The 288,358-nt window shown below is 47.5% G+C and overlaps 3 protein-coding genes across 6 annotated transcripts; 1 reads left to right on the forward strand and 2 right to left on the reverse strand.

The window, feature by feature from the left end:
• Positions 1 to 443: 443 nt before the first annotated feature.
• RAP1GAP2 (RAP1 GTPase activating protein 2) lies at positions 444 to 152,888 on the forward strand. 4 transcript variants are annotated; one of them, XM_038759488.1, is made up of 26 exons: positions 444 to 502; positions 9,110 to 9,226; positions 29,758 to 29,793; positions 81,958 to 82,042; positions 110,047 to 110,082; positions 112,713 to 112,757; positions 113,818 to 113,850; positions 115,581 to 115,793; positions 117,700 to 117,803; positions 119,015 to 119,093; positions 119,493 to 119,546; positions 123,683 to 123,766; positions 126,202 to 126,302; positions 128,038 to 128,167; positions 129,023 to 129,178; positions 132,774 to 132,845; positions 136,245 to 136,331; positions 137,164 to 137,298; positions 142,087 to 142,224; positions 143,289 to 143,407; positions 143,963 to 144,076; positions 144,886 to 145,003; positions 145,556 to 145,682; positions 146,129 to 146,208; positions 148,051 to 148,090; positions 149,359 to 152,888. In XM_038759488.1, exons 1-25 carry the CDS (start codon positions 453 to 455, stop codon positions 148,057 to 148,059), a joined length of 2,322 nt encoding a protein of 773 aa, XP_038615416.1. In that variant the 5' UTR covers positions 444 to 452; the 3' UTR covers positions 148,060 to 148,090; positions 149,359 to 152,888. The 4 variants fall into 4 exon arrangements, with proteins under 4 accessions (XP_038615416.1, XP_038615418.1, XP_038615419.1 ...); XM_038759490.1 differs by lacking the exons at positions 444 to 502; positions 9,110 to 9,226 and adding an exon at positions 13,711 to 13,830; XM_038759491.1 differs by lacking the exons at positions 444 to 502; positions 9,110 to 9,226; positions 29,758 to 29,793 and adding an exon at positions 38,544 to 38,704.
• Positions 152,855 to 163,665, reverse strand: LOC119939457 (tapasin-related protein-like). Its single transcript, XM_038759493.1, has 9 exons — positions 163,559 to 163,665; positions 159,738 to 159,941; positions 159,276 to 159,512; positions 158,555 to 158,896; positions 157,283 to 157,612; positions 156,985 to 157,077; positions 156,471 to 156,487; positions 155,786 to 155,830; positions 152,855 to 154,618 (listed from the first exon to the last, which is right to left on the reverse strand). The coding sequence occupies exons 1-8, from the start codon at positions 163,608 to 163,610 to the stop codon at positions 155,816 to 155,818; spliced, it is 1,290 nt and encodes a 429-aa protein (XP_038615421.1). The 5' UTR covers positions 163,611 to 163,665; the 3' UTR covers positions 152,855 to 154,618; positions 155,786 to 155,815.
• Positions 163,666 to 166,729: 3,064 nt separating this feature from the next.
• Positions 166,730 to 173,149, reverse strand: EXO5 (exonuclease 5). Its single transcript, XM_038759674.1, has 5 exons — positions 173,064 to 173,149; positions 170,794 to 171,071; positions 169,071 to 169,175; positions 167,912 to 168,084; positions 166,730 to 167,200 (listed from the first exon to the last, which is right to left on the reverse strand). The coding sequence occupies exons 1-5, from the start codon at positions 173,147 to 173,149 to the stop codon at positions 166,730 to 166,732; spliced, it is 1,113 nt and encodes a 370-aa protein (XP_038615602.1).
• Between the last annotated feature and the right edge of the window lie 115,209 nt (positions 173,150 to 288,358).

Here is a 288,358-nt window from a genome sequence, read left to right on the forward strand (position 1 = left end):
ACTACCCCAGTGCTTGGATCAGTGCTTGGCACATAGTAAATGCTTCACAAGTGCCATAGTCATAATAATTACTTGTGAATGGTACTTGTGAAGCACTTCCTATAATAATAATAATTATTATTATAAACCAGTATCCCATGGTGGGGGGTGGGGCATCTCCGGCGTAGTCGATCCCCTACCGGTAGAAGCGGCTGTGCCAGGAGGGGAGGAGGGTTAGGAGGGAAGGAGGGGTCTCTTGGTGACCCCAGCCCCCCCACCCACCCCTCCTCCTCCCCCGGCCCAGGAGGCCTCGCTATAGCGCTTTCCCAGCCCTCCCCCTCCCTCCCTTGCCGCAGTGTGAGCCTCCCTCTGCAACCTCCTCTAGCCATCCCGGCCAGGCCCAGGTGCAGGGAGGCAGCGGCCAGCAAGGAGGACAGGACCGGACCGGGCCGGACCGAGCCGGGGGTGGCAGCATGGCGAGTCGCAGGGCGCCCGGGGACAAGCGCTGGGAGTTGGTGCGCTGGTGAGTTGAGGGAGGGAGGGAGCGATGGGGCGGGGGTCTCTTGTGCCCCCAGCCTGGGGGTGCAGCTGGCTCTCCTCTACCCGGAGAGAGAGAGAGAAAGAGCTGGTTCCTTCCCTTCCCACTCCAGCCTGGGCTGGGGGGCGTCTAGCCAGCTCCCAGACCTCCACTCCGGAGATAGAAACTTTTTCCCCTCTTTAAATGCTGCAAATTGACATGCCAGCCATTTAAGGAGCCAGACTCTTTGACCTGCCTCAGCCCCAACCAGAGAGCCCCCACACTGGGCCCTTCCACGCCTCCTGTTCTGGTGCCCCCCACCCCATAATAAAAATTATGGTATTTGTTTCACACTTACTGTGTGCCGGGCACTGTTCTAAGTGCTGAGGTATATACAAGGTAATTGGGATGGACACAGTCCCTGTCGCGCTTAGGGATCACAGTCTGAATCCCCATTTTACATGTGAGGGAACTGAGGCACAGGGAAGTGAAGTGATTTGCCCAAAGTCACACAGCAGACAAATGGCAGAGCCAGGATTAGAATCCATGACGCTGTGACTCCCAGGATGGTGCTGTATCCACTAGGCCATGCTGCTCTCCCTTTTCCTAAAATCCTTTCCAAGGTCACCCCCCTGACTCCACCATGCCTCAGTACTTTGGGGTAAGGTTGGTCTTCTCTCCCTCTCATCTCTGACAATCAGCCAGTCTTCTGGACTGTGGGGCAGGGTAGGGATTGGGGTCGGGCCAGGGTAGAGGCCTGGGGCTCGAAGTCCATTATGAGTGTGGCTTCAGGCCCAGTTTTCTCATCTTCTAAGGAGTGAGTGGGTGATGATGATGATGATGGCATTTATTATGCGCTTACTATGTGCAAAGCACTGTTCTAAGCGCTGGGGAGGTTACACAGTGATCAGGTTTTCCCACGGGTGGCTCACAGTCTTAATCCCCATTTTACAGATGAGGTAACTGAGGCACAGAAAAGTTAAGTGACTTGCCCGAACTCACACAGCTGACAATTGGCAGAGCCGGTATTTGAACCCATTACCCCTGACTCCAAAGCCCATGCTCTTTCCACTGAGCCATGCTGCTTAATTGGGGAAAAGGATTTTAATAAGGTTTGAAGGTAGGGTGAGGCTGCTGGTCTGCCATATGTGGAAGGGGAGGGAGTTCCAGGTCAGAAGGAGGACACGGTAAAGGAGTCAGCAGTGACAGAGAGGAGACTGAGGTACAGTGTGACCCTCCTCCATCCCTTCTTCTCCCCTCCTTCCCCCTTCACTTTCCCTCTGGTCCTCGGACTGGTATTCCTGAGATCACAGACCTTGTGCAAAGGGACAGCGAATTCCACCCTCTCCAACCTACTGCCATCTCCTTGCAGAGGTCAGGATGTTCCGGGCCCGTGGGGGAGCAGGCGGGGGAGACCCTGAGACCCAGGGAGGACCAGACCTAGGATTGCCCAAAGGCCAACCCATCTCCAACCCCCCACCCTCCCCAGTCCCCTTCTCAGCCCCATCCCCCAAATACACACACTCATGCTCACACACACTCAAACATACACATCTGACAGAGTTCAGGCCTCATCCCCACATGTACATCTGTTCCCCAAACACTTAGTACAGTGCTCTGCACATGATAAGCACTAGATAAATACCATTGATGATGATTATGATGATGCTTTAGGCATTCTGATTCTCCTCCTTGTGCTCTTATTGAGGGTGCATGGAAACCTAGACTCTTGTTCCCGGCAGCTCTATCTCAACCAACCCATCAACTGTATTTATCAAGTGCTTAGTGTGCGCAGAGCACTGTACTAACTGCTTTGGGGAGTATCATCATCAATGGTATTTCTTGAGTGCTTACTGCGTGCAGAGCATTATACTAAGCACTTCAGAAAGTATAATCATTAATGGTATTAATTGATTGCTTTCAGAGTGCAGAGCACTGTACTAAGCACTTGGTACAATACAGCAGGGTTAGTAGACATGTTTCCTGTTCACAATAAGCTTATCACCAACAATATTTATTGAGTGCTTACTCTGTGCACTGCATTAAGCACTTGGGAGAATATAATCATCAATGCTGTTTACTTAGTACTTAGTATGTGCAGAGCATTGTACTAAGCACTTGTGAGAGTAGAATACAACAGGGCTTGTAGGCATGTTTTCTGCCCACAACGAACTTTTGGTCTAGAAGGGAGAGGCAGACATTAAAATAAATTAAGGGTATAATAATAATAGTGATGATATTTGTTAAGCGCTTACTATGTTTCAAGCACTGTTCTAAGCACTTGGGTAGATACAAGCTAATCAGGTTGGACACAATCCCTCTCCCACATGGGGCTCACGGTTTTAATCCTTATTTTACAGATATGGTAATTGAGGCCCAGAGAAGTGAAGTGACTTGCCCAAGATCACACAGCAGGCAAGTGGCCGAGCTGGGATTAGAATCCAGGTTCTTCTGACTCCTAGGCCCATGCTCTACCAAGTAGTGCTGTGGGGTGGAGGGTGGGGTGAATAAAGGGTGCAAATTCACCCCAGCACCTAGTACAGCCTGGCACATAGTTAGCACTTAACAAATACCATAATTATTATTAAATCCAAGAGCTAAAGGTAACAGCCAGCTGCCCCCTGCCATCCCATCTTCCTCCTACACTCTCTCAGCTGCTGAGCTCCAGAAGGCAAAATCAGAGCGGAATGGAGGAGTCAGGTTACCCCAGGGTCAACCATGCAAACTCTAGAGACTTGGGCACAATCTCCTCGTGGGCCACAAGCAAGAGCAGAGTCAGGGCAAGGTGCCCAGAGCTGGGAGGATCTTTGTCCCTAGCTTTGGTTGGCCCTAAGGGGAAGCACTGTGATCCTTTCCAGATCACGGGGTTTAATAATTATGATCATAACAATATAATAATTATGGTATTTGTTAAGTGCTTACTATGTGCCAGGCACTGAACTAAGCACTGGGGTATACACAAACAAATCGAGTTGGACACAGTCCCTGTTCCACATGTAGCTCACAGTCTTAATTCCAATTTTACAGAGATGGAAACTGAGGCAGAGATGTTAAGTTACTTGCCCCCAGTCACACAGCAGGCAGGTGGTAGAGCTGGGATTAGAACCCAGAGTCTCTAACTCCCGAGCCTGTGCTCTGTCCACTAGGCCATGCTGCTTTTCTTTTGCCACTCTTTCATTGTCTTTTTTAAGCATCTGCTGAAAAGCTTCTTTCCTGATTGCAAGGCAGCGCTGGCCTGTCTGCCGCAGCTATGAATCAGTTTCCACCCTGCTTGCCCCAGGCACTGTACTAAGCGCTGGGGTGGATACACGCAAATCGAGTTGGATGCAGTTCTTTTCCCACATGAGGCTTGCAGTCTTAATCCCTGCTTTGCAGATGAGACAACTGAGGCCCAGCCAGACAAGTGAAGTGACTTGCCCAAAGTCCCAGAGCAGACAAGTGCAGAACTGGAATTAGAACCCAGGGTCCTTCTGACTCTCAGGTCCGTGCTCTATCCACTAGACCATGCCGCTTCCCCTCTCATGTCAGGACTTCACTGTTGGTGACATCATCTTGCCACTGAGGTTAAATAAAGGCTGTAATTGATGGACGTGATTAAGAACTCAAATGTGGTGTTTGAAGGAAGATCCAGGCCTCACAGCCATAGAAAACTGATCCAACAATCAACTATATTTACTGAGCACTTACCATATACAGAGCACTGGACTGAGTCTGGGGTGAGAATTAGACATGGTCCATGGCCATCCAAGTTACCTGAGAAAAGTGAAACAATAGGAGCTTTAACAATAGAAAAGACCAGGACAGGGTTAAATACAAAAATAAAATAGAATCGTGGCCAGAAGGGCAGAGTTTCAGGTTTCTCGAGACTGAGAGTTCTCCAGTCACGTCGCTGCTCTGTGGCACCTTAGATATCCTGGGATATTTTTTCAGAGTTCTGTATGTTGAGGGAAACTTTTTGGAGGTGTCAAAGCAGCCCGTCTGTTCCATGTGTGTGGATCTTCAGTCTCCGATTTCAGGGAGGCATCTTTCGTGACTCTGATGATGGCAGACACACTTTTAGTTGTTGGGAGAGGTGCCACATTGAATAATTGTCTATGTTTTATCAGTTCTGATCTGTAGTAGCTGAAGGCATATTGAGGAGAATGTTGGAGATCTTTTGACGTCTCTTCAGATTTCTCTCCTTGTCTGTGATGAAGTTGGAACCATATTCACTCTTTGGATGAGTAGCATTGGCTTATATAGGGCCACAGAATGTCTTGAATGATATGAGAAGCAGTGTGGACTAGCGCAAAGAAGCCAGAAGGCCTGGGTTCTAATCCCAGCTCTGCCACGTCCTTGCTGTGTGATCTAGGGTGAGTCACTTCACTTTTCTGGCCCTCATTTTCCTCATTTGTTAAATGGGGATTCAATAACTGCTCACTCCTGATTATCTTGTATCTACCCCAGTGCTTAGTACAGTGTTTGGTATAAAGTAAGCACTTAACAATTATTATTATTGTTATTATTTATACCCATGCTCAGCATTTCAGTATTAAACGTATATTCAATGGTACATCTAATTGTTCTGATAATAATAATAATGGTGGTATTTGTTAAGCACTTACTCTGTGCCAAGCACTGTACTAGACACTGGGGTAGGTTCAAGATAATCAGGTAGATAATCACTGTCCCGCATGGGGCTCGCAGTCTAAGTAGGAGGGAGAACAGATATTGAATCCCCATTTTATAGAGGAAGAAATGGAAGCACAGGAAGGTAAGTGGTTTGCCCAAGGTCACACAGCAGGGCAAGCGACATATTCAGGATTTGAATCTGGGTTCCCTGACTTTCAGGCCCGTGTTCTTTCCACTAGGCAACACTGCTTCTCAAGAGATACACAGATTCCACTAGCCATAAATATTATTATTCTTGTCCTCCATTAGGGAGTGAGTTCCTTGTGGGCAGAAAACATGCCTGTGTTTCCATTGTGCCTTCCCAAATGCTTAGTAGTTAATTTAATTGAAGTAGCATTTACTTGCACATAGTAAGCAATAAATGCCATTATTATTATTATTAAGCGCTTACTATGTGACAAGCCCTGCACTAAACACTGGAGTAGATACAAGATGAGCAGATCAGTCATAGACGTGGTCCCCTACAGGGGTCACTAAGAGGTAAGGAGAGTACTATCTTATCGTCATTTTACAGATGATGAAATCGGGGAACAGAGAGGTTAAATAATTTCCCTGAGGACATACACCAGGTCATGAATACTGCTGGGATTAGAACTCCCACCCCAATAGACTGTGAGTATGATGTAGGACAGGGACTGAGTCCGACCTGATTATCCCGCATCTCCCCCAGCACTTAGTACGGCTTGGCGCATAGTAAGTGCTTAACAAATACTGTGATTATTGTAATTATTACTGATACACAGAGAGTGGGAGACAGATGCACAGAGGCAGAGACAGAAGGGCAGAGACCATACACAACCTCCCACCCCCACCCCCCGCCAAAGGCAGAGGAAAATTTTTTAAATCTCCCTGAAAGGGATTAATACCTAGAGATCCAGTCTTAATCAATCAATCAATGTTATTTATTGATGGTTTACTGTGTCTAGAATACTGTACTAAGCGCTAGGGAGAGTACAATATAACAAATGTAGCAGACACATTCCCTGCCCACAGTGAGCTTACAGTCTAGAGGAGATATAGTTTGAGAATTTTTAAAACAAAAATAGCAAAGGTAGAGAGGTCTTAGGGAAGAGATTTGGAATTGACCATCACCTTGGGAAATCGTTGATGAGTGAATCAAATCTCCTCCTTCTTTCATCCTGGCTCTGGTTAATGGTTGATGGGGTCACCCTGATAAACTGGACTGGTTCTTGGATTTGACCCAGAAAGGGGGGAAGGGGCTGCTGAGATTCCCGACTCAGGGATCTCTGACCAGCCTGCTTTGATTTCTCCCTTTCAGACATACCACCCCTACCCCAATCCTTCTCCTCCAGAGTCTCTTAATAATTCAGTATTTCAGGCCTGGATTTTCTGTTCATTCAAGGAGATATTAAGTGTCACTGATTATCTGGAACAAGCTGCTCAGCTTTCTGTGCAGGGAACAATAGTATAATTACTGATATTTTTCTCCCGTGTTAAAGAACACTCACCTATTTAATTACAATAATAACCCCAGATGCCTCGTTTCATAGTGTTCCGGAGACTGGAACATCTGGATAACCATCCTAAACAGGGTCCCTGGGTGGATGTGTGGGCAGGGGGCTGCTGTGGAAGGTGAGGAGAGCAGTGAGAACCTTGAAGGATGATGTGGTTGAGCTGGAGAAGAAAAGCCGCAAGAACGCTGAGACAGAGAACATGGTGCAGAGCAGGAGGGAGGAGGGATGAGGCTTTGAGTTTGGGTAATCAGCCTCCCAGAGGGCTGCAGGGATGGGGAGAGTGTTTAGGTTTGCTGAAACAGCCTAGGGTGTCTGTTTGGACCTAGATTTTTGTGGCTGGTCTCCACAACTACCCTGAAGGACCTTTCCCCAGACAAGAGGCTAGCAAATCCTGGCCCCAGTGTTACCATTCCAAGTGAGGACCGGACTCATTCATTCAATCGTATATACTGAGGGCTTACTATGTGCAGAGCACTGTACTAAGCGTTTGGGAAAGTACAATAAAACAATAAACAGTGACATTCCCTGTCCACAGTGAGCTCATAGTCTAGAGTAAATGCACACTGGAAGCATGGGCCTTGGAGTCAGGACCTGGGTTTTATTCCTGGCTCTGCCACTTGCTTATTATGTGACCTTGGGCAAGTCACTTAACTTCCCTGTGCCTCAGTTACTTCATCTGTAAAATGCGGATTAAGACTGTGAGCCCCCCCAGGACAACTTGATCACCTTGTAACCTCCCCAGCGCTTAGAGCAGTGCTTTGCACATAGTAAGTGCTTAATAAATGCCATCATTAAGTCACTTCACTGCCCTGTGACTCAGTTACCTCACCTGTAAAATGGGGATTGAGGCTACGAGCCGCATGTGGGACAGGGACTGTGTCCAACCTGATGAATTTGTATTTTCTCCAGCGCTTGGTATAGTGCCTGGAACATAGTAAGCGCTTAATACCATAAAAAAATGCACACTGGGAGATTTGGAGAGCAAAGGGGCCCTGTCTGCTGTTGAAGGAAACTGGAGATGAGGTTAGGGCAGCTGGGGAGTGGGTTTTATTCCCCTAACACAACAGACAAAGGAAAAAGAAGCACAGAGAGGTTAAGCAGATCCCCCAAGGTCCCACAGAGTTTCGGTGCCCGGCCGAGACCAGACTCTGAGTCTCCCGCCCTTTTTCCCTGCCAGAGACTTTCTGAGTTTTCCCCAGGCAATGGAGACTTCTGATTTTCAGGGCGGGAAGGAGCCGGAGAGTGTATTTTCCACTTGAAACAGCAGTTTAAAGTGAGGGCTCTCAGACAGTGTGGCTACCCTAGATGGAAAACCGGTGGGTTTTAAATAATGAACCAAGCGGGAAATAACGGAGTCCCCTGCCCTGCCTGCCATTCCAGAACTGACCACTAGAGGGGGCTGGAGGGTGCCCTTCTCCCTGCTAGTTTGATCTCTGCCTGATGTACACATAAGTGTATTTGTGTATATGTGTGTGTGTGTGTGTGTGTGTGTACGTGTGTGGTGGGGGGCAGAGTGAAGGCCAAAAAGAGAATACTAAAGATGATGATGATGGTAACAACAATAATAATAAGAATGGCATTTGTTAAGCCATTTGGCAATCGCTGAGATAGATTAAAGATAATCAGATTAGACACAGTCCTAGCCCTACATAGGGTTTACAGCCCAAGGGGCGGTATTTAATCCCCATTTTACAGATGAGGAAACTGAGACCCAGAGAAGTGAAGTGATCTTGGACAAGTCATCTTGCAGGGAGGCACTGGAGGCTGGATTAGAACCCAAGTTCCCTGATTCCCAGGCATGTGTGCCTACCACTAGGCCATGTAAGCACTTACTAAGTGCCAGGCACTGGGGCAGACACAAAACAGTCAGCCCTGACACAGTTCCTGTACAGAGAGCAGTTCTCCTATTCCCATTTTACAGATGTGGAAACTGAGGCCCAGAGAGGCTAAGGGGCTTGCTCAAGGTAGCCCAGCAGTTTAAACTCAGAGCTGGGATTAGAATCCAGGTCCCCTGACTCCCAGTCCCGTTATCCTTTGACTAAGCCATGCTGCCTCTTCCATGCTGAGAGAACTTCAGGGAAGGGAACCTCCCCCGTCCATGCAGCAGCATGGTTTAATGGAAAGAGCACAGGCTTGACTCTGTCAATTATCTGTTGACCTTGAGTAAACCACTTAACTTATGTGTACCTCAGTTTCCTCATTTGTAAGATGGGGACTCAAAGCCTGCCCTCTCCTATTGAGACTGTGAGCCCCATGTAGGACAGGGACTCAGTTGAAACTGACTTACTTGTATCTATCCCAGCACATAATACAGTGCTTGGCTCCTTGTAAGCACTTAAGAAATACCATTGTTATCACCCCCCTTTACTGATCCTCCCTTGCCGAGGCTGCTGGGAACAGAGGCCCCAGCCTCGTCCTTCATCTCAGGTAAGCATTTGATCCCCTCTCACTCTGGTGTCATCTTCAGGTACATGAGGGAAGGCCGGTTCCGAATCGAAGAGAGGACTCTGACCGCCTTCCAGTGGCTCTACACTCCTCAGCAGCACCGAATTCTCAGCCGGGCTGACTTGGACTCTCCCAGCCGGTAAGGATGCCCACATCCCTGGGCACCCTGGGTCCCCCTGTCGACCCCCGAGCCTCCTGGATAGTCACTCCAGCCTCCGGGCTGGCTCGTTCCAGGAGAGATGGAAGGCACTGGGGACCAAATCAACTGTTTTGATCAATCAACCACTCAGGGGATTTATTGAGTATCCGCTGTGTTCAGAGCACCAAACTAAATAATAATAATAATAATGAGGGCATTTGTTAAGCGCTTACTATGTGCCAAGCACCGTTTTAAGCACTGGGGTCGAAACAAGGTTGTCAGGTTGTCCCATGTGGGGCTTACAGTCTTTAATCCCCATTTTACAGATGAGGTAACTGAGGCCCAGAGAAGTGAAGTGACTTGCCCAAATGCTTGAGAGAGCACAGTAGAGACAGTAGGCATGATCCCTGCCCTTGAAGAGCCTAGATCTATTGCACTCAGAACACTTTGGTAAGCATTTGGGAGGGTTTGAGAGCTAGTAGACATGATCCCTGCCCTTGATGAGTATATAATCTGCTATGTACTGTACTTCAAGCTTTGGAGAGTACAGTACCACAGAGTTTGTAGACACTGTCTTTGCCCTCGAGGAGTTTACAGTCTATCAAGGGAGACAGGCACTAAAAGTTATTCCAGGTAGGGAAAGCAACTTCAATTCTCTCCTCCCATACATCCAAGGCAGGGGATCATCCCCTGTCTGGAATGGGGAGCCTGGGGATTTAAAGTTTAAATTCTGTCAGGTGGAGCAGAATCATAGAGTTTGGGGTAGGCTGGAGATGCAGGGCCAGGGGGTGCAGTGACCAGGGAAAAGGAGGAGTCACAGCCACTCAATGTGCTCTCTGGGAGCACTCCTCTGCTAGAGAAGGGAGTTGCTTACAGCCATTCAGTATGCTCTCTGAGAGCAGTGTTCCTTAGGGGAAGGCCAGAGAAGTTACCAGGTCAGTGGGATTAGGCCTTGTGTTGGACAATTTCCCTGTCTCTGCCTCACTCTGCCTCTGGCCACACAAGGTGGGTAGGAACCAGCTAGCATGGGACCGCCCCCTTGCATTCCCTCCACCCCTGAGTCGGGGGTCCAGCCACTGAACCCCCTTGGCCAATAATAATAATATTAATTATAGTACTTTTTAAGTGCTTAGTATATGCCAAGCACTGCTCGAAATGCTGGGCTATTTACAAGTTAATCAGGTTGGACGCTGTCCAACATGAGACTAAAAGTCTAAGTGGGAGGGAGTAGAATTTAACCCTCCCTTTTACAGATAAGGTAACAGAGGCACAGAGAAGTTAAGGGACTTGCCCAAGGTCACCCAGCAGAAATAGGGCAGGGTCTGGATTAGAACCCAGGTCCTCTGACTCCCAGGCCTGTGCTCTTTCCCCTAGACCTCGCTACTTTTCTCAACAGTGCTGAACTTATCCTTCAGACTCTCTCAGGGTGAGCTGGAGCTCTGAGCCACAGCTGGTCCTCTTGGGGCTTGCAGGGGCGGGGGTCAAAAGGCAAGTGATGAAATGTGGACAGTGGGGGCCAGGGTAGAGCCTATGCCCAGCTCAGCCAATGCTCCCCTCAGCCTGATAGCTGGACACCAGGGCCCGATGATTTTATCATTGGCACTGTTGGCCCAAGAAGGAAGTTGAGGGGGAGGAGAGCCACTGGGAACCTCATCAATCAATTAAGCAATCAATTGAGAGAGGGTGGGCTTTTGGCAATGACTGCTGAAGTTCAAGAACAATTTGCACCTACCCCAGTGCTTAGAAGAGTGCTTGAAGCATAGTAAACGCTTAACACGTTACCATAAAAAAATACAAAAAAATCCTTGCCTGTGTGACCTCAAAAAAGTCACCAAACTTTTCATTCAGTCGTATTTATTGAGCACTTACTGTGTGCAGAGCACACTTCTCTTTGGCATAGTGGATAGAGCACTGGCCTGGGAATTAGAAGGTCGTGGGTTCTAATCCTGATTCCACCACTTGTCTGCAGTGTGACCTCAGGCAAGTCACCTAACTTCTTTGTGCCTCAGTTGCCTCATCTGTAAAATGGGGATTAAGATTGTGAGCCCCACCTGGGACAGGGACTGTTTCCAATCTGATTTGCTTGTATCCATCCCAGTGCTTAGTACAGTGTCTGGCACATAAAAAGTGCTTAACAAATACTATAGTTATTATTGTTATTATTCTCTGGGCTTCAATTTTCTCATTTGCAAAATGGGGATTCAATACTTGATCATCCCTCCCACTTAGGCTAAGAATCCCCTATGAGACAGGAACTGTGTTTGACCTGATTATCTTGTATCTCTTCAAGAGATTAGTTCAGTGCTCACAATCAATCAACTAATCATATTTATTGAACGCTTACTGTGTGCAAAGCACTGTACTAAGCACTTGGGAAGTACAATTCAGCAACAAATAGAGACAATCCCTGCCCACAACGGGTTCACAAGTAGGGACTTGGGAGAATAATTAATGATAATAATATAATAGAGCTGGTAGACATGTTCCCTGTTCACAAGAGTTTAAGGGCTTAACAAATGCCACAATTAGTATTGTTTTTATTAATAGCTCACTTGGAGTGGAGGCAGGAGAAACTCAAGGGTTTTGGGGAAGGGGGCATTTGGACCCCCATCCCTGGAGGGTCTGAAGCAGGGGTGGGAGTCAGAGCATCTGGCTTCAAGCACTTAGTACACTGCTCTGCACACAGTAAGCGCTCAATAAATAAGATTGAATGAATGAATGAAACAGCTGCAGCTGATCAGCAGCACCTGGCCCCCATCCCTAATTAGTCAATTAATCCATCAGTCAATCAGTCAGTAGCATTTATGGAGGCCCACCTTCCTGAGTATCTAGGGTGCAGCTGGCTGCTGTGAGGGAGGGAAGAGGGGAAGTTTTAAGGAAGGGAGCTTAGTACACTCTTGGCTCATTTTCAGCCTTTCTCTGGCTGGGTTGGGTTAAGTTAGGGGTTTCTGTCTTATGTGGGGTTCTAGAAGAGGATGGTTAAGATTGGGAGCCCTATATGAGAGGTATATTTTGTCCAATCTGATTACCTTGTAGTTTTACCAGCCCTTAATATAATGTTTGGCAAATATATATGTTTAAGAAGTACCATTTAAAAAAAATGCCTGTTGGTGCTAGACTCTTGCCACCCCATGGGAGGGAGAAGGGAGACTTTTACAGATGAGGAAACAGGCCCAGAGAAGTTAAGTAACTTAACGAAGGTTATCCTCCAGGCAAGGAGGTGGGTGGGGTGGGGAAGTGGGGTACTAGAACCCCCTTGGTTCTGGGATGTCTCTATGGTTGTCCAGGGACTGGGGCTCCTGGGCATCTAACCACCCCAGGCTGGATGGGTCCTGAGTGAATAAGCCCCCAGCATAACCTAGTGAGTAAAACAGGGCCTGGAAGTCAGAAGGTCATGGGTTCTAATCCCAACTCTGTTCTTTGTCTGCTGTGTGGCCTTGGGCAAGCCACTTGATTTCTCTGTGCCTCAGTTACCTCAACTGTAAAATTAGGATTGAAGCTGTAAGCCCCACATGGGACAATCTGATTACCTTGTATTTATCCCAGTGTTTAGAACGGTGCTTGGTACCGTAGTAAGAGCTTACCAAATACCATCATTATTACGATGATTATTCTCTTTGCCTCATCTCTAAAATGGGGATTGAGACTGAAAACCCCACGTAGGCCGGGGACTGTGTCCATCCCAATTTTCTTGTATCCGCCCCAGCGCTCAGTACAGGGTCGGGCACATAGTAAGAGTTTAGCTCCTTCTACAGCCCACCCTGCACCCTCCGCTCCTCTGCCGCTAATCTCCTCACCGTACCTCGTTCCCGCCTGTCCTGCCATCGACCCCCAGCCCACGTCATCCCCCGGGCCTGGAATGCCCTCCCTCTGCCCATCCGCCAAGCTAGCTCTCTTTCTCCCTTCAAGGCCCTACTGAGAGCTCACCTCCTCCAGGAGGCCTTCCCAGACTGAGCCCCTTCCTTCCTCTCCCCCTCGTCCCCCTCTCCATCCCCACCATCTTACCTCCTTCCCTTCCCTACAGCACCTGTATATATGTATATATGTTTGTACATATTTATTACTCTATTTATTTTACTTGTACATATCTATTCTATTTATTTGATTTTGTTAGTATGTTTGGTTTTGTTTTCTGTCTCCCCCTTTTGGACTGTGAGCCCACTGTTGGGTAGGGACTGTCTCTATATGTTGCCAACTTGTACTTCCCAAGCGCTTAGTACAGTGCTCTGCACACAGTAAGCGCTCAATAAATACGATTGATTGATTGATTAGCAAATACCGCTAACGTTATTATTGTTATCCCCACCCCGCTGTGCCTGGGGAGAAGCGGAGGCAGCCTTCCCGGCCGCGAGCGAGGGCTTCTTGCGCCCCCTGGCGGCCGTGGCGCCGCGTTGCGCCCCCGCCAGGAGCCGGTGGAGCTTTCCATCCGAGGTCAGCGGAGCCCGCCGCACAATAGTCCTAAAAGCAACAATGCAATAACTGCAGCTCCGCCTCGGGACCCCCGCCCGGCTGCCGACGCTGCATTTCGGAGCCTTGATCGCCGCTCGGGGGCTCCCAGGAGCCTGGAACCAATCTTCAGCTCGCCAGAGGCCGGGGAAAGCCAGGTAAGAGATGTTTATGCCGCTGCAAATCGGAATTATTGTCCGGGGAGGGGAGCAGGTGTCGGCTGTATCACTGAGATCACCTCCCCTGAGCAGATGTTCACCTGCCCCCACTTTCTCTTCTTGGGCCGGCCAACTGGGCACTTCAAAATTAGTCCCCCGGAGGATCAATCAGGGCTTAAGAATGTCCTTTGATGAACACTTGTAAATATCGACTAGGGCTCAACGCAGTGATTGTTCTGATTTTTCAGCATTAAGTGCATGCACTCTGATATAGGAAGCCATTTATTACGAATGCGTACTTGTAGGTTTGTACATTTGGGGTGGGTGGGTGCAGGAGGGGTTTGGCATGAGATTCAGTTTCTAGCGGCCAGTGGGAATGAGTGTGGACGGGCGCACAAGAGCCTTGGAAGGCGAATGACCAGCTGGTTTATCTGGCATTTGCAAACATCAAAGCAGGGAACTCCAGAGGGACCCAGCTGAATCTCCAGGAAGAATTCCGGTTTTTTGTTATTGTTGTTCATTCCTCTGAGGGCATGGGGCTGGCTTCTGCCGCTCTCCCTCCCCACCCCACTCCCCTCCATCAGTCTGGCACTGGTGACCTTGCCTGGGCACTGTGCGTGACATTTCGATAAGCCACTAGATGAGTTGTCTATGGGGCTTTATCCCAACCAAGTTTTAGTGGCTCCTTGCCTCTGGGGTAGTGGGAACGGTGCTAGGAGAGGGCCGCCCATCCCGGGTGACAATAACAATGGTGGCATTTCAGTGCTTATTTTGTGCCAAACACTAGGGAGGATTAAATTATTCAGGTTGGACACAGCCCCTGTCCTACATGGGGCTCCCAGACCAAGGTGGGGAGAGAACAGCTATGACATCTCCATTTTAGAGATGAGAAATTGATGTGTGGAGCAGCTAAGTGGCTCGCCCAAGGTCACAACAGGTAAGTAGTGGAGCTGGAATTAGAACCGGTCTCCTGTCTCCCAGGTCTGGCCACTGGGCCAGGCTGCTTCTCCACTACCTCTTCTCGGTGGGGAGAGAGATACTGGCCAGTGTCTTCAGGGAGGTGCGTCAGCCAGAGTTGGCAATTTCCGGGGTCGGCTTCCTGGCTGAACTCTCCCTCACCTCCAGTTCCCGGGTGTTGTCTGGCTAGCAGGGCACAGTGCCCCTGTCTCTTGTGTGGTGTGAGGAGGTGGGGCTAAACTCGCCAGGGTGTTGAGATTATAGTGCCGCTTGGCTTTATTGTTTTGAGATGGGCCCTCCATGAAGGCTGTCTGACACCGCCAAAGAGCCCCCAGACCCAGCAATTCTGCCTGGAAATGCATGGGTCTGCCATTCTCTGCACTTTTCTGTATTTAAAATGAGCACTAAGGGCACCTGGTTTCTAGAGAAGCAGCGTCACTCAGTGGGCTTCAGCTCCCGAGCATGGGCTTGGGATTCAGAGATCATGGGTTCTAATCCCGGCTCTGCCACTTAGCAGCTGTGTGATTTTGGGCAAGTTACTTCACTTCTCTGTGCCTGTTACCTCGTCTGTAAGATGGGGATTAAGATTGTGAGCCCCATGTGGGACAACCTGATCACCTTTTATCCTCCCAGTGCTTAGAACAGCGCTTTGCACATAGTAAGTGCTTAACAAATACCATTATTATTATTATTATTGCTCTGGGCTCTGATTACCTTGTATCTACCTCAGCGCTTAGTACAGTGCTTGGCACATAGTAAGTGCTTAAATATATTTTTATGGCTCTGCCACTTGCCTGCCATGCCTTGGGCAGGTCACTTAGCTAACCTGGGCCTCACTTTCTTCATCTGTAAAAGGGGGATGAAATATTTTTACTCCCTCCACCTTAGACTGAGTCTCCTGTGTCCAACCTTGTAATCTTCTATCGAGACTAGCATTTAGTACACTGCCTGGTATAAAATGATCACAATATAATGTGGTATAATATATAATATATGGTAATATAATACTATTACCATGGGCATGCAGAGAGCAGCGGTGAGGGAGACAAGACTGAGCCAGAGGAGAGAGGTCTGAGAAGAGCCGGAAGTTGAAACTAGGGGCAGGAGAGGAAACTTGGGGTGGGTCTGGGGTCCTCTTCCCTGGCGGAGAAAGAGAAGGTGCAGGGTGGAGGTGGTGTGGGGGCCAGGAGGGCATGAAGGTGTGGGTGATGTGGCCATAGGAGGGTGGGAAGACGAGAGTGAATCAGAAAAGGCTCCCTGAAGGAGATGTAATTTTTGAAGGTGGGGGAATGGTGGTGATGTGAAGAGAGAGGGAGCTCCAGGCAAGAGGGAGGGCGTGAACAAGAGGTCAATGGTGAGATACACAATAATAAGGTTTGGTGACTAGATTGGTGATTGAGGAATGAAGCCTGCAATGTAGGGTGAAGTGGGAGAGGAGGGAGGCTAAGTGCCTGTGTGGGAGGTGGTGGGGGAGAGATTGCTGACTGAGAGACTTAAAGCTGTTGGCCGGGAGTTTCTGTTTGATGTGGAGAGAAGTGGGCAACCACTGAGAGATTTTTGAGGAATGGGAAGCCATGTTCAAAACTATGTTTAAGAAAAAGGATCCAGGCAGCAGAGAGGAATGTGAGCTGGATCTTTTTTTTTTTAAATGGTATTTAAGTGCTTATTGTGTGCCAGGCACTGTACTAAGTGCTGAGATAGTTACAGGGTAATCACACTGGACACAGTTCATGTCCCATATTACAGATTAAGCCCTACTTTACAGATAAGGTAATGGAGGCACAGAGAAGTGAAGTGATTTGCCCAAGGTCACCCAGCAGACAATTAGCAGAGCTGGGATTAGAACCCAGGTCCTCTGACTCCCAGGCCTGCCCTCTGTCCACTAAGCCACACTGCTTCCCCATTGTTAGCACCAAACAAGTCAGGCAGAAGAGCTCCGGGAACCTGGCGCCAGCCATACCCTGGCCCAGCTAAGGTCTTTTTTTTTTTTAACAGAGGCTGGGAGATGAGGAGGAAAGATGTAGCTATCCTTCCATCTTTGCTTCCAAACTCTGTGTGTGTGTGTGTGTGTGTGTGTGTGTGTGTGTGTGTGTGCGCGCGCGCATTAATGTCTGGGTGGTGTGTGTCTTTGCGTATCTGTATGTGGGTGCATGCCTGAGTGAGCTTGTACACATGTCTGGGAGGTGTGTATGTCTTTGCTTGTCAGTGTGTGGGCGTATACACTCATGTCTGGGGTGTGTGTGAGTGCGCAGAGCTCTGTGTAGCCAGGCTGGTCCCCCTCCCAGCAGGGACTCCTGAGCTTTCTGAGCCAGAGATTCTGCAACCCACCCACGGTCATTTGCTTCTCTCTCTGACTGATTTCCCACCCACTGTGCTGGTGTCCCCTGGTGAACTCAGCACCTGGTTTCAGAGGAGACGGTCCTCCCTCAGGGCTGGGTACAGGCTGGGGGAGGAGTTCAGGGGCTGCCACTGGCCCAGGACCAGGAGGGTGATGATGCTGGGGGACCCCAGGCAGGGCTACCAACCATCCGTAAGGTGACATGGCTGCTTCCTGTACATTGAAGGATGGCCCATGGGTTTGGTCAGTGAAAACGGTTAAGGGATCCCGATGTCTGTAAATATGGCGGCGGTCATGGGCTTCACAAGCCATAGCTGTTGCGGCCCAGTCAGAGGTGCCCGAGGCGGGCCTGGCCTCTCGGAGTCACTCTGACTTAAGTGCCAATGGCAAGCCTGCTCTGGTCCCAGAATGCTGGGTGGAGAGTAGGCTTTCCCGGAGCAGTCAGAGAAGGACCAGGCTACACTTTGGGGACAGGGGACAAGGGCCATCAGAGCCTATGTCCTCTCCACCACCCACTCCGGTACTTCCACAGCACCTAACCACTTTGGGGAGCCTCTCCCCCACCCCCCAGCCCATCTGTGTTCTTTCCACTAGGTCACACTGCCTTTCATGTCAGTGTCCTGAGACCTTGCCCCTGTGTGACAGGTAGCTTCCATTCTTCCTTCTGTTCATGGAGGGGACACCAAAAGCTCAGCTCTGTTTCTGAGGGAAAATATCCCCCCTCTGGCCCAACCTACACACTTCTAAACAGCACAGCCTAGTGGAGAGAGCACTGGCTTGGGAGCCCGAGGACATGGGTTCGAATCCCGGCTCCACCTCTTGTCTGCAATGTAACCTTGGGCCCGTCATTTGAATTATCTGGGCCTCAGCTTCCTCATCTGTATAATGGGACTGCAGTAGCTGTTCTCCCTTCTTCATATGCTGTGAGCCCCGTGTGGGACAGGGACTGCGCCTGATGTGCTTATTTTGCATCCCCCCCAGTGCTTAGTACAGTGCTTGGCACAGAGTAAGCGTTTTAACAAATGCCACTACTCTGATAATTACTCCAGGGGGCTTTGGGTAGATCCAATTCCTCATGGCATCTGCAGTTCAAATTAGGACACTTGTCATCTGGACTATAGCTCTCATGAGCCCCTGAAATGAAGAAGGGAGTCAGGCACCAAGGACCCCAGCTGCAAACCATATGCTAAGGGAGGGGTCTTGGGGAAGGGTGGAGGGGGCCTGGTCAGGGTGGAGACGACTTCTTGTTTCCTCTTCTCTTCCTTTCCTCTTCCCTTTCTTTGGAAATTCCAAAATGGACCAGGCAGATTGGGGCTCTGGAAGAATATCTCACTGCTGACTCCTTTCCCAAGTCCTCCTCCCAGCCTGAAACTCCCTCCCCCTCCATATACTCTCTTCACCTTCAAAGCACAATTAAAGTCACATCTTCTCCGTGAGGTCTTCCCTGATTTTAGCCCTATTTTCCCCAGCTCACTCTCCCTTCTGTGTCATCTATGCCCCTGGATCTGTGACCTTGGGACACAGTACTACTTATGTACATATCTTAAAATTATTTATAATAATGATAATAACTGTGGTATTTAAGTGCTTTCTATGTGCCAAGCACTTTACTAAGCGCTGGGGTGGATACAAGCAAATCAGGTTGGACATAGTCCTTGTCCCATGTGGGGCTCACAGTCTCAATCCCCATTTTACAGATGAGGTAACTGAGGCCCAGAGAAGTGAAGTGACGTGCCTAAGGTCACACAGCAGACGTGGTAGAGCTGGGATTAGAATATCAATGTCTGCCTCCCCCTCTAGACTGTAAACTCATTATGGGCAGGGGATGTTTGCTAGTTCTCTTGTACTGTACTCCCCCATGTGCTTAGAACAGTGCTCTGCACATAGTAAGTGTTCAATAAATACCATTGATTGAATAATTGTGGTACTTGTTCTGCACTTTGTGCCAAGCCCTGGGGTAGAGTGCAGTCAGATCGGACACAGTCCCTGTCCCCCATGCGGCCTTGGTGTAAGGATAACCCTCTATTCGCCCCACCAAGACCTGAGTTTAAAGGGACTGCAGTGTCATGCCTGGACACTTACTCCAAGCTTAATATCTGGGCTTGGGGAATCCCTCGACCAAGGCATCAGTTAGCGAGAGGGCCCAGAGGAGCTGTGTCAATCATTCATTCATTCATTCCATCGTATTGAGCGCTTACTGTGTGCAGAGCACTGTATTAAGCTCTTGGAAAGTATAATTAAGCAATAGAGACAATCCCAATGGTATTCATAGAGTACTGTACTAAGCGTTTGGGAGAGTCCAATATAACAGAGTTGGTAGACACATTCCCTGCCCACAAGGAGCTTACAGTGTAGAGGGGCTACCTATTTGTCTGAGACAGCTGAGGGCCTCTTTCCATAATCGAGAATTCTGAACCACTGGGGAGGCTTCTGACTTGAATCAGTCAAGAGTATCTGTTGAGTAGCAGTTGTGGACAGAGAACTGGACTTAATCTGCTCTGTGTGAGGTAATGGAAAGACCACAAGCGTGGGAGTTAGGGAACCTGGATTCAACCCCAGCTGCCATGTGCCTGCTGGGTGACTTTGGGCATGTTGCTTGCTTTCTCTGTGCCTCAGTTTCCTTATCTGTAAAATGGGATTTCAATACCTGGTCTCCCTTAGAGTGTGATCTGGTTGTGACTTCAACTGTCAGCTCCTTGTGGGCAGGGATTGTGTCTACCAAATCGATTGCATGGTACCCCCCACCAAGCACTTAATATAGTCCTCTGCACACAGAAAATGCTCAATAAGTGTTGAGAAGCAGCGTGGCCTAGTGGAGAGAACACCGGCCTGGGAGTCAGAAGGACCTGGATTCTAATCCCAACTCTGCCACTTGTGTGTTTCGTGACCTTGGTAAAGTCACTTCACGTTTCTGTGTCTCAGTTCCCTCAGCTTTGAAATGGGGATTAAGACTGTGAGCCCTGTGTGGGACATGGACTGTGTCCAACCTGACTACCCTATATCTACTCCAGTCCTTACAACGCTGCCAAGTCCTCATCTGGTGGCTTGGGAGCCTCATGGTGGGCAGAGATGTGCCCTCCCTGCCCTGGGCAGAGACATGGCCCCACGGGCAGAGACGTGACCCCCTCCTCACCCCGGGGCAGAGTCGTGGCTCCCCTGCAGTCCGCAATTGCAGGACATGGGCGGTTGGACTGAATCCGGGTGTCCTGAGGAGGAAGCTTCCAAGAGCCAATGAGAATCCTACCTTCTGAATTTGAAAGACTCCCATCCACCCTCCCCCATCTCCGAGCTGGGGAAACATGTCTGGGGGTGGGGGGGCTGGAATAGCTGTGCCCTTTGACCTCCGGCATGAGCGGGTGTCAGAGCATTGCAGAGAGAGGCAGACCACAAACAGGAAATGGTGGCGAGAGCTCTGGGTGGGGGGACGTGGACATGGCTGCTGCTTTATTCTGCTTTCCTGTCCAGCCTGAGATAAAACCAAAGACCGTGCACTTGAGGAGCGGGGTCGGAGGGGAGGATGTGGACCCCTGTGGACTCTGGACTTTGTGCTGTACACTGCCATTTTTTCCTTATCCTTCCAGCAGCGGGTGGGCAGTATTCCTCCTCCACGGCTGCCCCTGGCTCTGCCCCATAGAAGCTGCGGTCACAGGGAAGGGTTGTCCGCTCCCCTTTCCTGTTGTCAGCCCGAGGCCATCCCCAGAAGCGTCCTGTGGTCTCCGAGCTGGGACCCAGGGCCAGGGTCTGGGTGACCTACCCGCGCCCCCTCCCCCTTCCACAGACCGGGAGGTTTCAGGCTGGGGTGGGGAGGGGTGTAGCAGATCAGGAAGCAGGCCCAGTATGTGCTGGGGCCCGGCCTTCGGGGCAGATCGGGGCCGATTGCGCTACTCTGCCACAATCAGATGGCAGGGACTGTGCCCAAGTTGACTGTGTGTCTCTGGGGGAGAGCGGTTTCACTGACTCTCTGTTTGGCCTCTCTTTGCTGCCCCCCTGGGAGGAACAGGGTGCCCGAGACAAGGAAGTGGTGGAGCAGCGGGCCTGGCTGGCAACTGGGGAGAGACCCCTCGTGGCGCGTGGAGGGGCCCCTGCCGTGTGCAACCGACACTCCCACAGGAAGTGGCAGGGGCGGGTGGGAAGGGTGGTGGTGTTGAAGGTTCAGACGGTACCAAGACACCCTGGCTGCTGGACCTGCCTCCCGTCGCCCCCAGGGCCGCCTCTCTGGAAGCCGCGGGGATGTTTGCCAGGAAGCGGAGCGTCTCCTTTGGGGGCTATGGATGGTGGGTGACCCCGCGTCAGCTCCACTGGATCTGGGGGAGTCAGGCCACTCTCCTTAGTGGGGCCAGCGGGAGGATGTTCCTTTTGGGGAGTGGGATGGGGACATAGCTCAGGAGTTACTGGTGGGATAGGGAGGTGGACTGCCTGCATTTTGGGGGCAACACTCAATCTCTCTCTCTTTCTCTTCCCCTCCTGCTCCACCAATGCCCCCAGCCCGGATTCAGAGCAGCGGGCCGTTCCCGGTTCTGATGTTGGGCACGGGGCTGAGGTCTGCCCCCGAGGCTGTGAAGGAAGAGCTCCCCCGTGCAAGTTTCAGGATGGGAGCAAGTTGACAGGAAGCCTGAGGTCCCCTGGGAACTCCACTTGACCCCTCTTCTTCCCCATGGAACGGACGGTGTTTGGGGTCTCGCTTCTCCCTCGGTCGATCGGAGTCATGCTTTGGTGCTGCTTCTCATGGTTGGAAAGTTCCTTGCTGGTGTTCTGCTCTCAGCCCCGCACCCTGCACTCCCTGCAGTATTAACCACGACCTCTGGTCTCGGGCATTAAGGGGTCCACTTTAGGTATTTATTGACTGCTTACTGTATGCATAAAACTTGGAAGAGCACAAAGTTGGTAGACATAACTTTTTGCTCAACTCTGTCTTTTTATTGTAGTCCGGTTGAACTCAGGGTCAGAGTTGGGTAAGTTTAAGGGAGGTATCAATAATAATAATAACTGTGGTACTTGTTAAGCACTTAGATGCAAGCACTCTAAGGGCTGGGGTAGATACAATATAATGTAATTGGATCAGGGTATTCTGGATGATTCCTGGGTTTCCCTCTTCCTCTGGAAGCTCCTTCTTTGTTATTCTGGATTTTGCTATGGGAAGGAGGTTCTCTGAAAAGTTTCTTGGTGGTTCCTCTCCTTTCTCAGGGACAACTATCCGGCGGTCTCCCTCTCTATCTCCCTCTCCTCCTCTTTCCCTCTTTCCACATTGAATGTGGAAACTGAGAAGAGACAGAGGGTCTGAGGTGGGAACCAAAAGAGATTGTGGAATCTTCTTCTCCTAGTGTTTGTAAACTCATCTATCTGGAGTTGTTGTAGGTGCAGTCTTTCATTGAAGCAGGGGGATGCAAGCAATGACCTTTTAGGATCACTTCCAGTTCTACAGTGTTATGATTATGGATTTCCTTATGGGTTTATTCTTTATACTTAGTTGCTTCCACCTGTAACTTGGTGTCTGAATCTTCATTACATTCGAAGTTCATTGAGAGTTCTGCAAGCAGTAACTGCAACAAATACTACTGGTTAGGGGAAAGTCCATTGGTGGTGAGAATTTTTTTAATGCATTTAAAGTGGTCAATATTCTCCCCCCCCTACCTCCAGCAGGCTCAGATTGAGGGCATACTGGGAAGGAGGAGTCTTTTCCTCTTACTTTGTGAGCCTCATGTGAGATGGGGGCTGTCTGCATTGTAGTATAGCGTTTGGCATATAGTAAGTGCTTAAACCACCATTATTAAAAAAATGGAGAGAAAAGGGGTGTAGGTGGTCCCATTGGGGGTGGGGTTAGGTGACCCCTGTTGAGGCAGCGTGATGGAAGGGTGGTCTGCAGACTGACCAGTAGGGCCTGAGTCCAAGGGGCAGCTCCTGCATGTGCAGAATCATGATGGACCCAGCAGCCCTGCCACATCATGTACGCTCCAAGCCAGGGGACCCTGGCATCCGGTGGCATCAGGCAGATGGGTGGATGGATTAATCTGGTGCAGTGGGGTGGGAGATGCAGCCTGCTTTAACTGCAAGCAGGTGGCTGAGAGCAGTCTGCCTGCTTACAGCTGATGGGAGTAAATAAAGGCTGGTGGAGGAAGGAGCAATGAAATCCATCTGGGTTCCATAGACTTGCGTCTCTGTGAAGGATAGGATCAGGTCAGCTAGCCCAGCTAGCCCAGACCACTGCATCCAGGCAGAGGGCCATCTGCTCTCCACCCTCTCCAGAAATGGAGAGCAGTGTGGCTTAGTAGAAAGAGCATGGGCCTGGGAATCAGGACCTGGGTTTTAATTCCCAGCTCTGCCAGTTGCTTGCTGTATGATCTTGGGCAAGTCACTTCTGTGCCTGTTTCCTCAATTGTAAAATGGAGATAAAATTCTCCTTCCTCTTTTTAATGGTATTAAGTACTTACTATGTGGGAGTCACAGTACTAAATGTCAGAGTAGATAACAGGATAATTAGTTCGGACACAGTCCCTGCCCTTCATGGGACTCTTAGTCTCCCTCCTACTTAGACCCTAAACTCCGTGTGAGATAGGGACTGCGTCCAACCTGATCAACTTGTTTCTAACCCAGCACTTAGAACAGTTCTTTTTTTTTAAAAAAAAAAAGGTATTTGTTTTGTTTTAAGGTTTTTAAGCACTTACTATGTGCCAGACACTGAATTAAGCGCTGGGGCTGATACATGCTAATCAAGTTGAACACAGTTCATGTCCCACATGGGGCTCATAGTCTTAATCACCATTTTATAGATGAGGTAACAGGCACAGAGAAGTGAAGTGACTTGCCCAAGGTCACACGGCAAACAAGTGGCAGAGCAGAGATTAGAACTCTGGTCCTCTGACTCCCAGGCCAGTTGTCTATCCACTAGACCATGCTGTTTCTCACACAGTAAACAACAAGTATAATGGTAGTAGTAATAATAATGATAGTAATAGTAATAATGAAAATATCTGTGCAGCCGGTTCCTGTCAGTTGTTTTTTTTTTTTATGTCCAATTTACCTCGGTCTTGCTGCACCTTAAACCCAAATTAAGGTGCAGAGGCCCGTGCAGATCCTCGCCACATACTGACACACCCACCCACACACCCACGCACCCTGCAGCCTCAGCCTGGGTCCGAGGCAGAGCCAGGGTGGCCCTGGGAGGGACGGATTGAAAGAAAGAAGGAAACAGTTGACTCAGGGTTATTATTTTTTTTGTGTGTGGTTTTTTTTTTTTTAGTGAGAGAAGCCCCACCCAACGTCCCCAGCCACCTTATCTTGCCATCTCGCCCCCCCCCCCCCCCGCCCAGTCCGAAGCCACGGACCCCAACTCGTGGGTGGAAAGGTGGCCGACTGTCTGGCTAGATGGGTGGGTGGCTCTAGCCTACACACTTCCCCAGGGACACCCCGGGGGAGGGGGTGATCCTCCCCTGGGGGAAACCCACTGAAAGACGGACTGACCATTTCTTTTGTTTTCCCCTTTTCCCTCCCCCCTCCCTTTTTCCCTTCCCCCTCCCCCTTTTCCCTTCCATCCTCTCTCCCTCCCCTTTTCCCTATAACATTCCCTCCTCTCTCCATTTTCCCATTTATTCATTCAATTGTATTTGTTGAAAACTTACTGGGTGCAGAGCATGGAGAGTATATAACAACTATAAATAGACACATTCTCTGCCCACAGCAAGCTTACAGTCTAGGCCGGGGGGGAGACAGACATTAATTATAATAAATTACAGATATGTACATAAGTGCCATTGGGCCGGAGGGAGGTAGATGAACAAAGGGAGCAAGTCAGGGTGATGCAGAAGGGAGTGGGAGAAAAGGAAAGGGAGGCTTAGTCAGGGAAGGTCTCTTGGAGGAGATGTGCCTTCAATGAGGCTTTGAGTGGGGGAGAGTAATTGTCAGATTTGAGGAGGGAGGGCGTTCCAGGCCAGAGGCAGGACCTGGGTAAGAGGTGGGCGGTGGGATAAATAACATCGAGATACAGTGAGTAGGTTAGCATTAGTGGAGCAAAATATGCGGACTGGTTTTAGTAGAGCAGTGAGGTGAGATAGGAAGGGGCAAGGTGATTGAGTGCTTTAAAGTCAATTGTGGGGAGTTTTTGTTTGCAGAGGTGGATAAGCAACCACTGGAGTTTCATGAGGAATGAGAAAACATGTCCTGAACGTTTTTGTAGAAAAATATCAGGGCAGCAGAGTGAAGTATGGACTGAAGTAGGGAGAAACTCTCTCCTCCTTTCTCCTTTCCCTTTCCTCTTCACTCCTCCTCCAAGGCAACAATTGCAGATGTGGGTGGTCGAGAGGGATTGTGTCTGGAGAGCCCTTTGTCTCCATTTGAAAAATGGAGTTGAAACAGAGTAAGGCATCTTTTTTTCCTCACCTCTTTATAACCCAGACTCTCACAACCAAATGCAATTCCTGGTGTAAAAGGACTCTGGAGAAAGTTAAGGGGTGTTCTAAATAATAATGATGGCATTTATTAAGCACTTACTATGTGCAAAGCACTGTTCTAAGCGCTGGGGAGGTTACAAGGTGATCAGGTTGTCCCACGGGGGGCTCATAGCCTTATCCCCAATTTACAGATGAAGTAACTGAGGCACAGAGAAGTGAAGTAACTGAGGCACAGAGAAGTGAAGTGGTTTTCCCAAAGTCACACAGCTGACAATTGGCGGAGCAGGGGTTTGAACCCATGACCTCTGACTCCAAAGCCTGTGCTCTTTCCACTGAGCCATGCTGCTTCTCTAAATCCAAGGTAGTATTAGTAGTAATACACTTGCTTTTGTTTTTCCAAAGTGCACTCATATCAAATTAGATCTTTTTTTAATCCTCACAACATCCCTGAGAGATAGGGAGAAGCAAGTATTATCCCTTTTTGGTGGATGAGGAGACAGAGGCCCAGAGAGGCTGTGACTTGCCTAAGGTCACACAGCAGGCATGGGCTTGACCATGTTGCCTGGAATTTCTGAGATTCCTTACCATCCACTGGGTAAGTAAAATCCAGTAACAAACTTCTCTCTGCTGTGCCCGTTCTCCCCCCGGCCCCCAATGAAAATGTCTCCAGCAGAAAGTTCCTTTCCCAGTTGGTTCTTTCCATTGGTTATGAGGTGATTTTGTAGTACTGAGGAGCAGCATGGCCTTGTGGAAGGAGCATGGGACTGGGAGTCAGAGGACCTGGGTTCTAATCCTGGCTCCACCACATGCCCGCTGTGGTGACCCTGGGCAAGTTGCTTCACTTCTCTGTGCCTGTTACCTCATCTGGAAAATGGGGATTAAGACTGTGAAGCCCATGTGGGACAACCTGATTATCTTGTATCTACCCCAGTGCTTAGAAAAGTGCTTGGCACATAGTAAGTGCTTAACAAATACCATAATTATTATTAAATGGGGATTTAATACCTGTTCTCTTTTGTACTTAGACTGTGGGCCCTGAGGCATAGAAAAGTGAAGTAACTTGCCCACGGTCACAGCAGTGTTGTGAAGCAGCATGGCCTAGTGATAGAGCACGAGCTTGGGAGTCAGGAGGTCGTGGGTTCTAATCCCAGCTCCACCATTTTTCTGGTGTGTGTGAACTTGGACAAATCATTTCACTTCTCTGTGCCTCATTTCCCTCATCCGTAAAATGAGGATTAAGACTGAGAGCCCTATATAGGACATGAACTGTTCCAACCTGATTAGCTTGTATCTATCCCAGCGCTTAGAACAATAATTATTATTAAATGGGGATTCAATACCTGTTCTCCTTTTGTACTTAGACTGTGATCCTGTGTGGAACAGAGACTGTCTGACCTGACTAACTTCTGTCTTCCTCAGCGTTTAGAACAGTGCTTGAGACATAGTAAATGCTTAACAAATACCACAATTATTACTGATATAACTGAGGGGAGATAAGGAGGTGGGTAAACACGTAGAACCATCGTGGTCTATCCAGAGTCCTAGTTTCAACTTCTCCTCTCATTACTGCAAATGCCCAGATCTCCTCTCCCACCAGCTTTGTCTTTCTGGGACATGGAGGGATCCCACCTCTCCCATTAAGAGCTGGGGTACCTCTGGATTCGTCTGAGAAGGCAGCCCTCTCGCCTTAGAGAAGCAGCTTGGCCTAGTGGATAGAGCACAGGCTTTGGAGTCAGAAGGACTTGGGTTCTAATCCCAGCTCTCCTACCTGCCTGCTATGTGACCTAGGACAAGTTACTTCCCTGTGCCTCAGTTCCCTCATCTGTAAATTGGGGATTAAGACTGTGAGCCCCTCATAGGTCAAGGACTGTATCTAGCCTGTTTATCTTGTATCTACCCCAGCATTTACAACAGTGTTTGACACATAGTAAGCACTTAACAAATACTATTGTTATTTGGTGAATGGAACACAGGCCTGGGAGTCAAAAGGACCTAGGTTTTAATCCTGGCTACTTAATGATAATAATAATGGTATTAAGCACTTACTGTGTGCCAGGCACTGTTCTAAGTGCTGGGGTAGATACAAGCTAATCAGGTTGGAACAATTCATGTCCCATTTAGGGCTCTCTTTCTTAATCCCCATTTTACAGATGAGGGGAATGAGGTGCAGAGAAGTGAAGTGATTTGTCCAAGATCTCACACACCAGAAAAGTGGTGGAGCTGGGATTAGAACCAGGACCTCCTGACTCCCAGGCTCGTGCTGTATCCACTAGGCCATGCTGCTTCACAGTGCTGCTGTGACCTTGGGCAATTTACTTCACTTTTCTGTGCCTGTTACCTCATCTGTAAAATGAGGATTAAGATTCTGGGGCATGGACCATGACCAACCCAGTTTGCTTGTATCTACCCCAGTGCTTAGTACAGTGCCTGGCATATAGTAAGCACTTAACAAATACAGATACAAAAACAGAGAAGCAGCGTGGCTCAGTGGAAAGAGCCTGGGCTTTGGAGTCAGAGGTCATGGGTTCAAATCCCTGCTCCGCCAATTGTCAGCTGTGTGACTTTGGGCAAGTCACTTCACTTCTCTGTGCCTCAGTTCCCTCATCTGTAAAATAGGGATGAAGACTGTGAGCCCCACGTGGGACAACCTGATCACCTTGTATCCCCCCAGCACTTAGAACAGTGCTTTGCACATAGTAAGCGCTTAACAAGTACCTTTATTATTATTATTATTATTAAATACCATTAAATAAAAAAGAGGATGCCAGATCTTGAGAAAAGACTCATCTTGTATGTTAAAATCAAGGGAACCGGGGTGTCAGATTGTAAGCTCCTTGAGGGCAGTGAGTGTGTTCTAACTCTATTGTATGGTGTATTATATGATATTCTCCCATGGTATAGAGAGGCCTGAGGGAATGGCCATAGGTTCAAGAACCTCTCTTTCCTCCTGCATCAATGGGTGTGTGCAGTCAGTCAGTCTGAAACTGTGGTTTTCCTCTGAGATGTTTTTGCAGAAAAGGCAAACAAAAGAAGCAACAGTCATTTGCTTCTCACATTTGACTCATTACCAGCTACACCCCCCTCCCTCCTCACAACCGGGAGCCCCGCTCTGTGGCTTATAAATATTTCAGTGCCAGCTGGTCCTTGCTGGGCTCGCCCCAGCCCCATTAGCATCCCTAGAAAGTTCTGCCATCTCTCTGTGCACCCCATATAGAGAGCTTTCCAGGTCAGGCTGCTATGAGCCTGAGAAAGGTCCATCTTGTGGTTTCAGTGCCTTCTGCTCTCCCTGCCTAATCACTCGCAGCGGGTTCAGGTGGTGAGAGCTATGTGGGGAGGGGGGCAGCGGCTCACTACTCTGGAGGAGAATGAGCACTTTCATCACAGCCACAGACCCTGGCAAATCCTCAGGAAGACATTGTTGGGGTAGAGACAAGTCTTTTGGGGAGGAGCTTGGGCCTAGAGCCCACCTGGGATAAATTAAGCCAGGCTGCGGAGTGGGGGAGGTGATCATTTGGGTCAGGGCCTTGTGAGCTGGGAGGCGGAAAGTCTTAAGGATAGATGGAGGATAGGTTGCCAGGGCTCAGAAAGTTTCCTGCTGCATCTTCCAATTTCCAATCTGATTCCTGTCCCATCTGACTCTCTGGATGTTCTTCCCTTTCCTGGGGTGACTGACCCAGGGCCTGGGTTTATTCTGTGGGGGTTAAACAGCAGCCGGACAGCCCCATCCTTGACCTTGGCTACCCCCAGGATGGGCCTGGCACAGGTGCTCATTACACGAGGCCGGCAACCAGACTTCCAGCCTTGCTTCTCCCAGCTCTGACCAGGCCTGAACAGTTTCCAGTCTGGGCCAGAAAGCCTCAAGATGGCGGCTTTCTGGTCTGTCAGCTCCATGAAGCAGCCCCTTCCCAGTCTTCATTCCTCCCTAAAATCCCTACCTCTTGCTTTACCTGTGTTCCATTGGACTGTAACCTCTTTGAAGTCAGGGAACATGTCTACCAACCCCCCCAAGTGCTTAGTACAGTACTCTGCGCACAGTGAGTGCTCAATAAATACCATTGATTAATGGATGGAGAAGTTGGCACCTGGAATGAGTAGAGGGTCCTGGAGGGTTTCTTCAGGGACCCAACTCTTCTCATCCCTGCAATCCCACAAAGACTTTGTGCCCCCTCTTCCCTGGGACTGGGTGAGCCTTCAAACTGCGGGAGACTGAGGCTTTGTTTGATTTTTTTTTTTTTTCTTTTCTTTCAGGATCGACAAGAACATGCTGGCCGGCCTGAAGGTCAAGTAAGTAGGCATTTTCTCTGCCTCTCACTGGGTGGTACCCTTGGTTCTGTCTGCTCTGAGGACTCAGGCCTGAATCTTGGAGGCTGGAAGTCTCTTGCCTGGCTGGTGGGTGGCAAACACTGCCCTCGTTTCTGACGATTTTTATGAAAGAGTGGGTGGGCGTGGGTTTGTGGATGGTGGTGGCTGGGTGTGGAGACTTTGAAAGAGGTGTGGAAGCAGTGTGGCCTCATGGAAAGATCAAGGGCCCGGGAGCTCTGAGAACTGGGTTCTAATCCCAGCTCTGCCGTTTGCCTGCTGAGTGACTTGCTGGGTGCTTTGGTTTCCTCATCTGTAAAATGGGTAATAAATGCCTGTTCTCCCTTCTACTTAACCTGTGAGCTTCAAGTAGAAACGGGATTATGTCTGATCTGATGGCCTAATGGTTAGAATATGGGCCTGGGAGTCAGAAGGATCTGCTTTCTAATCTAGGCTCTGCCACTCGTCTGCTGTGTAACCTTGGGAATGTCACTTCATTTCTCTGTGCCTCACTTACCTCAATTGTAAAATGGGGATTAAGATAGTGAGCCCCATGTGGGACAGAGATGGTGTCCAACCTGATTGGCATGTACTTACCCCAGCACTAAGAACAGCGCTTGACACATAGTGTTTAGCAAATACTATCATCGTCATCATCATTGCCCCAGTGCTGAGCACCAAGCATGACATATAGTAAGCGCTTAATGACAAAATTGTCATTATTATTATGGAGGGGGGGAGGAAAGGGAAATGAGATATGATGTTGGGAAGGGGCTAGGAAATACAGTTGGATCCTGAGCTCAGGTATATCTAGGCAGGGGTCTGGGATGCTGATCTGCCCCATGTTGGGCATGCTGAATGACATGACATTTCTTGATTGGATTGGTGACTTGAGGCCCTCTGGGAGCTTGCTGCTTCACACCGGAGCATGGTCTGGCAGCTCTGAGCCTCCTTGTGGAGTTTTGGTGAACCCCGTCTGGGGTTCCAGGAGGTTCTTGTTTCTGGTCTGAGCTGTGCTTCCCTGTGGGGAATTCTGGAGAAGGAGGCCGGGAGCAGGAGGCCTGAAAGGGAGGAGTGTCAGGTGGGGTCTTCCCACTGCCTGGCCTGCTGAAGTCGGGATACTTTCTGACAGGCAGTGAGCGAGGGTTGGGGATGGTTGAGGCTGTCGGCTTCACGGATCCCTTAGGGATGGTGGCCCTGGTGGTGCTGAGGAGCACCTGCCATTGGTGTAGACAGATCATTGGCCCCCGCCAGGTCTGTGGAAAGGGTATGTCCTGTGGACTGGCTCCAAAATCAGGGAAGCAGCATGACTTAGTGGAAAGAACACGGGCCTGGGAGTCAGAAGGACCTGGGTTCTAATTCTGGCTCCACCACCTGCCTGTTGTGACCTTGTTCAAGTCACTACTCTGTGCCTCCATTTCCTCATCTGTAAAATGGAATTTTAATACCTGTTTTCTCTCCCTCTCAGACCATAAGCCCGCTGTGGCACAGGGGGAGCCAGGACTACCTGGTGACGATCCCTTCTTCCTATTCTTTTAGACCTCTAATCTGGTTATCCTGAGCCACACAGGAGATTCACGGATGGCCAGGTCCGGGGTGGGCTCCATCTCTCCGGAAATGCGATGAACCTCATTCCTCTGTTTGCTTTCTGCTTTTGCTTATCTGCCCCAGCATTTAGAGCAGTGCTTGACACATAGTAAATGCTTAACAATATCATTAAAATAATTGTTGCCAGGAAATCCTACCATGCTTGAGAGGTGTGTTTGTGTGTGAGTGAGAGATATCAACTGGAGAATTTTCAAATCGAGACTCCATCCTGTCTGGGATGGGTAGTGTATAGCTTTTCCTGGAGGCAGGGGGATGGATTAGATGACCCTAGGACTCCCTGGTGAGTAGGTAGTAGAACAAAGGAAACCAGAACCCTAAATGTCATGGGTGCTACAGAAAGAGCATGGGACTAGAGTTCAAGAAACCTGGGTTCTAATCCTGGCTCTTCCAGTTGCTTGCTGTATGACCTTGAGCAAGTCACTTAACCTCTCTGGGCTTCAGTTTTCTCATCTATGAAATGGAGATAAAATCCCTGTTCTCCCTCCTACTTAGATTGTGAGCCCCAGATGGGCCAGAGGCTGCTTTGTATCTTCCTCCGTGCTTAACATGGTGCATGGCAATAAGTACCATCACTATTATTATTCTTTATTCAGACCATTGTTGGAGTTGCCACCAGCTGATTTAGGTAACATCCCTGGACCACAGTGGTCCTTTGAGTCTGATAGTAATAACTGTGGTATTTAAGTCCTTACCAGGTGCCAAGCACCGTATTAAGCACTAGACTAGATACAAGATGGTCAGGTTGGACATAGTCCCTGTCCCACCAATGGGGCTCACAGTGTGAGGGGAGAGAGAACAGGTATTAAAATTCCATTTTCCATATGAGGAAACTGAGGCACAGAGAAGTCAAATGACTTGACCAGGGTCCCACAGCAGGCAAGGGGTGAAGCTGGAAGTAGAACCCAGGACCTTGTTCCTCAGGCCTGTGGCTCTTTTTATTGGGCCACATTGCTTCTCACAACGAGGGATCTTGGGTCACGAGTGCCCTTAAGCAGGTTGAAGGTCCCAAGGGACAGGTGGGTGTGTCTTTTTCCTGCCTCGCCGTCTGTTCCAAGCCTGTGCACCTGAGGGAGGAAGAGGGGGAGGCTGAAGCCATTAGGCCCTGTCCATGCCAACTTGTGTTCCTTGCCCCTGCCACCATTCCCTGGGAGAAACGTGGGCAAAGGGCCCGGAGGTACGTTCAGACAGGCTCCAATGACGTCAGCTGGCATCTGGGCTGCACACCAGGCAACGGATCCTGGCTCTTGGCGTCACCCCCTTGGAGACGGGGTGGGGGAAGGGTGGAACTAAGAATGGTCCCCTGGGAGCCAGGACTAGCTGGCGACAATCCCTTCTTCCTATTCGTTTAGCCCTCTAATCTGGTTACCCCGAGCCACACAGGGGATTCACGGAAGGCCAGCCCAGGGATGGAATCCATCTCTCTGGAAATATAATAAAGCTCATTCCTCTGTCTGCTTTCCTCTCTTTCTCTGCCCTCCCCCACCCCCGGCAAGCCACCCCTGTGGAGAACTTACCATCCTTTTCCTCCAGTCCTCTTCCGATACCAAGGTGTTCATCTCGTGTGCCGGCATGTCTTTGCAGATTAGATGCCCTTCTATCTACCAAAGGCTCTCAGAATGCCTTTTCAGATATCAGAAACTCAGGAACACAGCCTGACTTAGCTGCCAGCATCCAGTACCCAGATCCTCTCCGGTTCCTGCAGATGTCAGATGTACTGATGATTATAGGCAAAGGAATCCTAGGGCACAAAGACAAGATCTCTGGCCACCTGACAGCCTTGGCAACCTCCTAGCCGGTTTTGGTGGTTGACGTAGTTTCCGAGCCCCCATTCCCAATTCAAGACATCTTGCCATGGCAAGACTTAACATAAAGGCTCGATGGTGGGCAGCGTCATCCCCTGTGTAATGCTCAGCCAACCCTGGTCCAATCAGCCCTTAATAGTGTTTATTGAGCTCTTACTGTGTACAGGGCACTGTACAAGGCACTGGGAGGAAGGAGTTAATTAGCCTTAACCATCTGCTTCGTGCCACTTGCACTCTCTCATCCTTGCCTGTCATGTTCCTGTTGTGGTGTGTGGTGCAGTGGAAGAACACAAGGCTGGGAGTCAGGAGAACCTGGGTTCTAATGCCTGCCCCATCACCTGTCTGCAGTGTGACCTTGGACAAGTCACTTCACTTCTCTGGTCCTTAGTTTCCTCATCTGGAAAATGGGGATTAAGACTTTGAGCCCCATGTGGGACAGGGACTGTGTCCAACCTGATAAGTTTGTGTCTATCCCAGCACTTAGTACGGTGCCTGGCACGTAGTAAGCACTTCACCAATACCACCACCACCACTGCTTATTATTTGCACCCAGCCATCTGACTCGGAAAGGGGTGGGGAGGTGGAGGTGCCTGAGTTCCAGAGAGAGGAAGTTTTCGATCTGAGAGCTTTTGGATCCCGGAGACTAGAGTGGCAATCTCTCTGGCTGCAATATTGGATAATGTGTCTGGGGGCTGTGAGGCGCATTAGAAAAGCTGCAGATTGGGCAATCATAATATTTTCAGTGGGAATATGAGTGGCTTTTTTTCCCCCTCCCTTTTCCTCCCTCCTGACGAGCCTTCCATAGAAGGTATGAGGTAAATGGTAGTGATGGCTTGAACAGGGAACTGAGAGTATTTCTCAGTCCTGTGGGGAGGAGCTCCAGGATTCTGGACAAGGGGAAAAAACTTCCCCGCTGGTGGTGGTGCAGGAGATGGGATCCCAGAGCAAATGTTCCTCTCTGCCAGGGGAGACAAATCCCACTTTCTGGGACTCCAGCTCCCAAGGAATGGCATCCTGAATTTTGGCAGGGGGGTGGAGGGTGGGCTGAAGGCAGATGTGGCCGGGTTAGACTCTGGGGTCGCACTGGGCTGGATGACTCTTGGGGTGGGGATCTGGGGCATTGTCTGTGTGCAGCTATGGGACTCTAAGGCTGGCCCTCAGGGGAACCCCAACTTTGTAGAAATCCTCCAGGGAGGGTAGAAGATAGTGCAGAAAAACGGAGTGGGAAGAAAGGAAGAGTACCAGCCTGAAAAGCAGGGGCTGCCTCAAAGGAGCCAGGAGATTCAGCACGGGGACCCGGTATTCTGATGAGGGCTTTTGAATTTACTCAGATTGACAAACCTAGTCCCCAAGATTGCCTGTAGTGAGAAAACCAGTGGCAGGGGCGGGGGTGGGTGGGGAAAGAGAGAGAGTGTTGCAGGTGTGTCTCCTTGTATGTTGGTGCCGGTTTGTTGCATAAATCCAAGGGGAGGTGTGTGAGGTTTTTGTGTAAGCCTCTGTGTTACTGTGGCGGCGGCGTGTGTGTGTGTGTGTGTGTGTGTGTGTGTGTGTGTGTGTGTGCTTAATTTGATTTTCATTTGTTCCTATGGTAACCATGGATGTGTCTGTTCTGGGATGTAGAGTTGGAGAGAGCGAGGCTTTCTCCTGAGCGGGATCCTGGGAGGGAGGAGACTGGTGGTGGTGGCGGCGGTGGCATTGGCTCTGACACTGAAGCGGCTGGGGAGCAGGCGGTTGGCCTGATTCTGTTAGCGGAAGCTCAGGAACGCACCGACGGTGGCAATTAGCTGGCAGGCCCTCCAACTGAAAACTCCTCTTCCTCCTCCAGCCACCTGCTCCCTGCTGTCCCTCCTTCCTCCTCCTCCTCCAGCAATCTGCTCCTCCTCCTTTCTCCTGCTCCCTTCTCCTCCTCCTCCTCCTCCTCTTTCACTTTCTCCTCTTCTCCCTTTCCCCCCTTTCTCCTCTTCTCCCTTTCCCCCCTTTCTCCTCTTCTCCCTTTCCCCCCTTTCTCCTCTTCTCCCTTTCCCCCCTTTCTCCTCTTCTCCCTTTCCCCCCTTCCTCCTTTTCTCCCTTTCCCCCCTTCCTTTCTCCTCTTCTCCCTTCCCCCCTTCTCTTCTCCCTTCCCCCCTTTCTCCTCTTGCCCCTTCCCCCTTCTCCTCTTCTCCCTTTCCCCCCTTTCTCCTCGTCTCCCTTCCCCCCCTTTCTCCTCGTCTCCCTTCCCCCCGTTTCTCCTCGTCTCCCTTCCCCCCGTTTCTCCTCGTCTCCCTTCCCCCCGTTTCTCCTCGTCTCCCTTCCCCCCGTTTCTCCTCGTCTCCCTTCCCCCCGTTTCTCCTCGTCTCCCTTCCCCCCGTTTCTCCTCGTCTCCCTTCCCCCCGTTTCTCCTCGTCTCCCTTCCCCCCGTTTCTCCTCGTCTCCCTTCCCCCCGTTTCTCCTCGTCTCCCTTCCCCCCGTTTCTCCTCGTCTCCCTTCCTCCCGTTTCTCCTCGTCTCCCTTCCCCCCGTTTCTCCTCGTCTCCCTTCCCCCCGTTTCTCCTCGTCTCCCTTCCCCCCGTTTCTCCTCGTCTCCCTTCCCCCCGTTTCTCCTCGTCTCCCTTTCCCCCTTTCTCCTCGTCTCCCTTTCCCCCTTTCTCCTCGTCTCCCCTTTCCCCCTTTCTCCTCGTCTCCCCTTTCCCCCTTTCTCCTCGTCTCCCCTTTCCCCCTTTCCCCTCGTCTCCCCCTTTCCCCCTTTCTCCTCGTCTCCCTTTTCCCCCTTTCTCCTCGTCTCCCCTTTCCCCCTTTCTCCTCGTCTCCCCTTTCCCCCTTTCTCCTCGTCTCCCCTTTCCCCCTTTCTCCTCGTCTCCCCTTTCCCCCCTTTCTCCTCGTCTCCCCTTTCCCCCTTTCTCCTCGTCTCCCCTTTCCCCCTTTCTCCTCGTCTCCCCTTTCCCCCTTTCTCCTCGTCTCCCCTTTCCCCCTTTCTCCTCGTCTCCCCTTTCCCCCTTTCTCCTCGTCTCCCTTTTCCCCACTTTCTCCTCGTCTCCCCTTTCCCCCCTTTCTCCTCGTCTCCCCTTTCCCCCTTTCTCCTCGTCTCCCTTTTCCCCCCTTTCCCCTCGTCTCCCTTTCCCCCCCTTTCTCCTCGTCTCCCTTTTCCCCCCTTTCTCCTCGTCTCCCTTTCCCCCCTTTCTCCTCGTCTCCCTTCCCCCCTTTCTCCTCGTCTCCCTTCCCCCCCCTTTCTCCTCGTCTCCCTTCTCCCCCTTTCTCCTCGTCTCCCTTCCCCCCCTTTCTCCTCGTCTCCCTTCCCCCCTTTCTCCTCGTCTCCCTTCCCCCCTTTCTCCTCGTCTCCATTCCCCCCTTTCTCCTCGTCTCCCTCCCCCCCCTTTCTCCTCCTCTCCCTTCCCCCCCTTTCTCCTCCTCTCCCTTCCCCCCTTTCTCCTCCTCTCCCTTCCCCCCTTTCTCCTCCTCTCCCATTTCTCCCTTCTCTCCCTTTTCCCCCTTCTCTTCTCCCTTCCCCCTTCTCTTCTCCCTTCCCCCTTCTCTTCTCCCTTCCCCCTTCTCTTCTCCCTTCCCCCTTCTCTTCTCCCTTCCCCCTTCTCTTCTCCCTTCCCCCTTCTCTTCTCCCTTCCCCTTCTCTTCTCCCTTCCCCCCTCTTCCCCCCTTCCCCCTTTCCCCTCTTCTCCCCTTTCCCCTCTTCTCCCCCTTTCCCCTCGTCTCCCCCTTTCCCCTCGTCTCCCCCTTTCCCCTCGTCTCCGCCTTTCCCCTCGTCTCCGCCTTTCCCCTCGTCTCCCCCTTTCCCCTCGTCTCCCCCTTTCCCCTCGTCTCCCCCTTTCCCCTCGTCTCCCCCTTTCCCCTCGTCTCCCCTTCTCCCCTTCCCCCCTTCTCCCCTTTCCCCGCTTCTCCCCTTTCCCCCCTTCTCCCCTTTCCCCCCTTCTCCCCTTTCCCCCCTTCTCCCCTTTCCCCCTTCTCCCCTTTCCCCCTTCTCCCCTTTCCCCCCTTCTCCCCTTTCCCCCCTTCTCCCCTTTCCCCCCTTCTCCCCTTTCCCCCCTTCTCCCCTTTCCCCCGTCTCCCCCTTTCCCCCTTCTCCCTTTCCCCCTTCTCCCCTTCCCCCTTCTCCCCTTTCCCCCTTCTCCCCCTTCCCCCTTCTCCCCCTTCCCCCTTCTCCCCTTTCCCCCTTCTCCCCTTTCCCCCTTCTCCCCTTTCCCCCTTCTCCCCTTTCCCCCCTTCTCCCCTTTCCCCCTTCTCCCCTTTCCCCCTTCTCCCCTTTCCCCCTTCTCCCCTTTCCCCCCTTCTCCCCTTTCCCCCCCTTCCCCCCCTTCCCCTCCCCCCCCCCCCTTCTCCCCCTCCCTTCCCCCTTCTCTTCTCCCTTCCCCTTCTCCCCTTGCCCCCTTCTCCCCTTTCCCCCTTCTCCCCGTTCCCCCCTTCTCCCCTTTCCCCCCTTCTCCCCTTTCCCCCCTTCTCCCCTTTCCCCCCTTCTCCCCTTTCCCCCCTTCTCCCCTTTCCCCCTTCTCCCCTTTCCCCCTTCTCCCCTTTCCCCCTTCTCCCCTTTCCCCGCTTTCCCCCTTCCCCCCTTCCCCCCTTTCCCCTTTCCACTTTCCCCCCTTCCCCCCTTCCCCTCTCCCCCCTTCTCCCCCCTTTTCCCCCCTTCTCCACCTTCCCCCCGTTCCCCCCTTCTCCCCCTCTGCTCCCTTTCCCCTCTGCTCCCTTTCCCCCCCACCTTTCTCCTCTTCTCCCTTCCCCCCACCTTTCTCCTCTTCTTCCTTCCCCCCCACCTTTCTCCTCTTCTCCCCCCCACCTTTCTCCTCTTTGCCCCTCCCCCTCTTCTCCCTTTGCCCCTCCCCCTCTTCTCCCTTTGCCCCCCTTCTCCCTTTGCCCCTCCCCCTCTTCTCCCTTTGCCCCTCCCCCTCTTCTCCCTTTGCCCCTTCCTCCTTTTCTCCCTTTCCCCCCTTCCTCCTCTTCTCCCTTCCCCCCTTCCTCCTCTTCTACCTTTCCCTCCTTCCTCCTCTTCTCCCTTCCCCCTTCCTCCTCTTCTCCCTTTGCCCCTTCCTCCTCTTCTGCCTTTCCCCCTTCCTCCTCTTCTCCCTTTCCCCCCTTCCTCCTCTTCTCCCTTCCCCCTTCCTCCCCTTCTCCCTTCCCCCTTCCTCCTCTTCTCCCTTTCCCCCTTCCTCCTCTTCTCCCTTTCCCCCTCTTTCTCCTCTTCTCCCTTCCTCCTCTTTCTCCTCTTCTCCCTTCCTCCTCTTTCTCCTCTTCTCCCTTCCTCCTCTTTCTCCTCTTCTCCCTTCCCCCCCCTCCTATTCTCCCTTCCCCCCCCCTCTTCTGCCTTCCCCCCTTCTCCCTTCCCCCCTCCTCTTCTTCCTTTCTCCCCCCCTTTCTCCTCTTTTCCCTTTCTCCCCCCCTTTCTCCTCCTCCTCTTTCTCCTTTTCCCCACTTGTACGCCTTTTCCTCAGATCTGCCAGGCTGTGGACCCTGGTAGTCCATCTATCTGCCCTGTTCACCCACCAGCATGCCCAGGAAGCTGTGGTGAGTTTCTCCTTAGTTTCTTAAGAGATGAAGCCTTACTGAATCACCTAGAGGTTGGGAAGCCCTCTGCGCTGGGGTGGAAGAGTTTCTGGGGCTGTTGCTGATTCTCTTTCCTTTCCCACTTCTGGAGGTGGTCTCGTGGCAGAGGGGTGGGGGACAGGTGGCATTGGGTCTGAGGTCAGGTTACTATGAGGAAGAGGAGGGATTTGGGGTCCCAGGGGAAGTCCCAGAATGGTGGCCTTGGTTTCTGGGGATTGTGGAGAAATCACTCAGAGTCTGAGGGTATCTTGAGCATCCAAATGGGTGTCCTGTGCCACCTCCCTACTGGAGGGCTGAGGGAAGATGCAGGGAGGGAGGGATGTGACATCCCATTCAGGTGTGAGGAAAGGAAGCAGGGTATGGGGATATCAGGGGAGATGGACTCCATCCCAGATTTCTGGCTCCCCTTTGGAGGAGCCTAGCTCATTCCCAGGTTGGGGTAGTTTTCACCTTACCCTGGGGGAAACTGAAGTTACAGGGGCCCAGGATGGGAAGGTTTGTAGGCCCAGGTCCTGCTTGGTTTTGACTCTGGAAAAATGGTCCTTTAGTACCCAGCCTGCCCTTTCCCAAGAGAGTAGAGAAAGTCAATGGAAGGTGCAGGCTCTTTCTCCTTAGCCTGCTGGGGTCTAGGCCTGTGACTGTCTGCAAGCTTGGGGAAAATCCTTGAGGGGGGCTATCTGCCTGATTTGATTAGGAAATCCTGGCAGCTGTGATGGGGGGACGGGGTGTGTTTCAGGTTACAGCTGGGGACCAGGACTTTGCTTGGTTTTGGGGGAGCTCCCCAGACCTTTGGATTTTCTGAGGAAAACAGCCACCTGATTTGGGAATTCTTCCTTCAGGAATGTAGGTGATGTAACCAGACCCAGCCACTTCTGTTCTGGTTATGCACCATAGGAGGAGGGGAGGCTTGTATGACTCAGAGCACAGATCTGCACCCCCCCATTTCTGAGCAGATCTCTCCTGCTGGGGCTGAGGAGGGGTGTCTGTGGGGTGGTGTGGGGGGTGGCGGCATTGGTTTGGTGTGGACCCATGAGCGTCATGCTCCTGAAATGGTCTGGGGAGCCACCCTGAGCTAGTTTCTTTGTTCTGGAGGGTTCTGACCTCCTTTGGCATTTGCTGCTGATTCCTTTCTCCCCTGGCCATCTCCCCTGGGAACCAGAAGCGGGGAGGTCTGGTCCTTGCATGGTTTAAACAGAAACTTCTCACCATCGGCTTTAAAGCACTCAAATCACCGCCCCTTCTTACCTCACCTCATTAGTCTCCTACCACAACCCAGCCCACACGCTTCACTCCTCTAGTGCTAACCTTCTCATTATACCTCCATCACGTCTTTCTCGCCGCTGACCTCTCACCCACATCCTGCCTCTGGCCTTGGACGCCCTCCCTCCTCATATCCAATGGACGATTACACTCCCTCTCTTCAAAGGTTTACTGACGGTAATCTCCAAGAGGCCTTTCCTGACTAAGCCCTCCTTTCCTCTTCTCCCACTCCCGTCTGCATCACCCTGACTTACTCGCTTTATTCATCCCCGCCCCCCAGTCCCATAGCACTTACGTACATATCTGTAATTTATTTATATTAATGTCTGTCTCCCCCTCTAGACTGTAAGCTCACTGTGGGCAGGGAATGTGTCTGCTTATTATTCTATTGTACTCTGCCAAGTGCTTAGTACGGTGCTCTGTACACAGTAAGTACTCAATAAATATGACTGATGGACTGATTCTAGTTGTGCTCCTTCCCTGCCGCTGTCACCATCTTTTCAGGAAGGGATAGATCCCTTCTGATCCTGCTTAGAAGTGGGGTCTTGAGGGGTTGTGTGAGAGTAGCCTGAGCCCTGTGACTCGAAGGGGCTGAGTGAAGTAAACCTTTTGGGCTCAGTGGCAATGGATATGAAGAGAGACAGACACCCTCTATAGGGAGAGGGTTTGCGGCCCAGACACAAGTCATCCAGTTTCCCGGTTTGGGTCCATGCTGAGGTCAGGGTGGGCAACCATGGCACATCTTGGTTCTGGCAAGCAGCCTCCTCGCTGACCTCCCTGCCTCCAACCTCTCCCCTCTCCAGCCTGTATTTCACTCTGCCGCCCGGATCGTTTTTCTAAAAATCTCACTGTGTGTGTGTGTCTCCCTCCCCACTCCTCAAAAATCTCTAATGGTTGTCTCTACACACCAAGCAGGAACTCCTTAATATCGGCTTTAAGACATTGTCAGCCCTCCCCCTCCTACCTAACCAGATTCCTCTCCCACTTCGCCCAAGCTCACACGCTTTACTTCTCCTTATGTCTCATTCTCATGTCTTTCCAACATCCCTTTGCTCATGCCCGCCCTTCTGCCAGGAATTCCCTCCTCTTTCACATTCGACAGACCCCCACTCTCCCCCTCTTCATAGCCCTTCTGAAATCACATTTCCAGGAGGCTTTTCTTAACTCTTATTTTTCTGATTCCTACTGCCACTTCAGCCCTTACCTATGCCCTAGGGTACTCACCCCCAAAGTACCAAGGTACTCGCCCTGGTAGTATTTACATATGTATCCTTAAATTCTGCTACTTTAAAATAAAGTCTATCCCTTGCTAGACTGTCAGCTCAACAACCCTACTGAATTAGACTGTGAGCCCGTTGTTGAGTAGGTACCATCTTTTGTTGCTGATTTGTACTTTCCAAGTGCTTAGTACAGTGCTCTGCACACAGTAATCGCTCAATAAATACAAATGAATGAATTGATTTCACTGTGAGTAGGGAAAGTGTCTTCCAGTTCAGTTATATTGAATTCCCGGGTTGGGGCAGTTGAGGAGCTGGAAGGGGTGGCCGCAGCCCCTTTCCCCCAGCCCAAGCTTCTGTACCTCCTCAGTCTCCACTGTGGGAGGAGGCAGAGGGGGGAGGAAGATGGGGAGGAAGATGAGAAGGGGGTGCTCCCAGAGAAGATGAACCCTGCTAGACTGTCAGCTCTTCAAAGACAGAGATTGCATTTCCAACTCTGTTGTACTTTCCCAAGAGTTTAGGCAGGTAAGAACACTGGAGAGGCGCGGGGAGAGGGAGAGGCGGCATTGAAAAACATCTGAAAAAAGTGCCCAACAGCACCCAAATAGGGGCATCAATCAGTGATATTAATTGAGCGCTTTCTGCATATATGCAGAGCACTGTACTGAGCACTTGTACTAAGCACATACACCCTTACATTCAAAGCAGGGTGACAGCAGTTCTGCTTCTCCTCCTCCTCCTCTCTCTGACCCAGTTTTTTTCCTGCCTTCCTGTAAATAAATCTCTCCTTGACACTTTCCTCGTCTCCTTCTGCTTCTCCTTTCCCTCTATATCTCTGAATATCCCGCAACACTTCTACTGGTCCATCTGTCTTCCATCTCTTCCCTCACTCCCCCTCCTTTCATGAATCATTTGTAGTTATTGAGCACTTACTGTGTGCAGAGCACAGTACTAAGTACTTGGGAGAGTACAATATAGCAGAGTTGGCAGACATGCTCCCTGCCCACAAGGAGCTTACTGACTCTCCCTTTCTACCCCTTCTGCTACCCACTGCGGACTGGGGCATTTGCTGGCATTTTTCTTATGGACTTGTACCAGCAGAGTGTAAAGGTTGGATGGATCCATCTCGGACTTTTTCCCCTGTTTCTCTGGAGCCAGATTTCTGTGGTGGTGGTTGGTGGGAAGGAGGGATGGGGAGAAGACATTCTGAGGGCCTCAGAATGGACTGGTCTTCACTCTTTTCTACGACTGCTTGACAGGCGGTTCTGTTCTCCTGCATTACCCTGCACAGCTCCCCCCGTGGTAGCCAATCAGCAACCAGGACAGTGGCGATTGCCATGGCAACCATGGGAGCATCCTTAGGTCCCATCCACCCATCATGGTCTTAGTGGCCCTCAGCAGTTGCTACTTCCCTCCCTGAGACTCCTGCATCAACTGGGGACTCAGGGTGAGAGCGGCACCTCACAGGCCTGGGATTCAGAGGACTTGGGTTCTAATCCCGGCTCTACTAATTCCTTGCTGTGTGACCTTGGGGAAGTCACTTAACTTCTCTGACTCAGTTCCCTCAATTGTAAAATGGGGATTAATTACCTGTTTTCCCTCCTACTTAGACTGTGAGCCCAATGTGGGACAGGAACTGTCAAATCTAAATAACTTGTACCTGTCCCAGCTCTTAGACCACTGTTTGATACATAGTAAGCTGTAAGCTCATTGTGGGTACGGAATGTGTCTACTCCCCCAACTTCTTATTACAGTGCTCTGCATACAGTAAACACACAATACATACAATTGACTGGCTTAACAAATATCATTAAAGAAAGCACCGTGGCCTAGTGGATAGAGCACGGGCCTGGGACTCAGAAGGATCTGGGTTCTAATGCTGCCACCACCACTTGTCTGCTGTGACCTCGGGCAAATCACTTAACTTCCCTATGCCTAAGTAAAATGGGGACTAAGACTGTGAGCCCCATGTAGGACATGGACTGTGTTCAACCTGATTATCTTGTATCTACCCTAGCGCTTAGAACAGTGCTTGACACATGGGTGCTTAACTAATACCATCACCAATGGGATCCCAAGCGCTTAGTACAGTGGATCAGTGGAAAGAGCACGGGCTTTGGAGTCAGAGGTCAGGGGTTCAAATCCCGGCTCTGCCAATTGTCAGCTGTGTGTGACTTTGGGCAAGTCACTTAACTTTTGTGCCTCAGTTACCTCATCTGTAAAAATGGGGATTAAGACAGTGAGCCCCCTGTGCGACAACCTGATCACCTTGTAACCTCCCCAGCGCTTAGAACAGTGCTTTGCACATAGTAAGCGCTTTATAAATGCCATCATCATCATCAGTAAGCGCTCAATAAATACGATTGAATGATTCGGCCAAGTCCCACAGTGGCGCTTGTGCCTTGGCTGGGAGTCCCTCTAGTGGTTATTGTGGGCACTGCATTCGGAAACTGCAGAAGGGAAGGAAGGGGGAGAGTAGGGCTTGTAGAGTAGAGGGGCTGGCCAGTGCTGCCAGTGGGCAGAGCCCACCCGGGCCAGAGTGTGTGTGGAGGTCCCAGATCACCCCAGCAAAGACACTAGGAGGCTCGGGGATGTTGCCAGTGGCAGCCAGCATGGCTTACTAGAAAGAAAACAGGCCTGTTAGGGGATCTGGGTTCCAATTCTGGCTCTGACACTTGCCTGCTAGGTGACCATGGGCAAGTCACTTCACTTCATTCATTCAATCGTATTTAGTGAGCGCTTACTGTGTGCAGAGCACTGTACTAAGCGCTTGGGAAGTACAAGTTGGCAACATATAGAGACAGTCCCTACCCAACAGTGGGCTCACAGTCTAGAAGAGGGAGACAGAGAACAAGACAAAACATATTAACAAAATAAAATAAATAGAATAAATATGGACAAATAAAATAAATACATAGAGTAATAAATACGTACAAACATATACAGGTGCTGTGGGGAGGGGAAGGAGGTAAGGCGGGGGGATAGAGGGGGGAGGAGGGGGAGAGGAAGGAGGGAGCTCAGTCTGGGAAGGCCTCCTGGAGAAGGTGAGCTCTCAGTAGGGCCTTGAATGGAGGAAGAGAGCTAGCTTAGCGGATGTGCAGAGGGAGGGCATTCCAGGCCTGGGGGATGACGTGGGCCGGGGGTTGATGGCAGGACAGGTGAGAACGAGGCATGGTGAGGAGATTAGCAGCAGAGGAGCGGAGGGTGTGGGCTGGGCTGTAGAAGGAGAGAAGGGAGGTGAGGTAGGAGGGGGTGAGGTGATGGAGAGCCTTGAAGCCGAGGGTGAGAAGTTTCTGCCTGATGCGTAGGTTGATTGGTAGCCACTGGAGATTTTTGAGGAGGGGAGTAACATGCCCATGTCACTTCTCTGGGACTCAGTTTCCTGATCTGAAAAGTGAGGGTTAAATTCTGGTTGGACTTCCTCCCTTAAACTGTAACAGCATCCGACCAATTATCTTGGCTCTCTCTTGGTATTTGGCACATAGTAAAGTGCTTAACAAATAGTACTATTCTTCTTCTTCTTATTAGGAACAGTGTTCAGAGGCAAAGTGGGGCGGGGCAGAGTGCCAGGCTTTGAGCTAGCCTAGGTCATGCCCTGCAAGAATTGTGGGGAGACATCCTCTCCTTTGCTGCCCCACTGGGAGCTTGGGGTATAGGGCTTGGGAAGCAGCGTGGCAAGAGCAAGGGCTTGGGAGTCAGAGGACAACGGTTCTAATCCCGGCTCCGCCACTTGTCTGCTGTGACTTTGGGCAAGTCACTTCACTTCTCTGGGCCTCAGTTCCCTCATCTGGAAATGGGGATTCAGGCTGTAAGCCCCATGTGGGACAGGGACTATATCCAACTTGATTACCATGTATTTACCCCAGCGCTTAGAACAGTGCCTGGCACATAAGTGCTTAACAAATACCATTATTATTATTATTAATGCGACAGGCCAGGGGTGGCTCTGTTCTGGGCAGATGAGAATCAGGAGCTATCCCCTAAAGGCAAGACGCCTCTCAACCCAGGCCCTGGGTCTCTTCTCATAAGAAACCCTGATAATGGTCTTTATCTCCCCCACATCAAGGCCCTGGGCTGGTTGGCTGGTCTATCTCGGAGTAGGGCTGGTCAGTATCACAATGCTGGGCCTTGGGGTGGGGCTTAAAAGGACCAGAAATGGCTTTCCCCCCGTGTCCCCTGTCCACTTTCGTATTCATTCATACATTCAATCGCGTCCCTAGCTTTTCCTATCCCTGCTTCAACTCCTGGAAGTATGGGTACCCAAACAATCAACCGACTGTATTATTGAACACTCATTCTATGCAGAGCACTCGACTGTGAGCTTGGGAGGGTATAATAGCAACGTGGCTTAGTGGAAAGAGCACGGGCTTGGGAGTCAGAGAACATGGGTTCTAATCCCAGCTGTGCCACTTGTCTGCTGTGTGACCTTGGGCAAGCCACTTAACTTCTCTGTGCCTGTTACTTCATCTGTAAAATGGGGATTAAGACTGTGAGCCCCACATGGGACAACCTGATTACCTTGTATCTACCCCAGCACTTAGAATAGTGCTTGGTACATAGTAAGTGCTTAATAAATGCATTATTATTATTATAATAGAGTTAGTAGAAAAAAATATTGCTCCTTCCAGCCTCGGGGTTCTGGAATAGGGGCTGAGGAGGAGCCAGAGAAATTCATGGGACACCCTGGAGCACAACAGCAGGGAGGCAGGATTGGATCAATTAATCATATTTACTGAGCACTTACTGTGTGCAGAGCACTGTAATAAGTGCTTGGAGAGTACAGTGCATCAGAATTAGCAGATTTGTGGGCAGGAACTGGGCTTTCAGTCTAAAGGGGGAGAGAGACATTAATATAAATAAATTACTGGATATATACGTGAGTGCTGTGGGGCTGGGAGGGGGGATGAATAAAGGGGGCAAGTGAAGGCAACCCAGAAGGGAGTGGGAGAAAAGGAAATGATGGCTTAATTAGGGAAGGCCTCTTGGAGGAGTTGTGCCTTCAATAAGGCTTTGAAGTGAGGGAGAGTAATTGTTTGTTGGATTTGTGGAGGGAGGGCGTACCAGGCTAGAGGCAGGATGTGGGCGAGAGGTGGGCGTCAAGATAGACGAGATCGAAGTACAGTGAGAAGGTGGGCATTAGCAGTGCGGGCTGGGCCAGAGTAGGAGAGCATTGAGGTGAGGTAGGAGGGGGCGAGGTGATTGAGTGGATTTAAGGAAACCTCTCAAGTCAGAGCCAGGAAACAACTGGGGGTTTGGGTGGGGGGTGGTAGTCTCCTTGCTTCTTGCCTGTCGCCGTCTTGGGTGCCATGGTCTCACCTTCTCCTAGGCTCAAGGAACTGGAACCCAGAGCTGGAATGCCATCCAGCCGGGGCAGGGAGGCGGGTGAGCCGGAGGGGGTTCACCACCCAAGCAGTGTTGCAGGGCAGCCCTGGGTTTTGCAATGAGAGGGAAAGAGGAAGAAAAAGGAGTGTGGGGGGTAGGGCGTGGTGGTGGTGGGGTAGGGCATGGGGGAGAACAGCAGTTGAGGAACTGTGAGGTCTGGAGACCTCACCAGAAGGGAGAGCTGCCCCTTAGGTGGAGAAGCGGCATGGACTAGTGGAAAGAAGCACCTGGCTTCTCCTCGCAGCTAGGCCACTTGCCTGCTATGTGAGCTTGAGTTACTCATTTGACTTCTCTGGGCCTCAGATTCCTCCTCTGTGAAATGAGGATTCACTGTCCCTCACGGAGCTCAAAGTCTGTTTGACCTGATTATTTCAGCTCTACTGCAGCTTGGCACAAAGGAAGCATTTAATTATTGTTATTATTATTATTATTATTATTATTATTATCATCATCATCATCATTATTATTATTAATAAAAGGCAGTGGCTGCAGGCAGTGAAAAGGGCAAGGAAAACCATAAACTCATTGTGGGCAGGGAATATATCTATAAACTCTCTTATGTTGTTGTATTCTCCCAAGCACTTAGTAGAGTGCTCTGCACACCATAAGCAATCAATAAATACCATTGATTGATTGACTGACCATCTTCTTTTTTTTAATGGTATTAAGCACTTACTATGTGCCAGGCACTGTTCTAAGCACTGGAATAGATCCAAGTTGATCAGAGTAGACACAGTCCCTGACCTACATAGGGCTCACAGTCTTATTCTGCATTTTACAAATGAAGTATTCATTCAGTCATATTTATTGAGTGCTTACTGTATGCAGAGCACTGGAGTAAGTGCTTGGAAAGTACAATTCAGCAATAGAGACAATCACTGCCCACACCGGGCTTACAGTCTAGAAGGGGGGAGACAGACATCAAAACAAGTAAAGAGGCATCACTATCAATAAATAGAATTATAGATATATACACATCAAAGCAAGTAAACAGGTAACTGAGGCACAGAGAAGTGAAGTGACTTGCCCAAGATGACACAGCAGACAAGTGGGGGAGCCGGGATTAGAACCCAGGTCCTTCAGACTTGCAGGCCCAGGCTCTATTGCTGTTCTGGTTCTGACAGTTTGCTGCAGTCGTTCTCCTTGCTAGATCTCAGGGCTCCCCCTGAGAGGGGTTGGGGCTGGGGCCGGAGAGGGGCTGACCTCTGTAGAAGAGGTGGATCTCACGAGCGAAGCTGCCTGATTTCACCTCTCTCAGACCGCCGGCCGCAGCTAACCACAGAAACCCAGGGCCCCTCCCATCCTGGCCTCTGCCCCGGCTGCTTGCTCATTCCGAGAAGGTAGGGTGAGGCAGAAATCGTGCTGGGAACTCCTCGACACCCTCAGTGAGGGCTCAGGGCTCCCAGGCCCCGGGGTGAGAGCCCAGCCAGCTCAGCCTCGGTTTTCTCAACCTGTCAGTCAGTCACTGGTGCTCTTTGAGCACTTAATCTGTGCAGAGCACTGTACTGAGAGCCTGGGAGCATCCAGAACCATTGGCAGATAATCATTCAGTTGTATTTATTGAGCACTTACTGTGTGCAGAGCACTGTAATAAGCGCTTGGAAAGTACAATATAGCAATAAAGAGAGACAGTCCTTGACCACAAAAGGCTTACATGATCCCTTTCTCCATGGAGCTTTCAGTCTGTGGCTTGGTGAGCATTGTGTTGAGTGTTTGGGAGTTTCTTATTTTTTTTTAATGGTATCTGTGAAGCACTTGCTATGTGGCAGGTACTGTACTAAGTGCTGGGGGAGATACAAGATAATCGGGTGGACGCAGTCCATGTTTAACATGGGGATCTCATTCATTGAGCACTTACTGTGTGCAGGGCACTGTACTAAGCACCTGGGAAAGTATAATATAACAATAAACAGGCACAGTCTTTATCCCATTTTACAGATGAGGTCATTGAGGCACAGAGAAGTGAAGTGACTTGCCCAAGGTTTCACATCTATAATTTATATTAATGTCTTCCTCCCCTCTAGACTGTTAGCTTGTTGCGGATAGGGAACGTTTTTAAGGATTCTGTTACATTTGTACTCGCCCAAGTGCTTAGTACGGTGCACTGCACACAGTAAACACTCAGTAAATATGATTGTGATGGACAGATTGAAATCAAGGAGCAGGGAGGTGTAATGTGGATAATTTACAATGGAGCATTATTATTATTAAACATAATAATGGTACTTGTTATACGTACTGTGTGCTAAACATTGGGGTAAATACAAGATAATCAGCTCTCTAGACTGTGAGCTCACTGTGGGCGGGGATTGTGTCTGTTGTATTGTACGCTCCCAAGCACCTAGTACAGTGCTTTGCGCACAGTGAATGCTTAATAAGTATGATTGAATGAAAGATCAGATACTGTCCCTGTCCTACATAGGGCTCACAATCTAAGTAGGAGGGAGGACAGGTATCTCCATTTTGTAGATGAGAGAACTGAGGCCCAGATGTTAAGTGACTTGCCCAAGGTCAAACAGCAGGTTCATGACAGAGCCGGGATCCTCTGACTCCCAGGCCCCAGCTCTTTCTGCTAAGACAAGCCAGGCCCGTTGTGAATAGGGATTGTCACTATTTGTTGCTGAATTGTACTTTCCAGGAGCTTATTACAGTGCTTTGCACACAATAAGTGCTCAATAAATGCAATTGAATGAACGAATAAATGTTTCTTTTAGGTTCAAAATCCCTGGTTGGACCATTCCTGACTTCTCCCCCTTCCCCTCCCCGTTGTCCTTCTCCACCTCTCCCCTCACAGTCAGACTCCCTCTCAGCATAGTCTTCAGGAACCCAGTGAGAGTTGAGAGAGCAATTGACCCTTGGTAACAATAATAATATTAAAGGTACTTGCTAAGCACTGGGATAAATACAAGTTAATCAGGTTGGACATAGTCCCTGTCCCACATGGGGATCATTTTTTTTAATCCCCATTTTACAGATGAGATAACTGAGGCCCAGTGAAGTGACTTACTCAAGGTCACACAGCAGACATATGGGGGAGCTGGGATGAGAATCCAGGTCCTTTTGACTCCCAGGTCTGTGCTCTGTCCACTAAGCCACAGTATTTGAATCTGGTTGCAGAACACTGAACTAAGCATTTGGGAGAGGCAAGGTATTGGGATTGGTAGGCCGGTTCCCTACCCACAATGAACTTCCAGTCCCGAGCTGCTGGCTAGCCGGTCCTGGCTCCGGAGTGGACAGAACTTCCTGTTCCAGGCGCTGAGTCAGGATGTGAAAACAAGGTCGGTAATGGAGTTGATAGTGGCTTGAGAGTCTTGAAAATCAATCTCTCCCCAAGCACATTCTCTTCTGACCTGGATGGGGGCCCCTCCTCCACCACCTTGGCTCATAAGAGAGCTTCGGTAGCTGTGTTATTCAGTGCTTCGCGGACTCTGTCTGTGGCTCCTGTCGGGCCTTGGGGTCACTTCATCTCCAGCTTGGGATGAAGCTGGAACACCTTCCACATTCTTCCCCAAATTCTTTCCCACGGGGGTGCTGACTGAGGGTCTCAAAATAGAGATGCCCCTGACCATCGGGACTGCCGGTCACGGAGTTAAGGGAAGGGATGGGGTGTACTGAGGCTGCTCTCATTCTCTGGGGGTGTCACCGGGCTCCATGAAAGAACTGGTGTTGTCTGCACACAGACTGTAAGCTCCTTATGGGCAGGGATCCTGTCTACCAATCCTATTGTACTCACTTAAGTGCTTACTTCAGTGCTCTGCAGGCAGTAAGCGTTCAATAAATGCCAGTAATTGACTGATAAAATATGCACACTAGAGTCTCCCAGGAAGAAAGCTTCTGGCTAAATTCAGGGCATTCCTTGAGTTTGTAATGTGAGTACCTGAGGCAAGTTCCCAAGCTGAACACTGCAGAAACTGTCTGGGGATCTGGACTCTACTTGAGCAACCCTGGAACTCCCTTATTTCTGCGTCAGTGGGGTTCTGGCCTTAGGATTGCAGGCTTATTTATATGAATGTCTGTCTCCCCTAAAAGAGTGTAAATTCATTGTGGACAAGAATGTCTGTTATATCACTGTACTCACCCAAGTGCTTAATACAGTTCTCTGCACACAGTAAATGCTCAATAAATACAAATGACTGACAGGGCCTGCCATGTCGGGCTGGTTTTTTCTCCCCCAGCTCATCAGCCTCTGCTGCTGCAGTGACTGAGGTAGCCACATCTGAACAATGGAAGCCAAGGGGAAATGCAGATGTTTTCCCCTTTTTGGGGTATTAAGCATTTATGCCAAGCACTGTTCTAAGCACTGGGGTAGATACAAGGTAATCAGGTTGGACACAGTCCATGTTCCACATGGGGCTCACAGTCTTAATCCCCACTTTCAAATGAGGTAACTGAGGTACAGAGAAGTTGTGACTTACCCAATGTCACACAGTGGCTGAGCTGGGATTAGAACCCAGGTCCTCTGACTCCCAGGCCCATGATCTTTCCACTAGGTAACGCTTCTTCTCTATTGTTGATGTTATCATCTGTTAATATTACTACCAGGGGGCAAAAAAGAGGAGTTTGAGTGGACAGGGACAGCAAGAAGGCAAGGCCTCTTCTAGTCTGACAGGAATGCCCATTTTACACTCTCCTGCTGAACAGTTTCTTAAGCAATCTCCCATCTGCCAATGTTTGAGAATTGAGCATCTTTAAAAATCAATTGTGAGCCACTTGGGCAGAAAACATGAAAAAATTGATATTTAATCTGCCCGGAAGAAGCATCTCTAGAGGGAAGCTTTCTCCGAAAGTCAGTTCATGCTGAAGAACGTAAAGAGAGGGAGGAACGGCTTTTGTTTTGGTGGGAAGGAAAGTCCAAGTTGGGGATGGGGGGAAATCTTGGGAATTCATCCAGCCCAGTAGCCCTGGACCAGATGTGGAGCTATGCTCCAGCACTAAGAAAAGCAGCATGGCCTAGTGGAAAGAGCATGGATCTGGGAGTCAGAGGACCTGGGTTCTAATCCTGGCTCTGCCCCTTGTCTGCTGTGTGACCCTGGGCAAGTCACTTTGCTTATTTTTGCCTCTGTTCCCTCATCTGCAAAATGGGGATTCAATATCCGTTCTCCCTCCTACTTAGACTGTGAGTCCCTTGTGAGACCTGATTACCTTGTGCATGTGAGCTCATTTTGGGCAGAGAATGTGTCTTGTATTGTACAGTGCTTTGCACATAGTAAATGCTCAATAAATACAATTGAATGAATGATGAAAGTGAATCAGGTTAGTCACAGTCCCTGTCCCACATGAGTCTCATGATCTTAAACCTCATTTTACAGACTAGGTAGCTGAGGCCCAGAGAAGTGACTTGGCCAGGGTCACACAGCAGACAAGCGGCAGAGTTGGGATTAGAACACAGGTTCTTCTGACTCCCAGGCCTGGGCTCTATCCACTAGGCCATTCTGCTTCTCCTGTAGAAAGAGGTTGGAGTCAGTTACCCCCTCTGCCTTCTTCAAGCTGAAGGACCACAAGTCAGCTCAGAAGGTCCTCTTTTGAAAAGGGTGAACATCTGACCTTTAACCTGCCCCTACCCCTGACCTAGAATGCCACTCCCTCTCGACATTTGTCAGACTTCAAAGCCCTTCTGAAATCCCATCTCCTCCAGGAGTCCTTCCCTGATTACTCATCTCACCGCCTATTTTCCTCCTACTGCATCACCTCTATACTACTGCCCACCCACTACACACTTAGATACTTTACAACTCTCATGTCACTATCTTTATGCTTAATAATAATAATAATAATAATTCTGGTATTTAAGTGCTTACTATGTGCCAGGCATTGTTCTAAGTGCTGGAGTAGATAACAAGCTAATCAGATTATACACACCATATCCCCCATGGAGCTCACAGCCTTAATCCCCATTTTACAGATGGAGTAACTGAGGTACAGAGAAGTGAAGTGACTTGCCCAAGGTCACACAGCAGACAAGTGGGGGAGTCAGGAAACCCAGGTCCTTCTGACTCCCAGGTCCGTGCTTTATTCCCTTGGTCGAGCTGTGACTGTTTTTTCCCTACCTGTAATTTATTTTTAGCATCTGTCTCCCCTGATAGATTGTAAACTCTTTGAGGACAAGGATGGTATCTACTAGCTCAACTGTGCTCTCAAATAATTAGAGCAGTGCATAGAGTAAGGGCTCAGTAAATACAACTGAAGAATGGGAATTGTGCTGTTTGGTTCTTGGGATCAGGCTGCCCCAGCATTCATTAAGTATGTACTGTGTGCAAGGCACTACTAAATTCTGGGAAAGAATACACAAGTGTGAATTAGACGTGATCCCTGTCCTGTGTGGGGGGGGGGGGGAGGGGGGGGACGGCTGGGAGAGGGGCAGGGGGCTCAACGTCCAGGGACTAAACTGCCAGGTGAGCATTGGTGGAGCGGGCAATCCTGGAGGGTTGGATTCTGCCCTCTGAACTCAATTCATGGGCAGGATTATTGGGTATCTGGATGAAGAGGTGGTGTTGGAAAACTATTGTTTTAATAATAATAATAATGGCATGTATTAAGCACTTACTATGTGCAAAGCACATACATAACTTACTATTTGTTAAGTACTTACTATATGCCACCCACTATACTAAACACTAGGTAGATACAAGTTAAGTTGGTAGAATTTCCCTATGCAAAATAAGGGGTGACCCCATAGTCAGTTCTAAGCACTGGGGAAGCTACAAGGTGATCAGGTTGTCCCACAGGGGGCTCACAGTCTTAATCCCCATTTTACAGATGAGGTAACTGAGGCACAGAGAAGTTAAGTGACTTGCCCAAAGTCACACAGCAACAATTGGAGCTGGGATTTGAACCCATGACCTCTGACTCCAAAGCCCATGCTCTTTCCACTGAGCCACGCTGCTTCTTTTGATCCCAGATTCTCACTGGAAAAGCCAATTCCCTTCCCTCAGACTTCGCCCAGTTCATGGGACAAGTCTTCCCGAATGAAAAGGCTTAGAGAGAGGGGAAACCAGACAGCACTTTTCCCTTACCCACCCGTCGCGTTTGCCTTCAGTTCCAGCAGCAGCCCTCAGAGCACAGCCATGCCTAGGATTGCCAGGAGAGGGTACTGTTGTATCTGGAGAGAGAAATAGAGACAGAGACCAGAAAGAGAGATACTGAGAGACACTGAATCTAACAAGGAGAAACAGACACATCTCTGCCTGGATGTGAGGGGCATGTGTGTCCACATGGGCATGTGAGGGAGCACACATCTGCATGTGGGGAAATGAAGTTCTGCTGCTAAGCAGCACCGTTGCTTCCTAGAATCTCCGGAGAAGCTGGAAAGAGGATGAAATTACTTCCTTCTGGGAGTTATTTCTATGCAATTCCCCCATTCCTCACCTTTGGCACCGAAGTCAAAATGTGGCCCAGTGGAAAGATCACAGGCCTGGGGGAATCGGGAGACTTGGGTTTTAATCCTGGCTTTGCCATTCGCTTGCTGTGTGACCTTGGGGGAATCACTTAACTTCCCTGTGCTTTTGTTTCCGCCTCTGTAAAATGGGGACACAGTACATGTTCTCCCTCCCCCTTGGCCTTGAGCCCTGGTTGGGACAAGGAAAGTGTCTGATTTATCTTGTATCTACCCCAGTATATTTTCACATAGTAAGTACTTAAGTACCATTATTATTATTAGTAATAGACAGCCAAGGGGGTGTCCTAGTCCTTCTCAAGCTCCCAGGAGGGTGGTGAGCCCATTTGGTGTGGGTGAACTCAGGCTCTCGCCTCCTATTCCTGCCACTCATCCCTCCCTCTTTGAATGATGGTGCTGGGCCTCGGTGGGGGTGGAGGGGCAGAGCTCCTAGTTCCTCCTGGATGGCTCCCAGAGCCCAGAAAGGGCTTTTCTTCCTGGCCAGGGGTGCGTGTCGGCCTGTCCCGGCCCATGGGGTCGTCTAGGAACTGGCCGTGTGCCCAGACTCTCTCCTGTTTGCAAAAAACTTCCCTCTGCAGGCAGTGTTTCCTGGTTCCGTCCCATGGGGGTTATGTATGTGTGTGTTTTGGGGCTCTCCCTCCCTGGGTGCCGCCAGGCTAACTGGATGTAATAATAATAATTGTGGTACTTGTTAAGTGCTTACTATGTGCCAGGCACTGTACTAAGCACTGGGGTAGATAGAAGCAAATCGGGTTGAACGCAGTCCCTGTCCCACATGGGGCTCACAGTCTTAATCCCCACATCTTCACTGAGGCACAGAGAAGTTTAAGCAACTTGCCTGAGGTTACAGAGAAACAAGTGGCAGTGCTGGGATTAAAATCAGGTCCTTCTGATTCTCAGGTCCCATGCTCTATCCAATAGACCATACTGCTTCTTGGGGTGTTGACCCCTGAGCCCAGGAGAAGACCATCCTTAGATGTTTGAGAGCCGCAAGACTGAGGGTGTGTGAGGAGGGGTAGAAGGACAGGGGAGAGGCCAGGACTGCCCATTAGGACGATGACTGTTGCCACACTAATCCCCTCCCTGTTCCCACTCCCCAAACCCACAGCTCTGTATCTTATCAGTTGTATGATGGGGTTGGGGCAGGGAGGGTAGGGGAGGAGGGAAAAGGATGGGAGGACAAAGAGCTTGAACTTGAGCTGTGGATACCTGAACTTTAACAGATTTAATCTAAAACATTAAATAGTCCCCGTAGATGGGTTACATGCCTTTCGTCTAGCTGGTTGATCTGGGGTCACCCCATATTTTGCGTAGCGAAATTCTACCAACTTAACTTGTATCTACCTAGTGTTTAGTACTGTGGGTGGCATATAGTAAGTTCTAAACAAATGCCAGAAAAAACAGAAAAAGGAAAAAGAAAATCCCCCAAAACAGCATGACCATGTGCTCACGGTTCTGGGGGGGGTGTAGATGTTGTGGAGGGTCCACTGGGGGTTTGTGCATGTGGCTGGAAGAGTTTCCATGGCAACAATTACTCGCAGCAGGACAGTATTGGGGTTGTGAAACATCTTTTATGGGTTGGCTTTATCAATCTAGGTCTGGCTGAGGAAAACAAATATTAACTGGGAGCTCAAGGACCTTGATTTTACAGTCCTGTTTCTCTGGGACGGCTCAGCAATTTGTGGAAAGTTGGGGACATTTGTTCATAAAAAGTGCCTTATAAATGATTGTGTAACATAATCTGTGGGGCTAAATCCACAAAGTCTCCCTGTCAGCCCCGATCCAGTTTCCACCCAAATTCTAAGGGGCCTTGGATCAAAATCAATTGATGGTATTAACTGAGCGGTTATGGTGTGCAGAGCACTGTATTGAGTGCTTGGGAGAATACAGTATAAGAGTTTAGTAGTCACGTTCTCTGCTCACAGTGAGTTTACAATCTAGAGGATGCACCTAGCCCAAGCTGGTTCAGAAAGCCTGAATTGTCCATTTACTCCTTGGCATTGTCCATCTTTTGGGCCACTGCCAGCGCAACCCCTCGACCTGGGGAATTTCTGTTCTAGAAGCAGCATGGCCTAGTGGATATGGCATTGGCCTAGAAGTCAGAAGGACCTGGGTTTTAATCCTGACTCTGCCACCTATCTGCTATGTGACCTTGGGCAAGTCACTTGACTTGTCTGGACCTCCGCTTCCTCCTCTGTAAAATGGGAATTGAGTGTGAGCCCCATGTGGGACAGGGACCGTGTCCAACCTGATTAGCTTGTATCTACCCCAGTGCTTAGAACAGTGTTTGGCACCTAGAAAGTGCTTAACAAATATCATTGTTATTGCTGTGCACACAGTTAACACTCAATAAATACGATTCAATGAATTATATTCTTTCGCGGCAGCGCATCTCTTACGGCAGTGAGCACGGGGTTTCCAGGAGGGCAAGAGCCTCCTGGGCCGTCCTGCATTGGAAAAAAACGATCAACTGGCGAGACTGCCACAGCAGCCAGGGCTCCAGGCCAGCAGCAACATAGGAGTCCCCCACCCACCTAGAAGGATCCCCACTCCCAAAAGCCACCTGGGCTTCCGGCAAAGCAGCGTGACTCAGTGGAAAGAGCCTGGACTTGGGTGCCAGAGGTCATGGGTTCTAATTCAGGCTCCGCCACTTGTCAGCTGTGTGACTTTGGGCAAGTCACTTCTCTGGGCCTCAGTGACATCATCTGTAAAATGGGGATTGACTGGGAGCCCCACGTGGAACAACCTGATCACCTTGTACCCTCCCCCAGCGCTTAGAACAGTGCTTTGCACATAGTAAGCAATTAACAAATGCTATTATTATTATTATTATTAATAATAATAATTATTATTATCCAATCCCGACATGCTCCGCGTCTCCCTGGTTGCCCTGCCCACGCTGCCCGGCTCGGGCTCCTCTCCGTGCGGATTCCGGCCCGGGTTTTCGTGGTGGACGGCGCGGGGAGCGGCCAGCAGGGGGCACTACGCCGCCGCGTGGGGTCGGGGGCTGAGCGGGTGGGCACGGGGCCCACGAGGACGCTAGCGCCCCCTTGCGGCGCGAGGAAGGGATGGAATTGATTTGGAACCGCCACCAGGCGCGGGGCCGCCCGCTTAGCAACCTGGAGCGGAGGGAGCAGCAGCGTAAGAGGAGGCAGCAGAAGTAGCAGCTGCACCAGAAGCAGGAGCAGCAGCAGTATAAGGGGAGGCAGCAGCTGCACCACAAGAAGCAGCAACAGTGTAAGAAGAGGCAGCAGAAGCAGCAAAGGGGGAAGCAGCTGCACCACCAGAAGCAGCAGCAGTATAAGAGGAGGAGACAGAAGCAGCAGCAGAGTAAGAGGAGGTAGCAACCCGGGGCAGCAGCTGCACCGCAAGAAGCAGCAGCACAAGAGGAAGCAGAAGTGGCAGCAGCTGCACCACAAGAAGCAGCAAGAGTCTAAGAAGCAGCAGCAGCAGCAAAGGGGGCAGCAGCTGCACTACAAGAAGCAGCAGCAGTATCAGAGGAGGAGATAGAAGCAGCAGCAGAGTAAGAAGAGGCAGCAGCTGCACCACAAGAAGCAGCAGCACAAGAGAGAAGTAGCAGCATTGTAAGAGGAGGCAGCAGCAGCACAGGGGGCAGCAGCTGCACCCCAAGAGGCAGGAGCAGCAGAAGAGGTAGTAGCAGCAGCAGTGTAGGAGGAGGCAGCAGATGCAGCAGCAGTTTAAGAAGGGGCAGCAGCTGCACCACAAGAAGCAGCAGCAGAAGGGGTAGCAGGAGCAGCAGCAGCGTTGTAGGAGGAGATAGAAGCAGGAGCAGCAGAAAGGGTAGCCGTAGAAGCAGCAGCAGCAGCCGGGCAAGAAGGGGAGGCAGGTGACTTGAAGGTCGCCGGCAGTGAGAGAGAGAAGTCACCTGATCCAGGCGAGCGCACACCTCCGAGGCAACCCCTAACCCGAACAGATGAGGGGAAAGCGAGAGAGGGCGAGCATCGCCAGCGTGGGCTAGAAAGGGAGGCTGGCACTTTTTGGAGCGAGCCTCCCTGCCAAGTACCGGACCCGGGAGACTGGTCACCTTAACTATGTCCCAGCCGGTGGACAGGATGCACTCCAAAAGGGCAGGGATCCGGGCGGCTGTGGTTCTCATAGGGTTGTTGCACAAGTCGCGAAAGCAAAATAAAGAGAAAAGGTAAAGGCACCCTTTAAGTTCCTCGCTCTCTTTCTGCTTGGTTTGAGAAATTTCGTTTATTATTATTATTAATGATAATAATGATGGTATTTGTTAAACACTTACTATGTGCCAGGCACTATTCTAAGCGCTGGGTAGATACGAGGTAATCGGGTTGGACACAGTCCCAGGGGCAGTTGATGAATTTTTTTAAGTGAGCAAGGATGGTTTCAGGTCTGGGCCCCGTTATGGGGTGTCTGGAAGTGGGAGCTTGAATTTGGGTGAGGGCAGCTGGTTGTTGCTGGGGGTTTTGTCGGGGGGCGAAGCCCGAGGACCTGTCCAGGCCCTGAATCGAGGAAGGGCAGGGATACGATCCTGGAGCGTTATAGGGAGGTGGCTTGTAAAGCTCTTTGCCATGTTAAGTTTGCGGGCCCAGCTACACGGCTACTACTTCTGTGTGCGGCTTGGCAGGACAGCTTTTCTGCCACTAACTTGCATCCTTGGGAGGGTAGATTAGGGGCTGTTGATGGTCCACTCTTTGTCCATTTCCTCCAGGGCCCGGCACAGTGGCTTTCCATGGTTGATCACATTTATTTCTCTGCAACTTGAATTTTGAAGTAGACTTCTTGGGATTTTGTAAGCGTCTGCTCCACTTCAGCCATAAAAAAGTTCGGGCTTTTTCTGTTGCTTTTTTCTCATTTTCTGCCTCTTCAACTCTCTCTTTCCCTGCTCTCTGACTCTCCCTCCTCTACTTCTCTTTCCCTCTATCACTCCACTTCTCTCTCTCTCTGTCTCTCTGCCTCTCCTTCCCCCTATATCTTCTATCTCTTTCCTTCTAGTTTTCCTTCCCTAGCTCTTTCTGTCTCCTTTTCTGTCTCACCTGACTCCTTCTCATCCTCTGTCCCTCAGTGTTCTGTCTCTGTTTCTGTCTCTGTCTCCATCCTTGTCTCTGTCTTTCTGCCTTCCATCTCTCATCTTCCCATTTCTCTGACTTACCCTGTCTCTACTTCTCACCCTCTGTTTCAAGTACTGCCTCTCTCCCCCATCCCTGTGTTTCTCCCTCTATCTCTCCCCATCTCTTTTTCTTTCCCTCTTTCTTTGCCCCACTATCTCACTCTTTCTCCTCTCTCCATCTCTTTCCCTCACTCCCTGCACCACCCCCCTCACTTTTCCAAGCTAGTTTAAATCTGCAGGGTTGACCCTGGCTTATTTCAGCCATATCCCAGGTATGTATGGTCCGTGGCTGAAGGTGGCTGGTGCCAGGTGCTTTCTGGGAGCACTGCGTGAAGGGCAGACCACGGGGCAAGTTGGAGTCTGAAGCAGATGGTGGAAGCGAAGGCATTCAGTGTTCTCCCCTATGGGACAGTGGGCCCAGCTGTCCGTGGGAGGGGGCTTTTGATCCCCCCCGCCCCCAGACAGGGCCTTGCATGTGTTGCTGGCAGCATCACTGGCAAAAGACACTCCAGTGCTGTCCTGGGCTCCCCTGCAAAGAGTAGTGGTCCCAGACACATGGGAGGAGGGTCTCCAGGTCTTATATGCCTTATTGAATGCACATACCCTCCCAGAAGCCCTCCCTAACTAAACCCTCCTCTCCTCTTTTCCCACTCCCTTCTGTGTCACCCTGACTTCATCCTCCCTCCCAGCCCCACAGCATATATGTATATACCTGTAATTTATTTGTGTATATTAATGTCTGTCTCCCCCACTAGACATTGAGCTCACTGTGGGCAGGGAACGTGCCTTGTTGTATTGCGCTCTCCCAAGTGCTTAGTACAGTGCTCTGCACACAGTAAGCGCTCAATAAATATGATTGAATGAATGGTCTGGGTCTCTAAACTTAGGGCTGGTGGAGTCCATCCTGATTCTCTAGACTGTCAGTTTATTGTGGGCAAGGAATGTGCCTACCAACTCTGCAGTATTGTGCTTTTCCAAATACTTAATACAGTGCCCTGCACATGATACGGGCTCAGTAAATGCCATCGATTGGGGGTCTGCTCCAGCCTTGTGTTCTTGCTGAGTTTTGGTCTGGCTTGTTTGGCTCACTGGTTGTGGGGTGATTGTTGGCAGGAGAGAGGGTGGGACTCCCCCAGGCACGGTCCCAGGGGCATCTTGGGAAAGGACAGGGGGTCTCAGGGAGCCCCCCTACCCCCCCTTCAGACCCTGGGGTGGGTGGGCCGATTGAAAAGAACCCGTCTCTGCTCTGGAGTTTCCTGCATGAAGGCAGTACAGTCTAGTGGGTAGATTCAGGGTACAGAAGGTGTTTGTTCCAATCCCGCCCTTGACTCCCTCGGGGGAAGCCATCCACGTAGCTGCTCTTTGCTGGGCCTCGTTCTCCCCATCTGTAAGGTGGGAGTGATAGTCCCATCGGCTCCTGATGATCCAGGAGCCCCTGGAGTTTTGGAACACGACACAGGGAGATCACACCTCTCTGGGTGGGGTTTCTTCTGAGAGGGGCTTTTTGAACCCCTAGGCAGTGGGGCTGTCTGGAGTGATCTTGGTTCTAAGCCCAGCTCCTCCTCATGTCTGCTGTGTGACCTTGGGCAAGTCACTTCACTTCTCTGTGTCTGTTCCCTCATCTGTAAAATGGGGGTGAAGATTGTGAGCCCTATATGGGACAGGGACTGGATCCTACCTGATTACCTTGTATCTACCCCAGCACTTAGTACAGTGGCTGGCATATAGTGAGCGCTTAACAAATACCACAATTATTATTATCATCATCACATTTGGGCCAGGCCAATCTAAGATGGTCTCTGAGCGGGGAGGGGAGGCTGTCCTCTCCAAAGCACCCTGGAAGGGCACCCCCAGGTAGCTCTCGTTCTTCCTCTCTGCCCCCCCCCCCAACCCTAGGGAGATGGAGGCAACGGTCAGCTGGTGCCAATGGCAGAGCCCTCCAGCTATCACTCCTGGCCTGGGGCGACACCTCCCCGTCCGCCCCAGCTCCAGGAGTTGACTTAACCTATTGAAAGGAAGGAATTGATTTAGTCCTGGGGATAAAGTGACATTTTCTTCCCTTTTCTTTTAAGCATCCAAAATTCACCCAGCATTTGCGATTGAATTTTTATCTGCCAGAGCCAGCAGAAGGCAGGCTGGGTTGGTAGCAGCTGCGGCCCCTCCATGCCCCTCTGCTCCCCCGCCCCCTCCCACCTGGCCGTGCCACTCTCTTATTAACACAATTCCTGGGATCGACCTTTTTCCAGCTCTGCAGAGAACCACCTCCCCCCCCCCCCCCCCCCCCCACCCTCGGCCCCACTCTTCCCAGGCCTGTGATTTTCTGCTCTTACCAAGAAGGATTAATCCATCCTTCCTGCCCTGCTCTTACATACAGAGGTGTCTACAGGGGAGGGGGCACCACTGGCCCTAGAGGCTGGCGCAATGACATAATAATAATAATGATGGTATTTGTTAAGCGCTTACTATGTGCAAAGCACTGTTCTAAGCACTGGGGAGGTTACAAGGTGATCAGGTTGTCCCACAGGGGGCTCACAGTTTTAATCCCCATTTTACAGATGAGGTAACTGAGGCCCAGAGAAGTGAAGTGACTTGGCCAAAGTCACACAGCTGACAGTTGGCGGAGCCGGGATTTGAACCCATGACCTCTGACTCCAAAGCCCGTACTCTTTCCACTGAACCACGCTGCTTCACACTATGTGGAACCCCGTCCCCCAGTTTGCTATGACCCCAAGGAGCTCCCAGGGTCTCTTTGAATCTGCAGGAAATGTGTCTACCAACTCTGTTGTATACAGTGGTCTGCACACAGTAAGCTCTCAATAAACACGATTGAATGAATGAATGAATGGTCAATGGGTGGCAACTAGCCTGGTGGGAACCAGGCTCTTCCTGAAGTGGGTGGCAAGAGCAGGAGAGGTCACGGCCTAAGGGAAAGAGCCACACATTGGGAGTCAAGATACCTGGGTTCTAGTCCCAGCTCTTTCCATGGCCCTCTGTGTGACCTTGCACATGTCACTTAACCTCTCTGGGCCTCATTTTGCTCACCTGTAAAGTAGGGGTAAACTAGAATGTAAACTCCGTGAGCAACTGAGATTGTGTCCAATCTGAAAATCCGGTATCTAGCCCAGCACTTAGCACGTTGTAAGTGCTTAATAAAGGGCATAACAACATTTGGGTCAGCAGAGCGATTGCGGAGGGAAGTTAATCAATACCAAAAAATTGACTTTTCTGGACAAATTGGGAAAAACTTTAAATCTCATAAGATTAAAGGCATGGGGGAGGGGACGAGGTTGTTAGGAAGCACTGAATCAGGAGCTTCCTCCCCGCTCAGTGCCTCAGTTTCCTCTTTGGATGGGGCAGCCGAGCTTCAGCTTATCGCAAGCCTCTCCTGAGGGGCTGTAGATTCTATTGAAAGCTCAATATCCTGAAGTATGTGTTTCTCTGTTTTTTTTTCTTTTCCTCATATGACAAGAAGCAACCTGGCCTGAAATAGCAACATAGTATTTTTCATTAAAGAACCAAGACTGGGCTTCTCCCTTTTATGAGCCTGAACTCTCCAACATCACTAGCAATCTTGGGAGTTGAGCCCTCGGAGGAAGAAGAATAAACCAACAGCAACAAAAAAAGGAATCCATCAGGGCAGAAACTGAGTTTACTTCCAACGAACTACTCCGTTCAAAGGACAAATCTAATCTCGAGTCATAAGGTGCCTACAGCTATTAAAAAATCAGCATACATGGCAAATTCTTGTACCCAGCGCTCTTAACATTGAATCATATTTATCCGTTGGGCTGGGTGAATAGGAAAGCCAAACTTATTTGTGGCTAAATGCCATCTTTTTCCTCTTTGGATTGTTGGGAGTTTTTCCCTGTTTTGTGAATCACGTCTCACAGAAGGCTGTGGATGGAGAGGTGTAAACTGTTCATTTGTTAGTGGTTTGCTTAATAATAGTACTACTAACAATTGTGGTATTTAAGTGCTTACTATTATTATTATCATAATTATGATTATTATCATTATTATTACTATATGTCAAGCAATGTTCTAAGTGCTAGGGTAGATACAAGGTAATCAGGTCTGACACCATCCCTGTTCTAGGTGGAGCTCAGGTCTAACGGGCAGACAGAATGGGTATTGAATTCCCCTTTTACAGATGAACAGGCCCAGAGAAGTTAAGTGACTCACCCAAGGTCATCCAGCAGGCAAGTGGTGGAGCTGGGATTAAAACCCAGGCCTTCTGATGCAAAGGGTGATTGGTTTCCTGGATCCTTGCTGCACTTTAGGGAGTGAAATCCCCTCCGTACCCCCTTTCGGTAGACAACAGTGGCCCTTTTTATGTGAGACTCAGTTCCTGTCTCACATGGTGTTCACAGTTTAAGACTTATACAACTAGATAGTTTCCTCTACTATAAATTAGTAGGAATGGGATTTACCATATAAAGAACTTTGCACCAGGTATTTTGAGGAGCATATACAAGAAGCATGGAAAGCAACGTGGTCTAGTGGAAGGAACGTGGGTCTGGGAGTCAGGGGTCCTAAATTCAAACCCAACTGTGTCACTTGCTTCGTGTGTGACCTTGGGCAAGTCACTTCACTTCTCTAGGCCTCAGTTTCCTCACTTGTAAAATGGGGAGTAAGACTGTGAGCCCTCTGTTGACAGGGGCTGTGTCCCACCCAGTTAGCTTGCACTAAGAACAGTGCCTGTCACATAGCGCTTAACAAATACCAAGATTATTATTATTATTATTATTATTATTACATAAATAATAGATGCAAGTGAAGGAAAAAATAAACTGATATAGAGTGCTGAGGGGGCTGAAGGTGTATATTACCAGTGTTCATTCTTCAGGGCTAGTGGGATGAGGTCTGATTCTGATAGAAGTATATCTACCCCTGCGCTTAGAACGGTGTCTGACACATAGTAAGTGCTTAAGAAACACCATTAAAAAAAAAGTTTATTCATCAGCCATACAAAATGTCATAGAGTGGTGAGTCAGAACCTCCCGGAAAGCAGAACGAACTGGTGTCAGCATGGAGCATTTTGCTTCTGTCCTTCCCTCCTCATTCTAGTTGTGTTCCCCTAGAGGTTTCTGCTTTTATTATCAATTAATCAATGTCAGTAGTATTTATTACTATAATTACTATTATTACTGTGGGCAGAGCACTGTACTAAACCCGTTGTTGGGTAGGGACTGTCTCTATATGTTGCCAAATTGTACTTCCCAAGTGCTTAGTACAGTGCTCTGCACACAGTAAGCGCTCAATAAATATGATTGAATGAATGAGAGTACACTGCAACAGATTTGGTAGGCACATTCCCTTCCCAAAGGAACGTGTAGTCTAGAGGGCTTCTAACTGTCTATCCTGTGAGAAGAAGGATAAGGCGTCTCTCACCCCCAAGCAGCTCGGGGGAGATTCAGAGAGCATGTTGGGAGAGTCCAGTCGTCCGCAAGACTGAGGCTGCATAGCCTAAGGACTGTGGGGGTCTTGGATGGAAGAGTGAAGGGAAATGAAGCCTGGCTAGGGATGTGCAGAGGAGGGGGCTGATGACTGTTGCAAGACCCCAACCATCCTCTCCCCTGGCAGCAGAGGCAGAAAGATAATAATAGCAATAACTATGGTATTTAAGTGCTCACTATGTGCCAAACACTGTTCTAAGCATTGGGTAGATACAAGGTAATCAGGTTGGACACAGTCCCTGTTCCATATGGGGCTCACATTCTTAATCCCCATTTTATAGGTGAGGTAACTGAGGTCCAGAGAAGTGAAATGACTTGCCCAAAGTCACACAGCAGACGTGGCAGAGCTGGTATTAGAACCCATGTCCTTCTGATTTCCAGGCCCATGCTTTTTTCACTAGGCCACGCTGCTTCTGTGGCTTAGTAAAAGCGGTGGAAGTTGCTTTCCCCACTTACCCCATCCTGTTAGATTTGGTTTCACACAGCCATGGTTGTGTGTTAATAAAGTAGCTATTGATTGTGAGCCTGTATTGATTATGATTTAGCTGCTGGGGGTGATATTTCAGAACCTGCTCTAATCAAGCCCCAGTCAGTTTTCGTTTGCTCTCACTATTGCACCTGAGTTTTATTTAATCACTTCTCATTGTGAGGGAGAACAGGCCAGTAGGTTGTCTCCCAAACTGATCAAACAAGGGGGTCTGAGGAGGGAGTGGCTGGGGTCTCAAAGAGAAGTCGTCATGGATTCTAAACCCCGCTTTGCCACTTGTCTGCTGTGTGACATTGGGCAAGTCACTTAACTTCTCTGTGCCTGAGTTACCTCATCTGGAAAATGGGGATTGAGACTGTGAGTCCCATGTGGGACAGGGACTGTGTCCAACCCGATTTCCTTGTGTCCACTCCAGCACTTAGTACAGTGCCTGGCACATAGTAAGTGCTTAACAATACCAAAAAAGTGGTCTTATAATAACAATAATAATAATAATCATAATAGCCCAGGTGAGGCTTAGCCAGGTTGGACTCTGGGGGAGGAAAGACTGGACCCCCTTCCCCCAGCTCCCTCCCCCCATTCAGTCATATGTATTGAACACTTAAGCGTTTGGAAGACTACAACAGAGTTGGTAGACACATTCCCTGCTCTACACTGTAAGCTCATTGTGAGCAGGGAATGTGTCTATTATGTTATGTTGTTCTCTCCCAAGCACTTAGTACAGTTCACTGCCCATAGTAAGCACTCAGTAAATAAAATGGACTTACTGAGTGGCCACAATGAGCTTTCAGTCTAGAGGGGGTGAGTTCACTACAATCTTAGAGTTAACTCTCCAGAGAGAACTTCCACCTAAACCAGACAAGTCCCCCCCCCCACACCTTTTATTGTACTTTCCCTAGCACTTAGTTCAATGCTCTGTACACAGTAAGCACTCACTACATGCAATTGACTGACTGACTCCACATCTGGCAGACCGCAGATCATCAGTGTGTCTGTCTCCTTCCTTTCTATTCCCCTGCCTTCCTTTCTCCCTTTGCTTGGCTTAAAACCTTTGAGTGTGGGATGAAAAACCTTGAAATAACTCATGGCAGAAATCTCCTCAGTGAGCAGAACCTTATGGATCTCTATGTCAGCAGGAGCTGGTGAGGAATCATCAGGCTATAAGCCACAAAAGAAGCAGCAGCATGGCCTAGGCTTGGGAGTCAGAGGACCTGGGTTCTAAACCCGTCTCAGTTCCTTGTCCACTGTGGGACCTTGGGCAAGTCACTTAGAGAACCTGCGTGGCCTACTGGGTAGAGCTCTATCCACTAGGGTACAGGCCTGGAAGTCAAAAAGACCCGGATTCAAATTCCAGCTCTGCCACTTGTCTGCCATGTAATCTTGGGCAAGTCACTTCACTTCTCTGGGCCTCAGTTACCTCATCTGTGAAATGGGGATTAAGACTGTGAGCCTCATGTGGGGCAGAGACTGTGTACCACCCCTTTAGCTTATATCTGTTCCAGCGCCTAATACGGTGTCTGGCACATAGTAAGCGCTTAAATACCATAACCCTCCACCTCCCTTCACTTTGGCACATCAGTAAAATGATCCTTTCGTTGCCATCACTTTACTCTGGCTGATGGATTCCTAGCATGTAACGTCACGTGTGGTAGAGTATCTACAATGACCACCATCCTACTGCTGTGCCATCTTCAAATCCCCCCCAAACACCCTCAGAACCTGGACATCCCAGGCCCGGTTTGGGGGAGCAGTCTCTGCTTCTCAGAACTTCCTTCCCAGTGTGTCCATGGGAGTCTGACAAGCACCTCTGTAGCTCCAGACTGACACCCAAAATCTTTAGAGAGGGGGTTTGCATCACTTGATCAATCACTGGTGTTTATTGAGTGCTTACTATGTGCAGAGTACTGTCCTAAGCGCGTGGGAGAGTCCAGAGTTTGAATTGACCTCTCTGTCTGTTTTCCTCCACCCACTTGACCCTAACCGGTCACGAGTGAAGCGTTCCAGATGGAAGTTTGGTGGGAGGAGGGATGTTTATGGCGCTCTCTCATCATACATCACCACCTATATTGGTGAAATTGTTGGTCCTACAAGCCTATTGATTTTTTTTCCCTCTCTCGAAGCTCTAGAGGCATTAATAACTGCTGCTTCCTTGTGTAGCCTGTCACTTGTGCCGAGTTCCCGCCTTGCAAATCTGCCCCCAGAAAGGAAGTGGCAGATCCAGGCTGGTGGGTTCATGCTCTGCCTGACTTTTTTTTTTTTTTTGCTGTTCTCTCTTGGTCTTTGGGAAGTGACTGGAGACCCTATCCAAATGCAGATTTCCAGGGTACTGATAGGACAAAAGGCCTCCCAAATATCAAAGGAAAGGTTGTTGTGGAGGGGGGGGGGGGGGTCCCCTGTTTGAGGTACTGTTTGAGCTGCCTCGTGTTGATTCCTTTGGGAGGTTTAAGCTCCAGGGTGGGGATAGCGTAGGATGTCCAAGTGGCGTCTACCTTGGGCTTTCTTTGGCAAGTGGAGAGATGCCCCTTGGGTGACTGGACCTTTCCTATGTGATTCATTCATTCAATTGTATTTATTGAGTGCTTAATGTGTGCAAAGCACTTTACTACGTGCTTGGGAGGGTACACTGTAATAACAGACACATTCCTGCCCACAATGAGCTCACAGTGTAGAGGGAGAGACAGACAATATAAATAGATACATAAATTACAAATATATATATATATATATATATATATATATATATATATATACATACACATATATATACAGATGATGGGCAGGGGAAGGTCTTTGTGTTGGGCGGTAAGGAGGGGAGGACAGCCATGGGATTGGAAGATTGGAAGCTCCTTGAGGACAAGTATCACATCTACCAACTCTGGATAGTGGACTCTGCACACAGGAAGCGCTCAGTAAGTTGAGATTAGCTTGGCCTAGTGGAGAGGGCACAGGCCTGGGAGTCAAAAGGACTTGGGTTCTAATCCTGACACTGCCGATTAATTGCTGTGTGACCTTAATAATAGTAACAATAATTGTGGTATTTGTTAAGCGCTATTTGCCAGGCATATTCTAAGCGCTAGAGCACAGGCTTGGGAGTCAGAGGACATGGGTTCTAATTCCGCCACTTGTCCGCTGTGTGACCTTGGGCAAGTCGCTTTGCTCAGCGCTTAGAACAGTGCTTTGCACATAGTAAGCACTTTACAAATGCCATCATTATTATTAGTAGTATTCTCTGGGCCTCAGTTACAACATCTGTAAAATGGGGATTAAGACTGAGAGCCCTACATGGGATGGGCACCGTGTCCAACCCGATTTCCTTGTGTCCAATTTAGCGCATAGTACAGGGTCTGGCACATAGTAAGCACTTAACAAATACAATTATTATTGTTACTATTTGTGTGAAATGCATGAAGACTAATCTCCCAGCATCCAACACAACACAATGGCAGCTACATAGTGGCTTCCCTCATCTTCCTCTTCTACTTCTACTACTACTCTCTGGTGGCCTAGCTGGAGAATTCTTTTATCTTGGAGCCTATAGGAAGAACCCAACAAATTAATTGGAAAACCAGAAAAACCCCGCTCCTCTGTGAGAGGGTCTGATGGTTTTGGAATTGACTTTTTGAGGTTCCTCAGAACAACTCTGGGAGGTGTTTCCCTCCGCTCTCCTTTATTTGTAGCCCATATGATTTAGGAGACTCTAGTGCTTAACAAATACCGCAATGATTAATTATCCTGGTTCTGCTTCTTGCCTGCTCTATAAATGGGGGTTCAATACCTGTTCTTCTTAAACTGTGAGCTCCATGTGGGTCCTAATTATCTTGTATCCACCCTAGGGCTTAGTACAGTGCTTGACACATAGTAATCACTTAACACATACCACATTGATGAATTATTATCCCAATTCTGTTCCTTGCCTGCTGGGTAACCTTGGGCAAGTCCCTTAATTTTTCTGGGTTTCAGTTTGCTCACCTGTAAAACAGGGATTCCATACCTGTTCTCCCACCCTTTTGGACTGTGAGCCCCATGTGGGACTGCAACTGGGTCTGACCTCGTTAGCTTGTATCTACCCCAGTGCTTAGAACGCTGGCACATAAGAACTGTTTAGCAGATATCACTATTCTTATTGTCATCATCATCATTCTGGGGCACAGCATAGAGAATAGAAGCAGTTTGGTGTAGTGGATAGAGCATGGGCCTGGGAATTAGAAGGTCATGGGTTCTAATCCTAGCTCTGTCACTTGTCTGCTCTGTGACCTTGGGCAAGTCACTTTACTTCTCTCTGCCTTTGTTACCTCATCTGTGAAATGGGGATTAAGACTTTGGGCCCCAGGTAGGACAGGGCCTATGTCCAACCCAATTTGCTTGTATCCACCCCAGCTCTTAGTGTGGTGCCTGGTCCATAGTAAATGCTTAACAGATACTGTTATTATTATTATTATTGTTATTGTAAACAGCCACCCACAGAGACTGCAGTGTGACTTAGTGGATAGAGCATGGGGCTGGGAGTCAGAAGAACCGGGGTTCTAATCCTGACTCTGCCACATGTGTGCTGTGTGACCTTGGGCAAGCCACTTAACTTCTCTGTGGTTCAGTTACCTCATCTGCTAAAAATGGGGGTTAAGAGTGTGAGCTCACTGTGGGACAGAAACTGTGCCCAACCTGATTACCTTGTATCTACCACAGTGCTTGGCACATAGTAAAGGCTTAACAAGTATCTTAATCATTATTCATTATTGTTACCCAGCTGCCCAACTGCCCTTCTCCGTAAAACCGTCTTTTGAACGGAGTCCCACCCTGGAGGCCAAAGTGTTTTCCATGTCACCTGCCTGCAGCCATTTTGCCCTTCAAGAATAAGACTCTTGTTTTTCTACTAGATTCTGGGATTAGCAAGAGCTTCAGCTGCATCAATAGATATTTTTTTCCCCACCCCCCCTGCACTAAAATTCCCTTTTAATCTCCATTAATTCCCGCTTCTGTCTCTGGGAGTCCAGATGGAGGTCAGGCAGAGACATTGGTTTATCTCCCACTTGACATTGATTTCATTTTCCTTTGAGTTCTGGCTTCCGGCAAGAGTCTCGTTGCTCATCAGATGCCCCTGTGGGCTCCAGAAACTTTAGCCATTTGATCCCTGAGGGTGAGTCTCTGGAACCCAGGTAAGGACATAGATTTGGGGCTGGGAATACCTGGTGCCGATTGGTCCTTGAGGACAGACGGTGGCCCATCCAGCTCCAGATTCTGACTCCCATAGTGATTTGGAAGTACGTCTGGCCTAGTGAAAAGAGTATGGGCCTGGGAGTCAGAAGAATCTGGGTTCTAATTCCAGCTGTGCCACTTGTTGGCAGGGTAGCCTTGGCCAAGTCACTTCACTTCTCTGGACCTCCGTTACCTTATCTATAAAATGGGGATGAAAACTGTGAGCCCTGTTTGGGACATGGATTACGTCCAACCTGAATAGCTTGTAACGACCCCAGTATGTAGTACAGTGCCTGGCACATAGTAAGCACTTAAGAAATACCATAGCCACCCCCATGCCTCTTTGAGATCCCTTGGCCTAGTGGATAGGGCATGGGCCTGGGAGTCAGAAGGCCAAGGGTTCTAATCCCGGTTCTGCTACTTTTTTGCTGGCACTTCTCTGTGCCTCAGTTACCTCATCTGTAAAATGGGGATCAAGACTGTGAGCCCCAAGTGAGAGAGGGACTGTGTCCAACCTGATTTTCTTGGATCCACCCAATTGCTTAGTACAGTGCCTAGCACATAGTAAAAGCTTCAGCGTGGCTTAGTGGAAAGAGCACGGGCTTGGGAGCCAGAGGTCATGGGTTCTAACCCAGCTCTGCAACTTGTCAGCTGTGTGACTTCGGGCAAGTCACTTAATTTCTCTGGGCCTCAGTTACCTCATCTGTAAAATGGGGATTAAGACTGTGAGCCCCACTTGGGACAACCTGATCACCTTGTATCTCCCCCAGCACTTAGAACAGTGCTTTGCACACAGTAAGCACGTAACAAAGGCCATCATTATTATTAATAAATACCATCGTTATTATTATTAGACCTGTTTTCCTAGTTGATGCAGATGTCTGTCACATGAAGTCTCCGTCCTGAGGCTAGACTGTCAGCTCCCTTCTAGACTGTAAGCTCGTTGTGGGCAGGGAATGTGTCTGTTTATTGTTGTAGTGTACTTTCTCAAGCACTTAGCACAGTGCTCTGCACACAGTAAGCACTCAATCAATATGATTGAATGAAAGAACCCGCATGGAGGGATTGATTATAGTGCTAGTGGCTTGCACTGGGCCAGCTCACCCTCTCCCACCATTGACAGCCGTGTTCCCACTGGGGCAGAGTAGATGGGCAAGGGACGCCATGCTTGGCAAAGGGCCTGTGCTGCCTTCTTCCAGTTTTGGCAACTAAAGGGAGAACTGGCCTAGAACTGAGACTCCTGATTTCCAGAGCAGGGGAAGAGTAATGTTCTTTCCAAAAACAAAAATGATAGTATTTTGTTAAGGGCTTACTGTGTGCCAAGCACTGTGATAAGTGATGGGGTATAATCAGTACTGTCTCATCAGGTACAGTCCCTCTCCCCATGGGGCTCACAGTCTAAACGGAAGGGAGAGCAGATATTGAATTCCCATTTTACAGTTGAGGTAACTGAAGCAATGAGAATTTAAATGACTTGCCCGAGGTCACCCAGAGCCAAGATTAGAACCTAGGTTCAGTAACTCCCTTCTTATCTTTTCCCCCCTTTTCTTCCCTCTTCTCTGCACCCCTCCTGTTGAGTTCTGGCATTTAAGAAACGTTTGTGGCTTATGTGTCAGAAGTTCTCTAGAGGCAGGCTGAGTTGTAAATTTCCAATGCCCAGGCTAAGAAGGAAGTCAGCTCAGCAAACCGTTCTTTGCTCCAGGGACTTGGACGTCTCGGCAGTAACTTGAGTGGAGGCACTTCCCTAGACGCTGCTTCTCCTCCTTTTCAGGTTTTGTCACTGTTTCATTGGAACTGTTCATCTTTGTCAGTCAATCACATTTATTTAGTCATTCATTCAATTGTATTAAGTGCTTACTGTGTACAGAGTATTGTACTAAGCGCTTGGGAGAGTACAATGCAACAGTACAGACACAGTACCTGCCCATGACAAGCTTACAGTTTAGAGGTGGGTAGGTGGTAGGTAGACATTAATATAAATAAATGCATTACAGAAATATACATAAGTGCTGTAGGGCTGAGAGTGGGGAAGAACAAAGGGAGCAAGTCAGGGCCACCAAGAAGGGAGTGGGAGAAGAGGAACGGGTGGGGGTCTTAGTCAGGGAAGGCCTCTTGGAGGAGATGTGCCTTCAATAAGACTTTGAAGCTGGGAAGAGTAATTGAATTGAGTGCTTACTGTGTACAGAGCACTGTACTATGCACTTGGGAAAATTCAATACAACAATAAACAGACATATTCCCTGCCCACAACAAGCTTCCAGTCTAGAGGGGGAGAAAGGGGAAACCAAGGCAAGGGACTGGATAGAATGCACCATTGCAGAAAATCAGTTGGGTTTTCACCACCGACCCCGGAGCAAAGTTAATTTCCAGTTGTTTGTTCCCTGGGAAGTGCGTGGGTACGGTGCACATGGGGCAAATTAGTATTCTCATTTCTAAGGGACTCTCTGAATTTGGGCAGAGACGTACCACCAGTGGGTTCAAGAAGGTGTGGATAAATTCAGGGGAGAGCAGCTTGTAATGGATTCGAGGGGCTGCAGATGTAAAAGTTGGGAAGGTCAGGAATTTCTGTGGGGCTTTTCCAAATGTTGAGGCGGAAGTCTGGGCGGGCAGCCTGATGTCCACTCCTTCAGTGGTTTTCTGCTGCTGCTGTGGGCAGAGGCGGAGCCCTGAACTGTCCCGACCTGACCCAGTAGCGACGGGCTTATGATCTTGTGATCAGAACAGACCAGTTTTGGTTCCCTTTCTGGTCGGAAGCAAGTTCTGATTTGGGGGTCTGGCATGAGCCTCAGGAACAGGCAAAGTGCTGATCCTTGCACAAGGCCCTGAAGGCACAGTCCTGCCTCCTGACCTCTGTCTTTTCCTCTTCCTTCTGGGCTTTGACCACATCCTTTCTTCCTCTGCCTCCTCTTCTCTTCTTCCACCTCCACCTCCTCCCCTTTCCCTTCTCCTCCTTCCCTTTCCCTCTTCCTCCTCTCTTTTCTCTCCTCCCTTCCTTCTCTCCTGCTTCCTCCCCTGTTCTCACTCCTCCTCCTAGTAGTAATAATACTATTTAAATGCTTACTGTGTGCCTAACACTGTAATTAGTAATAATAATAATGATGATGGCATTTATTAAGCGCTTACTATGTGCAAAGCACTGTTCTAAGCGCTGGGTAGGTTACAAGGGGCCCAGGTTGTCCCACGGGGGGCTCACAGTCTTAGTCTTAGACTTAGCGCTTAACACTTAGCGCTTAGCCCCCATTTTACAGATGAGGGAACTGAGGCACAGAGAAGTTAAGTGACTTGCCCAAAGTCACAGAGTTGACAGTTGGCAGAGCCAGAATTTGAACCCATGACCCCAGACTCCAAAGCCCGGGCTCTTTCCACTGAGCCACGTTGCTTCTCTACTGAGCAGTACTGAGCACTGGGGTAGATGCAAGATAATCAGGTCACAGTCCCTGTCTCTCATCGGGTTCATGGTCTGAGGAAGGAGAACAAGTATTGGATCCCTACTTTACAGGTGAGGAAAGTGAAGCATTGATAAATTAAATGACTTGCCCAAGGTCACACACCAGGCAAATGGCAGAGCCAGGATTAGAATCCAGGTCCCCTGACTCCCAGGCCTGGGCTTTGCTGCTCCTCTTCTCTCTCCTCTTTTTCCTTCTTATCCATTCCCTCTTGCTACTCTTCCCCTTTCCTTCTTCAACAATCAGTAGTATTTATTGAATATCTTCCATGTGCACAGTACTATCTTCAGCACTTGGGAGGGTAAAATAGAATTAGAAGACAGATTCTTGCCTGCAAGAAGCTTACAGTGTCTGTCGATGCTGATGGATGTTTAGGTTTTGTGAATCTGGGTTTTTTTAGAGGGAGCAGTAGGAAAGGGGAGAGTCAGTCATTCAATTGTATTTATTGAGCGCTTACTGTGTGCGGAGCACTGTACTAAGCGCTTGGGAAGTACAAGTTGGCAACATATAGAGATGGTCCCTACCCAACAATTGACTCACAGTCTAGAAGGGGGAGACAGACAACAAAACAAAACATGTGGACAGGTGTCAAGTTGTCAGAGCAAGGGAAAGGTTTCTGAGAAGCAGCATGGTCTAGTAGATAAAGCATGGGTCTGGAAGTCAGAAGGACCTGGGTTCTAATCTTGCCTCTGCTACTTTGCTGCATAACCTTGGGCAAGTCACTTCACTGCCCTGTGCACCAGGCATCTCATGTGTAAAATGGGGAAGAAGACTGTGAGCTTGATGTGGGACAGGGACTGTGTCCAACCTGATTAGTTTGTATTCACCCCAGCACTTGATACAGTGCCTGGCACATAGTAAGAACTTAACAAATACCACAGTTATTATTATTATTATTATTGCGAATTTGGGGGCACGGACTGTGGCCAGAGAGAGTCTGTAGAGGGGTGATAACTGGCCCTCCAGCTGCAGGTTATTTGACTTGTTATCAATGATTAACCACAATGGGGAGACAGTAGCCAAGGTTTAGAATCAGGCCCTCCTAGGGAGCCTGGAGAATGTTGAGAAACCTTAGACAGTGGCCAGTGTCCCAGGGCCCCCTCCCCACTTTTATGAGCAAGAAAGTCCACTCTTTGCAGTGGAGAGAGACCCTCAGGACTAAGAGAATCCCCAGAGCAGTGTTGGGGAGAAGTGGGGTTCTCTATGGTCTGTCTGATTTTCTCCATCTGCTCACACTTCGGGCTGGAAGTTGCCCCATCTTCCTAGAGAGAGCTGATTCTGGCCACATCCCCTGCAAGAGGGCCAAGAGGGCCGCCCTGATCAGTCCCACTTCCCATCCCACTCTGTCCTCTCAGGTCTCTTGTTATCCCATCTGCTCCTATCCCTTACTCATAGCAGCTCTGCTCAATCCATGCTATTTATTGAGCTTACCATGTGCAGAGCACTGTATTAAATGCTTGGGAGAGTACAATACAACAGATTTGGTAGACACATTCCTTGCCCACAACGAGCTCTTATCCCCTCAGCTCAGCCTCAAGCCACTCCTACCATGGCTCCAAATCTCTTTCCTGCTGAGGCTGAGGGACAGGTTAGGTGACTGGGAGACCCTTTGCTTTGGCCCCGTTTGTGGGTTTCCATGGGCAGGGGCTGCATTGCCACTTCCATGTCCCCCATTCATTTGGAAACTCCTTGAAGGCAGGCAAGGAGTGGGTCTTTCTGATCCTGGGCATCTCCCACCACACAGCCCTGAGGACTGGGGCTCTTATGAAGTACTCTTTGTTAGATCATGGCCACTGCTGCTTTCAGGTTCCAAAATTGATTCTTCTCTACAGGACATCAACTGTTGGTCTTCACTTCCCTGATTGTCCTTCACTTCCTCCTCTTCCATTTCCACCTCCTTCTCATTCTTCTCTTCTTTCTCCTGCTCATCTTCCTCCTTTTTCTGTTTTTCCTCTTCCTTCTCTTCCTCCTCCTTTTTCTCTCCTCCCTCCTCCTTTTTCTCTCCTTCCTCCTCCTTTTTCTCTCCTTCCTCCTCCTTTTTCTTTCCTTCCTCCTCCTTTTCCTCTCCTTCCTCCTCCCTTTCCCCTCCTTCTACTCCTTTTTCTCTTCCTCCTCCTCCTGTTACCACCACTACCACCACAAGTGTAACTTTGAGATGGTGGAAGTACAGTGTCCAATCCTGGTTGAACGTTAGATAACTTTAGGGTATTTCAATAGTGAAAGTGTTTTTACAGGTCAAAGTTTGTTTTTTCCCTTTAAGAGTTGTTTGGGTTCTCTCGTCTAGGTCTGTCTGCTGTTTCCCTCTCCCCGTGGAGGGCTGGTGGTTGTACAGAGTGAGCTCAGAACTTGCGTACCCTCAGAAAGAAAAGTCGTCACATACATTGGCTAACACCGTCCTAAATTGTATGAGAAGCAACTCTCTTTTTGGAATCCTTTAGGGAGGGAGATGCCCCTTGGCAACACACTTCAGCACTGAACTCTTCCGCCTGAGGAAGTCATCCTTCCTTTTATCTAATCTAAGCTTCTCCCACTGCAGTGGAAAACCTCGTTCCTCTTGAGTGATCCATAGTCGTTTCAGTTCTTTTTGGAGAAGCAATGTGACCTAGCGGAAACAGCACGAACCTGGGAGTCAGAGCATCTGGGTTCTAATCCCAGCTCTGCCTGCTGTGTGACCACCTTGGGCAAATCACTTCATTGGGCCTCAGTTTCCTCACTTGTGAAATGGGGATTCAGTACCTGTTCTTCCTCCTACTTAGACCATGAGCCCCATGTGGAACAGGGACTGTGTCAGACCTGATGAACTGTGTCTAGAGCAGTGCTTGATACATAGTAAGCACATAATAGATACTATAATAATAATAATTACTATTATTATTCCTTTCCATTTGGGCTTTGGGTACTTTTCAGGCCAGAAGTCTGTGCAGCCAGGGAGAGAGCAAACTGGGTTTGGGGGTAGCATGGGAGCCCACGTTGCCAAGGTAACCCTTTGGCCTGCAAGTTTGTGGGGGAAACCACGCAAACAATCAGGCCATGCTTCCCTTCTCTTCAAGAACCTCCAGTGGTTGCCCATCCACCTCCACATTTAAACAGAAACTTCTCACCATTGCCTTTAAAACCCTTAATCACCTTGCCACCTCCTTCCTCCCCTCACTTTTCTCCTACTACAACCCAGCCCACACCCTTCGCTTCTCTAATGCTAACCTTCTCACTTTACCTTGATTTCGTCTATCTCACCCCTGGACCTCTCACCAACATCCTGCCTTTGGCCCTCCCTCCTCATATACTACAGACAATGACTCTCCCCTCTGCTTCAAAGCCTTATTGAGGGTCCAGCTCTTCCAGGAGGCCTTCCCTAAGCCCTCCTTTTTTCTTCTCCCACTCCCTTCTATGTCACCCTGACCTGTTCCCTTTATTCATACCCCCACCCAGCCCCACAGAACTTACATCCATATCTGTGATTTCTGTCTCCCCCTCTAGACTGTAAGCTCGTGTGGGCAGGGAATATGTCTCATATTGTATTCTCCCAAGCGCTTAGTACAGTGATCTGGACACAGTCAATACTAAATAAATAAGATTGACCATCTGAATTGAAGACCCAGTCCCCTGGAATCCTGGTCACCAATTCTTTTCCCCTCCATCCATTGCGACACCCGTCCGGAAGTGCCAGTCTGGGGCCAGGTTCTGTGCGCCGATGGTCCCGGTGGTCTGGTGATGCCATGGAAACAAAGAGCCCATTAGTGCGGCAAACAAGATGAACAGCGATGGTGGCTAGTCATTTTGGTCCAGTTCCTGTAGTGCTAACCTGACAGCTCTGGGGTGGGGGGAGAGAGTGGGGGGTGGGCAAAGTGAATTAAGCCTCTTGCTTCTGACCCCAAAATAGCATCTGGAGAGGCCAGTGAAGAAGAGAATCTAATTGTCAGATGTGAGCTGGGCTGACTCTGTGTGTGTGTGTGTGTGTGTGTGTGTGTGTGTGTGTGTGTTTCTGAGGGCGGGTGGTGGTGGGGTGTGGGTGGTAGTGGAAGGCATTTTCTCTAGTGATCAATGGACTGCCTGACAGGCTTCTGGAAACAAATGGCCTTGAGGTTTGTTTTCCCAGAAAAGATCTTGTTTCTGTTTGCAGAGTTGTAAGTCAGAGTGTTCTGTGGTTATTTGAGGGGTGGCCCAGGTTCCCCTGAGACAGGGTCTTTCTCCAGGACACCCAGGCTCTGGGCCCTCTCCTGGAAGTTTGGCTGCTGGCCCCCCTCACCTCTGTGAGCTGCCCCCTTTGGGAGAACCCAGAGGGATAATCCAGTGGAGCTCAGAACCTCTACGGATACTGGGCTGCTAGCCAGGAGGTTGGGATGGGCCAGAGGGCTGACTCTTTTTTTAATGGTATTTGTTAAGCACTTATTATGTGCTAGGCACTGTATTAAGATACAGTAGATACTAGGTAGATACAAGCTAATCAGGTTGGACACAGTCCATGTCTCACATAGGGCTCACAGTCTTAAACCCCCATTTAACAGAGGTATCTGAGGCACAGAGAAGTGAAGTGATTTGTCCAAGGTCACATAGAAGACAAGTGACAGAGCTGGGATTAGAGCCCAGGTCCCCCTGACTCCCAGGCCAATGCTCTTTCCACTAGGCCACATTATTGAGGGTCCAGAAGACCCTAAACTCTCTAGGGCCAGTGCATTTCTCTGGATGTCATCTAGTCCATCCCACTGCTGCCTGGAAAAGCAGCATGGCTTAGTGGAAAGAGCATGGGGCTGGGAGTCAGAGGACCTGGGTCCTAATTCTGGATCCATCACTTACCTGCTATTGGACTTTGGGCAAGTCACTTCACTTCTCTGTGCCTCAGTTTCCTCATCTGTAAAATGGGGATTCAGTACCCATTCTCCGTTTCCCTTAGACTCTGAGTTCTGGCTGGGACAGGGACTGTGTTTGATCTCATGATCTCTTTCTATCTGCCCCTGTGTTTAGCAAACTGCTTGGCACACAGAGTAAGCGCTTAACAAATACTATTAGTTATTATTGTTTCAGGAGAGTCCCCAGTGTCTTGCTTATACCTGTGGAGTGACCCCTGAGCTGTGCTGGGGGATACTGAGCAAGAGAACTCATTCAAGCCCTTCTCTTTTCAATGTTTTAATGAGGCCAGACTGGACCCCAGTTTCCTAGGATCAATTCCCTTAACCAAGGGGTAATTATAATAATAATAATGGCATTTGTTAAGCACTTACTACGTGCCAAGCGCTGTTCTAAGTGCTGGGGGGATACAAGGTAATCAGGCTGTTGCACATGGGGCTCACAGTCGTAATCCCCATTTTCCAGATGAGGGAACTGAGGCACAGAGAAGTTGTGACTTGCCCAAAGTCACACAGCTGACACATGGCGGAGCTGGGATTAGAGCCCATGACCTCTGACATCCAGGCCCGTGCTCTTTCCTCTGAGCCACGCTGCTTCACACTGGCCAGAAGAGTGGGGACAAAGTGCCAGAGGAAGGACACCTGCCGGACTAATTCCCAGCTCTGCGTGTGTGAAACTCACTTAGAAAATTTCTCTTCCAATCACAGCCCAGGGAGAGGAGCAGAGACTCTTCCACATATGAAATCCAGGGGGTGGGGCCTTGAAGCCAGGGAAGAAAGGGAAGATTAATTGATTGTGGCATTTAACTGCGTACAATGGGCCAGGCATCATACTGAGTGCCGGGGTAGATACAAGACAATCAGGTTGGATCCTGTCCCTGGCCTGCATGGTGCTCATATTCTGCAAGAAGGAGAATGGATATTGAATCCCCATTTTATGGATGAGGAAACTGAGGCCCAGAGAAGTGACTTTCCCAAAGTCATACAGTTGGCAAATGGTGGAGCCGGGATTAGCATCCTGGTCTCCTGACTCTCAAGCCCGTGCTTTTTCTACCAAGTCCAGCTGCTTCTCGAGGAAGGGAGCTGGCAGGACTGAGGGAATTCTTCAAAGCCAGACATGCCAGGTCCCTACTCACCTGAGCAGCTGGGAGCCTGAATGTCTTAGCTGCTATGGCCAAGAGCAGGACAGGCCAGTTCTCCCTGTTGGAGTAGGGACAGGGGGTGCGGAGTGTGGGAGGGCGGTCACTACTGCTCCAAGCCACAGTCTGGTTTGCATCTGTGTCTCTGGTTGCGTGGATTGGCCCCTGGCTAGTCATGTCCTAGTTCTTGAAAGCTCTGAGCTCCATAGGCGATCTGCCCACTAAGTGTTCTTGGCTTTCCTAATCATTCACCATCATGCCAGACTGCACCCTCAGCCTGCCAGGCAGTGCACGTCTGTGTGTGTTCATTCATTCAATCATATTTATTGAGCAGTTACTGTGTGCAGGGCACTGTACTAAGCACTTGGGAAGTACAAGTTGGCAACATATAGAGATCATCCCTACCCAACAACAGGCTCACAGTCTAGAAGGGGGAAACAGACAACAAAACAAAACATGTGGACAGGTGTCAAGTCATCAGAATAAATAGAAGTAAAGCTAGATACACATCATTAACAAAATAAATAGAATAGTAAATATGTACAAGTAAAATAGAGTAATAAATCTGTACAAACATATATACAGGTGCTGTGGGGAGGGGGAGGAGGTAGGGCCGGGGGGATGGGGAGGAGGAAAGGAAAAAGGGGGCTCAGTCTGGGAAGGCCTCCTGGAGGAGGTGAGCTCTCAGTAGGGTGTGTGTGTGTGTGTGTGGTGTGCTGTGTGAGTGTGAGAGAGACCAACCAGCATTTGCAAAAGTTGAAGATGATGGGAGATGTCCATTGACTATCCGCTGGCAAGGCTGGAGTGTGGTGGAACATCAGTCATATTTGTTCCGCACTTACTGTGCCCAGAACACTGTACTAAGTGCTACAGAGAGTACAATATAAGAGAGTTACAGGGAGCTTACCGTCTAGAAGGAACATGTCCATTTCACCCCCATTGCCAGCCTGACTGTGCCCTCACTTGACTGTAAGCTCCTTGAGGGCAGAGATTGCATCATCCAACTTATGTTGTTCTTTTCCCAAAGTCCTAGTATAGCGCTCTGCCCACAGAAAATACCAGCGATCAAGTGGAAGAGTTGTGTGAGGGATGGGGGAGGGGCAACAAGTAGGATGTCAGTCCTGAGAGCTCCAATTGAAGTAGATGGGAAGAAAAGGCTGGGCAGGGCAGACTGACCATTTGTGATCCTTTTGGACAGGGCCTAGAGGGTGACCGCTGATCAGCGGAAGCATCACTCAGGTAGAGGATCCTGAAGTGGGGTTCAGCGTGGCGAACCTCATTATCCCTTAGGGTTGAGATTTCCCCAGTCAGTCGCTTGTATTTTCTGAGCACTTACTGTATACAGAGCACTGTACTAATTGCTGGGGAGAGAACAACACAACAATATGAGACACATTCCCTGCCCACAACGAGCTTACAGTCTAAAGGGGGGAGACAGACATTCGTATAAATAAATAAATGACAGATATGGACATACAATCTAAAGGGGGAGACAGGCATTCGTATAAATAAATGACAGATATGGACATAAGTGCTGTGGGGCTGGGAGGGGAGATGAATAAAGGAGGCAAGTGAAGGCAATGCAGATGAAGACAGAAGGGTCAGCAGCGATGCCCAGTCCTTCCCACTTCAGAACTGGACCCTTGAGGAAAGCGAGCCGAAGTTGGGGAGCTGGACGCACTGGTGTTTTTCTTCTCATTTTTCCACCTGGCCAGTTTCTGGGTGCTGAGTGGGGTGGGATGAGAGTGTTGTATAACACTTGCAATGGTGGCTTTTTTTTCCACACCAAACAGACCGCACTTCCTCCTGCAAGCTGGAGAGAGGGGACTGTGCACAAACACTCCTCAGTCAATAGCAGAGGCCAGATGGAGTTGAGGGGGAGGGGTGGGGCTGGCCGAGAGGGGAAAAGAAAAAGTTGTCGCAATTGTGTTGCCGTAGAAACGCAACTCTATTTATCTGCCGCTCCTCCATCCCAAGCCGGTGGGACATTACCTGGGATGAGTTTCACCTGCAGCCCGTGCAGCAGGTGACCGCCCTTCCAGGCTCTTGTCTTGAGGAGCCAGGGCCTGGGGAGAGACGCAGAGAGAGCCCCTCTCCTTCCCAACCCCTGGGGGTCCCACTACCCTTCATGTATTGGCCTGACTGAGCGTGCTCATCTGCGGACCCCGGGATCTCACTGACTGCAAAATGGAGTAAGGCCCAAATGTGATTTCCTCCTTCCCCCTCACTTCAGCCGGCCCCTTTGTTCCCAGAAAGTGGAAGGCTGAGCCTCCGGGGTTCACTGGACTGTGCTTTGGTCTTTCAGGAAACAGGAGCTGTCCAACAATTCTGATGCACCCCTTTCAGATGGACCTCTTTCCCCTCCCCTCACGGCGCCCCCAACCATGAAGGTAAGTGACTTGAGAGAGAGATTTTGTGGGATTCTGATTTGGGGAGGGTGGTGGTGTGTGTGTTGGGGTGTGTGTGGGGATCTCCCCTCTGACCCACACGTCAACCCTCCTCTCATGGACAACTCCCTGTCTCCCATATCCCTGGGGGGGCCTTCATCTGGAGGGCTGGAGCACTTTGACAGATATGGAGACAACAGCCAGTTAAGGCCCTCCTGGGTTGGAAAGTCTTTTGGAGAAGTCCAGGAGTTGGGGTGAAGTGGGGATCGAATGGGCGGAGTTCTGAAAACAGAGCTCAGAGATGGTGCCTGACAATTAGTGGAAACAGTCATTGCCAAGTTTGGGTGGAGGTGGGGGAGACCAGTCGATAGACACCCCCTACCCCCGCCTCAGTTTGCTCTTGGGAAAGGCAAGAGACACATCTGTTGCCCACCAATTCTTGGTTCTGTCTGTCTGGTTCTCCCAAAGGCCCCTGCTCTGCCCTTGGGAGGGAGAAGACAAACACGAGAGTCCCTTATCTTTGCCGATGTCTCGGATCAGTCTCCCATACTGCTCCCATCAACAATCTGGTGGGCATTCTGCCCCCGGACTCAAATTGGGTCACCTGAGGTCAGATCTGCTACAGAAGGGTGAGAGCCGAGGAGGAGGGAGAGACACACTCTTACCAGCCCCTGAGCACAGTGCATCATTTACTCTTCCCTGCCTCGGGGCCAGAGGGGGCATTTCATGGGTCTGTTGGCAGAGGGGAAGCTGTGGGCCTGGAGACCCCTCAACTGCTAGATTGTGGCCCCCCTTGACTTTGGGATGTTATTTGCTCAGTCTGGGGAAGGTCTGGGGAAGATCCTCCCTTCTCCCTCTCCCCAACATGGATACCAACCTCGCCATGAAGACACCCCCTCATCAGTTGGAAATATTTATTGAGCACCTACTGTGAATTATGTGGGACAGTTCAGTGGAGTTAGTATACAAGATCTCTGCCCTCAAGGAACTTACAGTCCACTGTGTGCAGACCACTGGACTTAGAATTTGGGAGAGTGCAATAGAGTTAGTGGATATTCATTCAAATGTATTTATTGAGCACTTACTGTGTGCAGAGCACTGTACTAAGTGTTTAGGAAAGTCCAGTACAACAATAAACAATCATATTCCCTGCCCACAATGAGTTTATGGTCTTGCTACCTGTCCTCAAGGAGCTTTTAGTCTGGCCGTTTCTTCTGTGAAGGGTGTCCTCTAACTCAATGGCTTCCTCAGGCTTAGCCCGCTCTGTCTTCTGGCTTGATTGGCCTTGAGATTTTTCTCCACCCGGTGAGCTAAACCTGTTTGGGTGACACAAAAACACAGGAAAAATAATCCAGCTCCTAGGAATTAGCCAGTCAAAGACTCCTAGAAGTTACAGGGCCTGAAAGTTCACCTAGTCCATCCCTTTGCCTTCACCCTCAACCCCTCTCATCCTGAGGAAACTTTAAAGCCAAGAATATAGGGCTCTGCCCATGGTATGTGCTCAGTAAATACCATTGATTGGCACAGTGATAACCAGGCATGTCCAACAGCTTCTGTATGAGAAAAGAGGGAAAAGATTAGAATTCTGCAGCCTGGAAAGACACAGGTTGAGAAGGGATGTGATGGAAGGTGAGAGCATTCATTCAATTGTACTTATTGTGTGCTTACTGTATGTCCTGTATCAAGAGCTTGGGAGAGTACAGTATAGCAACAGACACATTCCTGCTCACAGTCTAAAGGGGGAGACAGACATTAAATAAATAAACAAATAAATTATATATATATATATATATATATATATGTGTGTGTGTGTGTGTGTGTGTATACAGATATATGCATTTATGCTGTGGCCTAGTGGATAGAGCATGGGTCTGAGAGTCAGAAGGACCTGGGTTCTAATCCTGGCTCTGGCACATGTCTGCTGTGGGACCTTGGGCAAGTCACTTAAGTTTTCTGTGCCTCAATTACCTCATCTGTAAAATGGAGATTAAGAGCGTGAGCCCCATGTGGGACAGGGACTATGTCCAACCTGATTAATTTGAATCTACCCCAGTGCTTAGAGCAGTGCCTGGCACATAGTAAGCACTTAACAAGTACCGTTATTATTATTATTATTATTCTGATGTGGAGCCGGGATTCTGGGGTCAAACAGATTCCCTCTGCCCGCCCCAATCTCCCAAACAATCAATCAATGGTGTTTATTGAACGCATACTGTATGTAGAACACTGTACTAAGTGCTTGGTAGGTACACCACTCCCACCTCCATAAGGGTTTGTTCAGGGTTAGACTGTTCCCTGTGGCCCCAACCAGGCTCTAGTCAGAGCCCAGGCAGAGAGATTTACCGACCTGCAGCTTGCCAGACTTGGGCACAAGGTGTAGGAATCTCGTTTGCTCAAGTGTGTGGGAGGGAGGGGACAGTCTCCCCTCCCAGGGGAGGGGGTAGCACATTTCAGGACATGGTGAGATCTTTCTGGGCTCTTATCGCCTTCGTGGTCACGGGCCCCCTGCGCTGGTTTATTTAAGGAAGCCAGGCTGTTCTGAGAGGGTGAGGCCCCCAGCAGCTGAGACTCTGGGGTATATAAATAGCAGACGGGTAGCTGCTAGGCCTGGGGTCTTGTGGGGTGGGGCAAGGCGGCCTGGACGCTGTTGCAGCTGTGTCTCCCTGGCTGAGGGGGCTTGTTTCCACCTGGATAAATGAGGCAATGAGGTGGGACTCCTGGGGAAGGTCTCGGAGTCACTGGGCAGGAAGGGGGCTGGCCAGGCTGACACTAGGGATGGGGGCTGCGGTTTGAGGGTTAATCCCAGGGGCTTTTGGGAGGCCCAGATTTCTCATAGATCCCTCCTCCCGGCCTGGGTGGGAGGAGGCCAAATCTCCTTTTTCTCCAGAGGGGTGGGTGCCAGAGGAGCTCAGCACCAGCCTGAGAAGAAGAACCAGCCTGGTTCTGCCCGGACAACTGGATCCACCTCCTGGGGTTCGGCAAAAAGTAGCCTAGGGGACCAAGCTCTGACCTGGGAACTCAGAAGGACCTGAGTTCTAATCCTGGCTTTGCCACTTGTCTACTGTGTGACCTTGGGCAAGTCTGGGCCTCAGTTAACTCATCTGTATAGTGGGGATTAAGACTCTGAACCCGATGTGGGACAAGGACTGTGTCCAACTGGATTTACTTGTATCCACCCTAGTGCTTGGAACAGTGCCTGGCCCATAGGAAGTGCTTAACAAATAACCCACTTAGGAGGGAGAGCAGGTATTTTTAATCCCCAATTTACAGATGGGGAAAGGCAGGCAGAGAAGTTAAGGGACTTGCTCAGGGTCACGGAGCTGGGAGTAGAACCCTTGCCTCCTGACTCTCCAGCCCTGTGCTCTTTCCATTAGGCCATGATGTGTGGCAAAATGGGCATGGGGTAGCAATTTCCAACACAAGAGTTCACCATTTTCCACTTTAATTGGATCCATTTTCTCCTCACAGGAGACAGTCGGTAAATACTATCGATTGATCTGATTGGCTCCTCCTGTGGGGAAAAGCATGCTTCCTGGGGACTGGTCTCTTCCAGAGAAGGCAAGAGATCTCTTGAGAGCCTCGGCTCCCAGGGAGCAGGAGAGTAGTGGAAAAAGCATCCAGTGACATGGGGGACTTTTTTTTTAATGGTATTTGTTAAGCACTTACTGTGTGCCAGGCAATGCACTAAGCACTGAGATAGATAAAAGGTAATCAGGTTAGACACCATCCCTGTTGCACATGGGGCTTGCAGTCTGAATCACCATTTTACACACGTGGTAAATCAGGCCTAGTGAAGTGACTTGCCCAAGGTCCTACAGCAGACAAGTGGTGGAACGGGGATTAGAAACCAAGTTTTCTGAGGCTAGGCTCTATCCACTAGGCCATCCTACTTCTCCCAAGGGTCATCTTTGTGCCAGCCGGGGGATAGAGCTGAAGAAAATGGGGTTGTCTGATGTAAAACTGGTTTATTGGTCACCTACCCTTGGCCCACTGAAGGGAACTAGAACAAACTAAGCGTTTCCATGGGAAGGGAGGTGAAAGGGTTTTTAACCTTTCTTTCATAAATGCAAATATTTGGTCCCCTGCTCCTTATCAGAGGCTCCTTAATTATCCTGCTATCTTATCCTTTCCCCGCTGGATGGGCTTTTTAGTTTGGTGGGGAGGGGGAGGGTGAAGATAGGCTATTGATTTCTAAGCCTGAGGGGAGGCTTGGGAGAGACGTGGAGGAAAATAATCATTTTTATTTGCCAGGGGAAAAAAGAGCAGGTGACATTCAGGAAGAGTTTTCTCTTGGCAGACACTGAGATGGGGAGATGACTTTTTTTTAAAGGAGATTTGAAGGTGGATTTGAAAGTCAGGACAAATATTTGTTTACTGAAATTACTACAAATTTGTCTGGGTTTACCCAGCCTTGCCAGGAATTAATTTTGTTCAGGGTTGGAGTTCTGTTTGCTTTATCTCATTAATCTCCATCCTGAGGGGGTCACTGCCCCCTTCCCTATTTCCTTGGACGCTCCCTGTTATCATCCAATCAGTGAGAGGTCCTGGCCCGGCAAAGTTGGGGTGAGAAACCAGGGAGCAGAGAAGCTAGGGCTAGACCTTAGAATTGTGGTTTTTTTCAGCACTTACTCTGTGCCTAGCACTGTACCGATTGTGGAGTTGATCCAACATAATCAGCTTGGACACTGTCCCTGTCCCATGTGGGGCTTATAGCCTAAGATGGAGGGAGAACAGAGAAGCAGCATGGCCTAGTGGATAGAACTCGGGCCTGGGAGTCAGAAGGACCTGGGTTCTAATTCCGGCTCCACCACTTGTCTGCCGTGTGATCTTGGGCAAGTCACTTAATTTCTCTGGGTCTCAGTTACCTCATCTGTAAAATGGGGATTAAGACTGTGAACCCTATGTGGGACATGGACTGTGCCCAACCTGATTTGCTTGTATCTATCCCAGTGCTTAGTACAGTGCCTAGCACATGCTAAACACTTAACAAATACTTTTAGAACCCCCCCCCCCCAAAAAAAAACCCAGGTATTGAATCCCCATTTTAGATGAGGAAATTGAGGCCCAGGGAGGTTAAGTGATTTGTCCAAGGTCACACAGCAGGCAGGTTGTGAAGCTGGGATTGGAACCCACACAACCTGGCTCCCAGTACTGTGGTCCACCACTGAGCCAGGCCGCTTATTTGAGGAGGGAGGGGTGGGTATAAGCCATCAAAGCACTCAAGGGTCCCAAGAGTCAGCTGGGTCACTTGTGGGGGCTAGCTGATCCTTTTAGATTAACTCCTTCCCCAGACTCTAAACTCCTTGTGGGCAGGGAACGTATTTACCAACTCTGATATGTTGTACTCTCCCAAGTGCTTAGTACAGTTCTCTCCACTTGATAAGAACTCAGTAAATACCACTGATTGATTACTAACCCAGCACACTCTAGACTTTAAGCTAGTTGTGGGCAGGGAATGTGTTTATTGTTGTATTGTGCTCTCCCAAGGGCTTAGTACAGTACTCTATATACAGTAAGTGCTCAATAAATACGATTGACTGACTGACCTAGTACAGAGCGTGGCACATGGTAAGCACTTAACAAATGTCATTATTATGAGTCCGGAACCAATTCCCCCCAAGAGGGATCAGCAGTGGCATTTACTGAGCGCTCACTGTGTACTAAGTGCTCGGGAGAGGGCAATATAACAAAGTTGGTAGACACATTCCCTGCCTACAATGATTTTCCTTTCTAGAGGGGACTTATACTCTAGTCCGATCCAAAATCCTTCCCTCTTGAAAACTCACTTTTCTCTGTCCTCCGCCTTGAAAGTTAAGGCCTTAATGAGCCCGCAGAAATGGAATTCTGAGCCTGGGGAAAACTCAGCTAGTATCCTGTGTGCATTCTTCTCTCTCAAGCATCGCTGCAGACATGTCTGATTTACTGCCCATCTGCTTTGGGTACCCGTCTGGCCCCAGTTCAAGTGACACTAAAATGGATTTTTCAAGTGGTGTTTCGTGTTTCGGTGTTGAGCTGTAGTTTTCGGTATGGACAGTGCCCGATAAATCAAGCAAGGGGCAGGAGGTGATTGGGAGAGAGTGGCAGAAAGAGAACATCAGAGCTATGATTTATTTATTTTGTGGGCAAGGAAGGGGAAAGAGAGATGGGACTGTGGCCCTTTGTTTAGAATAAGGTGCTTAGTATGGTGCCTGGCACACAGTAAGCACTTAAATACCAATAAAAAAGTGGAAATTTGTTTGCATCTGCTTAATATTCAGAAATAATCATAAACAAAGAATTGGTTTTGTGCCTACTAGGAGCAGAGCCCTGTGTTAGGCGCTCAGGGGACATATTGTAGAAGATATGATCGCACCCCCGAAATGACAATCCTGTGGAAGAGATGATAGGCTGAGAAAAAACCCAGGTCCCCTGACTCCCAATGCCAGCTTCGCCGCCTGCCATATGACCTTGGGCAAGTCACCGGCCCTCAGTTTCCTCATCTGTAAAATGGAGATTTGATACCTTTCCTCCCTCCCACTTAGACTGTGAGTCCCCTGTGTGGGCCAGGGACTGTGTCTAATTTGATTTTCTGATTGACGATTACTTTCAGTGAAAGCGTCTTGGAGGAGAGTGCAGTGCAACAGAGTTGGTAGAAATGTTTCCCTGCCCACAGTGAGCTTACAGTCTAGAGGGGAGGACAGACATTAATATAAATAAATTACAGATATTTACATAAGGGTTGAGGGAGGGGTGAATAAAGGGAGTGAATCCAAGTGCATTTGTAATATTTGCAGAATTTATTATGTGTAAAAGCACGGTTCTAAGTGGAGTAGGGGTGATTAATCAGATCAGACACAGTCCTTGTCCTACCCAAAGCTCACAATCAAAGGGAGAGGAAGAACACATATCTTAACCCCATGTTACAGCTGAGGAAACAGATGCAGAGTGCTTCAGTGACTTGCCTGAGGTCACGTGTCTGAGATTAGAACCCACACAGGTCTTCTGATTCCCTGATCCCGTGCTTTTTCTAGGAGTTCCGAGCCCTTTCCACTAGATGGTCTTCCTCCAGCCAAGTCCGTGCTCTCTGGGGCCCAGGAAGCTCAGTGCTGCACAAAAACTGGACATAGAAATAGTCATTCAATCCCCTGGGAGCCAATGTCTGTTCCTCGTCTGTTCCTTCTGATGATGCCAGTGTTCCTCCCCCTCACCCCACCACCCCGTCGCCCCAACTCTCAATGATTGCTGGTGGGAGGGAGGAGGGGAGCAGTTGGAGAGTCTCAGGTGTGCTTCTCTGATGAGGTTGCCTTCATTCACACCTCATCTGACCGATCGCTTCCTGGCTCAGGTGGCAGCTTTGGGCTTTACCCCTTGATCCCCTCATAGGCTCGCCACACACTTGGTGATCAAATCCAAGCCTGCTGAAAGCTGCCCTTGCTTAGAGAAGCAGCATGGTGTAGTGGGTAGAGGCCGGGCCTGGGTGTCAGACGATTATGAGTTCTAATCCCAGCTCTGCCACTTGTCTGCTGTATGACCTTGGATAAGTGCCTTCACTTCTCAGTGCCTCAGTTACTTCACCTGTAAAATGGGGATCGAGACTGTCATGTGGGACAAGGGACTGTGTCCAACCCATTTTTCTTGTATCCATCCCAGCGCTTAGCATGGTGCCTGACACTTAGTAAGTGGTTAGCAAATACCAAAATTATTATTATTATTATTCAAGGTGGCTCCCAATGGCTCCCTGGTCTTTGTGAACTTCTTTCCTACAGCAAGCTCCCCATAAACTCTGCTCCCATAGCCAGGCCTGCTTCCCATTGCTTGCTTTCTCTGGACAGTGTTATTCTCTTCCTCTCTCCTTCCCGACACCCTCCCTTTCCTTCTTTTTTTAATGGCAGAGCACTATATTGAGCACTTGGGAGAATCCAGGACAATCAAATTGGTAGACACGATCCGTACACAAGGAGCATACAGACTAAAGGGATTTATAATAATAATAATGATAATGACAATAATTATGGTAATTGTTAAGCACTTAGTATGTGCCTAGCACTGTACTAAGAGCCAGGGTAGACACAAGATAATTAGGTCGGCCCAAGACCCTGTTCACATGGGACTCCCAGTCTGAGAATTTAGGAAAAAATAAATAGTATAAGATGCAGCCCCCCTACCTCAACCCCCTCAAGGTCCCACTTGTGGGAGAAGACGTGAAGCTCATACTATAAACCAGCCACTGGAGGAAAGGGAGATTAATGTAACCTGTTTTTACATATAATTATGTTTATTAAGCTCTTCCTCTGTGCCAACCATTGTGCTGATCACATTGAACATAGTCCGTGTCCCACAGGACTCTCATCATCTAAGAAGGAGGGGGAGGAAAGAAGGTATGAGGAGCACAGTATAGTACTAAGCACTGAGTACAGTGCTAAACGCTTAGTACAGTGCTTTGCATATAGTGAGCACTCTGTAAATACGATTGAATGAATGAATGAGCAGCATGGCCTGGCAAAAAGAGCCCGACCCTGGCAGTCGGAGGACCTGGCTTCTAATCCTGGCTCTGTCAGTTACCTGCTGGGTCACCTTGGGCAAGTCACTTAATTTCTCTGAGTCTCAGTTTCCTTACCTGTAAAATGGGAATTTGATACCTGTTCTCCCACCTACTTAGACTTTGAACCTTGTGTGGAACAGGTTCTATGTCCATCCTGATTAACTTGTATCTACCCCAGGCCATGACACGGTTTACTATGGTAAACCCTTAATGATTACCATGTTTTTTTAAAAAAGGTATCTCATCCCCATTTTACAGATGAAAATATTGAGCCCCAGAGGGTTTGTGACTTGCCCAAGGTGACATAGCAGGCCAGGGGCTGAGCCAGTACTACTCTTCACTTGACCCACCACACCGCTTCCTTGTTTTTAAAATTGTCTTGTTGGGGTTAGAGGCCCCACATGTTCCCTACCACCATCAACACAGCCACTTTTAACTGGCTTCACTTACCCTGCTTGGACAGATAGTGAAGGGTGGATTGGGGAGTTTTCCTCCTTCAGCTAAGTGGAAGTGACTCTTCAAGAGTCCGAGCTCAGTTCTACTTGAATGCCCAGGTCAGGGGGGCTCGAGCCTAAGGCAGCCTGGGGGTAGATTTGATTTAGTGGCCAGTTGCAGGTGGAGGCTTGATCTGATTTAGCAAGGAGGGCTGGGATGTTTCAGAAATATCAGACGTTAACCAAATGGCCGACGGACTTTCAAAGCGGGGTCTCTGCTTCCGCTTCAAGAGAGGGGGAGGTGGGTTCGCCTTGCCCTATTGCTGTGCTCTTCATTCATTCATTATTGAGCGCTTACTATGCACACAGCACCATTCTATGGCATGTCACCTCTGCCTTTTGCACCATCAGGGAATGGCATAGTGGCAAAAGCATAGGCTTGGGAGTCAGAGGATATGGGTTCTAATCCTGACTCCGCCACTTGCCTGCTGTGTTACCTTTGGCAAGTCACTTCACTTCTCGGTCTCTCAGTTACTTGATCTGTAAAATTGGGATTGAGACTGCGAGTTCCACAAGGGACAGGGACTGTGTCCAATCCGCTTTGCTTGTATCCACCCCAGCACTTAGTACAGTGCCTGGCACATAGTAAGTGCTTAACAAATACACAATTATTATTATTATTGTTTTAGAACCAAGTGCCCCAGGGAGGGTGGCTGTTGAAAAGGACACCCCTCCCCTTGCTGGAAAAATTTCTTCCCCTACAGGAGGTGAGTGGTGGTTGCTGGAGGAATAGAGTCAATCCATCAGTGGTATTTAGTGAGCACTTACTGTAGGCAGAGTACTGTACTAAGCACTTGGGAAAGTACAATACAACAGAGTTGGTAGACATGTTCCGCTTTCCCCAATGAATTTGCAGTCTATGAAAATGAATGTCCTTTCTCCATTTTTTTTTTCTGGTATTTGTTAGGTGCTTGCTATATTCCAGGCACTGTACTAAGCGCTGGGGTAGATACAAGATAATCACGTTGGACCAAGTTCCCTGTCCCACATAGGGCTCTTAGTCTTAATCCATATTTTACATCTGGGTTAACTGAGAAACAAAGAAGTTAAGTGACTTTCCCAAGGTTCCACAGAAGACAAATGGTGGAGTGGAATTAGAACCCAGGTCCTCTGACTTCCAGGCCTGTGATCTTTCCACTGCTTCTCTCCTCTGTTGGGGCGGTGGATGGTTTTGGATCTCTGAATCATTCAATCACATTTCTTGAACTCCACTGTGTACAGAGCACTATACTAAGCACTTGGGAGCATTTGATAGAGGTAAAGCACCAGTTCCCTGTCTGCAGGGAGCTAGCAATCTGTCAAAAAAGCAAATTATTTACAGATAAGAGTGGGGTTATATATATATATATACACCCTGTGTTATGCAGTGTTAAATGGCCAGAGTTTGGAAAGATGACTAACTGAATAAATAAGTTAATAAAGTACATGAATCACTATATATATTTATATGTATATTTATAGTTGTATGTATATATATATAGGTATATCTATTTTTATCTATATAGATATATGTATATATATAGATATACGTATGTGTAAGCCACCTAAAGCCTTTTTAAAACTCACATCTGCTCTGTGTAGCACTTCAGTGCATATCTTTATATTCTATTACATCCTCCCACCTGTAATTTATTTTAGCATCTGACTCCCCTGCTAGATAGTAAGATCTCTGAGAGCAGGGATTGTGTGTGCCAACTCTATTGTACTCTCCCAAGTAGTAATAATAATAATAATAATAATAATAATAATAATAATAATGATATTTATTAAGCACTTACTATGTGCAAAGCACTGCTCTAAGCGCTGGTGAGGTTACAATGTGATCAGGTTGTCCCATGGGGGGCTCACAGTTTTAATCCCCATTTTACAGATGAGGTAACTGAGGCCTAGAGAGGTTAAGTGACTTGCCCAAAGTCACACAGCTGACAATTGGCAGAGTTGGCATTTGAACCCAAGACCTCTGACTCCAAAGCCTGGGCTCTTTCCACTGAGCCATGCTGAAGTACTTACTACAGTGTTTAGGGCAGAGAAGGCGCTCAATATATACTATGCATGGATTGATAAATTTGAAGGCTAGAGGTGGCTGTTGGGAGTGACCTGATCTGGGATGGTGAAAATTAGTCAGGAAAGGCCTCCCGGAGGAGGTGAGATTTCAGGAGAGCTGGGAAGCTGGGGAGAGAGGTGATGGTGGGTTTGAGAAGGAGCATGGCCTAGTGGCAAAAGCACAGGCTTGGGAGTAAGAGGATGTGGGTTCTAATCCCAGCTCCGCAACTTGTCTGCCATGTGACCTTGGGCATGTCACTTCACTTCCCTGTGCCTCAGTTCCCTCATCTGTAAAATGTGGATTAAGACTTTGAGCCCCATGTGGGACAGAGACTGTGTCCAAACTGATTATCTTGTATCTACCCCAGCGATTAGAACAGTGCTTGGCACATAAGTAAGCACTTAAATACCATAATAATAATAATTGTTATTATTTGAAAGGAGAGGGGGTTCAAGTCTGGAGGAGAGTCTTCAGAGATGAGCGAGGTGAAAGACTGTGAGCTCCTTGAAGGCAACCACCAACTCTACTGTACTCTCCCAGGTGCTTAGTAAAGTGCTTTGCACATAGTAAGTGCTCATTCAAACCCAGTGATGGATGGATCGATTGATTGGGTCTACTGAGCACTCTCCCAAGCATTTAATACAGCTGAAACAGAGCCCCGGGAGGTTTCTGGCTGAGACAAGTTGGCTTCAATTGAATGTTAGCGGACGGGGGCAGTTGTCATTTGTAGCTTCGTCGTCCTGCTTGGACAAGACCACTGCTTGTAGGGAATGCCACCCAGCTCGCGTGGCAGTATGGCCTAGTGGATAGAGCAGGGGCCTGGGAATCAAAAGGATGTTGGTTTTAAACCCGGCGCCTCCACTTGTCTGCTGTGTGACATTGGGCAAGGCACTTAGCTTCCCTGTGCCTGTTACCTCCTCTGTTAATGGGGTTGAAGACTGTGAGCCCCATGTTGGTCAAGGTCTGTGTCCAACCTGATTGCCTTGTATCTACCCCAGCACTTAGAACAGTGCTTGACACATAGCAAGAACATAATAAATGCCACCATCATTATTATTATTATTATTATTCTTAGCCCTGCCCCCGTCCTCCTCCCCCCACGACTCGGCCAGTGGAGACCCAAACTGCTGTGAACTAGTGGGGGTGGGGAGGCCAAATCTTCTTTCTCCTACAACGTGCATAGGCAGCAGTGATCGGTCCGGTAGTTTTCTGGCTCAGTAGCCAGTGTGTGGGACTAGGATTCAGGAGATCTGGGTTCCAGTCCTGACTCCACCACATTCGTGCCGGGGAAGCTTAGGCCAGTCCTTTAATGTCTCTGGGTCTCAGTTTCCTCATCTGTAAAATGGGAGTTGGACTACCTGTTCTTCCCAGTTTCTAATGGAAGCCCCGGGGACTATATCTGGTCTGATTGTATTGTATCTACCCCAGTGCTTGGCACATGGTGAGCACTTGAGAAGCCATGTGGCCTCGTGGAAAGAGCAAAGGCCTTGAAGTCAGAGGACCTGGGTTCTAATTCCAGATTGCCAATTTCCTGCTGTGTGACCTTGGGCAAGTCACTTGACTTTTCTGGTCCTCAGTTTCCTCATCTGTAAAATGGGGATTCATACCTGATCATCCTCCTACTTAGACTGTGAGCTCCATTCAGGACAGGGACAGTGTCCAACCATACTGACATGTACCTACCCCAGCACTTAGAACAGTGTTTAATACATAGTAAGCACTTAATGAATACCATGAAAAAATACTATTATAATTGTTATTATTAGTATTCAGGAGGCCCAACCAGCCAGTGGGACTGTCTCTGCACACTTCCGAGTCAGATTGTTGGACAAGAGGAGGAGGATGGGGTATTTCTATAACTGGAAACTCAGGGCAGCAATTTCGGCTCCTACTGGAAGAGCAAATAGACTCTACATGTCTACCGTTTTGTATCTTCAGGCCGGCCAAGGCCGGTCAAATCCTTGTTCATGACTGATGATCTACAACTCCCAGCCCTGTCCCTGGTGCAAATTCTGAAAATGTGTGATTCTGGAGTCTCATTTGCGAGCCCTGGAAGGCACAGGCCTTGTCTAAAACCCAGCCAGGCACTGACAGTTCCAATATGACGTGTCTCCTGCCCGAACCGCAGCCCACCTCGTCCCCCAGAACTGGCAGTTGGAAAAATACCTCCTGAGCCAGATCGAGCCCATGGTCTGATTGTGGAATTCAGCTGTGAAAATGAGCACCAGCCCACGTGCTTGGAGAAATCAGGATGCGCCTGCAGGAAATCAGGTGGGAAGCTAGAAAAAATTAGGCAATGGCAGGTCAGGAGGAGTGTGAAAGCTTTTTCTCTGCTTTCTGATCTCCTTTGGTTTGGTTTCACGGCCTCAGGTGGGGAAGCGGCGCTTCCTCTCAGAGGGGAGAAGTAGGACTGAAGAGGCTCCTCCATTTTTAGAGGGCAGCTAGCAGGTCATTTGGTTCATCATCATCATCATCATCAATCGTATTTATTGAGCGCTTACTGTGTGCAGAGCACTGTACTAAGCGCTTGGGAAGTACAAATTGGCAACATATTGAGACAGTCCCTACCCAACAGTGGGCTCACAGTCTAAAAGGGGGAGACAGAGAACGAAACCAAACATACTAACAAAATAAAATAAATAGAATAGATATGTACAAGTAAAATAAATAAATAAATAAATAAATAGTCATAAATATGTACAAACATATATACATATATACAGGTGCTGTGGGGAAGGGAAGGAGATAAGATGAGGGGGATGGAGAGGGGGACGAGGGGGAGAGGAAGGAAGGGGCTCAGTCTGGGAAGGCCTCCTGGAGGAGGTGAGCTCTCAGTAGGGCCTTGAAGGGAGGAAGAGAGCTAGCTTGGCGGATGGGCAGAGGGAGGGCATTCCAGGCCCGGGGGATGACGTGGGCCAGGGGTCGATGGCGGGACAGGTGAGAACGAGATATGGTGAGGAGATTAGCGGCGGAGGAGCGGAGGGTGCGGACTGGGCTGTAGAAGGAGAGAAGGGAGGTGAGGTAGGAGGGGGCGAGGTGATGGAGAGCCTTGAAGCCCAGGGTGAGGAGTTCATCACCTAAAATACAGGGGGCCAGGTGGAAGGTGATCAGGTTTACCACAACTATTGTTATTATTGTTATCCTTATCATTATCAGTGGTGCTTTTGCAACTGTTCAACCCAGGCCTGTCGTGTGTGTGTGTGTGTTTGTGACTTCCCTCCCACAGACTGCTACCCCTCCACCACCCCGAAAGCGAGGAAGCTGGCATCCCTAGATCTGGCTCTTCTGTCTCCCTCACCTTTTCTCCTCAGGAGCTGTGCCTGATTTTGGATTTTCTTGCCATGCATATGTCTGTGCATACGTATGTGTATGAGTGTATGTCCTCGTTTGGGGGTGCATGTCCAAGTATGGGTGTGAATGTTTATGTTTGGGTGTGCATGTCCATGTATGGGTGTGCATGCTTGAGTCAAGCACAAACAACTCCTGTCCTTTCCACTATAATCATTTCCCCCGGGACAAGATTGTGGAGGATAGACATCCCTGCCCAGCCCAAACCCAACCTAGCGGCCGCCTCTGCTTCCTCTGAGCCCCTGTCTGCCATCCACTGACTGCCAGAAAACTCCTCTTGCTCTCCTTCGTGCACACAGAAAAAGGGGATTTGTGTGTTTTTGACATATGGCTTCTAGGGAGGAGAGCCACTTAGCGTACAGTGCACAAGCAGCCAGCCGCGAGAACGCGCATAATTAGGCTGTTGTGCTGCGGGACTGGAGGGATGACTAGGTTATTGCTGTATTTATTTGGGTAGTAATTAAATAGGAGGGGAAAAAAGAACCGTGAGCCTTGTTATTCCTGGCCTCTGGCTCCCTCGAGAGTAGCTCTAAATGCAAGCACCGGGCTGGAAGGTGGAGGGAATGAAGCTGCCTTTCCTTTGCTCTGGTGGGTCCCTGAGGCAGCCCCTTCCTAGCCTGGGAAGCCCCCGCTGTGGTGACCCAGTGTCCAGGGCCTGTTAGGGACCTCTGCCCGAGGCACTGTCTGGACTGCGATGTCTCCGGGCACGAAGAGCTCGGAGAATGACTGTTGTCAGTGGTCTGAACTCAATCAATCAACCTAAAGTACATGGGGGCAGGTGGAAGGTGACAGGGCTTATCACAGTTATTATAAATTATTATTATTACTATTATTATTGATGGCACAAAAGGCAAGTGCTGTCTTGTCAGAGAAGCAACGTTGTTTAGTGGTTAGAGCATGGTCCTGGGAGTCAGAAGGACCGGAGTTCTAAACCTGGTTCTGCCACTATTTTTTAATGGCATTTGTTAAACACTTTTTATGTGGCAGGCATTGTACTAAGCACTGGGGTATGCACAAGTTAATCAGGTTGGACACAGCTCATGTCCCACCTGGTGCTCTAAGCTTAATCCCTGTTTTACAGATGAGGTAACTGAGGCATAGAGAGGTAAAGTGACTTGTCCAAGGCCACCCAGTAGACAAGTGGCAGAGCTGGGATTAGAGCCCAGGTCTTTTGACCCCTCTCCACCCCCCCACCTTAGCTCCTTCCCTTCCCCACAGCACCTGTATATATGTATATATATATCTATACACACACACACATATATATGTATGTATGTATTTATTACTCTATTTTACTTGTATATGTCTATTCTATTTATTTTATTTTGTTAATATGTTTTGTTTTGTTCTCTGTCTCCCCCTTCTAGACTGTGAGCCCACTGTTGGGTAGGGGCCGTCTCTATATGTTGCCAACTTGTACTTCCCAAGTGGTTAGTACAGTGCTTTGCACACGGTAAGCGCTCAATAAATACTATTGATTGATTTTGACTCCCAGGCCTGTGCTTTATATATTAGGCCATACTGCTTCTCTCACAAGACAACGTTTATCTGTTGTGCCATCAATAATAATAATAATAATAATAGTAATAATAATAATAGAGGTAAGCCTAGTCACTTTCCACCTGCTCCCCATGTATTTTAGGTGATAAACCAAGTGACCTGCTGGTTGTCCTCCAGTAATGGCTAGGACTGCTGTAATCCTACTTCTCCTCTCTGAGAGGAAGTGACCCTTCCACACCTGATGCCATGAAACCAAACTAAAGGAGATGAGAAAGTCACTTCACTTCTCTGTGCCTTAGTGACCTCATCTGTAAAATGGAGATTAAGACTGTGAGCCCTATGAAGGACAGGCACTATATCCAACTGACTAGCTTGCATCTACCCCAGTGCCTGGCACGTAATAAGGGTTTAAGAAATACCAGCATTATGATTAATATTATTTTCGAGCATGTACTGTGTGCAAAACACTGGATTGAGTGATTGTCCATTTTCCCTGGAGCCATCTTTGTCTGATGGCAGCGATACCTCCTTCTTTAGTAGATCCTCATTCTCCTGAGATGATTCATTATTGTAGAGTAGGTTGGTTCTGTTCATTAGTAATAGGGGTAATTGGCACCACCCTAAATGAAGTTGGTGCGTTATCTGGCAAAGGAACAGTGATTTGGAGTCTGTTTAGCCTGAACCAGTCTAGCACGTGCTTTCTTTCATGACCTACGACAAAAATCAGGCAAGGCCTGAAAGAAATCAGGCAGTGGGCAAAAATGCAGGGAAGCGGCATGGCCTAGTGGAAAGAGCATGGGCCTGGGAATTAGAGGACCTGGGTTCTAATTCTGGCTCCGCCACCTGTCTGCTGTGGGACCTTGGGCAAACCACTTCACTTTTCTGCAGTTACTTCATCTGTAATTGGGAATTAAGACTGTGAGGCCCATATGGGACAGGGACTGTGTCCAACTTGATTAGCTTGCATCTTCTCCAGTGCTTAGAACAGTATTTGACAAATAATAAGCACTTAACAAATACCATTATTATTACCGTTATTGTGGGTGATCCCCAAACAGCTTCCAGCACCCACAAATATCAGTTCCATCCTTCTGGAAGTGAAGTGGGGGGCAAGGGGAAAGTTGAGAGGGTGATGCCCACCTAGATAACCCATTCACCCTCTCCCAAGCCGATGTCCTGGCTGACCTTGGCAGATGAGTACTGTTGCCATAACAGAGACTCGATCAGTCAATCATATTTATTGAGTGCTTACTGTGTGCAGTGCACTGTACTACATGCCTAGGAGGGTACAATATAACAGAGTTTGTAGCTTCATCCCTGCTCACAACAAGCTCGGTCTCCCCTCCACCTAGGGGTCCAGGACAAGCGCACACACTCATTTCCTTTGGTCTCTGCAGGGCTGAACAGTCCCTCGACTCTCCCAACCAAAGCAGATAGTTCTAACCCTCTCCCATGGCCAGCTGAGTCTCTTTTGGCCAGTTGGCCCCACTGGTGGCCTTCTTCTGAGACTGTGTGCCAGCCCTCCCAGCTCCGGGCCAGCAAATGGTCCAGCCAATCCCCGACGTACAATAATTTCACCCTTCGCAAAACAAAACTGTGCCCAGACCCGCTGACCCAGCAAGCCCGGCTGATTGCAGGGCTTCTGAGGAAGTGACACCAGCTGGAGAAATGCCCAGAAGGCTGCCACCCCCACCCAGAGTTTACCCTCACCCCTGGGCACCTCTATGAATTTTGGTAGAAGGGAGACCCGTGGGTTGGGTGGAGACTGCTGACCACAGGGGAGGGGTCTCTGCTCTGCCCTTCTCTAAGCATGCTGCACCACACACAGCCCATCCTAGAAGGGGCGGGGAGAGGGTCATTGTCACCCCTTAGCCGTGAGGCTTGGAAACAAGTTCTTTCCTCCATGGTTTTGGCTTTCTGGAATCGTCCTGAGTCTGGAATGGGGAAGAGTGAAGGGAGAGAAGGAGGAGAGGAAGCTGGGAGAAGCTGGAATTAGTTGTGGGAGGCAGGTTGTAATCAATCTATCAATCGTTGGTATTTATCCCTGGAATACCCTCCCTTCTCATATCTGACAGACGATTACTCTCCACCTTCAAAGCCTTGTTGAAGGCACATCTCCTCCAAGAGGCCTTCTCTGACTAAGCTGTCCTTTCCTCTTCTCCTACTCCCTTGTGTCACCCTGACTTTCTCCCTTTATTCATCCCCTTCCCAGCCTCACAGCTCTCAAGTACATATCTGTAATGTATTTTTTTTAATGTCCGTCTCCCCCTCTAGACCGTAAGCTTGTTGTGGGCAGGGAAGATGTCTGTTAAATTGTTATATCATTCTCTCCCAAGCACCTAGTGCAGTGCCCTGCACACAGTAAGTGCTCAAAAATATGATTGACTGACTGACTGTGTGCAAAGTGCTGTACTGAGCATACAACACGTCTGGCCACCCCATCTCCAGATTTGGCTGGAAAGTGGCAGGAGCAGGAAACAGATTTGGGGTGGTATCCAGCCTGAGTGTTACCCTGCCCTCAGGCAGGGGGACGGACCCCGTGACCTTTCACGGGCTCCTGATTTTTGGCTCCCTTGACCCATAGCTAGCGGCACGGCCCAGAGATGAGCCATGCCTCTGCCAGCTGTGTGTCCGGGACTGGAGAGGGTGGATGCCAGTGCTGTTCTGCTCGTGGGCACCGAGCCCAGGGTGGGTGGAATGTAGAGGTTCCGGGAGAGCAACATGGCCAGCCCCGGCTGAGCCACTTTCGAGCCTCCTCAGGTTTCCTAATCAGCTCTGCTCCATCTAATCGCTCGACGACTGTAAATATGAGGCTATTTTGAGGCCTAGTCAAGCACTCACTAACCAAACACCGAGCTGGGGACCCGCCCCTGCTTCCTTGTCTCTAACTGGCAGCACCCCCTCTTCCAAAGGGTGTGGCCCCATGGGCTGTAGGGGAACCAGAGAATGAGAAACTGAGTTCCAATCTGCCTGGGTGGGAGGGTGGGGTCTCCACTCCCCCACTCCCCACTCCTCAGCCTGCTGCCTCTGTATTTCCAATCCAGTCATTGGCCTGTGGAAACCTTGCTGCGAATGGTTAGGAATCTCGGGTTGGGCCACACAGGCCCTTGAGAGTTATTTTCCTCAACAAAAAACTCCTCTCCTCAGGAGCGATTGGGTTCTCAGACAGCTCCTAAGTGGAGCTGAGATCCAAAGTTACTGCCGAGTCTGTTCTGGGAAAGGGAAAATCAAGGATTACGACCAAACAGCCGCTAGACTCTCAGCTCGGTGTGGGCAGGGAGTGTGTCCATTATATTGTTATATTGTACTCACCCAAGCGCTTTGCACACAGCAAGCACTCAGTAAATATGATGGACTGATTGACAGATAACCGCCCTCCCAGCTCCTCTGCCTGGCAAACGATTGGCATATTTGTTGGGTAGGGACTGTCTCTATATGTTGCCAACTTGTACTTCCCAAGCGCTTAGTACAGTGCTCTGCACATAGTAAGCGCTCAATAAATACGATTGATTGATTGATTGTTGCTGCGGCCCTTTCCTTCTCCTGGCTGAGAGTGCCTGGGTCAGACCTTGGAAAAGTCAACCTTTGTGATGTCAGAGCTGGAGTAGGGGCGGAGCAAGAATTAATCTTCGGATGTCAAGATGTTCTTGCCTACATAAGTAGTCTCCTTCCCCCCACAGCACACAAACACATTCAGCTAAATCATCTCTTTCCAACATACAGCTCCTTTGGACTGAAGCTTGTTGTGGGCAGGGAATGTGTCTGTCAACTCTGTTGTATTGTAGTCTCTTAAGCTCATAGTACAGTGCTCTGCACACAGTATGCACTGAATAAATACCATCGATTGAGCTCCCTTTGGCCAGGCTTGCTTTCTTTCTCTTCTCCCACATGACCCAGGCTTCAGGCCACTGACAGAAAGCAGTCCTGGGTTGCAGAGACTAACAATCAATCAGTAGGATCTGGTGACCACTTACTATGCACAAATCAATCGTATTTATTGAGAGCTTACTGTGTACAGAGCACTGTACTAAGTGCTTGGGAAGTACAAGTTGGCAACATATAGAGACAGTCCCTACCCAACAGTGGGCTCACAGTCTAAAAGGGGGAGACAGAGAACAAAACCAAACATACTAACAAAATAAAATATATAGAATAGATATGTACAAGTAAAATAAATAGAGTAATAAATATATACAAACATATATACATATATGCAGGTGCTGTGGGGAAGGGAAGGAGGTAAGATGGGGGGATACAGAGGGGGACGATGGGGAGAGGAAGGAAGGGGCTCAGTCTGGGAAGGCCTCCTGGAGCAGGTGAACTCTCAGTAGGGCCTTGAAGGGAGGAAGAGAGCTAGCTTGGCGGATGGGCAGAGGGAGGGCATTCCAGGCCCGGGGGATGACGTGGGCCAGGGGTCGATGGCGGGACAGGCGAGAACGAGGCACGGTGAGGAGATTAGCGGCAGAGGAGTGGAGGGTGCACTGTGCTCAGTGCTTGGAAGAGTATGATAGAATTACTAGGCACAATCCCTGCATGCACACACACACATACACATTTTTTCTCTCTCTCCATCCTCCCTCAGGATCCCTTCACTCCCAAGGTAGGCACCTCCTCTCCCTAATCCCACCCCTCCCCAACTTCCTCCCATAAGATTTCCCTGGTCCAGCAGGTCCAATTAGATGATAACACCTTGAACCTGTGTTGCTGCTTCATTTTTCCACAGCACTTTCACATCAATTATCTTGTTTTCTCCTCACCGTATCTCTGTGAGGTGGGAAGAGACAGACGCTATTATCCTCATTTGATGGATGAGGGAACTGAGGCACAGAGAGTTTAAGAAACTGGCGAGATCTCACAGCCAGCCAATGATGGTGTTGGGGTCAAAACCCAGCTCTCCCAATTTTCAGAGCTAAGCGTTTTCTTCACTGATGTTTAATGGGGAGCACAGGGAAGATTTTTCCGGACAGAGAGGAGCGGAGGGTGTTCTCAATAGTGCATCCTTCTCTGCAGTGGGATCCTGTTCTCTTGCCCCTCTGCAGCACCCCAAACCTTCCCCTTCCTGTTGGATAGGCCCCCAGAATTAGCCCTAACTGCAGGAGCTCAGGAGGGAAGCAGCGTGACCCAATGGATAGAACACGGGCTTGGAAGTCAGAACAACTAGAGTTCTAATTTTGGCTCCACTGCTTGTCTGCTGTGTGACCTTGGGCAAGTCACTTTGCTTCCCTATGCTGCAGTTACCTCATCTGTAAAATGGAGATTAAGACTGTAAACCCCATGTGGAACATGCACTGGGTCCAACCACATTAGCTTTTGTCTACCCCAGTGCTTGGTACAGTGCCTAAGCCCCCTTTATCCTCTCCCCCTCCCCACCGCCCCGCCCTACCTCTTTCCCCTCCCCACAGCATCTGTATATATGTTTGTACAGATTTATTACCCTATTTATTTTACTTGTACATATTTACTATTCTATTTATTTTGTCAGTGATGTGCATCTAGCTTAACTTCTATTTATTCTGATGACTTGACACCTGTCCACATGTTCTGTTATGTTGTCTGTCTCCCCCTTCTAGACTGTGAACCTGTTGTTGGGTAGGGACCGTGTCTATGTGTTACCAACTTGTACTTCTCAAGCGCTTAGTACAGTGCTCTGCACACAGTAAGCGCTCAATAAATACGATCAAATGAATGAATGAATAATAAGCACTTAGCAAATACCATTTTAAAAAAAAGCTCAGGACGGCTTGTTCTTTGATTCCCATTCTCATTTTGGCATCACAGTTGCATCCATGTGCCCCCGTGGACTTTCTGTTCACAGCTATATTTGAGGTCCACCCAAGACCATATCTTGTTCATTCTGCTGTTTCCAGTTTTGGTAAAGTCCGTATCCAGAAATGTCCCAGGTAATCTGGTTTGTGCTGCAAACCTGGCTGCCGCCTGGGACCTATATTCAATGGCCATCTCCCCTCCTGCTGTGTTCTCAGACAACTGAGGCGGCTTACCCAGCTCTTCCAACTTTCAGCCGGTATCTCTTCTCCCTTCTGACCTCCTCTGTCCCGGATATGGGAGCAGCATTCCAAGGAAGGACGGGAAAGGCATATCTCTCTCCCTCTCCCTGTTTTTCTCTCTCTCTTTTTCTTTCCCTCTCTATTTCTCTCTCCTGGAAAACCTTCTTCTGTCCGACTGCATTAACGTGAAGGTGTGTTTGTGGGGGGGAGGGTCAAAGGTCAGGGTGACAGGTCCCGGGCTGGCACACGATTCCAGCAGTTCCTTGTTTGATCTTAAGGACGTTGTCCAAGTTGTCACAACAGCAGCAGCAGCAGCAGAAACTACTCGATGTGTCGAGAGTTTCTACTGGTCGGCAGGGCGGAGGGACTGGGCAATCATGATGGATTTCTTAAAGGGCCTTTTGGTAAGTGCTGTCCAGCTGTGGGGGGGATGCCGGGGTGGGGGACCCTTGGGGTGCCCCCCCACCCAGCTGTAACTGAATCTGGCAGCCCTGGGCTCAGGACCAGCTGTTTGTCCACATGGAGAGTTGTCGGGTGGAGGGAGATTTGTCCTCGGGCGTCTCAGATCAGACCTGTCCTTCAGAGCGCGGGGGTGGGAGCCTACTCCTAGCCCCCAGATTCTCCCCCTCCCCTCCTGGTCCTTCAGTCTGCTGCAGGGGCCATTTCCCCCAACTCCCAGCTGTCGGGGGCGGGGGGGGGGCGGGGGGATTACCTCAGCTATAAGTTTGTCCCCCTGTAGACCGTAAGCTCGTCGTGGGCAGGGAATGTGTCTGTTATATTGATGTGTGGTACCCTCCCAAGCGCTTAGTGCACTGCTTTGCACACAGTAAGTGCTCAGTAAGTACAATTGATTGATGGGGTGGAGATTTCCTGTTGCCTGGATCTCCGGGGGTCAGAACTAAGCCTTGGTCAGGACTGGGGGGTCGTTCAAGGGAAGTGTCAGAAGAAAAGGGTTTGTTCAGTCCAGGCTCTGTCCCTCTGGCTCAGGACATGGCCCCACTAATGGCGAGTAACCCAACCAGTCGGTTTGGTCTGTTCTCTTGTCGGGGAAAGCTCTCTGGCGCGGCACTCTGCTGAGGCACGGCTCAGGGAGAGACAGGACGGAGAGGAGGTGGATCATTGCCTGGGGAGCATTCATTCAGTCTTGTTTATTGAGCGCTTACTGTGTGCAGAGAATTGTACTAAGTGCTTGGAAAGTACAATTCAGCAATAGAGACAATTCCTGCCCACACCTGACTTTGAGTTTTTCCTGAACAAAGCACCCAGCCTCCATCTTCAGGCTTCTTGGGCTCCTCTTCTTCTTCTTCTCATCATTTTACTTTCATAGTATTTAAGTGCTCACTATGTGCCAGGCACTGTTCTAAGTGCTGGGGTAATCAGGTAATCATGTTGGACACAGTTCACGTCCCCCATGGGGCTCACTATCTTAACCACCATTTTACAGATGAGGGAACTGAAGCACACAAAAATGAAATGACTCACCCAAGGTCACCCAGCTGACAAGCAGTGGAGCCGGGATGAGAACCCAGGTCCTTGTAACTCTCAGGCCTGTGCTCTATCCACTAGACCTCGCTGCTTCTATGTTAGGATCATATCCTAACATACTATTACATTATTGTGTATTAATTATACCCAATTGTAATGCATTATAGTATTGTAAAATGGAGAAGTGAAGTGATTTGCCCAAGGTCACACCAGCAGCCAAGTGATAGCGGGAATAGAACCCAGGTGCTCCTACTCCCAGCCTCGGGCTCTTTCCACTAGGCCATGTGGGTTGCCATATAGTTTGTATTGGACTCGGGTTGGATGCAGTCCCTGTCCCACGTGGGGCTCACAGTCTCAATCCCCATTTTGCAGCCGAGGGAACTGAGGCCCTGAGAAGTCAAGTGACTTGCTCAAGGCCACACAGCAGACAAGTGGTGGCACCAGGATTAGAACCCACGATTTGTACATATTTATTGCTCTATTTTATTAATGATGTGTATATATCTATAATTCTATTTATTTTGATGGTATTGACACCTGTCTACTTGTTTTATTTTGCTGTCTGTCTTCCCCTTCTAGACTGTGAGCCTGTTGTTGGGTAGCGACTGTCTCTATATATTGCCGAATTGTACTTCCCAAGCACTTAGTACAGTGCTCTGCACATAGTAAGCGCTCAATAAATACGATTGAATGAATGAATGAATTATACAACAATAGTAATGATAATAATATTGAATGTAGTATTTGTTAAGCGCTTACTATATGCCAGGCACTGTATGAAGGCACTTGTTAAGCACTTACTGTGTGTCAAGCACTGTACTTAGTGCTAAAGTAGAAACAAGTTAATCAGTTTGGACACAGTTCTTGTCCCACATGTGGCTTAACAGTCTAAACAATCTAAATAGTAGAGATCAGGATTTAACTCTCATTGACAAACTAGGTAACTGGGGCCCAGGAAAGTTAAGTGACTTGCTTAATGACTGCATTAAATAATGAGCGAGGTACAAGATAAGGCTAAGTAATACAATGATGATAGTGTTGTTTATTAAGCATCCCTATATGACAAACACTGTGCTCAGCATTGGGGTAGATACAAGGTATTGAATCCCGGTTTTACAAGATGATTGTGAGCTGCTTGTGGGACAGGGACTGTGACCTGATTGTACTGTATCTAGCACAGTGAGCATAGTAAACATTTAACAGGTCATACAGTTATTGTTTATCTTGATTTTATGGATGACTGTGAGCCATTTGTGGGACAGGGACTGAGACTGATCTGACTGTATTGTGTAAATAATGATGGTATTTGCTAAGCGCTTACTTTGTGCCAAGCACTGTTCTAAGTACTGGGGTAGATACAAGGTAATGAGGTTATTCCAATCTTAATCCCTATTTCACAGATGAGGTAACTGGTGCCCAGAGAAGTAAAGTGACTTGCCCAAAGTCACACAGCTGACAAGGGGTGGAACCGGGGTTAGAATCCAAGACCTCAGACTCCGAAGCCCGTGCTCTTGCCACTAAGCCACGCTGCTTCTCATCTACCCCAACTCTCAGCATGGTACTTGGCTCATTAGTAAACACATAAATACCTCAATTATTATTATTATTATTTTTTGATGAAGAAACTGAAACCCAGAGAGGTTTCAGTGACTCATCCAAAGTCACACAGCAGGGAAGGAGCAGAGTGGAATTAGAATCTGGGTCCTCTGACTCTAAGTCCCGGGCTCTTACTTTTAGGGCAGCAGGGAGAGAGAGGATCACAGAGTTGTGTAGGTATTGGCATCTGTTCACATTTAAATCAGATCCTTCAAACTTTAGGGCTCCAACATGTTGGCTTTCCCTCAGTGGGATGAGGAAGTGTGCAGATATTTGTTCACCTTTTAGGCTGGCTAGAAAGGGCTGGATGGTCCACCAGGCAGGGACAAGGGGATGTGGCTGGTGGCTAGAGTGAGGTAGTGGGAATTCTCCCCCTTCTCTTTTGAACTGGAGCAAGTCCCTTCTTCTCCCTCAGTTTTCTCACCTGTAAAATGGGAACAGCTAGGTCTGATTCCCAGGGAGAGTGTTTCAGTCAAATTGCTCAGGGATGGGGAGGTGGGCGGCAGGGGCATGTGTGGGAAAAGGGGTGTGTGTATTAGAGCCAGGTCCCCTCACTCCTAGGCCTTGGATGAATTAAAGCTAACCGTTAAGGGCTATAACAGGTGAGTACTCTGTGTGTATAAACAGCCAGATGTGCACGTGGTTTGTGCAACAGACACACACACACACACACACACACACACACACTCTAACCTGCTCACATTTAACCCTTGTCTCTCAGTGTTCTTAGGAGGTGTTTGTCGGAGTAGGTATGTTAGTAGGGGTGTGTGTGTGTGTGTGTGTGTGTGTGTGTGTGTGTGTGTAGGGGAGGGCAAGGGTGTGTAGGAGATTGTGTTTGTGTGGGGGTGGGTGTAAGGGTAGGAGTATTCTTTGCATTTTCGCCGTTCCTTGAGCCAGCTGGGATCGACATGAACCGTCATCACAGGGGAATGACAGCTTCCTCAGGAGGCTTCCTCAGGAGGGGGCATGTAGAGGGGAGGATTTTGGAAGGGAATTTCAGTTACTCGATCTTCTCTCGACACCACCCGCCATTCCAAATCCCGCCCCCGGATGACCTCCCCGCCAGTCTATTTCCCAGCCTGCTCCCCAGAACTTTCCCGTCGGCCTCGGCAGAGGTCTAATTGGGTCCCTGTCAATGGGAAACCCTCGGCTCTGGGCTCCGAGGCTGTATCCCGGGCATGGCCATTCCAGGGAGTATTTATGGCTGAGTTGCTAAGATATTAAAAGAGGTGGGAACGGTGGGAGTGCCAGCCCTGGCGTAGCTCCAGAGGCGGCAGAGGGGCTTGCTAATAATATGTTAGACTCTGCGAGAGCGTTGCCTGTGACGGTGTGTTATGCTCGTCTCTGGGGAGCTGGTGGCTTCGCGGCTTGTTCTGTGGCGGGCCAGAAGTGGGCAAACCCTCGCGGGGGTGTCTGCTTCCGGGCTGCCTTGGCTGTCTTTGGTATCATGGTCCTGAGAGTCAGAAGGACCTGGGGTCTAATTTTGGCTCTGCCACATGTCTGCTGTGTGACCTTAGACAAGTCACTTCTCTGTGTCCTTCATCTGCAAAATGGGGATTAAGACTGGAAGCCCTAGGTGGGACAGGGACTGTGTCCACCTCAATTACCTTGCATCTATTCCAGTGCTTAATACAGAGAAGCATGAGAAGCAGCATGGCGTAATGGATTAGAGCACAAGTTCGGGACCCATAAGGTCATGGATTCTAATCCCGGCTCTGCCACTTGTCTGCGCTGTGACTTTGGGCAAATCACTGCACTTCTTTGGGCCTCGGTTACTTCATCTGTAAAATGGGGATTGAGACTGTCAGACCCACGTGGGACGGGGACTGTGCTCAACTTAATTTGCTTGTATCCATCCCAGCGCTTAGAACAGTGCCTGGCACAGAGTAAGCGCTTAACAAATACCACAGTGATTATTTTTATTATTATTACAGTGCCTGGCACGTGATAAGCACTTAACAAATACCACATCTATTATTAAATTATTACTATATTATTATTATTATTGTGTGGAGGAGGGCCAGCTGCCCCCACTGGGGTTCAGCGTTGGTCATCTGCCCCATCCTCAGGGGGTATCGGTGAGCCACTTGCTGCCCCCAAGGCAGGGGCTAGAGGCCCCTCGCCTGTTGTCTCAGCCAGTGTTCCCTGGTCTGTAAGTGGGGTAGGGGCTTCTCTGTTCTGGGAAACAGGCTGCTGCAAACAGGAAGTGAGTTCTGCATCTCAGTGTAGAGGGTCTGTTGGTTTGCATTCCATAATGTGGTATTTGTTAGGCGCTTACTATGCTCCCCTCAAATAATCAATGAATCAGTCCTATTTATTGAGCACTTACTGTATGTCGAGCACTGTACTGAGTGCTTGGGAGATTACTGAATAACAGCTGGTAGACACGTTCACTGCCCACAGTGAGTGTACAGTCTCGAGGGGGAGAAAGACATTAATATACAGAAATAAATTACAGATATGTAAGTGCCATGGGAGGGTTGATAAAAGGGACAAATCCAAGTACAAGGGTGATGCAGAAGGAAGTGGGAGAAGAGAAAATGAGGGCTTAGTCAGAGAAGGCCTCTTGAAGGAGATGGGACTTCAATAAGACTTTGAAGGTGGGGAGAGGAATTGTCTGTCAGATAGGAAGAAGGAGGGTGTGTCCCAGGCCAGAGGCAGGATGTGGTCGAGAGGTTGGTGGCAAGATAGATGAGACTCTGAAGTACAGTTAGAAGGACAGTGAGAAGGTGGAAGTGGCTTCTGAATCTATTCTACCTGGTACTAGTACAGGTGCCCTTTGAGGCCTTTAAGCCCTCGGGTGTCTGGGGACTGGCTTCCACCAGTCTTTCTTTTCCAGCAGGGTTTTGCTTCCTGTGAGCCTGGGGAAGATGGAATCCAAGGATCAATCTCTTCATGTGCATTTGAGTGCCATTGCTAGTCAAGCCCCCACCTCCTAAGCTCACTGATATCAGGGAGTTCCACTGACCATTCTTTTTCTCTCTTCCCTTCCCTCCCTCTCCTTCACCCTTCAGTCTGCAGAATTCTTTGAGATGCTGGAGAAAATGCAGGTGAGTGATACAGAAGCAGGGAAACGGAATTCCCAGGGGGACGACCTACTCCCAGGAAAGCTTCTTACTGATGCCGGCCTCACTTGACCACACTGCCAATTTCCCTGCAGACAGCTGACTGGTCTGATATGTTAGTGGATAGAGCTTGGGCCTAGGAGTCAGAAGGACCTGGGTTCTAATCCCTGCTCCTCCACATGTCTTTTGTGTGACCTCTTGGCAAGTCACTTCACTTCTCTGGGCTTCAGGTACCTAATGTGTAAAATGGGGATTAAGAGCATGAGCCCCATGGGGGACAGAGACTGTGTCCAACCTGATTATGTATCTACTCCAGTGCTTAGAACAGTGCTTGGTACATGGTAAGCTCTGAATAAGTACCATTATTATTAGTCTTCTGTGTGGTCAGGGAGCCCAGGGGCAAGAAACAGCATTCTAAACCACCCCCTGAAGAGTACCCTGGGTTTCTGGTCACTCGTGGAGCCTCACTGGACCCACCTTGTCCGCCTGGTCTGGAGTAGAACACCAACACCAGAAAAGCTGAGGAAGCCCAGCCCCTAAGTAGGGCCTGTGTCCATCCTTGGGGCTGGAGGAGAGCCAGAGGGCTGTGTTTGCTAACAACGTCCCTGTCTGGGTATTCAGATTCCGCAGTGATAAGGACCTGGGAAATCCACAGATCAAGGCATATGGGATGCCAGCTTCTCTAGAGGAATGGGTTTGGTGGGGTGAAAGCAGGAGGTTGGGGGCAGGGTGTCTGTCTGGATAAAAGTCCCAGAAAGACAATCACCCACAGGCTAAGGGGAATATCCATGAACAATGCAGATCCAGTGAGGACAAGATCTGATTAATAGCAAGGTTCCCAGGGGACTGTGGGAGCAAGGTCAGCTTTAGCTTGGACTTGAGAGGCAAGATCATGGCCCTGACCCTGTGGAATCCCTCCTCACTTTTTCCAAAACAGAAAGGCTGTATCCCTTGCACCCAGCAACTCCTTAGAGCAAAACAGTGAGGGACCGCCATCTGCTAAACCTTCCATGCGTGAAGGGTTCATATCAGTTAATCAGTGATTTGTATTTATTGAGTGCTTACCTGGAAGATTCAGCTAATCAATCAATGGTATTTACTGAGTGTTTACTGTGTACAGAGAACTGTACTAAGCACTTGAGAGAGTACAATATAACAGAGTTGGTGGACACATTCCCTGCTCACAGTGAGCTTCTCTGTCTAGAAGAGGAGACAGACATTAATATAAATAAATTATGGATACTTCATTCATTTCAGTCATATTTACTGAGCACTAACGGTCTATAAAGCACTTTCATTCATTCAGTTTGTTGAGCACTTATTGTGTTCAGAGCACTGAACACTTGGGAGAGTACAATGTAACAATAAAGAGACACATTTCCTGCCCACAACCAACTTACAGTCTAGATGGTACAAAAGTAGTGTTAATACCCACCAAGCAGCTTATCATGGGCAGGGGGACAGGTCTACCAACTCCGTTGTATTGTACTCCCCCAAGCGCTAGGTAAAGTGTTCTGAACACAGTAAGCACTCAATAAATACCATTGATTGATTGATTTGATTAGCTGAATCTTCCAGGTCTCCAGGGCTGGTGGGGGAGCTGGGGCCTATCTAGCTGGTTGCTGGGAAATGTGGCTGCTGCGGTGGCCATCTTGCAGTTACCCTCCCAGGATCCCATTTTCCCCAGGCTGCCCAAGCTGAGGTGTCCTCCCTCATGGGTTAATGACTGCTTGGCGTGGGCTGGGACTCGCCCAGGAAAAACAGAGCAAAATCAACACTTCACCTGTTTGTTGACTCGGAGTAGAGTCTCTGAGGAGGAGCCGCCATCCAGACCACGTTTCTCAGAAAACAGCAACCCGTAGCAGCATGGCCTAATGGATAGGGTCAGGCCTGAGAGTCAGAGGACCTGGGTTCTAATCCTGGCTCCACCTCTTGTCTGCTGTGTGACCTTGGGCAACTCACTTCACTTAACACTAAGGACAGTGCCCCAGTGCTTAGAACAGTGCTTGGCACATATTAAGCGCTTAACAAATGCCATCAGTATTATTATTCTCTGTGCCTCTATTACCTCATCTGTAAAATGTGATTAAAGACCTTGAGCCCCATGTGGGACTGTGTCCAGTCTGACTTGCTTGTATCTTCCCCAGTGCTTAGAGCAGTGCTTGACACATAGTAAGTGCTTAACAAATATTATTATTATTATTATCATTATTATTATTATGCTAGTGGGCTTTCACAACAAGCTCTCTGATGAGGGGGCTTGGGGCGGGCTGGTGGTTGGAGTTGGAAAGGTGGGTGGTTCATTGAGTGGACTTTCTCCCCAGTGTCTGGGTTCTGCCCTTAAACTTTTCCTTGCCCAGACTGAATTCCTGGAAGCTTTGGTCCACAGAGGAGGGCTGGGCCTGCCATCCTGGGGAGCCCCCCAAGTGTGTGGGGGCCTGGAGCCCCAGTGAATCCCTCCCTGGGGAACAATGAGACATCCTTCATCAAGTGCTTAGTACAATGCTCTGTACATGATAAGCTCTCAATAAATACCCTCTCCTTCCCCCCGAATGCTGTCCCCCACCCCCACTCCATCCCACCTCACCTCTTGCTCCTGCCTTATGGTCCAACAGGGAATCAAGCTGGAAGAACAGAAAACAGGAAGTCAGAAAAACAAGGTGAGCCAAGGGGCAGGTCCAGAGGGGTCATAGGTGATTGTCTCTTGAGATATTGTGTTTCCCGCCCCTGGAGACTCTGGGATTGGAGGCCAAGCATTAGAACAGTCTCGCCTGGACAGGCAGAAAAGCTTTCGGAATCGACTAGTGTCTTGTTCTCTCATCCAAGCCTGTTTGAGCTTTTTAAAATTTTATTTTATTTTGGAAAGACAAGAGCTGTGTAAAATCCTTTGTCCCTTATGTTGCTGAGCAGCTTAGGTGGATTGAAACAATAAGCAATGATGTAGTCATGGAAATGAGGTCGTCTGAAAGGTTGAAGACTGGGCCAGCCTCCCTGACTAGGCCAGGGTGGATTGTCCCATCCATCCTGTTCTGTCAATCTTCCCAGGGTGCTTTGCTGCAAATGCAAAACCTCTCTAGTTCTGCAACCTTTCAGTGCTCCCCTGCAAGGGCGTGGGCACAGTGCCCGTCTTTTACTGCCTGGAAGGGCAGTGCCTCTCTATGACTCCTATCCCCATCTACAGGAGTTGGGGGGCAGTTTCCAATCCGCAGAAGGCCTAGTCTTTAGGGTACCCTCTCTTCAGGACCCTTAGGAGGCAGCTGAGACCTTTAGGGATGAGGTTTGGGGAGAAGCGGCAAAGTTTTTGTGCCAGACTAGTCTGGGCTCAGTCCGGCCCCAACATGTCCAACAGACGGGAAGACAATCACCACAGTGGGGCCTAGAGGAAAAAGCTTGGGCTGAAGAATCAGAGCACCCTGGTTCGAATCCCAGCTCCTCCACTGGCCCGCTGCCTGACCTTTGGCAAGTCACTTCACCCCTTTGCTTCCTTATCTCTATAATGGGGATGAAATACTACTTCTCCCACTTAGACTGTGAGCCCCTTTGGGAACAGGGGTTATGTCTGCGTGATTATCTTGTATCTACCTCCATGCTAAAAGCAGCGCTTGGCACATAGTAAGCTCTTAACAGACACCACCGTTATTATTACTACTAAGTGGATGAGCCTGGGTTTCTTAGGGGAAAAAAAGGTCATGTGTTTTGGGTGTCTGGGTTGTTTTTTAGGATGACTACATCCCGTACCCCAGCATTGATGAGGTAGGACTTTGTGCATGTACCTGCACCCCTGCATGCCTTCCCTGGCACCACAAGGGCAGTTAATCTTCTCCGACAGGAGCCGGTGTTGGCCATTCTCTCCAGCTACCCCTGGCTGTGAGACTGGACACCATTCTTATCCACAGACTCAGGGTCTGAGTGGCGACAGCCAGTCATTGCCAAGGTTGGGGAAAGGGTGAGATCTCTTCTCCTCTGCCCTTTTCCCATTGGAGGAAGTGGGCAAGGTGTTGAAGCGATGTTGACTGATTTTTTGACAACACTAACTCCATTGCTTTCCATGCCTGGCTTCTTCAACTTCAGAGAGCCTGGGCAATTAAGTTGTCCAGCTTCCTGTCCTTCCTCCTCTGCTTTTACAATCAATGACTGATTATCCACAATCCTGGACTTTGGGATCATTGGACTGGGAATTATGGGATTCTATAAATAATCCAGCCTAATTTTAAGAAGTCAAATTGATCTTCCCACTCCACCCAACCTGGCACTTGAGTTGTTGATAAGGTGCAGAAATCTGTTGATTTTCATTTCATTGTCCCTTCTGTCTTTCTGGGAAACCTTAGAAGCCAAGTGGAAGCAAGAGGTCTGACCAACTCCATCATTGGAAAAAAACAGTCCCTGGAGAATTGGCTCCTGGCAGCTCATGGGAGGTTTTGTAGCCTTATAGAACAGGAGCGGGTCTGAGAATCAAACGGTCTGGGTTCCATCCAGGCCTCAGTTTCATCATCTGTCAAATGGAAAGGATGCTACCTTCCTGTTGGGTAGCGATTGTCTCTATTTGTTTCTGAATTGTACTTTCCAAGTGCTTAATACAGTGCTCTGCACAAAGTAAGCACTCAATAAATATGATTGAATGAATGAATGAATACCTTCCTCTTCCTGTTTCACTGAACTGTGGGGTGGAGGATCACAGCAGCGGAGTGTTCTTTAAACAACCCATGAGGAGGACTAATAAAGCTTCATCTTGACCTGTGGAAAAATTCATTTGCAAAAACTTTGCCTCTTGCCTCACTTTCTTGGATGTTCGTCTTCTCAAACCTCCCTCCTCCCTGAACCTCTCCTCCCCTTCCCCCGTCGATTGCCTTTCCCAATTCTTTTGCTCCTTTGTGACAGATGTAGTTTGTGGTCACCCACCTCTTCTCCTCGTCTCCCTCCCGCCCCACCGTCCCCTCAAAATGGACGGCGAGGTTGAATCCCTCATCACCGTGCAAGTGACCCCGTGCTTGGAGAAGTGGCTTGGAGATGCGGCCTGGCCAGGTGGAAAGAGTGTGGACCTGGGAGGGGTCAGAGGACCTGGGTTCTAATCCTGGCTCTGCCACTTGCCTGCTGTATGACCTTGGGCAAATCACTTCACTTCTCTGTGCCTCAGTTTCCTCTTCTGGAAAAAATGAAAAATTTCCTTTGACTGAGAGCCCTGTGTGGAGTTTGAATTGAGTCTGACCTCGTTATCTTGGATCCACCTCAGCATATAGCACATTGTAAGCACTTAAGAAATGCAATTGTTATTTTGATGATGATGATGATGAGGCATAAATGAAGAGGTGCCTGAGGTACCAGTCCCCTGTTCTGGGTCCTTTCCCTCCTGCAGGGATCCACCCTGTCTCCTTCTCCGCCCCTAATTTAGTCTTCCTGAGACTCAGCCACTCTCGCTCTCCTCTCTGAATGGGGAGGGAAGGCCTCATTGGCCAGCCTTGCCCATCGACTCTGTTCACTTTCAGATCTTGGAAAAGGGGCCCCCATACCCCATGGTGATCCTCCCTCAGTTTGGAGGCTACTGGATCGAGGATCCCGAGAACCTCTGCACCCCGACATCTTCCGAGAGCAGCATCGGCGAGGAGGAGGAGACAGAGGGCCTCAGCCCCAGCACATTTGGCTACCGGTTAGAGTGTAAAGGAGAAGCCAGGGCCTACAGGAAGCACTTCCTGGGGAAGGTCAGTGGCCGTGGGAGGGGGTGGGGTCCCGTCTGGGGGAGGCTTCTGGCTTGTCTTCTTGGTGAAGCCAGGTGGGCTGTAACCTTGCATCTTGGACAGATGGGGTAGCCAGCGACAACTCTCGAAATGAACCAGATATCCATGCTTCACCTGATGCTTGTGTGGGTGGAGGGGGTAGGAAGTGGGGAAGGGGTGGGATTTAGCTATACTCAGAAAGGCACACGCCGGCACAGACATACACATGCAGAGGATGAATCCGCAGATGCGCACACAGTCAGAATCACATATAATACCAAGCAGGGTGTCAGAGTGCCAGGCGGGGAAGGAGGGAGCGGTGTGCTTGGGTGCAGGGGTGGATGTTGTCATTTCTGGAACCCTCCCTTCTGGATAACTGTGCTTTAAGGAAATGTGGAGCCCAGGAATGGGACTTATCTTGGAACGTGTCTGATGGAAACCGTGGCTCCACTGGCCTCTGGTCCCTTTCTCCAGAGGGGCTTCTGTTGACCTCCGTCAGCCTGGCCCTAAAGCGAGCCACTCTAGATTCTAGACCAGCCACTCTAGACTGAAGGCCCCATGTCGGATGGGGCTCTGTCCAACCTGATTAACTTGTATCTATTCCCACGATTAGAACAGTGTTTGTCACATTGTAAGTGCTTAACAAGTACTATTATTATTATTCTGCTGGACCCTTGGACTAGTAGTGTGGGCTGGAGGCCCAGGGCTCATGTCTCAGTCTCAGAAGGAACACCAAGGCGGAGAATGGCACTCCAAGCACCTAAGGTCATGGTGTATCCAAGCCATCCGTGCCCTTAGCTTGGGAATTTCCCACTGTCAGTCAGTCAGTCATATTTATTGAGCACTTACTGTGTGCAGAGCACTGTACTAAGCACTTGGGAGAGTACAATATAACAAAGAGAGACATTCCCTGCCCACAATGAGCTTACAGTCTAGAGTGGGAAACAGATATTAATAGAAATAAATAAAGACCTCTCAGTTGCTCCGGGGACTGATTAGACATTGATATCCAGCCAGGTCTGCTTTGGGCTTTTGCTACATTCTTCTTTTTTTTGTGGTGTTTGTTAAGCTCTTATTATGTGTCAAGCATCATCATCATCATCATCAATTGTATTTATTGAGCGCTTACTGTGTGCAGAGCACTGTACTAAGCACTTGGGAAGTACAAGTTGGCAACATATAGAGACAGTCCCTACTCAACAGTGGGCTCACAGTCTAAAAGGGGGAGACAGAGAACAAAACCAAACATACTAACAAAATAAAATAAATAGAATAGATATGTACAAGTAAAATAAATAAATAGAGTAACAAATATGTACAAACATATATACAGGTGCAGTGGAGAGAGTTCTAGGGGCTGGGTTAGGTAGCCAGGCCAGACACGGCAGACACAGTCCCCATCCCTTAGGAGCTAACAGTCCAAGTAGGATGGAGGACAGGTATTTAGTCCCCATTTTCCAGTTGAGGAAACTGAGGTACAGAGAAGTTAAGTGACTTTCCCAGGGTCACACAACAGGCACATGCCCTGTGTGGGATATAGAATATGTTCAATCTGATTAGTTTGTATCTACCAAAGTGCTTAGTACAGTGCTGAGTGTATAGTAAGCGCTTAACAAGTATCATAAAAAGAAGTGACAGAACCGGGATTAGTACCAAGGTCCTTTGGCTCCCAGGCCTGTGCTTTGTCCACTAGGCCACACAGCTTCCTTAAGCTACAGTCACTTCTGGGAGACACTGCTCTAGCTGGGCCTATCCCAGTCCCTGTATTTTACCCTCCATATCTGTTCTAGGGGCAGCTTCGGGGTCCGGTCCCAGATGGACAGACTGGATTGACCATCTGATTGATCATCCCAGCCTGATTAACCCCCTTCCCTCCCATCTCTATTTTTAGGATCACTTAAATTTTTACTGTACAGCCAGCAGCCTTGGAAACCTCATCCTTTCCATTAAGTGCGAGGAGGTGGACGCGGTGGAATACCTACGGATTATACTCAGGTAGGAGTCGATGGAACAGAGCTTGTTTGGGTCCTTTGGAGCAGCTGAGTCGGGGGAGGGGGTTTCCTCTAATTAATGGTGTGTGAATACTGGGGTGGGTGGGTGAGAGGTTGGGCATTCACTTATAAGATTCATGGGGCAGAGAGGGGAAAGAAACTGAGACAAGTTCCTGCTCCCAGCCCTGGAGAGAGTGACTATTTCAACAACAGGGAGAAGTAATAATGATAATAATAATAATAGTATTGGTTAAGCGCTTACTAGAAATGTCCTTTGTCTTGCCCATCTTCCTGATGTAAGGAGGAAGGCCCCCCTGGATACAGACTGGGCACTTTACTCCTCTAGACTGTAAGCTTGTTATGGACAGGGAACACTTCGGCTAATTCCATTTATTTTATTCTGTTAATATGTTTTGTTTCGTTCTCTGTCTCCCCCTTCTAGACTGTGAGCCCACTGTTGGATAGGGACCGTGTCTATATGTTGCCAACTTGTACTTCCCAAGCGCTTAGTACAGTGCTCTGCACACAGTAAGCGCTCAAGAAATATGATTGATTGTATTGTACTTTCCCAAGTGCTTAGTACTGTACTCTGCACATAAGCGCTCAATAGATAACATTGATTGCATCACCCCCATACTCACTGGGCCTTATTCTCATCTCTCACATTCGACCTCTCCTTGCTCATCCCCTCTCTCTTGCTTGGCACCCCCTGCCACTTCATTCATTCATTCAAATGTATTTAGTGAGCACTTACTGTGTACAGAACACTGTACTAAGTGCTTGGGAGAGTACAATACAACAATAAACAGACACATTCCCTGCCCACAACAAGCTTAAAGCCTTCACATCTGGTGTACTACTGCTGTTCCTATCGCCAAAGCCCCACTAAAATCACATCTCCTCCAGGAAGCCCACCCTGTCTAATCTTTCCTCTCTCCACTCTATTTCTCTCCCTTCTGTGTAATCTACGCACTTGCGTCCCATCCTGCTAAGCACTTCAGTACCCCCCACAGAACTTATGTACATATCCTTGTACTCCTTTGCTTCCGTTATCTCTAATTTATGTCAGTGTCTGTTTCCCATGCTGGATTATCCACTCCATGAGGTCATTGTATTTTCCAGTGTTCAGCACAGAGTAAGAGCTCAGTAAATGCCATTGATTGATTGATAGATAGATTGACTGTTTCTATGGTTTTCTTCCCATGCTTAACTTAGGTCCAAAGTGAAAACAGTCCACGAACGGATTCCCTTGACAGGACTGAGCAAGCTTCCCAGCATTCCTCAGATTGCCAAGGTCAGCTGGCCAACTGGATTTTTCCCTTCCCCGTGCAGGTTCGATCGCGGTGTGTGCCTGATGGAAGTTGAAGGAAACTTCATTTCCTCCCCGGGTCCATGGCTCCTCCTTCTCAGATATCCGACGTCTGACCAGTGGCAGGGCCCCTGAATGGATGGCCAGTTTCTCAGTAGGGTGGCCCCGGGAATGGCTGCCAGATTGCCGTGTTTCCCACGGAGATGGAGTTGAGCCAGGGAGTGGGCCCAGTTGAGTGGCGGGAGATTTTAGGGGGCAGTAGGGAGAGATGACCTGCCTTGAAATTAATTGTCAGCTCTCTTCATCCCCCTCGGTCAAAAATGGAGTTGGAATTGGTGAGGCGCTGGGGCAGGGACTCTATCTAATGGGTTGTGTTTTCCTCAGGCGTTCTGCGATGATGCCGTCGGACTGAAATTCAATCCTGTCCTGTACCCCAAGGTGAGGAGGGTTGTTTTGTAGGGGCCTTTTGGTGCTCATAAAAGGCTTTTTCTCATCTGGGCAGGATCCCCCACTTCCCTCTAGACTGTAAACTCATAGTGGGCAGGGATTATGTCTGTTATGGCGTTATATTGAATTTTCCCAAGTGCTTAGTACAGTGCTCTGCACATCCTACCCCCAAGCAGCTGTTCATATCCTAGAACCCCAGAAAGGGAAAGGGGATCCTGGGTCATCTGGTTCAGTCCCCTGTCTTCTTGGCAGACAGCTGCCTAGCCAAAATAGGGCAACTGGTAGTTTATTTGAAAATAACATTGAAACCTTTAGTGGCTCCTGCTCACCAAGGGTTGAGGCAAAAGGGGAGGCCCATATGATGATGGTAATAATAATAAATGCAGTATTTAAGTGCTTACTATGTGCCGAACACTGTTCTTAGCACTGGGTAGATACAAGGTAATCATGTTAGACACAGTCTCTGTCCCAAATGGGGCTCAGAGTCTGAGAGAGGGAGAACAGGTATTAGATGAGGAAACTGAGACACAGAGACATTAAGAGACTGGCCAGAGGTCACTCAGCAGTCCAGTGGCAGTGCTGGTATAAGAACCATGTTCTTTTCACTAGGCATGGCATGAGACATGTTCCCTGTCCACAAGGAACTTACCCTCTAACAGGGAAGACAAATATAAAAATAGTTACATATGGAGTAGGCAGAGTAAATAGTTAACTAATGGGTTACGTGTGTATATATATTTAAACCCACATATATGCACAATTGATTATGCATATATACCTCCTGCTAAGAATCTCAGTGAGTAAGATGTGTTGATGTGACTCAGGCTGTTGAAAATTATTTGGAGAAGCCTTGTTGGACGAGGTGGGATTTTAGGAGGGCTTTGAACATGGTGGTAGTTTTAGTCTGTCAGATTTGTGGAAGTGTCTTTGGGGGTGAATTTCCAGTCTGGGAGACAGTGTGAGCAAGATACAGTTAGAAGGTCAGCTTGGGAGGAATGAAGAGAAAAGAGTTGGGGAATGGTAAGTGAAGGGAACCAATATTTAAGATAGGGTGAGCTGTCGTGATTGTAATCTTTTTTTTATGGTATTTAAGCACTTACTGTGTGTCAGGCCCTGTACTAAATTCTGGGATAGATACAAGCTAATCAGGTTGGAAACGGTCCCTGTTCCATATGGGGCTCACAATTTTAATTCCCATTTTAAAGTGAAGTGACTTGAAGTGAAGTGGCAACAGAAGTGACTTGCCCAAGGTCATGCAGCTGACAAGTGGCAGAGCAGGGATTAGAACCCAAGTCCTCTGACTCTGAGGCTAGGACTCTTTCCATTAAATCATGCTGCTTTTGAAGTCTAATCAAGGCTAGTAAGCCTGAAACCCATCTCACAAGACTCACTTGGGACACGGCTGTCTTAAAGCTCATCACGGATGGGTTTTTAATGACTAAAATATGCTCTGAGGCGGCGAAAGGATTTCTGATTGCTGTTGTTCCTGCAGTTCAGAGCCTTCCCGGCCACTGAATAAATAAGCCAGTTCTTCATTCAAATGTTATTTTGTTTGTTATAGCACCTAGCCTACTCTTGAACCCAATTCTGGTGTGTGGGTTGGGGGCGCTCAGGAGGAGAACCCCCAGATTAACAGCTGCAGAGCCAAACATGACAAAACAAATCCAACCTGAGCAGCAGATTGCTTGGAATTTGAGAATGGGAAAAGTATAACCACCCCCTAACATTTATGAGCATCCAGGACCTCGGTGAGAGATAGAATTGAAAGAGTGCTGTGCTTCTGAGCCTTGTGCAGGCCATAAAGGAGGGATGTTAGTTTTATAGTCAATATTGGTTAGTACATTCTCGAAGCTAAACTCAACCCGGATTCCCCAGGCACTATTTCTCACACCCGAAGAACAGTAATCGAAAACAAATGATTTATATAGGAAAACTACTCTCAGGGACTGTCTAATGTGTCAGGAAAATCTAATTGAAAAGACTCTGTTCAGTAGGCTGGGCTGGTTGGAGTTTGTAGGAAATGAGTCTCTCCCCTTCTCCCCGCTGAAGATTTCACATTTTTGCTAGAGGAGGACTCTCTGTTTGCATGAACTTAACCTCTTAATAATAATAATGATGATGATGGTGATGACTGTGGAAACTGTTAAGTGTCTGCTCCGTGCCAAGAACTGTACTAAGCCCTGGAGTAAATCCAAGGTAATCAGGTTGGACACAGTCTCTACCCAACGGGGGGCTCCCTGACCTTCTAAGGGGAGGGAGAACAAGTATTGGATTCCCATTTTACAGATGAGGAAACTGAAGCCCTGAGAAATGAAGTGACTTGTCCAAGGTCTCACACAGCAGGCAGGCGGTGGAACTGGGATTAGAACCAGGTCCTATGACTCCCAGGCTTGCAGGCTTTCCACTAAGCCACATTGCCTCTCATGCTGCTTAGCAACAGTCAATTAGCCAATCAGTCAATGGTATTTATTAAGTACTTACTGTGAGCAGAGCACTGCTCTAAGCACTTGAGAGAGTGCAATACAACAGTTTAGCAACAGTCAATTAGCCAATCAGTCAATGGTATTTATTAAGTACTTACTGTGAGCAGAGCACTGCTTTAAGCACTTGAGAGAGTGCAATACAACAGACCTGATGGAGGAATGACTCTTGGGCCGGATCTAGCCTGGGTCAGTGCCCACAGCCTCTGTCCATGTGGATTTTAGTAGTGATAATGATAATAATAATAGTGATGGTAACAATGATGATATTAAGTATTTACTATGTGCCAACGTACCTTGCTATGCTCTAGGGTAGATATGAAACAATTAGATAGAACACAGACTGTAAGCTTGTTATGGGTAGGGAACATGTCTTCTGTTGGATTGTTCTCTCCCAAGTGCTCTTCACGTAGTGCTGTTCACGTAGTAAGCACTCAATAAATACCATTGATTGAACACAGTCCCTGGAAGGCCTCTCAATCTGGGAGGCATTTTATTTCCATTCTGCAGATGAGAAAACAGAGGCCCAGAGAGGTTCAGTGATGTGCCCCAGATCACACAGCAGGGTCTCCTGGCTCCCAATCCTGTGCTTTTCCCACCTGGCCATGGAACCATCTGGAGGGAGGGAATTTACTAATCCTCAGTCCTCATTTCTAGACTGTGAGCCCGTTGTTGGGTAGGGACCGTCTTTATTTGTTGCCGACTTGTACTTCCCAAGCGCTTAGTACAGTGTTCTGCTCACAGTAAGCACTCAATAAATATGATTGAATGAATGAATGAATCCCCTGTCATTCGCTGAGTCGGCCCCCACTCCAGAGTGTCTTCCCAGGATAATGGGATTCCAGTCCCTATTTGATCTCTGCCCTGACGTTGTATGGAATCGTGAGAATATCTGCTCTGTTGGGCCCCAGGGATCTGAGTGACTGTGACTTAGACCATGGTGAGCCAATCTGGAGAGTTCTTAAATCTCCTGCCAGTCAAACGAGCCTGGCCCAGGGGGAGGGGGGAAGCTTCCAGAACTGAATGGCCCCAGGTGCAGTCTGGCTGCAGGATTTTGTCTCCTGTGATTCCCCAGGCCCTCCGATTCCTCTAGCTCAGTTTCTGTGGGGAGAAGCCTAGAGAAGTCACTCTGGCTCTGGGAAATTTCTGGTCAGTTTGTGTCTTTCCATTTTGTCCCCCAGAGGGTGGTTTCCTCAAACCCTTTAGGGCAGGGCAGAAAGAACCACGAGAAGTAGGGTGGCTCAGTGGGTAGAGTACAGGCCTGGAAGTTAGAAAGACCTGGGTTCTAAACCCAGCTCCACCACTTGTCTGCTGAGTGGGCTTGGGTAGGTCACTTCATTTCACTTAACCTCTCTGGGTCTCCATCTCCCTATCTGTAAAATGGGATTAAAATACCTGCTCTCGCTCCAACTTAGACTGGGAGCCCCATGTGAGACAGGTCTGATGTGATTATCACAAATCTACCCCAGCGCATGATCCCTAGTAAGCACTTAATAAATACCTTTTTTTTTTTTAAAGGGGCTTTCTCACAGCTGCCACCAGGAGAGTCACTTCTCTGAGATGTTTAGTGGCTGAGACAGTTAGAGACGGGGACAATAAAATCTTGAAACTTGTGATTTAAAATACTGTCTCTGCTTCTCCCTCCAGGCTTCACAAATGATAGTGTCATATGATGAACATGAAGTGAACAACACATTCAAGTTTGGTGTTATATATCAAAAAGTCAAACAGGTAAGGAACAAGAGTCTATCCCATTAAACGCTTCTCTGGATTGATGGTTGTGCTCCTTAGTTCTCTGAATCCTTGGCAGGTGAAGCTCTGGAAATATTGTTTGCATTTTGGTTTTATTGATCTTACATTACCTTTTTATTTTTACCTCATATTTTTCTTTGGACAATATCTGTTCGTGACTGATCCTTCCTGAGCCAGCTGTTTTCCCTTAAAACAGTTAATATGGTCTCTGAAGATATTAGGTTTTTATAGACCAAAAACACTTTAATTAAGCAAAGAATGTGCGGTACTGAAAGTCAGACACTGATGACTTATAATTTGGTGGAGATTATTGAGTTAGGCTCTCTAATTATTTTTCCATATTGCATTTTTGTTTTGTGTGGCATCACTAATGCAATCCCATAATTAAAGTCTTTCTGTTGTGAAACATACCCCTGCATACCGGAGAAGGTGGTTAGAATCCAGTGTTCTCCCAGAGTTATAATTATTTTGCCTTCACCTTATGCTTCCTCTCCTGAGAGTCATCCGTGTGTCTGAAGCTGTTGGGGAAAAAAAAGCCCTCAGCAAGCCACAAAGGCCTTTACAGATTTATAAAGCATAAAGCCATCAGCATTGGGGAAACTGGATGTCAGCGATCAGTCTGCATAAAATCCCGACACTGTTTTTCCAGCTTTGCTTAGAAGTGTGTGGGAGAAAGTCTCAGGATAGCAGCAGGACTGCATGGAATAGAGGCAAGAAAAAGGTCATCTTCTCCTCTCTGTCTAGCCCCGAGAGCCTCCCTTGATCCTAGATGTAAACATCAGTCAGTCAATCATATTGATTGAGTGCTTACTATATGCAGAGCACTGTACTGATCACTTGTGAGAATCCAGTACAACAGAATTGGTACACATGATCCCTTCTGCATCACCCTTGCACTTGGATTTGTTCCCTTTTTTTTTTTACCTCTCCCTCAGCCCCACAGCACTTATGTTCTTATCCGTAATTTATTTATTTATAATAATGTCTGTCTTCCCCTTTAGACCGTAAACTTGTTGTGGACAGGGAGTGTGTCTACCAACTCTGTTCTATTGTACTCTCCCAAGCACCTAGTATCGTGCTGTGGATGCAGTAAGCACTCAATAAATGCAGTTGAGTGATAGGGAGCTTACAATCTAGTCAGCTGGGTCCCATCAGCTGGGAGGTGTGATTCCTATTGTAATGTAGGCTGAGGAATCTGAAACTCAATCAATCAATGGTATTTATTGAGCGTGTGCTGTGCTCACAGCACTGTTCTAAGCTCCCGGCCTGCCAGAAGCCTGAGGAATTCACATGGAGGCTGATGAAGCTGTGCTGGGCTGGACTGACAGGGTGATTTCTTCACCTCCTGAGGAGATCCAGAGTCAGCCGGCCTGCCCTCAGGAGCCAAACCTGCCAGAGGGAAAGAAGACGAACTCATACCCAGATAATTCGACTCTGGGTGGTGGCCCCAGGCCGGAGCACATAATGAGTTTCCTCAGAAAACCAGACCAGTTAGTCACCGGCTGTTTCCAGCAGAACAGAGCAGTCTCGTTTGCCAGCGTGACAGACGGGAAGATGAGAGAGAGGCGTTGCCCGCTGAGGGGCAGAGTGGATTATTCCTGGGCTTCTCGATGGGTTTTCCAGTCCTGGGCATCTTAGCTGCTGCCTTTAGCTCTGGGTGAGGATGGTTTGGCCTGGACACAGGAGGCACTGGGAAGGCATTTCCTTCCAGAGTCCTGGGGTAGCTCTGCTCCACGAGCATTTTGGGCGATCGTCCATGATAGGGCAGCTCAGGTTCATTCTGAAGAGGTGGGGGTGGGAACCATGAAACAGCATCTCTGTCTTCCCCCTGTCCTCTTCATCAGTCACCCACTTTTCAGGGGGCATGTGCCCTGATGGGGCCAAGTGTGGCCCTAGGCTCCCTTATGCCCAGTGGTTTTTTTTTTTTTTAAATGGTATTTGTTAAGCACTTACTATGTGAAGGCACTGTTTTAAGCACTGGGGGAGTTACAACGTAATCAGGTTGGACACAGCCCCTGTCCCACGTGGGGCTCACAGTCTTAATTCCCATTTTGCAGACAAGGTAACTGAGGCACAGAGAAATGAAGTGACTTGCGGGAGGTCACACAGAAGATAAGTGGTGGAGCTGGGACTAGAACTCGGGTCTTCCTCACTCCCAGGCCTGTGCTCTCGCTACTAGGTCATGTCAGGTCTGATCAGGTCTCAATCTCCAACTGAGTTCTAGGGCTCATATGTGGTGCCCGTGTTCACTCTTTCTGACAAAAAGGGAGAAGGCACCAGTCCTGCCTGGACCCCTGGAGTCTGGGGAACATCCTACCCAGGCAGTTTAAACCGGCTAGCATGTTTTCTTTGCTGCCCCAGAGAAAGGAGGAAGATTTTTCCAGCTCACGGTTCTGTGTTCACTTATCTTTCAGACCCAGGAGGAGGAGTTGTTTGGGAACAATGAAGAGAGCCCTGCCTTCAGAGAGTTCTTGAGTTTGCTGGGGGACACTGTCACGCTCCAGGACTTTAAAGGGTGTGTCTGCGATAATCTCTGACTGAGTGACCGTTTAGTTCTGGAAACAATTTCTGAGTGATGAGTGGGAGTTTTTCCTCTTCCGTAGTCTTGTGCTTGACTGGCACAAGCCCATTACGTACCCTCGAGAGACTGAAAAGGACCATTTGAATTGGTCAGTCAATGGTATTTACTGAGTGCTTACTCTGTACAGAGCACTGAACTAAACGCTTGGGGAGTACAATATAATATTTGAAATACATTTAATGTGTAACAGTCCAGATGGAATTATCCCATTCACGGTTTTGTATTGAAGTCTCATCCTGGCTCTGCCACTTATCTGTTTACATAACCGTGGGCCAGTCATTTAACTTTTCTGTGCCTCAGTTTCCTCATCTGTATAATGGGGATTCAATTCCTATTTTTCCTCCCTCTTAGACTGTGAGTTCCATGTAGGATCTGATTATCTATTATCTACCTCAGCGCTTAGTACAGCATTTGGCATGTCGTAAGTGCTTAAGAGATACCATCATTGTATATTATAATATATTATTATGTAATAATAATTTTCTATGATTCACCCTCCATGAGCACAAAGAATTGAGAATTAGTTGCAGATGGCTTGAGTATCTCCAGACAAATAAATATATTGCCAACATAAATGTAAAATTTTATGTCTCTGTTAAATATTCTGACCGTGTTTTGATTTAGATTTGGGTCTGATCCCGTTATTTCTGTCCTAAATAGCCATGAAGGGAAGGGTGGGGCAACTCCTGCTCCGCTTTAGGATTTGTGCTGATCCGCGTCTCTGAAGAAAACTGTGACTCTTCATTTTTCTTGGCTAAATTAGAATGTGTGAGTTTAGTGGAAGGGCCGATCTCTTTATAATACTGTAGTCCCAGCAGTCTGCCTGAACAACTCAAAATGTTCTGGTTTTCATGTCCCTACTACGCTTGCTTCAGGCTACATACAATGGAGGCCTCACCTCCCTCAGGCATCCAGGCTCAGCCAGAAAAACACCAGGAGCATCCTTCCTGCCCTCTGCTGAAGGTTTCCTCTGGCCCTACCCTCCGGCCCCAATTCTCGAACTGCTGTTGGTTCAGCTGCCCACCACATCATCCAAGAGCTGAGGTGTTCTCCCTAATTGGCCGTCCATACGGAATCATAATAATTATGGTACTTGTTAAGTGCTGACTATGTGCCAAACACTGTACTCGAAAGAGAGTCTGACCGGAGCAGCATCCAGCAAGCATGATTCGGGTATCACTTTCCTGTTTGGATACCCAGGGTCATCACTTCAGTGGCATGGGTGACCCCTATGCCAGTCACTTGATAGGTCTTTGGGGCAATCCCAGACAGTTTTTAATCTCTCCTTTTTAATCCATTAATGAAAGGATTAGCTTGGGAAATGGATGTACTTGACAAATGGTTCCAATAAAAGCAAGGATAACATGAACCAGTCTTTTATTTTCACTTATGTGAAAGACAGATGTATCATTTCAGGCTTTTGGGTTATTTTCCTGAATATTCAGGCATCTCTAAAACAAAGTTTCGCATTTCTGTTGAAATGTCTTTTGAATGACTGATTTATTATTAAAAGCCCTGAAAACCTGGAGCGAGAAAGAGATCTCCCTCTGTTTTCTCCACACGGTCATTTCCCCTCTAATGACTACCTTATCCTACTAGGGGCAGAGAGTTTCTAGATGTGACCTTCACCGATCATCTTTTCTCTTCCTCGGGTCCTGTTTGTTTCTAGGTTCCGAGGGGGCTTGGATGTGACCCATGGCCAGACGGGGACGGAGTCTGTGTACACTGTGTTCAGGGACAGAGAGATCATGTTTCATGTCTCCACGAAGCTGCCTTTCACTGAAGGAGACAACCAACAGGTAACTTAGGGATACCTAACTGGTAGCACCCGGCAGGTAACCTAGGGATACCCAACTGGTAACACCCTACAGGTAACTTAGGGATTCCCAAGTAACTTACAGCAGGTAATGTAGGAATACCAATGTGTAACACCCAACAGATAATAACTGTGATTTGGCTTTCCTCGGGGAACTATAAGGTCTATGGACAGAGTCTGTGTCTTTAATCTGCTGCCCACCCCTCCACTGCTCCCCCTCCCCAATTCCTCCCTCCTTGCTGAGCTGTAGGACCCCAGCTGGCCAATGTCTGCACACTGTGTCATTAGTTTCTGGGTCCATAGTATTTTCAATCAAACATATTTATTGAGTGCTTACTTTATGCAGAGCACTTGGGAGAGTACAATATAACAGAATTGGTAGACACATTCCCTGCCCACAATAAGCTTGCAGTCTAGAGAGGGAGACACTCTGCTTTTAATGCAGAGGAATCATTAAAGCACACGCAGAACTTTAAAAGAGATGCCAGCTTTCTCCTTATTAAAAGAGAAATTGGCAAAAAAAGGAGTATGGTTTGGCTCTGGAATAAAATACTCAATGTCCCAGTGACAAATGTGGGCAGAAAAATACTCTCGCAATCCAGTTTTCCACGGTGTCTGCTGCCGGAATTAGTTGGATTTAATTGTACATTTTTGTGACTTCTCAGGATCGGGGAGGGATGTTTTTTCAGGAAGGCAAGTAGTCTTACCCTTGGATCTCTGAGTGCCAGTCCTCCTATATAAAGATAATGTAATTAGGAATTTCGGGTACAGAGCAGATGTCGGTTTCCAGGAAATTTCGGCTAATGTTAGTGTCCGAACATGTTTGTTTTCGGTACAGCTGCAGAGAAAGAGACACATTGGTAATGATATCGTGGCGATTATATTTCAAGAGGAAAACACTCCGTTTGTACCCGACATGATTGCTTCAAATTTCCTGCACGCTTACATCGTTGTGCAAGCCCAGCACCTGGATTCTGAAACCACATCCTATAAGGTAAGAAGAGGCTGACGGTGAGCTGTGCATTCTGGGAAAAGCAAAGGGCTCTGGGACTCACTCCTCTTTGTGCCTCTTTAATCTCCAAGAGCAAATCAAAAATGGTGCTGGTGTATTCATCAGTGAGATGGTTCAGATTTTGGGGTGCTCTTTCCTCGAGGATGAGGCTCAAAACTTTGGTGTGGGTTAGGACCTTGTATGTTGTTTTGGTGAGTGTTCTGTCTCGGGATAGACTGGACTGTCTTCAGCCTGATTAACTTTGTATCTGCTCTAGGGCTTAGAACAATTCTTGCCACATAGAAAGTGCTTAACAAGTACCATTAAAAAATATTTTTAAAAAATGGATCTTAGACCCACAATCCATCAATAGAATTGAGTGAGTGCCTGTGCTAAGAGCTTGGGAGAGCATGTTAGAATTAGTAGACACAATCCCAACCTTCAAAGAGCTTACTGCCTGAGAGGCAGATGCTCCTGTAATTTATTAAATAGGAGGAAATGTGCAAATAGTAGAGTATATCACTGATATTTACAAAGGCCAATGTTAAGTAATGTGTGAAAGAGATGGAAGGGTCACCTAAACAATCTCCTTGCCTCCAGGTAGGGTTGTATCTAACCCACCTAGGTCCGATGGACCTGCCAGGGCAGAGAGTCTGCAAACTGCCCCTTGTCCCAGAGCTCAAGCAAGCTGGGTGCTTTTCCCTTCAGCCTAATGTAAATCCTTCTTGCTGGAATTGAAATTCCACTTATTCTAGTTTTGCCCTTGGGTATTGACGAAGAATAGCTAGCTACTGCCTCCCTCCTGAGATCCTGCTTTTCACTTCAAAGCTGTTGCTATGCCTCTTCTTCTCCTTCACTCCCCTGGGTGGGAGAATCCCAGCTTCCCTTTGTTTCCATGGCACTGCCCTGCAGTGGAACTGGGGCATAGGGGTGGCATGAAATCTAGCCAGAATCCCCAGAAGAGAGCCAGGCTCTTCACCAGTAATAATTATAATAGTGTTTATTAAGCATTTTCTGTGGGTTGAGAGCCAGGGTAGACTTAAGACCCAGTCCAATTTTCCAATTAAAATTAATCCCCATTTTACAGATGAGGTAACTGAGGCACAGGGAAGTTAAGTGACTGACTTCCCCAAAGTCACACAGCAGACAAGTGGCAAAGCCGGGACTAGAACCCATGACCTCTGACTTCCAAGCCCGAGCTCTTTTCACTGAGCTATGCTGCCTCTCAGCTTCTCACCCCTCAGAGAAGTGACATGACTTGCCAAGATCACACAGCAGACATGTAGTGGAGCCAGGATTAGAACGCAGGCCCTTTTGAGTCCCAGGCTGGTGCTTTATTCACTAAGCCACTCTGCTTCTGTATCTTATCCCCATTTTCCAGAGGATGAAACTGTGGCCCAGAGAGGTTAAGTGACTTCCCCAAGGTCATCCCGGCAGGCCAGATCTCCCAGGCTCCCTGGTGGTGTTTCTGTGAGACAGCCCTGTCGCTTTCTTAGCCACCTGGAATGCGGCTGTCCTTCCAGCCTCTAAGCCGGGGTTAGCACAGAGCCAGAAGCCTCAGGCGCTTTCAGTTTATGAAAATTTAATAATTTCTTTTATACCCTAATCAGAAAAGAAACAGCTAATTTGGTCCTCTGCTTTTTTAAAGGTACTTGATGGCAAGGTGGGCGTTCTCCTGCCAAGCCTGGAGGTAGAGAGAACAGGGGCTGGGAGTCAGGAGATCCAGGTTCTAGGCCTGGCTCTGTCTGAGGACTGTGGGCCTCAGTCTTCCCCTCTGCAAAGTGGGGGCGAGGATATCCGTCCCCCGTCTCCTCTTCCTGGGGATGCTGGGAGGACAGATGAATTGGAGGCTCTTCAGGGGAACCGAGTGTCTGAAATCTGAGGGTGGCTATTATTGTCTGAGCAGCCTGCGGGCCTCGGGCCCAGGCTCCTGTGCCAGCCTCATTCCCAGCCAGAGATATTTATAGGCCACTCTGGGCCAGCACTCCGCTGGCCTCCGTTCAAAGTGAGTAAGGCAGAACCAGTCCCTGCCTTCTGGGGGCCAGAGTTCTAGCTAGCAGTTCCTCCTTATCTGCCTCTCTTTGCCCCCTCTCTGCCCTTCCTCACCCCTCTCTGTCCCTCTCTGTCTCTCTCTGCCCCTCCCTACCCTTGTGGGTGACCTTGTGCAAGTCATTTCACTTCTCTGTGTCTCAGTTCCCTCATCTGCAAATTGGGGATTCAGTACCCATTCTTCCCCTCTACTTAGACTGTGAGCCCTATCTGGAAGCTGATTTTCTTATCTACCCCAGCACTCAGTACTATGCCTGACACATAGTAAGAGTTGAACAAACAACACAATTATTATTATTATAATTACCCGGCGTGTTAAGTGCGGGGATAAATTCAGTACAGTAGGACTTCCAGTTTAAGGGGGAAGGGAGAACAGATATTTGATCCCCATTTTACAGGTAAGGAAACTGAGTCAGAGAATAACTGTGGTATTTGTTAAGCACTTACTATGTGACAAGCACTGCATTAAGTGATGGGGGTAGAAACAATATAAGCAGATCAGACACAGGCCCGGTTCCATGTGGAGTTCACGGTTTTGGAGGAGGGAAGGGACTTGCCCAAGGTCACACAGCAAGCAAGGGGCGCAGCTGGGTTTAGAACCCAGTTTTCCTGACTCCCAGTCCCATGCCCTTTCCATCAGGCCACACCATCAGGGGAGGATGGCTCTGGCCTGGGAGGGCCAGTCTACCTGTCTGACTCTCTGTCCATCTGTCCATTAGGAGGGTGTTTCCTCTCAGCCTGAGCTCTTCACCTCCACCCCAAGGGTATCATAGTCCTGGCCTTATCAGAGCCAGGGGAGGATGGCAGATGCCCACATTCATTCATCCATTCAGTCATATTTAGTGAGCACTTAATGTGTGCAAAAACACTGTACTAAGCACTTGGGAGAGTAAAATACAGCAACAAACAGACACATTCCTTGCCCACAACAAGCTCACAGTCTAGAGGATCAGCAAAACACTCCCATGATGGCTCCCTATCAGCAGGCAGTGCAGCCCAGGTCAGCTCTGGTGGGGGTGAATTGGGGAGAAGTCAGATTGACTCCCATTCTCCATCTCCTCCCTACCCCAGGACTGTCCTCTGCCCCTGCTCTTCCCCACGAACATAGTCCCAGCATCATCCTTTCTGTCCTCCTGTTGGTTCTAATCAGCTGCCCTAGGGCCAGGGTTCCACCTCAGGACAGGAGGAAGGGCAGTCAATCAGCCAGCCATATTTATTGAGTGCTTACAGTGTGCAGAACGCTATACTGTGCTTGGGAGAATACAGTATAACAACCTAACAGACACATTCCCTCCCTAAAACGAGCTTACAGACTAGCCTCCTTGCCACAGGCCCAGACAGTAAAAGTTTACAGCAAGAGAGAGCTGCCCTAAGGGGAGTTGACAGCAGGGCCGGGCCCTGGGACTGCAAGTTACCCAGAGACCATTTATCCCTGTACTCTGTCCCAGAGTTGACCAGTGGTGGAGGCTTGGGGTGGGGAGGGAGGGGGTGCTGGTGCCCTGATTTGTGCCCACCCAGCCCCCCTTTGCTCCCTCTGTTGTTACCACAGGTCTCTGTCACCGCTCGAGAAGATGTTCCTCCCTTTGGCCCATCCCTGCCCAGCCCGCCCGTGTTTCAAAAGGTAAGTACTTCTCCTTTCTTTCTTCCTGCTCCGTTCCTGTCCTCCTTCTGCCCCTACTTCCTGCCCTCCACCTGTCCTTCTTTAATCCTCCTTCTGTCTCCTTCCTACCCTCTTTCTGGCCCTTCCTACCCTCCTCTACCTCTATTTCCCACCCTTCTTCAGTCCCCATCCTTCTTGCCCTCATTATGCCTCCTGTCATGACCGTTTTACAGGCACCCCTAGGGCAGAGGAGCAGGGACCTCCATTATAGCCCAGCTGGGTGAAAGGAGGCCCGGGCTCAGTCACATCACCAACCGCCCCCCCCCCCCCCCCGGCCTCTAGACTCCTCGGGCAGAAAGGGAGGGCCCCTCCTGTCTCCTCCATCCCCATGCCTCCAAGCAGACCATCTCTACCCCAGCTCAGCCAGGCGGGGTGGCTCCCATTCAGAAAGATCTAGCGGGGAGGCGACACACCAGCCTGAACGCACCCCTACAGTTTTCAGGGGAACAGCCCCACTTGGGACTGGCTCTCCAGACTTGGGAGCAGGTTATGACTTGGCCAGCTCTCTGTTGGGCAGAAGCCAGCAGGTTCTGAACCCACTGCTCCCCTCCCTGGCCACCAGGCTCCTTGTCCCAGCCATGATTCCTGGCAGTGGGGCAGGTTGACAGCCAGAGGAAGTGCCCTTGCAGGGGTGGGTTGGGGGTGGGGGGGTTGGTTGGTTGGTTTTATGTGTGTGTGTGTGTGTGTGTGTGTGTGTGTGTGGTGTGTGCACGTGTGTGCGCGCGTGCGCACGCACTGATCTGCCTGGTCTGAGAGACTCTCTGGTTTGGTTTCTAACCAGGAGGGTATTCTTAGAGCAATATGTTTTAATCTCCTGGGACTCAGTAAATGGGGTGAGGCTTGTCTCGGAGGAAGTGGGGGTAACTGGAGTTGCCGCTAGCTTTCCCTGTGCCCCTTGGAGAGCTCCTCTCTCTCTGCCCCTTGCCCTGCCCAGGCCTCTGGCCTGTGGGCAGAAGGGCCTGTGCCTGAGGGTGTCCTCAGCAAGCAACTTCCAATGGGGAGAGATGGAGGTTTGTTCTGGAAACGGAGAGCCGAGGTGGTGGGAAATTCTCTGTGATCCTAGTAGTAGTATCAGTCATTCAGTGGTATCAGTTGAGCACTTCCTATGGGCAGAGCACTGTACTAAGCGCTTGGGAGAGTACAATACTAAAGAATTGGTAGACATGTTCCTTGCCCAAAAGGAGCTAACAGTCTAGAGGAATAGTGCTAGAGAGCAGCATGACCTAGTAGAGAGAACTTGGGCTTGGAAGTCAGAGGATCTGGGTTCTAATCCCAGCTCTGCTGTTTGACTGCTGTGTGACTGTGAGCAAGTCACTTCACTTCTCTGTGTCTTAGTTACCTCAGATGTAAAATGGTGATTAAATATCTGCTCTCCCTCAAAGTCTTTGTGGGCCCCATGTGGGATAGGGACTGTATCCAACCTGACTTGTCTTGACTATTAGCTCATTATGAGCAGGGAACATATCTGCTAATTCTCTTATATTGTACTCTCCCAAGTGCTTAGAACAGTGCTGTGCATATAGTACGCACTCAATAAATACCATTGATTGATTGGCAGATCTACTCCAGTGCTTAATTCGCTGCTTAACTCGTAAGTGCTTAAAAGGTACCATAATAGAAATAACTATTCTTCTTCTGCTACTACTTCTAGAACTACTTCTGATAGTAATAACATTATTATTATGCTATCATTATTATTATTATCAGTAGTAGAAGTAGTAGTGGTAGTAGGAGTGACTGCTGTACTACTGACTCCAAGTCTTTTTGGCTCCTAGGCGTGTGCTGTATCCACTGAGCCATGTGGCTTCTCACTAGGCCACGCTGCTGGAAATTTCGGAAGATTTTCTTGTTGGAAGAGCCAAGAGGCCCACGGCCATTAATAGGCTCCTCAGCAGCCATTGATGTCTATAGTAACAGCTTTGGATAATGTTCTCTGTCCAGACCGGGAGAATCTGCTTGAGTTTGGATAGTTAGGCAGTCATGCGTTTCTAACCATGGCCTTAGATGCTTTGGCTCCTCACTATCGTATCTCACTAGGACACATTACTGGGAGTTGGCTCCTAGAATTCTAGACCTGGAAAGGACTTGAAGAGAGTGTCAGCTTCTTGTGGGTGGGGAAAGTGTTTCATGCTTCTCGTATACTTCGCAAGTTCTTAGTGTAATGCACTGCATTTAGAAGGCACTCAATAAGTACCATTATTATTATGTCACCTGACCCAATTTTTTTAATGGTATCTGTTAATTGTTTACTGTATGCCAGGTACTTTATTAAGCACTGGAATAGATACAAGATAATTTGGTTGGACAGAGTGTATGTCTCACCTAGGGCTATTGGTTTTAATCCCCATTTACAGATGAGATAACTGAGGCCCAGAGAAGCTAAATGACTTGCCCAAGGCCACCCAACCAACAAGTGGCAGAGCTGGGATTGGAACCCAGGTCCTCTGACTCCCAGGCCCATACTTTTTCCATGCTGCTTCTCCTGCTTCCCACCTACTTTTCCCATGCTGTTCCCACCACCAATGGGTGGACACCCGAACCCAGGATGATGGGGGGGTTCAGTCATTTTTTTTTTTTACATGCTCCCCAGTCTCCTGTGGGACTCACCCTCCCTGTTAGGAAGTTCTACTTTTGGTCCAGCCGAAGTCTTCCCTGCTTCAATGTGAACGTGCTTCAGTCAGCCACTTTTTTTTATGGTTTTTGTTAAGGACTTACTATGGGTCAAGCACTGTTCTAAGCACTGGGGTGGGTACATGTTAATTAGGTCAGACACAGTCCCTGCCTTGCAAAGGGCTCACAGTCTAAGAGGGAGAAAAGATCAAATCCCCATTTTGCAGTTGAGGAAAGTAGGCCCGGAAAAGTTAAGTGACTTGCCCAAGGTCACACAGCAAGCGATTGACAGAGCCAGGATTAGAATGCTGATCCTTTGACTCTCAGGCCTGGGCTCTTTCCATTAGGCAACACTGCTTCCCAGTCACTTAATTGGTGGCATATGAGTACTGATTGTAGGTAGAACACTGTACTAAGTGCTTTGAAGGATGAGTAGGAGACACAGTCCTTGCCCTCAAGGAGCTTAAATTTTACCATCTCCCGTTTGGGTCTTTTGGTGGCATACAGAATCAGAATTCAGAGTCAGGGCTGGTGGTGGGAAGAGAGTCTCTGATGTTTCCCTGAAGCCAAAGACAGGACTGACCAACCTCCTCTCAGTGGTGCCTTCTGGGAGTTTCCGGTGGCCACCTTCAGGGCTGACTCATGAGCCTCTCTGTTCTGTAGGGCCACTGATGGTGTGGTGAGTGGATCTTGGGTGTTTGGGCCCTGGGGCCTCCCCAGGGGCCTCATTATTCTCTGCATCTCTTTCAGAGCCCAGAATTCCGGGAATTTCTGCTGACCAAGCTCACCAATGCAGAGAATGCCTGCTGCAAGTCTGACAAGTTTGCAAAGCTGGAGGTAAAAGCGAAAACTGCTCCCCAGTTCTTCCTTCAACCTGTCCAATGCCTTCCTCATTACCCTTTTTTTCTCTCCCAGCCTCTCTCCCGCTCACACTTCTTCCCTTCTCCTATTTCCTTTTTCATCTCCTTCCTCCTTCCCTCACCTTCCTTGGGGAGCCCACCTTCTGTGCTGGGGCCTCAAAGGGGAGGCCACCTGAGATTGGCTTGCTCCTTCCTCCCCTCTTAGTGACTCACCCAGGCTCTTTTATTTATGTTCCTTTCCCTACCTGCTTGCTCTGGGGCCTCCTCCTGAGATCTCAGCTGGGATGGTCTTTTTTGGAAACCCTGGGCCAAGCCCAGTTTCCTCCTATATCAGGATTGGGGACGACTTCCGCCATTTGGGTGGATCCCCTTTGCTGAGAGCCAAGATCTAATGGACTTTTCTAGCATCCTCTTCTGGATAATAACTGTGGTACTTAAGTGCTTATTGTGTGCCAGGCACTGTACTAAGCTTTGGGGTGGATGCAAGATCATCAGAGTAGACACAGTTCCTGCCCGACATGGGGCTCATGAGCCATAAGCCTGTCAAATCCCCATTTTACAAAAGAGGAAACTGAAGGTCAGAGAAGGGACATGACTTGCCCCGAGTCACATGGCCGGCAAGTGACAGAACCGGGATTAGAACCCAGGTCCTTCCACTTTGACGACCTCATACTCCCTCTCCTGAATCCTAGGAATTGGAGCTCAAGGTGATTCCCCTTGGTTCTGGGGCTGGGTGGGGAGGGAGGGAGGGCATTGGGAAGATGACCACCACCCACAGAACACCCATTCTGGACTTTTCTTCCTCCCAGGACCGGACCCGGGCTGCCCTGCTAGACAACCTGCACGATGAACTCCACGCCCACACGCAGATCATGCTGGGGCTTGGGCCCGAGGAGGATAAATTTGAGAATGGGAGCCACGGGGGGATCCTGGAGTCCCTTAAGGTAGAGAGCCCACTCCAACCACTCCACCCCACCCCCTGCTTCCAGGAAGGTGGGCTGAAGGTCCCTTGTCCCTCCGTCCGTGATGGTGGAGGTGGAAAGTGCTCACAGAAAGTGGGCTGGCACCATTCGAGGTGAGGACTGAGAGTTTAGCTGGGACTGTCAACCTGGTTTCACAAGTCCAGGCCAAAGTCTCTCTGTCTTCTCACCCCTGTAATGGCAGCTCTTCTAGCTGCACTCACACAGTCACAGGGCACGACAGGGCGGCATTGGGGGGAAAAGGGGCAGGGCTGAGAGTCTGGGAGGGGTGGGAGAACAAGAGGAGCAGGAAGGAGATGAGCGAGGCCTAAATGAGGAGGAAATGAGTCAAGTGGGCCAGGAAGCAGCATTGAATTCTGGGAAAGATGGAACTTAAAAGACTAGGAGCAGGGGCCCAGCTGAGCTTTAGAATCCTATAATGATGGATTCTCCAGGCAGAATAAATAACTCCTCAGCTGTCTCCCAGGTAAGTGTCCATTCTGTTCTTCAAGCTCTCCAAGGAAGGAGATTCAGCATCATCTCTTTCTGAACCACCGTACCGGCATCCTACTTGTCAGGAAGTTCCCCTCTTTATGTAACCAAAATTCTTCCTGCTGCAATTGGATTGTCTCCTTCCATTCCTGCTCATATTTGCTTTCTTGTTTTCTTGATAACCTGCAAGGCACTGCACTAAGTACTTGAAAAATACAGCAGAAGTTACAAGACCCATTCTCTGCCCTCAGGGAGCTTCTACTCCTTCTTCCTTGTTGAGACTCACTGTATTGGGTCGTGCATCAACCACCTCTTCTTCAAACTCTTCTCCCTGGACTGAATTTCCCCAACGCTATCATCACCTCTGACGTCTCTTCTCCTCTCACCTCCTTCTTCATTCTCCACTCCCTTTTTTGAGGCGCCTAGAGTCCATTCTCTCTCTCTCTTTCTCTCTCTCCCTCCCTCCCTCTCTTTCTGTCCCTCTTCCTCACCTTCCCGCCCCTCCTCTCCCTTCCTCTTTATCCCTCTCCTCCCTCTTCTCCCTCTCTTTCTTCCTCCCTCTCCTTCTCTCTCTCCCCCTCTGTCTCCCTCTTTCCCTCTCTCTCCTCTTTCTCTCCCTCTCTCCATCTCTCCTCCCTGTCTCCTATCTCTCTTTCTCTCCTCTCAATTTCTCTCTTCCTTTTCCTTTTCTCCGTTTCTCTCCCTATCCTTCTCCCTCACGTCCTGTCTTTCCAACCTCTCTTTTCTCCATCCTTTTCTCTCTCCCTCTTCCCTCTCTCCTTTTGCCTCTCTTTCCCTGTACTCCTATCCCTCACTTTCTCTACCTTTACTCCCACCACCTCCATTCTCTCTCTTTCTCTCTTCTTCTCTCTCCCTTCGAAGGCCTTCTTAGAGTTCAGCTTGCTGGTAATCACTGTGGAATGACAATGTGATATCGTAACCTTTTCATGAATGCATAAATTCATCGGCAACGTCAGATGGAGGGCAGACCAGCTCCAAATGGATCAGGTCTGAGCGCCAACAAGTCTGAGTGTTAGCTTTGGAAATGCTTTTTTTTCCAGTTTTGCAGTCACTGCGTCAAAAAGGCCAGCCCAGGGAGGGGGAGCAGGGAGGGGCCATTCCCCAATCAGGTCTATGTTAGGCTTAGCCTGTGGGGGGGCCTTGGGGTGACCCCTGACCCTCAGCTCATGTCCCAGTGACGGCATGTCCCTTTGGTACAGGAACAAAGTGGGATGGGCTGTTTCCAGCAACTCTGGCAGAGGCTTCTGGTCCAGCCAGTCTCAACCATCCCATCCATCAGGGACGTGATTGGCTTAGTGGAAAGAGCCCGAGCTTGGGAGTCAGAGGTCGTAGGTTCTAATCCCGGCTCTGCCACTTATCAGCTAGGTGACTTTGGGCAAGTCACTTTACTTCTCTGTGCCTTAATTACCTTGTCTATAAAATGGGGATTCAGACTGTGAGCCCCACTTGGGACAACCTGATTACCTTGGATCTACTCCAGTGCTTAGAACAGTGCTTGGCACATAGTAAGTACTTAAAAAATGCCATCATCATCGTGGTAATTTTGTCTACTGAGTGCAAGGCACTGTATTGAGCACTTGATAGAGGACCAGCAGGTCTGAGTTTAGGAGGCCATGTTAACAGATGCTGGCTGGATACCTGTCATCAGTTAGGTGGGTGCCACCTCCAACTGGCCCCGATTCTCTATCAATCAATTAATGTCGTTTTTTGAGCACTTATTATGGACAGAGCACAGTACTAAGCGCTTGGGAGACTACAAAGCAGCAGAATTAGCAGATATTTTCCCTGCCCATAACAAGCTTACAGTCTGGAGATTCTTCCAAGTCAAATGATAGCTTCCAAAAAACTACTCAATGCTTGGAGAACATGCAGAATAAATTGAAGACATCCCCACTCTTGAGAGGCTTTACAGTTTTATGGGAGAGGCTACCTTCTAGCCTAAATCTCTTCTGCTGCCCTTCAGATCTGCCCCTTCCAGGGAACAGAATGATTTCTCATCACCACCTCTGTGACACCCTGTCCTAATCTGCAAGGTCATTATAGAGGATCCCGATCCCCAGACTCACCCCCAAATCCCCTCTCAGCTCCCTTGGTGCTGAATCTATCAAGATTTACATGGAAGATATAGGTGGAGTCGGTTGCTAGACTTCTTTACTTGAATCCTGTGAAATTCCTTGGGTCTCAACTGACACCTACTGGGCAAAAGAATCCACTGAAGGTCGGAATCCCAGTAGTCCCAGCGTTTGTCAGGGCAATGACAGAGTGAAGAAGGGAACCAGAATTGGCCTCTCAGGCAGCTGCCATTCATTGCTAACGGAGGCCTTAGTGCCTCTGGCATTTTCTCCACCCCTCAGCTTCTGGGACCTTGTCAAAATCCATGACCTCCCTGTCCTTCTGCCAAAAGGCTACAGTCCAAATGCTACCGGTGCCTGGTTCCCAGTGGGTTCATTCTGGCTTATGGAAAAATGGAGTTGAAGGTGGTGACAGCCCTGTTAGAAATCCCAGGCTGCAGCTTGTCTCGTTTTAAGTTCAGTTGTCTGACTCTTGCTGTTCCATGCATTCTGTGGCATTGGGGCCAAGAACTCCAATTCCCAGGGCATGATGGGATCTCTGGGGATTGGGGGGAATCAGACGTGGAGAATTGCAGAGTAGTGGTGTTTTAAATTTTATTGTTTTATTGTATTTGTTAAGCTTTTGTAATGTGCCAGGCACTGTATTAAACAATGGGGTAGATACAAGCTAATCAGGAATCCTCAGAAGGGCTGTGGGGTCTCTCTGCTGGACCCAAGCTCCAGTGCTTCAGTCAGGGCCCAAGAGGCCGACAACAAGAAGCAGCATGGCTTAGTGGGCGAAGCACGGGCCTGGGAGTCAGAGGATCTGAGTTCTAATCCTGGCTCAGCCACTAGTCTTCAATGGGAATTTGGGCATATCTCTTCACTTCTCTGGGCCCCGGTTGCTTGTTCTACAGAATGGGGATTAAATATCTGTTGTCCCTCCTACTCAGACTGTGAGCCCCAAGTGGAACAGGAACTGTGACTTGCCTGATTACTCTTGGATCTACCCCGGTGTTTAGTTTAGTGTTTGCCATAAAGTAAAAGCTAAACAAATTTCTCAGTTATTACTATTATTACAAACTCTTGGGAGAGGTCACTTTCCCTTCCCTGCAACCCTCCACCATCCCTGGTTTCCCAACTAAGGTTGGGGGTGTTGATGACGGGGTAGGGCCTTTAGTTCCCCCTGTGTCTCCCTGATCCCCATGGTGGCAGTGGGGTGGGGTCCCCAGAGTTTTGCCCCCTCCAACTCCTGAACTGAGCCTGGTATTTCTGTGGAGATGAGTGGAGGCTGGGCTCTAACAGGAAGAGTGACCAGAGTGACCGGGCTCTAACAAGAATCAGTGCCCAGGGCAGGTGGGATTTATATGTTGCCAACTTGTACTTCCCAAGCGCTTAGTACAGTGCTCTCCACACAGTAAGCGCTCAATAAATACGATTGAATAAATGAATGAATTTCAGCGCTTAGAACACTGCTTGGCACATAGTAAGCGCTTAACAAATACCATCAAAAATACCCAAAACAAAATAGGTAACAATGCCCAAGGCAGCCGGGCTCTAATAGAGCATGAGAAACAGCATGGCCTAGTGGAAAAAGCATGGGCTTGGGAGTCAGAGGACCTGGGTTCTAATCCCGGCTCCACCACTTGTCAGCTATGTGACTTTGGGCAAGTCACTTAACTTCTCTGTGCCTCAGTTACCTTATCTATAAAATGGGGATTAAGACCATGAGCCCCATGTGGGACAATCTGATTACCTTGTATCCCCCCCTGCCCAGTTCTTAGAACTGCACTTGGTACATAGTAAGTGCTTAACAAATACCATTATTATTGGTTATTACTATTATTATTAATAATAATAAATAGCACCCAGGACAGCCAGGCTCTACCAGGAAACAGTGCCCAGGGGGACTGGGGTTTAATAGGAAACAGCAACCAGGGGAGCCAGGCTCTAACAGGAAGCAGTGCCCAGGGTGACTGGGCAGTAACAGGAAATAGCCCCCAGGACAGCTGGGCTCTAACCAAAAACAATGCCCTGGGTGACTGGACTGTAGTGGGAAATAGCATCCAGGGGAAGCCGGGCTCTAACAGGAAACAGTGGCTGGTACTGCTGAAGACAAGGGGATGAGAGAGGGCAGCAGCAGGGAGCAGCAAGTCTGTTGGTCTGTGTTGCCCCCTGACTGTCCCTGGGCCGGCCTCGTTGTCCACAGAGAGCCATACGTGTCCGCAGCCACTCGATGGAGACCATGGTGGGAACCCAGCGGAAGCATCACAGTGGAGGCATTCCGGGGAGCCTCAGTGGGGGGATCCCCCACAACAGCGTGGAAGTCACCAAGACCACTTTCTCCGTGAGTGCCACCGCCCGGAAGGCTGTACCTGTGGGAAGGAAGAGGAGGAGGAGGAGGAGGAAAGAAATACTTTGGATTGTTCCCTTACTTTAGTTTCCCATTCCAGCTGAGGTTCCTACTCAGGCCCATGCAGATGACAGACAGACAGACAAGCACACATGACATGATGTCTAACGTGTTTCCTCCAGGCACGCAACATAATGACACTCTTCCATCCGAGTCCTTCTGAATCCAGAGCATACCCTGGGTAGACTGCGGCTCCTCTCCCCAGTTTGGTCCAGAGCCTTTGCGTTCTGCTCCCAGGTTCCTCCAAACACAGGCACCGGGAAGCAGTGTGGCCGAGTGGATAGAGTACAGGCCTTGGGAGTCAGGAGGATTTGGGTTCTAATCCCGGTTCTGCCACTTGTCTGCTGTATGACCCTGGGTAAAATCACTTAAATTTTCTGTACTTCAGTTCTCTCATCTCTAAAGCAGGAATAAAGCCTGAGCCCCATGTGGAACAGGGACTGTGTCCAATCTAATTTGTATCTACCATTGTGCTTAGAACAGTGCTTGACACATAGTAAGCGCTTAACAAATACAGTTATTGTTATTATCCAAGTCGCAACACCTGGTGGCTGGCACCGAGGCAGCGGAAGCCGTGGTTGCTGAAGGTGAAGAAATTGGACATAAAGGCAGCCGGGGCCTTCTCTGTACTGGATAGGGGATTGGCCCACTTCAAACTGGATTGTCCAGTAGACGTCTGGCCACTCTAGGGATGTGGTCTGGTTTAGCTGGAGCAGGAGAGGACTGTTGAGTCAGTCCTTGGAATCGGGGGAGACCCTCATTGGCCGTTGGCTTGGGTCTTCTTTGCGGGACTGGATGGGGTGGGACTTGGGACTGAACAGCCCTGGAACTACTAAGAGGAAGGGACTTGGCAGCCCTGGAACTAGAACTACTAAGAGGAAGGGGCTTGGCAGCCCTGGAACTACTAAGAGGAAGGGGCTTGGACCTGGGTGGGGAGTGTATTGGACTAAGGGGGCCGAGCAGTGGAACAGGCTTTACTTGGGCGCTTTGCTTTCTAGCCCCCCGTCACGGTGGCCACCACCAAGAATCAGTCCCGGAGCCCCATCAAACGGCGGTCCGGACTGTTCCCTCGCCTGCACACGGGGGCCGAGGGCCAGGGGGACACCCGGACCCGATGGTAAGTCCCCCTGGTCACTTCCTCAGGGGTGGGAGGCTCTACTTGGCTGACCCTGGCCCAAAGAAGCAGGTTCTGGGTCTATGGGCCCCCTGGGAATTGGCCGGAGCTGAGCTCAGTGACCAGCTTGGCTGGGAAAGGGGTGTTGTCTTGGATTTGGGGAGTCAAAGCGGTCTAGGCTGGACTCACAGCCGCCCACATAATCCCTCAAAGGGCCTGGTGGCCCGGGAAACTGCCCCCTCCCCCCGGCACCTTCGAGGGGCTGAGAAGGGGTTGGGCCCCCCCACGAAAGGGTATGCTTTTACCAGGGAGATGCTGAAGGAGGTTCAGAATGGGGTGGGAGAAAGGGGAGACTCAGCCCCGACTTAAACACCGAGCACTGATCCCAGAGTCTGGATTGGTAGCTCATCCTAAGGGGTGGGGTGGGAGGAAGCCAGGCGGGCTGGCCGTACCCACTGCCCATGTGGTGAGGAAGCCAGAGGCGGAGAGGTCGGGCCAGGTGAGGGCAGATGCCAGCAGAAGGAGACACAGCAGAGTCTCCCTTTCCGGTCTCCACAGTGACAGTGTGTCTGCCACCCAGAAGACCTCAGATGGTGGGCACTCTTCTCAAGACATGAAATCAGAGACCTCATCCAATCCCAGCTCCCCTGAAATATGCCCCAACAAAGAAAAGTAAGAGGGACCTTGGGGAGGAAGGCCTGGGGTGCGGCGGGGTCGGGGAGGGTGGTCTCCTGTGAGGTCCAGTATACTTGGGCAGCTGCCTCTGTCTTCTTGGGAGCATATATCTGTAGGTCTGTGAGTGTGTAAGTGTATATGTTTGTGTGCATGTATTTCTGTGGCTGTCTGTGGGTATCTGTGTGTGGAGGTGTGTTTTTGTGTGCATTTGTATATTTGTGCATGGGGCAGGGAGAGAGAGAATAACAGTAGTAGTCATAGTAGTTCTTGACCACCTACTGAGCGCACCACACTCTACTAAACACTTAGGAAAGGACAACAGGAACAAAAGATATGTTCTCTGAACCCCTCGAGGGACAGGGACCAGATCTAATTCCCACCTGTGAAATCTCTCCCAGCACTTAGTACAGTGCTCTACACGCAATAGGCGCGTAATAAATACTTTTGTTACAAGGAGCTTATGATTAGACCTTGAAATGCCACAGTGTTAGGAAGAGCATCAGCTAGAGTTGGTTATCAGGACTCAGGACTCCTGGGTTTCTTCCCTACTCCTCCTCACTTTGCCCAGTGGTGAGGGGGAAGCCCCTTCTGTTTTTTCCTTACCTCTCTTTGCCCATCTGTGAAACAGGTGCAGCATGAGATCATCATAGAGGTCAGTAAAGTGGGAGTACTCTGGGGTCTGGGGGCTCCTAGGCCCAGGGTGCTGTGGTTATTTTCTCTGTATGCCTTCTTCATGGGCCGACTGGGCCCAGGGCCCTGACAGTTGTAAAGTGCCCCCGGGGTGGTTTGTTCCCCATGTCCGGCAGGCCCTTCATCAAGCTGAAAGAGAACGGTCGGTCCAACATCTCCCGCTCCTCATCCAGCACCAGCAGCTTCAGCAGCACAGCGGGCGAGAGCGAAACCATGGAAGAGTACGATAGCATGGTAGGCCCTCTGCCCTCACCCTAGCCCCTACCCCCCAACCTGGAGCCCGGTGGTCCTGTTGGAATCAGTCACATGGAGGCTAAATTCAGGATGCCTTCCTGGAAGAGGGAACATTTAGGAAGGCTTTGAAGGAGCAGAGGGCTGGGGCTCTGCCAAAAGATAATAATAATAATAATAATAATAATGGCATTTGTTAAGCGCTTACTATGTGCAGAGCACTGTTCTAAGCACTGGGGGGGATACAAGGTGATCAGGTTGTCCCACGTGGGGCTCATAGTCTTAACAATAATAATAATAATAATAATAATGTTGGCATTTGTTAAGCGCTGGTGGGCTGGGGGACGAGGGTTGAGCATTTGGCCGGTGTTAGCTAGGAAACCGCTTGGGACCTCACCACCGTAGGGCTTGGCCAGCAAAAAGGAGGGTAAGAGGACCTTCTGCCCCCGAACCTGGGTCCAAACTGTGCGAGCTTTGGCCCCCTCCTCTCCCTTTCCTCTGGCAGAGCAGCCTGGCAGCCACCCACAGCCTCTCCCTCTCTCCTTCCTCTGACAGGGCAGCCAGCCAGCCACGGCCTCCCCCTACAAACAGGAAGTGTTTGCCTACAGCCCCTCCCCGAGCAGTGAGAACCCCAGCCCGGCGGTGGCCGCCACCCCAGTCATCATGAGCAGGAGCCCCACAGGTGAGCAGCAAGGGAGGCTGGGGTCCCAGTCCAGTGGGGGAAGTCTTGCAGCCATTGATCCCCCTCCCTCACTTGGCACCCTATAGTGCCTGACCTGTCCGGTGAGAGGGAAGTGGGTGGAAGTGAGTCCAAGCATCCACTGGTTGGGCCTGGCAGACTACCCGCTCACAAAACTGGGAATGGCTGGAGAGGTGTGGTGGGAGAGAGGGATTTCTCCTCAGCTACCTGCCCTGCCCCCCATCCGCTCCTGAGGGAGGAACGTGACCCCAGTGGGGAGACCCTAACCCATCATGCAGGGGGCAATCGAGACTCCGGGCCCGCCCTGAGATGGCATGTGTAATTATCAATTGATCAATCAGTCGTATTGAAGGAGTGCTTATTTTGTGCTGAACACCATGCTGAGTACTGGGGAGGGTGCACTATAGAGTTATTTCTTCTCTTGACAGATGTGAAGAGCAGAAACTCCCCGAGGTCCTCCAACCTGAAGTTTCGCTTTGATAAACTCAGCCACTCCAGCGCCAGTCCTGTACGACTTGGGCTTCCCCTGCTCAGCGGGGCGGTGGGGAGCGGCGGGGGTGGGGGTGAGATGGAGGGAGCGGGACCGGTCAGTTGCTCCAGAAAGCCCCCCAGCCAGATCCAGGAAGAAGACCGGATCATAGTTTGACTCAGCCCCCTCTTGAGAAGGAATCACATTTGGTCCCCACAGAATTTGGGGGGCATCGGAAAAGGGGCTCGGAAACACCCATTTTATTCTTTATTCCTATCTCAAATATATGGTGGCGTTGGTTGGGAAGGTAGGGGCTGTTGGCTTTTGACATCTCCCGGGGTGGTAGCCTAAATGTGTATGAGTTGTTCCTTAAAAAGGAGATAATTTGGAGGGAGAAAGAGTAGTAGGAGAAGGCAAAGGCACAGAACAAAGAGGGCATAAGGCTATCTGTGATCACACAGAGTTGAGGAGCAGTCTATTCCCAACATGCTCCTCTCTCCCATGTGCTCTGCGTACCAGCCTCGGGGCAATGTGGCGAGAGGGAGAAATTGGTTAAGTGTTTACTATGTGCCAAACACTGAGGTTTATACAATGCAATCAGATTAGACACAATCCCTATCCCACATGGGGCTTCCAGTCCAAGAAGAATGGGGAACAGGTATGGAGTCCTGATTTGACAGATAAGGAAACAAAAACCCAGAGAAGTTAAGCAACTTACCCAAGGTCACACAGCAGCAGATGGATCCGGGACTAGAACCGGGGTCTCCTGACTCCCAGGCCTGGGCTCTCTCCTCAAGGTCCCACTGCTTTTCCCCTGAAAGGGGTGTGTGGCTTTGGATCTCCATGATTTCTTCAAAGGAGGAGGAACTAGAGTTGGGCCCAGAGCGCCTGTCCATCTCTCAGGCTAATCTTCCTTCAGTCTGGCCACCTGCCAGGTGCAATTGAGCTTCTGCGGTTAGCTTGAGGCATGCGATTGGGTAGGGCATATTGGTGTGGTAAAGGGTAGTTCTCAGTGTAGGGGATGGAGTGCCATGGTGTAGAGGAATTTACGGACACATCTGCACAGGTGGCTACAATCTCACCATCTTGCTCCTGAAGAACAGAGTTTCTATGTGGAGAGAATTCGGAGGAATGATACAGTTTGAGAACTCAGAGGGAGGGTAGAGACAGGAGCTGTGTTGAAACTGTCGATACATCAGTGGTAAATTATTGAGCACTTCCTGAGAGCAGAGCACTGTACTAAACACTTCAGAGAGCACAAGACGATAGATTTGATCTATCTAATCGGTCACAGGTTGTGGATTCAATCGATAATATTTGTTGAGCACTTCTTGTGCGCAGAGCACTGTACTAAGTGCTTGGGAGAGGATGTTGTAATAAAGGTGGTGGACACAAGTAGAAGTTCTGGTTATGGTGTTTAGCTGGACTGTTGAGTGTTTTGTGGTCAATTCAGCAGTGCAGCCCAATTGACCAGGACAAGTGGCCGACAGACTCGGTCCAAGCAGACCTCCATTGACAAGAACCAACTTGCCTGATTTATCCCTGTAAGCCTTGGAAGAGAAGCTGGATGGCCTAGTAGATAGAGCATGGGCCTGAGAATCAGAAGGACCTGGGCTCTAATCCTGGCTTCGCCACTTGTTGGTTGTGTGACCTTGGGCAAGTCACTTCACTTCTCTAGGCCTAAGTTTCCTCATATGTAAAATGGGAATTAAGATTGTGAGCCACATGAGGGACAGGGAATGTGTCCAACCCAATTTGCGCATATCCACTCCAGTGCTTATGACAGGTCCTGGCAGTTAGTAAATGCTAAACAAATTATGCAATTATTGTTACTGTTTTTATTATTAATAAGCCTTTGTGTTCTGATTTTTCTTCTAATAGGGCCACTAGTGGGAGAGAGGAGCTGGTAAACTTGGTAAAGGTGGGTATCCCTCCCACTGAATGGGGTGATGGGAATTCCCTGATTGACACGTGGAATGACATCGTAGCAGGGAGAGGAATCAGATCGTGAAATGGTTCAGCAAGGTTGGAATGATGCAGGGAGTGGATTGGGATAGATGGGCCGGAAGCAGTCTCCTGTTCCCTCCTGCCCCTGCTGGCAGGGATGGAGGAATGGGATTAATCAGTCAGTCGATCAGGTGTATTTATGGAGCATTTATTTTGTGCAGTGCACTGTTCTGAGTGCTTGGGAGAGTATCATAGAGCAGAGTTGGTGGACATAATCCTTGCCCACATGCTTACAATCATCCTCAACCTCAATAGTATTTACTAAGTTCCCACTGTGGAACTTAATAGATCACTCTCTTGGGAGCTTGGGAACATACAGTATAAGTCAGACACAGTCCCTGCCCTCGAAAAGCTGACAGTCTAAAGGGAAATGGGTAAACACGCATTGCAAATACACTATGGGCGCAATAATAATAATAATAATAATTATGGTGTCAAGTGCTTACTATGGGCCAAACACTGTTCTAAACCCTGGGGAAGATACAAGGTAATCAGGTTGTCCCATGTGGGCTCACAGTCTTAATCCCATTTTGCAGATGAGGTAACTGAGGCACAGAGAAATTAAGTGACTTGCCCAAAGTCACACAGTTGACAAGCGGCGGAGCCGGTATTAGAACCCACAACCTCTGACTCCCAAGTCCGTGCTCTTTCTGCTAAGCCAGAGAGAGAGAGAGAGAGCGAGAGAGAGCGAGAGTGTGTGTGTGTATAAAAATGATGAAATGAACTGCAGGCAATGAAATAGATGAAATAATAAGCAGAAATATATATAGTGCTAAGGGGGATGATGGGCTGATCTAACATGAGAGATGGATTTTCTCTGGGGAAAACACTCCAGGGCCATAAGGATCTCGGGGACGTTACTGACTGTCTCTGAGGCCTTCCTCTTCAGGGACTGACGTGACCTCCGCAGTCTCATGGCACCTTCAAACCCAGAAATGTCTCCAAGGGTCCCTGAGTAGAATGCCAGCTCCATTAGATCATAAGCTCCTTGAGGGCAGGGACCACCCCCACCTTTATCATCAGTAGACTCTTCCAAGCACTTAGCACAGGGCTCTGCACCCCTGGATTCTAGGGAGGATGAAGACGATTTGAGCTGCCCATCGGTGAAGGGGGAGGGAGGGTGTTCACGTCTGTTTTAGCCTGGTCACATGCCACCCTTACATGCTGTCTTCCTCTTTGCAGGGAAGTCCTGTTTTAACCCAGGAAAAACTCTTCTGAGAAGTGGGAATGTCCCCGTCCACTACACACTAATAAGAGCAGCTGCAGCGCATCTTGCAGGATTGCATTGCAATCCTCCAGTTCCTCAGACAGGCTTTCGTGCTGAGGGGAGACCCTGCTTTTTCTCCACCGTGTTCCCATCCCCAAGGGCTCTCTCTCTCAGCAGCAGGGCCCCCTCCTCAGTCCCCTTGGGGTAGACCACCCCTACCATGTAGCATACACTGTACCCACAGCTGCACCACCCGTGGGCCTGATACGTGGAAATATACTCCCCCCGTGTGCCCTGTTTATGTACCATGGCTGTTTGTCTCTCAGAGACGATGAGGTGCTGTCCACCTTGTGTTGTCTTAGAGGGGATGGGCTTTTCCAGCGGAAGATCTAGTTCTCCTGGGCAGCCCTTGCCGCCTGCCCCTGGATGCTTTTCTTTAGGGCCTTAGGCATGTTTGTGAGGACTGAGAGAGGAGATCACAGAGGTCCACAGATCAGACTGCATCCCTCCTCGCTTTTGCTTCGTTGGTGCTTCGTTCTGGGACCTGGGATTAACTCCATCCCCACTCAGAGTTTCTTGGGGGCTAGGGAATATAGTCTGCTATTGGCCAATGAGCCCCTTGGCTAGTTGTGAACAGTAGGAGATAGTTCTGTTTGCAGCTTTTGGACTACTCCTGACAAAGCAGAGGTGGGGAGGATGCCCAATGGACACTCCTCGGGGGAGACTCTGGAGAATTCAGGGGCTGACCCAAGCCCTCCCAGCCCTATCCCAAACCCTTCCTCCTTGGGTGGGCTGATGGCCCCATATGCTTTCTCCATCATGGCAGTCTTAGAAGGTCTGAGGGCTGTCCTGATGCTCTCCCTCAGTGGACACCCTGGAGGAACACTGGGAAGCTCTTTAGATCCCTTGGGCCTTGGCTTCCTGCTCCCTGAGGAACATACTAGCTCTTGGCGTAGTTCTCCGATTGGTCCATTCCCTCCCCCGATCTGTTTCCAGGTGGTAGTCTTGGTCCAGTCAGGGGGCATTTCAGTTTCTAAGCCTTCCTTGCCTGCTGGTTTATGATGGTGAGGATGGGGCTTCCCTCGTCCATGCCCTGCCATTTTCCTGAAGGGGATTTCCTGCCCAGCAGGGGAAGTTGGTGGATTCAGCCCTGCAGTGGTAGGGTCAGGGAGGGTAGAGGTGGCTTGGGAGAGGCTGTGGGGATTTTAGGGAGTTGTGGTAGGTGGTGGCTTTAAGGCCCAGACTGGAGTCTCCACTGGAGTCTGGGAAGTGTAGCTGTGGTAAAAAAGGTCAAGGGTGAGATGAACCCGCCGTCCACCAATCAGCAGATATGCCCACTGAACCCCTCCTGGGCCAGCCGGTGACTCCTCAGTGGGTTTCCATGCGGTCCTTTTAATGCATATTGGCTTCCTGCCCCTGCCCAATGCCCACAGGGTGAGATGACTCAGAGCAGAAATGCCCCACCCAGCCCAGGGAGGTTAAAGAGCAGTTGTGTCATGCTTGCTGGTAGAATTCTTTTGTTTTTTTGCTTTCCTCAAATTCTTCCAAGAACCAAGTTCCCCATTTGAATCTGGATCCAAGAGTGATGGGGTGATCTACTGGCAATCCCCATCCAGGTTCCTTGGCCATCTCAGGGTGGCTTGTGCTGGAGGGAGGTTGTCATGGTCTCCAAGAGCAGGAGGAGACTGGGCCCCGATGCCCAGTCTCGGAGATCGGAGGCAAACCCATGGGCAGCGAGAGCGGGTTCGGATTGCTATACCCCTCTTGGTCTTGCTGGAAACACCAGAACCACATCCCTCTAATTGCTCCCTCCCTGCTGCTAAAGAGTGAAGCCAGAGGTGATTAAGGACAGGTGCTGCCTCTTGGGGCACTAAACTCCTCCCTAGTTGACTATGGTCTCGTCTCCCAGTGGCTCGTGGGGTCAGGGGAACGGCGGGCTCACCAGCTGGCCAGAGTATGATGTGCTCTCACGATTCATCCCCTCTGCACCTTTCCTTGGTCCAAGCTTGAATTCGGAGTGATGTTGAGGCCCAGAGGCGTCCTCCATCCCAAAACCTCCCCCCAGTTCACCGTCCATCAGCCAGAGTCTAAACGTTGGTCTCTGTGAGACCGAGTTGGGAAACTCGTGTTTCATGGTCTTTGAGGTAGGGCCCGGCTCTTGTAGGCCCCTGCAGCTGTGAGGGAGTCCCAACAGCTGGGCTCTGGGAGAAGGCTCCTGAAGTCTGTGGTGAACGGTCAGCCTGTCCGTTTGCTTCTTTGCTGGCCTGCAGATACTGTCCCATCTCAATCCCCCAAAGCCCTTGAGACCCTTAAACCCAATGCAGAAGGCTATCTCTGCCTGGGTCTCTGAGAGCAGATGGTTTTGAATTTAAACAAATTTCATCTCCCACTCCACCAGGCAGGAAACCTTAGAAGAAGGTCCCTGTGGAGTTAGTGGTTGATCCTCGTATTAGACGTTAAACTCAACGAGCCAGACAGTAGTTGGCTCTCGTTTTCTTGTGCTTATCTCTTAAGGTATGGGCAAAAACTGTAAAAAGGAAAAACTGTTGATTTCATTTCCCAAATTGAGAAAAAGCCAGTCTGTGGTTCGGGACAATTCTGGCTCCCCCAAGCACCCCAAGGGGTGGCTGAGCCCTCTAAGGGCCAAGTGGCCTTCTTGGATTTGTTGAATGGTGCCCACTGGATTGGGCGGTCACCCCTCCACCGCCCCCCGGGGTTGGGATGGGCTGCTCCCCCCCAGAGATGATAATAGCAGAGGGGAGTTAGACACAGAGCTGGCTTCAGGGCTCGGATGTTTGGATCTCACCTGACAGCTCAGGGAATCTGGAGGGAAACAAAGCCAATTTGATCTGGTTCCATCACCCTCGGCCCAGGAGACCCTTGGGAGTCTCCATGGCAACGGGGGGCAGACTGAGTCCGGAGGGGAGCCGAGAGTTGGGGGGCAGGGGGGTCCAGACCTGAAAGGAGATCTTTGTACCTTTCAACGTGCTGCTTGTCTCCGGCTCTATCCGGATCCTATGAAGCATAGGCAATGTGGTTTATTTACAAAGGGGGGGATGAATTCTCACCCGTCTTTTCCTTTGTGATGTTCAGCTATCGGGTCCTTTTGTTTCAGCTTGAATGAGTGAAGTTGTTTTCTGTTGTTTAAAATCTCCAAGCATGTTGGCCAACTTTTCGTTTCCCCCCTACCATGAATGTAGCATTGTGAGACTCCGGTGAAGGAGAAACTTCTGAGTTTATGATGTTCAAATGTGAAGAGAGTGGCTAAGCGTGACAAAATCGAAGAACTGTATCTCAGAAATTATTTTATTACTTTTTAGAAAGCAGGTGCTTTGTAGAGTCTCTGGTCGCCTATGTTTTGTAAATATTGTACATTTAATTTATTGCTATGGTAGCCCATTGTACCGGTTATGTATAAAACAGATTCTAAAAGGTTCACAAATGTATATTTTGTTGCTTAAATGTGTCTTTGCAAAAATTCACAATAAATAACATATTTTGTGTCCCTCAGTGTACAAGGATCTGTGTGGAGCTGAAAGTTTGATCTGGAAGTCATAGGTTACAGTTATCAGGCTGTTCTAAGAGACAGAGGCCAAGTTCCCTATGATTAAAGGATTGTAAACTCCACTAGACTAAGATCCTTGAAGGGAGGGATACCAGGAGCCGACCCCCTGTGTTTGATCCCTTCTGTGGCAGTTCACGTTCTTTGGAGGCCCCGGGGAACATGGTTGAGCCCAGCTGCCAAAAAAAGAGACTGATCAAAGTTGGGATATAATTTGTAACATGAATGAGAAAAGAGCACAACAGAAAATTACCAAAGTCCAGGTTTTCCAGGTATTAAGTACCGCTATTGAAGTTTAAATCCTTCAACGTCAATTGAGGTTTGAATGACTGATGAGTACTAGTCTTGGGAAAAGGCTGGGAAATAAAGTTTAGTTTAGAATAGCTCCTCAGATTAAGACAATGACCAGATTAACCTGTTTGGACTGTGAGCCACATGTGGGACGGGAACTGTTTCTGATCTGAATATATTGTATCTACCTCAGCGACTAGTACAGAGTTTGTCACGTAATAAGTGCTTAATACCCCAATTATTATTATAATTAGCTTCCTTTCCACCCAAGGAGAGCTTTAGAAGAGAGAAATACATCCTCTGCCTGAAAAATCTCTTCCGGCTGGGACTCAGAGAAGCAGGCAGATGACACAACTCTGACATCAATCACTGGTATTTAGTGAGCACTTTTACTGTGTGCAGAGCACTGTACTAAACACTTGGGAGAGTACAATGTAACAGAGTTGGTAGATATGTTCCCTGTCCATGGAGCTTACAGTCTAGTCTACATCTTTTGTTCTGCCCTCAGGAAAGCTTCCCTATTATTGACAGAGAGTCAGCTCCAGAATGTTCCAAAAGTTTCTGCAAGAAGATCCTGTCCTTCTGTCAGGCCTGGCCAGATGAAGAGCAATACTGGACAGGACTCCGGTCCAGCAGTGACAGGACTGGGCAGTGCACTGGATGGTTGAGGTGTTTCTTTGCTGGCTTCAAGCTTCTGGGGTGTACCCTTCACCCCAATCCTTCAGCTAAGACACTGCTCACTCCTAACAGTGTGTGGGGAAAGCGGAGAGGCCCGGAGGGTGGTTAGCCTGTGGCAGTCAGTACCAAAGACCTTTGCAGGGATCGAGAAATGGGTGAGTCCACAAGGCCGAGAGACTGTCCAGACTAGAATGAAATGGGAGCCTGGGCAGAGAGGCAGAGGAGATGGAGCAGGGGGGCCAGGGGTCACCAGCTGTTGTTCGCCGAGTCTGATGCTCTTCTCGACCATCAGAACAATGTGGCTGGGGAGTGGACAGAAGGCAGACTGTCTGTCTCGTAGCAGTCCGTCTTCTCTGTCCCCACCTCGTGATCCTGGCCTGAGGGAGGGTCCATTTCCCAGGTGGACCCCACCCATCCTCCCACCATTTTCTGCCCTCCGCCCTGCTGCGGCCATGTTCGCTTCCCGACACCAGGCTGTGTCCCCCTCTGCGGAGGGGGACGGAGGCAGTCTCTGGGGGATGCAGGTCTCTTGCCTTGCCCACTGGAGGTGTTCCGAACTGCATGTGGGGCTGATGCTGGAGGATTGGAGGCCTGGACGGGGAAGGGGAAGTTGGTGATTTGCGGGGAGGGGGAGCCTCTTCGATGCTGTAGTCCTATGGGGGGCTCTGAGTACTGCTGCTTCTTTCTCTGCTTGGTGGTTTGTGCTGGATGCAAGCCCAGGGATGGAACACCATTATGAAAAAGGAAGAGAGAGGAGCAGGCTGAGATAGCAGACACAGGGGCAGGGGTTTGGTACTTCTGCCAATCTGGGGTGGTTACAGCTCTCCCTAAACCAAAGGCAGCAGGTTTGAAGCCATGGTCTAGGGTAAGGGGTGTCACTGCTACCCAACCGGTTCAGAGGTTGGGGGAGCCAAAAGGCCCTAGGATGCCCCACCTCACGCCTTCTCAGAAAACAGGGGTCCTGTAGCCCCCTAGTCAGGTCTGGGGCTAAGGGTCCCCGGTCACCTGATGGAGCCAGTGCTTGTTGTGTGGGGTTCTGTGGATTTCCCTTCTACCTGCACTTCAAAGGGTGGATCAACCATTGGGAAAATTATCCAAACTCCTTTGCTGTTGCTTTCTCCTGGCCCCACCTCCCTTTTCACTATTTCACATCTCATCTACCTAGAGGAAGAGTGGAGAGTATGGGTGAAAGGTTGGGGCGAGGGGGAAGTCGTCAGCTGAAATATCTGGGGGATTTTCTGTTGACTTCAGTTATTTCTGCGCTCGCCATCCCCCTTCGATTTAAGGTGAGAAGACCGTGACTACTGGTCTCCTGGCTCAGACCAGTGGCCCCACCCAATGCGGGGTTTGGAGGAACAGTGGTCACGGTTGCCTAGATGACCTTGACATCCCTCATGGCTGGATTTGCAAATTTTAACATCCCTAACGTGCATCGAATAATCCATTACAGACTTCTCATCCCTGAAACTCTAGTTAGTGGTAGGTTAATTGAGAATCAAGAGGTCGCTTAACTTCTCTGTGCCTAGGGTTTCCTCATTCATAAAATGGGGATAAAATACCCATTCTCCCTCCCTTTAAGATGTTCCTGCCCACCAGGAGGGTCTCACAGGGTCTGGTCTGATTTACCACTTACCTACACCAGAACTTAGCACAGTGCTTGGAACATGACAAGCGCTTAACAAGTACCACTGAGTTATTATAATTAATAAGAATGAGTCAGACTACAGAGTCTGAGGCTGGATTGAGACAAATATTTTGTGGCTGGTAGGCTTACTTCTCTGATCAGCCAGGCTGTGTGGCTGTGTTAGCTTTCTGTGATTCTCCGAGAAAGTGACACCCCCGTCCCAATCTCTTTTTTCTCAACTCCTTACCTTCCAGAGTGTCTCTTTCAGTTCTGAGTTCTAATATGGCTTCCTCTGCGAAGGGAGAGACGGATGTGGATAAGTGGGGCTCAGGTTAAGGGGGGAGGGTGCAGGGGCCCTGTGCCCACCCCTCTAATCAGGACAGAGGGACTCTCTTGGAGCAGGAACTCTCTTGAGAAGCAGTGTGGCCTAGTGGTTACAGTATGGGCCTAGGGGTCAGAAGAACCTGGGTTCTAATCCCAGTTCCACCACAAGTCTGCTGTGTGACCTTGGGCAAGTCACTTCACTTCTCTGGGCCTCAGTTACCTCATCTATAAAATGGGGATAAGAGTCTATAACATACAAATATACAAAGATACAAATGTGGGACAGGGCCTGTGATTAGCCTGATTAACTTGTATCTACTGCAGCACTTAGAAGAGTGCTTGGGACATAGTAAGCACTTAACAAGTACCACAAATAGTAATAATACTAATAATGTGCCACAGGTGTCACCACATAGTGGCAGCGGTGATGAGAATGAAGACACAATGGTAGAGCGTGAGTGAGTCCCACATTGTGTTCTCCTCCCATCCCGGCTCACTCCCCTTCCCCTCCTCTAGGGATCCCCCGGTTTTCCGGGACTAGCCCTGTTTTGGGGAGCTGGGCCTCTTCCTCCCTGCACCCCTTATGCGGGAGAGATGGGGAGCCTCACCTTGTCCATGATTTTCACTGTGGAATGAAAGAGGTACAGATGAAAAAGGTCAGAGCCCCGCCCCATCTTTCCAGCCTAACTGCAGGATGGGAGACCCTCCCGCCTCCCCCAACCTGGGGCCGTGGGTGAGGATCAGAGTAGCTAGTTCAGTTCCTGGTGTTGTCCAGGCCTGGGGGATTGGGGTACGGAGGGCCTGCTGCTTTGGATGGTCTGAGGGTTTCACTGGCTCCCCAAAGGATCACATCCTCCACCCCTCACCAGCCAACAATACCCCCAAAGGTCATGCTGGTCCCCAGAGGGGGAGAAAGTGGTTTCTAGGGCTCTGTGACATTGACCATTTCTTCCATGGTGTGACTGGGTCCTTGAGGCAGGGTGGGAGGGCGGGGCTGATTCCCTGTGGGGATGAACAGGCCTGGACAGCCTGGAGCCCCTACCCCACGCCAAACTGTACCCCCCATACTGGTCATTCCCTCCCTCCCCACCATGACTAGAGGCCTCCTCGAAGGGGCGTCACCTCTGTGCAGGTGGACCAGGAGGCCAAGCAGCAGGCCGCTCAGGACAATGAAGACAGCCCCGATGAGAAGCCACATCCAGGGCCACGATTTTGCTGGAGGAGAAGGGAGACTGTAAACTCATTGTGGGCAGGAAATGCATCTTCCAACTCTGTTGTACCGACCTCTCCCAAGCGCTTAGTACAGTGCTCTGCACACGGGGAGCGCTCATTAAGTACCATTGATTGAGATGGAGGGAGCCGACCCGGCCCAAGGGTCAGTGATAAACTTGGGGGAGTGGGAGGGTGGGGGGGGTGGCACCTGTCACTCTGATGGTGACGCTCTTGCGGATGGGGGTCTTGAGGCTCAGGTGGTCCACGTGGCAGGTGTAGCGCACCCCGTCGTCCCGCAGCGAACCCGTGAGCAGGAAGTAGCTGGAGAAGCTGAAGGTCTGGTCGCCGTTCTGCCGGTGGCTACTGGCCAGGGTGCCGCTGACCACGTTGGGCAGCAGGCGGCTCCCGGCTGGGGGCTGACGTAGCCACTGGGCCCGGGCCTCCAGGGGGTAGTAGTGGCTCACATCACAAACCAGCTTCCGCTCCTCCCCCTCCACCAGACTCACCGACTCCATGTTCAACTTCACCTTGGGGCTCTCTGCGGGGATGCGGCGGGGGGTCTCAGAGCTGGAGAGACCCCCCCCGCCCCAACCCGATCCGTGGCTGTTATCACATAGGCTGGACGGCTTGGAGGATTTATTTTTATTTTACTTGTACATATTTACTATTCTATTTAGTTTGTTAATGATGTGCATTTAGCTTTAATTCTATTTGTTCTGACGACTTGACACCTGTCCGCATGTTTTGTTTTGTTGTCTGTCTCTCCCTTCTAGACCGTGAGCCCGTTGTTGGATAGGGACCGTCTCTATATGTTGCCAACTTGTACTTCCCAAGCGCTTAGTACAGTGCTCTGCACACAGTAAGCGCTCAATAAATACAATTGAATGAATAAGAGGTGACACGGCCTAATGGAGACGGGGGGACCTGGGTTCTAATCCCAACTCTACCTGCTATGTGACGTTGGGCAAATTGCCTAAGCACCCTGGGCCTCATTTTCCTCATTTGTAAAATGGAGATTATATACCTGTTCTCCCCCCCTACTTAGACTGCGCCCCATGTGGGATCTGATTATCTCGTATCTGCACTTAGTACAGTGCTTGGCACAGAGTAAGGGCTTACTGAAAAAGAAACAAACCACAATCTCATCTCTGCCAGCTGTGCGACCTTGGGTAAGTCACTTAACTTCTCTGGCCTGTTTCCTCATCTGTAAAATGGAGGTTCAATATCTGTTCTCCCTCCCCCTTTGACTCTGAGCCCCTTATAGGATGGGGTCTGTGTCCGATTTATCTTGTACAAGTTCATAACAAATGCCATAGTTATTATTGTTAGGGGTGGGATGGGCCTGAGTAGAGCTGGTCTGGCGACGGCTCAACACCCACTGTTTTCAAGGGCAAAGGGGGGCATCCCACTCTCCCCACAACCCTCCTGGGGACCCTCCCCACATGGGCCTCCCCCGGGTGGGGGCATGGCACAGAATTACCCAGGACGGCCACCTCGATGTTGAGCTCTCCCTGCAGGGCGACCGCGGTTACGGAGCAACTGTAGGTGCCCTGGTCATGGATGGCCACATTCTGGAGCAGTAGGGAGACATTGCCTTGGGGGATGGCGGCCGGGAAGGCCTCCACCTTCGGGTCCAGGTGCGTCACCTGGTTCTCCGCCCCGCGGTAGTGGAGCACCTCCCGCTGCCGCCCCCCCTTCTGCCGCAAGACCCAGGCCACGTCCACGGAGGCCGCGTGGTCCAGTGCAAAGGCACAGTCCAGCAGGACGGTCCCGGCCAGGGGCGTCTGGATCTGGGAGGCCCGGGTGCGCATGGAGAAGACCCCTGTTGGGGAAGTCGGAGAGGAGGGGGCTTAGCAGGGGGCCTGGGTCACCCTCCCCTCCCCCAGGGGAAGCGGAGGGGTGGGTGGGACTGAGTGCTGAACCACAAGAGGAGGGTGGAGGGAGGACTGGACCACCAGATGCAGGGGTTTGGGGAAGTTGGGGGCTGCTTAGGACAGTGCTTGGCCTATAGTAAGCACTTAAAAATACAATAATTTTATTATTATGAGGACTGGACCACTGTGTGCCGGGGTTGCTGGGGAGGGGGCTGTGAGGGCTGGACCGTTGGGTGCCAGGCTAGAGGGGGAAGCTGTGAGGGCTGGACCACTGGGTGCCAGGGTTGTGGGGGAGGCCGGAAGGACTCAGGAGGGGCTGGGAGGGACCTGAAAGGTGCACCGGCTCTTGGCCGCCGGACTCGGCCGTCTGGATGCAGAAGGTGGTGATGGTGAAGTGGCCCTGGGCGTGGCTAATGGTGACGGTGTACCAGATGGGGAGCCATGTCCCATGGCTGGCCAGGCCCGGCCACAGTATCTCTATGTTGTCGGTGAAGTAGCGGCTGAGCCGGCATTCCAGCTCGTTCACGTCCTCATCCACATACTGCAGGAGCACGGGGGCCCTCTCTGCAGGGGACAGGGAACACAGCTGGGCCAGGGCAGGTCCTGCTCCCAGGACCCCGCAATGGCCCCCCAATCCTCTGGGAAGGGGCACCTTAGGCTGTTGTGTCCAAATCTTTACCTCGTTCCCTGCCCCCATCCCCTTCCTCTGGTCCTCCTGGGGGCAGGGGGTCCCACATCCGGGAGGATAAGGGTGAGTTGTCTCCCAGGGGTGGGACAGAGGGACCTTACCCTGCAGAACAAAGGTGAAGGCATCTCCCGGGGGTGGGGGCGCGGGGGGCCCTGGGCCCCTCAGCACTAGTTGCACATTTTGCCGCATGAGGGACTCTTCTGTGGTCATGTGGGAGTTGATGCTCTCTAGGACGCAGTTCAGCTGGCTGACCTGGCTCAAGGACTCCCCGGCCTTGGCCCCTCCCCAGGGGGTCCCCAGGAACCCTGCGGGGAGACCGGGGGGGTGGGGGGAGGGTACGGTGAGGCAGAGGTGAGCCAGTGTTGTTGAGGTCTAACCATCCCCATTCATTCTGGAAGCTTCCCCCTTCTCCACCCAGTCCATTTCTCCAACCCAATTTTCCCATATCGGGAACACAATGACTCCTCCCAGGACTTAGCAGGTCTAAAGGGATGATACCTACAGGCCCACAGCCCCGGGGTGTGTTCCCAGAGGCAGGCATGCGTACACTGGAAAGTGTACAAAAGCCTACAGAGTGCACTGGGGAGCATAAAGAGGCCCAGAATGCACTGGGGAGTGTACCAAGGCCCTCAGAATACACTGGGTAATAAACAGAGAACACATGGGGTTGCCCGTTGTGTACATCAGAGACACAGCCAGAAAGCCAGCCTGTAAACAGGGCACATAGAGTGGCAATGGGTGTCCCTCCCAGCAGCCCCAGGAGCAACCGGGAGAGGTCCAGGATGGCACGGCATGAAGGTGCCTTGTTCTTGTTTGCTGCCTCCTCCTCCTCCTGTCCTCCCTGCTTCTGCCTCCGCCAGCGTCGGCACTGGTGCTGGTTGGCTCACCCCTCCCCGCCCAGATGGTTCAGGGGCACAGTGTGCTGTCCCCTGGTCCCCCTTGGGAGCCGGGGACAAGCTGTGTCTAACTATCGACACCCGGGCTCCCAGCCCTGCTCCAGGCTGCTGCCTCTCCTGCCCTCACCTCAAGGCTTTCCTTCTGCTTTCTCCTTCCATTTCCTGACTCACCCTGAAACTCCTCCTCCTCCCCGCCTCCCCCATTCTGCTCTCTTCCCCATCTTTCTTCCAACTCCAACCTGCTGCCCCAAGCCTCCCTGTCAAACTGGATTTCCATCTCACTACAGACACCGGGAGATCCCTTCAATTAAATGGCTTGATCCTCTTCTCTCTGCTCCACTCCCCTCTTCTTCCCTCTCCTCTCCTTCTCTTCCTCCTGTCCCTCCCTCCTTCTCTCCCACCCCCAGTTCTTCAGCCAGAGGGCCCCTGACCTGGCTCTGCCCCGGGATTCTGGCCCCAGTCCGCCATGTTTTGGGATGATCGTGTGCAAAACTCAGGTAGGTTGCAAGTTTCCCAACCACAGAGAGATGGAGGAGATCCCAGGCAGGAAGACCCCCACACCTCTTTGAGAAGGAAGACTGCTTTCTCAGGGTGGAAAATTGGGGGCAGGACTGAGGGACTCATGATCAGACCACTCAAGGGATAGGCAGCATAGCCTAGTGGAAAGAGCATGGGCCTGAAAATCAGAAGGACCTAGGCCCTAATCCCAGCTCTACCAATTTTTTTTATGGTATTTGTTAAGTGCTTACTATATGCCAGACACTGTTCTAAGTGCCAATTGCTTGCAGTCTGACTCTGGGCAAGTCACTTAACTTCGCTGTGCTTTAGTATCCTCAACTGTAGAAAGGTGATGTCTGTTCTCCCTCCTACTTAAACTGTGAGTCCCATACACGATAGGGACAGTACCCAACAATTAATTTGTACCTATCCCAGTGCTTAAAACAGTGTTCGACACATAATAAGCACTTAACAAATACCGTTAAAAAAAGGGCTCTGTCAAGCCCGGTGGGCAAGCATTGGCACGGCAGCTGAGACCCGGGTTCTAGTGCCGGCTGTGCCACTGGCCTGATGTGACACTAGGTAAATCACTTAACCTACGCGGGGTATTGGCTTCCTCATCTGTAAAGTGGGGATTTTTCTCCCTATGCCCCCTCTTCCTATCAACTCACAGGCATCTCTCATGCCAGGCCAGGCCGAGGGTGGATCTGTGCGAGGCCCGGGGGTGGTCCTGGGAGATTTGGCATCCAGAAGCCCTGGGACAGAAAGGCTTTGGCTTCAGAATCCCCTAATCCTGGGAATAGGGAACACTTCCCACCATATCTCGGGGGTCTGAGATTGAAATGGGGAGCTCTGGTCCCTCCTCACCGACTCCGACCTAGCAGGGAAGAACCTCAATCCCACAGCCGCCCCGGAAGAGGGGAACGGTTGGGATGCAATCATGGTCAGAGCCACGGGGGGGGGCAGCAGAGAAATAAAGCCACAGGCTACAGAATTTGAACCACAAGGGGGCAGCAGAGAGGACAATGATTATAATGATAATAATAATTGTATTAGGATACTAAATACGATACAAATGCGATACTTATTGAATGATGATGTAACAGTAAATCAATCAATGGTATTTACTGAGCGCTTAATATATGCAGAGCACTGAACTAAGCCCTTGAGACAGTACAATCCCTGCTCTGCCACATGTCTGCCGTGTGACCTTGGGCAAGTCACTTAACTTCTCTGAGCCTCAATTCCCTCATCTGTAAAATAGCGATTAAGACTGTGAGCCCCACGTGGAACAACCTCATCACCTTGTATCCTCCCCAGTGCTTAGAACAGTGCTTTGCACATAGTAAGTGCTTAATAAATGCCAGTATTATTAGTATTACAATACAACAGTATTAGCAGACACGTTCCCTGCCTATAATGAGTTTACAATAATAATAATCACCATCCTGGCTCTGCCACTTGTCTGATGATTGGCTTTGGGAAAATGTAAACTTCTCTGGGCCTTAGTTACCTCTTCTTTACAGTGGGGATTGAGACTGAACAGCACGTGGGAAATGGACTGTGTCCAACCTGATTAGCTTGTATTTACCCCAGAACTTGGTATAAGGCATGGCACACAGTAAGCACCTAAAAAGTACCAGAAAAAAATGACAGTGGTATTCGTTAAGGGCCTACCACACATCAAGCAGTGTACTAAAAACTGGGATAGATTAAACCACAATCCGGTCAGACAGTGCTTGTTTTACAGGGAGCTCTGTCTAAGTAGGAGAAAGAACAGTAATTGAGTCCCCACTTCGGAGATGAGGAAACGGAGGCACAGAGCAGTTAAGGGACTTGCCCAGGATCACACTGCAGGCGAGTGGAGGAGGGGGGATTAGAACCCTGACTCCCAGGTCTGTGTTCTTAGGGCAGGATTTTGGCTCCAAGAGCAGCAAGGAGATGTGAAACTACCAGAAGGCTGCAGAGGCTCGAGGATCTCCAGGCTCCAGCAGCGAGCAGAGGCCGGTAGGAAACTTTGATCCCAAATTCCCAATTCGGAATCAGTAAGGGGAAGTGTGTGTGTGGGGGGGAGATTCCCAGATGTTCTACTCCTCTGTGACTCTCCTTTCACTTCCTGCCTGGAAAGGAAAGTCCCCAGGGTCACCCCCGACGCGGGACTGGATGTCTCGAGCCCCTTTTCCTCCTTAACAACAACAATAATAATGACGGTATTTGTTAAGCGCTTACTATATGCCAAGCACTGTTCTAAGCGCTGGGGTAGATACAAGGTAATCAGGTTGTCCCAAGGGGGGCTCAGAGTCTTCATCCCCATTTTCCAGATGAGGTCACTGAGGCCCAGAGAAGTGAAGTGGTTTGCCCAAAGTCACACAGCAGACAGGAGCGGAGCGGGATTAGAACCCAGGTCCACTGACTCTTAAGCCCGGGCTCTTGCCACTTAGCCACGCTGCTTCCCCTGGCCCGGGCCCTCCCACCCCCTTGCTCCGGGCGTGGAAGTGCCAACCGGTCCTTCCCCGGGCCGGACTCACCTGGCCCCAGGAGGCAGCAGACAGTGAGGAGCGCTCGGCCGCTCCCGGGCATCTTGCGGGCCGGCTCCGTCCTTTTGTCCGTCCTGCGGACCCTGCCACCTTCCGAGCCTTCCCTCCTCCCGCCACCACTTTCAGTTTCCATTCTTATAGGGGGCGGAGCTGCCGGGCCCCTCCACCCCCAGGAAGCCCCGGACCCAACCAGGGACCCCCATTACCGCTCTTCCCCTCTGCTCCCGCTTTCCTCCCTTATCCAGTCTAAGGGGTCGTGCATCCATCCTCCCCCTACCCCCACGACCCAGTTCTACTCTCAAAGGTCGTGCCCCTGCACCCCCCCCCCCCCCGCCAGTTTTACTTTCGCGGGCTGGAGAGTCCGAGGTCATGGATTCTAATTCCGCTCCACCACTTGTCAGCTGTGTGACTTTGGGCAAGTCACTTAATAATAATGATGGCATTTGTTAAGCGCTTACTATGTGCCAAGTACTGTTCTAAGCGCTGAACTTCTTAAGTTGAACTGAACTTCTCTGTGCCTCAGTGACCTCATCTGTAAAATAGGGATCAATACTGTCAGCCCCACGTGAGACAACCTGATTGCCTCATATCTACCCCAGTGCTTAGAACAGTGCTTGGCACTTGACTTTGACACCTGTCTACATGTTTTGTTTTATTGTCTGTCTCCCCCTTCTACACTGTGATCCCATTGTTGGGTAGGGACCGTTTTTATATGTTGCCAACTTGTTTTTCCCAAGCACTTAGTACAGTGCTCTGCACACAGTAAACGCTCCATAAATATGATTGAACGAATGAATGAAATGAATGAATGGTAAGCGCTTAACAAATACCATCATCATTATTATTATTATTACTCTCAGGAGTCCTCTCCCCTCCCCTTTCTCCCCCAAGTAGACCACTTTGAGGGTAGGGACGAGGCCTGCCAGCAACCTTCCACCCTCCAGCAGGAAACCAGCCTGGGACAGGTTGGGAGTGGGCATTGGGTCCACCTCCTGTCACCCAGAGGACTACCTGCTGTCTGTAGGATCCCTTAACTGCTGCCCTGGAATAATAATAATAATTAATAATTATGGTATTTGTTAAGCGCTTACGGGGTGCCAAGCACTGTTCTAAGCACTGGGGTAGATACAAGGTAGTCAGGTTGTCCCATGTGGGACTCACAGTCTTAATCCCCATTTTCCAGATGAGGTAACTGAGGCCCAGAGACGTGAAGTGACTTACCCGAGGTCCCGCAGCAGACAAGTGGCAGAGCTGGAAGGGAGAAGCCTTTCTTAAGAGCCCTAGGGAGTTGATCCCTAAGATGTTGTGGGCAGGGAATGTATCTGTTTATTGTTAAATTATACTCTCCCATGTGCTTAGTACAATGTTTGTACTAAGTAAATGCTCAGTAAATAGGATTGAATGGACAAACCAGCTAACCAATCAATAGCATTTATGGAGCACGTACTCCGTGCAGAGCATTGTACTTGGGGAGTACAATTGATTTCAGAGACACAATTCTTTCCCTCCAAGAACTTACAGACCTGCAGGAGGGATGGACGGTAAAATAAATAACAACAGAGCAGAAAGATTTGAACCCAGGGGGTGGGGGCATGGGCATAAACAAAAGCTTTGTAATTAGAAAGGGATGAAGTGGCAGTTGGACGGAGGAAGTATGATCAGGAAGAGAGATTGAACAAGAAAGGCTTCCTGGAGATGGGACTCCTAGGTGAAGGGGGAGAGAGTTCCAGGAAGGAGGGAGGGTGTAAGGGAGATGAAATTGAGACACTGTGATTAGGGTGGCTCGAAAGGAATGAAGTGTGTGAGCTGGGGTGTAATGGGAGAGGAGTGAGGATGAGTGTGTGTGGTGGGGGGCTTGGGTGAGGGGGCGGACACATTACCTTAAAGTTGGTGGGCAGGGAGTTTCAGCTTCATGCAGAGGGGAATAATTTATAATAACAAAATATATATTTGTTAAGTGCTTATTATGTGCCAAGCACTGTTTTAAGCGCTGGGTAGTTATTCAGTTTGGACAAATCCTTGTCCTGCATGGGGCTAGCAGTTCTTAATTCCCATTTAACAGATGAGAGAACTGAGACACAGAGAATTTAAGTGACTTACCCGTGGTCTCACAGCAGAAAAATGGTGGAGCCAGGATTAGAACCCAGGTCTTCTAACTACCAGGCCTATGCTTTTTCCACTAGGCCTTGCTGCTTCCCATGAGAAATGAGTAACTATTTTTATTACCCAGCAGATTTCTCTCCAGGGCAGCTGTGGCTTAGAGGGTTTTGGCAGGATCACTATAAGCTTGTTTGAACATGGAATAGATCTGTTTACTGTTATATTGTACTCTCCCAAGTGCTTAGTACAGTGCTCTGCACACGGTAAGCGCTCGATAAATATGATCGAATGAGTGAATAAAAGAGGGGTGCTCATTCATTCCCCTCTGCATGAAGCAGAACTTCCTGCCCACCAGATTTAAGGTTCTTTGTCTATCTCCTCACCCACCCTGGGAAGGGCCAGGGTGAGGGGGGTGTCCATTGAACCCTCCTGGAGTCACCATCCCTTGAGTGTCAATCCTGGCCCCTTCTGGACAGCTGAATGACCGCCCCCCACCCCTAAGGCTTCATCTTGTCTCTGTACCCCTGCTGGGGAGGTAGGCCCCCCCCCCCTCCAGGGGGAAAGCCAGGTCTAATCCACATGTACTCTGCTGTGGAAAATAGACTGACATTTTATTGAAAATGTACCACAAGGGCAATAGTGTGGGAGAAGGAGGCCTTTCTTAGAAAAGCCGCTCTGGCCCTCAGGCCCCTGACCCCAAGTTGAGGTATCACACCTGAGTAGAGTCGGGGGGAGACTCCTGCTCCTGGGAGTTGGGGCTGGGAGGACTCAGATCCCTCTCCAACCCACCACCAGACCAGGGGTTTGCTCCCCAAATGTTGTCTGTGAGGCCAGCATCTAATGGGGGAATGTGGACCCCTTGGGGGGCTCAGGATGCAGGGTTCTAAATGCCCCCCAAGCACTCCATCAGCAACTGTTGGCCCCCTTTGCTGCAGTTTGAAGGGGCCCTGACCAGGAATGACAGAATCCTTTCCCCTGGCCATCTCCCTCTCCTCCCCCTTCTTTCACAGGGCAGGACAGCCCCCACCCAGCCTGGCCACCCCCAACCTGGCCCCACCAAGGTCACTTAGGTTTCTTGGCCTGGTGCCCCTGGCCCACGGCCCCACCCCGCCGTCTCCATTCGCAGACTTCTGTGTAGTCGCACGTCCGGCATTTCCAGGCCTCCTCCACGTCCACCCCGCGCGGCTCCCGCTGCCCCTTCCAGTAGGCCACGCAGTCCCGTGCCCGGGCCCGCACCTGGCGCTCCTCGAAGGCCACCAGCTCAGCCCCCAGGGCGGCCCCGCTCTCCTGGTGGCTATACTTGAGCTGCAGGCGGTCGATGCACGGGAGGTCCGACAGGGTCAGGCGCAGGAAGGCCAGCTCCGCCAGCTCGCCCAGGGTGGCCGCCGCCTCCGCGAAGCCGGTCTTCTGGGCCACATCCTGGACCTGGGGGCTGAGGGGCTGTTCTGGTCGCAGCTGGACGTGGCGGACGAGGCCAGCGGGCGTCACCTGCCCCCGCACCATCGCGTCAAAGAGGTATTTGTACAAGCGGACCTGGTTGAGGCGGGGGTGGTAGAAAATAACTAAATAATGAGGGGCTCCTCTCCTGACCTCCCCCCCCCCTCCTGCTTCCTATCATGCACTGGGGGAGCGCCTGGGCCCTGGGGAAGGGAGCTGTCCCTCTCACTCCCTAATTCCCATCATGCACTGGGGAACACCTGGGCCCAGCGGAAGGGAGATTACCCCTGTTCCCTCTTCCCATCATGCACACAGAGCACCTGGAGCCCAGGGAAGATATCATGAGCACTTAGTATAGTGCTCTGCATATAGTAAGTGCTCAATAAATACGATTAATTGACATCAAGCACTGGGGGAGAAACTGGACCCTGACAAAGCCCTCGCTCCCATTTGCTCCCACCCAACTCGACCCAAGCCACGAGACCCAGGCAATCCCCACCCCACCTAGCAGAGCAGCTCGATGATAAGAATTATTGTGGTATTTACCAAGCACTCACTCTGTGCCGAGCACTGTGCGAAGGACTGGAGTAGATACATCAGATCGGACACAGAACCTGCCCCACACGGCCTCAAGTTTAAGGGGGAGGGAGAGCAGGGATTGAAACCCCATTTTACAGATGAGGAAACTGAGTCCCAGAGAAGTGACTTGCCCAACTGTTGGGTGGTTTACCTTGGGGGCTGGCGTTGAGGACCACCCGGGGGTCTCCAGGTGGCACCAGAAGAAACCAGCCTGGCCCCTCTGCCTACCTGGAAGCAGTCCTTGTCCTTCTGAGCGGCCAGGGGCAGCAGCGGCCGGCTGCGGGTTTTCAGCTCCATCAGCTCCAGTTCCCCCTTGGGAGTGTAGTGCAGCTCGTCAATCACCCCAACCAGAAACATGTCCTCCACCTCCCCGAACACCGGGAACTCCCGGATGCGGCCCCCTGCCAGAACAAACAAACCCTCGTCTCAGGGACTGACCAGTCTACCACTCCCACCCCTTTCCCCGGGCCGCTCCTGCCTCCCACATGACCCACACAAGCAGATCGTGGGCCGCCGTCCATGGATTCCGGGTCTCGGCCCCGGGAAAGGCCAGAGAAAAGGGAGCATTACCCTGAAATCCTCCAGGAACGTAACTCTGGGAACCCCTGGTCAGACCCCGACTGCCCCTGCCTCGGTTCAACCAAGCCTTCCTAAGGGCACCCAGATTGGACCCCCTGAGCCCCGCTGGCAGTCCAGTGGACATAGCCTGGGCCTGGGAACTGGGACACCTGGGTTCTGGTCCCAGTTCCACAGGGGGCTGACTGGGCTGAGGGAAGATGGCACAGACACTTTGCGACGAAGCCGCATCCCTGCCCGCCTCCTCGCTCGTCGGACTTGGGGCCCCAGCTAGAGCACGATGGGCAGGGGCGAGGGAGAACGAGTGAGATTGTGCCAGCCATCAGCACTGGAATCGACTCTTCTGTGCAAGTCTTGGTCCTGGAGTCTCAGGATGGAGGCTTTTCCGGCATTCCTGACAGAAAGCCCCCCTCCATCCACCAGACAGACCCCTGCCATGGACGTCACCTACAGATGAATCAGCTGATCACTGGTGCCATGGAGGCTCCACGGGATAATGGGAAGGTACTTAAACGCGCCATTAGGGAGGAGGTCTACTAGGGGGGACCCACACGGCTTCAGCAGAGGAGTGAGTGAGGATGGCTCCATGGGAGGGAGATGAGGCATTTTGGGGACCCCAGAAGCGGTTCCGCATATCCCTGGGAAACAGCCAAGTGGCCAAGGACGAGAGAGATGTGATTGGGCAGGAAGGAAAAGAGGCGAAGGAAGCTGAGCATTCCCTTCCAAGCCTGGTGTGCGTCTGGAAATCCCAACAGCCTACCAAAGGCACTGGGAGCCTAGCCCAGCCCAGCCTCAATGCTCTCCACCTTACCTGACTGCAGGACCGGGATCATCGTCAGGATATTCAGGAGTTTGATGGCCCAAGAATCTTCCTCCGTGGCTGTGGGGATGGTCATGATGTCATGGACTTCCAGCTCTGAAAGGGGACACGAGCTCTGGCCATCAGCTTCCTCCCCTCTTGGAGATGGAGACCCTCCCCGCCATTCCCCACCCATGCCCTGACCTCCAATTTCCTGTTAATGCGCTGCCGGGACCCTATTCACTTCCAAAGACAAGGTCACTCAACAGGGCTGGAGAGTCCAGGTGAGAGATCAGTCAATTGAATTATGGACAATTTACTGTGTTCAAAAGCACTGTGCTAAGCCCTTGGGAGAATACAGCATATGTAAAAGACAATTCCTGCCTTCAGAGAGCTTTCAAAGTGTCCTGGTTGATTTATGAGAAGCAGCATGGCCTAGTGGATAATGCCTGGGCCTGAGAGGTGGAAGGTCACAGGTTATAATCCCGGCTCCACCACTTGTCTGCTGTGTGATCTTGGGCAAGCCACTTCACTTCTCTGTGCCTCAGTTCCCTCATCTGTAAAATGGGGGTTAAGACTGTGAGCCCTATGTAGGACAGGGACTGTGTCCAACCCAACTTTCTTGTATCTACCCCAGTGCTTAGAATGGTGCCTGCCTGCTAAACACTTAAATACCATAATTATTATTATTACTATTTCTTCTTTTCCACCTACCCAAAATAGGTCCCTTAAGAATTAATGTGGAGTGGGGGGTGAAGGAGGGGAACAGGGGGTCTTAGTGGAAAGAAACTGGGGCTGGGAGTGAGGAGAACCGGTGTTCTTGTCCCATTTCTGCCACTGGTCTGCTGAGGAGAAGTCACTCAAACTCTCTGGAGGTCATTTTCCTCATCTGTAAAATGGGGAAGAGGGTAGCCATGCTGCCTAGCTTTTAAGACTGTGAGCCCCATCTGAGACAGGAGCTGTGTCCGATCTAATCTTCTTACATTGGCCCCAGTGCTTGGCCCATAGTGAGAGTTTAAGAACACCTTTAACCAACTACATGGGGCAATTACCACTCAGCAGATGGGGCTCCATGTCATCAGAACTTTGGGGAGGGCTCTTATCCATTGCTTGGGATCACCTCACCGCCATCACCCCCAGCACCGTGGGAGGGAAGACTGCTGTTTTATCTACCAATCAATGGAATATATTGAGCACCTACTGTATGCCCGGCACTGTACTAAGACCTTGAGGAAGTACAATATGATAGTTTTAGAAGCACGGGAAGCGGCATGGCCTATTGGAAAGAGCCTGGGCCTGGAAGTCAGGGGACCTGAGTTCTAATCCTGCCTCTGCCACTTGTCTGTTGAGTGACTTTGGTGAAGTCATTTAACTTATTTGTGCCTCAGTTCCCTCACCTACAAAGTGGGGATTAAGTACCTGTTCTCCTACTTAGACTGTAAGCCCCATGCGAGACCTGATTATCTTGTATCTATTCCAGTGCTTAGTATAGTGCTTGGCACAATGTAAGCACTTAAATATCACACAGTGAGTGCTTAACAAATACTGCAATCTTTAAAAATTACAGAGGGGGAAAGAGCAGAGTGTAAGGAGGAAATACTACTGATAACAACTCTCCTGCAGGCTCGGGATGCTTCCCACCCGCTGCTCTGATTCCTAGCGGGAGATGTCAAGGGTCACTGTCCCCAAGCAGCCCCCAGTTCCAGCCCAGGGACTGGGCTTCCCAGACTCTCACCTCTGGCCAGGTGGAGGCTGGCACCCAAGTCCATCACGGCTGCTCTCTCGGGGGCCTGGAGTCCAGGGAGCTCCTTGCTGAACACCATCTGTTGCTCGCACCAGCTCTGGCTGGTCAGGTCGGTGACCCACAGGTAGCGGAGCCGGAGTCTCTCCAGTGGCGTCTGGACGTCCACCCCCCACTTCCGCTTCGGGCCCCCCGGTGGGCCAGCTTCCTGACCTGGATTTCCTTTGGATGTCCCAGGCCGACTCTGTGAGGAGCTGAGTTGCTCCGAGTCTCTGAAAACACAACAGGTAGAGGCAGCATGGCATAGTGGGTAGAGTACAGTCCTGGGAGTCAGAAGATCATGGATTCTAATCCTAATTCCACCACTTGTCTGTTGTGTGACCTTGAGCAAGTCACTTCTCTTCTCTGGGCCTCAGTTACCTCATCTTTAAAATGGGGATTGAGACTGTGAACCCCACATGGGACAGGGGCTGTGTCCAACTCGATTTGCTTGTATCCATCCCAGAGCTTAGTACAGTGCCTGGCATTTAGTAAACACTTAATAAATACCACGATGATAATGATGCTTATTATTATTAACAGGTGCCACCTTGAACACACCAGAAACTACATGGAGTCTTCTGGGCTCCAGAACTCAGGCCCACCCAGCCTCCCGTTGCCTCAGTGACAAGGAACCAGAGGAACCGGCCTGATTTCCTTGGTGAGAACTTGTTTTTCCATAACAGTAATGTTTTCTGGGACCCCAGGTCACTGCGGGGTCTAGTGGAAAGTGGTTGTGTCTGGCCGGATGACCTATCATCCAACCCAGGGCTTAGCACAGTGCTTAGCACAGTGTTTAACAGGTACCACAATTATTATTACTATTATGAGCACGGGACCAGGAATCAGGAGATATGGGTTCTAATTCCAGCTCTGTCACTATCCTGCTTTGTGGCCACAGGGAAGTGACTTGACTTCTTTGGGCCTCGGTTTCCTCATCTGCAAAATGGGGATGGCACACAACCTCTCCCTCCCTGAGCTCTAATTCCATATCAGTCACTGTCCTTCTCTGGGACCTTAGGCAAGTCACAACCTCTCTGGGCCTCAGTTTTCTCATCTGTAAAATGGGTTTGATACCTGGTCTTCCTCCTGTTCAGATTGTGAACTTCTGGTGGAACTGGGCCTTTGTCCAATCTCACTATTCTGATTCTTCCCCAGTGCTTACTGCAGTGTTTGATACATACTAAATGTTTAATAAATGTCATCAATATTAATTATCACTATAATTTCATCACACCAAACTACTTTAATGTGACTATAGGTGGCTTCTGGAGGGGAAGATTCTGGCAATGCAAAGGGCATTACGTTTACAGGAAATAAAATCCCGGCTAAGGAAACTGAGGCAGGCAGGGGGTCTTCTAGACTGATTCTCCTGTTCACTTTGGAGATTCCTAGGGCCTGCTTAGTTCTTATTGCTGTGTATTCTTCAGAGATTTCCTGGAAGATGATGGAGGCGTGTGGCACATAGTAAATGCTCAATAATTACCATCGATTGATTGAGGTGTGTGCAAACACCTTACTTACAATATGTGGGCATGAGACACCATCCTATGGGCAATGAACTCTTTACCCTGAGAGAAGAAAATCATGAGGGGAAACACAAAGAGGAAACTAAGTCCCTTGCCCCACTTACCCAGACCCTTCCCCTCCTCTTCATCGTGTCTGCCTCTTTCCTTCTTCTTGGCAACTGCCAGATTTCACTTGCTGCCCCCCCCCCTCCCCACCAACCGCCGCTCCGCCAGATGATTTACCCTTTATTCTCAGACATCCCCAGAGGGAATGGGTGCACAGATATAAACATTATAAACATGCAGCCCCTCCAAGGTGGTTGCATGGGTGCAAACACTCTCTCTCTCTCTCTCTCTCTCTCTCTCTCCCCCCCCCCCCCCCCCCCCGAGCTGTAGGGCAGTGGACAGGAGGTGGCTGGACACTGAAACAAAAGCTCCTGCTGTTCTCTGACCCGGAGGAGGAGGCTGGACTGAAGTCCAGCTGCATCCCTGCTGAGATGGGGGTGAGGGGCACAGGAGGTAGGGATGGAGGGGGGCTAGGGAGGGAAGAAGGGGGTGGAGCAGGCAAGGAAGTAGTAGGGAAGTGGAGGGGCAGGTAGGGAGACGGGGGAGGGGATGGGGCAGGGCAGATTGGTCCTGCACCCCAGGCGTCCCTGTCCACTCCAGGGCCGAGGGGAGACCCTCCCCACCCTTACCCCGGCTCCTCCAGGTCCTTACCCCGGCTCCTCCAGGTCCAGGAACTCCGAGTCGCTTATGTCTGAGTAGTCCGCCGTCTCCTCCTGCTCCCGGCCAGCCCCCGCCATTGCCCCCCGCCCCAAACACCGGGCGGAAGGGGACGGCTCCACCATCGCCTCCTTCCTCCTCCTCCTCTCCCCCCTTGCCCCCTCCCCTTTCTCCTTCACCCTCCTCTGGCCCTTCCTTCTCCTCCTCCATCTCCACCCCTTCCATCCCCTACTTGCTCCTCCCCCCTCCCTACTTTCCTCTCCCTCCTGTTTTCCTCCCCTCTGCCATCCTCCTTCCATCCCCTGGCCCACCTCCCCTCCTGTTTTCTCCTTCCTCCCTCCTCTCTCCCACCCTCCTTCCATCCTCTGGCAAATCTCCCCTCCTGTTTTCTCCTTCCTCCCTCCTGTTTCCCACCCTCCTTCCATCCCCAGGCTCATCTCGCCTCCTCCTTTCTCCTTCCTCCCTCCTCTCTCCCACCCACCTTCCATCCCCTGGTCCGTCTCCCTTACTGCTTCTCCTTCCTCTCTCCCTTCTCCCTGCCTCATCCTCTCGCCGGAGACCCTCCCGGAGACCCAGGTCTCTGGCCCTGGTGCTGGACAGAACCGTACAGGGTAGGGCAACCTCAGCCTACAGCCCACCCCAACAAGGTTCTGGCCAGACATTTGAGTGCACTCCCATAAATCATCGTCAGCCATCCTTTCCTCCACCCAATGCCCCCTCTGGAATTCTAAGTCATTCTCATACCAGCCAACTGGGGTGAGGGATTGCTGGGAAAAGCCATCCAATCAATCAATCAGTAGTTATAATGGGGGTATTTGTTAAGTGATTACATGTGCTAAGCACTGTACTAAATGCAGAGATAAATACAAGATAACCAAGTTGGACATACTCCCTGTCCCACATGAGGTTCCCAGCCTAAGCAGAGGGAGAACAGGCATTGAATCCCCATTTTACAGCTGAGGAAACTGAGGTACTGAGAAGTTAAGTGACTTGCCTAAAATCACAAAAGAGGTAGGTGGCAGAGCAGGGACTAGAACCCAGATCCTCTCAGTCCAGGCTTGGGTTCTCAACCCACTAAGCACGCTGCTTCCTTCCCATCCTCCCTTCACTGTTTCACCTTTCTTCCCCACACCTATTCATATCAAAGTAACAGCGCATCTGGTGACTGAAACTGAACATCAGTGATTGGAGAAAACACACCGTGAGATGGATTTTCATCTTCTGTTCCAAGTTATATGTGTCCATCAATGAATTTCTTTAAGGCATTGCCTTATTTATTAGGGCCCTGCCTCCAGGGGGATGGATGCTTACCTGTGGAGCTAGTTTAGCCACCTCCCCCAACCCAACCCCTCCCCACAAACAGCCAGTCATGTCTTGGAGAAGACTGCCCCTGCGGGGAAGCTGAAGGCCAGTTCTGTCTTTCTCCCAGAAGGCCTTAGAAAAGAGTGCTCACCTCCCAAATAATCTCCCACCTCTCTCTAAGGATATTCGTCTTCTGGACAGGGACCATAAGCAATCATCATATTAGAAATTATTAGATCATTTATCTCTGCAAACCTGGGAAAAGGTATAAATCGTCCAGCTGCCACTCCATTCATTTTCCTGGCCACCTCAGAGAAGGAAAATCGGGAGACAAATTGGAGCGGAGGTTGCTGACTCTCTCCACCTGGCAGATATAAAGCACCTCTCCGCGAGAAAGATTAGCAGTTCCCTGCTGCCTCGCCCTAGTACCTGACGAGGAGTGGGAGATTTAGATGTGGCCCTCTGAAAAATTTATGGAATTATGACAGCAAGAAATATCAAAGGCATCCCCCTTTGAAAATAAGAAGGAAAGTTTGATAGGAAGTGATCGGCCCATGGAGAAGTGACAGCTAGGCCAGATCGTCCACAATTTCCAGCAGGATAGTGAGATATTTCCTTCTTAGTGGCACACTGTTGTCCTCCTGTGGTAATTCTCCCTAGAAAACAGACCATTCCTGGACAGGGAGTCAAAGTGCCCAAGAAACCTAAGGGAGACTCAGATTGGATGGCTCATTCCATGCAAATCTGTTCCAACAATCTCCTTGTGTCAGTAAAGCATGTTACCTATGTGGACTGCCCTGGGTACGAATAAGAAGCAGCCTGGGACTTTAAAGTACTTAGAACACTTCTCTGCAGAGGCTAAGAGAAAATGCATTAATGGCATTTATTAATGCCATTATAATTATTATAAAAAAGTGGAAGTTAAGGTTCGTTAAGAGAAGCAGAGTGGCCTGGCGGATAGAGCACAGTCCCCGGAGTCACTTAACGTCTGCAGAGGTTAAGTATGATTGATTGACTGTTACCTGCCCAATTTCCCTGCAACAAATTTTCATTTTCCCCATATTGTTTCCGTCACATCTCTTATGGGCACTGCAGGGCAGTATTTTGGGTATGTGAAAACAATGCAGCCTTCTGGGGAAAAAAGGCCAAGAAGAAGCATGGTATAGTGGAAAGTGCATGGGCCTAGTAGTGAAAGGACCTGGGTTCTAATTCTGACACCACCCTTTGCCTGCTGCATGACCCTAGGCTAGTCACTTTTAACTTCTCTCTTCTCTTTACAGATACCTCATCTGTAAAATGGGGAGTAAGACTGTGAGCCCCATGTGGGACAACCTGATTACCTTGTATCTCCCCCAGTGCTTAGAACAGTGCTTGGCACATAGTAAGGCCTTAACAAATACCATCATTATTTTTATTATGATGATGATGATTATCGTTATTATGCTTGTTTTCAGCAAGGAATCTAGTTATGATTTTATTACGGATTTGTGATCCCACTGGTGGACACTCGGGGGTGCTGTTCGAGTATAAATGGAAAGTCGTTGCTATTCTCTGCTGGAGAACAGTTTCATAAGGAGAAAAATCCACTGTTTCATCCATTGAAAGGCTCTGGAATTGAAAGACGAAAAATACTGTGGTTTTACATTTAATGTTAGTAATAATTGTGGTATTGGTTAAGCTTTTACTATGTGCCAAGCACTGTACTAAGTTCTGGGGTAGATACAAGATAATCAGGTCCCACATGGGGCTCATAGCCTAGGTAGGGGAGAGAACAGGTTTTGAATCCCCACTACGCAAATGAGGGAACTGAAGCACAGAGAAGTTAAGTGACTTGCCCAAGGTCACAGAGCAGACAAGTGGCGGAAGCTGAATTAGAACTCAGGTCCTCTGACTCCCAGGGCCCTACTCCTTCCACTAGACAAAGATACTTCTCTCTGGAACTGAGAGGCTTTTGTAAAGAATATGAAAAGCAGTGCTCTCTTGGAATGATGTAAGTTTCTTGTCTGCAGGCAGGGGGATGTATAGCATGACCTGCATGCCTTGTGGGTTCCTCTTTTCTTGGGAAGAAAAATATATCTTATTAGATATTATGTTTGAAGATTGATAGTTCCTCTGGGGCAGGAATTTTGTCTACTGATTCTATTATTCTCTCCCAGTGGCATAGGATAGTACTTTGCATACAGTAGATGCTCAGCACATGCCCCCTCCCATTCCCACAGCACTTAAGTACATATCTGTAATTTTATTTATTTATATTAATGTCCGTCTCCTCTCATTCTGATTTTAAGCTAATTTTAAGGGAATGAGTCTGTTTTATTGTTATACCATACTCTCTGCAGCACTTAATACAATGCTCTGCACACAGTAAGCACTCAGTAAATACAATCGACTGACTGACTAATACTGTTGATTGATTGGTTATCAATGACCAGTACTCCCTTCTGAGCTGAATTCACTAGCGCAAAACGTTTAAACCATAAAGTCACAAACGGATCGATTCAAATCAAGACCGTAAGCTCCTTGAGAGTAGCAAATCTTGTGTAACAACTTTATTGCATTGTATTCTCTCAAGTCCTTGTGCAATGCATAGCACACAGTAAGCATCCAGTAAAAACCCTTTGAATATCCCCATTGACCTCAGGGATGAAGCTCCTCTTCTTCTGACCCCCTAAAACTGGACACTTGGCAAGTCAGACCTCAGCCAGGCCCCCAGCCTCAATGTTTGTATTCATGATATTTGTTGAGTGCTTACTATGTGCCAGGCACAGTACTAAGTGCTGGAGAAGATACAATTTAATTGGGTTGGGCACAGCCAATGTCCCATATGGGGCTCACATTCTTAATCCCCATTTTACAGATGAGAGAATTGAGGCACATAGAAGTGAAGTGACTTGCCCAAGGTCACACAGCAGACAAGTGATGGAGACGGGATTAGAACCCATAACGTCTGACTCCCAAGCCCATACTCTAGCCATTAAGAGGAAAACCCATAATTTAAAAACCTGTGTGAGTTCTGCAGGGTTAGGGGGTCGGGGGAGTGCCCAAGTACTTAAGGGTGAAGACTCAAATGCATGGACCTGGGAGTCAGAAGGACCTGAGTTCTAATCCCAGTTTCACCCCTTGTCTGCTGTTTGACTTTGGGCAAGTCATTTCACTTCTCTGGGCCTCAGTTACCTCATCTGTAAAATGGGGATTTTGTAAAATATGGGACATGGATTGTGTCCAACCTAATTAGCTTGCATCTACCCCAGCACTTAGTAAGGGGCCTGGCACATTGTAAGTGCTTAACAAATAAAATTTAAAAAAGTGAAAGATCTCTTCCTTTTTCTTGTGCTGCAGAAGTCCTGGGCTAGTAGCTGGAGTCGTGGGGAGGAGCTAGCAGGGTTTCTTTTCATCAGTAGCCAGACTTCAGTGCTCAGAGTCTGATTCTCAGGTACGACTAAGTGTGTACAGACGAACTGCTTTAATAGTGACTAATGAATTGTTCTAGTGTGGAGTTTAGGGATTTTAGAGAAGAAGCATTTTTATCTGGCTAAATTCCTTTATTATCTTAATGAGTTTGGCTGCATTCCTGGAAGCGAAACTGCCATTTGGTGCCATAGCTTTGGAGAGAATATGTCATTAAGCTAGGAATCTACAGAAACACACACTACCCGTAAACAGGTCCGTGTTGGAATTGTTCACGCGCTTTCACCCTTCCCAAGGTTATCTCAGTCCACCCCCCTTCCCATGGTCACCAGGGCAATGAGTTGATGTGAAGGTAAGGTTTGGGGAAATGGAAAATCAGGTGATTGTTTAGATAGTTCAGTTAATGCAGATTGTTACCAGAAAAATTCATAGCAAAAGCTTTCTTGTCCCTTGCCTAGCAGGCTTATCCCCCACCCTCCCCCCCACTTACCTGGGTAATTGCCTCAATTCTGGGTCTGTACCATCATTACCTGGGGGAATGTAGTAATAGCAGTAGTGGTGGTAGTAGCAGTGGAATTCCTAGTATAGTGGTGGTAGTCCTAAAAATAATAGGGGTAGTAGTAGTATTAGTGATGGTAGTAGTACTGCTGGCAGTTGTAATGGTAGTCCTAGTAGCAATACTAGCAGACGTAGTAGTTAGTGGTGATAGTAATAGTGTGGTAATTGAGTAATAAAGTAACAGCAATAGAGTAGCAGCTTAACTTAGTAGAAAGAGCATGGGCTTGGGAGTCAGAGGATGTGGGTTCTAATACCACCTTCACCTCTTGTCTGCTGTGTGACCTTGGGCAAACCACGTAACTTCTCTGTGCCTCAGTTACCTCATCTTTAAAATAGGGATTTAGACTGTGAGCCCTCACGTGGGACAACCTGATTATCTTGTATCTACCCCTGCTTTTAGAACAGTGCTCGGCACATAGTAAGCACTTAAAAAATACCATAATAATAATTATTGTTATTCTCTGTGCTTCATTTACCTCATCTGTAAAGTAGGGATTAAGTCTATGAGGCCCATGTGGACAACCTGATTACCTTGTATCTTCCCCAGCGCTTAGAACAGTGCCTGCCACATAGTAAGTGCTTAACAAATGCCGTAATTATTACTACTGTTATTTAAGAGTAGTGACTGTGTCCAACTTGATTTGTTTATATCCACCCCAACGTTTAGAACAATGCCTAGCACATAGTAAGCGCTTAACAAATACCACAGTTATTATTATTACTGGGGAGGGGGAGAGAGAGAGAGAGCGCAAACAGATGTGTGTGTGTTTTGGGGAATAGGTCATGCCCCAGACCACGTGGCCCTGAAAGTAGTAAACACTTAGCAAATCCGATTGAATTAATGAATAAATGATTAACTATCTTTCCGTTTGCGGGCCCTGCTCAGCATCTGGCAGTTTGTCTCAGTAGCCACACGGGGGCAGCATCAACTCAGAGAAAAAATAGCTTTCCCGAGATTTGGCCGCCGGGAGGCGAGGGATGGATGCTCTCCACGGTTGCGATTCAAAAGGCCAAAACCGAACATTTCCCAACGCATGGAGGACAATCTGGATGGCCTGGGCCATGGACCTGGGACCCCGGGAGTCAATCATTGGTATTTATTGAGGGTTTACTGCGTGCAGATGCATCCACCCTTGGTGGGGTTTGGCTCAGAAGTTGGTTTACAGGTGCTGAAACTTGGGGCCCAGGGATAATAATAACTGTGGGTTTTGTGGTATTTGTTATGCACTTAATATGTTCCAAGTACTGTACAAAGCACTGGGGTAGATCCAAGATCATTAGATCCCAAGTGGGCCTCACAGTCTAAGAAAAAGGGAGCACAGATATTGAATCCCCATTTTGTAGATGAGAGAACTGAGGTACAGAGAAGTGAAGTGATGACCTTGTATTCTCCCCAGTCCTTATCAGTACAGCACTTAACACACAGTAAGTCCTTCAGAAAGCCCATTAATGCTGTTGAAGTTGCTCTTACCATTCCACTTCAGCCCCTCCTCTGTCCACTCAGTCTGTCAGGAGGCTGGGCTGAGCAGGGAACAAAGTGGTGCTGAGCTGGGAGGCTGACTTCCCATGTATGGCTCACAGTTTTAAAGCCCCAATTTCCATACGAGGTAACTTAGGCACGGAGAAGTGAAGTCACTTGCCCTGCTCACAGTCTAAAAGGGGGGAGATAGACATCGATACAAAAAAATAAAATTACAGATATGTATATATATTTATATAAGCAAATAAATGTATTTATATAATATTTTATATGTATATACGATATTTATATATATTTAAGCACTTAATACAGTGCTCTGCACACAGTAAGCCCTCAATAAATATGATTGAATGAATATTTATATATATCTAAGTGCTGTGGGGCTGGGAGGGAGGGAGAGAGCAAAGGGAACAAGTCAGGGCAATGCAGAAAGGGAGTGGGAGATGAGGAAAAGTGGGCTTAGTCTGGGAAATTCTATTGGAGAAGATGGGCCTCAGTAAGGCTTTGAAGCTGGGGAGAATAAGGGAGGACCCCCAAAGCCAGACAAGTTTGCCATTGGGACCCTAAATCAACAGGTTACTTGTGCCGATGACCAAGAAAATAACTCACTCCTGGTTCATTGAATTCCTCCCCCCGCCACCAGAAAAATAACAATGTACACCTTGAGCGTAGCTTGAGGCGACAAGATATTTTTACAAGATCTAGAATGTGAAATCATCAGTTTCTGAGGGATGTGGGAGAATCATGAAAGGCAGGAAGAGGAGTTGTGCTCTCCACTGAGCTCCTGGTTATAAATCTGGAGGGAAAAGTATGCTAATCAATGTGTGTGTCTCTAAATTGAAATAGAAGGTCCTGTTACTGGATAGGATCCAGGGGTTCATGTGTGACAATCATTTTGACTAGGGTTTTACTAATCAGGCAGCCCCAGGGGAAGCCAAAAATGGATTTCAGATTTTGTATTTCATTCCAACATCTGCCAATCACAGCATCATGGTTGAGCCTGGGGCTGGGCCACTGGGAGGGAGGTTTGTTGGGGAAACATGGCATGGGGTTGCTTCCCTGAGGGACCCCCAAAAACCTCCACTTGGGAGCATGGAATACGGCGACAGTGGCAGGAGAATTGGGGCTTGGTTTGTGGCTTGGAGTAACAGTAGAAGGAGAAGTTGCTGGTTCAGAACCTCTCTGACCCTCAGCCTTTGAAGTAAAGTGACCAATCAATCAAACAATCATATTGAGAGCTTATTGTGTGCAGAACATGGTACTAAATGCTTGGGAGAGTACAGCAAAACAGAGTTGTTATACCTGATCCCAGCCCAAAATAAGCTTACAGCCTAGAGGGCAAGACAGACGTTAATATAAAGGAATAAATTACGGATATGGACATAAGAGCTGTGGGACTGAGGGAGGGGCGAATAAAGAGAGCAAATCAGGGCGACTCAGAAAGGAGTGGGAAAAGTGGAAATGAGGGCTTAGAAGGGGAAGGTCTCCTGAAAGCAGATGTGCCTTCAATAAGACTTTGAAGATGGAGAGTAATTGTTGGCTATGTAGGCACAGACCATAACAAGCAACAAGATCTGGGTTCTAATCCTGGCTTTGCCACCTGCCAGCTTTGTGATCTTGGGCCAAGTTACTTAACTTCTCTGAGCCTCAGTTTCCTCAGCTATGAAATGGGGATAAAATACCTGCTGTCCCTCCCTCTTAGACTGTGAACCCGTGTCCGATCTGGTTGCCTTGTATCTAACCTAGCGGTTAGTACAGTACTTGGCACATAGGAAGGGCTAAGTAAATACCATCATGATTATTAGAGAGGAACTTTCAGCATTAGCACTTGAACCTTTACTAGCTGCACTTGAGAAGCAGGGAAGCCTAGGGAAAAGAGTACATGCCTGGGAAGCCAGAAGATCTGAATCTTCCAGCTCTGCCATATGTCTGTTGTTTGATCTTGGGCAAATCACTTAACTTCTCTGTGCCTCAGATACCTCATCTGCAAAATGGGGATTGAGACTGTGAGCCCCACATAGGACATGGACTGTGTTTAACCTGCTACCCCAGCACTTAATATGTTGCTTGGCAAATAGTAAGTGCTTAACAATACCATCAAAACACAATGCTCTCTGTTCCTATTGTTGCTCTTCCTTCCCACTCTACGGACTGGTCCCTTTATAAAACGGGTTTGGGGGTACCACCTGCAGCCCCATAGGATTCTGGGTTGGGTAAATCCCGGACCTCGAGATGCCCGTGACAGCTAACTTGACGATGTACCCCGCACGCCTTTGAGGAAGTCTGCCAGCTTCATATGATCTAGAGGGTTTCTCTGGGAGGACCCCCTATACCCCTAAACCTTCCTCCACTGGCTCCCAAACTTTGTGGCCCTCCCCACCCCTCAAAACCTGGCTCTGGACTGCAGAATTCAGGAGTGGAGGGCAGTCAGCACTGATGAAAAATAAAAAAGTGCCTGGTACCATATAGGTGACCAGGCATGGGTGAGACCTGCTGAAGCAGCATGGCTTAGTGGATAAAACATGGCCTGGGAGTCCAAAGGACCTGGGTTCTAATCCTGGCTCCGCCACTTGTCTGCTATGTGATGTTGGGTGAGTCACTTCACTTCTCAGTGCCTCAGTTCCCTCATTTGTAAAAGATCGTGAGCCTATATAGGACATGGACTGTGTCCAACTTGATTAGCTTGTATCTATCCCAGTGTGGAGTACAGTGTCTGGTACATAGTAAGCACTTAACAAATACCATAAAAACATCAGACTGAAATAAAACCAGACAAATGACTACCTTAGATGCATTCCCACATCTTTCTGGAAATGTGAATTAGCATTTCAGAGAGAGGGAAGGGAGTTTTTAGAGTCTGGTCACAGACCAGACATCCCCTGTGGCAAACATATTTCTGAAACGGCTTATTAATTATGGATAAATGAAGGCCTCTCTTGAAGTGTGAAATCACATTTGCACCAACAAAGTCAGAGAACAAACCCTGGCTGCACCTAAGGATAAATAATAGGTTTCTGTTTGGAATAGTTCTACGGGCTAGAGTTACATATAGGAGCTAATGAGATACACTTATTCGACAAGTAATAATGTTTTTATTTTATTACAGCTTTTATCCAAACTTTCAGTGGGCCTGGAATACCACTGTTTAGTAACATAATATCTCAGGACCTGTCAGTGCCGACTGTTTCTTGCTGGGGAATTTGCTATCTCTATTGCACTCTCCCAAGTGCTCAGTACAGTCCTTGGCACTCAGTAGATACTCAATAAATACCACTGATTGACTCCTGGAACAGTGGCCTAAATAACATTATAGTTCTTCATTAAGCACTTACTGAGTACCAAGCACTGTGCTAGGTGTCAGGGAAGATAATCAGATCAGATGCAATCCCTATCCCATGTGAGGCTTCCTGTCTAAGAGGGAGGGAGAGCAGATATTTTATCCCCATCTGAAAGGTGAGGAAACTAAGGCACAGGGAAGCTAAGTGGCTTGCCTAAGGTCTCAGAGTGGCTCTGCTCTCCTCTGCCTCTCTACTCTTTGTAACTAGCAGTCAGGATGCATTTCAGAAGAGCACATCTGTTATACTTTGTAACCTAATCCATGTGGCATCTATAAAATTTTCGTTTCACATTTCACCCACTGCAAAAGGCTAGCAAAAGTTGACAGCGTGGCCACTCATAGGCCTATGTTGCCTTGCTTAGGTTGTAGAGTTGGAATGAAAACATGTCAACTTGTTCACCTTTCTCATCCTGTAAATATGAGGGCTTGAATTCCCAAATAACTTTTCTTCTTCTAAAGTTCTTTCACATCAGTTCTCTTATTTTAATGTCGCAACAGCCCTGGGAGAGACAACTATCATTTTCTCCATGTAACAGGGGAGGAAACCGAGACACAGAGAGCTTAAGTGTCTTCCCCCAAGTCACACAGCAGCTCAGGAGCTGAACTAAGTTTAAGAACTCTCCTGATCTCATCATGAGTGCAGATCCCATGAGCTCAGACACAGTTGGTGAGCTGTTCTTCAGCCCCAAACCTTTCTCACCACTCCTACACCTGACAACATTCCTAATAAACGTTTACTGTTTCCTAAGAAGTGTATTAAGCACTAGGGTACAGTATGAATCAGGTCAGACACAGTCCCTGCCCCACAAGGGGCTCACGGTCTATTGGTGGGGGAGAACAGGTATTTAATCCACATTTTACTGTTGAGGAAACTGAGGCTCAGAGAAGTGAAGTGACTTGGCCAAGGTCACCCAACAGGCAAGTGACAGAATAGTGATTAGAACCCAGGTCCTCTGACTCCTAGGCCCCATGATCTTTCCACTAGGCTTTACTATGACCTTGGAAATCTGAAGAGCAGTAAGAGACAAGATGCATAGCTTCAACAAGCTGTTTACCCCTGCGTAAAAATCATCTCCTGGAGAGAAGGGATGAGATCGGACACTAGACTATAGATAAAACTGTGACCAGGATCACATTAACATATGGCCAGCATCAGCAAAACCCCAGGTCTCATCTAGGAAAACATGTCTTCGTCACAGGTCACAGACTAAACATGGATGGAACAAAACCAATTATGGGAAGAAAGGAAACGTGTTTTTGAGAAAGCGAGGAGCTTTAAAATGTGCCATGTATAATTCACACCAAGAATGGGCCAAAGAAATGTACCCTGAAGTGCTGAGGGGGTTTAACCCATGCAGGCCTGTGCTCTTTCCACTAGGCCCACACTGCTGCCCTAATCTCATCCCTACTTTACTGATGAGGTAACTGAGGCCCAGAAAGGTGAAGTGACTTACTCCACATTACACAGCAGGCACATAGAGGAGCCAATCCTTGTCCCATGCTCTTTCCGCTAGGCTACATCCTTTCCATCTGCTCCTCTGGTGAGAGAAGGGGTGACTGGAAGTTAATTTATTTAAGCGGCTGATTTGGGGAAAGTGATCAGCAGGGGCACCCCTCTTCTAGAGAGGGAGCTTCCTTTTGATGCGTCAGTCTTCAAGAAGGGCTTGGGGCTCGCCTCTTGGGGATCACTTAGGACTTGGGGGCAAAGGGGTGTCGGGAAGGTGCAGGGAGCAGAATCCACTGTCTGCTGCCAATATTTTCCTCCTCCCACTTTATATAACCCATGCCACCTTGCATATAACAGCATCATTCCTCAGGTGATGGAGCAGAAGGTCCATTCTGGTCTCTGAACTGTGGCTAACCAGATTGAAAACTGATTTATTTCTTCTGCTCCTGAAAGGCAAACAGCCACACCAAACTAGGAGCAGGTCGACTCAGGGGTTGTACTGGTTCAGAAAGCCCCTGCCCAACTCTAGAAATCTTAAAGGTTGGGAGGGGGGAAAGACCCTAACCCTCTTCCTTTTGAAGAACATAGCCTGATGGAAAGAGCCCAGGTCCAGGAGTCAGGAGAACTGGGTTCTAATTCCAGTTCTCTGCTCTGTGATGCTGGGCAAATCCCTTCACTTCTCTCTGCCCTGGTTTCCTCATCTGTAAAATGGGTATTAAACACCTTTCCTCACTCCTTGTTAGACGGTGAGCCCCGTGTGATAGAGGGATTGGGTCTGATCTGATTCTCTTGTATCTCACCAGCGCTTAGTGCAGTGCTTGGCACATAGTAAGCCTTTAGTGATACCGCAATAATTCCTGTTTTTTAAGCCCGAAAGACCACAGTCTTGGAAGGTGTTGGAATTGCATGGATGTAGTGTTTTCTATGGAGCTGATAGGGTGGTGGGGGATTTCAGAAGGGGACTGATGGGTTTAGACTGTTGACAAACAGGGAGACCATAATCTGGGACTGTTTGGAATGAGGGTCCATGCTAACACAATCAGGGACTCCAGGACATAAAGAATTACGCTAATCCATCCTTGGATTTGCATCTTCATGTGACTAGTGACTTCTATCTGTGTAATAATAATAATAATAATAGTAATAATAGAAGCCACATGAATGTAGTGAGAAGCAACATGGTGTAGTGAGAAGCACCATGGTTTAGTGGATAGAGTACAGGCCTGGAGCCAGAAGGTCATGGGTTCTAATTCCAGCTCCGCCACTTGCCCACAGTTTGACCTCGGGCTAGTCAGTTTGCTTCTCTGTGCCTCAGTTACCTCATCTGTAAAGTGGGGATTAAGACTATGAGACCCATGTCGAACAAGGATTTTGTCCAACCTGATTGCCTTGTATCTATCCCAGTGCTTAGAACGGGGCTTGGCACATAGTAAGTGCAGACACATAGTGGAGCTGGGATTAGAACCCATACCATCTGACTTCCAGACCCACACTCTTTCCACTAGGCCACACTGCTTCCCATCAGCCTGGAGGAAAGAAGAGATGGATGCAGCCATTTCCCTAACTCAGAGTGTCAGTTTGCTGTCATCAGCCTTTAGCCAACCCAACCGTATTTTCTATTTTCAGGGAGTGAAGTGAAAATTAACAACAAAAAAGTGCTTTGCCTGGGATATCCGGCTGTCCCACGGTAAGCCCGGCCGGAGGCTGAAATAGTCGCCCAGATTGGCCCGTCGATGTTAATCAAGAGGCTCACGGGACTGGTACCTTCAGTCAGGTTGTAGCCAACACAAGTTGTAAAATGAAAGTGCAGGGGCCACCTGCTTAATGAATGCAGAGCAGCCACCATCAATCAAAGAATCAACCGCCATGGGCACAGGGCCTCTCCGCATCTGCCAACGCAAATTGAATGAACAATAATGAGTGTTATCTAATTAGTCCACCCAGCTGCAGTGTTGCAGCCCTGTATAGGCCATACCTTGTTAAATTTCATGGTATGGATAATGGAGTGTCTGAGTTAAAATGATTAAGCAGGGCTGTGCACATGCTTAGCGAAATAGAATTAGGTCGATTCTGAGGGAAAAAAAAGAAAAAAGGTCCTACCTTCAATGGGCTGTGGAGATGTTAAAGTGTGGTTTAGTTAGAGGAAGCTTGATTGCCTGGTGTGTTAGTTCATTAGTCCTTTGGCCCTGTATGTCGGTTGGCAACTGAGAGACCTTGAGACCTTGGACTGGGAGGGTTGCCTAGCCAGGTTTTTTGGCTTGCTAGGCCTCCTGTGACCATTTCGCCTCCTCACTCTAGGGGAAGCAGCATGGAGTAGTTGGGGGGGGGGGGTCTAGAAGGCCATGTGTTCTAATCCTGCTTCTGCTACTTGTCTGTTGTGTGGGCTTGGGCAAGTCACTTCACTTCTTTGGGCCTCAGTTACCTCATCTGTAAAATGGAGATTAAGACTGTGAGCCCTATGTGGAAGAGGGACTATGTCCAACCCAATTTGCTTGTATCCGCCCCAGTGCTTAGTACAGTGGAGTAAGTACATTGGACTCAGTATGATGGACTAAGCCCTAAGCCTAGAACCTTTAGTTTGTTAGTAAGGGCTTAATGAATGCTATAATAATAATAATTATTATTAATGTGGCCACTGGATCCCACCGCCATCTATGTGGTAGCCCAGGGTGGTGACTTAATGGGGGGTGAGGTGGGAGGGTGAACTTTGGAGCTGTGTGAGGTGGGGAGGGGGACCCAGATCAGGGGGATGGAGGGCTTTTCAGTGCTGGCATGGACAAGTAGAGGGTGGTGTCATCTCTTGATTCCATGCCACTGTGATGTGATTGGTCACAGGGCAGGGCAGGCGGTTGCTGAGATGGAAGTGGGGAAGACCGAGGGCCTTAAATTTGCTGTGCCTCGGTTACCTCATCTGTAAAATGGGGATTAAGACTGTGAGCCCTATGGACTGTGTCCAACCTGAAAACCTTGTATCTTACCCCAGGGCTCAGCATATAGTAAGCCCATAACAGATACCACAGTTATTATCATTATTGTTCTTAAATGCTTAGTAGAGAACAATAGAATAGACACAATCCCTCCCAGGAGCTTGCAATCTAACCAAGGAGACAGACTTTAAAATAAATTACAGATAGGAGAAGCAGCAGAGTTCTCTGGGGTTGGGGTGGGAAGAACATCAAAGCGCTTAGGGGATTTGGGTCCAGTTGCAAAGGCTATGTACAATCAATCAATCCATCAATCTTATATTTATTGAGTGCTTACTGTGTGCAGAGCACTGTACTAAGTTCAGGAGGTTGCTCTTGAAGCATGGAAGGAGCCCCATGCATGATTACCTCCACCAGGCCAAGCCTGGTCCCAGGACCATGGGCACCCGAGAGCCTTCTACCCCCGCCATTTTTCCATTCATTTCCCACCGCCTCTTGATCATTACTAATGGGATTAACTGATTAACACTGGAAAACATATGGTGGCAGGTTTTCCCCTTCCCACCTCTTCTGATTAATTAGTTCATTACATTTATGCATGATATTTATCTTGAGTGGGTTGCTATTCTTGTACATCTGGGCCTTCTTTCAGACGGCTTTTTTCTCTCCATGAATGTTACTACATTTCCGTTTTTGTTCCTTCACTGAAAAATAAGCAGGTAGGAACGAAGAGTCTCACAAAAGGGATTTCCTTTTCTTCCTACTATTTTACACTCATTTGACCTACTCCTACATGCCATGGATGGCTGCCATCTTAGTTTCAAGAGGAAGCAGAATTCTTCTGTGGAAGCAACAGCTTTCTTTTAGCCCTTTAAATCTTTTCATTTTCAAAATGTTGGGTCTTTTGCATGATCTTCTGAGAACCATGCACTGCTTTTGGGTTTATAATAATAGCTATGGTATTTATTAATGATAGTATTTATTAAGCACTTCAACTGGCCCAAAGCATTGGATTTTTTTAAATGATAGTGTTAAGCACTTACTATGTGGCAGGCTCTGTATTAAACATTGGGGTAGATACAAGCTAATCTGGTTGGACACAGTCCATATTCTACATGGGGCTCACTTGTACTTGTAACTCCCCATTATACAGATGAGGGACTGAGGCCCAGAGAAGTTAAGTGACTTCCCCAAAATCACACAGCAGACAAATGGTGGAGCCAGGATTAGAAGCCAGGTCCTTCTGACTCCCAGGCCCATGTTCTATCTACTTGGCCATGTTGCTTCTCTGGATATATGCAGATAAGAAGATCAGACATTGTGCAGTGGATGAATAGAATTTCCCAGGAATTGGGAATAAGGTTGAAAGAGGCATAAAAGAAACAGTCTACCAAAATGACTGTGGAGTGAGATCATTTGGGATTACCCAGAATTCTCCTGCCTCAACACCATAAGTAGATTCAAATGAAAGAACCCATTAAAAAGTATTGAAGAGGAAGAACCCAGAGCTGGTAGAAAAAAGGGAACTCAGTACCAACAGATTATGTATCTGTTGTGTGACTTTATTAGATGCTCAGGGGTCACAAAGAAGAATTAACAGTGTGATTCCTGCCTTCAAGGTGTTTACATTCTAATGAATGGAAGTGGGCTTGGGAGTTAGAAGGTCATGGGTTCTTAACCTAACTCTGCCACTTGTCTGATATGTGACCTTGGGCAAGTCACTTCACTTTTCTGGGCCTCAGTTACCTCATCTGTAAAATGGGGGTTGAGACTATTAGCCCCACGTGGAACAGGGACTGTGTCCTTCCCAATCTGCTTGTATCCACCCCAACGCTTAGTACAGTGTCTAGCACATAGTTAAACACTTAACAGATACCATTATCATTATTATTATTAAGTGAGCGGAAAGTAGTGTAAATTTCTTGGAGACAGAAAACTACTGGACTTTTCTGTTTCTAAACTACTGACACAGTTCAACGCCCCCAGGAGAAGCCTAGGTAAGTGTAAGAATAACTGCAATATTTGTTAAGTATTTACTATGTACCTAACACAGGACTAAGCTCCTTGGGCAAGTCACTAAACTTCTCTGTGGCTTGGTTACCTCATCTGTAAAATAGGGATTAAGAACTTGAGCTCTATTTGGGATATGGATTATACCCAACTCAATTAGCTTGTATCTATTCCAGGGCTTAGTCCAGTGCCTGACACACAGTAAGCGCTTAACAAATACCATAAAAACAATGAAAAAAGAAAAAAAGGTCTCCCTCATGGAGTCTCAAGTCATTTAGAATGGAACTGCATCTTAAATTTCACAGTCTTTAGGGAGCTTTTATCACATCAACTTTTTCTCAGGATAATAAAACTTCCAGCCCCCGACTTAAAGCGTATGGAATCACTTACCAAATGCATTAATGTCAGGCTATCAAATTTTACAGATAATTCTGGCTTATAAATATGCTTTGGCTTCAATTTTTGGGTTAATTCTGCTCCATAAAAAAGCATTCTTGTCTGAAAAACCTTGATAATTGGAGCTGAAGTTTTTGGGTCCAGATATTTTACCCATTTCACCTGATTGGAGAAGTAGCATGGCATAATGGATAGAGTATGGGCCTGAGAGTCAGAAGGTCATGGGTTCTAATCATGACTCCGCCACTTGTCTGCTGTGTGGCCTCGGGCAAGTCACTTCACTTCTCTGGGCCTCAGTTACCTCATCTGTAAAATGGACACTGAGGCTCTGAGCCCCACATGGCTCAGAACACATGGGCTTGTGTTCATCTGATCAGATGATTTGCTTGTATACACCCCAGTGCTTAGTACAGTGCCTGGAACAGAGGAAGTGCTTAACAAATATCACAGTGGTGATGATGATGATGATGATGATTATCTGAGTTCCAGTGCTGGTTCTGCAAGGTATGGCTGAGGGGCCGTGCCCTGAGCAGCACGGATTTCCGGCCTAGAGGACCACCTGGGGCTTTCGGGAATGTGGGCAGGCCCACAGGGGAATCGTGATGGACAGCTGGCAAACGTGGTTGGCCGAGCCCGCGGCGGCTACCATGGCAACCGCATGCCTGGACGTGGCACTTTGGTGCTGATGGTCGTATCAGTGCTCCAACGAGATTGGCAGCTTCTCCCTCGCAGCCAGGGGAATGGAACTACCCTACTCCCCGCCCCCACCGATAAGGATTCATGTACATGGTTCAGACTCCTGTCTATCTGGAAGGTGGCAGGCTTTTTCTTTTTGCGAACTAGCCGTGAACCCTTCTCAACCACCTGAATTAGTGCTTTCTTTTGCTCCCCCCGACTTCTCCCTCCCTACCCCCCCAAAACAGCCCTATCTCCTGGATTCCCCCTCTTGAACCGCCAGCTCTAATTGCCCCCATTACAGCGCAAAACATAATCGTTAGCTGTAAAACCCAGCTCCACATGCTTGGCTGTAATATTCCACATGCCTCCCTCTCCAAGCTAGTTCTATATTGGAGAGAATTATGAAATTGAGAGTCTCGATGCCAATCTTGGAGAACAAAGAGACCAATTAACCAGCTGAAGGATTTTCAAGTGCCCCTAAATATAAATCAACATGCCAAACTGCACGCTATTGACGATTTTCCTTTAAATCCTGGCACACGTGCTTTAGCCCAGTGCGGGCCCATTAGGCTGCTTAGTTGATGTCTGTTGGCTTCAGGGTCCTGGCTTGCTGGAGGGAGAGGGGAGCACTCAATTAATACCACTGATTCACTGACTCACGATTGATTGCCATCACCCCATGATGGCCCTACGGCACGAATGTATTAATCCGTAACGTATTTATTCACTTATTTATGTTATTGTCTGGCTCCCTTACTAGACTGTGATCTCCTCATGGGCAGGGAAGGTGTCTATCAACTCTGTTCTATTGTACTCTCCTAAGTGCTTAGGACAGTGCTTAAACAGTAAACGCTCAGTAAATACCATTGATTGATTCATTCAATTGTATTTATTGAGCACTTTCTGTGCACAGAGCACTGTCCTAAGGGCTTGGGAGAGTACAATATAGTAATAAAAAGACACATTCCCTGCCCACAATGAGCTTGCAGTATCGATTGATTGGTTGGTTATTATTCTGTGGCTAGAGAGCAATGGCATCTTTCTATACTGCCCTGTTGCAGGGGTAAGAAAGTGCTGAGGGTTACTTTCCGTTCTATAGTACCTGGGATAAACAGGAAAGACAGTTACAATAATTGCGGTATTTCTTAAGCATTTACTATTCCTCAGCACTGTTCTAAATTCTGGAGTAGGAATAAGTTAATCAAAATGGACACCGTCCCTGCTCCACATAAGTAGGAGAGAGAACAAGATGTGAATCCCCATTTTACTGTTGAAAAAACTGAGGCACAGAGAAGTTAAGTGACTTGTGCCAGGTCATATAGCAGGCAAAAAGGTAGAGCCAGAATTAGCTCCTCTGACTCCCAGGCCCATGTTTTTTCTATTAAACCGTGCTGCTCCCAATATCAGGATGGGAGGGCAACCCTGAATCAATCAAGCAATCAGTCAGTCTTCTATCAGTGCAGCCTATTGGAAAGAGAATGGGCCTGGGAGTCAGAAGACCTGAGTTCAAATCCAAGTTTTGCCAATTGCTTGCTGTGTGAAATTGGGCAAGTCACTTAATTTATATGTGCCTCCATTTCCTCAACTATAAAATGGGGTTAAATACCTGTTCTCCCTCCTATTTAGACTATGAGCCCCATGCTGGACAGAGACTGTATCACTGTACTAAGGTCTTGGGAGAGTACAATACAAGAATAAAGGGATACATTCTCTGCCCACAGTGAGCTTACAGTCTAGAGGATGAGCTTATTTATCCTGCCAAACTGCTGAAGTGAGAGATCCTGCCATTGGACTCCAATTACCTGAGCCCCACTCGACATGGAAGCATTGTGGCCTGGGAGAAAGGGCACGGGCTTGGGAGCCAAAAAACCTGGATTCTAATCCTGGCTCTGCCACTTGGCTGCTGTGGGATTTTGGGAAAGTCTCTTAAGTTTTCTGTGCCTTGATTTCTTCATCTTTAATATGACGATTCAATATCTGTTCTCCCGCCCATTGAGACTGTGAGCCCCATGTGGGTCAGGGACTATATCTGGCCTGATTATCTTGTATCTACCTCAACTCTCAGTACAATGGTTGGCATGTAGAAAGCACTTAACATATACCAGGATTATTGCTATCGATACGAAACTCCCAGGGGCCTTTAGGCCGGGGACTAAGCCGATGATGAAATCCTGAGTCCTACAAATCTACGTGGAATTTTAAACCACATTAGAAGGCTAACCTGCTGGAAAAATGACCATTTGGAAGAAAAATGATCCAGGCAGAGGAGTGACATAAGGACTGGAAAGAGAAGAGGCTGGAGGCAGGGAGGTCTGACAGGAGGCTGATGTCGTAGTCAAGTCAGATTATGATAAGTTACTGGGCCAGAATGTGGACCAGCATGGTGGCAGTTTGGAGGGAGAGGAAGGAGCAGATTTTGGAGATGTCGTGAAGGAAGGAACGGTGCTGATAGGTTTCGGGAGGGCCAGGATCTTTCCAGAGGCTCCTAAATCAAGGTGGCCATTTACTCCTCCAAATGGGAGACTAACAATCTTCCAGTAATTTATTTTAATATGTGTCTCCCCCATCTAGACTGTAAGCTCCTTGTGGGCAGGGAACACATCTACCAACTCTGTTCTATAGTACTCTCCCAAGTGCTTAGTACTGCATACGGTAAGAGCTCAGTGAATATCGTTGATTGAATGTTATGCTTCCTCTGGAGAGCTAATGCTTAAAGAGAGCCACATTTGTAAAACTAAGTGGGCCAGTGAATCAGCTCTACAAACATAGAGCAAAAGAGGAGAGCTCAGCACTGCGATGGGTTTCAAGAACTTGGATGCGAACAACTCTTCTTTATTGGAGTCTCCCAAATGCTTACTTCAGTGCTTTGCACAAAGTAAGTGCTCAGTTAGTACCAGTCTTTGATTGACACCCTCCTCTTATCTCTCCTGACAGGGTTTCACCGTGCTTTTCTTGTTCGGGGTGTCCCTGGGATGGAGGTTGGGGAGTGAACAAATGACAAAGATTCATTCAATCATTTATTGAGCACTTACTGTGTGCAGAGCACCATATTAAGTGCTCAGGAGAGTGCAATATAACAATCAACAGACAGTTCTTCTCTTTTTGTTTTAAAATGGCTTGTGTTAAGTGCTCACTATGTGTTAGGCACTGTACTAAACACTGGGGTAGATACAAGATCATCAGGTTGGATGCAGTCTCTGCCCCATCTAAGGCTATCTCACTCCCCATTTTGCAGATGTGGTGATTGGAGGTCAAAGAAGTTAAGCGACTTGCCCAGAGTCACACAGAAGACAAGTGGCAGAGCCGGGATTAGAACACAGGTTCTCTCACTCCCAGCCCCGGGCTCTACCCACTAGGACACACTGCTTTCCCTGCTGTTCTTGAGAACACCATCTTTTGTCAATGACATATATTTCTGCAAGAATTCATCCTGCTTCTGTCTTTCACATTGTAGTTCTGACAGTCGTTCCCCCTTCCTTCTGAAAATCAATCAATCAATCAATGGTATTTATTGAGTGTTTACTTCGAGCAGAGCACCATACTAGGGGCTTGACTAGTTCTTGAGGAGAAGATTGTCAGAGGTGCTTCTGAATACCAAGGACATTTCTATATAAGACTGAGAAAAGACCAGTCCCTTCTGAGCATCTGAGGGTTTTAAAAAAAAATTACTCTTTGGCTCCATTTACAAGTTGAGTACCTTCTCAGAAATCAAGAGTTTACAGTGCTTCTTGAACCACTGTGGAACATTTCACATTTAAATAGAAAGGAGGTTCTCATTACAGAAATTTATTCCAGTCGTCCTTGTAGGCCAATGATTAAAGAACTGGCTTCACTTCCCTCCTCCCCCTCCACCACCCTTATTCTTCGTGATGTCTCATTAGACCGGCTTTTTTATTGCTTTTCAGATCCATCATGATTTGTGTCAGCCGAGCGGTTATGGAGATGGACAGCTTATTATCAGCTTTAAGGGAAGAAACACAAAGCAAGAAGGACTGCTATGAAGAGAATCGGTAATTAATGTTGGGCTGGAAGGAAATAAAATGTGACACTTTCCTTTTGTTAGGCCAAATTAACCCCAGGGTTCCCCCTTATAGGACAGAGCAGGGAAGGATGTGTAAAGCAGCATGGCCTAGTGGCAAGAGCACAGGCTGAGAGTCAGAGGTCGTGGGTTCCAATCCTGCCTCTGCCACTCATCCACAGTCTCACGGCAAGCAGGTGGAGGAGCTGGAAATAGAACCCGGCTCTTTGACTCCCCGCTTTGCCCTCTTTCCACTAGGCCACAGGCCAACCTGAACAGCTGGTTGCAGATCTTCCAATCAACCAATCCGTGGTATTTATTGAGCACTTACTTTGTGCAGAGCACTGTACTGAGTGTTTGGGAGAGTACAGTACACCAGAATTAGCAGACATGTTCCCTGCCCATAATGAGCTTACGTGGAAACTCAACTTGGTCTTCCAAGTTGGTAGGGGATGGCCCAAGTTTTTTGGTTTGGGACAAGCTAATTCTGGTGTCAGCCATTGGTTTGAAATCTTGGCAGTGTGGAATTACCTGAGAGAAGTGATGAGATGGGGAAGAGTCCTTGGAGGTAGTAGCTGCTGCATTTTCCTCTACCATCGCCTCTAAGCATAGAAGCAGCAGCATGGCCTAGTAGAAAGAGTATCGACCTGGGAGTCAAAGGGCCTGGGTTCTAATCCTGGCTCTGCCACATGTCTGTTATATGATCCTGGGCAAGTCACTTAACTTCTCACTTACCTCAGTTACCCCATCTGTAAAATGGGGAATAAATCCTACTCCCTTCTTCTTAAACTTTGAGCCCCACGTGGGACAGGGACTGTGACCAACCTGATTAACTTGTATCTACTCTGGTGCTTAGAACAGTGCTTGGCACATAGTAAGTGCTTAATAAGTACCATAATTATAGACACCCATGCATTACTTGCTTATTCATTCCAAAGGAGAGATTTGGATTGGTTTTCCCAAATATGGAGCCTCATCGGGTCAATGGAGTCCAGGAGAATAAGAAGGGGAGAATTAGAAGGGAAGAAGGGACTAGCTACAACAGACACATAAGAAAAGGAGAAATAAATAAGAAAGCACCAAACAACATATCATGGCTAAAGTAGTCACAGCCACAGTCACAATTGCCACAGCCACTGTAGTCACAACTTCAGACACAAGAGCCACAGCCAGTTGTAATAACTGCGGTCACAATAGTCACGACCGCAAGCCCCTGTCCAACTTGATTTGCTTGTATCCACCCCAATGCTTAGTACAGTGCCTGGCATATAGTAAGCAGTTAACAAAAATCACACTATGAAGTCACAACCACAGATTCAGGAGTCACAGCCATAGTCACAATAGTCTCAGCCCCAGGGAGTGACCTTTGAAGTGCTCTCTGGATCTCAGGGAACGTGTCTGTCATATCGTTATAATTGTACTCTCCCAAGTGCTTAGTACAGTGCTCTGCACACAGTAAATGCTCAGTAAATATGAATGAATGAATCTCTAATTCCTGGGGGACAGTGCTTGATGTAACGCCTTGGGAGCCCCCCTGCTTCTGGCTGGTGGTCAGCTGGGAGGGGCCTGAGCTGGAGCGGGGGTGCCCGCCACTGTGATCGGGGGAGGCGACTCCTTTCTCCCTGAGCTGCATCCGCTCAGGGGTTGAGCCGTCAGCTCAAGTCGCTGGGGCCCATCGCCTCAGCAGCCTGTCCCTCGGACTGAGATCACTCACCCGATTAAATTAGTCACGGAGAGAACCCATTACACAAATGCACCTCACCGTGTTGATTTACGGGAAGAAAGCACAGCGCGGCTTACCTTTCTGGGAATGTATTATTCATGGGGTTTCAAGGTTTAAAATCCTGACAAACAACACAACCCCTTGTTCGTTCTTGTTTGCTTTCTCTGGGGTCTGGCCGTTAACAGGTCTGACCTCAGCATACTGGCCAACGTCTTGGCCCGCGTTCACTCTCGGGGCACTTTCCCAGCTGATGGAATCCCAGATGTCAACTGAGCTGAAGATTTTCTCAGTGGAGAGGGATCAATAATAATAATAACAATAATAATAATAACATGTTGAAAGATTACCCTGGGCCAAGCACTGTACTAAGCGCTGAGGTAGATGCAACATAGTTGGGTTAGACATGGTCCCTGTTCCATATGGGACTCACAGCTGAAACTGGAGGGAGAACAGGTATTGAAGTCTCATTTTACAGATGAGAAAACTGAGGCCTAGTGAAGTTAAGTGACTTTCCCAAGATTAATTAATTAATTTATTCATTCATTCATATTTATTGAGCACTTACTGTGTGCAGAGCACTGTACTAAGCTCTTGGGAAAGTACAATACAACAATAAAAAGTGACATTCCCCACCCACAACAAGCTCACAGTAGAGTAGGGGAGATAGACATCAATGCAAATAAATAAAATTACAGATATGTACAAAAGTGCTTTGGGACTGGGAGGGGAGAAGAGTCAAGAGAGCAAGTCAGGGCAAGATCACATTAGGTGTCTCCAAGTTCCAGCCACGAGCACCAGAACCCCAAGTCTCCATCTGGGCTGTGTTTGTTTATCATTTGGAATGATATGTATGAAGCACTTACTATTTGCTCCGCACTGTACTAAGCCCCAAGGTAGGTACAAGATTCATGATCGTTGATATCCAGTGTCTTGTCACCACTCAATAAATATGACTGATTGATTGATTGATTGTTTCTTCAGATCCCATCCGGTCTGGGGGATTGTAGGTTGCATTTCGGAGTGACAGGGAATGAGTCCACCAATTTTGTGATATTGTTGTACTGTACTCTCCCAAGCACTTAGTACAAGGTAAGCGCTCAATACATAGGATTGATTGACTGATTGACCCTCAGGTCTGCTGGGGCTGCGGTTCCTGAGCCGCAGAAAGCCCAGTGCTTCCATTTCTCTGCAGAGGAGGGGATGGAATGTGTCAGTTTATTGTTATGTTGTACTCTCCCAAGGGCTTAATACAGTGCTTTGTACATAGTGCTCAATAAATGTGATTGATTGAATGAATGAATGAATGTGGAAATGGTGTCCTGCCTAGTTTCCCTGCCCCTGCCAAAAGCCAGCAGCCCCAGCTGACAGAAACAACAGTAAAAATGATGGTATTTATTAAGCGGGTATTTATGGGCCAAGCGCTGGGGTAGATACAGTAGATGAGGTTGCAGCAGACAATAATAATTGTGGTAATAATAATAATTATCATAGTACTTGTTAAGCATGTTGATTAAGGTGCTTGGAAGCCATATGGCCTGGTGGAAAAAACACAGCCTTAGGTGTCAGAGGACCTGGGTTCTAATCCTGGCTCCACCACTTAACTGCTGTGTGATCTTTGGCAAGTCACTTAACGTCTGAGGGCTTCGGTTTCCTCAACTGTTCTTGACTGGATTGTGTACTGACTGGATTGTGTACTCCTGGAGGGCAGGCTCTACTAAGTCTATGTAGTCTCCCAAGAGCTTACTGGGCAAAGAGCACAGCACTGAAGGCTAAGAGACTTGGGTTCTAATCCTGACTCGGCCACTTGCCTGCTGTGTGATGTTGGGCAAGTCACTTAACTTCTGTATGCCTCAGATTGCTCATCTGCAAAATGGGGATTCTGTACCTCTTCTACCTTCTACTTAGACTGCAAGCCCTATGTGGAAACTGGATTATCTTTTATGTACCCCAGCACTTGGTACAGTGCTTGGCACATTGCAAGCACTTAGCAAATCATCAGTAATGTTATTTATTGGGGGCTTACTATGTGCAGAGCACTATTCTAAGTGCTTGGGAGAATACAATGTAACAGAATTGGTAGACACATTCCCTGCCCACAAAGAGTTTAAGAAATACCACTTAATGTTTCTGTGCTTCACTTTCCTCATCTGGAGATGAAATAACCATTCTCTTGCCCTCTTAGGCTGTGAGCCCCAGGACAGGCAAGGTCTGTGTCTGACCTGATTGTATTATATCTACCCAGCTTTTAGCGCAGTGCTTGACACATAGTAAGCACTCCAATACTATTCTTATTATTTCAAGGTTCTGCACTGAATAAGCTCTCAATACATTGTTGACCGATTGTTAGCCCTCAGACAAGGCTCAGGTGAATAGTGACTGACTGGAATGTTGGCTGAATATTGCTCTGTCTTTCTGTCGGGTCATCTGGCTGTGTGGATGGATGGATGGATGCATAGTAGACAGGGTGACTGTAAAATGGAAGTCACATGACAACTGTCTGGTTTTCTTCCTGTTTCATCCTTGTGAAACAGGCTTTAAAAAATTGTCTAGAAATGAAGCTTAACAGTCAGAGGGTCTGTTTTGACTCAAATAAATCACATTATTGGGTGCTAACTGTTGCAGGGCACTATACTAAGTGCCTTGGGAGAGTTCAACACAACAAAATAACAGACACATTTCCTGCCCACAACTAGCTTACAGTCTAGAGAGGGAGACTCCAAACTGAACTCCCTGGAAAAGGTTTTTATGGAATCCATTCACATATCAAAAAAATGTGGTAGAACATGATTGGCAATGGTCTAATTAAGAATGATTTAAAGGCACTAACAGTGGGGATTTAACAATAATTATCATATTTGTTCAGGGCTTACTATATTCCTAGTGGTGGGAGAGATACAAGATAATCAATTGGTCAGTCAATCAAACAATGGTATTTATTGAGGACTTATATAATAATCAGGTTGAACGCAGTCCCTGCTCCACATGGGGCTCCCATTCTAGAGAGAAGGGAGAACAGGTATTGAATCCCCATTTTACAGATGAGGAGACTAGGGCACAGAGAAGTTAAGTGACTTGCCCAACAGCACACAGTAGGTAAGCGGTGGAGTGGGGGTTAGAATCCAGATCCCCTGAGTCCCAGGCCCAGGCTCTTGCTACTAGATCCCGCTTCCTGGAATGCCAACTCTAAGCTACATCACTCTGTGGACCCTCTGCCTCAAAAGCCCAGGCAGGAGGGTAGGACTTGAGGCAAGGCCACCTGATCATTCTCCCTGCGATTGGTCATCAGAAAGTCACATGGCCCAGGAGGGGTTCTGGGAAAAGCCACCCCGCTCCTCCCTCCTGAGCTCAGTTCCATGGGTTTCCTTAGTGGAATGTCTGAGAAGCAGTGTCTGGGAAAATGGTCTCCTTCACTGGATTAGTTAGTTATCCACTTCTCCACCATTATCCACTTCTCCACCACAGGAGGATGTGGGGACCAATCCCCGCAACTGAGACAAATGAATCCAGCCAAGTGGACAGGGAATGGAGGAGGCCTGGCTCAGGAACACTCCTGGAAATTAGCTTCGTCGGCCTGATGGCAGGAAGGACTGAACGGAGCCAGTGATGAGGAACTGTGTCGTGACTACTGCGAGAGAAAAAAGGTACAGGATTGATCCCGAGGGCTGCCTTCTCTTCCCTCTTTTTTTGTTAGCCAAGAGCCAGGAAAGGCCCACAGCCCCGATGTTTACCCCCAAAGTCCATCCCCTTTATATTTATTATTTATTATGGTATTTGTTAAGTGTTTACTGTGGGTCAAGCCCTGTTCTAAGCACTAGGGTAGATACAAATCGATCAGGTTGGACACAGTCCCTGTCCCCACATGGGGTTTATAATCTAAATAAGAGTGAGAAAAAGTACTGAATCCCTATTTTACAGTTGAGGAAATTGAGGCCGAGAGAAGTGAAGTGACTTACCCAAGGTTACACAACAGATGACTGGCAGAGCAGGGATCAGAACCCAGGTTCTCTGACTCCCTTTCCAGTCCTTATTCAACCCCAACCATATCCTTCTCCCCCTCCCCAGATGCTCCAGGGAGATTTGGTTCAGTCTTCCTCACCAAGGGAGTGGATTTGTGGGAATTTTGAAAAGTCACATCCCCTCCTAATCCCCAAGTTACGCCCATTCTCTGTTGACTCTGAGAAGCGAGGAGCAGAGCTCAGTACATCTGGATCTCAGTGGTGTCCTTCCTGGGGAGGGCCTTTGAATGGGGTGAGGAGCTAAAAGGAAATGTCTGGTCAGCAAAGGAGCCAGAGAGCTATTGGGTCTTTCTCTGGCCTCAAGCTCGAGCTCTCCGCCAAATAACTCCCAGGAAAGGGACCTGAGTGAGAGTGGATGAAAAGAGAGGGGTGGCTTCCTGAGCAGAGCTGGGAAGGAAAAGGACATGCGGGTGCCAAACTGAGATCCTTTAAGGTCATTTTATTCTCTTCCTTCAGAAATGAGGCAGAGGAGAGCGTGCGCGTGGGATAATCACCAAGTTGTTTCAGTGGGGGTGCTGAAGTGCCATGAAAATAGGGATAAAATTCAGAATTCATAGACAGAATTGGTGTGTATACATATATGTATATTTATATATGTGTGTATGTGTGTACACACCAATTCTCTCTCTATAAATTAATGATTTTTGTTAAGTGCTTATTATGTGCCAGGCACTGTACTAAGCAATGCATAAATACAAGTTAACCAGGTTGGGCACAGTCTATGTTTCACAAGGGTCTCACAGTCTTCATCCCTATTTTACAGATGGGGCACAGAGAAATTAAGTGACTTGTCCAAGGTCACACAGCAAACAAGTGGCAGAGCTAGGTTTAGAACCCAGGCCCTCTGCCTTTTTCCTCTAGACCACATTACTTCTCCTAGGACTTACTATATCTATTGAGGCTTACTATTTCCTCAGTACTGAGGTACATACAAAGCCTTCAAATCAGACCCAATCCCTGACCCACCTGGGACTCACCTTCTAAGAGGGAGGGAGGGCAGGTTTTTTAGACCCATTTTACAGATGAGGTAACTGAGGCAAAAAAAAAATTAAATTAAATCCATCAGGTCCAACCTCCCCAAAGTCACTCCCCCCCTTCTCCAACCCCCCGGCTCTCAACACTCTCTGCTACTCTCCCATCCTTCCCAGCAGTATCCTCAGAGGAGCTCTCCTTCCTCCTCTCAGGTGCTACTCCGGCCACCTGTGCTTCTGACCCCATTCCCTCCCATCTCATGAAATCTCTCGCTCCGTTCCTTCTCCCCTCCTTAACTTCCATCTTCAACCTCTCACTCTCCACTGGTTCCTTCCCCTCTGCCTTCAAACATGCCCATCTCTCTCCCATCCTAAAAAAACCCTCTCTTGACCCCACCTCACCTTCTAGTTATTGCCCCATCTCTCTCCTACCATTCCTTTTCAAACTCCTTGAACGAGTTGTCTACACGCACTGCCTCGAATTCCTCAACACCAACTCTCTCCTCGACCCCCTCCAGTCCGGCTTCTGTCCCCTACATTCCAGGGAAACTGCCCTCTCAAAGGTCACCAATGACCTCCTGCTTGCCAAATCCAACAGCCCATACTCTATCCTAATCCTCCTCGACCTCTCAGCTGCCTTCGACAATGTGGGCCACCCCCTTCTCCTCAACACGCTATCCAACCTTGGCTTCACAGACTCCGTCCTCTCCTGGTTCTCCTCTTATCTCTCCGGTCATTCATTCTCAGTCTCTTTGGCAGGCTCCTCCTCCCCCTCCCATCCCCTTACTGTGGGGGTTCCCCAAGGTTCAGTGCTTGGTCCCCTTCTGTTCTCGATATACACTCACTCCCTTGGTGACCTCATTCGCTCCCATGGCTTCAACTATCATCTCTACGCTGACACCCAAATCTACATCTCTGCCCCTGCTCTCTCCCCCTCCCTCCAGGCTCGCATCTCCTCCTGCCTTCAGGACATCTCCATCTGGATGTCTGCCCGCCACCTAAAACTCAACATGTCCAAGACTGAACTCCTTGTCTTCTCTCCCAAACCCTGTCCTCTCCCTGACTTTCCCATCACTGTTGACGGCACTAACATCCTTCCCGTCTCACAAGCCCGCAACCTTGGTGTCATCCTCGACTCCGCTCTCTCATTCACCCCTCACATCCAAGCCGTCACCAAAACCTGCCGGTCTCAGCTCCGCAACATTGCCAAGATCCGCCCTTTCCTCTCCATCCAAACCTCTACCCTGCTCGTTCAAGCTCTCATCCTATCCCGTCTGGACTACTGCATCAGCCTTCTCTCTGATCTCCCATCCTTGTGTCTCTCCCCACTTCAATCCATACTTCATTTTGCTGCCTGGATTGTCTTTGTCCAGGAATGCTCTGGGCATGTTACTCCCCTCCTCAAAAATCTCCAGTGGCTACCAATCAATCTGTGCATCAGGCAGAAACTCCTCACCCTTGGCTTCAAGGCTCTCCATCACCTCACCCCCTCCTACCTCACCTCCCTTCTCTCCTTCTACAGCCCACCCCGCACCGTCCGCTCCTCTGCCGCTAATCTCACCGTGCCTCATTTTCGCCTGTCTCACCGTCGACCCCTGGCCCACGTCATCCCCCGGGCCTGGAATGCCCTCCCTCTGCCCATCTGCCAAGCTAGCTCTCTTCTTCCCTTCAAGGCCCTACTGAGAGCTCACCTCCTGGACTGAGCCCCCTCCTTCCTCTCCCCCTCGTCCCCCCTCCATCCCCCGTCTTACCTCCTTCCCTTCCCCACAGCACCTGTATATATGTTTGTACATATTTATTACTCTATTTATTTATTTATTTTACTTGTACTTATCTATTGTATTTATTTTATTTTGTTAATATGTTTGGTTTTGTTCTCTGTCTCCCCCTTCTAGACTGTGAGCCCACTGTTGGGTAGGGACTGTCTCTATATGTTGTCAACTTGTACTTCCCAAGTGCTTAGTACAGTGCTCTGCACACAGTAAGTGCTCAATCAATACAATTGATTGATTGATTGATTGAGGCACAGAGAAAGGAAGTGACTTTGCCCAAGATTACCCAGCAAGCTAGTGGTGGAGCTGGGATTAGAACTTAGATCCTCTGACTTCCATGCCCATGCTCTTTCCACTAGCCCACTCTACTTCTCAACAAGATGACCATGGGAAAGACCAAGAAAAGAGCAAACCCACCACCTCAAGAATAAATGCTAAGTTATGGAGATCTCGCCTGCCTTAGAAAGAGAGGTTTTATGCGGTTTTTGGCATTTACAAATCCTTTGTGAAAAGGTCATCCTGTTCTAGGAATCTTTTATTAATGCTGAAGAGAGGCCCCCAAAATGTCATGTCTTTTTACCATGATATTTACACAAAAAAGTATGACTAAGCATATGAAATTCTTCAAGCCGTGTGGCATTAACCAGGTTGGGAATCACCATCTTTGCTTCGGGGGTCGCTGATGGGCCACCCTCTCTCTGCCTGCTGCTGTCCTGGGAGAGACTTCAGGCATCCTTGGAAAATCTAATGGAGGTCTTTCAGGTCCGGATAGCTTCCTGCCTGACCTCATTGGATCTCCCAGAATCTCCATGTCTGAATCTGCCTGGAGCTGAACGGGTGGGAGGAGCGGTCACTTCATCTCAGGTCCAAAGATGAGGGCCACCTTGCTCTGCCCTTGGGTTGACCGAGGTCCAGCAGCGGAGCCTAGGAGAGGTGGGGAGGTAGGGGAAGAGATGGGCCTCATGACCCATTCACGAACCTCCATTTTTTTTAAGGTATTTGTTTGTGCTTACTATGTGCCAGGCACTGTCCTAAGCACTGAGGTAGATACAAATAATTAGGTTGGACACAGTCCCTATCTTTACATAGAACTCACAGATTTAATCCCCATTTTACAGATGAAGAAACTGAGGCACAGAGAAGTGACTTACCCAAGGTCACACAGCAGACAAGCAGTGGAGCTGGAATTAGAACTCATGTCCTCTGACTCCCAGGCCTGGGCTCTTTCCACTAGGCTACACTCCTTCTCAATATGGAAAGCCTGTACTATCCTGAAGCCACCTATTCCTTGAACCCTGTGTGGTAGGGCAAAGTGGAGCCAGCAGCAGCAAATGTCAAGGAGCATAGAGGAGAAAATGTGGAGATGGGACACTGTTACAATATTCCTAACATTTGTAGAATATCTGAGGAAAACACAAAAATCCAGAGGACAGAAGAAACCAGCTAAAATGGATGCAGTAGATGAGCTGAAGATACAGAGTGGTTTCCCCTATTTTTTAGCACACTGTGAGTAATATTTTGGAACTTGCTTTTTCCTCAGGACACCAGGAGGGTCTATGTCACAGGTTGAATAACCACCAGTGCAGCAGGCTACCCAAAGAGCTCAGATTGCCTCCTGTGGTTTCAGCCAGAACACTTCCAGTCAAGATGGCCACCCGAATGTGGCTGAGCAGGGAAAGGGAGTTGGATGGCTCCACATTCCCAATTTTTTCCCATTTGCGCCTTCCCTGGGCAAGCACCAGCCCCAGTTTTTCAAGCTCACAAAGCCACTTTGTTTCAGTGCTATAATTTCTTACAATAACATTAACATATCATTGGAACTCATTACCTTTGGTGAAATAGCTCCCCATTGAACTGTGTCAGACTAATTATGTCAGTTCCTTTTCATTCCAGTTTTGTGCATCTCCAGAGAGTCGCACTGCAGCACAAGTAATAATGATTAAACTGCTGTCTAATGGTTCACTGGACAACCAAACCGGGGAGTGGGGGAGATTCCTAACAGACTCTAGGGAATTACAACCTTTACCCTCCCCACCTATCTGTCTTTTAAAAGCCATTACAGTGCAGTAATCTTCCAACTCAGATACAGGGCAGCTAGCACCTGCAAAAATAAACAAGCCAAAGAGGAAGGGTGGAGAAAAGTTTGAATCTAGGGAGGACAGAAGCAGGCAGCACCCTACTATTAATCCCCCCATCACCCGGGGCAGAATTAATAATAGAAGTGTTACTTGTTAAGTGCTTACAATATCTCAAGCACTGTGGTAGATACAAGACAATTAGGTCTGAAACAGACCCTCCTCTATCCTCCCTCCTCATAGAGCTCACAGTCTAATTAGGAGGGAGAACAGCTATCAAAACCCTGTTTTACAGATGAAGAACCTGAGGCACAGAGAAGTTACCTGACTTGCCCAAGGCCACACAGCAGGCAAATGACAGAACTTGGATTATAACCCAGGTCTTCTGACTCCCAAACATGTGCTCTTTCCACTAGGCTGTGCTGCTTCCCAATTCCTCTCACGGACTCTTCCCATGAATTTTGAGGCATCTCCTGGAGCACTTATGTCCATGTCTTGCTACTATGTCACTTCTTGTCACTATGTCTCTTCTTCCTGCCTATCATTTATTTCAGTGTCTATCTCCCCTGCTAAAATTTAAACTCCTTGTGGGTAAGGATCACATCTACTAAATCTGTTGTATTCTCCCAAATGCTCTGCACTTTGTAGACTGCAAGCTCCTTGAGGACAAGAGTCCTCTCTTCTAATTCTATTGTACCATCCCAAGCTCTTAGTACAGTGCTTGGCACACAGTAAGTGCTCCATAAAGAGTATTGACTAACTGATTGATTGAGGTGGGCCACCGAAGAATGGATTTAGTTATCTAAGCAGGTTAAAATGTATATAGGAGAGACCTACGTCATCACTGTAGAAAGATGCTCTGGGAGGTTTAAAGCACCGCAGGTTGGCTTTGAGATGAAAGTTTCTGGTCCGACTGAATAGAAACTAATCATCTCTTGCCCTTTGGCAATTTTCTCACTTTTCTTTAGTATTCTAAATTTAATGTGGCTCTGTCTTCTGGCATGAAGGGAGGACAGTGGTTCTAACCTGTTGGGATCAGTGGTGGCATGAAAGGCATGTCAGGGTTTGTGGGAGTTGGAGGGAGAGTGTCTCCCTCCGGAAAACGTTTAAAATGGGAGGTCTATTTCCAAAGGGGATTTATGTCAATCTGGAGGTTGCCTTAACTCACCCTGCCCCTTTCCAAGTTCTTGGAATAAGAGGTGGCAGCTTTTTGTTTCGAGGACAGAAGTGAAAAGGGGATAGGGATATTAGGGGGGCATGAGGACTGGAACGTGGTAGCCTTCAAAGAGCAAACAGGCCAGGAAGTCACCCTTTTGGGCCTTCTCAGCCCTGATGGGCTCTTTTAGACTGTGAGCCCACTGTTGGGTAGGGACTGTCTCTATATGTTGCCAATTTGTACTTCCCAAGTGCTTAGTACAGTGCTCTGCACATAGTAAGCGCTCAATAGATACGATTGATGATGATGGGGCACTCTCAGATCAGGTCAGGGAGCTGGGAGAAGTGAAGCTGGTTGTTTGGTTCAGACAGCTGTGGGGGCAATAGAGGTGGTAGACATGATCCCTGCCCTCACTGTCTCATCTATCACGCCACTGACCACTTGCCCACGTCCCGCTTCTGGCCTGGAATGCCCTTCCTCCTCATATCTGACAGATGATGACTCTCCCTCCCTTGAAAGTCTTACTGAAGTCATATCTCCTCCAAGAGACCTTCCCTGACTGAGCCCTCCTTTCCTCTTCTCCCACTCCCTTCTGTCTCGCCCTGAATTGCTCCCTTTGTTCTTCCCCTAGCCCCACAGCGCTTATGTACATATCTGTAATTTATTTATATTTATATGTCTCCCCCTCTAGAGTGTAAGTTCATTGTGGGCAGGGAACTTATCTGTTTACTGTTCTATTGTACTCTCCCAAATGCTTAGTACAGTGCTCTCGTTCACTTCAAGTTTATCCTTTCCTGCCTTAACTCAGCCCTCTCTTCTGCCAGACAAAACTATTTCTCCTCCCTTATTGACACCCATGCCCATCACCCCCGCCAGCTCTTCCGTACATTCAACTCCCTTCTCAGGCCCCCGGTTCCTCCCCCTCCTCCTTCCCTCACCCCCAACGATCTGGCCTCCTACTTCATTAACAAAATTAAATCCATCAGGTCCGACCTCCCCAAAGTCTCTTCCCCCCTTTCTCCAACCCCCCGGCTCTCAACATTCTCTGCTACTCTCCCATCCTTCCCAGTGGTATCCTCAGAGGAACTCTCCTCCCTCCTCTCAAGTGCTACTCCGGCCACCTGTGCTTCTGACCCCATTCCCTCTCATCTTATCAAATCTCTCGCTCCATCCCTTCTCCCCTCCTTAACTTCCATCTTCAACCGCTCACTCTCCACTGGTTCCTTCCCCTCTGCCTTCAAACATGCCCATGTCTCTCCCATCCTAAAAAAACCCTCTCTTGACCCCACCTCACCTTCTAGTTATCGTCCCATATCCCTCCTACCATTCCTTTCCAAACTCCTTGAACGAGTTGTCTACACGCGCTGCCTAGAATTCCTCAACAACAACTCTCTCCTCGACCCCCTCCAGTCTGGCTTCCGTCCCCTTCATTCCACGGAAACTGCGCTCTCAAAGGTCACCAATGACCTCCTGCTTGCCAAATCCAACGGCTCATACTCTGTCCTAATCCTCCTCGACCTCTCAGCTGCCTTTGACACTGTGGACCACCCCCTTCTCCTCAACACGTTATCTGACCTTGGCTTCACAGACTCCGTCCTCTCCTGGTTCTCCTCTTATCTCTCCGGTCGTTCTTTCTCAGTCTCTTTTGCAGGCTCCTCCTCCCCCTCCCATCCTCTTACTGTGGGAGTTCCCCAAGGTTCAGTGCTTGGTCCCCTTCTGTTCTCAATCTACACTCACTCCCTTGGTGACCTCATTCGCTCCCACGGCTTCAACTATCACCTCTACGCTGATGACACCCAGATCTACATCTCTGCCCCTACTCTCTCCCCCTCCCTCCAGGCTCGCATCTCCTCCTGCCTTCAGGACATCTCCATCTGGATGTCCGCCCGCCACCTAAAGCTCAACATGTCGAAGACTGAGCTCCTTGTCTTCCCTCCCAAACCTTGTCCTCTCCCTGACTTTCCCATCTCTGTTGACGGCACTACCATCCTTCCCGTCTCACAAGCCCGCAACCTTGGTGTCATCCTCGACTCCGCTCTCTCATTCACCCCTCACATCCAAGCCGTCACCAAAACCTGCCGGTCTCAGCTCCGCAACATTGCCAAGATCCGCTCTTTCCTCTCCATCCAAACCGCTACCCTGCTAATTCAAGCTCTCATCCTATCCCGTCTGGACTACTGCACTAGCCTTCTCTCTGATCTCCCATCCTCGTGTCTCTCTCCACTTCAATCCATACTTCATGCTGCTGCCCGGATTATCTTTGTCCAGAAACGCTCTGGACATATCACTCCCCTCCTCAAAAACCTCCAATGGCTACCGATCAATCTGCGCATCAGGCAGAAACTCCTCACCCTGGGCTTCAAGGCTCTCCATCACCTCGCCCCCTCCTACCTCACCTCCCTTCTCTCCTTCTACTGCCCAGCCCGCACCCTCCGCTCCTCCACCACTAATCTCCTCACTGTACCTCGCTCTCGCCTGTCCCGCCATCGACCCCCGGCCCACGTCATCCCCCGGGCCTGGAATGCCCTCCCTCTGCCCATCCGCCAAGCTAGCTCTCTTCCTCCCTTCAAGGCCCTGCTGAGAGCTCACCTCCTCCAGGAGGCCTTCCCAGATTGAGCCCCTTCTTTCCTCTCCCCCTCGTCCCCCTCTCCATCCCCCCGCCTTACCGCCTTCCCCTCCCCACAGCACCTGTATATATGTATATATGGTTGTACATATTTATTACTCTGTTTATTTATTTATTTATTTATTTATTTTACTTGTACATTTCTATCCTACTTATTTTATTTTGTTGGTATGTTTGGTTCTGTTCTCTGTCTCCCCCTTTTGGACTGTGAGCCCACTATCGGGTAGGGACTGTCTCTATGTGATGCCAATTTGTACTTCCCAAGCGCTTAGTACAGTGCTCTGCACATAGTAAGCGCTCAATAAATACGATTGATTGATTGATTGATTGATTGCTCTGCATACAGTAAGCACTCAATAAATGTGATTGGCTGGCTGAATGACTGACCCTCAAGGATCAGTTGGCTGTCTGATGGAAAAACATGAAGAGACACCTAACTCCTGCTAGCCCTGAATGGAGCTTTAACCCAGGGCATTCCACAATCATTCTACAATCTGGCTGCCTTGCCTCCACCAGCCCAACCCAACCTGGAAATCACAGAAAAAATCCATCTCTACTGCCACAGAAAGCACTCAACACCAATCCTCTTTTCACTGATTGAAAATGAATTTGGCAATTTGCTTTGTTGTTCACCTATCATAGACATATAATCCAGTGCCTCGCATTCAATCAATCAATCAATCATATTTATTGAGCACTTACTGTGTGCAGAGCACTGTACTAAGCGCTTGGGAAGCACAAGTTGACAACACATAGAGACGGTCCCTACCCAACAGTGGGCTCACAGTCTAGAAGCATTCTGTGGGTGACCAATAAATTACCATCCCATTTTTCTCAAGCACCTGGGAGAGTACAATAGAGTAAGTAGAGTAAGCCCTACTGAGAGCTCATATCCTCCAGGAGGCCTTCCCAGACTGAGCCTCCTCCTTCCTCTCCCCCTCCTCCCCCTTCCCATCCTTCCCGCCTTACCTCCTTCCCCTCCCCACAGCACCTGTATATATGCATATATGTTTGTAGGTATTTATTACTCTATTTATTTATTTATTTTATTTGTACATATTTATTCTATTTATTTTGTTAATATGTTTTGTTTTGTTCTCTGTCTCCCCCTTCTAGACTGTGAGCCCACTGTTGGGTAGGGACTGTCTCTATGTTGCCAACTTGTACTTCCCAAGCGCTTAGTACAGTGCTCTGCACACAGTAAGCGCTCAATAAATACGATTGAATGAATGAATAAGTAGATGGATTCTTGCCTTCAAGGAGTTTATAATCTAATGGGGAGTTTCCCATCTAGTACAGTGCTCTATGCACAGTAAGTATCAATTACAGTAAGCTGTATTCATTCATTCATTCATTCAATCGTATTTATTGAGTACTTACTGTGTGCAGAGCACTGTACTAAGATCTTGGAAAGCACAGTTCAGCAACAGATAGAGACAATCCCTACCCAACAAAGGGGTCACAGTCTAGAAGGGGGAGACCGACAACAAAACAAAACAAGTAGACAGGCATCAATAGCATCAAAATAGATAAATAGAATTATAGATATATATACACATCATCAGGCTAGTTTAGCAGATGGATGGTATATACAGATGAAGCACTCTCTCTCCTCCACTTGGCTTTGGAAGGTGTTCCATCTTTCCCAGCCATTTGACCAGGAAGCATTATTAAAGTTAAACAAGCATAAGCCCCACGATCAATTTCTGACAATTATAAAGTAGACTGTGTCTGGGGTCGGAGTCCTTTCTGAAAAAAACAAAAAACAAAAAACAACAGTTTAGTGGGAATTCTATGAAACTGAGTCCAGGCAGCCCAAGGAAATATCTCTGTGTCACGTTATCTGACGTGATGGTCTCCACAGTCCAAATAACTGCTCAATTCTCTAGGGCTAAGAGAACATGGTTCCATCTTCTTTTTACTATCTCCTCCTTCCATCAGTGCTAAATCATTTTTACTTTCCAATATTTGTTTTCATCCCAAAGTTTTGTATTCTAGATTCTCATAATTTTTCAGAGAGAAAAGTAGCGCTGTATATGCAAAGAAGGGTCAGGGCATGATCTTTGGTACTCTTTAATCACCCTTGGTTTCCTAGAGGTGGGAAAACCAGGAAATGTTGACTTCCCAGAGGGCTGTGCAGCTAGGCTGGTTCAGAACCCGCCAAAGAGTTAACAAGGGTTGGAGGTTTTCAGGGACACCCTAAAGAGGAAAACCATCTTTACAATAATACTCCAGGAGGTTGTTCTCAAAGCTGATTTTCACCTCTATAATCATTCAATTGACCAATCTATTGCTCATTTTCCTCCTATCCTATCCATACCCTGCAGTGCACTGTTGATGACCCAAACAATGTGATAATTCATTTCCTATACCAAGGAGAAGATGATGCTTATTACAGAGACTCAGGGGACCCTCTTCTGGAGTTTTGGCTGAGAGTGCTCTACGGATAGGGACAATTTCTCTTGTCCATGTCTTTCTAACTATAATTTGAATCTCTCTCTCTTTTTAGATTGTAAGCTTCTTGAGGGCAGGAGTAGTGCCTTTTGCCTCTCTTTTCTTTTTTTATGGTATTTGTTTAAGCACATCAAAATCAAAACCACCGTAATTCCCTAGCGATGAAACTGCTCTCTCATCAAAACCGTTCACATTTCATCTGAAGCACCAATGTGATTTGAAGTGGAAATTACGTCCTGAAAGGACCCTGCGGGCAGACCACAGGAAGAAAGGGTTGGAAAATAACCACAAATGGGCTATAAATGAAACCACTATTGGGGCCTTTAGCTCCGTATCTTTCCAAGTCAGCAGAGAACAGTTCATCTCAGGTTCCTCTCCCCACAGTGATTTCAGTCTAATGTGTCTGTGTTTGCTGATGGATAAACGCACTTGGGATGGTTAGCTGGGTGGGGCCTAGTGCTGGGGTGGATACAACCAAATAGGGTTAGACATAGTCCCTGTCCCCCATGGGGCTCACAGTCTTAATCCCCATTTTACAGATGAGATTACTGAGGCCCAGAGAAGTGAAGCGACTTGCCCAACGTCACCCAGCAGACAAGTGGAAGAGCTGGGAGTAGAACCCAGTTCCTTCTGACTCCCAGACCCATGCCTTATCCACTAGGCCACACCACTTCCCAGGATGTGATATCTCCAATGTAATGAGTGTCAATCTGAGGGAATTAAAATAACCAGTTGCCAGAACCAACATGATTTTTAATGCAGAAAAGTAGGATCATTCAAGAGTGTCCAAAGTGGGCTGGAAAAACTCCCTCTTTTGGACTCCTTTTTGTTTCTAACTATTCAAATCATGCCCTCCACAATGGAGATGACACATTCAGATTGAGTCTTCGCTGCACGCTAGCTGAAAATCCAGTCCACAGGGGAAGGAGATAGGATCTAACAGCTCTGTCTTTTATTGCCTGACTGTTGCCTCTTGGGGCTAGTGACAGGTACTGGTCCACATTGCATCAGGCCTGTCTGGTGGGGCCCTTGCTGGACTACCAGCTCACTGGGAGGCTGGGAGCCTGTCACTTCCCATGATGTCTGTTCCCCATAACACCCCGGATCCTTCAAAGAATGGAGCAGGCAGTCCTGACTCTCCCACTTGATAACGCTCCTCTACTGTGCCCAGAGCAAACAGCTGCCAGGTCAAAAAGGGCGAGAGGCCGGTGGAGGATTGGGGAGGTTGTGGACTCTGCTCTTGAAGGGACTGGCAGGAGGTGGTCCTTGGTTTTTCTTTCTTTATTGTATTTGTTAAGGGCCTACTATGACCCAGGCACTGTACTAAGCGCTGGGTATGTTCAAGTTAATCAGGTTGGACACAGTCCATATGCTACATGAGCTCACGGTCTTCATCCTTATTTTACAGATGAGGTAACTGAGGCTCAGAGAAGTGAAGTGACTTGTTTAAGGTCACCAGCAGACAAGTGATGGAGCTAGAATTAGAATCCAGAAGATACACATTAATATAAGTAAATTATGGCTACTTAGAGAAGCAGCGTGGCTCAGTGGAAAGAGCACGGGCTTTGGAGTCAGAGGTCATGGGTCAAATCCTGGCTCCACCAATTGTCAGCTGTGTGACTTTGGGCAAGTCAACTTCTCTGGGCCTCAGTTCCCTCATCTGTAAAATGGGGATGAAGACTGTGAGCCCCCTGTGGGACAACCTGATCGCCTTGTAACCTCCCCAGTGCTTAGAACAGTGCATTGCACATAATAAGCGCTTAACAAATGCCATTATTATTATTATTATTATTATGATTATTACTTATGTAAATGCTGTGGGGCTGAGAAGGGGGATGAATAAAGGGAGCAAATCAGGATGATGTGGGAAGTTGAGGAAATGACAGCCTAGTCTGGGAAGGCCTCTTGGAGGAGATGTGCCTTTAATAAGGCTTTGAAGGTGGAGAGAGTAATTGTCAGCTAAGGAGAAGGAAGGCATTCCAGGCTAGAGGCAGGATGTGGGCCAGAGGTTGACAGTGAGATAGACAAGATCAAGGTACATTGAGAAATTAGTGGAGCAAATTGTGCTGTCTGGGTTGCAGTAGGAGAGTAGTGAGGTGAGGTAGGAGTGGGCAAGGTGATAGCTTTAAAACCAATGGTGAGGAGTTTCTGTTTGATGTGGAGGTAAATGGGAAACCACTGGAGGTTCTTGAGGAGTGGGGATGCATGTCCTGAACGTTTTTGTAGAAAAATGACATGGGCAGCACAATGAAGTATGGACTGGAGTGGGGAGAGAAAGGAGGCTGGAGGTCACCAAGGAGGCAGAAATCAAGGGGGATAGGACAAGTGCTTGGATTAATGTGATAGCAGTTTGGATGAAGAGGAAAGGGTGGATTTTAATGATACTGTGCAGGTTGAACTGACAGGATTTGGTAGTACATTGAATATGTGGGGATGGGGATAATTAATCCCCATTTTATGGATGAGGAATCAGAGGCACAGAGAAGTGAAGTGACTAGCCCAAGGTCACACAGGAGGTAAATGATGGAGTCGGGATTAGAACCCAGATCCTCTGACTCCCAGGCCCGGAATCTTTTTCGGGACTTGAAACGGTGGCAGCACATCTTTCTCCCTTGTTCTTCCCCTTCTTTATTTCCCAGAGTCACTTTGTCATTCACTTTGGGTGACAGATTGGGGCTGCTCCAAGTCCCATTTTGCAGCTGTGATTGAAGACCACCAGACTTGTACAGCTCTATAAAAAGAGGCATTTCTACCTCTTCTGCTGCCACTTGACAGTTGTAGATAGTTGGCCATTTTTCATACGAGTTTTAGCTGGGAGGTCTTTGACTGCTCTGGAACAGAACCAAACTCAGAGGCTCCCACAGATGAAAGAATTCAGCTTTGTTTCTACTGGGCCCTGAATAAATTCCTTCCCCCCCCGGCCCCGATTCCCTAAAAAAAGAAATTATTTCTCTCTGTGGGTATGGATTTATTAGAAGCAGAGGGATATTTCAACCCTTAAGCTTAAGGTTTATATCCCAGAGTAACAGGCAAGCATTAGTAGGAAATAATACACATTTTTTTTTCTGTTGTTGGGAAGAAAAGAATTGGGTCCTCAGGAAGCCATTTTAGATTTCCAACACGGGTGTTTGGTCAGATCTCCAGTGCCTCTTTGCAAAGCCCCAGAGTTCACCAACAGCCTTTGCCATTTGAGTAACTGCTGATGTAGGGAATCCGTAGTCCTGACAAAGGCAGATCCCTTGTGGAAAAGACTGTCAACAGCCTTCAACTCCCCCCTGGAGTGGAATCTTTTCCCTGAAAGGATGTTATCCTGTGCTGAGTCTTCCCAAATCAGAGCTCTGGGGAGGAAGAAACAATAACGACAGAGAAGGCATGGTGGTCTCCAAAGGTCAGATTTTGGATTGCAGAAGTTGGGTGGAGGTATGGGGCTTGGGTATTAAGAAAACATGGACCAGTGAGGGGTCAAGGGGAAGTTAGAGGAGAAAAATATTCCAGGGGAGGGTGTGCGTTTATTTGTTGTGGAGGATAAAGATGAAAGGAGTGTGAGGAAGGCAAGGGAAGGGAAGAGAAGGGCAGAACAGATAAAACAGGGTGGATGGGGGTGAAAGAGAGATGAGAAACAGTGAGGCAGACAGAGAGATAAAGACAGTGAGACAAGCAGAAAGACAGCAATAGTGATAGAGGCAGAAATAATAATAATACTAATGATAAAATTGCAGCATTCGTTAAGCACTTGCTATGCTCCGGATACTGTTCTAAGCTCAGGGGTGGATGCAAGCAAGTCGGGTTGGACACAGCCTCTTGTCTACATGTGGCTCACAATCTTAATCCCCATTTTACAGATGAGGTAAGTGAGACTCAGAGAAGGGAAGTTACTTGCCCAAGGTCACACAGCAGACTCATGGCAGAGCTAGTATTAGAACCCAGAGCATTCCCAGAAACTCCCAGGCCTGTGCTCTACCCGCTAGACAGCACTGCTTTTCAAATAACTATGAGCCCCATGTGAAGCAGAGACTGTGTTCAATCTGATAAACTTGTATCTATCCCAGCACTTAGAACAGTGTCAACATGTCAACACAGTATTGACATACCATGAAAAAAAGAGAGGCAGAGACAGAGAGAGAGAACCAGAGAGTGACAGAAACAGAGAGACAGTCAGAGAGATAGTGAAATGGCCAAAGAGAGGAACAGGGTCAGAAAGTTAGTGATAGAGACAGAGAGAGATGAGATGGAAACATAGAGGAAAACACAGAGAAAGCAGGGAGTGGATAAAGGAAGACAAAAAGAGAGTAAGAGAAACAAAGAATGACATTGGTGGGGAATGGGAGAAAATGAGAGGTGTTAGAACAAGGAATAGAGGAGAGCGAGGAATGGTTGGGAAGGGACATGAAGCGTCTCACCAGGCAGGACAATTAGAATAACTCTTGCACCTGTGCAGATGATGACAGGCTTTTTTTTTACATAATATATTCATCCCAAGATGCACTACTGTACATTTAAGTGTCTTAAGTGGTAGCTCAGAAACAAGCTAAGCATCCATTTACCGCAACGACCATAAAACAGAAAAATGAAGACGGAAAATGGAGAGGGCGGTCAGAGATAGAAGAGAGCACTCACAGCAAATAATAAAATGTGCTGAGCCTTTCGGGGTATTTGTAAATCAGTTTCTAGGAAGTTTAAAGAGTATCTCTCCATCCTTTATGTCCACTTTCCTTTCTCTCTTTTGGTACTTGCTTCTCATTGCTCTGCTACACGACTCCCCCAGGTCAGTCAATCAATTAATTGATGGTATTTATTAAGTGCTTACTGTGTGCAGAGCACTGTACTAAACACTTGGGAGAATAGGCTATAAAAGAGTTAGTTAGACCCATTCCCTACCCACAAGGAACTGGATTTCAGATTTGGACTGGTGAACCAACTGTATGATATGATAGCTGAGAAACAGCATGGCCTAGTGGATAGAGCCCAGGCCTGGAAGTAGGAAGGACCTGGGTTCTAATTCCAGATCTGCCACATCTGCTGTGTGACCTAGGGTAAGTCACTTAATGTCTCTGTACCTCAGTTGCCTCATCTGTAAAATGGGGATTACCACTGTAAATCTCATTTGGGACATGGATTGTGTCCAACCTGATTAGCTTGTATCTACCCCAGTGCTTAGTAACTGCCTTTACTAAGACATTGTGATTTTAGTTTGGTTTTCTTAGGGCGGCAGGGGAGTAATCTTTTCCACTCTCCTGGGCAGATACCCTTGGTTGCTTCACCCCAGCTGGGGGCAATGAAGTGGCCTTTTTTTTACAATGGTATTTGTTAAGTATTTACTACATGCCAGGAACTGTTCTAAGCACTGGGACAGATACAAGGTAATCAGATTGGACATAGTTCATGTCCCACTTGGGGATCAAAGTCTTAGTCCCCATTTTACAGTTGAGGTAACTGAGGCATGGAGAAGTGAAATGACTTGCCCAAGGTCAAGTGGAAGAGCTGGAATTAGAATCCCGGTCCTTCTGACTCCCAGGCCCGGGCTCTATCCATTAGGCCACAATGCTTCTCTGATCATTTGAATTTCTGGGCAAACAGAGGTGGTGAGGCTCTTTTCCAGTCAGAAGCACTGGTATTACTGGTCTAATGAAAGGGTATGAGTCACTGTGGGCTGGGAATGTACCTGTTTGCTGTTATATTGTACTCTCCCAAGTGCTTAGTACAGTGCTTTGCATACAGCAAATATGACTGAATGAATATGGATACGAATACGAATGAGTAGGTACCAACTCTATGGAAACATCACCAGGCTGGGAGTTAGGAGATCTGGGTTCTAATCCCAGCTTCGACACTTGACTGGGTGATTAACAGAAACTCCTTACCACTGACTTCAAAGCAGTCAATCACCTTGCCCTCTCCTACCTCACCTCACTACTCTCACTCTCCTACTACAAACCAGCCCACACACTTTGTTCCTCTAATGCCAATGTACTCACCAAACCTCGAGCTCATCTATGTCACCACCGACCTATTGCCCATGTCCTGCCTCTGGCCTAAACTGCCCTCCCTCTTCATATCCAACAATTACTCTCCCGGCTTCAAGGCCTTATTGAAGGCACATCTCCTCCAAGGGGCCTTTCCTAAGTCCTCTTTTCCCTTTCTTCCAGTCCCTTCTGTGTTGCCCTGACTTGCTCCCTTTATTCATCCCTGTTCCCAGGCCCACAGCACTCTTGTCCATATCTTTAACTTTATTTATTGATATTAATGTCTTGCTCCCCCTCTAGACTGTAAGCTTATTGTGGGCAAGGAATATATCTGTTATATTGTTGTATTATAGTCTCCCAAGCACTTAATACAGTGCTCTGCACAAAGTAAATGCTCAGTAAATACAACTGACTGACTGAGGCAAAATCCATGTATGCATTTAGAAGATCATGAGCTTGGTGCATACTGTAGATGCTTAATAAATACAGTGTCATACAATAATAATAATACTCTCAGTGAATAAACACATGGATACCTCTGTCTTTTTTTCCTCTCTCCCCATCTCCCACTTTTCTCTTCCACACTCCATCTCTTGCTCTCCTTCTTCTTCCTCTCCTCTCCACTTTTCTTCTCCTTCCCTTTCTCTCTATGTCCTTTTCTCTCTCTTCCCTGCTACCTCTCCCCATCCTGTGGCTATGGACTCAATCATTATTCAACTAGGATTTAACATTCAAAACCAGTTCTTACGTGCATAGGAGAACTCTTATGATCTGATCATGGCTGAGAAGGAGGAATATGAAGTGAAGCCATTAGGAAAGAGGAGGAAGATGAGAAGGGTCGAAAGGAGCATAATAGAGATATTTTCTCCAGAGTAGTTAATTATTCAATTAATCAGTAGTACTTAATGAGTAGTACTTATTGAGAGTAAAGCACTGCTCTAAGTTCTTGGGAGACTATAACAGAAGCAAGATTCATACTATTGATTTAACAGATCAAGAACAAATGATTTAATAAAGTTAAATGGTACAGATGCATATTTCATAAAAGAAAGAAAATTCCTACCTCTGATTCATCTTCATGTGTTTGGGTGGCCTGAACTATATTTTATCTCCAGAAAATATCCCAGATAATATGATAATTTTGTCCCGTCTGTGGCTTTCATAGCCAGAACCCAGAAGACCAACTGTGCGGAATAAAAAAATGCAGCATTAAGTAATGTTGATCTTACATTACAACCATAAACTGAAATTTGTTTTCCACAGGCCTAGAGCACTTGCCAAAGACAGATTATGCCTTTGCATTAGGATGTTAAATGTTTAACCTGCAGCATCTAGCTTGGTTGGTGGATTTCTTTGAAATGGATGTGGCTTGTGTTTCAAAGTAAGAAAAATAATAAATTCATGAAAAAGAAAATACAGATTTAGAGAATGATTGATGTTTCTCCTTGATTTATTCAGGGGAAAGAATTGGAAGGAAAAGGTGGTCATTTCACCTTTCCTTCTATTTCAGATTCAGGCATAAGGCAGGAAGGTAGATATGGCTAAGAGATAAATTATTATCATCAGTGGTATTTTTGAGTGCTTACTATGTGCAGAGCATTATACTGAGCACTTGGGAGAAAGCCTGTCAATAGTGTTTTCTTTCTCCATCCCCAGGGAAGAGGGGACTTTGGAACAGGATTCTGTTGTTTGCACTTCCTCCTTATGGTGTTGATTTTCCCACTCAGGGATTTCTAAGAACTGCAGATTTTGACACTTTAAAATCTTTGTATTCCTGTCATTCACAGAAATTAAAAAAATGCCCATAAAAGCTGGCATAATGAGATATTTTGCAAGGTGAAAATATCCTTAAGTACCAAGACACACACTAGGGAAGCATCAGCTAGTTTAGAGGGCAGGTGAGGGGGTTGTTGTCCATCAATCGATCAATCCATTGTATTTATTGATCAATACTATGTGCAAAGCACCATACTAAGCGCTTGAAAGAGTACAATATAACAGAGTTGGTAGACCTAGTGCTTTGTACAGTGCCTGACACATAGTAAGCACTTAACAAATACCATAATTACTAATATTATTAGACATGCTCCCTGCCTGCAATTAGCTTACAGGTTAGTGGGATAAATCAATAGTATTTATTGAGCACTTACTGTGTATGGAACCCTGTAATACACACTTGGGTGAGTACAATAGTATTGGAAGACTTGATCCCTGACCTCAAAGATGTAGGGTCTGGTAGAGGAGACATAGACTAAAATAAATGATAGGTACTGGAGAGCAAAGCAGTTGGAAGGTATAGACATGCTTTGTGGGTGGAAAGGGTGTGAAGCAGCCAAGTGTTTAAGTGACTTGGAAGAGCTTAGTATAGCAGTACGGAGTGAAATAGGGTGGGGAGATGAGAAACTTGGGGTTCAGCCCAACCATTGAGAAAGTCCCCCTCTTTGCTCTCCTTCCCAGATTGAGAGGGAAGCGGGGCTTGAAGTTTAATCCTAGCTATTTGAAGTTTGATCTCAGAAAGGAGGAGCATAGTGTTCCATCTCAGAATAATAATAATAACAGTGTTATTTGTTAAATGTTCATGTGCCAGGCACTATAGTAGAGTGCTGGGCTGGTTAGAGGCAAATCAGGGTGGATCCAGTCCCTGTCCCACGTGGGGCTCTCAGACTCAATCCCCATTTTGCAGATGAAGTGATGGAGAAGTAGAGAAGTGAAGTGACTTGCCCAAGGTCACTCAGCAGACAAGTGGCAGAGCTGGGATTAGAACCAGAAGAAATGTGGCCTGGGAGTCAGAGGACCTGGGTTTAAATCCCAGCTCCACTACTTGTCTGCCTTGTTTGGCCTTGGACAAGTCACTTAACCTCTCTGTGCCTCAGGTACCTCATCTGTAAAATGGGGATTGAGTGTGACCCCTTTGTGGGACCGGAACTGCGTCCAACCTGATTATCTTGTATCTAGTGCAGCGCTTAGTACAGTGCCTGGAACATAGTGAACGTTTAACTAGTAATTAATATTTAAAAAACCCCCAAAGAAACCTATTGGCCAGGCTTGCACCAAGCAGACATGGCAGGGGTAGGGGAGGAGGTAAAGAAGGTGGAGAAAATCAAATCAAATCAAAAACAGCTTTTCCAGGTGGGAGTCAAACTTTGACAGTTGACCAAACTCCTTTCAGCTGAAAGGGAATCAATCAGAAAAAATGCACATAGCCTTTAGGGACCTTTTTAATGGAAACCATAGGCCACTCAACCAATCAGAGTTTAATGCACCTCAGGGCATTTAAAAGAAATGGGGAAAAAAACGGATGGATAAACCTGCATTCTTGTTCTAGAGCTTTGAATGTGAGCTAGCCCTTTTTCTTCCCCCAACATCTTTCTGCTTCATTTTCTCTTCTCTGCTTCCTTTCCCTTTCAATGGTAAGCAGGAAATGAGCTGCCAAAGACACAGGCCCGGAAGTTGAAGATTTGGGTTCTAATCCCAGCTCCGCCACTTTCCTGCTGGTCATCGTGGATTGGTCACTTAATAATAATAATAATGATGGCATTTATTAAGCGCTTACTATGTGTGAAGCACTGTTCTAAGCGCTGTGGAGGTTACAAGGTGATCAGGTTGTCCCACAGGGGGCTCACAGTCTTAATCCTCATTTTACAGATGAGGTAACTGAGGCATAGAGAAGTTAAGTGACTTGCCCAAAGTCACACAGCTGACAACTGGCAGAGCTGGGATTTGAACCCATGACCTCTGAATCCAAAGCCTGTACTCTAATGAGCCTCAGTTCCCTCATCTATAAAATGGGAGTGAAATACCTGTTCTCCCTTCCTGTTAGACTGTGAGCCCCATGTGACACAGAGACCCTGTCAGACCTGATTATCATTCATTCAATCATATTTATTGAGCACTTACTGTGTGCAGAGCACTGTACTAATCTTGTCTCTACCTTAGTGTTCTCACACAGTACCTGGTACATAGTAAGCATTCAACTATTACCATGGGCCTGTGAGTCAGAAGGTCACACTGTTTTGCTGTCTGAGCTTGGGCAAGTCACTTCACTTCTCTGGGCCTCAGTTACCTCATCTGTAACACAGATGACAAGTGTCACACAGCTAAGTGGTGGAGTCAGGATTCGAACCCTCGATCTCAGACTCCCAAGCCCGTGCTCTATCCACTATGTATGCCTTGTTGCTTCATATCCTTATGCTGTGTTGCTTCCTATATCTCTAATTCATTTTAACACATCTCCTCCCCTAGAATATAAGATCCTTGAAAGCAGGGATTGTATCTACCAACTCAAATGTATTGTATCCTCCCAAGCTCTCTCCTAAATGCTTAGTACAGTGCTCTGCACTCAGTAAGTGTTGCCATTGATGGATCAGGGAACATGTTTATCAGTTCTGTACTCTCCCAAGTGCTTAGTACAGTGCTCTGCACACAGTAAGCACTCAATAAATACCATCGATTAATTGATTGGTTTATGGAATGACAGAGGACCCATTTTGTGAGCTCCAAGTCTAGCAGGATGCTCCCATTGTTATGACTTTAGGCAGAGTTGGTTATTAAGGGGATTCATCCCCCTCCATTGAGTTTAACCACCAGGTTTTACTACTTCACGTGAAAGGAAAGCTGATTCTCTCATGTTGCAAATGAAGCTTAAACCAGAGAGGAGATGTCAGGGAGAGAAAAATCAGGTCTGTCTCTTCAGGGCAGTTAATATGGTCCCTGTAAAAGCCCAGGAAAATGGAATTGGATTTTTCAAGTACATGTTCCTGAATGTCTCGAGATCATTAAAGAACAGACCAGAGCAATGATTTGGAAACTAAGTGTGAGGAAGATCAGACAGAACAAATCTTTTTGGGATTTTAAAGGTTGTTTTGCTAAAGACTCTTATGAAAAGAGTGATGCTGACATGTGCTCCTGGGATCACTTTGTTTCCTAAGTAGAAGGCAGGGTCCAAATGATGATAAAACTCAAAGTTTTATCTAGAGAAGCAGCATGGCCTAATGGAAAGAACATGGGCCTGGGAACCAGAGGACCTGGGTTCTAATCCTGGCTCCACTATGTCTCTGCTGTGTGACCTTGGGCAAGTAATTTAACTTCTTGGTGCCTCAGTTACCTCATTTGTAAAATGGGGATTAAGACTGAGCCCTGATTATCTTGTATCTACCCCCGTGCTTAGTATAGTGCCTGACACATATTAAGTGCTTAACAAATACCATGAAAAAAACCTTCTGCAGTCTCTTTCAGATTGGGAAGCAATGTTTATTTCAATATTTATTTATTTATTTCTAAGAGTAATACCTCTTACAAAGATGAGTACTTACTCTGGACTAAGAATTAATAAGCATTAATGATGATGATAATAATAATGACATATATTAAGCATCAATTATGTCCAAGCACTGTACTAAGCACTGGGGTAGATACAAGAAAATCAATCAATCATATTTATTGAGCACTTACTGTGTGCAGAGCACTATACTAAGCGCTTGGGAAGTACAAGTTGGCAACGTATAGAGATGGTCCCTACCCAACAGTGGGCTCACAGTCTAGAAGGGGGAGACAGAGAACAAAACAAAACATATTAACAAAATAAAATAAATAGAATAGATATGTACACGTAAAATGAATAAATAAATACAGTAATAAATACGTACAAACATATATACAAATATACAGGTGTTGTGGGGAAGGGAAGGAGGTAAGGCGGGGGGAATGGAGAGAGGGTGGAGGGGGAGAGGAAGGAGGGGGCTCAGTCTAGGAAGGCCTCCTGGAGGAGTTGAGCTCTCAGTAGGGCCTTGAAGGGAGGAAGAGAGCTAGCTTGGTGGATGTGGGGAGGGCATTCCATGCTGGGGGATGATGTGGGCCGGGGGGTCGACGGTGGGACAGGCGAAAACGAGGCATGGTGAGGAGATTAGCGGCAGAGGAGTGGAGGATTCGGGCTGGGCTGTAGAAGGAGAGAAGGGAGGTGAGGTAGGAGGGGGCGAGGTGATGGAGAGCCTTGAAGCCGAGGGTGAGGAGTTTCTGCCTGAGGTGTAGGTTGATTGGTAGCCACTGGAGATTTTTGAGGAGGAGAGTAACATGCCCAGAGCGTTTCTGAACAAAGACAATCCGGGCAGTGGCGTGAAGTGGATTGAAGTGGGGAGAGACAGGAGGATTGAAGTGGGGAGAGACAGGAGGATGGGAAATTGGAGAGGAGGCTGATACAGTAGTCCAGACGGGATAGGATGAGAGCTTGAATGAGCAGGGTAGCGGTTTGGATGGAGAGGAAAGGGTGGATCTTGGCAATGTTGCGGAGTTGAGACCGGCAAGTTTTGGTGACGGTTTGGATGTGAGAGATGAATGAGAGAGCGGAGTCGGGGATGACACTAAGGTTGCGGGCTTGTGAGACGGGAAGGATGGTAGTGCCGTCAACAGTGAGGTAGGGCCGTCAACAGTGAATTGTGTCGAATACAGTCCCCGCCCAATGTGGTGCTTACAGTCTAAGTAGGAAGAACTGACATTGAATCCCCAATCGATGAAGAAACTGAGGCACAAGAAGTTCAATGACTTGTCCAAGGTCACACAAAAAGGCAGGTGGTGGAGCTAGGATTAGAACCCAGGTCCTCTGACTCACAGGCCCGGACTCATCCCCCTAGGACACAGTGTTTCCCAGTTCCTCCCAGGGACTCTTCCCATGAGCTTTAAGCACTTATGTTCATGTCTTTCTACTCGATTTCTTCCTCCTACCTGTCATTTATTTCTGTGTCTGTCACCCCTGCAAGATGCATTCCCTGCCCACAAGGAGCTTGTGACCTAGCGGAGGATGACAGATGCTAAATATAGCTCTGGGGAGCTGTAGGGCAGGGAAGTAGGGTGGCCTAATGGAAATAGCATGGACCTGGGAGTCAGGGGATCTGGATTCTAGTCCTGGCTCTGCCACCTGTCTGCTGTGGGATCTTGGGCCAGTTTCTTCACTGCTCTGTGCCTTAGTTTGCCCTTCTATAAAATGGAGATTAAATACTTGTTCTCCCTCTCCCTTTTGACAGGAGTGTGTCCAACCTGATGGTCTTGTATCTACCCCACTTGCTTGGCCATGGATGGCACTTAACAAATACAACATTTATTATTATTTACGGAAATGGTGAAGGCCCATGTTGGTGAGTAGAACCTTCATGGGTAAGGGGGTTGGGGGAGGGAGAATGTTGGTTGTCAGGTCTCAAATACCTGAGTCCTTCTCTTCATCTCTTCTTCTAGACTTTGAGCCTGCTGTTGGGTAGGGACCGTCTCTATATGTTGCCAACTTGTACTTCCCAAGCGCTTAGTACAGTGCTCTGCACACAGTAAGCGCTCAATAAATACGACTGAATGAATGAAAATCCAAATGCAAAGTCCATAGTAGGAAAAACGTGATAGGGCTTTTCAATAAGCTCTAACCCCTCCCTATCTCCACAAGTCAATTACAAAGGGGTTAATCTGCCCACCCATCAATCACAGACTCTGATTCCTATGTGGGACAGGGACTGTGTCTTATCTGATTGGGTGTATCTATCCCAGGTCACAGAATAGTGCTCTGCATATAGTTAATCGTTTATTCAATCATATTTATTGAGTGCCTACTATATGCAGAGCACTGTACTAAACATTTGGAAGGGTACAGTATAAAAGAATCAGCAGACCAGTTCCCTGCCCTTAACAAGCTTACTGTCTAGAGGGAGAGGCAGACATTAATATGAATAAATAAGTAATTTATAATATATAATTTAAAGATATATACGTAAGTACTGTGGGTTTTAGGGTGGGGTGAATCAGATCCAAATGCATAGGAATGCAGAAAGGAGAGGGAGCCAGAGAAAAGAGAGTTTAATAGGGGAAGGCTTCTTGGAGAAGATGTGATCCTAATAACGCTAATATGACAATACAGCAGACACATTCCCCGCCCACTATGAACTTACAGTCTAGAGCAGGAGACGGATGTTAATGTAAAAGAATAAATTACTGCTAAGCACATAAGTGCTGTGGAGCTGGGGGTGGGGAGTGAAATCATGGTGATACAAAAGGGAGAAGGAGAAAAGGAAATGAAGGCTTAGTCAGGAAAGGCCTTTTGGAGGAGCTGTGCCTTCAATAAGTCTTCAAAGGTGGGGAGAATAATTGTCTGTTGGATATGAAGAGGGAGGGCTTTGAAAATTACTGCAACTATTGGTGGTGGTAGTAGTAATAATAGCAGGGTTTATGGAGGGAACAATCAAACAGAAATAGAGCCAGTCCCAGAATGCAAAGGGAAAGAGGGAGGTCCCTGGTGAATCTGTTCTACTCATGACTTACAATTTTTGAGTTGAATTTATTTTAGAAAAGAGTAATTGTTGTTATAGGATATTTGGATAATCATTTATAGCCTTCCCTACTGGCTACTAAGAGGAAAGACAATGTGATAAACTAATATTTAGAGACATTCTCAGGGATAGTATTATGGGATTAGGAGACACAGCCCGTAACAGATGGAGTAAACTGTCTCCTTGGATTGAAGAATGTTCTGTGTAGGATTCTTCATTAAAGTTAGCATTCTCTCACATTCATAACTGTTTATGATTACTGAACCCTACCATCATTACACTAACGATATCTGACTCATTAGCCACGATTAATGGAGGATTTGACGCTAATGCTTTTGGTGACGATTTGTCAGGGACTGATCGAAAGCACTGGGATGGAAGTGGGGAAGGGCTGCAGCCCCAGAACCTCAGTCCAAGCCTCCTGATTGGTCCAGAGACACCCTGATTGATGGCTGTATTCTCCTTTCCTTGCAAGGGAGACCAGGGTTATGAAACTAGAGTGGCAGTTCAGGGACGGGGGTGGTGAGAGAGGCGGGGTTTTGGGGGATTGGGCGGAGCCAGAAATGGTGGGCATGTGGCAGTCAGTCACTTACTGTGTGCAGAGCACTGTACTAAGTGCTTGGGAGAGTACAATATAACAATCTAATAGACACATTCCCTGCCCATGGGAGAACAGGTATGGAATCACTATTTTACAGTTGAGAGAACTGAGAAGTTAGGTCACTCACCCAAAGTCACGCAGCAGACAAGTGGCAGGGGCAGGATTAGAACTTGGGTCCTCTGTCTTCCAGGTCTCTGCTCTATTCACTAAGCCACAGTGCTTCCTCACCAGGCCCGCATATCCACAGTCAAGGTGATACAGATCATGGGGAAGAGCCTAGTACTTCAAAACGTGCAAGAGACATGTGTGAGGACTCTGATGCTAGCCTCCCTTAGAGGAGCTTTGAGTTGGGACTTGTGGTTAGGAACTCCAAAAATGTCAGTCTTATCTACATTGGCCCTTCCCTGCTATGCTACCTTGGCAACAAATGATAGATTGGCCTAATGCAACCTCTGGGCCGAACTAGAACTTTCTTCTTCAGAACACAATTGAGTTATAGCAATGGTCCATCTAGCCCAGTGGTGATGGGACAGTTGGAGGAACTGAGTGATGTGGATGTCAATCCTCTTAATAATAATAATGATAATAATAATTATGGTATTTGTTAAGCGTTTACTATGTGCTAAGCACTGTCTTAAGTGCTGGGGTAGCTACAAGGTAATCAGGTTGTCCCAAGTGGGGCTCACACTTTTAATCCCCATTTTACAGATGAGGTAACTGAGGCACAGAGAAGCTAAGTGACTTGCCCAAGGTCACACAGCAGACAAGTGGTGGAGGTGGGATTAGAACCCACGTCCTCTGACTCCCAAGCCCGTGCTCCTTACACTAAGTCAAGCTGCTTCACATAACAGTGAAGATTTTACTACGTGCCAAGCCCTGTGCTAAGAGCTGGGGTGGATAGATGCAAGTCAAGCAGATAAGACACAGTCCTTGTTCCACTTGATACTCACAGTCTGAGTGGGAGGGAGAGCAGGATGAGGAAATGGAGATCAAGGGAGCTTAAGTCAATCAGTCATATTTATTGAGCACTTACTATGTGCAGAGCACTATACTAAGCACTCGGGGAGTACAACAGAACAATAGATGCGTTCCCAGCCCACAGAGAGTTTACAGTCTAGAGGGGGAGACAGACATCAATACAAATAAGGAAGGACACAATTCAGATCACAGTGTTGCTCATTCCTAGAAAAACAAAGGCATCAATGACAAAGCCTGGGTCCAGCACCTCCAGACTTTCCTGGCAAGATGTTTTCCTGTGAAAAAGTAGGACTAAAGCTAGTGAGCGTGCTCCTTGAACCTTGCCCAAGGTGATCAACCTGGGTCCCCTGGCTTCCAGTCCCATCCTCTTTACACTGGACCGTGTTGTCTTCCCGGAGATTAGATTACTACCTCGGCACTTTCCTGTACCACTCATTGATGGATTTGCCCATTTATCCAATCCTCTCTTGAACCTGCTGGTATTTTCAGCTAACGAACCCCATGTGGGATTCATTATAAATCTTTGAAGGACCAAAACAGACGTATTGGCCCCTAACCTCATCCCACCACAGATACAGTTGTCAATTGTCAGCTGTATGACTTTGGGCAAGCCACTTAACTTCTCTGTGCCTCAGTTACCTCATCTGTAAAATGGGGATTAAGATTGTGAGCCCCCTGTGGGACAGCCTGATCACCTTGTAACCTCTCCAGCACTTAGAACAGTGCTTTGCACATAGTAAGCGCTTTATAAATGCCATTATTATTATTATTATTATACAGCCAGAAGCGAGAACAGGTATTGAATCCCCATTTTCCAGAGGAGGAAACTGGGGCACAGAGAAGTGAAATGACTTGCCCAAGGTCATACAGCAGGTAAGTGGTGGAGGTGGGATTAGAACCTAGTCCTCTGACTCCCAGGCCCAGGCTCTTTTCACTAGGCCATGCTGCTTCTCTCACTAGGCCACATCACTTCTCATCATTGCCCTGTAAATACTTTGTCACGAAATGTACCCTGACCTGATGTTATATTGAGTGGGCAATATTTTTGGTCAAATGTAGTAGGAAATATTGTTTTCAACTCAGTCTTAATGTCCTGTGGTGGGGAGGCACAGCAGGAGACCTGGAAATAGCAGGCTAACATGGGCTGCAAAGACTGCAAAGGCATTTGGGACACCCGTCCTGGCCACACACACCCACCCCTAACCCCCAAAACCAGGCCACCAAAGCAACAACAGAAGCACTGTGCTGAATTCATTTTCATCCAAAAATTCGTTTTGTCTACACAAGGCTTGCATGCAAGCTACAACGTAATGCTTATGTGTTTGTGGCATTCCATACCCCAGCAGAAACACGACTGACAATCAAATCCGTCACTCCATGGTATTTATTGAACATTTATTGTGGACAGAGCGCTGTAATAAACACTTGGGAGAGAACAATACCATAGAGCTGTTAGACCTGTTCCCTGCTGTGAAGGAGCTTACAGTTTAGTGGACAAGGATGAGACAGCATCCTTGGTGTTTGGTGGAACAGCACAAACGCTTGTACTCAATCCCTTTGTACATATTCTTGCTCCTGAAACATTTAAATTTTGAGCCAGTTCTGCCAGTTAAGTGGTCTATCTCCTCCTTGTGATAGTTTACACATGCTACTGTTCCACCTTGTGTGAATCCTTCATGAGAGCTAAGATGGTAAGCAGTGAGCGCCCTGCTAAAGAAGCAAACAGTATGCCAGAGGAATGGTATCACACATGGATGCATGTGTCATGTTTGATTTGCCTTGGCATCATTCTTCATTACGCTTTGTCCCTCCCTTCAAAGTCGTCCTTCAACCAGGACATGGGGCCGGAGTGTGGAGATGGAAGAACTGATAGGGACAAATGGACAAATCTATTAAAAAGAGTAGCCCCTGCCAATTGACACCACCATAAAACCACATTGCTGCTCACAGCCAGGTGCATCGTGGGTAAAATAATTCTCCTCAGAACTGATTCACTGCATCCCAGTGACCATCTGTCTTCCTGCTCCTATTATTAATCAAAGAGTAAGGTAACAAATGCACACCCATTGGAGAGTAATATCGTTGCTGATGACAGCTAAATGGCACCTAAATAAACATGAGTGCTGATCTCTACGGGCTGGGTAGTCTGCTCTCCGGTTGAACACACGGCTGAAGGTTAAGCTAGTTCTTTTTCCTCAGCTTAGGCATCATGCTTGAGATGGTGGTAATAAAGTGGGTGGCGATAAAACTCAAAGTCTAGAGGTAGCCAAATGAATGATGGTAAGATTCAGACTCTATCACATTTCCTCCAAGTGGCCTTCTCCAAGTAAATCCTTGTTTCCCCTATTCACCATCCCTAATACATTGCCTATGCAATTGGATCTGTTCCCCTTAAGTACTCCATATCTGCCCTACCCCGGCCCCATAGCAGTGTAGTGTAATTTAATGATGTCGTACAAAAAACACATTGCAGCAATCAATCAGTGGTATTTATTGATCAATTATTGTGTGCATAGCACTGTGATAAGTGCTTGGGAGAGTACAATATAACATTCCCTGCCCACAGCGAGCTTGCAGTCTGGAGGGGGAGACAGGCATTAATATAAATGAATAGATTTCAGATATGTACAGAAATGCTTTGGGGCTGAGGGAGGGGTGATTAAAAGGTGCAAATCAAGTGTTAGGGTGATGTAGAAGGGTGTGGGAGAAGAGGAAATGGGGAATGAGGGTTTTGTTGAGAAAGACCACTCAGAGGAGATGTTAATGCTTTGAACGTGGGGACAGTGATCTTCTGTCAGATATGAAGGGGGAGGGTATTCCATAAGTGGGGTGTGGGCAAGAGGTCAGAGGTGTTATTAATCTAGATTGAGGTACATTGAGTAGGTTGGCATTTGAGGAGTGAAATGTGAGGATTGGGTAAATAGGAAAGCAGTGAGGTAAGGGAGGAGAGGGCAAGATGACTGAGTGCTTTAAAGCTGACGGTAAGGAGTTTCTGTCTGATGCTGAGGTGGATGGGCAAGCACTGGAAGCTCTTGAGGAGTGGGCAAACATGGCCGCAATAAAATAATAATAATAATAGTTGTGGTAATTGTTAAGAGCTTACTATGTGCCAGGTACTGTACTAAGCACTGGGAAGAAAACTCAATAGCTCTAGAGAATATGGGAGGGGGGATTTAGGGAGCCCCTAAAATAACACTAAGCAGCATGGCATAGTGAATAGAGCCTGGGAGTCAAAAGGTGATGGGTTCTAATTCAGGCTCCACCCTTGTCTGTTTTGTGGTCTTGGGCAAGTCACTTTGCTTCTCTGTGCCTCAGGTACCTCATCTATAAAATGGGGATTGAGACTGTGAGCCCCGTGTGGGATAGGGACTGTGTCCAACCCTGTTTGCTTGTGTGTAGAGCACTGCCATGCCTACTGTGTATTTGTTTGTTTTGTAGTACTTGTTCAGCGCTTACTATGTGTCAAACACTGTTCTAAGTACTGGGGTAGGTACAAGTTAATTAGTTTAGACAGTCATAAGTAGGAGTGAGAACAGGTATTGAATCCCCATTTTACAATTGAGGAAACTGAGGCACAGAGAACCGAAGTGACTGGCCCAAGGTCACACAGCAAGCAAATGGCAGATCATTTGGCAAAGCTGGGATTAGAAGGTCCTCTGATTCCCAGGCCTGTGCTCTTTCTACTGGTCATGCTGCTTCTCAGAGCACTGTATGAAGCACTTGGAAGAGTACAATATATCAGAGTTGGCAGACATGTTCCCTGACCACTGCAAGCTTATGGTATGAAACAGGACAGGTGACCAGTCTAGGGACTGAAGGGAACAGTGGGACAGGCTAGAAAAGACTGGGTATGTTTCTCTTGTTTTGATTCTACTGGCAAGAGAGAGATTTCTTTCTTATGTTCACTAAAGTCCCCTTGGTGTCATACCTTGAAATAGAGCTGACTGGAACATTTTACAACCTTGAAAAGCTATCCTGAGATTCAGCTGGCCGGAAAACCGGAGTGCTTGTGTCTTAATTTTTTGAGCCTACTTCGGTTCCTGTTTTGTGCCCAGAAAATTATTTACCTGCCAATTATGTTTTCTCAAAACAGTTTGAAATGCCACCAAGCTGTGCCACATTGTTACACAGGATTGGGCTCATAACATAATCATTCCGTCAGCAAATTAATTTTCTTTCACTTGAAACTGCAGATGGAAATGCTGCAACATTGGGGAAATAGAAGGACTAAATAGAGAGTAGGAGAAAAGGTGTGGGACAGAGGAATTTAAAGAAATCATAGAGGGTGAGAGTTTTCAGGACCTAGAAAATTGTTCAAGATGCTCTTCAATGAAATATAAATATAAAAATAGTGATATTTATTAAGCACTTACTATATATGCCAAGCATCAGGTTAGATCCAAGATAATCATATTGGACACAGTTCCTGTTCCTAGAGAAGCAGCGTGGCTTAATGGAAAGAGCCTGGGCTTGGGAGTCCGAGGTCGTGGGTTATAATCCCACCTCCACCACTTGTCAGCTGTGTGACCTTGGGCAAGTCACATAACTTCTCTGTGCCTCAGTTCCCTCATCTGTAAAATGAGGATGAAGACCGTAAGCCCCACGTGGGACAGCCTGATTACCTTGTATCTACTCCAGTGCTTAGAACAGTGCTTGGCACATAGTAAGCACTTAACAAATACCATCATCACCATCATCATCATCATCACCTTTGCAGGGAGGGAAATCAGGTCTCATCCCCATTTTACAGATGAAGAAACTGAAGCAAGAAGAAGTGAAGTGACTTGCCCAAGGTCACCCAGCAGGCAAGTAGCAGAGTTGGGATTAGAAGCCATGATTCATAGCCCTATTCTCTTTCTGTTAGGTCATGTAACCTCTCTCTGTTTTTGAGATTACGGACTAGGTAGTAGAAGTAGTGTGGCCTAGTAGATGGATCATGGGTCTGGGAGTCAGAAGGACCTGGGTTCTAATCCCAGGACCACCTCTTGTCTCCTGTGTGACCTTGATCAGGTCATTTAACTTCTCTGGGTTCAGTTACTTCATCTGTAAAATGGGGATTAAGACTGCAAGCTGTATGTGGGACAGGGACTGTGTCCAACCCGATTATCTTGTAGCACGTAGAACAGTGTCTGGCACATATAAGTGCTAAACAAATGCCACTATTATAATTATTAATAAAGAGAGAAATCTGCTTTCTCCACCTTGTGGGTGGGTTGGGTCAATCAATCAGTCAGTCAATCAGTTGAGGCTTACTATGTGCAGGGCACTGTGCTAAGTACTTGGGAGAGTACAATATAACAGACTTGGTAGACAAATTTCCCACCCACAAAGAGCTTATAGTCTAGAGATTTGAATATGTGTGTGTTTTGTGTGTGTGTGTGTGTGTGTGTGTGTGTGTATGTGTGTGTGTGCCACATATATCTACAGGGTGTACATGTATTCATGAATCTGATACTGTGGGTCATTGCGAACTGGGTGAATGAATATTTGTGCGTGCAGTTGCACGTCTCTGAGAGGATTGTGTGTGTGGGTGTGTATGTGTGAAAGCATCTAATGGGTGCAGAAATTCAGTTGCTCTTTCTCGACTCCAACTCATAGGTGGTCTCCGGCCATGCACTATGTTTTTAGCTTTCCTGAAGGAAATGCAAACCTTTACGATTGAAATTACTCCCATTTTACAGCTCATTTTCCTCCCATTATAAGTATAGGGGAAGCAAACTAATAAAAAAAGGAATGACTTTTTTGATTGCTGGAAAGCCCAAAGAAGTCTGGGTCTCTTTAGCCTCAGTTATCAGTCTCTAATTAAACCCTGTGCTGAGTGCTTGCACTGAAATGGAAGCAGCAATAGAAAACTAATAGAATGTCTTTCTGAGTAATCACAAGACCAAATAGTTCAATTTCCATTACAAACGAGCATTTGGTCCCCTGATAGTCCCATTCCTCGAGCTTCGGAATCTGCTGGGAGTTCAGAGGAGGAGGTTTCTGGATGCTTTCTAGGCTGACTAGCTATTCATTACAGAAAGACGTTCTCTCTTTCCCTCCTTCCTTCCTCAACTCAGTGGGTAAACCCAGAAGGGAAATGAGTGACAGCCAATAAAGACCAGTTATGGCATTGAAGACCAGTGATGGCAAGAGCATCAGCCTGGAAGTCCAAAGGACCTGGGTACTCATTCCAACTCCACCACTTGCCTGCTGGCTGGGTGAATTGGGGCAAGTCACTGACCTTCTCAGTGCCTCAGTTTTCTCTGCTGTAAAATGAGGACTCAGAACTCTTCCTAATCAGACTGTGAGCTCAGTGTGGGACAGGGACAGTGTCAGACCTTATTATCTTGTAACTACCCCAGCGCTTAGTAGAGTGGGTGGCACATAGTAAGGACTTAACAGATATCACAGTCTTTATTACTAAGGATGATCAGTGTGGCTGGCGTAATGGATAGAACACGGGCCTGGGAGTCAGAAGATCATGGTTTCTAATCCCAGCTCCACCACTTTCTGCTGAGTGACCTTGGGCAAGTCACTTCATTTCTCTGGGCTTCAGTTACCTCATCTGTAAAATGGGGATTGAAACCACAAGCCCCACGTGGGACAGGGACTGTGTCCAACTCGATTTGCTTGTATCCACCCCAGTACTTTAGTACAATGCCTGGTACATAGTAAGTGCTTAATAAATACCATTATTATTATTATTATTATTATTAATAATAATAATAATAATAATATTAACAGCTAGTCACAGACTTTGGTACATTTCAGACAAACTCTTCTCTCCCTTCCATGGGGCAACCTCACCATGAAAACCTACTTGTCTGAGTGATGTGCAAGATCCATATCTTAAAGCCTGTAGGAAGGTCATCTCTAGAGGTAGAGACAGCATTCATCTCTAGAGGTAGAGACAACATTCTGTAACATTCCATGGTGGTAGCAAGAATAATGCTACCATTTATTGAACATTCACTGGGCAGAGTACACTATACTATGACCTTTGAGCATTTGATATTCACCCCATCCTCAACCCCATAGCACTTATGTACACATTTTAAATTATGTATTATATATCATTTATTTATAGTAATGTCTGACTCCCCCTCTGGACTATAATCTCGTTGTAGTCAGGAAACATGTCTGCCAACTCTGTTGTATTATACTCTCCCAAATGCTCAGTCCAGTGCTCTGTACATAGTAAGTGCTCAATAAATCCCCTTGATTGATTGATTATGCTAAATGCTTGGGAAGAACTAAATGAAACAAGGTGTTTTCTTTCCCCAAAGAGCTGTCACCTTAATAGGGGAGACAGACACAAAAATATTTACAGATAACAACAGGATAGCCAGCTGTTCAGGATGATCTCAAGCCCATTTCTCTTCCTGCTTAATCGTATCCAGATTCATCTCTGACTAGATAGAGAGAGCAGACTGAAAAGGGAAAGAAAGGCTTGGAGACCCAGAAATGAAATCTGGAAGGTGAATTGACCCCAGTGGGAGAGCAAACAGATTTCATTTTCACATATATCTATTCCTATTAGTTATCAAGCTAAGTCTATATTACATATGGTGTTTGTCCAGAGCTAACGCACTGGCGGTAAATTAAAAATGAAATGTATGTACTGATGAAACAGACAGGCTCCTTACAGTTAAATATCAATCACTACTTGGCTCTTGTATTATGTGTTTCCAGGATGGCATCTGGAGAGTTTCCAGTACTCTACCAGTCTTGGCTACAGAAGGGAGAATCAAGCAGAGGCCTACCCATTCCATGCTTAGATTGGCCAGTGGCTAGCGAGTGGAAGGCAATCTGCTCCAAGTCAAAACTCACCTGTGCTGGGCAGCAGAGGTTTGGGAGAGAGTCAAGGGCAGAGACTTAAGTTTACTGCACGGAGGAGGCATCGATAAACCACTTCCATATTTTTACCAAGAAAAATCTATGGATGCACTACCAGAACGATTGCAGATGGAGGTGGGGCATTCTGGGAGAGATGTGTCCATGGCATTGTTATGGGTCGGAGACGACTGGACAGCATAAGGCAAAGGCAAAGAATTATGTGTCTCATTAGATCTCTGCTGTAAAGATGAGCCAAGTAAGCAAGAAGGGCAACCCAAACTTCTTCCTTTGCACACTTATTCATTAATCCTACCCTCCACAAAGTGACATTCCAGTTTCAGAGACAGTTACTTTGGGTTTCTGAAATTAAATGCGGATAATTAAAATACATTATTGGGATATAATCATGATGTAGGAACAGACATCTTTTCCATAGTTATTAGGCAGCAAAAGGAAGTTTTGAATAATTGAATATGCATTTAATTTCCCGAATTGGCTCTGTTATGAATTCTAAGTGTTAGTCAATAGCAATTATTGAAGTTGAGTAAATACAGATTGATATTAAAGAAAATATTTACAGAATATGAACAACTTCTCCCCTCCTATGTTAATTCTCTGAAACGAGGTTTTTCGTTGGGAACTCTGATGAAGTAGAGAGGAGCATATGGATTTTCAAATTCATTCCCTTGGCATTTCACTAAGAACTGAAAGCTGTCAGCAATACCCCTGTGGACAAGTGGTTCATCCAATGAAGTATCGTTTCCGACAGAGAGAGCGGTGGATGCAGGGAGGAATGAAGTGATGCTTCTGGACAACCATCTCCATTGTGACTGATGGGCCAGGGCACATTCCCAATTTTTCCTCTTATCCATGACTTTTGAGCCAAGTAATTGTTGGTTGCAAGGTGGCTAGTTGGGAAGGGGCTATTATTGGACTGTAAACTCTTTGAGGGAAAGAGGCTGTGGCTACTAACTGTAGTGTACTCTCTCAAACCCTTAGTATAGTGCTTTGCACAGAGTAAAGCTTTCAGTGAATAGTATTGATTATTACAGTATTTATAGAGTGTTTGCTCTGTGTTAAGCCCTATAAAGAAATACAGGGGGCTCACAATCTCTTACGTGTCCTTATATATCTTATTTTGCAGATGAGGAAACCAAGTCTGTGGCTTGCCCAAAGTCACACAGCAGGCTAGTGATAGAGATGGAATTAATAATTATGGTATTTGTTTAATGCTTACTACATGACAAGCACTGTTCTAAGAGCTGGGGTAGATACAAGGTAATCAGGTTGTCCCACATGGGGCTCACAGTCTTCATCCCAATTTTACAGATGAGGGAACTGAGGCACAGAGAAATTAAGTGGCTTGCCCAAGGTCACACAGCTGACAAGTGGCAGAGCCAGGATTAGAACCCATGTCCTCTGACTCCCAAGCCCATGCTCTTTCCCCTAAGCCATGCTGCTTCTCAAACCCAGGTCTTCTGAATCCCAATTCTGCCCATTCTATTAAGCATTGCTGCTTCTACACTGATCCAGGCATTTATCCTATGCCACCTTGGCAACTGCATCAGCCTTGTCGCTGATGACCCTGCCTCCAATATCTCCCTACTCCAGTCCATACTTCACTCTGATGCCCGGATATTTTCCTAAAAAGATGTTCAGTCCACATCTCTTCATTGCTCAAGAATCTTCAGTGGTTGCCCATCCACCTCCACATCAAATGGAAACTACTTACCATCAGCTTTAAGGTCTTGTTAAAACCTTAGGAGCAGATGAAAGACCCTGATGGAAATTTTAACTCAACAATTGAATTCCAAAGTCACAGAATAAGAAAAACAAGAAAGTAGTCATAGTGTGAGTTAGCTGCTGAATGCTACTTTTTGGCTTTGGGAGTTTTTCTCTGGTTCTACTGGTAATTGGGTAGTGGAATAATAATAATAATAAGGTATTCAGGGCTTCCTATGTAATAAAGTACTGTGTTATTCACTGGGTTTATCCAAGACAATCAGATTGGAAACAGGCCCTGTCCTTGCTAGAGAGAACAGGTACACGTTCCCCATTTTACAGATGAGGAAACTGAGGCTCAGAGAGATGAAGTGACTGGCCCAAGGTCACACAGCAGGCCAGTGGCAAAGATCAGAATAGAACCCAGGCCTCCTGACTCCTGCTCTGGTACTCTTTCTGCTGTTCAAATCCCACCTTTCCCCCCATCAGCTCCCCTTTGGAGAAAGCTGAGCTCTGAACATCCCCATCCCTTTTTTCCCTGGAAAATAAAAATTAAGGATAAAAACTTTCTTTCAGTGAGTTTCTGAAAGTTGATAGAAAAGCTGCAAAGGGAACAGAGTCAAAGGAGGTGGAGATAAAATTTAATCTCTTTGACTGATCTTGATCTAATTAAAAAAAAAATCTTTAAAGCAGTGTACCTGAAAAAATGGCCCCAGAGGCAAACAGAAATCTTTGAAATATACATAAACTGCAGAGTTGACTGCCAGTGGAACTTGGACATATGGCCAGAGCCTTTTCTAAACCCTTGCACTTCTGATTGCCCATGGGGAGCTTCTCTTCCTGGGGAGTTGTAACCTTTGGAAGTAGAGCAGAGCTGCAGAGATGCTTAAAGGCCTCTTAGATGTCACTACCCTAATGTTTCTGAGGGCTCCAGGGAGCTTAGAACCAAGTTTCAGAAAACAGATGAAGAAGTAACCTGACCTAGTGGAAAGAATATGTGCCTGGGAATCAGAGAAACTGGATCCTAATCCCAACTCTGCCAACTGCTTGCGATGTGACTGGGGGCAGGTCACTTAACTTCTCTGTGCCTCAGTTCTCCTGTTCTCCCTTCTAATTAAACTGCGAGTCCCATGTGGGACAGGGGCTGTGTCCAACCTAATTAACTTTTATCTACCCCAGCGCTTAAAACGGTGTTTGACACGTAGTATGCGTTTAACAAGTACCAGAAAAAACACCCCCCCCAAAACTCAAGTTGGAAGTTTGGAGCCAGATGGAGAAATGAAGCCTCTCTCAAAATTAGAGAAGCCATTTTGGGTCCAAGATTAAACCCTCTCATTCCTGGTTAGACAGGGCCTGTCTCCCTGGAAGAATTTACCATCTAAAATGACAGTTGGCAGGGTGGTCTAGGGAAAGAGTATGGGGTAAGAAGTCAGGGGCCTTGGGTTCTAGTTCCGGTTCTGCCATTTGCTTGCTGTGTGATGTTGGGCAAGACACTGAACCTTTCTGTGTCTTGCTTTCTTCATCTATTAAATGGGAATAAGCTAAGTCCTCTCCCTTCCTCTTAGATGATAAGTTGCATGGGGGACAGGGACTGTGTTGGACCTGACTATCTAGTTTTCCCCCAGTGCTTAGGACAGTGGTAAGGGCTTAATAAATGCCATTATGATTGTTTTTTCATTGACATCCCTACCTATAGGGAACTGAATAGTTATCCTTGAGTTAGGAGATGACATTGCTGATGGTGAGATTGTATTCATGTTTGTGAGTGTTTTTTGCACACTTCCACACTGTGTTACTGAAAATACAGTTGTCCCCGCTTGCCATTTGTATGGGAACTACTTAGGCATCAGAAGGTCATGAGTTCTAATCCCGTCTCTGTCACTTGTCTGCGGGGTGACCTTGGGCTAATCATTTCACTTTTCTGGGCCTCAGTGACCTCATCTATAAAATGGGGATTGAGACTGTGAGCCACGTGTGGGACAGGGACTGTGTCCAATCTCAATTTGCTTGTATCCACCCCAGTGCTTACTACAGTGCCTGGTGCATAGCAAGCGTTTAATAAATACCATCATTATTATTCTTATTATCAATGGTAAAGAGGGAGAAGTTAAACTCCCAGGATTACCAGGGCATGCCCTGGAGTTGTTTTGCAGTAGTAGTGATGGTTTACACGGACCCATTCACACGTTCTCACCTTTTCCCCTTGCCCAGCAGGACACAGTGTAAGACAGCTGATTGGGAGAATCAGTGCAGCAGCCCACCCACCCCACCCTCTGCCCCTGCAAAACACCGCAATAATAATAATGGTGGTATTTATTAATATCACACTTAAAATGTGTCACGCACTCTTCTAAGCACTGGGAATTGCAAGATTCTTTGCCCCTTGGGCTCAGTTAATAATAATAATAATGATGGTATTTGTAAAATGCTTAACATTTGTTAAATGTTACTATGCGTCAAACACTGTTCTTAGTGCTGGTTGGTTACAGGATAATCAGGTTGGACACAGTCCCTGTCCCACATGGGGCTCACAGTCTTAATCCCCATTTTACAGATGAGGTAACCGAGGCTCAGAGAAGTTAAGCGACTTGCCCAAGGTCACCCAGCAGACAAGTGGCAGAGCCGAGATTAGAACCCAGGTCCTTCTGAGTCCCAGGCCTATGCTCTATCCACTAGGTCACACTGCTTCTTGCAACCAGCATGCCTAGGTTTCAGCTAAGTCTCCAGGCAGCTTATGCTCGCAAAGCTCCATCTTGCAGACCTCCTGTATGTTGTAAAACACTAATAGTTATAACCGTTCCCATATTCATTTATTTATGTCAGTCATGATCACTTGCAAACCATTGAAACCCCTCCAATAAAATGATTCATTTGGGAAGTTACCAAAGCCAACTCCCTCCAACACAATTTCCTATCGGGTTGATAGGAAATGAGCAGATGTGGGTGTCCGGGAGGTTAAACAAATCAGCAAAGGAAAGGCGGATATATTGATTTTTAATTCATTATGGTCAGCGGGTGCTTTTTATGTTCATTTATCCCCGCTTAAGCAGGAAAGGTGGGTGGTTTCAGATGTTGTGAGGAACCTTTTGGATTGCCTTTTGCCAAAGCTTACATTTCCTTTCCTGCTCCAGAGAGAGTAACGAAAAGCTTTCCATTTTCTAGAAGACTCTGGCGATGAGATCTTATTGCTTTTCTTTGGACTACCTCATTCAACTCCCACAGCATTCTCAAGAGGCCGGAAATAGGGCAGGGTTTCTTCTTGCCATTTTGCCGATGGGAATGCTGAAGCTCAGAGAGGTTAGGATATCAGCTGAAGGTCACCCAGCACTAGCCAGCATGGAAATTGAACTCCTCTGACTCACAGCCTGGGGTTATTGCAACCTGAATACACTGATTCATGCTTCATTTAGAATCATCATTATCCAAAAAAATCTCAGTAGACTAGTCATTAGGCAAAAAGAGCAAATAAATACCTTCAGGCAGCATTTCAAATGCGAGGCTGGAGGTATGTAGCATAATAGGTGCTTTGGGTGAGATGGAGTTTATATAGGTGGGGAAGGGGGAGGGTTGTGTGAAAGGTGTTGGTTAAGTGTTTTTCACTCTGGAATGACAGCATATGGTCTGCGAACACATTATCCTTTATGGAGCTAACCAAACTTGGGAAGAGGAAACGCTTCTACGGCAGGATCGAGCACTGAACTGAGAATCAGGAAGCCTGGGTTCTGTCTACGATGCCCAGTTGTCCAGACTTGTATCGAACAGTCCCGTTTCCAGTTGATCGGGCCCTGTCCAGTCCGGATGACATACGAAGTATCTTTACACACTCAGCCTTCCCTTTCCCTAGTCCCTGCTGCTGAGGGCCATGACTCAGAAGCGGCACCTGTGAACGCCTGTACTTGGGAGGACAATGGGATGACTCTGGAATAAGTTGGGGGGGGGTGGGAGGGGTCCCCCTGTAATAATAATAATATTGGTATTTGTTAAGCGCTTACTATGTGCCAAGCAGAGAGAAGCAACATGGCCTAGTGGGTAGAGCACAGTATAGGGAGTCAGAGGATGTGGGTTCTAATCCTGGCTCTGTCACTTGTTGGTTGTGTGACCTTGGGCAAGTCACTTAACTTCTCTATACCTCAGATATCTCTTCTGTAAAATGAGGATTAAGACTGTGAGCCCCATGTGGGACAGGGACTGGGTCCAACCTGATTACCTTGTATCTACCCCAGCACTTAGAAAAGTGCTTGGCACATAGTAAGTGTTTAACAGTTGCCATTATTATTATTATTAATAATAAATTATTATTATTATTATTCGCTATGGAAATGCAACACATTTCTGCAAATTGATGTGTGACATCATCACGTAGGGTCGTTTGTCTCACGTTGTGAATGTAATGTCATGGTGTGTCAAGGTCTGGAATTCATGTCACTAGCTCTGCCACTGATTCTCAGTGTGACCCTGAGAAAGTCATCCTCGTTTCATGCCAATACTTCCTCGTCACACAACAGAGAGTAAAAATACTAAGAGGCAAATAGATTCCTTGGGATGAAGGGACTTGGAGAGCCCATGAAGACCATCTCCTGGTTTACAGGCAGGACTCTTTCTGAGAAACAGCATGTCTTTGTGGAAAGAGCCTGGGCCTGGGAGTCAGAGGACTTAGTTTCTATTCCCGGCTCTGTCATGTACCTGCTGTGTGACCTTGGTTAAGTCGCTTCACTTCCCCGTGCTTCAGTTTCCTCATCTTCAAAATGGGGATTCAATACCTGTTCTTCTTCCTACTTATACTGCAAAGCCCATGTGAGGCCTGATTATATTGTCTCTATCCCATTGCTTAGTACAGTTCTTTGCACATAGTAAGCATTTAACAAGTACTACAATCATTATTATTATCATCATCCTGGAGAGACCAAATCTGACTATTTGGAGGACTCCCAGAGGATGGGAATTCTTTCTCGTATCTAAACAAAATCTCTCAGGGTTCAAAGCTATTTCTTTTCTCTGGGTTTCACAGGAGGTGGTCACCATCATCGATTTCATATTCTCCTGTCAGTGGCCTTTTGTGCTGTTACACTTTTCTCCTCTCAGTCCAGCACTGCAGCCTGGAGAAAAGGCGGCCGCTAAAGGTGACTTCCAGAGATGGGGAGGGAGGAAAGAGGGCTGAGGCTGAAATTAGGGATATTAGCATTTCCGCTTAAGAATTCTCTCTCATTAGATTTGCCATCCCTGCTGAGATCATAGACATCTTGGTGGTGTGAGGGAGTAGATGCTTTAATTCTGAAATCGATGATATTAGGGTTTTTTAATGGTATTTGTTAAGCACTTATGATGTGCCAGACACTGTTCTAAGTGCTGGGGTAGGTACGTGGTAATCAGGTTGGACACAGTCCATGTCCCACATGGGGCTCACACTCTTAATCCCCATTTCACATGTGAGGTAACTGAGGCCCACAGAATTTAAGTGACTTGGCCAGGATCACAAGGCAGATGAGCAGGAGAGCTGGGATTCAGGAATCCAGGTCCTTGGACATCCAGACCTGTGCTTTGACTGCTAGGCAACACTGCTTCTCCGGTTCTTTCTGTGGCTGTCTTCCTTGCTTCCCCCACTCCAAGATCTCTCTTCTCTTGTCCCACTCGGTGAGAGCCAGGAGCCAGAGAAATGCTGGAGACTAGACCCTGCTGGCTGCAAAGTTCAATCAGCCAATCAATCAATCATATTTACTGAGTCCTTACTCTGTGCAGAGCACTGTACTAAGTGCTTGGGAGAGTGCAATATAACAGAGACGGCAGACACATTCCCTGCCCACGAGCTTACAGTCCACAGTCTAGATATAGATCCTCTAGTCTGTAAACCAGCTGTGGGCAGGGATTGTCTCTCTTTATTGCAGAATTGTACTTTCCAAACGCTTAGTACAGTGCTCTATACACAGTAAGTGCTCAATAAATATGATTGAATGAATGAATATAGATGGCTTACCCCTTCTTCCCAGATCACCCTTCCCCACTCCCTCCCCTTTGGGATGTTTTATGTCATTCTTGAAAATTAATTTCAAGACTGGGATCTGAGTTTTAGAAGCTCAGGGTCTTAATCCTCAGAGGTAACTGAGGCACAGAGAAGTTCAGTGATTCGCCAGGGTCACCTCCTCCAGGAGGCCTTCCCAGACTGAGCCCCTTCCTTCCTCTCCCCCTTGTCCCCCTCTCCATCCCCCCCATCTTACCTCCTTCCCTTCCCCACAGCACCTGTATATATGTATATATGTTTGTACATATTTATTACTCTATTTATTTATTTTATTTGTACATATCTATTCTATTTATTTTATTTTGTTAGTATGTTTGGTTTTGTTCTCTGTCTCCCCCTTTTAGACTGTGAGCCCACTGTTGGGTAGGGACTGTCTCTATGTGTTGCCAATTTGTACTTTCCAAGTGCTTAGTACAGTGCTCTGCACATAGTAAGTGCTCAATAAATATGATTGATGATGATGATGAAATGAAGGAGTTGGAATTAGAACCCAGGTACTTCTGACTCCCAGGCCTGTGCTGAATTCACTAGGCCACGATCCTTCTCACAACCCTTACTTTTCCCTCAAATAGCCCATCAAATAGCCCAATGATCTATTTAAGGCATTCTCAAACCTTCCGATAATTCCAATAATTCTAATGAGAAATTAACACCTGCCTTCCCTCCGGCAAATTTGGGGTTCTGGTTATTGAGGATGCTCACTGGGTTTTTATTTTCCTGCATCCGATGAGGTCTCTGTTCTTCTTGCCTTCAAATGCAATTCATGCCTTATGATGACTTCCTGTTGTTAAGTGGTGATGTCTCTGCTGTTGCTAAGTTTTCTTTTGTTTTCTGGAGACCAGGTTTCTCTTCGATTAATTAAAAATCCTTCATTGTTCGATTCAGCTATCTGACTCCTCGCGTGGTGAAAAACAGTCACTCTATGCCTTTTGTGGAATTAACTACTTCTAACTGGCAGATATTTATTACTGGTGACCTGCCTCCTTCTCACAGGGCCTCTCATAAAGACCTTCTAAAAGTTTTCATTCCATCAATCAATAGTATTTATTGAGCGCTTATTGTGTGCACAGTACTGTACTGAGCGCTAGGGAGAGTACAGTACAGCAGAGTTGGTAGGCATGTTCCCTGCCCACAGGGAGCTTACAGTCTAGAGGGGGAGGCAGACATTAATGCATATAATTTATAATATAGAATCTGAGGAAGAAACATGTGTCTGTATGGGTGCGATTTTGAAATCAGTCCAACTGTGTTTTATCAAACATGGTATTCCACTCTGTGGCATTTCTTGGGGGAGTAAACTGAGTTCATTTCAATTTTCTTTTCTAAAATGAATCATGGTATTTGTTAAATGCTTTTTAAGTGCTGGGGTATGAAACTAAGAATGAGATCAGACTTAGAATTGTTTGGGATTCCACACAGAACAGGTTTATTGGGTTGGCCGGAAGTAAATAATGGAACAAAAGACAGTTTGACAATCAGCTTTCTTTTGAGGAAAGAAGAAACTGGGTCAAAGGAATGGCAGTGAGATGGAAGTTACCAAAATATCTCCACCTCAACACCTTCCTCCATGGTTACAAAAGAATGATGCTGTAAGATCACTCTCAGAGCTCACTCCCAGTGTAGAATTAATCTTCAAACCGGGTTTTCTCAGCTGACATTTCACACCAAAGGTAGCACTGATGGTATGGAATATCTGTAGGTGTTTGTAACTTGAAGTCAGCTGAACATCACAGTATTGCTTCGGAACAGAAAACACTGTAAGCTTTAATGAAACTGTCAGACTTACTGACTTTGAAAACTTTTTTTTTAAAAAAAGATCTGCTGGTTCAGCTGTTTTTTTTTTAACTAAACCCCCAGGCCTCCATAGTTCAAACAGTCAATACCAAACAGTAGTCATTTTGGGAACAGTAAACTTTTGACAAATACTTTTGGCACTTTGAATTTGTTAAAAACACTCAAACTGCAGTGAACTTCAGAGCTCTCTGACATGGTGTTATAATTTTCTTAACCATTTCTTGTGACTCAAACTAAATGGGAATTTTCCAGCTGGGAGAGATTTTTTTTCCCCGGGGTCAAAAGATTTTCAGGAAAAGAAATCAATTCTTTAACAAAGTTGTGTGGAAGAGAGCTAAGTGTCTATTAGGCAAGAAGAGGCAGTTAGTGCCTAAACTGTAGCAGCGGTCCCCATCTAGATGCTGAGATATGTACACACAGGTGGAGATTCCATGAACGAATGTGACCTAGTGTCAATCCCAACTCCTAGGAACCGAGGATGAAGCTCGGAGTTAGGATGGCCAGAAATGATGCCTTTGGATTCAGAGCACCTGGAGACACATGGTGAGACTTGGGTTAGCCTGGGCTCATCCTGGTAACATAATAACATTGTACACAACATTTAGTGAAGAGTCCGCAGCAGTATGACTGGATTAAAAGAGAGAATAGTAAATCCTGGCCTTTCTCAAAGAAGGCAGTCACCCAGTCCTTTTTAAAGATGGTGGTCACCTGGTCCCTCTCAAAGATGGAGGCCGCCCAGCCCTTCTCAAAGATGGAAGTCACCGAGCTCTTCTCAAAAGTAGCGATGGGATGGAAAAATCCATTATCTGAGAATAAATCCAGGCCTTGTGCTGCTTGTTGGGAGGCCAGGAAGGTGGCAGAGGGGATGATGGGAAAATATCCACTTGCAATATGTCACATATGTCATCACCATGTTATGCTGCGGGCATGCATAGCATGATGTGTTGACATCATGTGGAAGCTTAGGCTTGTCCCTTCTCTTCCCATCCCTGATTCTCCTTGGCTCCGGTCTTCTGACATAATCCCAGGAATCCTTGCTGAAAAAAATAGTTTGGGGTCTTCCACCCATGTGGTAGTCCCTGAAATTGGGGATGGAGGGGCATTCAAGAAGAAACGATTTGCTCGCTGAGATCAAATAGGCCGCTTTTCTACCTAGCATTGCCAGGCAGTTTTGTGACTCTTGCAGGTGCCACTTTGATTTTAGTCACGTAGGACTTGGATTTGAAGCATTTTTAAAGTGATTAAAGGAAGGAAGCAGTTGCAAATTTGTGCTAAATACAATAATCATATTAACCATTCGCAGCTTCAGGCATCCACCTTGGGAAGTATTTGAATTAGCTAGATGATCAGAAAATACTGGGATCTGTTTCTGGAGTGCTCCTAGAGTATGGGCTCCCTCTTTCCCTCTTTTGCCATCCTCCACCCCACTGAAACTGTCTCTTTGCTTCCAACTTGAGCTTGTATCAAGAAGCAGCATGACCCAGTGGAAAGAGCCCTGAACTGGGAGTCAGGAAACCTAAATTCTAATCCCTGCTCTGCCGCTTGCCTGCTGTGTGACCTTGGTCAGGTCATTTCACGTCTCTCTGCCTCAGTCTCTTCACCTGTAAAGTGGGGATTCAATTCCTGATCTCCTTCCCCTTATACTTGGTTTAAACAATAGATACTTAGTTTGGACATAGTCCCTGTCCCATACAGGGCTCAGAGCTTAAAAGGGAGAGAGAATAAGTGCTGTACTGAGCACTGGGGTAGATACAAGGTAATCAGGTCCTGCTTCCTTTCTGCCTCCTTTCCTGTCTCCCTCCCTGGACTTGTATGACCTTAGGATGCTAGATGCTTTCCTCTCACTGTCTCCCATTCCCCGGGGAACTGAGAAGTTAGTATTCATTGAGCACCCACTGTATGAGAAGCACTGTATTAAGCATTTGGGCAGAATTGGTAGCCAGTCAGTCAATCATATCTATTGAGGGCTTACTGTATGCCGAATAAATGAATATATAATTACGGTATTTGTTAAGCACTTACTATATGCCAAGCCCTGTTCTAAGCGCTGGGGTAGATACAAGGTAATCAGGTTGTCCCATGTGGGGCTCACAGTCTCACATCCCTATTTTACAGATGAGGTAACTGAGGCACAGAGAAGTGAAGTGACTTGCCAGAAGTAACACAGCTGATAAGTGGCGGAGCCTGGATTAGAACCCATGACCTCTGACTCCTAAGCCCGGGTTCTTTCCACTAAGCCACGCTGCTTCTTAGTGCCAAACACTGTACTAAGCGCTTGGGAGAGTACAATATAACAATAAACAGACACATTCCCTGTCCACAATGAGGTAGACATAATTCCTACCCTCAAGGAGTTTACTATCTAGTATGGGAGACAGACACTGATAAATTACCGAAAAACAGAAGGAAAATAAAGGGATATATTACCAGAACTGGTGCTTTAGGAATAGGTTATGAAGCTATGTATGGCAGTACTATGGATGCCTGTGGTTCACACTGGGTGTTTAGCAATAAAGTCAGGGTTTTCTTCATCTGATTCAAAATGCCATTCTCACCACATTTTGTTTTCCCCAGAAAGCACACACTAGGCATAATGAAGGTCAATATTGCAGTGTCTCATATACTCTGATGAGTTCTCATTTATCCTATTAATGTAGCACTTAATTTTTTTACATACCTAATGTGGAGTTTCAGGGTCAGGGTTTTTGGTAATTGTCTTTTTTTTTTTTTGGAGTGTGGTTTTTTTCCCTCTTATTAACAAAAACAATAATAATGATTTCAGTATTTGTTAAAGACTATGTGACAAATATTGTACTAAGCACTTGGGTAGATATAAGATAATCAGATTGGTTGCCATCCCTCTCCCAACTGGGGATCACGGTCTAAGTAGGAGGGAGAATGGGTATTTCATCCCCACTTTATTTATATTATATTATTACTATTACTTATAATAATGCCTGCCTACCCCTCTATAATGTAAGCTCGTTGTGGGCAGGGAATGTGTCTGTTATGTTGTTATATTGTAATAATCATCATCATAATAATAATGATGGCATTTGTTAAGTGCTTACTATATGCAAAGCACTATTCTAAGCACTGGGGAAGATACAAGGTGATCAGGTTGTCCCACGTGGGGCTCACAGTCTTCATCCCCATTTTACAGATGAGGTAACTGAGGCACAGAGAAGTTAAGTGACTTGCCCAAAGTCACACAGCTGACAAGCGGCGGAGCCAGAATTTGAACCCACAACCTCTGGCTCCCAAGCCTGTGCTCTTTCCACTGAGCCACGCTGCTTCTCTAAAAAAAAAAAAAAAATTATACTCTCCAAAGCATTTAGTATAGTGTTCCACACACAGTAAATGCTCAAAAAATATGATTGTGTGATTGATGGATTGATTTTACAGATGAGGAAATGGAGACACAGAGATGTTAAGTGACTTGCCCTAGGTCACACAGCAGGTAAGTGGCTGATCCATGAAGGGATGGGTAGCAGAGGAGGATTGAAGCATCTGCTCAGTTCCAGGTTGTTTTGTTTGTCTTTCCAGGCTTAAACTCAAGCTCCTTTGAAGTTGTAGTTTTGCTGGATCTCATCATTGAAGGAAACTATTCTGAGCTGTGATTATAGGGGCTTGTGCTTTGTCAGCAAGTCTGAGTCAGCACGGGAAAGAGAATTAGGTAAAACACCTTAATTATTCAGTAACTGCTGCAGCCTCTGCAAGTGAAATAGATGTCATTCTGCCCTTGAGCCCAAGTGCTTTCTTCTCCTAAGGTCAGGCTGGTCTTGCCTCCTGCAGGGTTCAGTAGCCAGCCTTGATTTGTGCAAGGGGTTCGGTTAGCCAACTTTGACCTTGTTGGAACAGACCCTGTCCTCCATTTTCCTTTCATCTTCCTTCACCAATTGGGAAAGTAGCTCTCTAGCACTTACATAAATATAAGTAATAGCATTCTATTACTCTATTATTATTCTATTCATATAAGTAATATATGAGCAATGTGGCTTAATGGAAAGAACCCGGGTTTGAGAGTCAGAGATCATGGGTTCTAATCACGGCTCCGCCACTTACCAGCTGAGTGACTTTGGGCAAGTCAGTTAACTTCTCTGGGCCTCAGTTACTTCATCTGTAAAATGGGGATTAAAACTGTGAGACTCCCGTGGGACAACCTGATCACCTTGTAACCTCCCCAGCACTTAGAACCGTGCTTTGCACATAGTAAGTGCTTAATAAATGCCATTATTATTATTATTATTAATAGCATTCTATTACTTCTTCCTCTCTACAATAGATTGTAATATTTGCCTAACTCTTAATTGTTCGTGTCTTGAAGGTAGGGATTATATCCCTGTTTCCTGAACCAGCGTGGCCTAGAAGAAAGAACATGGGCCTGGAAGTCAGAGGACTTGGGTTCTAATTCTGACTCTGCCTCTTGCTGGCTGTGGGTGACCTTAGGGAGATGGCCGCACTTCTCTGTGCTTTAGTTTTCACCTCAGGAACAGTGGGGATTCAATCCCCATTCTCTGTCCTCATTAGACTGTGAGCCCCCATATAGGATAAAGATGTTGTTTGATCTGCTTATGGTGTATCTATAACAGTGCTAGACACGTAGTAAGGACTTAACAAATACCATAATTACTAGTAGTAATACTATTGAAGTGCTTAGTACAGTGTTCTGCACATAATAGGTAGTCATTAAATTCTACTGATGGATCAAGACAGCTGAGCTCTTGGTTTAAGTTCTGGTCATAGCACAGTTGTCTTCTGTTCAGTGATCGAGTCTGGAGTACTTTCCTCATGGAAAATCAAGGCCCTTTGCCTTCCATTAAGGGATATTTCTTTTTGGCCTTCCATTAAGGGATATTTCTTTTTGGCCTTCCATTAAGGGATATTTCTTTATTTTACTGGTTTTTGTTAAGGGCTTACTAAGTACAGGCAAAGCACTGGGGTAGATACTAGATAATCAGTTTGGACACAGTCAGTGTCCCACATGGGGCTCACAGTCTTTATCTCCATTTTACAGATGAAGTAACTGAGTCACTGAGAAGTTAAATGACTTATCCAGGCTCACACAGCAGAAACGTGGAGGAGCCAGGATTAGAACCCAGGTTCTTGTGACTCCCAGGACCGTGTTTTATCCACTAGGCAATGCCATGCTGCTTCTCATTTGGTTGCTGATCTACCACCTGGAGGAAGAGGAGAGGCATTATCTGCCTCCCATAACCCCCAAACCCATTTGGGGAGGGGGGGACGGGACTCTTAACCCTTTAGCACCCAATTCTAAAATCTGATAATTAGAAGTCTTCAACACTGTGCTAAACATTGATGAATATACAGGTTATCAGATTGGACCCAGTCCCTATCCCACTCAGGGTTTACAAGCTAAGAAGGGGCCTTATCCCCATTTTACAGGCTCAGAAAGGGTAAGTGATTTGCCCACGGTCACCTAGCTGGGCTGTTGGCATGGCTGGGATTAGAACCCTGGTATCCTGACTCCCAGTTCCACTAGGCCATTGGATGGTGGTTCAGTATTTCTTTTTACATTTGATTTGATTTTTTTAGAGGAGATGTTGGCTGCCGGAAAGAAACGGTCACAACGAAATTCTTTCCCACTTAATCCCGGTGCTTAAAGTGTCATTACACAAGACCATCACAATTCCTGCCATGTCAGCCTTCATTACTTATTTATAAGGACTTATTTAATGTGATTTAATGTGTTTCAGTGTGTCATAGGCAAGCGACTCAGTGTGCCAAGTTGCTCTATTGTTTTTGGACGGCGAGCGCTGAATGCAGAAGTAGGCAAGAATTCATAGCATCCTTTCACTCAGGTGAAGGGAGAGTCCCAAGGATTCTTGCCCATTTCATGATCTCCCCCAAGAAATCAAAATGCAGGAAGAAAAATCTGTCCCAAGAAAGAAGAAAACATGCAAGTCCCCTTCGTTCTTTAGAATGAAAATAGCTTGTGCCGGTTTTGGGCCCATGTAAATGTGGCTATGTGGTAACAGTTCTGAAAATATTGTCGTGCATGTCAATCTGCCTGCAGTAAGCGGAGCACTGTACTAAGCACTTGAGAGAGTACAATGTAACAGAGTCAGTAGACATGGTCCCTGCTTACAAGTAGCATTTCTTGGCATTTCCATGTGTGGAGAATGTTCTGGAGTTTAATGACTGCTTCTCAGATAGGGTCCTGTTGATTTTTCTCATGTCTGGATGTTTGGGGCTTCACAAATCCCTTTTCTCTGGTGAGCACTGGACTAAGAGTCCAGTGATCTGGGTTCTAATCCCAGTTATTTCACTGGCCTATCATGTGACCTTGGGCAAGTCACTCAGACACCCTGCTCATCTGTTTCCACATTGGTAAAATGGGGATAAAATACGTGTCCTCTTCCCTCGTAGATTGTGAGCCTGGTGGAGGACAAAGTCATGATCGCTATGAATTGAACTCAGCTCTGGGCATATAGCAAGTGAGAAGGAATATGGCATAGCGGATAGAGCACAGGCATGGGAGTTAGAAGGTCATGAGTTCTAATCCCAGCTCCACAATTTGTCTGCTGTGTGACCTTGGGCATGTCACTTAATGTTTTCTCTGTGCCTCATTTACCTCATCTGTAAAATGGGGATTGAGACTTTGAGCCCCACGTTGAACAACCTGATAATCTTATATCTACTTCAGTGCTTAGAACAGTGCTTGGCACATAGTAATCACTTAATAAATACCATTATTATTAATATTATTATTATTCTCTGTGCCTGTTACCTCATCTGTAAAATGGGGATTGAGACTGTGAGCCCCACTTGGGACAGGTACTGTGTCTAACCCAATTTGTTTGTATCCACCCCAGTGCTTAGTACAGTGCCTGGCACGTAGTAAGCACTTAACAAATACCGTAAATATTAATTACTGTTATTAACGAATAGCTGAATTATTGTTATTCCTAAATCACTTTGCATCTGCAAGGGATTTTTTTTTTTTGCAAGGACACAACCTAGTTTAACCTTGATTTGCTTTTGAATCTGAACTTCTTTTAATTAGGCAGACCTCTGAATCCGATCCTGTTATTAGCTAAACGGAGTTGTGGGGCATTGAGTCTTTACTGTGTGAGTGACATTTATGACAATAAATGGAAAGACTGCTGAAGCACTCTGTTACTAATAGCATTTCTCTGGGGTGTGAGGGGCAAAAGAAACGTGAACTGTAATTAAAACAGAAATTGAGACATATCAAGCAGGGAGATACATTGAAATTTGGAGGAAGGAGAAATTTTTTTTTTATGGTATTCACTAAGTGCTGATTAGATACCAGGCACTGTTCTAAGCGCTGGGGTAGAAAACAAGCTAATCAGATTGGACACAGATTGACTAATTGATCTGTAAAATATAAAATACCAGTTCTCTCTCCTACTTAGACTGTGATCCCCAGGTGGGACAGGGACTGTGTCCAACCTAATTAACTTGTTTCTACCCCAGTTCTTAGAACAGTGTTTGACCCTAACCCTAAGCAGTGTTTAACACATACTAAGTGCTTAACAGACACCATGAACAAATAATAATAATAACGATAACTGGACGGGGAGATAAAGGTCAGTAAAATTAGCTTTTTTAAAATTTCATCTCAAAATGCTGCCTTGCCCTCCACGTCAGAAATCTGGGAGTCACCCTAGACTCAGAAGTTTTATCATTTCTTATAATTTGAGGTCCACAACTGTACCCCTTCTTCTTCAAACACTGCCCAACCTCCCTGTTCTAACTTTTCCCTGCTCTTCAATTAGAGGTTTGGATGGCGACTTTCTGATTATTCTCTTCTTTGCCTTCGTTTTTGGTCTAACTCAGACCACAGTGGCCAGTCTGCCCCAGACAGAATGTAAGCTCCTCAAGTGTGGCATGGCCCAGTGGAAAGAGCACAGGCCTGGGAGTCAGTGGACCTGGGTTCTAATCCCAGCTCCGCCACTTGCCTACTGTGTGACCTTGGGGAAGTCACTTCACTTCTCTGTGCTTCAGTCTCCTGCACTGTAAAATGGGGATGAAATTGATTGTTCTCCCTTCTACTTCGACTGTGAGCCCCATGGGGGCCACGGACTGTGTCTACCTAATTAACTTGTACCTACTTCAGTGCTGAGTAGTGTCTGACACATAGTAAGCACTTAACCAATACTATATATGTATATATAAAACCTATTAGTATTACCACAGACTATGGACTCTTCTCTGCTCCTTCCCCAGTAGTGACGATGTGGCTTGAAACTCCCTTGTTTTCCTGGCCAAGATGGCAGCAAACTCAGCAGAACTAGCCTCTCAAACAAGCCCTTTCTCATTACTGTGGGAAATTAAATAGCAGAAGAAGAAGCACAAAACGGAGTCAGGTTTCAATTAAAATATAAACCTCGTTACTGTGAAGGAAAACTGGAGAGGGAGCCCGCTTCCTCGGGTGACAACTGCTTCAGGTTTAATTTTCCTATGACGGCTCCTTGGAATTACACTGCTAATTGATCAAATTTTGTCTGTCTGTTTTTTAAACTTTCAATAAAACTTAGATTAATGGAAGATGTAATTCTCCCGGGCAGAACAAATACTCCCATTGTCCATGTCAGGTACAGAATAACAATGTCCTGGTAACAGCGTTTCCTATTCAGCCTGTGAGCACCGAGTTAATCGTGAAAAATGCACTGATTCTTTAATTGCTTGAATTTTGTCTCCTCGCTTCATTTTTCATCTGACTCTCTGTGCTTGTCTAAAATGTACTTAGAGAGTATAGGGTAAGAATAGCTAAAGCATAATCTCCTTGTGGGTAAGTCTGGGCTCTGTGAATTCTCTTAACCTGGCCTGGTGGAAACAGCCTGGCTATGGGAGTCAGAGGATCTGGGTTTTAATCCTGGCTCTGCCACTTGCCTGTTGGGTGACCTTGGGCAATTCATTTCACTCATCTGTGACTCAGTTTCCTCATCTGTAAAATGGGGATTAAATTCCTCCCCTTAAGACTGTGAAGTTCATGAGTCACCAGACTCTTTTTGTTCTGATTGCACTGAATCTACCCCAGTGCTTGGCACAAACTAAGTGCTTAACAAATATGGCTATTATTATTATCTATGATACTCTCCCAAGTATATAGTACAGGTCTTTACACATTGTAGGTGTTCAATAAGTACTATTGGTTAATTTAAAGGTCAAACAGGGCTAATTATTTTGGGATCAGCAGATACATTTATTTATTTATGTATGTATGTATGTATGTATTTATTTATTTGCATTAATGTCCATCTCCCCCCTAGACTGTGAGCTCGTTGCAGAAAGGGAATATGTCTGTTTATTGTTATACTGTATTCTCCCAAGTGCTTTGCACACAGTGCTCCATAAATGTGATCAAATGAATGAATGAATGAATACATACTTTAACCTGTTTTTAACCTCCACGAAGATTGTGGCTAATGGCTAGTCAATGCTCTGGGCTTTCATGATTTACTTAGCCATCCTTAATCCTGTAGAATGTACGTTTAGTAAGTTATGCATTTGATCATTTATTATGTTTACTCTCTAATTAGTTTATTATCTGTCTTCCTTGTTAGAGTGTAAATAACTTTGGGAAAGCAGGGTGTCACTTTGTTTTGTATTTCTTAAAGGTTCGGTAATAATTGTGGCATTTGCTAAGTGCTTACTATATGTCAAGCACTGTTCTAAGCACTGGGATAGATACAAGTTGATTAGTTTTGACAGAGTACCAGTCCCACATAGGGCTCACACTAAGTTGGAGGGAAAAATGTATTGAATCTCCATTTTCAGAGAGGAGAAGAGAAGTTAAATGACTTGCCTGAGGTCACACAGCAGGTAAGTGCAGAGCTGGCATTAGAACCCAAGTCCTTTGACTCCCAGTCTCGAGCTTTTTTCCACCAGGCAGTTCTGCTCCCCTTCTGTTCACGGTTGGATTATGGAGCAGCTCAGTTCCTTGTGGATTTATTGCCAATGGTACCTACCCGTAAATGCAGATCCAGGGCAAACTCCCAGGACAGGCCGTGTGCATCCTTATGGTCCATCGATTCCTTGTTTTTCCTTAATAATTTATCAAGTTTTACAGAAAACAAACTCGAAGCCCATCCAGAGAGGTGAACAACGAGGGGAAGAAAGAGCCTCAGACGCAGGATCGTTATCAAATCAATAAGCAATTCCACCATCCCGAGCGAAGCAGTCAAATTGCCTCCTGGAGAAAAGGAGCCCTGCTGGTATATTAAACACAAATCTGAAAAGATTATTCATTTGCCGGGAGGCTCTCTGGGGGTTGCTCATGTTGATTTTGCTGTGGTGGCCTTGATTTGAACACCTCCCTTCAAAGCCCTACTGAGAGCTCACCTCCTCCAGGAGGCCTTCCCAGACTGAGCCTCCTTCCTCTCCCCCTCCTCCCCCTCCCTGTCCCCCCCACCTTACCTCCTTCCCCTCCCCACAGCACCTGTATATATGTTTGTAAATATTTATTACTCTATTTTACTTGTACATATTTACTATTCTATTTATTTTATTTTGTTAATCTGTTTTGTTTTGTTGTCTGTCACCCCCCTTCTAGACTGTGAGCCTGCTGTTGGGTAGGGACTTTCCATATGTGGCCAACTTGTACTTCCCAAGCGCTTAGTACACTGCTCTGCACACAGTAAGCGCTCAATAAATATGATTGAATGAATGAATGAATGAACACGTCACCATCTGTGTGGAGGGGCAGAGGCCCCGGAGGATGCTGTGGAAATCGTTGCATGTCACATGATGTGGCTGAGATTTTTTTATGGTATTAATTTCTTACTATATTTCTATTTATTCTGATGGTTTTGACGCCTATCTACATATTTTGTTTTGTTGTCTGTCTCCCCCTTCTGGACTGTAAGCCCGTTGTTGGGTAGGGACCATCTCTATATGTTGCCGACTTGTACTTCTCAAGCGCTTAGTACAGTGCTCTGCACACAGTAAGCGCTCAATAAGTACAATTGAATGAATGAATGAATACTACGTTCCTGGCACTGTGTACTAAACTCTGGGGTGCATACAAGCTAAGCAGGTTGGACACAGTCCATGTCCCACGTGGGGCTCACAGTCTTAAACCCCATTTTACAGATGAGGCAACTGAGGCACAGAAAAATTTAATGACTTGCCTAAGATCACACAGCAGACAGGTGGCAGAGTTGGGATTAGAACCCTGGTCCGTCTGACTCCCTGCCTGTGCTTTAACCACTAGACCTTGCTGCTTCTCATGTGTCTCCCCATCCTCATCTGTAAAATAGGTATTAAAGATCTATTCCCATGCTTGCTTAGACTGTGAGCCCCCAGTGGGACAGGGACTGTCTCCAACCTAATTATCTTGTCTCTACCTCAGCGCTTAGTATAATGCTTGCCACACAGCAAGCCTCAAACCAATACCACAATTGTTATTATTATCCCCTGCAGCTCACTGCCTGTTGTATTATTTTATTCCTTTATGGTACCCTCCCAAGTGCTTAGTAGAGTGCTGTGCACTCAGTAAGCACTCAATAAATACCATTAACTAACTGCTGTGGTTAGGGGTGCAGAAATCTAGTATTCACATTGGCAACTTCAATCTGAGTCCTAGGAAACAGAGCTGTTTAAGCCCCCCTTTGAGAGCTTCTTTTCAAGGAAGCACACGCACGTTTCTGAGAGCCGTTCTGGTGAGAAGGGAGCATCATGGCCCATTGTGGGCATGGGACAATTTATCCCTTGTTCTCTGGCTGCCTTTAAAACAAGCATACACCTGTGCAAATGAAAGCCACCTGTCCCAGAATGCCATGGGAATGATTCCCTGAAGACTTCAAGAGGTCACAGCTGTTGCCATCTTCTTTAGAGAGGGGAGGATTTAGCAAGCATCTCTACAAAAACATCTAAGTGGAATAAAAAACGAAAAAGATGAACCTGTAATTATGTTCTCTGAAAGCTCCTCTTCAGAAAGGGGAAGGAGGGTGGTCTAGTGGATCAAACACGGGCCTGGGAGTCAGAAGGATCTGGATTCTAATCCCAACTCCACCACCTGTCTGCTGTGTGACCTTGGGCAAATCACTTCACTTTTGCGTGCTGCAGTTTCTTCATTAATAAAATGGGGATTTGATATCCATTTTTTTTAGATGGTATTTGTTAAGCGCTCACTATGTGCCAAGCACTGTTCTAAGCGTCAATTCTCCTAAGGCTGTCGGTCCCATGTGAGACAGGGACTGTATCTGACTTGATTTTCTTGTTTCTACTTCAGCCTCTAGCACAGTACTTGGCTCATAATAAGAGCTTAACCAATTCCAATTCCACCGTTGTTATTATTATTATGATTGTGATTATGCAATGAGTTGACATAGGAGAGGGGAAGGAGGAAAACAGCACGATTTCAAAGGGGAACAACCAACCAGAGGTCAAGACACCTCTCTTTTATTATGGCATTTGTTTAGCACTCACTATGTCCTAGGAACTGTACTAAGTAGATTCAACCTAATCAGGTTGGGCATGGTCCATGTCCCACATGGGGCTCATAGTGTTAATCCCCATCTTGCAGAAGAGGTAACTGAGGCCTAGAGAAGTGAAGTGACTTGCCCAATGTCACACAGCAGACAAGTGGCAGAGCCAGGATTAAAACAGAGGTCCTTCCAACTCTCAGGCCAATTCTCTATCCACTAGGAAATGCCGCTTCTCAGCTGCTTCTCTTTCACGGAGGGAAGTACTCCCAAGCTTGACTAGAGTGAAGGAATCCACCCCCTGTTGCTTCCCCTCCTACCTAGGCTGGGCCAGCTACAGCCCAGAGCTCATTTCCTCTCAGAGAGAGAAGATCGGAGAGCTTTGAATATTCATTCTGGGGGGGAAGACAGCAAAATTCAAATAATGTCAGAACCCTACAGGCTTTCCTGAAGGCAGGGGAACAGGTAATAGATTTATTCAATTGGGAGCCTTCCCAGGGAATTTCTGAAAGCCGGTCATCTATTTCCACATGTTGCAGAGGCATTTCCTTATGTACCATTTAGGAGAAGGACCCCATCTGGGCTGTAGAACACATCACGAATGTCTGCCAAGAAAAAAAGAAAGCGGCATGGCTTCTTACCGATTTATGCTCCTCGGGCGAATTTACAGTTTATGGAAAGAGAAGTGCTGCCTCACTTCGAATCAGACCCCAGGCAGGCATTCAATGAGAAGAAAGCTTAGAGGCAACATCTATTTGGTATTCCTTTGGTGGTACAGTTTGTTGATGCAGTGTTAAATTAAGCGCCATTAATTCATTGTGAAAACAAGCCTTAGAGAATGGTATGGAATTTACAGTTTCTTCCCCTGAATTAATGTTGCATGGTAACTCTTTATTTTAAGAATAATTAATGCCAACCAACAGTGGAGAACAATCCCTGATTCTTTGTTGAAAAGGCATGAGCTGTGAATCTCTGTGCAGAATTTTTGTGAGGCAACGGAATGTTTCTGTGGTGATGGCAATAGCTCTGTGTCCAGAACGCTCTGAGTTTCCTGAGAACCATATATGATGCCCTCTGGGTCTAATCTTTTCATAAATGGCTTTAGAAGAGTCCCCACCTCAGTTGGAGGGTGGCCCAGAGGAGGGAAAAGAGATTCCTCACTACAGAGCTCAAAGACAGGTAGGAAAAATGGTCCTCTGAATTGAACGTAAATCACCGACTCTCCACTGGGTTTGTATGCTAGTTTGTATGCTCCTTGAGGGTAAGGATCAGCATCTCTTATTTCTGTGGTAAGTTTCCAAGAGCCTAGTCTAAGACATTTCTCACGGTAGGTGCTCAGTACAGAGGACATGAGTGTCCGATGCTGAATTCTGTGCAGAGTAGGTGCCCAGTACAGTACTCTGCACAGACAGATGCTCGACACGGTGCTCCACATGGAGGAGGCGCTCAGGACAGTGGTCTTGCAGTAGGTGATTTGCACAGGGCTGTGGACATAGATACTCAGTGCAGTAGGCTGCATGAAGCAGCAAGAAGCCACGTGCAAGAAGCAGCGTGGCTCAGTGGAAAGAGCATGGGCTTTGGAGTCCGAGGTCATGGGTTCAGACCCCCGCTCTGCCAATTATCAGCTGTGTGACTTTGGGCAAGTCACTTAACTTCTCTGTGCCTCGGTTCCCTCATCTGTAAAATGGGGATTAAGACTGTGAGCCCCCCGTGGGACAACCTGATCACCTCCCCAGTACTTAGAACAGTGCTTTGCATATAGTGAGCACTTAGTAAATGCCATCATTATTATTATTATCCAGTAGGTGCTTAATAGAGAGGGAACAAGTGTCCGTTGCCATATTCTGCACAAAGGAGGTGCTCAGTACAGACCTCTGAATACAATAACACTCAGTACAGAGGCCTTCATATAGTAGGTGTTCAGTACAGGGCTGTGGACCCAGATACTCAGTGCAGTCTACTATACCCCATAGGTGCTCAATATAGTGTTCTGCACACAGTAGACACTCTGAGAGCAAAGCCATAGTTTCTTTGAAGAAAACTCAGATATGCCAAAGAGCAGGTGAGTTTTTTTTTATGGTATTTGTTAAGCATTTATTATGTGTCAAACTCTATACTAAGCACTGGGGAAGGTACAGGCTTTATTAGATTGGACACAGTCCCTGTCCTGTATGGGGCAACCAGTCTAAGTAGGAGGGAGAACAGGTATTGAATCCCCATTTTACAGTTAAGGAAACTAAGGCACAGGGAAGTGAAGTGATTTGCCCAAGGTCACACAGCAAGCAATTGACAGAGCCAGAACTAAAACCTAGGTCCCTTGACTTTTGGGGCTGTGCCCTTTCCAATAGTCCATCCTGTTTCTCAGTTGATTTTTTTTTTATGGTAACTGTTATGCGTGTACTATGTGCCAGGCATAGTGCTAAGTACTGGGGTAGCTATAAGCTAATCAGGTTGGACACAGTTCATGTCCCGCATGGGGCTGAGAGTATTAATGAGGAAACTGAGGCACAGAGATGTTAAGTGACTTGCCCAAGGTCACACAGCAGACAATTGGCAGAGCTGAGATTAGAATCCAGGTTCTTCTGACTCCCAGGCCTCTGCTCTTTCCACTAGGCCATGCTGTTTCCCTAAAGTAGTTTTAAAATAGCAACCCCCTGATGAATTGTCCAGAGAGGTTCAAAAAACCCCTACAGCTTCTCTGTTCAAAACAAACTGAGAGCCAAGGGCTTTTGGGATAAGTGAATCCTTCAGATTTGGAGAGAAAGGAGAAAGAGAGAAAGTTTATAACAGGGTCCCAAGGGCCTCAGAATATCTCCTCATGGTTCAGGCTGGACTGAACAAAACAGGAATTCTGGCCCCAGCGTTGGGCAACACAGTGGACCTTAATCCTCCTCCATGAACATTTGTTCCCTCCCTCTTAACTTTATGTGGTCTTAGGTTCCACCCATTCGGTCTTTTCTGTCCAGGATAAAACTGGGCGACTGGTCACCCAAGCCGCAGTGATTCTCTGGAGTCCCGGGCAAATCACAGTGTCTCTGTGCCTCATTTTCTTCACCTATTCCAGACTGGGGATGGACTAGCTGGAAACTGGACTCTCAGGTATATAATGTCCAGAACCACCCACAACATCACCTTTGATCTGGACAAACCATGCGAGCAGAACATGTTTTTTTGTGGCCTGGTAGTGAGACCAAGGGCATGCAGAGCAAAGGATCTAGATGTGAATCCCAGCTCATCCAACTGCCTGTTGTGTGACCTTGGGTAAGTCACTTAGCTTCTCTGTGTCTCAGTTTCCTCATCTCTTACATGGGGATTCAGTGCCTGGTTCCCCTCTCCTTTAGACCGTGAGCCCTGCGTGGGACACGGACTGTGTCCGATCTGATTATCTTATACCTATCCTGGTGCTTAGTATAGTGCTTGGGACGTGGTAAGCACTTAACACATGCCAAAATTATTATATCACTATAGAAAACATTTAACAAATACAAGTAAACTGGATATTAATGGGGTATGTAAAAGGGAGTTAAGGAAAGGTTTTTTTTATGGTGTATAATAGGCAACATACTAAGCGCTGGGTAGAGACAAGCTGATCAAGTTGGACATAGTCCATGTCCCACATCATCATCAATCGTCATCAATCGTATTTATTGAGCGCTTACTATGTGCAGAGCACTGTACTAAGCGCTTGATGCACATGGGGCTCACAGTCTTAATCCCCATTTTACAGAGGAGAGAACTGAGGCCCAATGAAGTAAAGTGACTTGCCCGAGGTCACATAGCATATGAGAGGTGGACTCAGGATTAGAATCTAAGTCCTTCTGAATCCCAGGCCCATGCTCTATCCACTAGGCCACTCTGTTTCTCTACAGGCTTCTACAGGTGAAGCCTATAATGACTATGTGAAAATATCCATGGATCTGAAAATGAGGGAGATTTCTCTCCGCGGCAGGGTGCTGTCAGGGATCTGTGTGCTGCAACATGTTTTAATCCTTCCTGGCTTTTAGTATGGGCCTCTTGAAACTCCTTTATTTACCTTTTATTTCCCAAGGTTATGCAGCTGACCATTTTCTTATGCATATAGATAGGATTCGAGCAGTGAACTGATTTTTGTCATAAATCTATTCCAGAGAAAAGAGAAAGCTGAAGAGATTGGGTGTCATGTTCTTTTTTTTTCTTTAATGGTCTTTGTTAAGCACTCACTACGTGCCAGGCACTGTTCTAAGCATCTATAAAATGGGGAGTGAGACTGTAAGCCCCATATAAGACATGGACTGTGACCAACATGATAAGCTTGCATCTACTCCAGCACTTAGAACAGTGCCTGGCACATAGTAAGTACTTAATGAAGACCATCAAAAATAAAAATAAAAGGCTGGACAGAGTCCATGACTCATTTGAGGCTCACAGCCTATGTAGGAGGGAGAACAGATATTGAATACCCATTTAATAAATGAGGAAATGGAGGCAGATTCATTCACTCCATTCATTCAATCCTATTTATTGAGTGCTTACTGTGTGCAAAGCACTGTACTCAGCACTTGGGAAAATACAGTATAACAATAAACAGACACAGAACAGTTAACTATGATTGTAATGTTCTTTTCCTCTCTGCTCTGGCTCTCAGCTGCCATGAATCCCAGCAGCCATGGCAGATGCGCGGGGAGAAGCAAGTGGCCATATTTGAAAGCTCCAAATTGTTTTTGTACAGTTAGAGGGACAGCTAATACTGAGTCAGGTGATACTGAGTCAGGTGAGTCACATGTATGGAGACTTCTGCAATTCCACTGATGGGTCTGAATTTCTCCACCGCACCAGAGCTTGTCTCAGTCTCGCTCAGCGCGGCTCTCTGACAAGACCCAAATTTATAGTCTGATCCAAAAAGACCCAAAATGGCGGCTTTCCGGCCTGTCACCTTTCTGGAGCTTGTCCCTCACAGATCTCAGCCCTGCTTAAAATCCCTCTTCTGCCTCTGTCTCCTCCTTATAATTTTCCTACCCTTTAGAAGATGAGGGTTGACTAGACATTTCCCTTCCAAGGCAGAGCTGAAATCTGACTCCTCTTCGAGGCACTCGGGCCTCTCTTCTGAGACTCCCTGGCCAGATTAAACGACTCACCACATGGCCCAGCTCCAGTGCTGCCCGGAGAGAATTAATCCAATAATCGGAGTCTGAAGAGCGCAATCTTCCCCTGGAATCTAATTGTTTTTGTGCTCGACATGGCTAATTTGCAGCCCTCTGAGAAAGGGGGAATTAGAGTTGAATTGATTGGTGTTCTCTCTCCAATAGTTGGAGGGAAGTGCATTCTGCTGTGGTGGGTAGGGTAGAGGATGGAGGCCAGGCTAGAGGGGGAAGGGTCACAGGCCCCAAGAATCTTCAAATTTTGTTTTCTAAGTCAGTCGGTCAGTCAGTAGTATTTACTGAGTGCTTACCGTGTGCAGAACACTGTACTGAGCTCTAGGGAGAGTACAATATAACTGTAAACAGACACATTCCTGCCCTCAACGAGCTTACAGTGGAGAGGACTGCTCAGTTTAGAGCAGGGACACGTTCCTTCTTTCTAGAGAAGTTTGGACTCCATCTCTAGGAGTATGGGCTTGGGAGTCAGAAGGTCATCGGTTTTAATTCTGGCTCCACCCCTTGTCTGCTGTGTGACCTTGGGCAAGTCACTTCACTTCTCCATGCCTTAGTTACCTCATGTGTAAAATGGGGATTAAGACTGTGAGTCCGAGGTGGAACGGGGACTGTGTCGAACCCGATTTACTTGTCTTCCTTCCCTGCCCCCCCGCCCCACCCAGTGCTTAGTACAGTGCTTGGCACATGATAAGTGCTTAACAAGTACCACAATTATTATTATTATTATTCTTACAAGCAAATCAGGTTGGACTATTATTAACCATTGAATAATTTCCCAGTGGAGAGAAGTTGAGACAATGGAACTGGTGTAGATGATGTTTAATTTGACTTCCCTCAGGATCATTGCAAAGTGGCCAGAGTGCAGAATGCAAAATCCTTCTGGAACATGTCCAAGTCCCCCATCTGGCTGGTGTAAGAGAGTTCAGTTGGGAGCATTAATTAATTAATTCATTCAACCATATTTATTGAGCACTTACTGTGTGCAAAGCACAGTACTAAATGTTTATAATAACACCTGTGATTCTATATGGTGCTTTTATCAAAGCACCCTACATTAGCTAGTTATTTATTCCTTGCAACACCCCTATGAGATAGGTTCACATATTCTTATCTCCAGTTTACAGCTGGAGAAACTGAGGCATGGGAAGGTTAAGTGGCTTCCCCAAGTCTACACAGGGAATGGATGTCAGAGCAGGGACTTGAACCCGGGACCTCCTGCTTTTAGGTCCGTGGCTCTTCCATTGTACCACGCTGCCTCCCCAGAGCAGTTAATCAGGGCTGAACGCCCATGGTCTTGGCATCAGGAGGAGGGTCAGGGATGCTCTTGGGATCCCTCCTGGCACAACCAGTTTGTCCTGAAGTTCCTGCCCCGCTGTCACAGGTGAGGGCAGGGGCAATCTTGCCTCGGAAGAGGTCCGAGCTCTAAATCTCTCCCAAAGAGTCTGCCCCTAGTTTACCCATCTTGCAGCCATTAAATTCAGTTCCCTCCACATTGACCCATAGGAGCAAGACGAGGTGAAATTGAGAAATACTCTGAAGTCACTGGCTTGCCGAAGTCTCTAGAAAATGACAGCTAATGGGTGGGGCCATAAATTCATGTCTCTCACTTCTCCCCACAGAAATGGGAGAGGGGCATGGGGCAGGATTCCTTCTGAGAGCCACCATTAGCAAGTTTCCTGAGTCCCGGCCATCTCTAGAATGTAAGTTCATTATAGGCAGGGAATGTATCTACCAACTCTGTTATATTGTACTCTCTCAAGCACTTAGTACAGTGTTCTTTATACACAGTAAGCACTCAATAAATATGAACCACCAGCATCCAGTGATGCAGAGTTCAGAAATCCACTGGTGTTTCCTGGATCTTTCCCCTCTTCCCATGACCCCAAAGACTGAAGGAAATTCTCCCTATTGGCCTGGAGAATCTCAATCTCCCTCTAGGTCAGAACCACCCTTTCAGGTACAAAAACCACTTTTGATGCTCCAGATGGCAGAATCCCCCCAATGCAACGTTCCCAGAAGGGCTGAGCTACAGATGTCAGTCTTCGCTGAGCACTGCAATCTTTATTTCCCTCCATTTCCGGGTCTCCTTCTCAATACCGTTTTGCTAACAGTCTGAAGCAGATTGCAAATCGCTTCCCACCCTGCAATCTCCCTTTCTTAAAGTGGTATTTCTGATGGTGTCTCCCATCAGGAACTGAAGGAATGACAACATTAAAATGCTGGGTAGAAAAATGCTTCCACTTTCTTATGGGGAGAAAAAAAAATCTGATTTAAAAAAAGGAAGAACAAAAACCCCACCCTTCTGGAGAGAAAGGAGGTGGAGAGGAGAAAGGGGAATTTCTAATACCAGAAATCTTTCTTGGAGCTCCTCTTAAGGGTTTAATATCTGTGGAAAAGTAGAGAGAAATAAGGAAAAGATTTATTGAGTCTCAGAGCCTCCAGTTAAAATTAAATGCAGTGAGAAAAGTGGCTTTCTACATTTAATTGTCTTTTTCACAGTAACTATGTGTCAGTCTCTGCTAAAAGCCTATTAATTCTGTAATTTAGTGCTGGTGAGCTCCGACAGGTAGACAGTATCACCCGGGTTTTTTTCACTTCTTTTCATTGACTAACTGTCATCGGGCATCAACGTTAGGGCGGCTTTCTCCTTGGGCCCTGCAAATAGCAAAAATTAAAGAGTTTTTATAGTCTGTTTAATAAAAAAACTGCTTGCACATCAGTTGGCTGAAATGGACCCTGTGACATTGCATGTGACAGTTTTATTCGTGGCTAAATATAACCGTGTGTGTGTGTGTGTGTGTGTGTGTGTGTGTGTGTGTGTGTGTGTGTGTAGGGAAGGGCCAGAACAGGAATAGCATTCGGATTGGGTGGGTAGTCCGGTGGCCTTGGATTGACTAGTAGCTAAAAAGAAATACAAAGCCGATTTATGAACGGAGTTGCATAGGAGCATTAGTTTGATGACCGAGGTCCTTTTGGGTAGGGTGCTGCCGATAATAATTATGGTACTTGTTAAGCACTTACTATGCACTAAGCACTGTTCTAAGCACTGGGGTAGTACAAGTTAATCAGGTCCGGACCCAGCCAATGTCCCAGAAGATGTCATATCACGTTTCCAACTGCCACCTTCAGCTGGGGGCCTTCCTCCTGACTTGTTCAGAATTGGGATAGCTTGCACAGCACATTCCCACTCCCTCGGCCGATACCCTGTGGGCCTGGGACGAGCAAAGCCACATGGCTCAGAGGCTGCGGGTGGGGAATAATTCTCTAATATATCTGTGAACCTGCGTCGAGTTTCTTTGCAAGTCTTACAAATGAACCAGGCCATCATCCCTTGAGTGAGAAGATGAAGCAGAAACCAGGGTTTGGATGCCTGAGGATGGGAATGACTGAAAAGACTCAGGAGTAATTAACAGACCTTTTCACACTGCACACAAGCCAACATTTCCCTCTGAGTCTCGGCTTCCAGAAACAGCTTCGGACATTTGGCTGACTCTGTGACTCTGTCGCGAGCTGTCTCTGTTTCTCCAGTGACAAACTCAAACCCAGGGGATTTTGGGTCCCATTCCTGGCAGGCCCCTGAAATTTAATGAATTTATGTAATTTCCAAATTGTCATAAACAAAAGCCAAAGAAAGCAGGTGGGGATTTCAGGAGAGAAGAGGATTGTCAGAAGTCAAGCTGCAAAGAGGTAACAGATGGACAAACCGCCATTTTGGATGCCTCTAGTCCTGACTGGAAAACTCTCAGGTCTAGTCAGAGACTCCGACAAGCACTCGGGGATTCCAGCTCCAACGTCTATAAGGCTATGACCCCAGTCACTTTTATGGCATAGGCACCTGTGGTTCTGAACTGTTCCCGATAACTCCATTTGGCTAAATCTTGGCTGCAACCCCTCTCCATCCTCTCTACTGCTCTCCCTTGGAGAAGTCCTTGCCATCCTCTCCTCTGATGAAGAGGAGTCCTGAAGGGACTGAAAGAGAAAGGGAACCTGTCAGCTGTGACAAAAGACATTAGAGGCTCCCAGAGGGGAAGCAGCATGGCCTAGTAGAAAGAGCACAGGCCTGGGTGTCAGAAGACCTGGGTTCTAAACCCAGCTCTGACACCTGCCTGCTGTGTATCCTTGGGCAAGTCACTTCAATTCTCTGTACTTCAGTATCCTCATCTGTAAAACGGGGATTAAATCCTACTTCCTCCCACTTAGACTTCGAGCCTCATGGGGGGGCAGTACCCCAGTGCTTAGTACAGTGCTTGGCACATAGTGAGAAGACTGTGAGCCCCATCTGGGACCTGATTATCTTTCCACTAGTCCAGAACTTAGTACAGTACTTGGTACAGAGCAAGCACTTAACAAATACCAGTTATTATTATTATTACTATTATTACTATTATTATGGGTGCTTAATAAATATCACAAGTATTATTACTAAATCAAACTCTGCAAGTGGAAAATCCAACATGGCTCTGGCTCTGGACATTCACTCTTCAGTCCAGCTGAGAGAGTGGTCGATGTGTTGGTTCAATCTATGATCCCCAATTTATTTTTATTCATTCATTCATTCATTCAATCGTATTTATTGAGTGCTTACTGTGTGCAGAGCTCTGTACTAAGCTCTTGGGAAGTACAAGTTGGTAACATATAGAGACAGTCCCTATCCAACAACGAGCTCACAGTCTAGAAGGGAGACAGACAACAAAACAAAATAAAACATGTGGACAGTTGTCAAGTCATCAGAATAAATAGAAATAAAGCTAGATGCACATCATTAACAAAATAAATAGAATAGTAATTATGTCCAAATAAAATAAATAGAGTAATTAATCTGTACAAACATATATACAGGTGCTGTGGGGAGGGGAAGGAGGTAGGTCTGGGGGGATGGGGAGGAAGAGAGGAAAAAGGGGGCTCAGTTTGGGTTTTATGATGTTTGCTAAGAGCTTACTGTGTGCCAAGCACTGTTCTTAGCATTGGTAGATACAAGGCAACCAGGTAGGACACAATCCTTGACCCCCATGGGGCTCACAGTCCAAGAAAGAGGGAGAATAGATATTTCATCCTCATTTTACAGATGAGGCCACTGAGGCATTGTGAAGTGAAATGACTTGCCCAAGGTCACACAGCAAGCAATTGGCAGAGCCAGGATTAGAACCCAGAGGACCTGGGTTTACAGGCCCATACTCTTTCCATTAGGCCATGCTGCTTCATTCACAGCTTGAGCTCTGACACCTCAACACATGGAAAAGATTCCCTGTTCCTTTGCTTTGCAAGCAGTGAGCTACCACACGGGGACCAGGAAATAAACCAGGCTGACTTTTACAACAACTTCAATAACCAACATGACATTGTGAAGGACATGCCAATATTTGTAATCTCCCCAGACAAGTTGTTAAGTATTTATAGAAACATTTTCTCCCTGGCACAGCTTAAAGTAAGTACTGTATCTAATTTCCTCTGGAGAAATGTGTTGGGAGAAATCAAAAAGATAATCTGTCATCGTAAATAGCAATAAATAACCACCCTGACAGAGTTGCTTATTTAGTGGAGTTATTCGAATATTCACAGTTTTTTTTTAAAGTTCTGTGTTGGTGGTCAAAATTACTTTCATTAATTCATTCAATCATATTTATTGAGCGCTTACTGTGTGCAGAGCACTGTACTAAGCGCTTGGGAAGTACAAGTTGGCAGCGTATAGAGACAGTCCCTACTCAACAACGGGCTCACAGTCTTTCAAGTCAGGGGCCAGCAAGAGCAGTGTGGCCTAATGGAAAGAGCACAGGACCTGAGTTCTAATCTCAGCTCCACCCTTTGATGTGTGCCTCACACTTCAGCACCAACTCCTTTTTCTAATTGTTCTATTTTAATAATCGAGATATTTTTTAAGCACATACTATGTGCCAGGCACTGTACTAAATGCTGGTGGGGAGTAATACGACCACTGGGTAATGAGAAAGTCTTCCTCTATATGTTCTGTCTTATTTTTCATGTGGGCAGAATTCCTAGTATCAGATTTGCCTGTGGGTTGCTGAATGGTTTTTGGTAGTCATGTCCCGGGACTCAAGATGGAGACCACTGGAGGTGGTTCAGTGTGGAGGGAGAGGTTGATGAAAATAGTTCCTGAAAATGGAAGAGGGAGAGGTCGGAGGGCTGGAAAAGAAAGAAAAAGGGAGGGAAACAGCTTGGCCTAGTGGAAAGAACCTGGGCCTTGGAGTCAGATGACTTGGGTTCTAATACTTGCTCTTCCCCTTGCCTGATGTGTGACCTTGGTCATGTTACTTAACTTCTCTGTGCCTCAGTTTCTTCATCTGTAAAATGGGGTTTCCCATTAGCATTACTAGGATCCACAGACTTCTAAGAGAGATTCCATATGAAGTCATCCTATCGTGTCTCGTAATCTGTGCTCACACATAATATATAGGACATCTATTACTTTGAATCAGCAAAGAGGTGGTCACTATATTTGAAGGCTCTCTGTGGCCAATCTGTGCTGAATGCTACTCTTCCCTGGGCTCTCCATTAGCCAATGAAGTTGGAATTTTTTGATGTAGGGGACGCTGCAGTGGAGAGTCAAATTGACCTCAATGTGTGATATTGTTGCAAGGGGTGATATTGCAGTGAAGTGTGATAATCCAGTGGAGAGTCAAACTGCAGCAGAGTGTGATAGTTCAATGGGAGTCATATTGCAGCAGGGTGTGGTATTGCAATGAGGAGCAATGGTTCAATGTGGTGTGAAATTGCAGTGGAGAATCAGTTGCAGTGGAGGATGATATTGCAGTGCAGGTCACATTACAGGAGGCGATAACATTGTAGGAGGTGCCATATTGCAGTGGGATGTGATATTGCAGTGGAGAAGCATATCGGAGTCAGATATGATATTGCAGGGAGGAGCCACAACTCAGCGGACTGTGATCTTGCAGTAAGGAACCATATTCCACTTTGCAGTGAGACGTGATATTGCAGCGAAGTATGATAATTGTAGTGTAGAGTCCTCTGCTATTGGTTTAGTGCCTGGAAACCAATCAATCAATCAATCAATCAATCGTATTTATTGAGAGCTTACTGTGTGCAGAGCACTGTACTAAGATTTTGGGAAGTACAAGTTGGCAACATATAGAGACAGTCCCTACCCAACAGTGGGCTCACAGTCTCAAAGAAACCAAGATGACCAGTTATAGTTTCTTCAAAGGGATGTGAAAACACCAGGTCTTGAAAGAGCTGCTGGTCTCTCAGGAGTTAGAATACGCTCTCTGTTCCTGTTCCAGGAGAAGGATTAAGACAAGAAAAGAGCAGAGGTGATGGGGAAATTGGCCTTGGCCTCTTCCCCCTACTTCCTGTCCTTTCTGTGTCTATTATGAGTTTAGACTGCTGCCTTGCCTTCCCCCTAACTCCCATCTCCGGCTCTCTGTCATCCCTCCCTCTCTTCCCTCCCTTTCCTCCCTTCCTTCCTTCCCTCGCCTCAGGTCCGCTGGGATGTGGGAGGATGGAGGGCAGGGTGGGGAGGGGCGGTATGGGGCAGGTAGGGTTTTGGGGGGATGGGCTGTTCTGCCTCGGTGACTTGTCCTGAACCTATCTGACAATGACTCCCCCCCTTCAAAACCTTGTTGAGGGCCCATCTCCTCAAAGAAATCTTCCCTAAATTCTCCTTTCCTTTTCTCCCACTCCCTTATGTGTCCCCTTAACTTGCTGCCTTTATTCATTCCCCCACCAGCCCCACAGTACTTTATGCACATATCTGTAATTTATTTGAGGGCAGGGAATGTGTCTGTGAGATTATTGTGTGTATTCTCCCAAGCGCTTAATACAGTGGTTGGCACAAAAGTAAGCGCTCAATAAATATGATTGATTGATTGATTAGATCAGTACTATTTAAGTACCTGATATTCACTCCAACCTCAGCCCTGCAGCACTTATGTATATATAATCATAATTCATTTATTTATATTAATGTAGACTGTTGGCTCCTTGTGGGCAGGGACTGTATCTACAAAGTCTGTTGCATTGTACTCTCCCCAGAGCTTAGTACAGTGTTCTGCACACAATAAGCATACAACAAATACCACTGATTGATTGACTTAGAAGGTGTATTTGCTTGTAATAATAATTGCAGTATTTGTTAAGTACTTACTATGTGCCAAGCTCGGAGGTAGATACAAGTTAATCAGGTTCCCCATGGGGCTCTCAGTTTAATTAGGAAGGACAAGTATTGAATCTGCATTTTGCAGATAAGGGAACGGAGGCCCAGAGAAGTTGAATGACTTCCCCAAGGTTACCCAGCAGGCATGTGGGTACCCTCCCCACAGCACCTGTATATATGTTTGTACAGATTTATTACTCTATTTTACTTGTACATATTTACCATTCTATTTATTTTACTTTGTTAATATATTTTGTTTTGTTGTCCCCTTCTAGACTGTGAGCCCATTGCTGGGTAGGGACTGTCTCTATATGTTGCCAACTTGTACTTCTCAAGCGCTTAGTACAGGGCTCTGCACAGTAAGTGCTCAATAAATATGATTGAATGAATGAATGTGGCAGAGATGGGATTAGAGCCCACGTCCTCTGACTCCCAGGCCCATGCTCTTTTCACTAGGCCATGCTGCTTCTCTTGTATTTGGATTTGGTAACGTTTTTGGTATCCAGGAAGCGAATCGTTCAGCCTTAGAAGTCTTAAGGTTTAAAAAAAGAAAAGAAGAAGAAGAAAAATAGAGCCTTAAGCTCCTGATGAAAAGATTACGTATCCCAGGCTTCTCAGCCATAAAGAGAGGCTTTGCTGTGTAAATCAATACGGTTTCGTGAGGCAGTCTTGCAGAAAGCTCTCTGCAGTCAGTCAGCTAGAAATAGAAGCAGCAGCCAAAACATGTGGAGTGTTGGCTTCTCAGAGTTAATTCATTCATTCAATCGTATTTATTGAGCACTTACTGTGTGCAGAGCACTGTACTAAGCGCTTGGAAAGTACAATTCAGCAACAGAGACAATACCTACCCAACAACAATGGGTAGTTAATGAATGGGGTGCAAACGTTTCCCCCCAAATCTTCAGCACATCAAGTGTGAGAGCCACTGGGCTTATTCGAATCTCATTTTTACTTGTTTGTAAATAGAAAAAACACACACCATGTCAATGACTATAATACCTGTAATCAAAGACACAACTCCCCTTTCCCACCACGGATGGCAGGAGACACAAAGGGCCACACATCCAAATTACTGGGGCTAAGGAAGCGGAGGCGCTCAAACAGAAACCCTTTACGATCGGCTTTAAGGCACTCCATCGGCTCTCCCCCTCCACCTTAACTCGCCGATCTCCTACTTCTCTCCTCTAATGCCAGTCTAATCTCTGTACTTCAATCTCATCTTTCTCTCTGCCGGTCCCTCGCCCACATCCTCCCTCTGGCCTGGAATTCCCTCCCCCTTCATATGTGACAGATCACCCCTCTCCCCACCTTCAAAACCCTAGGAAAATCACACTGCTTCCAAGAAGCCTTCCCAGACTAAGCCCTCGTTTCCCTGTTTTAGCCTTCCCTTCTGCATCACCTCTGCCATTAGAGTCTGTTTTTCTTAAGCACTTTGATATTCACCCTTACCCCAGCTCCACAGCCCTTAAATACATACCAATCCGCAATCAGAAACAGCATGGTCTAATGGATAGGACACAGGATTGGGAGTCAGAGGTTCTAATCCTAGCTCTGCCCTTTGAGTGTGTGATCTTAGGTAAGTCATTTCACTTCTCTGTGTCTCAGCTTCCTATCTGTAAAATGGGAATTCAATACCTGTTCTCCCTCCCACTTAGACTTTGAGCCCCATGTCCAACAGGGTCTTTATCTGATATGATTGTATCTACATCAGTGTTTAGCATAGTAAGTGCTTAACAAATAGCACATTTATCATTACTATTATTATGTTGCTCCTGATGTCTCCCCCTCTAGTCTGTAAATGGTCAGGGAGCCCCACAAGGGATGAGAACTCTGTTTAATTTCCACCTATGCATTTTCTCCCAGCGCTTAGTACAGTGCTCTGCCTACAGTAAGTGCTTAATAAATACCATTACTACTACCTACTTTTTTGAACTGAGCTCTCCCAAGCACTGAGTATGATGGTTCACACACAGTAAGTGCTCAGTAAAATACCATTGATTAATCTCAATTATCCAGGGTCCAGGAGGCCGGGAAAGGGTGGATAATAATAATAATAATAATAATGACATTTATTAAGCGCTTACTATGTGCAAAGCACTGTTCTAAGTGCTGGATAAATGAAATTCTCAGAAAAACCCAACAGTCCTCATGGTAACTGTTGGTTAAACCTCCCCACAGAAATACTTCACCAGATTTGTCTCTCAAATAGCAAAATGGATTGAGAAGCAGTATGGTCTAGTGGAAAGAGCCTGGGCACAGCAGTCAGAGAACTTGGGTGCTAATCATGGCTCTGCCATTTACCCACTGTGTGACCTAGGGTAAGTCACCTTCCCTCTCTGGGCCTCAGTTTCCTCATTTATCAAATAAGGATTCAAATACCCATTCTCTCCCCCCCTTAGACTGTGAGCCATCTGTGGGACAGGGACTGTGTCTCACCTGATTTTCTTTTGTCTAACCTGTGCATGACACGAAGTCAGCCATGATCAAACCAAGAGTTGATTCAGAGTGGATCTCCGTGAACATGAACATCAATTTAGGGGAGATGGTCAGGCCCCATCTCAGTCCACAGCCTAGCAACACTTCTTGGGTTCTAGCAATTACAAAATCAAGGGCAAAATCCTGCCTTAAAATTAAGGCAAGGCCTGCCTCATTAACTGATTAATTGATCGCCTCATTCTTTCAGACATCACTTATCCTCTCTCTTCACCCCCACCACCCCCTTGCTTTCTTCCATTGCCTTCTCTGAAAGACTGAAAGGATTTAGTACTAAAGAAGAAAAGTGCTTGATTTACATACTGGTTAGCCAGGGGCAGCACACAGACCAGCAGCAAGGAATCAGTTGAGGAGGAAAAAGAGAGTCATTTGAATCTCCAGTTACCCTTAAAGAGCCAAAGAGTCAGACAAGTACAGATACCAGAAAACTAAATCTAAGGTGAAGACAAATGCAGAGACACACAGTTGTCTGTGTGCAGACAGAGACAAAGCAAGGTCACCCTCTCCACCCACAGTTTAGTCAAATAGTATTGTCAGATATAGTCAAACTAGTGTAGTATAATTCTTTTATCTACTCATTGGACTTTCACTAATTAAATCCTGCCTTTTAGTTCCAATTGCCCCTCTAGAAGGTAAGCTCCTCAAGGAGAGGGATTATGCTTATTTATTCTTCTCTCCCAAGCATTTAGTGTGATCTACACAGAGTTAAGTGCTCAATAAATACTACTGATTGATGGAAATTTTATTATTATTAAGTGCCATTGAGTCATTTCTGATTCATAACGACTCCATGGATATACTTTCTCCAGAACGTCCTGTCCTCTGCCATAATCCACAACCTTTCTAATGGTTCTTCCGTTAACATTGTTATGGTCTCTGTCCATCTAGCTGCTGGTCTGCCTCTTCCATGTTTTCCCTGGACTTTAGTGAGTTTGTATTGTCCTAGTTTGTTTAATTTCTTATGTCCTCTGTCTCTTGGGAATTGGGTTGACCCTGAATGAGGACATTACTATGACTAGTATTATTATTACTAACTACTACTATTCATTCATTCACTCATTCAATCATATTTATTGAGCACTTATTGTATGCAGAGCACTCTACTAAGTGCTTGGGAGAGTACAATATAGCAATAAACAGACTACTGCTAACAATAATAATATTTGTTAAGCCCTCACTATATTAATTAATTAATGATGACATTTGTTAAGCACTTACTATGTGCAAAACACTGTTCTAAGTACTGGGGAGGATATAAGGTGATCAGGTTGTCCCAAGTGGGGCTCACAGTTTTAACCCCCATTTTACAGATGAGGGAACTGAGGCACAGAGAAGTTAAATGACTTGCCCAAAGTCACACAGTTGACAAGTGGCGGAGCTGGCATTAGAACCCATAATAATATAATAATAATGATGGCATTTATTACATGCTTACTATGTGTTCTAAGCTCTGGGGGGGATACAAGTTGATCGGGTTGTCCCACATGGGGCTCACAGTCTTTAATCCCCATTTTCCAGATAGGGTAACTGAGGCTCAGAGAAGTTAAGTGACTTGCCCAAGGTCTCACAGTAGATATGTGATGGAGCCAGGATTAGAACCCACGACCTCTGACTCCCACACCCGTGCTCTTTCCACTGAACCACCCTGCTTCTCTATATGCCAAGCACTACACTAAACACTGGGGTAGATTCAAGATGATCAGGGCAGATAGAGTCCTTGTCTCATAGCCAAAAGGAGTGGGGGAACAGGCCATTTCATCTCCATTTTACAGATGAGGAAACAGAGGCCCATGGAAGTTAAGTGACTTGTCCAAAGTCACACAGCTGGCAAGTGGTAGAGCGGGGACTTCGATGTGTTTCAGTTCATTTATCTGCAAAATGGGGTTTAAGATTGTGAGCCCTATGTGGGACAGGGACTGTGTCCAATCTGATTTTCCTTTATCTACCCCGGAGCTCAGTACAGTGCTTGACATATAGCAAGTGCCTAACAAGTTTCACCTGAAAAATAAAATGTGAAGATTGACCTAAAAAAAAAACCCCAGCCTAAGACACCTAAGGACGAGTCTTTTCTTTTCTTTCCTCCTTTTATTTTGACTATCCATCTAAGAGATCCCTGGTTTCTCTGTCATTTTCTTAAGAACATCCCTCCTATTATCTCTGGCTGAAGGTCACGTCCAAACAAATAACAGGGTAGGGGACTGAGGTAATGATTTTCAATTTCTGTCACATTACAAGAATGAAAAACTCTGCCCCGATTCATTAACGTGGCAGGCGACTTGTCTCCACAATCCTCAGCCTGCATTAAAAAGAACTAAAAAATACAATGAATGCCAGCCCTCAAGGTAGAAAGGGAAACCAGTTCTGATAGGTCGCAACATCATAAACGATTCTGTACTATTGCCTTAAAAGCAACTGGTGGCAGGCATTTGAGTTTAGTCTTTTGATTTTTCTGTTATTGGGCAATGATACCAATGCGTTTAGGTCACTGAATTGTGCCTTTTTTTATGAGCATAAATTCATCCTGTTAGACTATAAATTCCCTGCCTCCCCCTCTAGACTGTGAGCTCCTTGTGGCCAGAGGATGTCCACCTACTTTGTGGTATTGTACTCTCCCAAGAGCTTAGAGCAGGGCTCTGCACACAGTAAGTGCCCAATAAGTGCCATTGATTGACTGATTGATTGATCTGGGCTAAACGAAGACAGGATCAGTGACACAAGCAGCAGTGTTGGGAAACTGATGATGTGCACTTAGATAATTCTGTAGTACCACAATGGGAAAAATGTGCTTTTTTTTTGCATCTCTAACTAGGGGCAGAACAGATGGTGATGGTAAAGTTTAAAACAACACATCCATTAAACTCTGCCAGCCTCTCTCTGCAGCTTGCCAGGAGGGAAATGACTTGGAGGCAGAGGTGATTCAACCATATGTTTGTTTGAGTTCCCAGGAAAGCTGGTAGTACCCCAACACCCTAACTTGCCAGGCAGTGGTGCTAATTAATAATAATAATAATAATAATAATAATAATAATAATAATAATAATAATGGTATTTGCTAAGCACACTATGTGCCAAGCACTGTTCTAAGTGCTGGAGTAGACACAAGGTAATCAAGTTGTCGCACGTGGGGCTCACAGTCTTAATCCTCATTTTACAGATGAGGTAACTGAGGCACAGAGAAGTTATGTGACTTGCCCAAAGTCATACAACTGACAAGTGGTGGAGCCGGGATTAGAATCCACAACCTCTGACTCCCACGCCCATGCTCTTTCCACCAAGCCATGCTGCATCTCTAATTGATCAATCAGTCAATTAATCAATCATATTTATTGAGTGCTTACTGTGTGCAGAGCACTGTACTAAGACCTTGAGAGAGTACAAAATAACAATATGATGGACACTTTCCCTGCCCACAAGGAGCTTACAGTCTAGGACCAGAAACAGGGAATGGGTGAGCCGGATTGGTCTGACACCACTGCACATGGTGGAAGATGAAGGAGGAGAATCAATAAATGAATAGTGTTTATTTGTAGAGCACTATACTAAGTGCTTGGGACAGTCCAATACAATGGAGTTGGTAGACAGAGTCCAGCCCACGGCTTCCAGCTGTTTCCAAATTATTCATTCAGAGGGGTCAGTTTTCTGTTCCGAGTGGGAGGAAAGCAGGCTTGGTAGCCACAGCGGGCCTGAGAGCTGCTGTTTTGGGTCTTTCCCACCTTGAATGGAAACGCCAAGGTCTTTTTCAGAGAGCTAGGATAATAGACTTGGGATTCCAGCTCGCAGATAGTCACTCTTGCCAATCAATCGATCAATCCATCAATGATATTTACTGAGGGCTTAATGTGAGTAGAACTCTAAACTACCTGTAGTACAATACAGTTGATGGACACAATTCCTAATTTTTTGGTCCCTGATAAGAACTCTAAAGAGAGGAAATAAAACTAATTAGAAAAAAGCAATCCAGATACATAAACAAAAGCAAGAAAAAGTTCTAGCCCATTAAGCCCATAGAGTTACAGCTTGATCCCTCATTTAACCAGCATTTCAGCTCTCAGGAACCTAAATAGCCCTAACTGAATAAGAGTAAATTTTTATTTTCCTTTCTTAATATAAGCTTTTATTTGAGCCCTGGTGATGTTCTGTTTTCAGATAGATTTGGTCGGCTTTGCTCTCCTACTTGCTGCCATGATTAACTGTCAACTTAAATAGGTTTTGAGAAGGGGGGAAAGGAGAAATTTTTTTTTACTGTGCCTCAACTCCAGTCTTAGCATTCATACAATCAACTGTTAGTCATGTTTCAAGCTTTTAACTATCAATACTTTCTGACTAATACTTGACAGACATGGGATAAGATTTCCCAAATGATAAATGCTTTCTTTCTTATCTTTTGATATCTGGAAGTAGACATTTTCAAGGAAAAAGGGATTTCCACTAAGATGACCATAAATCTCACTGTGTTTACAACGGAGGACTGACCAGAAGAGTTTATTAAATCTGTAAAGGATTTGATGTATATCAAACTGTTACATAAAGTCAATACTTTGGAAAGAACTAGACAATAAATACTCTCCAAGAGGCACTATTTCTATCACTGAGAAAGCAATCACATAAAGATTAGGAGAGCAATTTCAATATTGAATGTCAGCCTGCTGTAAGGAGACATTTATTGTTTTTCTGAGTTATCATGGAGGAGTGAGACAAGGTAGGAATAACATTCTCTGCCCAGCTAATCATGCTATCAAATTTAAAGGGCCTCTTTCACCTTTTTAAAATCACTTTTCTTCACTGCAAGTAGGAGAAAACATCTCCCAGATCCTACCTCCTTGCCGGGGAAAAAAAAAAGATTTAGAACTTCCAATAAAAGTTGATAATTACAACCAAACCAGAACTATTAACTAATGAAAACATTCAAACGTTGAGTGATTCACTGCCTAATTAAGAATGTTTAAAACTACTATTAAATTCTTTACTGGCCCTCAGAAGGTAAGTGGAGGTGTTGTAGAGCTGGCTGGTAGACATCTATTAAGCAGATGTGATTGTTCTAGAAGTGAAATTGTGGTTTACTGTGGAATCTCATGCCTTGCCAATCCCCCCTAGCGATATCTGCTTTACCCATCAACTCCACTGTTTTTTAAAAAATGGTATTAGTTAAGTGCTTACCATGTTCCAGATACTGTACTAAGCGTTGGGGTTGATACAAGCTAATCAAGTTGGTCACAGTCCAAGTCCCACATGGGGCTCACATTTTTAACCCCCATTTTACAGATGAGGTAACTGAGGCACAGAGAAGTGAAGTGACTTGCCCGGGTTCACATAGCAGACAAGTGGCAGAGCGGGGATTAGAACACAGGTCCTCTGACTCCCAGGCCCATGCTCTATCACTGGGCCATACTGCTGTTTCTTCTAAGGGGAAGATCTGAGAGTTCCCAATTCTCTGTGATTTGTTCCTTCCCCTAATAGGGAACAATTTATCTCACATCATCATCATCATCAATCATATTTATTGAGCGCTTACTATGTGCAGAGCACTGTACTAAGCGCTTGGGAAGTACAAATTGGCAACATATAGAGACAGTCCCTACCCAATGTGCTTTTCAACCTGCCTGTGTGGGTTTTTGGAAACAGTAGTTTAGAGTTCTCAGAGAATTGTTCCCCTCCATTAAGGCCTTCATGTACACCAGAGCAGGCAAGGGAACATCTTTTCAGGTTAAAGACAAATGATAACAGATTGGAAGAGTGGGGAATGATAAAGGAAATGGACTGAAGGAGGAGCAGAGAATGGGGAGAGGATGGAGTCAGGAAGGTCAGTGAGGAGGCTGATGAGGTGATCAAATGACACGTGTTCAGATCAGAAAAGTCTAGATAATTTATAAAAAATTGAAATGTAAGGTACATGTCACAGCTCCAAGCATATGAGGGATAGGGAGGCTTGGGAAGTGTTCGTAGCCATTGCAGGCAATGAACAGGTAAACAAAGATAAGATACTTAATAGGAGGAGATTAGGAGACCATCTAGGAAGTATACCTGTTAATAATCAACCTCCATTCAGAAAGGAGCCATGAATTATACTTATCTCTTCACTCTTGTACTCTAGAAGAGATTAATCTAGCAGATTGTCTCCCATAATGGAGAGAGGAAATGAAATGAAATGGTTGCTTATTATACTGAGTACTAAAATTAGCTTAATTATTATGAGGAAGCCGAATGTCGCTCAAGGCCACCCAAGTAAGAAAGACGTGCAAGTCGAAATGTGTGACTTTCAAACTTGGATGGAGGAGGGAAAGAGATTTGATAAACCGTACTCTCCCAGGTGCTTGGAACACAATGACTTCTTTTAGAATTTACCAGCTCAAATCGATCAATCAGTTGTATTTATCGAGCCCTTACTGCAGAGCACTGCATTAAGCACTTGGGAGAGGACAATGTAACTGAGCTGGAGTATACTTTCCCTGCCCACAATGAGCTTACCGTTTAGAGGACCAAGCTGAGCATGGTTGGACTCTAGGAGACACTGCTGCTGAGACCCAGAATCTCACCCTCTTCCCGACCTTGGACCACTGGCCTGAAGGGGGAGAGAGAGTCCCTCCTGTCTGTGGATTTATTAGCAACAAATAAATTGAGATGAGCTGTCATAGCCTAATTTTTAGAGAGAAAGCGCAGTTCGATTTTCCGACGGTTTTAATTGAGGGACTCCTCCTAGAAGGATGATCGAGTGTAAGTGTGAGCAGGGAAGATGCCATTTCTCTGTTTCGTATTTCCCCTGTGCTTAGTTCAGTATTTGGCATTCAGTGGGTTCTCAGGGACTGTGTCTGATCTGCTTACCTTGTATCTGTCTAGACTGTCAGATCGTTGTGGGCAGGGAATGTGTCTGTTTATTGTTATATTGTATTTTCCCAAGTGCTTAGTACTGTGCTTTGCAGTAAGCACTCAATAAATAGTACTGAATGAATCTATCCCAATGCTTTTTATAATGCTTGCTACACAGTGAGTACTTAGCAAATACCACATACTCGAATCTTTTTGAGAAAGGTATGGGGCTGGGGTTATCTCTTTGCACTAGATGAAACAATTGAATCCTGACATAAAACGGGACTCAGTAACTGTTCTTTCTCTCCCTTAGAATGTGAGCCCCAGAAAACACTGGGTTATCTTGCATCTACCCCAGTGCTTGGGCATTTAGTAAGTGCTTAACAAATACCATTATTATTCCCTCCCTTCCTTCTCCGTCCACCTTTCCTTTCTCTGGACTGTGAGCTTATTATGGGCAGGGAACCATTCTGTTAATTCTGCTGTACTGTACTCTTCTAAGTGCTTAGTACATTGCTTTGCATATAGTAAGTGCTCAATAAATACAACTGATTGATTCTACTTCTCCCTTTCTCCCTCTTGCTCCCTTCCTCTCTCTCTGTCCTCTCTCTTTCTCTCTCCTCTCTCTTCTTCAATGTGGGGAGAATACATAAACTGTCAGAATCATTTGTTGTAGTTTTCAGCTCCTGCTGCCATTGTTGTTCACCAACGAGTGAGAATATGAACTGAGGCCATTAATAGCTGGCCCAGAGAACTGGGGTCACAAAAGTCACCCCACTTAACACTCCTACTCCTCCCTGGGAACATGTTTAAACCATGAGGCACATGCAGTTCATTTGCACCAGAGCCAGACAACAGATCTCTGAATCCTGACTCTTTCCTAAATACCTTGTTTTCCCAAGTCACCTTGTTCTAAGACCATGAACCTTTGCTTGCATTATCTGAGCTGACTTCTAACACCTGGAAACTTCAAACAGAAAAATCTTCCAGGAACAGAAAAGGTTCCTCTTTCTGATGTCACCAGAGGGAAGTTCTCTAAAAGTCCTGCATTCTCCCCACCCCAGGGAATTCATCCTTTGAATGGAAATTGAAGCCAAAGAAAGGAGGGGCACATTAATAAGAAAATAACTGCTTTGGATAAGGTAAGATTCATTATTGTGGGTTAATATTATGCTATTCATAGACTCTCCTTGGAAGTATTAATATGAAATCCCTACGAACCCAGAGTAATACTTCGTTTCTTTTATACTGTGGGTAGGATTAATTTGTCACATTAATCAGAAAACAATTCCTGCTCTGGGTCCTTATAGGGAAAGAGGCGAGAGCTAGGGATTAGTTCTGCTGCTGCCAGAAACGCTGGATTTCTGCAGGGCTTTTGAGATTCAAATGTCACAGATAAACTGAGGGATGGGAGATAAAATCCTCAGGAAAGGTACTCCAGGCAAGTAGCAGCTTTTACAGAAGAGAAAGTGGCTTGGAGAAGACTCCAATTAATTACCGGAATCCTTACAGTGGGGGAAGCATGGACTAGTGGGAAAAGCACAGAGTCAGAAAGACCTGTGTTTGAGTCCTAGCTCTGCCCCTGGCTGGCTGTGTGACTTGAGGCAAGTCACTTAGCCTCTCTGGGCTTCAGTAACCTCATCTGTAAAATGAGGCTAAGAAACCTGTTCTCTCTCTCCCTTAGACTGTGAGCCTCCAGTGGAGTAGGGACAGTTTAGGAAACTGTTTAGCTTGTAGCAATCAGTGGTATTTATTGATCACTTACTGCTTGAGAGAGTACAACAGAGTAGATGGATACAATCCCTGCTTTCTGTATATGACCTACTGCTTAATACAATGCTTGGCACATAGTAATTGCTTAATAGGTACCGTTATTACTAGGGGCAATGGGAGTGAAGATATGGCAGGATTTCCCCTGCCCTGTTACAAATCCTGCAGTGGGATGGAGCAGGCTGGGTGAGTAAGCTTTGCCAAGCAGCTTGACCTAGTGGAAAGAGCACAGACCTGGAAACCAGAGGACCTGAATTCCAATTCTGACTCTACCACTTCCCTGGTGTGTGACCTGGGGTAAGGCACTTCTCTTCTCTGTGCCTCATTTTCCTTATCTGTCAAATGGGGATTCCCTTCTACTTAGGCTATGAACTCCATGTTGGACAGGGCCTATGTCTGATCTAATTCTCTTGAATTTACCCCATACAATGTTTGGCACATAGTAAGCGATTAACAAATTCCACAGTTAATATTTTTATTAGGAATGCCTCTTGGAAACAAGTCAGGAGGCAATGTTTCTACATAGGAGAAAGAACAGGTATTGAATCCCCATTTTACATATGAGGAAACTGAGGTTCAGAGAAGTTCAGTGACTTGCCCGAGGTCTGTGGTATGCCTGTAAGCTCACTGTAGGCAGGGAACATGTCTACCATCTCTATTATCTTAGTAGAGTGCAAAGCACTTAGTACAGTTCTCTGCACACAGTAAGCACTCAATAAATATGATTGACTGGTTGACGTGGAGTCTCTCCACTGACAAATGGTGGAAGGTTGCACTCAAGAGCATAGTACAGTGCTCTGCACAAATTCAGGGCATGTCACTGTTTAGTTTTTCCCAAGTGCTTAGTACAGTGCTCTGCACACAGTAAGCACTCAATAAATACAATTGAATGAATAGATACCACTGATTAATTGCTAACACCAGCTCTTATAAGGGCCTCAATCATGACCTGGCTAGGTAATTAACTGTTTGCTTAGCAGGAGCAGAAGAATCTTTCACATTGCTAATGAATCCTTGCTGGTTGCTCGGAAGTAGCTGCTATTTCTAAATATCAAATCACATTTGACCTGAAATCCCAAGACTCTAAACCTATTGCTATTTATCCTAATGACTGGGAGGGGAGAGGCATTTTTGGAAAGCAGCATGACGTAGTGGATAGAGCATAGACCTGGGAGTCAGAAGGTCATGGGATTTAATTCCAGCTCTGACATCTTTCTGCTGTTTGGCTTTGAGCAAATCACTTCACTTCTCTGTGTCTTAGTTACCTCATCTGTAAAATGGGGATTAAGATTCTGAGTCCTTTGTGGGACAGGGACTATGTCCAACCTGATTAACTTGTATTTACTCCAGCACTTAGTACAGTGCCTGGCACATAGTAAGTCCTTAAAAAATACCGCTATTATCATTATTATTATTATTATTAAGAGCAAGAACGTGGGGTGGGAGGAGGCCTGTTTTAAGGTCACATAGATAGCTCCAATTAGGCCTGTTTCTGGGATGGTTTCTCAGTGGGTTGAGAGTGGGGAAAGGCACTTTCCAGTGGGAAGGAAATTGCGATGAGATTTCTCTGGAGAAATGGGAGGGGATTTTCAAAGGCAAGAAACCAGAATGGGATTCTGAAGTCTTTTGAATTTAAACAAAAGGAGGTTGTTAACCAAAGGAGCCAATCCATTCAACTATCTGATAAACAGGGGACCTGGGGGAGGGAGAGCAGCTAAGTCTAACAGACCCCGTAAAGCACTTGCCTGTCACTTCTTAATTTAGCAAGGTGGGCTAAACATGGTTTCCAATCCTGTTGGGTCTCATTTACTCCAGTGTTTTAAAAATATATTTTCTCAAACACCCACTTAGCTCTCCCTTGCTGTGCTAACAGAACCCACTAAGACACTACAAGACATTCAGTTCATTGGTTTTTAATTAAATAGGAACCAAAGAGCTTTTTTTTCCCTGTGGGTTAATTCTCGAGTGACAAGCAAGTCCCCTCCAGAATATCTTCTCGTTTTTTTCTGAGAGTGAGAGAGAGAGAGAGAGAGAGAGAGAGAGAAAGAAAGAGAGAGAGAGAGAAAGGGAGAGAGAGAGCTGTGTTTGTGGTCTCTAAGAAACCAGCTATTCTGGTAGAGGGTAGGGTAGAATGTGCCTTGGACAGATTTTCACTGGGGAATTTATTTTCAGAGCTCAAGTCTTCCTGGTAAAGAACGAGGGAGGGCAGGTACTGAATCGCCCTTTTGCAGATGAGGGAACTGAGGCACAGAGAAGTTAAGTGACTTGCCCAAGGTCACACAGCAGGTACATGATTGAGGTAGGAATAGAAACCAGGTCCTCTGAGTCCCAGGCCCAGGCTTTTTCCACTAGGCTACCCTGCTTCTCGCTGTCCTGGTGGAAGCATGATAAGCAAAGAAGAAAAAGAGTGTAGGAGAGGCTGTGTAAAGCACTTCCACCATTAATCAATTCCTTTGTGCAGTTTCTTGGTTCCAAAGTCTTCTTGACTGGACTAAGCTTCTTTGGTCATGTACAATGGGAAACTTGGTTATCCTTGCACATTTCCTGTTTTAGAATAGTTTGATTCATTCATTCAGTTCATTTGATTCATTCATTCAGTTCGTTAGATTCATTAGATTCGTTAGATTCATGCATTCAATCGTGTTAGATAGATGGGAAGCCCGGAATATTGATAAAGAGGAATATGGATTGTCTTGGGGAATCTGAAGTAGTAATGATGGAATTTATTGAGCACTCACTGTGTGCAATGCTCTGTACTATGCACTTAGGACAGTGCAACAGATACCCAATCAATCTATTAATCAATGATATTTACTGAGCGCTTACTATATGCAGAGCACTAAACAAAGTGCTTGGGAGTGTAAAACAGAGTTTGCAGATACATTACCTGTCCACAAGGAGGTTACATTCTAAAGGGGAAGACAGACATAGAAAAATTTACACAAGTAAGGGGGCCAGCTTTATTTGTATTAAATTTTGTATGATTGGATGAGTAAGGATCAGAGGCTGTATTTTAATCTAATGGGGGAAGACAGACAGACAAAAATGATTTACGAAAAGCGAAAATAGGGGAACTAGAGCTAGGAAATAATGGGGAGAAGCCAAAATGTGTCACAGTGAGATCACTGAAAGGGATAATTGAATATACAGTTGAAAATGCAATTATTGAATAGACAAGTGTCCACTAAGACAGCTATGAAAGAAAACAGATTCAGTCTCTTATCCGTACTCCCTCAACCTCTACTATTTTACTAAGCAATCACCAGCAGCTTAGATTTTCAGAGGGGATGCTATTCTGTGTATAATCATAAAAAGCAGTGTGGCGTAGCGGAAAGAGCATGGACCTGGGATTCAGAGGACCTGGGTTCCAATTCCAATTTCACCTCTTGACCTTGATCAAGTCATTTAACTACTCTGGACCTCAGTTACCTCATCTGCAAAATGGGGACTGTGAGCACCATGTGGGTCTTTGGACTTTGTCTAACTTGACTGTCTCCAGCGCTTAGTACATAATCTCATTGTGGGCAGGGAATGTGTCTGTTATATTGTTATATCATACTCTCCCAAGCACTTAGTACAGCACTCTATGACAGTAAGCGCTCAATAAATATGTTTGACTGCCCGGCAAATAGTAAGTGCTTAATAAACACCGTAAAAAATAATAAAAATAATGATAGCATTTAAGTGCTTACTGTGTGTCTTGGGCTGGAGGTAAAGCCAGGATAAATCTGATCGGGCATTGTCCCTGTTCCACATGGAGTTCAGAGACTTAGAGGGTGGAGTATTTTACTCCTATGTTAAAGGCTAATCAATGGAGGCCCAGAGAAGTGACTTGCCCAAGGTCATACATCAGGGTTGGGTGTGGAATTCCCAGTCTCCTGTTCTTTCCACTTGGCCACCCTGATATTTGTCCTCTCACACACCCATCTCATTGAGAGAGCTAAATGAAATCACCGGAGGTGACACACACCTGAATTGTGTGTGCTTATGGGACTGCTTCAAAGGAGAGAAGCCGCAGATGAATAAACATATATCCGTAGATGCTGAGGATGAGAATAAACAGGAGTCTGTTGGATGGATAAGACTCATAGTGATTAAAAACTCAGCTGCCAGTGACTTTTTGTGATAATGGTGTTCAGCTGAGGTGAACAGGAAAATTTATTGATAGGGCGAAGCAAACATCGATCCAAAGCAGTAAACAGCAGAAGCTGCCTGACTGCTGATGATTTTTGGCCAGTTGCAATTAAGAAGCTTTTATTTGTTTGTACTTTAACAGAGAAAAAGAGGAATTAAAATGGGTGTGCCGTTCTTTTCTCCTTGTTGCTACGTCTGTTTTCTTTCACAGGTGCTTCGGTGGACACTTGTCTATTCAGTAACTGCATTTTCTACTGTATATTCAATTATCCCGTTTAGTAATCTCATCCGGATACATTTTGTCTTCTCCCCCTTATATCCTAGCTGCAGTTCTCCTGTTTTTGCTATTCGTAAATCATTTTTGTCTGTCTGTCTTTCCCATTAGATTGTAAGACTCTAAGGGCAGATATTGTGCCTTAAAAGTCTCCCAACTGCTTAGTTCAGGGCTCTGCATACCAAAGGGTAAGAAGCAGCATGACCTAGTGGATTGGTATGGTCCTGGGAGTCAGAAGGACCTGGGTTCTAATTCTGGATCCGACACTTGTCTGCTGCATGACCTTGAGCAAGTCACTTAAATTCTCTGTGCCTCAGTTCCCTCATCTGTAAAAAATGGGGATTAAGACTGTGAGCCCCACTGGGACATGAACTGTGTCCAACTTGATCAGCTTGTATTTACCCCAGGGTTTAGTACAGTGACTGGCATATAGTGTACACTTAACAAATACCATAACCCCCACCCCCAGGCCAAAAAATCCCCAAAACCCAGCACTCAGGAAATGCCAATTGATCGTGATGATGATGATGATGATGATGAAGTTTCTCGTGATGGTGGATATTGACATGAAGCGATCAAGTGATTTATCCAAGGTCACAGAGCAGGTAAATGGCAGAGCAGGCATTACAACCCAGTTCCTCTGACACACAGGCCTCTGCTCTTTCCACTAGGCCACACTGCTTCTCAAAAGATTCCAGGCTATCAATGAATATCATTGACTGATTGATTGAATGATTCTAGTCTGAGGTTTTGCAACAAGAACCCTCACATTTTATCATTGTTCTCCCAGGCTATTTCAGAAAACATGCTCTTAACAGCTCATCAGTCAACATGCTCTTAACTAACAGGGACCAGGAAGATGCTTTCTCAGGTACATAAAACCCACATTATGCCAACTTCTTGAAGATCTGTTCATGATGTGGCTTTTCCCTTAATAGCTAAAGAATGAAGTATTATTTTCATCCTAAATAGATGAAGCTCTTAGTCAGGGAAAAGCTAAAGGACAACGGAATATTGATTCACTGAGTATCTACTTCCTAAAAAAATCCCGTTATTAAAGGCACTCAAAATCGCATTTGAATAACCGCAAGGAGAGGGGAGAAAATATACGTACATTTTCCTAAGGCAGTGGGCAAGCCGCAGGTGGCAGTGTTGCCCACCCCATAGCCTTCTTTTGGGGGACTGGGATTGTTAGGTTGAGATAATTTCATAGGCCACCTGTTTCTCTAAGAGAGAAGCAGCACGACCTAATGAAAGAAGCAGCATGGCTTACTGGAAAGAGCATGGATGTAGGATTCGGATGATCTGGGTTCTAATCCAGGCTCCCAGGCTTATCCGCTAGGTGGCCCTGGCCAAGTCATTTCTCTGTGCCTGTTACCCCATTTGTAAAATGAGGATTAAGACTGTGAGTCCCGTAAAGGATAGGGACTGTGTCTGATTATCTCGTATCTATCTCAGAGCTGAGTGCGGTGCCTGCCACATAGAAGGTACTTAACAAATGTCATACAAAGAAAGGAAAAGAAGAAACTGAAGCGGGGGTTGGGGGAGGGGGGAGTTATGGTACCTTGCCCTGTGTCTTTTCTTTAATGGCTGAAAGTTGCCCCTTTGTGCAAATACTCAATTGCTGCAACTTGTGACTATTTCTATGTATGTTTCTCCTGTTAGCCTGGAAATTCCAGGATTTGTGCCTACCAACTCTATTGTATTATCCTCTCCCAAGTGCTTAGTACAGTGCCCTGCATGCAGAAAGCCCTCAATAAGTATTGACTGATTGCTTGATAAATGTGAATATTTTTTTTGTCTGCATCTGCACTGGCCTCCAGACCCATGAGACAGGTGCAGTTGCTTTTAAGAGGGAGTTTCTCAACAGAAGCCAATATTGCCTTCCAAATACTTTGAAACCATTTGGGTGTCTTCACAGTCCAATCTGTTTTGTCAACATTTCCGCTAGGCAGCCCATGAAGTCTTCAGAGAATTCCTGGCTCACAGGGGAGGTGTGAGCTGTCACCAGCCCGTGGAAACATTTCCAAAAACATTTGGCTGTCTTAACTATCCTAAAAGGAAATATTTGGTTTGCTATAGTGCTTAAAGCAAAGATTTGTGTTCAAAACACTTTCCCAGAGCAATACGAATACTGCCATCGAAATTATTCCTTTAGTTATCTGAATGTCACCGAGTAATATTTTTGTTATACCAGAGAGATGTTTTACTGGAAGAAAACTTACCACTGTGGGGACATTTAGAACAGTTCACTTGACTAAATTTGGTTCAGGTTCAATCTCTAGTATCTTTTTTGTCCAACCCTGTCTATTTAACTCTTCTCCAGCAAAGTGTCACCATCCAAACTGGACATTTTGTATTGAAAAGAGAATGAATGTTAAATCTGGATTTCTTGGAAACTGAATTAGTCCATCTCCTTCACCCTGTGGCCAGTCTCAAATGCCATCCTCTTGTTAACTGTTATATAATTACTGCCACTGAACTCTAACTGGTAATATAATTGTTTATATTACACTATAAAATATATTCATTCCAGCCCATGAGCTTTGATGACTGGATTTCACTGTGTCGGATGCTTCATTATATTCTTTATCT

This window comes from Tachyglossus aculeatus, chromosome 17 (assembly GCF_015852505.1).
Source record: "Tachyglossus aculeatus isolate mTacAcu1 chromosome 17, mTacAcu1.pri, whole genome shotgun sequence".
Taxonomy (NCBI): domain Eukaryota; kingdom Metazoa; phylum Chordata; class Mammalia; order Monotremata; family Tachyglossidae; genus Tachyglossus; species Tachyglossus aculeatus.

Bases quoted from the DNA above. Each gene is read 5' to 3' on its own strand.
- RAP1GAP2 (XM_038759488.1), top strand. From the start codon at position 453: ATGGCGAGTCGCAGGGCGCCCGGGGACAAGCGCTGGGAGTTGGTGCGC. The intron at 503-9,109 runs GTGAGTTGAGGG...TGTCATCTTCAG, and splicing joins CGCTGGGAGTTGGTGCGCTG to GTACATGAGGGAAGGCCGGT. The intron at 117,804-119,014 runs GTAGGAGTCGAT...TGCTTAACTTAG, and splicing joins TACCTACGGATTATACTCAG to GTCCAAAGTGAAAACAGTCC.
- EXO5 (XM_038759674.1), bottom strand. From the start codon at position 173,149: ATGGCGGGGGCTGGCCGGGAGCAGGAGGAGACGGCGGACTACTCAGAC. The intron at 169,176-170,793 runs GTGAGAGTCTGG...GTCCCCTTTCAG, and splicing joins CAGCCTCCACCTGGCCAGAG to AGCTGGAAGTCCATGACATC. The intron at 168,085-169,070 runs GTAAGGTGGAGA...TTGTTCTGGCAG, and splicing joins GATCCCGGTCCTGCAGTCAG to GGGGCCGCATCCGGGAGTTC.
- LOC119939457 (XM_038759493.1), bottom strand. From the start codon at position 163,610: ATGCCCGGGAGCGGCCGAGCGCTCCTCACTGTCTGCTGCCTCCTGGGG. The intron at 159,513-159,737 runs GTAAGGTCCCTC...TGTCCCCTGCAG, and splicing joins CTTCACCTTTGTTCTGCAGG to AGAGGGCCCCCGTGCTCCTG. The intron at 158,897-159,275 runs GTCCCTCCCAGC...CTTCCCCAACAG, and splicing joins AGAGCCGGTGCACCTTTCAG to GGGTCTTCTCCATGCGCACC.